General features: G+C 43.7%; 1 protein-coding gene across 1 annotated transcript; it reads right to left on the bottom strand.

Annotated features, from left to right (window-relative positions):
* Positions 1-2,435: 2,435 nt before the first annotated feature.
* Positions 2,436-223,777, bottom strand: SYCP2L (synaptonemal complex protein 2 like). The gene is made up of 34 exons (XM_077269880.1): positions 223,576-223,777; positions 184,696-184,749; positions 182,397-182,534; positions 182,208-182,324; positions 181,380-181,481; positions 163,407-163,434; positions 152,367-152,452; positions 152,181-152,269; positions 150,762-150,796; positions 149,938-150,080; positions 145,055-145,107; positions 142,323-142,368; positions 136,799-136,891; positions 127,197-127,257; positions 124,291-124,439; positions 121,847-121,910; positions 121,694-121,757; positions 120,067-120,136; positions 110,516-110,556; positions 98,191-98,248; positions 66,166-66,209; positions 65,964-66,024; positions 62,337-62,466; positions 52,327-52,379; positions 46,807-46,948; positions 46,348-46,427; positions 37,763-37,820; positions 34,324-34,440; positions 33,148-33,272; positions 16,530-16,624; positions 12,724-12,823; positions 9,681-9,739; positions 5,265-5,316; positions 2,436-2,828 (listed from the first exon to the last, which is right to left on the bottom strand). The coding sequence occupies exons 1-34, from the start codon at positions 223,579-223,581 to the stop codon at positions 2,781-2,783; spliced, it is 2,661 nt and encodes an 886-aa protein (XP_077125995.1). The 5' UTR covers positions 223,582-223,777; the 3' UTR covers positions 2,436-2,780.
* Positions 223,778-243,793: the final 20,016 nt, after the last annotated feature.

Below are 243,793 nucleotides of genomic sequence, written 5' to 3'. Positions count from 1 at the left end.
CAAAGTCAAGGAAAAAAAAAAGGAGTCAAGAAGAAAAAAGGGAAAGAAAGAGGAAAGTAAAGAAATGAACAGTGAAGAATACTAAAGTCAGGATACATTAAGCAGTCAGCCAGGTATACTTACAAGCTGCCGCCTTGCCACCTGACCGTGTCCACGCTGCTCCTGCTCAGCCTCTGCCGCAGTGGAAGAACTACTCTAAAAAAAAAAAAGAAAAAAAAAAAATGTGTCACATGTGTAGATGTGACAGAGAATACTTACCAATCTGAAAAGGTGAGTACTCACTTCACTTTCATTTCCACCTTGTGCAGGCCCAAGCCGTTGCTCTTCAGAAGAAGATGATATTCTGATGCATGCAGCAAGAAAAAAAAAAAAGACCGAAATTAGGACATATAGAGACAGAAAATAGAAAATAAAGACATTGGCTTTGATACTCACATTGTTCAGAGTGTTGATTCCTCCCAGGTTCTTTCCTGCGTCTGTCTACTCTTGTTCCCAGTCTGCTGAGTTGTGGACTGCAAATGCCCACTCCCTCCTTTTATCAGCTTGTATGTGGGGGGTGGCTAATCAGTGTCTAGACATGTTTTCCTGTGGTACAACGCATGCGTTCACATAGACCGTAATGCGTTTTTTTTGCCGCATTCCTTCCGCTAACAACCGCATACGTTTTGAGGCGGCAAATTCACGCCTCTGAAATTACTACATGTAGCGTTTACCGCGCCAAGCCGCAGACGACAAAACGACACATGCGTCGTCAAACGCGGCAAAACGCAACCTATCGCAGGCACCTGCGTCCCTAATGTTAAAGATAGGAATACACAACGCATGCGGAAAATTGTGGCACAAACGCTGCGGACACAACTGCAAATGTGAAACCGGCCTGTCTGTTGGTTTTATATTAACTCCGTCACGCTGCAGCCCTTTTTCATTTTTGCAGTTCTGTTTTTCACTCCCCTTCTCAGAGCCATAACTTTTTTTATTTTTCCATCAATATGGCCATGTGAGGGCTTGTTTTTCACGGGGCGAGACGTACTTTTGAAGGACACCATTGGTTTTACCATATCACATACTGGAAAACGGGAAAAAAATTCCAAGTGCTGTGAAATTGCAATTCCACAACTATTTTTTGGATTTTTATTTTTTTTTAAAATTATGTTCACCAAATACTGAAACTGACCTGCGATTATGATTAGAGATGAGCGAATTTGATAGGGTCAGGGTTTATTCAGCAAGCGTTAAAGCTTACCGAATAAAGCTGCAGAGGGAACCCGGCTTCCTGGATCACTCCAGCTGATCAACTGTTCATCTCTACAGCTGCATGTGTCGTGGCTGTATGACAACAAACAGGCTCTCCATGCATGTATCGTGACTGCCACACAGCTGCGATACATGATGTGCCTGGTGGTGTGGTCAAGTACCCCTGTGGGTCATCTAGCATGCAGGCCACACTAATTGGAACGGTTTCCAATGGTTAATGTGATATGTTCAAGTATTTCAGAGTTATTACTACATAAAGTGATATGTCACTAAGGGGGTAAAATAGTACAAACGAAAATAAGCAACTTTATAATGTAGATCAGAGAAATCTGTTTCCTTCACATCCTGGATTGATCTTTCACTCTTAATGCATGGGTAAAATCTGTATTCATATCTGTAAGGCAGATTTTCCAGTCACTGAAATACGTGACAGTTGGTGCTCATAGAATTCTATGTTGAAGAGTATCTGTCCAGTATGTCTACTTTTACCTCCTCCTCTCCATAAAAATTTAGAAGCACCTACTGTCATTTAATACGGAGAGAAGGAGAGAAGAGGAGCTAGAAGCAGACACAGACTTTCTGCTGCAGGTTCTGATATGACACTTAGAATTTTATGAGCACGGTCAACTCCCATCTCTGTATTGATTGAAAACAGATTTTACCAGTGAATTGAAAATATATTACAAAGTTGATTATTTTCTAACATTGTTCATTTATGAAGAAAGATAAAACTACAATTACTGTTTAAGGGTTGTAAGGCAATCTATGTCTGTTTCAAAAGAGCTGTGGGTACGTCAATGTGATTCAACAGCACTTTAGGCAAATAAAAAAATGGTCAGTAGTTTAGTCTGAAATGGAACTTACTTTCCTGCCAGACAAAAGTTAAAGGGGTATTCCCATCTCAAGACCCTAACCCAATATGTAGTAGATGTAATACCTTAATTTAGAAATAGAATATTTCTTCTGATTTCTTATGATGCTTAACCCATATGCAGAGCATTGCAGTAGCTTAGTGGTTATAACCATGGATACCTAATAAATAATTGTCACTATATGAGTGGTCGTAACCATGGATATCTAAGCTCCTTCAATGCCTTGCACTAGGGGTAAGTGGCATTGCTAATCAGAAGAAGTATACTATGGGAAGATTCCTTTAACAAATGCAGAACAACAAAAAAAGATCATTTTTACTTGAGTTTATTGACTGTAGACGTGAAAACATTAAACTAATATTTGCAAAATAGAAAATTGACATACAAAACAAAATTGTCAATTTGGGCAAACAAACAATGAAAAGTTACAATTTCTGTAGGCTCTCCTTGACATCTAGAATTCTTTCTTCTGTAAGCAAGCATACTTGGTGGATACCAAGAAAAACATTTGGCAAACATGTAGAAATGATCTAGTGATTACTGAAGAAAATAACCGATCTAATCTAGACAACAAAAATGAATATTAAGCTAAATCGAAAAATTGCCAAACAAAAGGAAAAATGTCAATTTGGTGAAACCAAGAACAATGAAAAATTACAATTTCTGGAGACTCTCCTTGGAAGCAATCGTTCTTTCTTCTCCCTGTAAGCAAACATACAGAGTAGGTACCAAGGAATACATTTGACAGACATGTAGAAATGATCTTGTGTGATTTATTGAAGAAAATAGATCTCAAACATTATATCAAGAAATTTTGCACACTTTTAAAGGCAACCTTTTCATATAACCCCATTTATTTTTTTCATTTTCTCAAGGGTAACAGGAGAAAATGGGCCCTGAGTATTTATTGTGCAATTTTGATTTAGTATGCGGATACCCCATATGTGGTGGAAAACCACTGTTTGGGTGCATGGCAGAGCTCAGAAGGGAAGAAGCGTCGTTTGACTCTGAACGCAAAACTGCCTGGAATCGAGAGCAGACACCATGTCGCATTTGGAGAGCACCTGATGTGCCTAAACCCCCCACAAATGATGCTGTTTTAGAAACTAGACCCCTAAATAAACTTATCTGTGAACCCGCAGTGACAGTTCAGTGCAGACAGCTGTCATTTGACATCTGAGAGGCACAGGAAGAGGTGCAGTGACCCATGCCATCGGTCCCTGTACCCAGATCATCGTGATCGGTCAATCATATGGGGTATTGGCGTACTCAGAATTTGAACAATATTGGGGTCCATTGTTTCCTGTTACCCTTGTTCAAATAAAAAATTTGGAGGTTAACGAATTTTGGGGGGAAAAATGTGATTTTTTTAAATTTTCATGGCTCTACTACATTATAAACTTGTGTGAAGCACCAGGGTGTTCAAGGTGCTCAACACACATCTAGATAAATTCACTGAGGGGTCTAGTTTCCAGAATGGGATCATTTGTGGGGGGTTTCTATTGTTTAGGCACATCAGTGGCTCTCCAAACGCGACGTGGTGTCTGCTCTCGATTCTAGGCAATTTTGCGTTCAAAAAGTCAAACTGTGCTCCCTCCCTTCCGAGCCCTGCCTTGTAGGTTTTCTCCCACATATTGGGTATCGGCGTACTCAAAAGATATTGCACAAATCTTCGGGTCCGTTTTCTCCTATTACCCTTGTGAAAAAAAAAAAGTTTAAATCTTTATTTTTTCTTCCACATTGCTTCAGTTTCTGTGAAGCACCTGAAGGCTTAATAAACTTCTTGAATGTGGCTTTGAGCACCTTGAGGGGTGCAGTGTTAGAATAGTGTCACTTATAGGAATTTCCTGCCTTATAGGCCCCTCAAAGTCACTTCAAATTTGATGTGGTTCCAAAAAAAAAAAAAAAAAGTTTTTGTAAATTTTGTTGGAAAAGTGAGAAGTTGCTGATCAACGTTTAACCCTTATAACGTCCTAACAAATAAAAAATAATAGTGTTTCAAAAATTGTGCTGGTTTAAGGGCCAAAAAAAAAGTTAGAGAATTTTAACATTTTCTATTTTTTTGCCAAACTTCCGTTTTTTTCACAAATAAACAAAAATTATAACGAATAACTTTTACCACTATGATGAAATACAATAGGTCATGAATAAAAAAAAATCTCTGAATCAACAGTATCCATTGAAGTGTTACAGAGTTACTAACTCAAAGTGACAATTGTCAGATTTAAAAAATGAGGCCTGGTCATTAAAGGGAATCTGTCACCACCTGGATGATTTCTATCTATTACTATGGGCATACAGGTAATTGAATGGTTAAACCAGGGGGGGTAATAGTATAATGAAGTGAGGAGGCTGTGATTTATTCCAGGCCCACACGCTCCGCAGCCTGGAAAAAATTCATAACATAAAAGATTATAAATCAATTTTTCAAAGTCCATAGCACAGCTATTAAGCATACAGGCAAGACTGGTTTAAACATTCTATTGCCTGTATTCCCATAGTAATAAATAAAAATTGTCCAGGGGGTAACAGATTCCCTTTAATCTACAAAGTGGCTCATTCCATAAGGGGGTTAATGTATTTTTTTCTTTAAAAAAAAAAAAAAAAAAGGTACATTTCCATTCATCATGTTACAATGAGAACGTCCCCAATATCAAAATCGATAAACTAAACCCCACAAGATTGTGCTATGTGCACTATAAGACCATCAAGATGGATCATAACGAAAAAAGACCAGTTAAAGAATGATAGGAATGCGAGGCTGAAAAAGAAAGTGTTTTATCTCTCTAGGAAATTATTAATCTTACTAAAATACTGCGCATTTCCATTGCCTCACATGTATTTTGGAAAAAGCTATGAACCATAGGGCTTACTTTAGCTCATGCTTTAAAAATTTTCATGGTGGTAGGTATTTTTTTTACATTTACAGATCATCTAAAGAGTGCTTGTAAAATGTAGAAGTGAAAAAAAAAAACATTGCTATATGACAATAAGCTAAAACGGATGAACTTTCTGCCAGTTGGTGGCTATACACTGCTGGGGAGGAGCTAACTTTTTTTGCATAGTGTCAGCCTCCTAGTGGCAGTAGCATACACCCATGGTTTCCTGTGTCCCCCAATGAAACTATAGAGAAATTACCTGTATAAGCCTGTTTAAAGACTCAGCAGCTGCACGTTCTATGGCTTCAATACTAAATGGAAAAACATTTAATTTAGTGATTACTTTGCCTGACACGGAACATAAAGTAGATTACATAACCCGCCATTTTTCACAGACTTTTACTGTTACAACACAACTGATGCTCATCTAAATATCTAGGTAGTTCGCTTACACCTAGACATGAGGTTTGTAATTATGCCCCCAAAAATAATATAATGCAATTTATAAAATAGAAAATATATATACACTATATATATATATATATATATATATATATATATATATATATATATATACACACACACATATACATACATACACATATACATACATACACATATACATACATACACTTTTTGCAATATTAGCATTAAAAAAAGAAAATATACAAATGTTATTCCCCCATACCCACATATTTTCTTGAAGTAAAGACTTGGCACATTATGAAGATTCTGGCTAACACTTTGCACTCGCCATACACTAAAAGTGCAACATTGTGTAGTTAAATAAATAACGCTTGTGCCTAAAAAGTTTGAGCCATGCAAAGTCTGGGACTCTCAATGCCTCCTAAAAATACAACAAAAACAAATCAAATTCCTTCTTATCCATTATATTGTCTCAAATTGAAAGACCCTTCGCATTATGAACTTTCCAACCAACACGTAGGACTTACTTTATATTTACAAAATGTTGCATTTTAGTGAGCATAATCAGATTATTTACTGGGTAAGGGGCGAGCTCACCCCATGAGCCTGCTCCATACACTAGCAACCGATGTGTGCCGTACATGTACGGCGGATGACCAAGTGCTTAAATCCACCCCCTACTTCGAAGATGACGATAATACTGATAATGTAGAGCAGCGTTGTCCAAACTCCAGTCCTCACCTCCCCTACAGATCATGTTCTCAGGATTTTCTTAGTATTGCACAGGTGATGGAAGTATCATCAAGGCATCAGGAATTCGATCACCTGTGCAATACTAAGAAAATCCTGAGAACATGACCTGCTGGGGGTTGTACAGGTTTCCAGCTATGATCCTTTTTTGATCACTTGTAGCTTTTCCCAAGAGCTTTAGATGAGAGTCTCCCAATGTAGTTTTAATCTTATCTATATCTTATCACAGCAAATGCAACTTTGGTAAGAGAGGTAATATTCCTGGAGGCTGTAAATGAGTACAATTCCACGCGCCATTATTGCGGGCACATAACAGCTGTACAAAACAGCTGACATGTCCCGGCTTTGGTGTGGGCTCACTGCCGGAGCCCGCATCAAAGGAAGAGATGCGACCTCCACTGTACAAGTACGGCGGAGGTCGCGAAGGGGTTAAATTACAGCAGGATCCTACCTACCCATTTAATTGTAAGCTTCAGCCCAGGAGGTATCATATTAGGTTAGGGTTCCCAGCAAAGAAAGTCGCCTTGTTGTGGGTTGCTGGGCACATATGAATTGGTCAGTTTAAGCTCTAAGTATTTTCAGTTTAACTTATTTTCCATAGCAGTAAAGCAATTCCAATTTCATACATTCCATGTTTGAATACTATAGTGTTACAGAGGGCAGCTTTAATTTGTTAGTTTGCATGTATTTTTATGCCGCTGTCACACAGTCTGAGGATTGCAATGAGATGCGATGCTCGAGTGAGTAATACGGCCATCTGACTTTGCCCCAAATGTAACTTTGGCAAGAAAAGTACTATTCCTAGAGGCTACAAATGGGTATAGCCTCCATAAATAATACCCGTCTTACCAAAATAGTCATTTGTTGTGGTGACAGATGATCGTAAAACACTGGAGGTTGTATAGGTCACCAGCTGTGATCCCTCTTTTTTTGTCACTTGCAGCTTTTTCCAAAGCTTATTTCCAGGCTTTCCCTAATATTGCACAGGTAAGAGAACCCGTGGCAGAGTCTGATGCTTTGATAATTCCAACACCTGTGCAATGCTAAGAAATTACTGAAAACATGACCTGTTGGGGGCCGTGAGGACTGGAGTTTGGGTAACAGTACTTTCGCTCATTAGCATTATTATCATTATTTTCTAAATATGGGGAGAACTTATCCAATTACCGTCATTCACCGTACATGAACAGGCTGAGCTTGCTCCACATCTGGTAGGTATGTAATGGCTGGACCTGTCTCTAACAGCATAGGGTGGAGTAGAGCTTGCGACTGTTAAATGCCGCTGTCTAACTCTGATAGCAGCATTAACAGCGCGCCAGCATGTGGAAACCACCTTCAATGGACCCATCGATACGCCCATGACGCGATCACGGTGAGTCAATGGGTTGCTGTGACAGCTGGGTTTCTCATGAAGACCTCCATGCCAGTCATTACAGAGCTCTCTTCCAATATATAAGATAGGGGACTTCGTCCTCTTAAACGATTGCAGGCTCAACTGTTTTGTTTATTTCATATTTAAAAAAAAAGCAAAGTTGAAATCACCCCTTTCCCCCAATTAAGAGTAAAGATAATTAAAAAAGTGGTTTAGCCATCTCCAGAACAGTCCAATCTATCAAGAAAATAAGAAATTCCCAAATTGTGCTTTTTTAATTGATCAAATACCATAGAATTTCTGCAAGAAGCGATCAAAAGCCATTATCTGTCCCAAAACAGCATCAAAAACGTTGTCTCGTCCCACGAAAAATAAGGCCTCAGACCACTCTATTGACAAAATAAATGTAAATGCTAAGTGTTTCAGAAAATGGCGATGCAACCCCCAATTTTTTTTTTTTTTTCAAATTTCTAAAAATTTTTCATCACTAAAATAATAATAAAAAAATAGACAAGTTTGGCATCATAATTTTCAGCTTTTAGCCCCCCTTCTTCCCAAAGCCTTAACTTTTAATTTTTTTCTGTCAATATGGAAATATGAGGGCTTGTTTTTTTTACAGGACGAATTGTACTTTTGAATGACTATTTATTTTAACACATAGTGAACTGCAAAACAGGAAAAAAATTCAAACTGCGGTGAAATTGCAAAAAAAAAAAAAAAAAAAGTGCAATTCCACAATTTTTTTTTTTTTATTTACCATGTTCACCAAACGCTAAAACTGACTGCCATTGTGATTCTTATTCTAAGGTCAGTACGAGAACGCAGATACCAAGTATGTATAGTTTATTTTTTATTTTAGTAATGAAAACAAAATGTAAAATTTGTAAAAAAACAAAATTAAATAAATAAATAAATGGAGCCATTTTCCAAGACTTGTAGCGTTTCCATTTTTTGGATCTGGGTCTGGGTGATAGCCAATTTTTTGCATGCCGAGCTGACGTTTTATTGTTACCATTTTGGTGTGGATACAATATTTTGATCGCCTGTTATTGCATTATATTGCAATGTTGCGGTGGCCAATGAAACCCAATTCTGGTGTTTTAATTTTTTCTCTCGTTGCACCGTTTAACGATCGGATTAATTCAATTTATATTTTCATAGATTTGGTATGGCTGCATTCAGAAATGTCTAAACTGTATTGTTTTAATGGTTTTATTTTGAATGGAGCAAAAGCTGAAACCATGTTATGTGCAACATACGGTAAATCATGATCACGCCCGTGGCTGGAGTTCATAGATTTACAAATGACAGGTCTTCTGCAGACAACCCAGAGGTGCCCCGCAATCACATGATGGGCGGGTCTTCTGACGCGCCTACGTACAGTGCGTGTTAAATCCCGCTCTCTGAGATTGACAGCGGCATTTAATTTGTTAACAACCACAGGTGGATCATGAAGGGTATTGAAGGGGTTAATCATATTAATGAGGAGAATCATATTGCCAAGCAGGTACGGACTGGGACTGAAATTCAGTGTGGCATTTGAAATCACACAGGCCCATGTTGTCACTGTCCCCATGAACCAGATGGGATATATTTTTAATATTACCCTGGATGGAGGAAAGGAAGATTTTATGCAAGACCAATATTTCTAATGATACCCATGGCCTGCTGGGGTAAGTGACGGAGTCAGCAACTTTGTTCTTCATCACAACTCATAACAGTATGGATACCTTGAGAACATGGATTCTATTAACAACGTAGCAGACAAGGCAGCCCATGACCGGAGAGGCCCTTATGGCATTTGCCAGAATTGCCAGATGGCCAGTCCAGTCCTGTTGCCAAGTTATTTTTACAACACAATGTTTGCCATAAAATCAGTTCTCAAAAAGCAGCATCACCGCACTTCGTGTACTGGGAAAAAAAAAAATCTGTGTGGTAAAAAAATGGTGTCAAAGTACAACTCATTCTGCAGAAAACCAGCCTCATACATTTTTGCAGACAGAAAAATAAGCTATGGTTCTTGGAAAAGGGGAGGAAAAACGAAAATTAAAAAACACAGAAATTGGCCATGTCAGGAAGGAGTTTAGCTGTGTCCAAAGAAATGGAGCGAATGCAATACTTTCACACCTTAGACGCTGATTGATGCAGAATTCATTAATTTTCAGTGTCTGTGCTTCCCAGAAATCCTGTTTAAATACAAAAAAAAAAAAGTTTACACAAATGAAATTAAACAGCTTTATAATAAGAATTATACCCAAATTTCTTGAAAGGCTTAAAGAATAACACTAATTTTAATATTTATTTTATAAACCAATATTACACATGAAAATATGAAACTTTGCAATATACAGTATATCTCAGAGAGGAAAACTTGCGTTTTTTTTTTCCTCCTGAAGTAATTTTTTACTCATTACATGGGTAAATTCTGTATTCAATGAGCACAGGTTTTTCACATTACTGATATAGGGGATCACAATTGCTACTTATAAGACTATGGAGGGGGAGGGAGAGGAACTAGAAACAGATATAGACATTCTGTAGCAAGTTCTCCAGTAATAATTAAGTAACTATAGTTTTAAAAGAACTTGCAGCGGAATGTGTCTCTGCCTCTAGTTCCTCCTACCCCTCCACTCTTCATAAAACATTACGAGTAGCAACTAGAGATGAGAGAATTTCTTTGGGTCCCTGCTGATTCGACAAGCTATAGACCATACCGAAGAAGCTGCAGAGGGAACACGGCTTCCTGGATCGCTCCGGCTGATCAGCTGTTCGGCTCCGCAGCTGCACGGAGAGCCTGTTTGTTGGGCTCTCCATGCATGTCTCATGACTGTCACACAGACGTGACACATGCAGCTGTGGGGCCGAACAGCTGATTATCGGGCACGCTCCAGGTATCCGGGCTCCCGATGCAGCTTATTCAGTAAGCGCTATAGCTTGCCGAATAAGCAGGGACCTGAAGAAATTTGCTCATCTCTAGTAGCAACCGTCATCTCCTATTTCAGTAATGGTAAAATTTGTCTTCAATTTAATGCAGATTTTACAGCATTTACCCTTGAATAGAGATTGCAAGATCAACCCAGGAGGAGAAAACAAAGCAGATGTCTCTGAAAAGATATATAACAAAAAGTTTGTTTTCAAGTGTACTATTAATTTAGATAATACTACTTTGTTAATAATAGTTACTTTATAAATAACTTCTCCAAGAACGTGATAAATATGGTGTCAGTGACATCAAACCGCAGTTGTCCTAGTTATGCATCAGGACCAGGGCTGTGGAGTTGGTAAGTCAAACCTCAGACTCCTCAATTTCCCTGATTCCCGACTCCAATTCCAGAGCGCTGCCTCACTACTGAGCATGTACATAAAGTGCAGCACAGATTCATCGCAACTAAACCCCCCAGATACTTAGATCAGGAACAGAACACACATTTATAGGACATTTCATAACTTCCACATATTTTTATGAAAACATTTACATCACATCCTGCATTGAACTACTAAACCCAATTTATTATATATTTTTGGAGTCGTTCCATTTTATACTGACTCCACAAAAATGGACACAGACTCCACAGCCTTCATCAGGACCATTGCACACTGAAGAAACGGAGCTCGAAATGTATCTCAATTGTCAGAAACTTCTGTCATACCTCTACCAGGTTAAAGGTACCGTCACACTCAGTGACGCTGCAGCGATATAGACAACGAGCCGGTCGCTGCAGCGTCGCTGTTTAGGTCGCTGTAGAGATGTCAAACACAGCAGCTCCAGAACGATGCAGGAGCGATCCTGTGACGTAACGGTGACTCACTTATCGTTCTCACAGGTCGTTAGCTCCATGTAAAACATTGCTGGCATCGTTGCTTTTGCTGTCAAACATGACGATACACGCCGACCTGGCGACCAAAGGTACCTTCACACTCAGCAACTTTACAACGAGAACGACAACGATCCGTGACGTTGCAGCGTCCTGGATAGCGATATCATTGTGTTTGACACGCAGCAGCGATCTGGATCCCGCTGTGATATCGCTGGTCAGAGCTAGAAGTCCAGAACTTTATTTCGTCGTCAGGTCGGCGTGTATCGTCATGTTTGACAGCAAAAGCAACGATGCCAGCAATGTTTTACATGGAGCTAACGACCTGTGAGAACGATAAGTGAGTCACCGTTATGTCACAGGATCACTCCTGCATCGTTCTGGAGCTGCTGTGTTTGACATCTCCACAGCGACCTAAACAGCGACGCTGCAGCGATCGGCTCGTTGTCTATATCGCTGCAGCGTCGCTGAGTATGACGGTACCTCAAATAAAGTTCTGGACTTCTAGCTCCGACCAGCGATATCACAGCGGGATCCAGATCGCTGCTGCGTGTCAAACACAACGAGATCACTATCCAGGACGCTGCAACGTCACGGATCGTTGTCGTTCTCGTTGTAAAGTTGCTGAGTGTGACGGTACCTAAGAGCAGCGCTGTGGACATGAGACAAAATAAATCTTTTCACTGACTGGGCACAGTGGGGATGACAAGGACTTCTCCAGTTTCAGTGCTCAGTAGAAAGGGCATAAATGCTCAGTCAGAGACTAGATTTAGTCTGTCTCTAGTCCACAGTACTGCTACTCAGTTGAGAAGAGCAGCCATCATAAGCACACATACCTGACAATTAAGATATATCTTGAACCCCGTTCCTTCAGCATGCAGCCGTTTTGACACATGACTAGGACTGCAATTTGAATTGTCAATCGCGATAGTTATCAAATTCTTGGAGAATCTTGTTAAAGCTCTTTTTGCATACATTCTCATTTAAGAGCAACTCTAAAAAAGATGTCCACGCATTTATTAACATTGGTAGTGCTCTCTAATATCTTTATAGTCAGATTAGAGAATAAATTAGCAGGAGTCATTCTATGGCTACCTCCCTATGTACGCGAATCCTCAATGTCCCTTCCATTTTATAAGCCCTGGGGCAACATCATTGTTATGGCATGATGCACACAATGTCACATCAAGCCTTCTAATGAGAAGAGACGTCAAGGATTTCAGCAGGTAGGAGTTGGTTTGCAGGTCTCCCACCTTGTGGCCATGGAATACTGATGTGACTGCTGGACTAGCTCATGCAAAATCAATTTGCTCACCTCTAAAGACTAAATAGATGTGTGTAAAGTTAGTGCTTACCGTGGACTCCTTTTCCAGCTTCATGAAAGCCTTAGTTTGGGCCTGGAGACTAGAGACATGATGTGCTACCACTGTGTGAAAATGGTCCAATTTTTGTAAACTAAGCATTTAAAAAAAAAAAAACAACATAGTTTAACACTGCCAACACTAAACAAAAAAGTGTGAAAGGTACTAATAGAAGTAAAACTCTACCCCCGCTCTACGAATTCATGGACTAGAGTAGAGAGCTAATTAATATGGTCACATCAAGTTCTCCAGAATAGTCAATTCACTGACCAAGCAAATTTTCTAAATATACACCAAGTAATAGAACATTGCCTGCAAGATCAAATGGGCAAGACTTGCGAGTTGTCCCATGAATAAGATTCATTTTAATCAATAGATCTTGGAATAATAATAACTTCCACAATTGGATGTGTTAAATAAAATATTCCTGTGCTCAGATAATCTTATAAGGGTAAGTTCACACTGGGCGTTTCTGCTGTGTTTTTTTCTGCTAATTTTCAGCTGCTTTTTACAGTACCAGCCAAGCCTATGAGATTTCAGAAATCTCATGCACACTTTTTTTTGTCATCAGGATTTTGTGCATTGCAGCTTTTTTTGACAGAGCATGTCACTTCTTTCAGCATTTTTCACCCTTTGACTTGAATGGACAGAAACATGCTGCAAATATACAGGTTGACTTTTTTGTAGCATATTTGCTGCAGAAAAGTCAAGGACAGCAGGATGTGACATCACAGTCAGCTCCGCTACATCTAGATGGAAGGCTGCATGATGCCTCCATACAGCCTGTCATCCAGCAGAGCGGACCCAAACCCCATTCACTTGAACGGGGGACCCGACAATACAGTGTTTGACACGCTGTCATAAGCATGACAGCGCGGCCCCTACTGCTTCTGGTCAGTGGTGAAATTGTCCCCGCCGGTCAGAGAGCCGCAGTTCCCACGCTGTCAGAATACAGCGTTAGTGCTCAACTGATCGGAGGTATACAGTTTACCTCCAGTCACTGGTGTGAGCTGATGGGACTACTACTCCCATTATCAGACACTTATTTTTGATAACAAGCCAGGCAAAACTCACAGTAGTGGGCCCCCTCAGCTGTCAGCTTCTGAAAGGCTAGTTACCATGAATAGGGGAGTCTCCCCGCTGTTTTTTTAATTATTTAAATAGTTTAAAAAAGGCACGGGGTCCCCCCCATTTTTGACAACCAGCCTTGCTAAAACAGACAGCTGGGGGCTGGTATTCTCAGGCTGGTAAGGGGCCATGGATATTGTCCCCCCCAGCTTAAAAATAACAACCCACTGCCGCCCAGAAAAGGCACATCTATTAGATGCGCCAATTCAGGCGCTTTGCCTGTGCCCGGCTCTTCCCACTTGCCCTGTAGCGGTGGCAAGTGGGGTTCATATTTGTGGGGTTGATTTCACCTTTGTATTGTCAGTCGACATCAAGCACCCCGATTACTAATGGAGAGGCGTCTATAAGACACCAATCCATTACTAATCCTATAGTTATATGGTAAATAAAAACACAGCCAGAATTAAGTCTTTATTAGAAATAAAACAAAACACCGTTTTCCATTTTTATTTAAAAACAAGCACAGTTTTACTCACCTAACATCTATTTCACCGAAGTCCTCGTTATCCTGCAATAAGTCAAAAATAAAAAACAACAACATCCCTCATCTGTTAACGTTCTGCCCCACGCTGTAATCCATGTCTGGGAAAAAATAGTTATCAACCTGGAGAGTGCCAAGATGCAACTGTCCAGGCTGAGAACCACGGGTGAATAAGTGGCTGCAAGCCCAGAATCAGTCACGTCATAGAGGTTACCTCCGGTCACTGTGGCTCCGTTCCCAGCCGGGCTGAACTGCGGTGACCTCGGTGAGATCCCTGCTAGCACCATGAAAAAGTCGCACGGTGCAGAGGCGAGTTCACCGGGAAAAGTTCACTGTGGTGAACTGTGATCCCCACGTTGTCCTATCTGAATACCTTTTCCATCCTCCCCTGCCCAGGAGCTGTGGTATGATCAGACCATGCTCTTGTACGGTCAGCCACAGCCATTACACAGTAGGGGCACAGCACATTTAAAATTATGTTGTTTTTTTTTGTTTTTTTATTAACACTTCCATTTGTAGAACTTAGCAAGGTTTATTGTTTAAGGAATACTTTGTTCGTGGGGCAACTCTTAAGAGGACTGCAATACACAGTGAAAAGTTAAAAAAAAAGTTTAAAAATATATTTAAAAAATCTGACAGCTCGAAATCAGCCAGCATAAAAAAATAAAGAAAAAACGTGGTATCTCCATGTCCATTAAAGTCTAAACAAAACTTTACTAAATTATGTTGGGTCATCACATCGCAGTTTTTATTGGTACAATTTTTTTAAAAAAATTTTTAAACACTTTAAAAACATTTTTTATATTTTAACTATATTTATTAGTACCATAAGGGAACAATAATACGCCATCTTTGACTGCATAGTTCAGTGTTGGGGCTCGTACAAAAGAGCGCAGAAAGAATATAATGCGAGCTGTCTGAATAAAGACAGGACAGCACACTGACCTATGTAAATCATTAGGGCTATTCAGATAAGTGTTTTCACACATGAGCACAGTGCGTGTGGAAAACAAGCAAACCCCCCCCCCCAAAAAAAAAAAAAAAAAAAAACACGCCTTGCACTACTCTTCTGATACTTGGATGAGACTTTCCTTTTCACGTTTATTGGTGCGAAAAAAACCCGAAAACGAACCCATCTGGAACATTTGCAGCGTATCTGATTTTTACAGATACATGTGGTATCTTCATGTCTATAAAAGTCTGATAAAAAAATTATTAAAGTTATGTTAGGTCATCACATGCAGCAGTTTTTATTGGTATAATCTTGGGTTATTAACCTAGGAAAATGTATTCAATCATGCACTTTTGAAAATGTGGATATATAAAAACAGATGACATACGGACATAAAAAAAAACATACATACGGATGACAATCGTCTGTTTACTAGATAAAAAGCAGATTATATTTCATAAGCTGATCTGACCCCGGCCAACAACCCAATGCAATTGCAGATCGGGTGAGAGAAGAAGCTTGAGAGAATTGCAATGGAAGACTGAAATAAATGACCGGCAGGCAGGTATAAGACGCTCACAGATGGCTACGAAAAATATTTAGGGTCATGGTTGCATAACCTTTGGCGTCAAATTGAAGCGTACCTTTAATTCTGTCCATGTCAAACCGTTCCATGTCTTTTTGAAATGAATGTATGAAGACAGGTCAGCTATTTTTGTTGAACATACTTAGACATGTTAATAAAATAGTCCAATGAATTTTCTGGCACAACAAAAGTAGGTATACAGTTCAATCTATTAAACTTATCACTACAGATTAGGTGGGTGAAAATACACTGGCGTGCAGCAAAAGGAGATTGTTTGATTCTTACTACATTGTTTCGTACGAGCATTAAATGAATGTAAAGTGCTCAAAGTGTCTCCATCAGCGTTGCAACATTCTTCATGCCAGACCTGTGAAACCGGGAGGAGCAAATTCCTATCTGCAGCAACATATAAAAACACTTCCAATTTTCATTTGTCCACTGTCTAGTCAGTCTGTGAGGAAAGTTGCGCTAACAAAAAACTAAGTGGCTGACCTCTGTTGTGAGCCAGTGTATATGTGTTGCCCATAAAATCTCATAGAATCCCATTGATTCAACTGCATCTCTACTTTTTGACCATCATATACACACACAATGAATCCGGACTATCTTTTTCAGCGGAACTAAAAAAAGTTTGCCCTTGTTAAATCACATACTTTCTCTGTTGTATCTGATTCAATAATGTTGATACATGCTGATGAGATGTTTTCAGTCCATCCTGTGCTCGATCTTCCATTTTTTTATAACTAGCCTGAAAGCATAAAAAAGAAAAAGCAGTAAAATTACCATATATTTTTGAGAAGGAAGTGAGGAGAATAAAACAATGCAATTCTGGAGTTTTGATTCATCCCCCCCCCCCCCTTTCCTCTCTTTTAATGTACAGTTTAAATACATTTATATTTTGATTGATAAGACTGAAATCTGACCAGTATCACTTTATAAGGTAAAAACTCTGGAACGCGTCAACACCTCCCATTAATTTTAAGACTTTTTTCGTGACACATTGTACTTTATGATAATGGTACATTTATGTCGCTATTTTCTGCATTTATAAAAATATCAGAACTGTTACAAAATTTGTAATTAGCAATTTTCAAACTTTGAATGATTTTCCCTTTAATCCAGATAGTCACACCACACAAAAACATTAATAAGATTTCCCTCATGTCTGCTTTACATCAGCACCATTTGTAAAACGTTTTACTTTGTTAGTATTTTAGAAGGTTTAACCCCTTCATGACCGTGCGATTTTCCACTTTTCCGTATTCGTTTTTCACTCCCCTCCTTCCCAGAGCCATAACATTTTTATTTTTCCGTCAATTTGGCCATGTAAGGGCTTATTTTTTGCGGGACGAGTTGTGCTTTTGAACGACATCATTGGTTTTACCATGTCGTGTACTAGAAAACGGGAAAAAAATTCCAAGTGCGGTGAAATTGCAAAAAAAGTGCAATCCCACACTTATTTTTTGCTTGGCTTTTTTGCTAGATTCACTAAATGCTAAAACTGACCTGCCATTATGATTCTCCAGGTCATTACGAGTTCATAGACACCTAACATGACTATGTTATTTTTTACCTAAGTGGTGAAAAAAAATTCCAAACTTTGCTAAAAAAAAAAAAAAAAAAAATGAAAAAAAAATTGCGCCATTTTCCGATACTCGTAGCGTCTCCATTTTTCATGATCTGGGGTCGGTTGAGGGCTTATTTTTTGCGTGCTGAGCTGGAGTTTTTAATGATGCCATTTTGGTGCAGATACGTTCTTTTGATCGCCCGTTATTTCATTTTAATGCAATGTCACGGCGACCAAAAAAACGTAATTCTGGCGTTTCGATTTTTTTCTCATTACGCCGTTTAGCGATCAGGTTAATGCTTTTTTTATTGATAGATTGGGCGATTCTGAACGTGGCAATACCAAATATGTGTAGGTTTGATTTTTTTTATTGATTTATTTTGATTGGGGCGAAAGGGGGGTGATTTAAACTTTTATGTTCTTTTTATTTTTTTCACATTTTTTTAACTTTTTTTTTTTTTTTTTTTTTACTTTTGCCATGCTTCAATAGCCTCCATGGGAGGCTAGAAGCAGGCACAACTCGATCGCCTCTGCTACATTACAGCGATCATCAGATCGCTGCTATGCAGCAGAAAATCAGTTGTGCTGTGAGCGCCGACCACAGGGTGGCGCTCACAGCTACCGGCGATCAGTAACCATAGAGGTTTCAAGGACCTCTATGGTTACAATACTGAAGCATCGCCGACCTCCGATCATGTGACGGGGATCGGCGATGACGTCATTTCCGTCCGCCCGGCCGGATGCGGTAGTTAAATGCCGCTGTCTGCGTTTGACAGCGGCATTTAACTAGTTAATAGCGGCGGGTGAATCGCGATTTCACACGCCGCTATTGCGGGCATATGTCAGCTGTTCAAAACAGCTGACATGTCCCGGCTTTGATGCGGGCTCACCACGGAGCCCTGCATCAAAGCAGGGGAGCTGACCTCGGACGTACTATCCCATCCGACGTCAGGAAGGGGTTAAAAATATAGCAGTCATTTTTCATTTTTTCAAGGAAATTTACGAAACTTACTTTTATGGGACCTATTAAGTTTTGAAGTGACTTTGGGGATCCTATATATTGGAAACACCCAAAAGTGGTACCATTTTAAAAATCACACCACTCATTGTATTCAAAATTGCTTTCAGGTAGTTTATTAACCAAGTGTGCAGAAGGGGTTAAATAGTTAAGTTAAAGGGGTTAAACATCTAGATGCTGTAGTCTTAATTGACAGCAGCATTTAAGGGGTTAAACTATACTAAGGCTACTTTCACACTAGCGTCGGGAAAGACCCGTCGCTGTGCGTCGGGCCAACGTTCCCGACACTAGCGTGGTCTCCGCCGCACAACGGGGGCAGCGGATGTATTTTTCCAACGCATCCGCTGCCCCATTGTGAGGTGCGGGAAGGTGGGGGTGGAGTTCCGGCCGCGCATGCGCGGTCGGAAAAAGCGGACCGTCGGGAGCAAAAAACGTTACATGTAAGGTTTTTTTCTCCCGACGGTCCGCTAACACACGCCCAAGCGTTGCAATATGGACGCAACGTTTGGCAATGCGTCGCTAATGCGTCGCTAATGTTAGTCTATGACGAAAAAACGTATCCAGCAAGAACTTTTGCTGGATGCGTATTTTCGGCAAAACGACGCATTTGCGACGTATTGCAGTTAACGCTAGTGTGAAAGTAGCCTAAGTAACAACATTAATTGTGGCTGAGGCAGCAAGTTGTCAGCTATAGTTTACAGCCAACAGCTGAAGTATTGTCACCCGTCGTGGGATGCCAGTCTCGTATATCGCAGGTCAGTAAAAAGACACATTGATGGTCACTAAGGGGCTAAAACAAAATTGTATTAATATTTTAGTCCTCCTAGAGGACTTGAAATTGACACGGCTACAGTTAGGGTACTGTCACACCGTGCAATTTTCGTTGCTACGACGGCACGATCCGTGACGTCGCAGCGTCGTATGAGTATCGCTCCAGCGTCGTAGACTGCGGTCACACTTTGCAATCACGGCGCTGGAGCGATGCCGAGGTTCGCTGGTAACCAGGGTAAACATCGGGTTACTAAGCGCAGGGCCGCGCTTAGTAACCCGATGTTTACCGTGGTTACCAGCGTAAAGGTAAAAAAAACCAAACCGTACATACTCACCATCTGATGTCCGTCAGGTCCCTTGCAGTCTGCTTCCCGCTCTGACTGAGTGCAGCCGTACAGTGAGAGCAGAGCGCAGCGGTGACGTCACCGCTGTGATCTGCTCTCACTTTCCGGCCGGCGCTCACAGTCAGAGCGGGAAGCAGACTGCAAGGGACCTGACGGACATCAGATGGTGAGTATGTACGGTTTTTTTTTTTTTTACTTTTACGCTGGTAACCACGGTAAACATCGGGTTACTAAGCGCGGCCCTGCGCTTAGTAACCCGATGTTTACCCTGGTTACCAGCGAACGCATCGCTGGATCGCTGTCACACACAACGATCCAGCGATGACAGCGGGAGATCCAGCGACGAAAGAAAGTTTCAAACGATCTGCTACGACGTACGATTCTCAGCAGGATCCCTGATCGCTGCTGCGTGTCAGACACTGCGATATCGTAACGATATCGCTAGAACTTCACGAATCGTACCGTCGTAGCGATCGTAATTGCACTGTGTGACAGTACCCTTAGGTGGATTGATACCTGGCTCAGTGATCATACTCAAACAGTGGTAATAAATGGTTGCACATCAACTAGAAGTGGAGTACCACAAGGCTCTGTGGTAGTCCCACTGTTCAACACTTATAAATGATATAGATAAGGGACCTGAAGGTAAACTGATCAAATTTGCAGACTATGCAAAACTAGGAGGGATAGCTAAAACTAGAGAAGACAGAGAAAGTATTCAGAAGGATCTAGATAAACTTGAACAATGGTCAGCGACTAAGAATGGTATTTAACAGGGAGAATTGCAAGATTCTACATCTGGGCAAGAAAAATGAAAATTACATCTACACAATGGGAGGAAACGCACTAAGCAACAGCACGTATGAGTGAAAGCCTTGGGAATACAAATACATCACAGGCTGCATATGAGACAACAGTGTGATGCAGCAGCAAAGGCGGCAAACAGTTCTAGGATATATTAAGAGAAGCATAGAGTCTAGATTATGTGAAGTATTTATCGCCCTCTACTCCTCTTTGGTCAGACATCATCTGGAATACTGGGTCCAGTTTTGGGCACCACATTTTAAGAAAAGACATTGAAAAACCGGAGCAAGTTCAGAAAAGAGCTACCAGGATGGTGAGCAAACTGCAAACTATGTCCTACGAGGAAAGATTAAAGGAACTGGGAATGTGTAGCTTGCAAAAAAGAAGGCTAAGAGGAGACTTAATAGCTGTCTACAAATATCTGAAGGGTTGTCACAGTGTAGAGGGATCATCCTTATTCTCTTTTGCACATGGAAACACGAGAATCAATGCAATTAACCCCTTTCTGCCAGCTGACGGAATAGTACGTCAGCTGGCAGAACCCCCGCTTTGAGGTGCGCTCTGGCGGTGAGCCCACCTCAAAGCCGCGACATGTCAGCTGTTTTGTACAGCTGACATGTGCGCGCAATGAGCGCGAGTGTAATCGCGATCCGCCCGCGCCCATTAACTAGTTAAATGCTGCTGTCAAACGCTGACAGCGGCATTTGACTAGCGCTCCCGGCCGGTAGAGCTCGCACCGCTGACCCGTCACATGATCGGGGGTCATCGGTCCATTGCATTAACAACCAGAGGTCTCCTTGAGACCTCTATGGTTGTTGATGGCCGATTGCTTTGAGCGCCACCCTGTGGTCGGTGTTCAAAGCAACCCTGCATTTCTGGTACATAGAGGTGATGTGTGCTTCACCTCTATGTAGCAGAGGCGATCGAGTTGTGCATGCTTCTAGCCTCCTATGGAGGCTATTGAAGCATGCCAAAATAAAAAAAAATAAAAAAGTGTTTAAAAATATAAAAAAAATAAAAAAATATATAAAAGTTCAAATCATCCCCTTTCGCCCCAATCAAAATAAAACAATTAAAAAATCAAAACTACACATTTGGTATCACCGCGCTCAGAATCGCCCGATCTATCAATAAAAACAAAGGTTTAACCTGATCGCTAAATGGCGCAGTGAGAAAAAAACAAAACGCCAAAATTCCTTTTTTTTGGTTGCCGGGCGATCAAAAGAACGTATTTGAACCAATATGGTATCATTAAAAACATCAGCTCGGCACGCAAAAAACAAGCCCTTACCCGACCCCAGATCACAAAAATTGGAGACGCTACTGTTATTAGAAAATTGCGCAATTTTGTTTTGTTTTCTTCCAGCAATTTAGGATTTTTTTTTTGCCACTTAGATAAAAGAGAACCTAGACATGTTTGGTGTCTATAAACTCGTAATGACCTGGAGAATCATAATGGCAGGTTAGTTTTAGCATTTAGTGAACCTAACAAAAAAGCTAAACAAAAAACAAGTGTGAGATTGCACTTTTTTTGCAATTTCATCGCACTTGGAATTTTTTTCCCATTTTCTGTTACACGACATGGTAAAATCAATGATGTCATTCAAAAGTACAACTCGTCCCGCAAAAAATAAGCTCTCATATGGCCACATTGACGGAAAAATAAAAAAGTAATGGCTCTGGGAAGGACGGGAGCGAAAAACAAAAAGCTCCGGGCGTGAAGAGGTTAAACTGAAAGGGAGACAATACAGATTAGATTTTGGAAAAAAAAACAACTTTTTGACAGTGAGGGTGATCAAAGAGGGGAACAGGCTGCCACAAGAGGTGGTGAGTTCTCCTTCAATGGAAGTCTTCAAACAGAGGCTGGACAGACATTTTCTGAGATGGTTTAGTGACTACTGCATTGAGCCGGGGGGGTTGGACACGATGACCCTGGAGGTCCATTCCAACTAACATTCTACGATTCTATGACTTGAACCTAATAAGGTTTGATCGCTTATAATATACACTGAAAGTGCATGCAATCTACAAATAAATTGCAGTTCTCCTATGAAGCGCAGCCACTGTCTGAGTTTCATAGGAAAAAATACAGTATAATGGCAGTTATGAGGCCTTAAGCAGATCCCTGGCTGCCATGGTATCGCATCTGTTCCCAGCAATTGGGTCATTTAATGTCAGATTAACAGCGGCATTTAAAAAGGTAGCTCTGGTAACTGCAGCTACCGGTACATTCAAGCTATGCAATACAGCCAGCATCTGCCAGTTATGAAGCAGAGCCAGCTCCTGAGCTAGCTTCATAAAATCCTTAGAGACCTATGACGTACAATTTCATTATAGGTCACTAAGGGGTCAATGAATATATGAACACAACTGCTACGACTAAAAATGTAAAATACTTGGTACGTATTTTGAACAAGATGTATTTGCCAAGGTTACCAGATTGGTCTTTAACCCCCGTAGCTTTTTTCGGTTTTGTTTTTTTTGTTTTTTGCTCCCCTTCTTCTCAGCCATAACTTTTTTATTTTTCCGTCAATATGGCCGTGTGAGGGCTTGATTTTTGCAGGATGAGTTGTACATTTGAATGACACCATTGGTTTTACCATGCCGTGTACTAGAAAACAAGAAAAAAAATTCCAAGTGCGGTGAAATTGCAAAAAAAGTGCAATCCCACACTTGTTTTTTGTTTAGCTTTTTTACTAGGGTCACTAAATGCTAAAACTGACCTGCCAATAAGATTCTCCAGGTCATTGCGAGTTCATAAACAACAAATATGTCTAGGTTATTTTTCATCTAAGTTGTGAAAAAAAATTCCAAACTTTGTTAAAAAGAATATACAAATAAATTGCACCATTTTTCAATACCTGTAGCGTCTGTAGCATTTTTTGTGATCTCGGGTTGGGTGAGGGCTTATTTTTTGCTATTTTAATGATATCATTTTGTTGCAGATAAAATCTTTTGCTCACCCGTTATTGCATTTTTTTTTTTTTTAAATTCTTTATTTAAGTTTTCAAATAACGTAAACAAAATATCAAAACATTCGTGCTCACAAGATACATCTCCATTGTATATAGACATAAAAGAAACATGAAACACTGAAAACAACAGGAGTCCAGTGCAGATATAGCTTGAAGTAGACAAGTGAGCATAAACAACATAGATGAAACTGGTTCGGGCCTGGAAAAGATAGCCTAAAATTGGATTATTAAACATATAGAATATGTTAAGGCCACAGGGTGTGACGGTAGGAAGTTTTCGTAAGCATTTTATTTATTTCTAGAAGTGAAGAAGGACATGAGGCTCATATAGAAGGTAAGTCAGTCAAGAAGGCAAAACAGTCAAGGTGGTGGGCACGGTCATGGCGTAGCATCCCAGAACCCCGGGAAGTAGAGAGGGAGGGGGGGGAAGAAGTCATTTAACAATGAATGTCTATACAGGTGAATATGGGTTCATGGGGGGAGTCATGGGGAGGGGCGGCCATGTCTGTCCGGATGGGATGAAAATTCAATCCAGGGAAGCCAAGTTATGAAACTTCTCGTGAGAACGAGATTCCCAACTAGAAAGTTCTTCCAGACGAAATAAATCTTGGACCATTAAGGTCCATTCTTTCAGTGTTGGGGAAGCTGGTTGCCTCCAATGTGTAGAAATCAAATGTTTGGCAGCTGCTACTAGTATGGGAAGCAGCTCATGTTTCCCTGGATTAAAAGTTGTGGAAGGGAGGGAAAGCAATACATCTTGGGGAGTCAGGTCTCGCGACATTAGGCCCATGATGTGAAGAGATTTATTGATGTCAGTCCAGAATTGTGCTAGTTCCGGGCAGGACCAAAAGATATGCAGAAGAGTCCCCGTAGATTGGTAGCATCTCCAGCATAATGGGGAGTCCGTTAGTCCAAAGTGGAAAAGTCGCTCTGGGGTTCTGTACCACCTAGAAAGAATTTTAAACGCGTTCTCTTGTAATAAAATACATCTAGAAAACCCGTGGGAGTTGGCAAGTATTTGTTTAGTTTCTCGGGGGGATAGTGTAATTTTTAATTCCGTCTCCCAGGAAGAGAGATAAAGTGGTTTAAATTGGTTTGGGGGTTTTAAGAGATTAGCGTATAACTTAGAAACTAACCTAGTAATTGGCGATTTCAGCCTGATCAGAAATTCTAGCCATAACCAGTCCGGGGGTTGTTTCTCTATTGATTTGAGTTTTGACATGACATATCGAATATGGTTTTTCTGAAGAAGGTTGGAGGGTTGTTTAGTCGCGTTAGACGGCCAATTGTCAGTGCAATGTATCTGTTTGGACAGAAATTGAGAAATTGTAACATTAGGCAGGGAATCCCAAAGTCCGAAGGCATCTACATAGTTAGGATCTGTTAGCCAGGGAGTAACTTTGAGCGGAATATTATCGAGAAAATGGTACAATGGAGGGCGATTTGGGATAGGGGTACGTCTAATAGATAAGGTGTTAAAAAGTATGTCGTCAAATTTTTGTTGCGGGGGTATGGTAGACGTCCAGATATACCGATCAGCCCCTTTACCCAAAAGGGCCTGCTCGAGTTGCGTGTTTAGGTTTTCCAGGTTAGGTTTAACTAAGTTTATCCATCTAGCAAGGTGGATTGCTTTGTGATAGGTGCGAAAATCAGGCAAGCCGAGACCACCCTCACCTTTGGGTAAAGAGAGGATTTTTAGAGGAATTCTGGCTTTTTTGTGTTTCCACACAAGTTGAGAGATCAATTGGTTAATTGAAAGGAAAAAAGAGTTAGGAAGGGTTATAGGGACCATAGTCATGATGTAGAAAATTTTAGGAAAGATGTAGGATTTTATAACATTTATCCTACCTATCCAAGATAGATATGGAAGGTCATACTTTTTTAAGTCTATTTGTAGGTTGGCTAAGAGGGGAATGTAGTTATACTTATAAAGGGAGGAAGGGTCAGTCGTTAAGTAGATTCCAAGGTATTTTAATTTATCTACAGGCCAATTAAAGGGGGTGTCTTTTTTTAATATTGAGACATCAATGGAGCTTGCTGAGATATTTAAAGCTTCTGACTTATTCATATTTTTTTCAAGCTAGAAATCTCACCAAATTCTTCAAATAGTGACACAAGTCTGGGGAAAGATGAACTTGGGTTAGTGGTTAGAATTAGGAGATCATCAGCGAAAGCAGCCACCTTAACCTCTGTCTCGCCCACCTTAAGGCCTTTAATATCAGTGTCTTGCCTTATTCTTTCCATCAGGGTTTCCATAACCACTATAAAAAGGGAAGGGGAGAGAGGACAGCCCTGTCTGGTTCCATTACGTATTTTAAAAGGTTCCGAGAAGATCCCGTTCACCCCGACTAGCAGATGGGTCCACATAAAGGGACCCGTTATTGCATTTTAAAGCAATGTTGCGGCGACCAAAAAAACAATTTTGGCGTTTTGACTTCTCTTTTCTTCTCGCTATGCCATTTAGCGATCGGATTAATCTTTTTTTATTGATTGGGCGATTCTGAATGCAACGATACTAAATATGTGCATGTTTGATTTTAATTTTACTGTTTTATTTTGAATGGGGCGAAAGGGGGGTGATTTGAATTTTTATTTTTTACTTTATTTTTAAAATTTTTTTTTTTTTTCACTTTTGGCATGCTTTAATAACCTCCATAAGAGCCTAGGAAGCTGCAACAACCCAATCGGCTCAGCTACACTATAGGCGACTATCAGTTCGCCTATATGTACCTGAATTACTCATTTGCTATGAGCGCCGTCCACTGGGTGGCGCTCACAGCAAGCTGGCAGTGACAATCATAGAGGTCTCCAGGAGACCTCTGGTTGCCATGCCAACCCACATGCCAAGCGCTTGTTAAATGACATCATTTGACAGTGGCATTAACGGGTTAATAGCCGAGGGTGGATCGTGATTCCACCCGAGGCTGTTCCAGGCACATGTCAGCTGTTCAAAACAGCTGATATGTCATGGGGAAAGATGTGGGCTCACCGCTGGAGCCCGCATTAAAGGGAGGGAGTCCGACAGCAGCGTACTATTACACCCGATGTCGGAAAGGGGTTAACCACTTTATCCCCATGCCTGTTTTTATCATCATGACTAGGTCAAATTTTATCATTCTGACCAGTGTTACTTTATGTGGTAGAAACTCTGGAACACTAACGGATGCCACCGATTTGGAGAATGTTTTTTCGTAACATATTTTACTTCATGATGGTGGTAAAATTTGTTTGATGTGACTTACATTTATTTGTGAAAAAAAAAAAAAAATTGGTGAAAATTTAGCAATTTTCAAACTTCTAATTTTTACGACCTTAAACCAGGGAGTTACCAGTTATTTCTCGTTTTTACAGCAAAATTTACAAAATGTTTTTTTTTTTTTTTTTTTTTTAGGGACCACATCACATTTGAAGCTAGTTTAGGAGTCAGTATCACAGAAAATACCCAAAAGTGATGCCATTCTAGAAACTGCACCACTCAAGGTGCTCAAAACCACATTCAAGTTTATTAACCCTTTAGGTGTTTCGCAGGAACTGATGGAATACAGAAAAGATAAATGAACATTTAACTTTTTCACCAAAATTTTACTTGAGACCCTTTTTTTTTTTCACCAGGATAACAGGAAAAAATGGACCCCAAAATGTGTTGTGCAATTTCTCCTTAGCATGCCGATGCCCCATATGTGAGGGAAAACCACTGTTTATGTGCACGGCAAAGCTCGGAAGGGAAGGAGAGCCATTTGACTTTTTGAATGTAAAATTTGCTGGAATAATTAGCGGACGCCATGTCTTGTTTGAAGAGCCCCCTAATGTGCCTAAAAAGTGGAAACCCCCTACAAGTTACACCATTTTGGAAACTAGACCCTCAGGGAACTTATCTACCCCCGACCTCCTGTCTCTTCCCCATTATCCCTCTGCACCAGTCTGTCATTGTAAATGGCCATATTGATGGATTAATACAAAAAGTTATGGCTCTTGGAAGAAGGGGAGGAAAAAAAAATGGCCAAGACGTGAAGGTTTTAATGTGTGGGGTTTTGATTTTTCAGCTTGTTTTTTTGCAACCCTGTTGACTACTTGCAATAAAAAACAAAACAAAAAAAAACAACTTTTGATGGCTCTGTGATCAAGCCTCAATTTTTTTTAGCAGCTTCCAGAGTTCTGCATCTCCCAAAAACTTATTTTTTTACTTTTCACAGTCAGTTAACGCCCTTTTGGGCTGAAGAAAGCAAGCTGCCCGCTAATTCTGCACACCGTGATAAGGGCTGTTGTATCCTTAGGTCACACGCAACCTCATTACACAAATACACATCACCTGATCTGTTTCATCCAATAAGTATTGCAGTTTATACAGCTTGGGGATGGAAAATCTGCATAAAAATGGTTATCTGATCAAACACTCACTGTCTAATAAATGAGCACTCAGAGTAAGTTTAGAACACCCATTTTATGCCATCACAAAATGAAAAAAACTATGCAGTTTCTGTATCAATACAAATTAACAAAAAAAAAAAAAAATTAACTATAGACTCGTTGGCGCGTGCAAAATTTTCGCACATTAGTTGTCGGGGGCGCAGGTAATTTGAGGAAAATTAAGCTGGTGAAATGTAAATGTATTTAATGAGATGATGAACACAGAGGTATGTGTGTCACTGATATATATATTATAGAGGCAGAGGCGAGAAACGGCGGAGCAGACCAGCGAAGACAGCGGAAACGGAGACATGTTGCATGGACACGGAAATATTAAAGGTTCCAGCACAGGAGATGGTGTTGAATTTGACTGAACATGTATTGACACCGACCCATTTATCTTTGTTATCTAAAGGCCTGAATTACAGTATGCCAGAAACCTTTGATCTGACCGAGTTTAAGATCGATTTGTTTAAATCAACAAGAAAGATCCATCTTTTTAAAAATTTTGCAAATAAAAATGTCACTAATACTGTATCTGAAGGAGAGATTCCCTGCAAAATTGGCCCTTTAGGTTTTATGGCAGGTACAGGGGCTCTGGTCGATATGAGGGAAGATGCTGAATTGTTAGTGGGATTGACAGATGAGGTGACTAGACACGACAGTGAGGAAGTTGGAATTTCAGCACCCTTTAGTGGAGGAATTTCCTCCAAATTTATGCCTATGGTGTCTCCGGGTAATATGGTCCATTTATTTGAAGCACAAGTCATAAAAGATGTGGAAGCATTATTATACCATAAAGCTGCCAATAACATCACGGCAGGAGAGGAAAAGGTGTTGCAGGAGATTATGTCCTGGGAGGACACCGTGGTCAGGGCGGCCGACAAGGGAGGCAAAATAGTGTTACTCCCCAAAGATTATTACATTACTGAGGCTAAAAGACAATTATCTGACAACACGGTGTATAAATTATTACCTAGGAATCCTTTACAGAAATTTAAGGGTGAACTAACATCATATCTGAGGAGATATGTGGAGCTGGGAACGATTTCGCAGAAGAAGGCGGAGAGATTGCTACCGGGGTTCCCCACCAGACCCCACTGGTATCATATTCCGAAAATCCACAAGTCCATCCATTATCCCCCGGGACGCCCGATCGTATCTGGGATAGGATCGCTCACTGAGCCCCTGTCCCAGTATATTGATTGGTTGCTGCGCCCGATGTTGAGAAACATTCCGTCCTATTTAAAAGATACTAATTCCTTTCTGAAAAGTATACGGGATTTTAACTGGCAGGAAGGTTTCTCCCTTGCGTCGATAGACGTGGAGAGCTTGTATACCAGGATCCCTCAGGACATAGGTGTGGATATTATTAGGACTATTTTGAATACCACCGATAAAAGTGAAAACTTTATCAATTTCATTTGTGAAGGTTTAAATTTTGTGCTCACTCACAATTGTTTTACCTTTTTGGATAAATGGTATTTGCAACAGGAGGGGACTGCGATGGGGACCCCGGTGGCATGCACTTTTGCGAATTTGTTCCTTGGTCTATTTGAAGAAAGATATGTGTACTCTGAGAGCAATAATTACCTGCAACATATTAAATATTTTCGTCGTTTTGTGGACGATATAGTCTTAATTTGGGACGGTCCACAGACAGCCTTTCAGGACTTTGTGACGCACCTTAATCGAACTAACGACCTCAATATGACTTTCACGTCCGTGTTTGGGGGAGAACGTCTGGAGTTCTTAGACGTCCTCGTAGAGATCAAAGAAGGGAGTGTTTGTACTTCCCTGTACCGTAAGCCGGTGTCGGCTAATACTTTGATGCACTACAATAGTTATCACCCCGCACACACCAAACGGGCGTTACCATACAGTCAATTTTTAAGAGTCAGTAGGGTCAATAATACAGAGGAAGGATTTACCCGTCAGACTGGTGAGATGATGGGTCGATTTAGGGAGAGAGGTTACCCGGAGAGACTTTTGACATCAGCCCTGGATAGGGTGCATAATGAAAGAATCATACAATCTAGTGTCAAATCATCGTCCCCTCGGAGACAGATTAATAATAGGAGGTTCAATTTCTGTTTTAAGTTCAGCAGTATGGACCAGCAGATCAGGCTGGCCATAAAAAAGAACTGGCATCTGCTGGAGAGGGACAAAGATTTGGTCGAGGTGGCTGCTAGAGGGCCCATTATAGCGAATAGGAGAAGTATTAGGTTACGGGATAAATTGGTGAGAAACCGCATTACTCAACCTAATGTCAACTGGCTTAAGGGGGCTTCCCCTAGGGGGAATTTCAAGTGTGGCCACTGTGCGTATTGTCAACAGCACTTAATTGATCGCTGCCTCAGAATAGGAGCGGTATCACACGTAGTCAAAGACTTTATTACATGCAAAACGGATCATGTTGTGTATGTCATATTTTGTACTTGTAGATTTTTTTACATCGGTAAAACCATTCGCCCGATGTATGTTCGTTTTCGTGAGCATTGCAGATCTGTAGCGTCGGGTAAAGGAGTTCCACGGTTTATCACCCATATGAGAGAAATACATGGTGGCAGAACAGATTGCCTTACCTTTGCTGGCATTGAAAGGGTGGTTCTACCGATCCAAGGAGGCGATCTGGATAACCTGTTGCTGAGATGTGAAGCCAGGTGGATACTGCGCAGCAATGCAATGGGTCCGCTTGGCTTCAATGACAGGGTTGATATGTCCATCTTCCTATAGAGGGCACTGTAGTGCTCGGTCGGATGTATTGAAGTATGTGTCGGCTTTGTAGGCATGTTGTATTTGGTAAGCTTATCTGTTTATTCTCTTTCAGAATGGAAAGTCACCCCTTGTTTACACTTGTATTCCGTTAAGCCTGTTTACCAACAATTGCTATTGTTTTTAAATGTGTGTTTTTAATACGTGTTCATTGTATCGGCCCGGTTTGTGGGAGGGTTTTAGTAGTGGGGTGTGTCAGAATAGCACACTATATCCGCTGCTGGCCCCATACACAAATTGACCCGTAGAAGCGCAGGACCGTGCGAAACGGCCGTCGTCGTACTCCTCTGCTCACACGGGCTGAGGCCCCCTCTCTCTCCCCCGGCCACATTGGTTCTCTGGATGCAGTTTTGCAAATAAAGGAATAATTTTAATGAAGACGGGTGAGTGCCCTCATTATTCGTTCTTGCAAGATAATTTGGATTAAGTGATTGTATTCCCTGAAGGAGCACCTGAAGTCTTCTAAAGTACGGCATAGTAGGACACATGTTCTTGATTTCCACTGAGGAGCCAGAACACAATAAGACAGTGCCGCCTGATTCTTTGTTTCTTTTAGATATAGATATATATATATATATATATATACACACACACATATACACACACATATACACACACATATACAGTGGGGCAAAAAAGTATTTAGTCAGTCAGCAATAGTGCAAGTTCCACCACTTAAAAAGATGAGAGGCGTCTGTAATTTCCATCATAGGTAGACCTCAACTATGGGAGACAAACTGAGAAAAAAAAAAAATCCAGAAAATCACATTGTCTGTTTTTTTTATCATTTTATTTGCATATTATGGTGGAAAATAAGTATTTGGTCAGAAACAAAATTTCATCTCAATACTTTGTAATATATCCTTTGTTGGCAATGACAGAGGTCAAACGTTTTCTGTAAGTCTTCACAAGGTTGCCACACACTGTTGTTGGTATGTTGGCCCATTCCTCCATGCAGATATCCTCTAGAGCAGTGATGTTTTTGGCTTTTCGCTTGGCAACATGGACTTTCAACTCCCTCCAAAGGTTTTCTATAGGGTTGAGATCTGGAGACTGGCTAGGCCACTCCAGGACCTTGAAATGCTTCTTACGAAGCCACTCCTTCGTTGCCCTGGCGGTGTGCTTTGGATCATTGTCATGTTGAAAGACCCAGCCACGTTTCATCTTCAATGCCCTTGCTGATGGAAGGAGGTTTGCACTCAAAATCTCACGATACATGGCCCCATTCATTCTTTCATGTACCCGGATCAGTCGTCCTGGTCCCTTTGCAGAGAAACAGCCCCAAAGCATGATGTTTCCACCACCATGCTTTACAGTAGGTATGGTGTTTGATGGATGCAACTCAGTATTCTTTTTCCTCCAAACACGACAAGTTGTGTTTCTACCAAACAGTTCCAGTTTGGTTTCATCAGACCATAGGACATTCTCCCAAAACTCCTCTGGATCATCCAAATGCTCTCTAGCAAACTTCAGACGGGCCCGGACATGTACTGGCTTAAGCAGTGGGACACGGTTGGCACTGCAGGATCTGAGTCCATGGTGGCGTAGTGTGTTACTTATGGTAGGCCTTGTTACATTGGTCCCAGCTCTCTGCAGTTCATTCACTAGGTCCCCCCGCGTGGTTCTGGGATTTTTGCTCACGGTTCTTGTGATCATTCTGACCCCACGGGGTGGGATTTTGCGTGGAGCCCCAGATCGAGGGAGATTATCAGTGGTCTTGAATGTCTTCCATTTTCTAATTATTGCTCCCACTGTTGATTTCTTCACTCCAAGCTGGTTGGCTATTGCAGATTCAGTCTTCCCAGCCTGGTGCAGGGCTACAATTTTGTTTCTGGTGTCCTTTGACAGCTCTTTGGTCTTCACCATAGTGGAGTTTGGAGTCAGACTGTTTGAGGGTGTGCACAGGTGTCTTTTTATACTGATAACAAGTTTAAACAGGTGCCATTACTACAGGTAATGAGTGGAGGAAAGAGGAGACTCTTAAAGAAGAAGTTACAGGTCTGTGAGAGCCAGAAATCTTGATTGTTTGTTTGACCAAATACTTATTTTCCACCATAATATGCAAATAAAATGATAAAAAAACAGACAATGTGATTTTCTGGATTTTTTTTTCTCAGTTTGTCTCCCATAGTTGAGGTCTACCTATGATGTAAATTACAGACGCCTCTCATCTTTTTAAGTGGTGGAACTTGCACTATTGCCGACTGACTAAATACTTTTTTGCCCCACTGTGTGTATATAATATATATATATATATATTATATTATATCAGTGACACACATACTTCTCTGTGTTCATCATCTCAATTACCTGCGCCCCCGACAACTAATGTGCGAAAGTTTTGCACGCGCCAATGAGTATATAGTAAAAAAAAAAAAATTTGTGGAAATATCATAAATTGAGTACCATCATGTATTGTAAATCAATCAGGAGCCAAATCTGACATTTATTTGGTTCAGGTTTTTCTTCTATTCTTCATGTGATTGGATAATGCATGAAGATTATAGTAACTGTAGTGTTTCAGCTGTATTTTGCAAGGCTGCTAAAGATGGCAAATTCTTATAAATCACAGAACATATATTTCAAAATGGAAAGAAAAATATTTGTTACCATCAGTGTCTTTTTAAGGCTGGCAGTAAATCTTTCAAAAGAGGCGATGAAGCTGCAGTCGGTCATGTCCGATTCACAAGTGTCTAAGTGAAAAACTTCATCGTCTAGGTCAGCTGAAGGATTGCCTGTATAGATATTAAAACAGAGGTTACTTTTGTGAATGCATCATTCACAGGGACTAAAAAAAGTTATTATTTATGTATTAGCATAATAGCATTGGAGTCAACATCTTCCAGCACAGGACTGGGTAATTATTTTTATTTAAAAAGGCCACAATACTAAAGTTGTCATTCTTGTTTCAACAAACATTGTGCAAAAATAGTACAAGGAAATATAGGCAGCTTCAAAATATAGATCAAAAAGAGAAATCTACTTTACTTTAATCCCCACTTATGAGCCAGCCCCAGTCTGAAATCATAATTCACTAGCAAAAATATGTTTTGCTGAAAAAAAAAGATTTACTGCCAGCTCACTGAGCTATCAAATTACTGTATGAGAAGTAAGAAGCACGTACACGAAATTGGATTAGGTAAAGACACAAACTAGAAAGCAACTACATCTTAAGTTGGATTCACAGCCACACTGCTCAATGTTTCTGCATAATGTTATACATGCTGCTACTAAATTTTCAACATGTGCTACAAAAAGACAGGAAACCAGGAATCGCTGATGTCACTAGGTGCCTCACTTAAGAGGACAATCTACTCCCAACAGGGTTCAACTTGCACATCCATCTAAAATGTCCATGTACTGTGATTTTGTTTTCCCCAGATAGCACTCTGACCCATAAAAATCACAGATCTGAGTGCAAAATCTGTGTAACTTAGAACATGTCCTATTCTGATCTTCAGATCAGTCAAGGATCTGTGAAACATACATACAAATTGGAATAATTAAAATTTGCTTCCATAGCTCACAGTTCTGTTACTTTGGGATCAAATGTAATACAATAATTTGCCCTTCCAGGAGTATTTTTATTGGCTAGGCAGCAAACACTTCCAGGTGTCCACAGCATATCAAGACCATGTTTAGATTTTCCATTGTCATTTGGTAAATTCCGTAAGAACAGGGATAGCTGCTGGGAGACTAGAACAAACTTATCAGTCAGTCTTTACAGCCAAGCATAGGATGTACGCAAACTCATAGATCCTCCTTTCAGCAGGGAGTTTTTCTCACCAGAACTGAATAGTTTACGTGGCTTTAAAATAATTGCAGGCGGCTTTTCATCGCTTGTGCGCTTTCTTTTCTTTGAATCCTCAACTTTGCCTGAATGATGCCGCTCTCGTATAAGCTCTAGCATGATACAAAAGAGAAACAATCATGTTACATTGTGAAATATAAGAGCTTAAACAATGTAGTAATGACAATAGAGGATACACACTGTATACAACGTATTACTATGAACGCAGTGTTGTATGACCAACATAGTGGGCACTACATGCACAGTGTAACATTTCTATGTCATATGGAGCAGAGTGGTTAGTCAAACTCTGGCAGCCGATTTCCTATCGAGTCCATCATTTCCTTCCATAGCTCTAAGTTGGGGCTCATTTAGACGTCCATTTTTCACGTACGAGTTCTGCTAGTCATTTTTGTGATCCAAGTTGTGTGAGTTTTTCATGTATTGTGAGATAAAGGGTGGATTTTTTTTTTTAAATCAAAGTGAAAAAAAATGGACATCTACAGTATCTCACAAAAGTGAATATACCCCTCACATTTTTCTAAATATTTTATTCCATCTTTCCATGGGACAACACTGAAGATATGACACTTTGATGCAATATACAGTAGTCAGTGTAGAGCTAGTATAACAGTGTGAATTTGGTGTGCTCTCTAAATAACTCAACAGCCGTTAATGTCTAAACCGCTGGGAACAAAAGTGAGTACACTCCTAAGTGAAAATGGCCAATTTGTGCTCATAGTGTCAATATTTTGTGTGGCCACCATTATTTTTAATCACTGCTTTAACTCTCGGATACGAGTTTCACAGGTTGCCACTGGAATCCTCTTCCACTCCTCCATGATGACATCACGGAGCTGGTGGAGGTCAGAGACTTTGTGCTCCTCCATACACTTAGGTCTGGAGACATGCTTGGCAAGTCAAGCACCTTTACCCTCAATTTCTTTAGCAATGCAGTTGTCGTCTTGGAGGATTTTGGTGTCTTTCTGTTGGAATACTGCCCTGCGGCCCAGTTTCCAAAGGTAGGAGATCATGCTCTGCTTCAGTATGTCCCAGTACATGTTGGCATTGAGGCCACGTGCAAACGTTGCGGATTTTTCCGGACTGATTTTGGTAAATCCTCAGGTAAACCCCACTGCGGATTACCTGCGGAATTACCGTGGATTTACCGAGTTTTTTTGGCGGATTTTGTGAGGATTCAACCTGCGGTTTTACATCTGAGGATTCCTATTATGGAGCAGGTGTAAACCGCTGAGGAATCCGCACAAAGAATTGACATGCTACGTTTTCTTCCGCAGCATGTGGACTGCGGATTTTGTTTTCCATAGGTTTACATGGTACTGTAAATAAGTTGTAGCTCCCCACAGCTGGGCGTGCTCATGCAGCCCTAAACCATGACCCTCCCACCACCATGCTTGACTGTAGGCAAGACACACTTGTCTTTGTAGTCCTCACCTGGTTGCTGCCACACACGCTTGACACCATCTGAACCAAATAGGTTTATCTTTGGTGTCATCAGACAACAGGACATGGTTTCAGTAATTCAAGTCCTTAATCTGCTTGCCTTCAGCAAAATGCTTGTGGGTTTTCATGTTCATCATCTTTAGAAGATGCTTCCTTCTGGGACGACACCCATGCAGACCACTTTGATGCAGTATGTGGCGTATGGTTTGAGCACTGACAAGCTGACCCCCCCACCACCCCTTTGACATCTGCAGCAATGCTGGTAGCACTCATATGTCTATTATGACAGGACAACCTCTGGATATGATGCCGAGCACATGCACTCAACTTCTGCTGTCAGCCATAACAAGATCTGTTCCGATTGGAACCTGTCTTGCTAAACCGCTGTATGGTCTGGGCCACCGTCCTGCTGCTCAGTTTCAGGGTGTTGCCAATCTTCTTATAACCTAGACCATCTTTATGTAGAGCAACAATTCTTTTTTTCAGATCCTCAAAGATTTCATTGCCAATAGGTGACATATTGAACTTACAGTGATCAGTATGAGTGTGTGAGTGATGACCCCAAATGTTACACACCTGATCTCCATTCACACCTAAGACCATGTAACATTAGTCACATGACACTGGGGAGAGAAAATGGCTAATTTGGGCACAAGGTGGCCATTTTCACTTAGGTGTGTACTCACTTTTGTTGCCAAGGATTTATACATTAATGGCTGTGTGTTGAGTTATTTAGAGAGCACATCAAATTTACACTGTTATACACCGCGTTAGATGAGCTGCCCTAACGCCACCATCCACCACTGGATCCGGCTGAACTGGACTATAAATCGCATACTACTACTAACAGTGACACAGGAACTTACTCCATAACAGAGGCTGGATTACCCCACGGTGGCTAAATGATGTCTCATTATTAGCAATTTTGCCTGTTACAAACTACACTTGAGTAGTCGGTATACTGAAGGTGGTCAGGTCTTGGCTGAAACAATTATGTTGGACTGCAGCAAATTTTTATTTTCTTCATCCATCCATATGAGTTTACTGCCAATTTCTCTTGCTCATTATAGACCCTTGTGTATATATGTATATATATATATATATATATATATATATATATATATATCCCCAGGTGATTTCTAGGAATCCTACCTTGCCCATATATGCTACATGATTGTAATGTTATGCATTGTTCTTAATAAATAAATTATTGTATTTACTATATTTTGCAGTTCGCACTCTTTTTTCTTGTTTCACAATATTTGTATGGAGTTTCTTCTTGCTTAATTTGGAGTTTAAAATAATCTGTATAATAGCTATGTGACTGGCAGTGAAAATTCTCTTAGCTTTGTTCATGTGAATCATTTAAAATATGAACCCTTATGGTTCAGGATTGAAAAATAAAATAATAGTGAAAAATATCTGTCTTCTAATACCTGAGAAGCCATGTATTACAGTGGTAAGATATGGGGTCTCTGCTACATCCTTGGCCTACGAGCAGCCCATGTCATCATTGGTATTCCGCATACTTCTCTCTTGCCATCTATGCTCCGTGGGCAAGCTGGAAACTGCACGTGCTATCAGATTTTGTACATTCATATATATATCTTTCATTAATATTGCTTCCATTGCTGTTGATAGATGATGTTTTAGCTTGGACTGTTCTGATCATTTGCCTTATCATAACTCTTATGAAGACTGGACACTGCACTACCCTTGCACCCTTTATTGTTTAGGGGTTGGACGCAGGTATGTATGTGGGGAGGTCCATCTTAAAGTGAGGGTACCCAAAGGCAACGTATCGGCTCTTTCTTGTGAAAGAGAGCCCTGTCTGCCAGCAGAACCACTGACTGGAGGAGAGCCATTGACCGACAGGACTTTTCTCCAGAATCTCTGCCAGTGATTCCTTTACAGAGGAACAACTGAGACACTTGCAGAACACTGGTTATATAGGGTAGAAAAAAAAAATACCAATCTGGTCTTCATTGCTTCCAATATCCATTTTACTGGCAGTGTCACTTCCCTCCGCCTGAAATGAATAAATATATATTGAAATGTAGGATGCTACATCTATGTGTGCTTTACCAAAACAACCTTACAAGACCATAGTCTACAGAGAGATCTTAACCCTTTCATGACCGGAGGTATTTTCAGTTTTGCGCTTTCACTTTTTGCTCCCCTTCTTCCCAGAGTCATAACTTTTTTTTTTACTTTTCTGTCAATATGGTCATGTGAGAGCTTATTTTTGCCGGACGAGTTGTACATCTGAACACCACCATTGGTTTTAACATATCGTGTACTGGAAAACAGTGAAACTGAAAAAAAAAATGCAATCCCACTGACCTGCCATTATGATTCTCCAGGCCATTATAGAGTTCAGACACACCAAACATGTCTAGGCTCTTTTTTTTTTATCTAAGTGGTGAAAAAATTCCAAACTGTGTTAAAAGTAAAAAAAATGCGCCATTTTCCAATTCCCATAGCGTCTCCATTTTTCGTGATCTCAGGTTGGGTGAGGGCTTATTTGTTGGGCGACGTTTTTAATGATACCATTCTGATTACATACGATCTTTTGATCGCCCGTTATTGCATAAGTAAGGGTATGTGCACACGTCCGGATTTCTTGCAGAAATTTCCTGAAGAAAACCGGAAATTTTCTGCAAGAAATCCGCTTTTTTTTTTGCGTGTTTTTTTCCGTTTTTTTAGCATTCTGCAAGCGTAATTAGCTTGCAGAATGCTAAAGTTTTCCAAGCGATCTGTAGCATCGCTTGGAAAACTGACTGACAAGTTGCTCACACTTGTCAAACATAGTGTTTGACAAGTGTGACCAACTTTTTACAATAGATGCAGCTTATGCAGCATCTATAGTAAAAGATAGAACGTTTAAAAATAATAAAAAAAATGGTTATACTCACCCTCTGCAGACAGCCAATCTCCTCAGCGGCGTCCGTTCCTATAGATGCCGGTGTGGTTCAGGACCTTCGATGACGTCGCGGCTTGTGATTGGTCACGTGAGTCACATGAGCGGTCACGCGACCAATCACAAGACAGCGACGTCATCACAGGTCCTGAACCACACCATCTATAGGAACGGAAGAGAGAGCATGCACCGGAGAGGCGGGAACACTTCGGGGGCCATCAGAAGGTGAGTATATCACTATTTTTTATTTTAATTCTTTTTTTTTTTACCAATTATATGGTGCCCAGTCCGTGGAGGAGAGTCTCCTCTCCTCCACCCTGGGTACCAACCGCACATAATCTGCTTACTTCCCGCATGGTGTGCACAGCCCCGTGCGGGAAGTAAGCAGATCAATGCACTCCTAGGTGTGCGGAATCCCCGCAATTCCGCATTTTTAATGAACATGTTGCTTTTTTTCCGCGATGCGATTTTTTCGCGGAAAAAAATGCAACATTTGCACAAAAAATGCGGAATACCCTGTAAATAATAGGAGGCATATGTAAGCGGTTTTTTTCGCGTTTTTATCACGTTTTTATAGCAAAAAAAGCGAAAAAAAACGCGAAAAATCCTGAACGTGTGCACATGGCCTTATTCTGGAGTTTTAACTTTTTCTCATTACGCCGTTTAGTGATCAGGTTAATCCTTTTTTCTTTATTTGATCGATTGGACAATTTTGAATGCGGCGATACCAACTATTTGTAGGTTTGATTTTTAATTTTTTTTTTTTTTTTTAAATTTTGAATGGGGTGAAACGGGGGTGAGTTGAACTTTTATTTTCTCCTTCGCCTCATTGGGGGACACAGGACCATGGGGTGTATGTGGAGCTCCCACAGACGCAGGGCCGCGGGGTACTCGGTACTGGGCCTCTCTGTCTTGGGGTCGTCACGGTGGCTAGACCCGGTCCGTGACCCTGCTAAGGGGCGTCCAATGAAAGGGGTTGGTGCATGGTGCAAGGCACGATCAATAACGAGGACACAGGGTTGCAGTCTCTTTACCTCTTTACTGAAGGCTTCGGGATCCACAATCCAGAGCACTGCTAACTGGGCTGGCTGAGACCGGCCGGTCCGAAGGCACATCCAGAGTTCCCTTTGCAGGTGGAAATCAGTGCCTACCTACTAGAGCCTGTGTGTTGTAGTACCTCCCTGCTGAGCACCACGGGATAGTCCTCACAACTGTTGTGTCTGTTCTGATGTTCTCTGTCCCCCAGATGATATGGCTAGGACGCACCCGTAAGACGGGGTAGGCCTGGAGTTATTCTGGGACCCTAGAGACGCCCCTCTCCCACAATTGCCTCCTTTGTCTTCGTTAGGTGATTTAGGTGAGATAGCCAACCTATAGTTAACTGTCCTGCCGCTGTTTGAAGTAATACGTAGAGTCTCTTACTTCCTCGGTGCTCCGGCCACCGGCTACGCGCCTCAGAAGGAAGGATGTTGCCACGGTCTTAAGGGCACGACTCCTTCTGGTTCTATCTCCTTTGTGCTGTGATCTCGCTTCTCACTTCTCCGCAATATAATCTGCTTTGTGTCCTTTCTTAGGAGCCTGCCGCTATAAGACTCAATCACGGCTCCGTAACGTTCTGTCTGTCCTAGGCCGCTGTCAGGATCCCACCCCTGACAGGTCCTCTCTTGAGCTCTCCCTAGCTACTTTCTTCCTAACTTCCTGTCCAACCCCCAGTTTTACCAGAGTGCGAGGAGTGGCCTAATAGATAGAACCACCCCCCTGGTGGCCGGAGTGTGGAGTGTAGTGTGTGTCTGCGATACCTGGTCAGGTGAACTCCTTTAGTGCAATCAGACGTAGCATCACTCCCCTTAGTGGCGGAGCGACAGTACTGCAATGACCAGGACTCTGGGGCGCTGCATATGCTGCTGCTACTAGGAGGCTGACACTAAGTGAATATAAACAAAATTAACTCCTCCTCTGCAGTGATGAGGCGACAAGCATATCCCAGGGCATTTTTAAAGGAGACAAAATGGATCCACAGACCTGGGTAAGAGCCATGACCATGCAGCAGACACACAGCCTGCATTGGCCCTTCCCTGCATTTCCTTCACACGCCCTATTGGAGGATGTTAACAGTATAAGAAGTCAGGGGGCATACTGTAGTGCATTATGTCACTCCCTAAGACATCTATGGTGTACTTCACTTCATGTACTACCTGCCCGACTGTTACCACGGGGGGACATAGTATCCCACCCTGCAGGGATTGTGATCCCGGCTGTGCTCAGGAGCCCTCTGCCGCTAACGAACCAAGGTTACCTAGTCCCCCTGAGCGGACTTCGTCCCTGTCACAGTCAGATGTTACTGGCAAAGAGATAATTTTATTTATATAGCACCAACATATTCCGCAGCGCTTTACATTATAGAGGGGATTTGTACAGACAAACAGCATAACAATAATCACAGTTCAAAACAGATACCAAGAGGAGTGAGGGCCCTGCTCGCAAGCTTACAAACTATGAGGAAAAGGGGAAACACGAGAGGTGGATGGTAACAATTGCTTTCGTTGTTCAGACCAGCCATAGTGTAAGAATCGGGTGTTCATGTAAAGCTGCATGAACCAGTTAATAGCCTAAATATGTAACAGTACAGACACAGAGGGCTAATTAAATGCATAAAGTGTATGAGAACATGATGCGAGGAACCTTATTATGGTATCCTCTATCCAGGGGCCTTCGCCAGCCTGTCTCAGAGAATTCCTTCACCTCACATTACCCCTTAAGTGTTCCGCTCTCCCTAAACCTACAATAGGCGAGAACGAGGAGTGTCGCCTCCACGTACCGACTCCTGCACAGTTATTTGTTATGGACATGCCTGTGATCTTCCAGGGTGAAGGATGCCTTCAGGGTACCGCTCTCCCTATACCAGCAACAGATGGGAACGTGGAGTGTCGCCTCCACGTACCCCCCCCCCCTCTGTACTCAGGATCATACCGCCCTTTTTCCCCGGTGCTGGACCAGCAGCCTCGAACCAACCCATCCTCGGACAGTTAACCCCTTGGATGTCCAGAGGCATTTACTGTGTCCGTGTGGCCCCCCTCCCCGTCACCCAGATAAACAGTGGTGATGGCAGGAAGACGGATGGTTCTTTTCCCCTCCTCTGACCTCGGAGTGGGTAGATGGAAGGCTAGGACATAGTTTGCCGGCACAGAGAGGAACTGGACAAACGCATCGCAAGTCATAAGCCAATAAAGGCAAGATACTCCTTTCCCCTGATTGCGGAAGGAATGGGAAGAATCCCCTCCAATGGATCAGCTTGGCTTCCGCTTGGTCTTGAAAACCCTTCTGTTCTTACCAGATGATTCCTCAATTAAAGACCCACTGACCGACAGAGAACCTGGCCCTTTCGTTTTTGTTTTTCTCTCGAGGTTTTGGGTGTGGCACTCTCCCCCTCTTTGCCATGGTGTGAATATCTAAAGTTTTGGTCTCTTGGGCTGATACCCTAAGCAGGACCATACAGGACAGTGACCTTCCTCTGGAAGCAGCAGAACTAGCCAAGCACATCTCCTCGGCCGGGGAATATTTGTGGCATGCATCCCTAGACGCGGCTAACTGTGCTGCACTTACAGCTGCAAATACCATCACCATCTTATGGGCACTGTGGCTCATGGAATGGTGAGCAGACTGTGTAGAAAAAAAGTCCTTGAGGTCTCTGCCCTACCAGAGCAGGCGTTTATTTGGTAAGAAGCTGGATCATCTTATCTATGTCGCCACAGGACGAAACAGTAAATTTTCTCCCCGGCACCTCCATCACCTCCTGGCGAGTCGTCCCATCCAAATACAGTAAATTTCCTGCCCAGCAAAGACTAGGCATCCTTTCCGTCGTCAACAACAGACAAGTTTCTGGCACTTTCATAGCAATTCCAGCTGGGCCAAAGCAATCACCTTTGCCAGCTCGGGGCATTTCCCTCATTGGGACTGGAGTACCCAGGTCCCGTTTAAAATCAGCCAATCATGAAAGGGCCGAACCAAGCAAACTAGATCTAAGGGACACAAGTCCCACAGATTTTCAGCCCAATGACTCACTGTCTTAGGTTAGACGGACATCTACTCCTACTTCGACTTATTTGCCTCTCCGTTGTCCATGACAAATGGTCAGAGACCCGGTATCTTTTGGATACAAGATAGAGTTTTCTTTCGACCTCCAGAACGGTTCTTCCCTTCTTGTCCCCCCCCCCCCCAAAAAAAAAAACAGTGGCGCAGGCTCGGCCTTTCTACAGCGCCATCGCTTTGTTATGCCAAGATGGGGTCGTTATTCTGGTACCAGAAAGCAAGAGGTTTCTAGGGGTTCTACTTGATCTTAATAATAATAATAATAATAATTTTTACTTATATAGCTCCAACATATTCTGCAGCACTTTACAATTAAGCGGGGACATGTACAGACAATAAATTCAATACAAGTTAAGACAATTTAAACAGTGACATTAGGAGTGAGGTCCCTGCTCGCAAGCTTACAATATACAAGGAAATGGGGATCTTGGCCGTGATCCTGCATAAGGACGGAAAGTACAGCCCTCCTGGACCTGAAGTTACTTAAGTTAGTCAGGATCCGGCACTTCAGGATGGAATCCCCCCACTCTGTCATCACTTCCAAAGGTTCCTGCGCTTCACCGTCCGAGAGGAACATTTCCAGTCTACGGCTTTGCCCTTCGGCCTCGCCACCGCTCCCAGGCCATTGTCATGGTGGTCATCATGTCCATTCTGCACTCTTGGGGCATAGTCGTTCTGCCATACCTAGATGACCTCCTGATCAAGGGGCAGTCTTTCCAAGACTACATGGAGGCGTCCGCATCTATTCGGACACATTTTCACACCTGGGCTGGCTGATAAACTTAAATCTTCCCCGGTCCCGACTCAGCAGATATCCTCCCAAGGGTTGGTAATTTTCCCTAGAAATAAGGTCAGAGCCCTTCAGCAGGGGGCCTGGGCACTTTGTCGCCCATTTCCTCACTTTTGGCCTGGGACCAGAATTCATTCTCTCTTGACCGTCTAAGCTGCTTGTCTCAGCAGGTCAAGCGGGAGCTCAGTTGGTGGACTTTACAGTCTTCCCTCACCCAGGGGAAAATCTTTTCCTCCCAGTACAATAGCTGATGGTCACCACCAACGCCAGCCCTCTGGAGGGGGCTGTCTTTCATCATCACGTGGCCCAGGGGCGCTGGTCTCCTCGGGAGTCGCTTATTCTGATCAATGTCTTAGAGATCCGGGCGACTGTTGTTACCCCGGCAGTTCCATCACCTCCTGGCAAGTCGTCCCATCCAAATACAGTCGGACAATGCCACAGCTGTAGCGTATATCATCTCAGAGGTTCACATTCTGGGCGTGGAATACTGGGCGGCAGACTTCATCAGCCGTCAGGGTCTGGCCTTGGGAGAGTGGGAGAGTGGTCACTTCATCCGGAGGTATTCCAACAGATTTGTAAGTTATTTCCAAGGGTTATCAGGAAGATCAAGGCGGAAGGGATTCCGGTGATCCTTGTAGCTCTGGACTGGCCTCGCAGGGCGTGGTACGTGGAGTTAGTATAGCTCATGGTGAACACTCCCAGGTGGCTACTAAATCGACCAGACTTTCTCTCCCATGGCCTGTTTTGCCACCAGAACTCTGAGGCCCTGTGCTTAAAAGCCTGGCCATTGAATACTGGGTCCTAACTCAAGTTGAGTTCTCCCGAGAAGTGGTTCCACTATGTTTAGTGCTTGGAAACCTGCATCAGGGCACATTTATCACCACACGTGGAAAGTATTTTTTCGCATGGTAAAGGGAACGCCTGCATTCTCCTCTTGCCTTTGCCGTTCTATTTTAAAGTTCCTTCAGACCGGGCTGGACTTAGGCCTAGCGCTTAGTTTCCTCAAAGGACAGATCTCTGCCTTATCAGTTTTGTTTCAGTGCTGGATTGCTTCTAAGCTGCAGGTGCAGACTTCATTCAGGGGGTCTCCCACATGGTATTCCCCTACAGAGGGCCACTGGATGCCTGGGGCCTTAACTTGGTCCTTGGCGTTCCGCATGAAGTTCCGTTTGAGCCGCTGCAGGACATTTCTCTGACTCCCCTTTCCTAGAGGGTTGCCTTCCTGGTTGCGGTGACTTCCATCAGATGGGTATCTGAGCTAGCCGCTCTTTCCTGTCTCCAACATCCCTGTCATTTTTTACCCAAGGTGGTCAATTCCTTCCACAAAACGAGAACATTGTCCTGTCATCGTTTTGCAGCCACCAATACGCCGTTTTAAGAGTTTTCTCCATGTTCTAGATCTCGTGAGGGCTCTCAGAAGATACATCTTCCACACGGCGTCCTTCCGCAAGACGGAAGCCTTTTTCGCTCTTCCTGTGGGTCACCGCAAGGGACTAGCCACTTCCAAGTCCACAATAACCAGGCGGATTCGCTCAGCTATTCAGGAGTCTTAAAAGGTCAGAAGCAAGCCTATCCCAGTGGGGATTAAGACACACTCCACTCGTTCGGTGGGTGCTGGGCCATTCGGCTCCAGGCGTCGGCATAACAGGTTGCAGGGCTGCGACTTGGTCCAGTCGGCACACCTTCTCAAAGCACTACAACTTTCACACTCAGGCAGATGCCAGCCTGGGAAGACTGATCTTTCAGACGGCAGTTTCGCATCTCTAGGCAGCTGGTGCGTGAGGTTTTGTCTGTCCGGTCGTTTCCCCACCCAGGGACTGCTTTAGGACGTCCTATAGTTCTGTGTCCACCAATGAGGCGAAGGAGAAACAGGGATTTTTGTGTATTCACCGTAAAATCCTTTTCTCCTAGCCACTCCTTGGGGGACACAGTACCCACCCTTTTGGCTTGATGGCTATGTTTTTTCTTTGGTTTGACATGTTGTACCCATATTTAATGGGTCTGATCTCCTACTGCTTTGTCACTGAACTGGGTTTGGCTAGAGCCAGTGGTAGGTGTATACTGCAGAGGAGGAGGAACTACTTTTGTTGTATTCACTTAGTGTCAGCCTCCTAGTAGCAGCAGCATACACTCCATGGTCCTGTATCCCCCAATGAGTGGCCTGGAGAAAATTATTTTACGCGAGTACACAAAAATCCCTGTTTTTTTACATTTTTAAAAACATCTCTTTCCACTTTTGGCATGCTTCAATAGTCTCCATGGGAGACTAGAAGCTGCTGTAACCCGATCGGCTCTGTTACATACAGGTGATTATCAGATCACCTGTATGTAGCAGAATACCTCACTTGCTATGAGTGCCGACAACCGGGCGGCGCTCATAGGAATCTGGCAGTGACAACCATATAGAGGTCTCCAGGAGACTCCTGGTTGTCATGCCAACCTATCGGTGACCCACGATCACGTGACGGGGATCACCGAGGGGCGTATTTCTGGCGCAATTGCCGTAAGTGCATATTAAATTGACAGCGACATTTAATGGGCTCATAGCCGCTGGTAGATCACGATTCCACCCGCGGCTGTTCCAGGCACATTGTCAGCTGTTCATAACAGCTGACATGTGCCGGGAAAGATGTGGGCTCACCACCATAGCCCACATCAAAGGGAGGGGTGTCAGACATCGACTTACTATCACACCAGATGTCAGAAAGGGGTTAAAGACATGTTATTCCTCTAAGTTTTGTAAGACTAAAAACTTACCACTTCTAACGCGCCATCAGAAGAATCATCTACTAGAGGATCCATGGTGTCCTGATCCAGGTCAGACAAATGTAAAGTGCCTGAAAAAGTTTTGCATTAACTGCATTTTAGAGCAATTATACCAACACAAATGAATCACTCTACAAACATCTTATGCAATCATAGAAAGCTGCTAATCAGTGGTGTAAGCGGAGTTATACACGGCTCAGCATTCAGAGAACTGCTAGATCTGCAGAGAAATCAGTGACTATCAAAATTACAACATGCAACCAAGAAGTAACGCATCAGAGGAATCAGGGTCTCTGTCCCTACATTATGCTGCTCTCGGATTACATAGCATCTGCTAATGTATCCTCTTTACTAGTCTACAGACCTAATGCATTGTCCAGAAGAACATACATGCAATGTGTTATTTTTGACTTTTTAATCACAAATTTTTTTAATGGAACGCATACCCACCTGCGGTTTGTGTATTAGAATTGCTAGGAGTTAGCAGGGCTGAAACACCTGGCAGTTTTAAATCAGAGAAAGACAGACTTTCTGCCACACCTCTTTTTTGCTTATTTTCCCTTTTAATTTCTTCATCTTTTGACAATTTAACCTTTAAATATCAAAGAAAAAAAAAAGTGAAAAATGGAGCACTTCCTTAAATATAGAGCTGTGAGATCCATGCAGCTGCATTTTGTTGTGCGATACGAATATACAACAGGTCTAATCCCCACATTTGGAAATGGCTCTTTTGCAATTTCTTTAAAAAAAAAAAAAAAATTATGTAATTCTTGCGGCAAAAACTATACGGTCCTCAGCTTGTTAGGTCTGCTTAAAAATACAAACACAAACCTTATTCAGATAGATGTATACAGAGGTGTTTTAGTGAATCCATCCTAAAGTTTGGAACGCGCACTTTGCAGATTTGCTTTTGTAAAAATCTGAGCAGATTGTGCCTCTTTTGGCAGAAAACGCAGTTGAAAATCCGCACGGTTTCGATGGGGATTTTCATGCGGTTTTCTCTGCGGATCTGCAAGCTAAATAAAGATATATTATTTAGCAAAAAAAAAGAAAGAATTGTTTTTTCACTTCCTTGTCCAGAAATTTTAAGGATGGAGGCAACATGAAGATCACTGTGTCCCTCTGCTAGTAAAGCCAGAATTGAGCCCTTATTTTCCACACGCAAGACCTTTCTTTTAAATTCATTTGGCATAGTTAAAAGTTATTTTTTCATTCAAATTACTTTTTTATACTTTCCCTTGTTAAATAAGATAGGGTTCAGGTGATCGCCTAATCAGAAGCACATTAAGTAGAATGAGGAATACGCTGGTTGGAATTCAAATGACACTGGAATGGAACGGCTGTCAGACATGTAGAGATGGGGAGTTTTAGAAAACTGTGCAGTGGTCTCTTAATTTTTGCCTGAGCTGTATATGTGTGTGTCAGCCATATACCATGTTCAAATATAATGTTTATGCACAAAAAACAAGTGTGTGTGTGTGTGTGTGTGTGTGTGTGTGTGTGTGTGTGTGTGTGTGTGTGTGTGTGTGTGTGTGTGTGTGTGTGTGTGTGTGTGTGTGTATATATATATATATATATATATATATATATATATATATATATATATATATATATATACACACACACACATACACATACATATATATATTTACATACATATATATATATATATATATATACACACACACATATGTACACATATACATACTATATATCGCAGTATCTGTATTTTTCAAAAAGAACAAAAAAAAAAAAAAAAATTGTGTGGGCTCCCACATAATTTCCATAACCAGCAGAGGGAAAGCAGACTGATGAGGGCTGATGTTAATATTCTGGGAAGGAGCCAATAGCCATAACAGACACCCGCAGACAGGCAGGCAAAGACACCTGCACACACACAGACAGAGGCATGCACGCACATATTCTCAGCTCACACAGTCTCCGCCCACACAGTCAGATTCTGGTACTTTTCCCTCTGCCTTCAAACATGCCACCATCACACCCATCCTCAAAAAAACTAACCTTGACCCAACTGCTATGCCCAGCTATCAACCCATATCACTGCTCCCATTTGCTTCCAAACTCCTTGAGCAGCATGTCCATGCTCAACTTTCCTCCCACCTCTCATCTAACTCTCTCCTTGACAACCTCCAATCTGGCTTCTGCCCCCACCACTCTACCGAAACTGCCCTGACCAAAATTACTAATGACTTACTCACAGCAAAAGCTAACAGACAGTTCTCCATCCTACTCCTTCTCGACCTGTCCTCTGCCTTCGACACAGTTGACCACTGCCTACTGCTACAGCTTCTTTCTTCCCTTGGCATCAAAGACCTTGCCCTATCCTGGATTGCCTCATACCTTTCCAACCGCACATTTAGCGTTTCCCACACTACCTCCTCATCCTGCCATCTCTCTGTTGGAGTCCCTCAAGGGTCTGTTCTGGGGCCCTTACTTTTTTCCCCATATACTCTTGGCCTAGGACAACTCAAAGTCCCATGGCTTCCAGTACCACTTGTATGCGGACGACATTCAGATCCACCTCTCTCTCCCAGATGTCACCTCTCTGCTGTCCAGAATCCTGGAGTGTCTATCAGCCATATCCTCCTTCACCTCTCGCTTCCTAAAACTCAATGTAGACAAAACCGAACTCATCTTTCCTCCATCTCACGTACCTCCCATACCCATCTCTTATGGTAAACTGCATCGCACTCTCTCCTTCACCTGAAATCCGCTGCCTCGGAGTAACTCTCGATTCAGCCCTGTCCTACAAACCACACGTCCAAACTCGTGCCGCCTCCAACTCAAAAATATTTCCAGAATCAGTCCCTCCCTCAGCCCTCAATCTACTAAAACTCTTGTGCATGCCCTCATCATCTCCCGCCTCCATTACTGCAACACCCTCCTCTGTGGCCTCCCCGTTACCTCTCTTGCACCACTCCAGTCTGTCCTCAACTCTGCTGCCCGGCTAATCCACCTCTCTCCTTGCTACTGCCCTGTTTCTCCCATTTGCAAATCCCTCCACTGGCTCCCAATTCCGCAATGTATTCAGTTCAAACTACTAACACTGACCTACCAAGCCACCCACAACTTGTCCCCTTCCCTATATCTCTGAAGTAATCTCCCAATATCTTCCCTCACGTAATCTTCGATCCTCACAAGACCTCCTACTCTCCTGCACACTTTTTCGTTCCTCACACAACCACCTCCAAGATTTCTCCCTAATATCCCCCATCCTCTAGAATTCCACGCCTCAACACATCCGATTATCCACCACCCTCGGATCCTTCAGAAGGAACCTGAAAACTCATCTCTTCAGGAAAGCTTACAGCCTGCAACAATCATTCTGACACCTCACCACTAGTGATGAGCGAGTATACTTGTTGCTCGGGTTTTCCCCGAGCACGCTAGGGTGGTCTCTGAGTATTTGTTAGTGTTCGGAGATTTAGTTTTCCTCGCGGCAGCTGAATGATTTACAGCTACTAGCCAGCCTAAGTACATGTAGGGGTTGCCTGGTTGCTAGGGAATCCTCACATGTAAACAAGCTGTCTAGTAGCTGTAAATCATTCAGCTGTGGCAATGAAAACTAAATCTCCTAACACTAACAAATACTCGGAGGTCACCCGAGCAACGAGTACACTCATCACTACTCACCACCACTCGAGCTGAGGCCTCACCACCACTGGAGCTGCTGCACCCCCGACCTTCTGTCTCTTCCCCATTAACCAGTAGAATGTAAGTCTGCAAGGACAGGATCCTCTCCCCTCTGTACCAGCCGGTCATCGTAAATTTGTTTACTGTAAACGATATCTATAACTTGTTATGTAACCCCTTCTCATGTACAGCACCATGGAATTAATGGTGCTATATAAATAAATAACAATAAATAGGAGAAGCTGGGGCAGGAGCCTACACCTCACATAGGAGATGCTGAAGCATATACATCACAGAAGTTGGTGCTGGAACAAATGGTGCGGAAAATATTCAGACCTCTTTAAATTTTTCACACTTTCATTGCAGCCATTTGGTAACTTCAAAAAAGTTCGATTTTTTTCTCATTAATGTACACTCTGCACCCCATCTTGACTAAAAAAAAAAAAAAGAAAAAAGCAGAAATGTAGAAATATTTTCAAATTTATTAAAAAAGAATAACAAATATCACATGGTTATAAATATCCAGACTGTTTGCTTAGACACTCATATTTAAGTCACATGCTGTCCATTTCCTTGTGATCCTCCTTGAGATGGTTCTACTTCTTATTGGAGTCGACCTGTGTTTAATTAAACTGATAGGACTTGATTTGTTAAGGCACCTGTCTATGTAAGACCTCACAGATCACAGTCCATGTCAGACCAAATGAGAATCATGAGGTCAAAGAAACTGGCCAAGGAGCTCAGACAGAATTGTGGCAAGGCACAGATCTGGCCAAGGTTACCGAAGAATTTCTGCAGTACTCAAGGTTCCTAAGAGCACAATGGCCTCCATAATCCTTAAATTAAAGACGTTTGGGACCACCAGAAGTCTTCCTAGACCTGGCTGTCCAGCCAATCTGAGCAATCTTGGGAGAAGAGCCTTGGTGCGAGAGGTAAAGGCGAACCCCAAGATCACTGTGGCTAAGCGCCACAGATGCAGTAGGGAGATGGGAGAAAGTTCCACAAAGTCAACTAGCACTGCAGCCCTCCACCAGTTGGGCTTTTAGGACTCCCAGACTATGAGAAATAAGGTTCTCAGGTTTGATGAAAAGAAGATATAACTTTTTGGTGATAATTCTAAGCGGTATGTGTGGAGAAAACCAGGCACTGCTCATCATCTGTCCAATACGATCCTAACAGTGAGACTTGGTGGTGGCAGCATCATGCTATGGGGGTGTTTTTCAGCTGCAGGGACAGGATGACTGGTTACCATTGAAGGAAACATGAATGAGGCCAAGTACAGAGATATCCTGGATGAAAATCTCTTCCAGAGTGCTCTGGACCTCAGACTTGGCCGAAGGTTCACCTTCCAACAAGACAATGACCCTAAGCACACAGCTAAACAAAGCAGTAGCTTCAGAACAACTCTGTGACCATTCTTGACTAGCCCAGCCAGAACCCTGACCTAAACACAATTTAGCATCTCTGGAGAGACCTCAAAATGGCTGTCCACGACCAACGTTCACCATTCAACCTGACGGAACTGGAGAGGATCTGCAAGGAAGAATGGCAGAGGAACCCCAAATCCAGGTGTGAAAAACTTGTTGCATCAGTCCCAAGATGATTCATGGCTGTACTAGCTCAAAAAGGTGCTTCTGCTCAATACTGAGCAAAGGCTCTGAATACTTATGACCATGTGATATATCAGTTTTTCTTTTTTAATAAATTTGCAAAAATGTCTACCTTGCTGTTTTTTTCAGTCAAGATGGGGTGCAGAGTGTACATTAAATGAGAAAAAAAAAAAAACTTTCTTGAATTTACCAAATGGCTGCAATGAAACAAAGAGTGAAAATTTTAAAGGGGTCTGAATACTCTCTATACCCACTGTACATCACAGGAAACCAAAGGGATGCAGAATGAACATTACAGGAGACACTGGGGATGCGGTTACTGCCATCATCTGTGTGAACGGCACGCATTGCAAACAAATTCCACCCACTGAGTATACACAGAAGCTGGCACTGGCCAGTGTCAGGATGTAATTCTTCAATGCATTCAGTAATGAATGCTGCATGCCTGTGCTTACAGTGCAAGAAGAGATTTAAAGGGCTGGCAGCCGGCAAAACTTGGTTGTCGCACCTGGGAATCTGCCAGCGAATGGGAAGTTCCCTACCCCTGCACTATATGGTAGGACATTGTACATAAGGACAATTTGCTTCAATGAATCTAAAATAAAAAGTTTGTAAAGAAAATACATGTAATAGAAGCTGATATATTGTCATCATTAGTATTAATATTACCCAAAAGATAAAAAAAACAAAAAAAAACAGAACATACCGTCTTTGGGGGCTTTTTTTCATCCTCAGAACTGTACGAAGACAAAGGAAGTACTGAAAGAATTAAAACAAAGTAAGTACTGAGTATACAAACACTTCTCACTTCAGTTTGTGGACAAGGCTTAGATGGGCTAATTTGTTTACTTCTTGCACAAAGGCAACAAATTAAAAAGATTTCATAGTTTTTTTTTTTTTTTTTTTTTTTTTTTTTTTATATATAGCTAATATAAAAGTGTCCATCCAACTTCCTAGTCAAGCATTACAATTTAACAGAGTACGGAAATCTTGCATTAACCCTCATAAAATTTTAAAGGGAACCCGTCAGGTCAAAAAATTATATTAAGAGAAAGATGTGGGGTTAATAGAATACTAACCAAAAGCCTGGCTAGCAGAAGGAAATTAAGTGGCGGGGTTTGCTTACAGATGGCACTCACTGTGTATTGAGCAATGACTGTAGCCACTCTAGATTCGCCTCTACAACTGAAAGCCGGCAGCTCAAGTGTAGAGATGAGCGGTGTTCGAGTCGAACTGTTCGCCAATTTCAAATTCGAGCTGTTTTGGGCGGTGTTTGAGTCGTTCGACGAACCCGAACAATTTGCTTAAAATTCGGCTGTTCAAGTTTCTGTTCGATAACTGTTCGTTCACCAAAAGCCTAGCTTGATTTGCACATTAAAACTGTTTATCATTGTTAATGGACTGTTTCAGTGTATAGTGGGCAGGGGGGGGCGAGGGATAGCTCTGTGCTGAAATAACACCGATCTCCATTTTTTTTTTTTTTCTTTCCCGCATTTACAGAGGGGCGGTGCAGTCTCTCAGCCCATCAGCAGTGCACACACACACAGCAATGTGCATGTGATGCACACAAGCAAGGGCATGTGTCATTGGCTGTGTATGTCACATGTCCTTGCCCTATAAGGACCAGCCATTTGCCCCGTCGCCACCATTTCCTCACTGCTGCAGCTTAGTGTTAGACGGCACCGCTGTTGCTGTGGGTGCTATACAGACAAAGTGTTTTTTTGGAGCGAATTGTCAGAGAGATAGGTTTAGGGAGTCGGGAGGAGTCGGGACTAGTTGTAATATCAGCCCTTTTCAGGGTAGGTTACAGCAGTTCATAGCACTGTTTGCCAGGCAGGTCTGAGCCAGTGATGTGCAAGTGTTTGTCACAGCATTTGGTGTAATCTAGCTCAGCCAATCCTTTTGGGCTAGTAGCATTGTCTGATAGTTATCTGAGTAGTGCAAAAAAAGACTTAATAAAATTATTATTTTATTAGAATTCATACATATAAAAAACTAAATTTGATCAAATAAAGCTGATATACAGAAACACAAATGTAATGGTAAAATTAGACGCCACCCAAACAACATACATTAATAACATTAATAATCCTCCACAATGGTATAAAATAAACCAGCACTAATTTCCACAAAAATAGGACAATATATAAAAATAAATTGAGCAGAAAATGAAATAAATATTAATTTAAAAAAAAAACAAAATACGTGTAAAAAAGTATATATATATATGATGTGCATATAATCAAAGTGCAATGTGCTATATAAAGTGCCAAAGTATTCACACCTGGGCCTATAATACACAGGCCCATAAAACTATATGCACTACCAAACAAGAATTGAGAAGTATTTTGGGCACTTTATTTAGCATTCTTGTTTGGTAGTGCATATAGTTTTATGGGCCTGTGTATTATAGGCCCAGGTGTGAATACTTTGGCACTTTATATAGCACATTGCACTTTGATTATATGCACATCATACATATATACACACTTTTTTTACACGTATTTTGTTTTTTTTTAAATTAATATTTATTTCATTTTCTGCTCAATTTATTTTTATATATTGTCCTATTTTTGTGGAAATTAGTGCTGGTTTATTTTATACCATTGTGGAGGATTATTAATGTTATTAATGTATGTTGTTTGGGTGGCGTCTAATTTTACCATTACATTTGTGTTTCTGTATATCAGCTTTATTTGATCAAATTTAGTTTTTTATATGTATGAATTCTAATAAAATAATAATTTTATTAAGTCTTTTTTTGCACTGTTTTTTGTGGATGATTTATGTCAATTTGAGTGCATGACGCATTATTTTAACATATAAGTGGTTTACATATCTGATTTATTAGTTATCTGAGTAGCCCACCTGTAAAGCTAGCTACACCGCCTGTGTATCTCAATTTTTACTGCATCTAACCCAGTAAATCGTTTTGGGGTTTTGGGCTTAGTAGCAGTGACTGCATGTCAGCAGAGTAGCCCGCCTGTGAAGCTAGCTACACCGCCTGTGTATCTCAATGTTTACTGCATCTAATCCAGTTACCGTATATACTCGAGTATAAGCCGACCCGAGTATTAGCCGACCCGCCTAATTTTGCCACAAAAAACTGGGAAAACTTATTGACTCGAGTATAAGCCTAGGGTGGAAAATGCAGCAGCTACCGGTGAATTTCAAAAATAAAAATAGATGCTCCATACCGTTCATTATGGCCCCATAGCTGTGCCATATAGTGCTCTGCACCGTTCATAATTGATAGCTGTGCCATATAGCACTCTGCACCATTATTGTCCCATAGCTGTGCCATATAGCGCTCTGCACCATTATTGTCCCATAGCTGTGCCATATAGCGCTCTGCACCATTACTGCCCCATAGCTGTGCCATATAGCGCTCTGCACCATTATTGCCCCATAGCTGTGCCATATAGTGCTCTGCACCATTATTACACATAGCTGTGCCATATAGTGCTCTGCACCATTATTGCCCCATAGCTGTGCCATATAGTGCTCTGCACCATTATTGCCCCATAGCTGTGCCATATAGTGCTCTGCACCATTATTGCCCCATAGCTGTGCCATATAGTGCTCTGCACCATTATTGCCCCATAGCTGTGCCATATAGTGCTCTGCACCATTATTGCCCCATAGCTGTGCCATATAGTGCTCTGCACCATTATTGCCCCATAGCTGTGCCATATAGTGCTCTGCACCATTATTGCCCCATAGCTGTGCCATATAGTGCTCTGCACCATTATTGCCCCATAGCTGTGCCATATAGTGCTCTGCACCATTATTGCCCCATAGCTGTGCCATATAGTGCTCTGCACCATTATTGCCCCATAGCTGTGCCATATAGTGCTCTGCACCATTATTGCCCCATAGCTGTGCCATACAGTGCTCTGCACCATTATTGCCCCATAGCTGTGCCATACAGTGCTCTGCACCATTATTGCCCCATAGCTGTGCCATATAGTGCTCTGCACTGTCCATTATTGCCCCATAGCTGTGCCATACAGTGCTCTGCACCATTATTGCCCCATAGCTGTGTTGCTGCTGCAATAAAAATAATAAAACACATACTCACCTCTCTTGCTTGCAGCTCCTCAGCGTCCCGTCCCGGCGTCTCTCTGCACTGACTGATCAGGCAGAGGGCGGCGCGCACACTATATGCGTCATCGCGCCCTCTGACCTGCACAGTCACTGAGGAGAGACGCCGGGAAGATGGAGACAGCGCCCGGCATGTGGAACGAGGACAGGTGACTATGTAATACTTACCTGCTCCCGGCGTCCCGCTCCTTCCCCCGGACAGCTGGTCTTCGGTGCCGCAGCCTCTTCCTCTGTCAGCGGTCACCGGCACCGCTGATTAGAGAAATGAATTATGCGGCTCCGCCCCTATGGGAGGTGGAGCAGCCTATTCATTTCTCTAATGAGCGGTCCCACGTGACCGCTGAACAGGGGAAGAGCTGCTGCACCCGGAGACCGTGGGACGGGCAGGGGGAGCGTCAGGATCGCCGGGACTAGGTAAGTATGCCTCGGCGCCCTCTCCCCCTCACCCGCCGACCGTGACTCGAGTATAAGCCGAGTTGGGCACTTTCAGCCCAAAAATTTGGGCTGAAAATCTCGGCTTATACTCGAGTATATACGGTAATAGTTTTGGGCCTAGGAGCAGTGTCTGCACGTCAGCAGAGTAGCCCGCCTGTGAAACAAACTATACCGCCTGTGTATCAATTTTTACTGCATCTAATCCAGTTAATAGTTTTGGGCCTAGTACCACAGTTTGGCCACTCAGTTCTGCTCGGTTTTCATGCCAACAACTACAGATACAGAGTTGCCAATTAGTTAAGCACTAAAATGAGTGACAAAAGGCCTGCTGCTGGTGGAATGGGGAATAGGTGTTGGAAAGGGAAAAAAAGGTTGTGTCCGTGGGGTAGGTGGTAAAGCAACAGTAACATCTGCAGAAGAAAGACCATCTTCCAGCCAAAGTAAGATGTCTACTTCTTTTCGTGGACAATCTGATATGATCCCTTTCTTACGACCATCGCTACAAGCATCGCCAAAAATTCCAGATGAGGCACAAAAACCGCAGGTGCTTGAACGGATATCAAGTGCTTGTTCAAGTGGGCTCTCCTCCATGTCAACTTCAACATCACAACTACTCCAGTCCTCAGAGTTGCCACCCCAATCGCACTTGCTTCCTCACAGCTCCCAAGTCTCCAGCTGCCCCCGTCTGAGCATGGGGTAACACACATGGTTGAGTCTGTAGAGCTGTTTAAGCATACTATAGCCTGGGAATCAGAGGTCTGCTCCAGAGCTTCTGTGAATCTAGACGAGGAAATGATCTGCACTGATGCCCAGAATCTTTGCGAGTCGGATCCAGGCCCAGATGAAGAAGGTTCTGAGCATAATGTAGACCCTCGTTCCCAAACTGTAACTCCTGTTGGTGGAGACAATGAGGAAGATGATGATGAGACTGAGATACCTGGTTGGAACGAAAACTTGACTTTTCGGTCAGGACAGGAAGAGGTTGGCTCTGAGGACGACGGGTGTGATAATACACAGGATGATGATGGCGAGGTTGTAGACCCCACTTACTGTCAACCCCCAGTCCGACAGTCCATGAGGTCAGCAGAGGAGGTGGAGGAGGATGCTAGTGAGGAGTCTGACGATGAGGTAATGGTGCGCCCTCCTGGACAGAGACTGAGTACTGGAAGCATGTCATCAACTGCATCCTCAACCCCAACTGTGCCTCAGACCGGAAGTCGTGGGGGCTCTTCAGGTCACACGGGCTCTAAGCCTTGCATAGCCTGGGTATTTTTTGACATCTCAAAGGATGACCCAACTCATGTTGTCTGTAAGACTTGTCAACAAAATCTCAGTAGAGGCCAAAAAAATCACTAGTTTGAGTACTTCATGCATGAACCGTCACATGGATAGGAGGCATAAGTTGCAGTGGGAAGCTCACTGTGCTACAATGCGGCCTAGTGGGCCGGGTCAACCACCGTCTGCCCCATCAAGTGCATCGCACTTGGTTTTGGATGCAGACCTTCCACCTCTTTACCCGTAGCAGCCAGTGTGATTGGCAGGTTGTCAGGACATTTGCAAGTGGAAACACCTGCTGGTGTTGAGCGCTCTCTGACATCAACACCGCATTTTGATCAAGGCAACATAACATCTCCACCTGCACCTTCCTCACAGACCAGCAGTTTGCCGGGGACACCCTACTCAACTCCGTCTAAGCAGGGCAGCCAGCCCTCAGTCCCTCAGATGTGGACAAGTAAAAGACCATTTCCTCCTAGCCATGACAAAGCTAAGAGGTTGAATTTCTCCATCTGCAAGCTGTTGGCTACAGAAATGCTGCCTTTCCGCCTGGTGGACACAGAGGATTTTCGAGACCTTATGTCCGTCGCAGTGCCCCAGTACCAGATGCCCAGTCGCCACTACTTCTCAAAGAAAGCTGAGCCTGCGCTACACCAGCATGTCGCACACAACATCACTGCTTCCTTGAGAAACTCTGTGTGTGACAGGGTGCATTTCACCACAGACACTTGGATGAGTAGACATGGACAGGGGCGTTACATGTCAGTGACTGGGCACTGGGTAACTACGGCGACATCAGAAGAAGGGGCTGCTGTCCAAGTCTTGCCGTCCCCACGAGTTGCTCCTCAATCCTCTGCATCTAGAAGTTGCTCCACTGCTTCTGCCTCCTCAACCTCCTCTCGGTCCTCTACCTGCACCCAAAGCCTGTCTGGTAATGCCACCCGCGTTGTAACTGCGCAGAAGGAATCCTGCACACCTCCTCACTATGCTGTCACCAGGGCTCAACAGCATCAGGCAGTGTTTACATTGAAATATCTGGGAAATGTGAGTCACACAGCTGAGGAGTTGTGGTCAGCTCTGGAGACCGAGTTCCATCAATGGTTGTCTCCACTCAACCTGCAGCCAGGGAAGGCTGTGTGCGACAATGCTGCAAATCTGGGTGCGGCCCTTCGCCGGGGCAATGTGACACACATGCCTTGTATGGCCCACGTTTTGAACCTGGTTGTCCAGCAATTTTTATCCCACTATCCCGGACTAGATGGGCTTCTGCAGAGGGCACGGTCGCTGTGTGCTCACTTCCGCCGTTCGCATCCTGCAGCTCGACAACTTGCATCTCTACAGAAGTCGTTGGGCCTGCCAGTTCACCGGCTGAAATGCGATGTGCCCACACGGTGGAATTCAACTCTGCACATGTTGCAGCGACTGTGGCAGCACCGACGAGCCCTGGTGCAATACGTTATGACATATAGCCTGGGCCAACAAGATCAAGAGGTGGGGCAAATCACGCTGCAGGAGTGGTCTCAGATCAGGGACCTATGCACCCTTCTGCACAGTTTTGAAATAGCAACGAAGATGTTTAGTGCTGACGATGCCATTATCAGCATGACCATTCCGGTGATTTACATGCTGGAGCACACCTTACACAGTGTCCGGAGTCGGATGGTGGAACAAGAGGAGGAGGAGGAACAGGAGGAGTCGTATGCAGAAGGGATCATATCTCCAAGGTCAAGAAGGTTGGCAGCACCAAGGCGGCTGGCATTGGAAGCAGGGGGAGAGGGATTACCGAGGGCGCATGGTAGCAGCCAAACTGATGAGGAAGGTGCAGGAGGCGAGGAAGAAGTGGAGGACGAACTGGCGCTGGGCATGGAAGACTCATCAGACGAGGGAGACCTTGATGAAATTTCTGTTGTGCGTGGTTGGGGGGAGAAGGCAGACGAAAGAAGCATGATTCTCACCTCGCCACCACCAAGATATCAAGGACTTGGTCCTCCTGGATGCACAAGACACGAGTGCCTTCTTGCTGCACTATTTGCAACATGACCCTTCGATTGTCAGAATCTGAAGTAATGCCAACTACTGGGTTGCCACACTTTTAGATCCCTGGTACAAAAGCAAATTTGGCAAAATAATTCCTGCCATAGAAAGGGATTCACGCATGCAGGAGTGTCGGCAGAGACTGTTACAGAATCTAACATCTGCTTTTCCACAAAACACCAGTGGTGCACGTAGTCAATCTCCGAGTTCTAACTTGCCAACCGTGGGACTATCGAGTCATCACTCTAACCGTAACAGTAACATCGTATCTGGTGGTAACAGCAATTTTTTCCAATAGTTTCAAGATTTTTTTTAGACCATCCTTTGCAAGGCCACAGTAGACAAGAAGTCTGACGCACAGCCAATGCCTAGAAAGGATGGTACAAGAGTATCTCCAAGTTAACATCGATGCCATGACTGTGTAACTGGACCCTTGCTCATTTTGGGCTTCCAATCTTGAACAATGGCCTGAGCTCGCCACTCACGCCTTGGAGATCTTGACGCGCCCCGCAGCCAGCGTTCTCTCTGAACGCGTGTTCAGCGCTGCTGGTGGTGTGCTGACAGATAAGCGCACGCGGCTGTCCAGTGACAATGTAGACAGACTAACATTCATCAAGATGAACAAATCCTGGATCCGCAAGGACTTTTCTACCCCTGTGTCATCTTGGGGAGACTAAAAGCTTGATGATTTTTGTAAATCATCTCACCAACTGTTTTAAAAAACTCTGGTGAAATTGATGCCACTTAAGTGGTATCTGTGGCCGAATTTTTTGAAAAAATGGAGACTCTTATTTAGTCCCCTTGCTGAGTTTTACATGACATTGCCATCGTCAATTCCAGGTGGGTGGGGTCGTCTGCAGAGTTGTGTACTCATACTATGGCCTAGGATTCAGAGGTCTGCTCCAAAGCTTCAGTGTCTGCTAGTCAGCAGAGTTGCCCAGCCTCCCACCTCCTGTTTACCCAAGTACTATTTTTTAACGGCATCTAGCCCAGGAAATCCTTTTGGGCATAGTAGAATTTAGTGCTACTCAGCAGTGTACCCCACCCATGAAGCAAGCTACACCGCCTGATTACCTAACTACTATTTTGTAACGGCATCTGGCCCAGGAAATCCTTTTGGGCCTACTAGCAATTTCTGCTACTCAGCAGAGTACCCCACCCATGAAGCAAGCTACACCGCCTTCTTTCTTTCTCAATCTAACCTCTCGGCTCTGGGGTGTCCACTCTCCCTCCAGCTCTCTCCTTCTCACAGGTGGACTACCTTATGTTTTCACACTGTGGCGAATCTTTTGGGCCCAGGCATAAGAAGTAGTTGAGGTAATGGATAATATGTGCCGCCTTACAAGCGTCCATGACGACACATTCGAGGAAGCAACTAAACGCCTCAAATAGTGAGCAGGATATGGAGCACCCCATGGGCAAACAAACAGCGATCTATGTAGTATGCTCCTTCACAGAAGCAGCCCAATGGGAGGACACTATTCGGAGGCACAGGTAGTAACCAGAATGCCCCCTCAATGTCTGTTTTGGCCATTAGGGTGCCCCTTCCCAACTTCTTGACCCGCCTGATTGCCTCGTCAAAGGAGGTTTAGTACATAGTACTATACGATGTTGTCGTTTACTGACCTGCCCCTTGAATATGACAAATGGTGGATTAGTCTGAATGTATTGGGTTCATTTTTTGGCACAACTCCCAATGGGGGTACCACTACGTCTTCTAAGGAAAGTGTTCTGAATGGACCCGCCGCCATTCTACCTAAAGATATTTCTTTTTTTCTTTTTTTTTGTCAAGACGTCTGGGTGTTGGTAGAGAGTTCAGATTTTTACTCCAGCCTTTCTTGATTTTAGAAGGGCATGACATGCCTATATCTGTGTCTCCTCCTCCTTTTACTCCTACACCTCTTTTCTATTCGCATGACTATGTGTAGTTGTGACTTTTCCATGTGTTTGTTGTTTCTTCTGAGCAGTTTGTCAGCTTTTGGACACCTTTTAAGGTGTTTTCTATTGTTTTCCATGTGTTTGTGTATGCCTGCCATTGGTTTCAATGGGGTTCGATGGTGTTCGAACGTTCGACGAACAGTTCATCGAACACCTCCCTGTTCGACGAACCGAACCCGAACACTAGGGAGGTGGCTCATCTCTATTCAAGAGAAATAAAAGTTGATTTTCACGCAGCAACTGTTTTCAGTAACAATCTAATGCTATTACTCTGCAGACTGACCCTATATATGCAGGTATAGTATTTTGGGACATGACAGGTTCCCTTTAATGTATTTCAACCATAGAAGTGAATGGGGTAAACAGTGTCTAGCCCTGGTATTGTTTTGTATACAAAATAGAATACTGGTAACAGAATCTAATTAAAAGGGAATTTGTCACAAGGTTTCCGCTGCCTCATCTGAGAGCAGCACGATGTAGGGGCAGAGACCACAATTGCAGTGAAGTATCACTTACTGAGCTGATTGATGCAGTGTTGATAAAATCCCTTATTTATCTGCTGCAGATTTAACAGTTCTCTGAATGCGGAGCTCTGTATAACCCCGCCCACCCACACTGATTGGTAGCTTTCTAAGTATGTTGGGCATAGCCATAAATCTGCCAATCAGTGGTGTGGGCGGGGTTATACCAAGCTCATGATTGTTGGACTACCTACAGAAGGTTTACTAGTCCTCTAGTGATAATCTGCTGATAAATTTGTGATTTTATAAAAACTACAGCAAGATGCCCAATAACTGACACATCGCTGAAATCAGGGCCTCTGTCTCTACATTATACTGCTCTCAGATAAAATGACAAAAAGAGAATAACAGACTCCCGTTAAGTGATGACATTTGTGCCATTTTATGGTGTAAAAATGACTTGTGTTACCTTTAAGCTTACTTTTACTCTTTTGCCTTTTACGACTGTAGTCAATAGATTTTGTTAAGGATTTTCTGGAAGATTTTAAGAGCCAGCTTATGTCACTCCCTGAAGGACTGCTCTCTTTATAGTTTACAGCCTGCAGAAGTCAAGAGGTGTCAAGGTATAATAAAACAATGGAAGCCCCTGACTAAAGAACAGAAGGGGCACGTTTCAATGATTTCTAATGATCCAATGCAACCAAAATGAAAATAAAATGGTTTTAAATTAACAAACCAGTTCAAGACTCGGGACAGTGTCAGAATTTTTCATACATGCGGTTTATAGAGCTGTAACTATTTTCTCCATCGAATATTCAAGTGATTTTTGTGTCTTTCTTTGTGACACATGGGGCTTCATTGTTAGGTCACTGTTATAGTATCTTTTTGTTTTGCTGATATAAGTGGGATAGTAAGTGTGTGATATTCCTATAATTTTAAAAACTAAAATACATACCGTATATTATCGAGTATAAGCTGAAATTTTCAGCCCATTTTTATAGGCTAAAAGTGCCCCATGATTTCTGTCCACCACTGTAATACTGTACAATTTGTGCGAGCACAGTTAATTATGTAACCTGTAAGTATTTGACTGACAGGGAGCCTATTAGACCCTGCCCTAAGCGGGATTTAATTGGTTGAGTGATGTGAAAGACACCGAGGCCCCTGGTAGGACTAGGTTATCTGAAAGTCAATGGAGATTGTCAGAGGAGATGGGATTTTATCCTCTTGTTGTTCTTCCTGTCCCCACTGGATTACCAATGGGAAATCTTAACATGTGGTGCTGATATGGAGGATTAATCGTAACCATGTTACTGGGAAGACAAAATTTCTATTTTTAATATCCAAACGGTATAAGTAGAAGCATGACCTAGTTAAGTGGGAAAGATATACAACGGGTGAAATAAGTATTGAATACATCACCAATTTTCTAAAGGAAATATACAGTATTTTTGGGATTATAAAACACTTTTTTCCCCAAAATTTGGGAGGAACATGAGGGTGCACCTTATAATCTGGAGGTAGCTTACCGGGAAGTGGGGGTGGCTGCTGTGGAGAGGGGTTACAGGAGGCAGGGTTGCTGCTTCAGGAGGCCAGTGTCAGGAGTTGGGCAATGCTGTGGGTCTCGGGCTGGAAGGAGGGGATATCCCATTGATTTCCCTTTGGTGGGTTTTTAGAAAATGTCCGCAGGAGGTGGTGCATGTGCAGATTGAGTTCTCAAGGGAAGATATCTCGTCTCAAGATCTCAATCTGAGGATGCACAGACTCTGCTGGCCAGTTTCCCGAACACACCACAGGAAAAATAAAAATTAAAAAAAAAAAAAAAAAAAAAAAAGGGAAAGGGGGCTACTACAATCACTGCCAACATCTTTAGGAAAGACCACTGCTGCCACAGGCCTCTTGAAGCAGCAACCCTGCCTCCTGTGATTCAGTGCCACCCCTCCTCCACCGATGAGCAACCTAAAATCGGACTATAAACTGCACCACCAGATGTCGTTAAACCATCCAATCCACACAGGCAAAGAAATCAAACTACAGATGTCAATAAATTAAGGTATGTGTAATAATGAAAAATTACACATAGAGAAAGGATTTTGAACACATGAAGTAAGAAAGGTGCAAAAGACATGGAAGTAAGAAAGGTGCAAAAGACATGGAAAATCATAACACCAGCTGAAATCTATAAGTAATAAGAAAGCAATCCTGCCACTTCGTTAACAATAATATCAGCTGGTTTAACTGATTGCCTATAAAAAAAAAATCTATCATTACCAAGGTGCCACACAAGAAACTTCTTATGATGGGTTAAACCAGTGAGCTGCCTCAAGACCTTTGCAACCTTATTCTTGCAAAACACACTGATGGCATTGACAGAATTTCTGAAACATTGAAGATTCCAATGATCACTATTTGGGGTCACAACCTGGAAGTAGAAAGAACAAAATTTCACCATAAACCATTTATGACCAGGTGCTCCCCACAAGATTTTAGAGGTCGGGGTTAAAAAATATCTGAAGAGTTATCCAAAAGCCAAGGACCACCTGTGGAGAGCTACAAAAAGACCTGGAATTAGCGGTAGTAATGAGCGAATATACTCGTTACTCGAGATTTCTCGAGAATACTTGGGGGTCCTCCGAGTATTTTTTAGTGTTCGGAGATTTCGTTTTTCTTGCCGCAGCTGAATGATTTACATCTGTTAGCCAGCATAAGTACATGTGGGGGTTGCCTGGTTGCTAGGGAATCCCCACATGTAATCAAGCTGGCTAAGAGATGTAAATCATTCAGCTGCGGCAAGAAAAACAATCTCCGAGCACTAAAACAAATACTCGGAGGACACCCGAGCATGCTCAAGAAATCTCGAGTAACGAGTATATTCGCTCATCACTATTAATTATGTTTCAGTAAGCGTGTTCAATATGTTTTCCCAGAGTCATTTCTCATTACACATTTAATTTATTTACATCTAGGGTTTGATTTATTTGCATGTATGGATTGTATGGGTTGTTACATACATCTGGTGAGAATTTCATGCCAATAGCACCTTTAGAAATATATCTACTAAATCTGTGAAGTGTTAAATACTTATTTCACTCGCTGTATTGGAAAATTTTGCATAACACTTGCAGATCACTTAATTATCATATTTGCATCAGAAGCAAATCACACAATGTCAAATCCATCATACAGATCGCCCCACAAAGAAATGAGATTGACTAATAATGGTCCAGTGGGGTTACATCGTTTTGATGTAAAGAATAGAGCTGCACGATGTGCTATTCTTCCTATGAAATCTTTAAAGGGTTGTCCACTACCAAGACAACACCTTTTCAATGTAAATATTTGGCCCCTATGAAAAAAAATGCTTATGCTCACGTCCCGTGCTGATGCCATTCCAGTGGTGTCGGCACTCGTGGTCCCGGGGCTGTGATGTGGTTGCATGACACATGGTGCCCGGCGCCCAATCAGCGCTGGCGTCACTGTCTCCACCTTCACACGATTTGAACATGAAGAAGTAGTGAGAGGTCAGCTGCAGCCGGACTCCCTGATCATGTTCAATCCCTACAAAGATGGAAATGAGATGCCAGCGCTGATTGGGCACCACGTGTCATGTTAACTGCACGAGAGCCACAAGACCGAGAGGGCCGACACCACTGGAACGGTGCTGGCATGGGAGAAGAAGACAAGCTTTTATATATTATAGGGGCCAAACATTTACATCGAGAAGGGGTTGTCCTAGTAGTGAAAACCCCTTAAAGGCTCCAGACCCTAGACTTGGACGACAGTGTGTGCAGAGTCATGTTAACATTTCAGAGTGATCCCTTTATTTGGGTGTACTTGGTAGGAACGTCTTGGCATTGGGTGGTACTAGGTTTGGAAAGTTGAGAAACAGCTGTAATAAAATGAACACTCATCTCTGCTTGAATGGAAACAGACAAATTAACCTTTTTACGGTCTGATCATCGTCATCTGAGCCCACTCAACTGTTGACTTACAAACCAAAATGAAAACATAAGGTAAAGAGCAATTTGGTCTTCCACTAGGATACAGCACAGCATAGTAACTGAGGCTTTTTACATTTAAAAATCCAATAATGTACCATTTTGGGTTTCGTTCTCTGGCTGGATCGCGTTTGTGGCATGTTAGACGCAATAGTCTTCCTAGATTTGAAAAAAATAATAATTCAGAATCAATAACCCTAATGTTCTATGAATAATGAAAGTTAACAAATGTGCATTGTTCACACTTCACAAGTCATAGCATTTTCTTATTAATAAAAAAAAAATACTTAGAAATCATACCTGCTGGATGGAGGACTTATTATGTTGACAGTTGCAGCAGTCATCTGAAATAAAAGCACATACCTATAATTTCTGTGTCCAGCCACTATCAGCGACAAAAATAAAGGTAAACAGTCGTTGCCAAAAGTTAGGTATTAAGTTTTAGGTATTTCAGTCAGATGCTTCTATAGTTCCCGAAAGTAGTAGAGCGTCGGGTGGTTTCGTCAAACTCAATTTGACAGGTGGACACGCCCCTATCAAAGTGTATCAAAGTGTGTAACCCCCTCCTCCCCTCCCTGTCAGCCAGCTGTCCTCCCTGTCAGCCAGCTGTCCTCATTGTCTGGCTGTCCCCTTTTGATATAGTTTAATTTGTTAATACAGCGAATATTATCCCAGTAATTGTTTTATATTAGATGTTTATATGATATATTAAGATTAGTCTTGTTTGATAATCCACTGATAGGGAGAGTGAGGCTGTGTTTCTACAGTATTATTCTGCTGTGAGCTTGAAGTCTGGGTACTATAACTGCTAACAGCTGCTAAGATTTTCTGTGATGCAGATACAAACATTCCACTTGCTAGCAGCTGTTAAAATGTATCTGTACTGATCACTAACTAGATGTCAGGTTGTGTGTGTTAAGAGGTGTTTACCAAATATGTGAAACTTCTTACAAAATAATATGTTGTTACAAGTCATTTATCCACTATAAGATGTGCTTCTGACATTTTCATAAACCTATAGTCCCAATAATATTTATTTGGCCAGCAGATAATTAATTAAAACCGCATAAAGTGTGTTAAATAGACATCATAGTGAGTATAAAATGTATTAAATTGATTACTGATGCGATTCCAACAAATTGATAATAAATTGTTATCAAAGTGACAGCAAAGCATATTAAATAGATAACACACCAAAATCATAGTGTATCAAAGTGTATTATTTTATTTATAGTCCCAATAATATTTATTCTCTTTTATTGACATTTTCATAAACCTATAGTAGAGCACCCGATCTGAGCATATGTGGCTGACAGTATAATGAATGTTGATTAGCGTTTATTTATAGTTAAATAATATTTTTCTCTTTTATTGACAATTTGATGCAGCTACAGTATTTATATAGGTAGGACCCTCTTTTATTGACAGTTTGATACTATAAACAGTACTGATCTTTGTAAAATAAAGAACGAGAGAACTTTTTCAGATAAAAGTAACGTTTATACAAACTTCTTACAAAATAAATATCAATGCTGCATCGTACAAAATAAATAGCATGATGATTACACATCATTACACTTCTTATAATGCGCACATTATGTATGTAGGCCATGTTACAACACCTGCAAGTATGAAGCGTGGTGTTTTTATACGTTTATAAAAAGCAAAGACGCGGTAATGTAAAAATGTAAAAGATTTTTGTTGATTAGCGTTTATTTATAGTTAAATAATATTTTTCTCTTTTATTGACAGTTTGATACTATAAACAGAACTGATCTTTGTAAAATAAAGAACAAGAGAACTTTTTCAGATAAAAGTAATTTTGATACAGCTACAGTATTTATATAGGTAGGACCCTCTTTTATTGACAGTTTGATACTATAAACAGTACTGATCTTTGTAAAATAAAGAACGAGAGAACTTTTTCAGATAAAAGTAATAACGTTTATACAAAATTCTTACAAAATAAATATCAATGCTGCATCGTACAAAATAAATAGCACGATGATTACACATCATTCCACTGGGAGAGTGAGGCTGTGTTTCTACAGTATTATTCTGCTGTGAGCTTGAAGTCCGGGTACTATAACTGCTAACAGCTGCTAAGATTTTCTGTGATGCAGATACAAACATTCCACTTGCTAGCAGCTGTTAAAATGTATCTGTACTGATCACTAACTAGATGTCAGGTTGTGTGTGTTAAGAGGTGTTTACCAAATATGTGAAACTTCTTACAAAATAATATGTTGTTACAAGTCATTTATCCACTATAAGATGTGCTTCTGACATTTTCATAAACCTATAGTCCCAATAATATTTATTTGGCCAGCAGATAATTAATTAAAACCGCATAAAGTGTGTTAAATAGACATCATAGTGAGTATAAAATGTATTAAATTGATTACTGATACGATTCCAACAAATTGATAATAAATTGTTATCAAAGTGACAGCAAAGCATATTAAATAGATAACACACCAAAATCATAGTGTATCAAAGTGTATTATTTTATTTATAGTCCCAATAATATTTATTCTCTTTTATTGACATTTTCATAAACCTATAGTAGAGCACCCGATCTGAGCATATGTGGCTGACAGTATAATGACTGTTGATTAGCGTTTATTTATAGTTAAATATTATTTTTCTCTTTTATTGACAATTTGATACAGCTACAGTATTTATATAGGTAGGACCGTCTTTTATTGACAGTTTGATACTATAAACAGTACTGATCTTTGTAAAATAAAGAACGAGAGAACTTTTTCAGATAAAAGTAATAACGTTTATACAAACTTCTTACAAAATAAATATCAATGCTGCATCGTACAAAATAAATAGCACGATGATTACACATCATTACACTTATTTTAGTTTGATCTGATTTAAATCATATAGTTCAGCGATAATGTCAGGTGTTGGTCAGTCATTTATCAGTTTTTCACACGTACCACAGAAAGATTTAGCTTGATCTGTGTGAGTTTGTTGGCATATTAGAAAAAGTACATTTGTATTAATTTTATTAGATTGTGGAAGAATTTTATTGACATTTTCATAAACCTATAGCCCCAATAATATTTATTTGACCAGCAGATAATTAATTAAAATCGCATATAGTTCACTGATAATTGTTACAGTATTTTATTTTCCTGGTGCTACTTTTGTTCGTGTATTATCGGCGTCTTCTTCAGTTGTGATTCTTACCTTTTCTATATAAATATGGGTAAATGAATTGTCCAGTGCCAGCATAATTTTTCAGCGTGGCCAGGGGTTGTGTTTAACTATCCTTTTAGAGTGTCTAGTAGTTTTATATTCTTTGTCTGATATATTTCTACACAAAGCTTCAAAACTATTTTGTAATTTATAATGTATCACAGTAGTTTCATATGAAGTTACATCTTAGGCTCTGTTCAGACTATTGTAATATCTGTAGCTTAGAATAGAGCCAAATAGCTACTTTCAAATCCGGACACACACCATTGATTTTAATGGGGTCTAAGGGGATTCTATCAAGCATTTCCACATAATAGTTATGGAAAGAATAATGCTGCAGAATTGGCCGCTCCAGTTATAAAACAAAAATGATGAAAATTATCCTTGATGATAATGTGAAAAAGGCTTATGCAGTGGGTTTATGGATCTCTACAATAAACACCATGTGTAGAAATTTGGTTCTAGAACTTGTTGGATTAGTGAATGTAATAACGTTTGGCATATTTTATAACATACAGCTAATGATTCTTGCTTTTAACTTGTATGTAACTGGTTAATGTTACTAATACCCTCTAACATGGGGTCATGGTTCTGCATTTTCTGAAGAGTTGAGCTTCATCTCCATCTTTCTTTAATTCTACATTATTTTATCACATATTAATTTCACAGCTGTCTGTGCTGGCTATTTACACACAGCCTTCTTGACTTCAATGTTTGTAGATTTTTCTGTCATGGAAAAAAAAAAAAAAAAACGTGTACAAAGTTAAAACATAATTAAAATAAAGAATAATGACCTAGCTGGTTGTTTGGATGATATTGTAAAATCATTTATTGTTTCTACTACTTAGCAATTGTTACACTCTGTTATTTTTATTTATTTATTTATTTTTTATTTATTTTTTTTTCCTTGGATTTTGTTAGTCATTACAATTATTTTTGCTCCCAAGATAGGGTTTTAGAGTCACCAAGTAACATAAACGTGCAGACTCCTGAATATTACAATTACAAAACATTCAAAGTTTGTTTCTCCACTTTTTGCAGATAATAAATCTTAATTTCTTTATAATTTGACTTTTAGTTATAGTTTGTTTCAGCTCTTTGTCGTTCTATGTATACCGTAAATTTTGCTTCCTTTCAGTGAATAATATAAGACAAATTATTTTTATTCAAAGAAATCTAACTTATGTATACTTTTAAAGCTTTGTTACATTTCTATCCAGTCTACACCATGCTGTGTAACAAATACATGTGGTCTTGTAGTATGGTTTTTGGTTTCTCTGAACTGCCGCAAACAAAACATATAAGGTAGTACGGCACAAGATGTGAGCGTACCCGCAGCTCACTGAGCATTACCGCTGCACTCATGGCCAATTCTCTTTGCAGCTTCTGAATGTACACTATTCTCACCGATGGAGAGTTTTCCTTTAAAAATATGAATATTATTGAATATAATGTTTTACATATGTTACAGTATTTTATTTTCCATGCAAAAATCCATCTTTGTGCTGATGGAGGCATCAACATTTTGCCATTATAAGTTTATGGTTCTGTAAAGAGAGAGGAGAATTGCAGAACGGAGATGGACACACAACACACAGAACACATACAATACACACAACAAACACACACACAACATACAGAACACACACAACACATGCAACACACACAACAATCATACACACACAACATACAGAACACACACAACACATGCAACACACACAACAAACACACACACAACATACAGAACACACACAACACATGCAACACACACAACAATCATACACACACAACATACAGAACACACACAACACATGCAACACACAACAATCATACACACACAACATACAGAACACACACAACACATGCAACACACAACAAACACACACAACATACAGATGGATTTTTGCATGGAAAATAAAATACTGTAACATATGTAAAACATTATATTCAATAATATTCATATTTTTAAAGGAAAACTCTCCATCGGTGAGAATAGTGTACATTCAGAAGCTGCAAAGAGAATTGGCCATGAGTGCAGTGGTAATGCTCAGTGAGCTGCGGGTACGCTCACATCTTGTGCCGTACTACCTTATATGTTTTGTTTGCGGCAGTTCAGAGAAACCAAAAACCATACTACAAGACCACATGTATTTATGTTACACAGCATGGTGTAGACTGGATAGAAATGTAACAAAGCTTTAAAAGTATACATAAGTTAGATTTCTTTGAATAAAAATAATTTGTCTTATATTATTCACTGAAAGGAAGCAAAATTTACGGTATACATAGAACGACAAAGAGCTGAAACAAACTATAACTAAAAGTCAAATTATAAAGAAATTAAGATTTATTATCTGCAAAAAGTGGAGAAACAAACTTTGAATGTTTTGTAATTGTAATATTCAGGAGTCTGCACGTTTATGTTACTTGGTGACTCTAAAACCCTATCTTGGGAGCAAAAATAATTGTAATGACTAACAAAATCCAAGGAAAAAAAAATAAAATAAAATAAATAAATAAATAAAAATAACAGAGTGTAACAATTGCTAAGTAGTAGAAACAATAAATGATTTTACAATATCATCCAAACAACCAGCTAGGTCATTATTCTTTATTTTAATTATGTTTTAACTTTGTACACGTTTTTTTTTTTTTTCCATGACAGAAAAATCTACAAACATTGAAGTCAAGAAGGCTGTGTGTAAATAGCCAGCACAGACAGCTGTGAAATTAATATGTGATAAAATAATGTAGAATTAAAGAAAGATGGAGATGAAGCTCAACTCTTCAGAAAATGCAGAACCATGACCCCATGTTAGAGGGTATTAGTAACATTAACCAGTTACATACAAGTTAAAAGCAAGAATCATTAGCTGTATGTTATAAAATATGCCAAACGTTATTACATTCACTAATCCAACAAGTTCTAGAACCAAATTTCTACACATGGTGTTTATTGTAGAGATCCATAAACCCACTGCATAAGCCTTTTTCACATTATCATCAAGGATAATTTTCATCATTTTTGTTTTATAACTGGAGCGGCCAATTCTGCAGCATTATTCTTTCCATAACTATTATGTGGAAATGCTTGATAGAATCCCCTTAGACCCCATTAAAATCAATGGTGTGTGTCCGGATTTGAAAGTAGCTATTTGGCTCTATTCTAAGCTACAGATATTACAATAGTCTGAACAGAGCCTAAGATGTAACTTCATATGAAACTACTGTGATACATTATAAATTACAAAATAGTTTTGAAGCTTTGTGTAGAAATATATCAGACAAAGAATATAAAACTACTAGACACTCTAAAAGGATAGTTAAACACAACCCCTGACCACGCTGAAAAATTATGCTGGCACTGGACAATTCATTTACCCATATTTATATAGAAAAGGTAAGAATCACAACTGAAGAAGACGCCGATAATACACGAACAAAAGTAGCACCAGGAAAATAAAATACTGTAACAATTATCAGTGAACTATATGCGATTTTAATTAATTATCTGCTGGTCAAATAAATATTATTGGGGCTATAGGTTTATGAAAATGTCAATAAAATTCTTCCACAATCTAATAAAATTAATACAAATGTACTTTTTCTAATATGCCAACAAACTCGCACAGATCAAGCTAAATCTTTCTGTGGTATGTGTGAAAAACTGATAAATGACTGACCAACACCTGACATTATCGCTGAACTATATGTTTTAAATCAGATCAAACTAAAATAAGTGTAATGATGAGTAATCATCGTGCTATTTATTTTGTACGATGCAGCATTGATATTTATTTTGTAAGAAGTTTGTATAAACGTTATTACTTTTATCTGAAAAAGTTCTCTCGTTCTTTATTTTACAAAGATCAGTACTGTTTATAGTATCAAACTGTCAATAAAAGAGGGTCCTACCTATATAAATACTGTAGCTGTATCAAATTGTCAATAAAAGAGAAAAATATTATTTAACTATAAATAAACGCTAATCAACAGTCATTATACTGTCAGCCACATATGCTCAGATCGGGTGCTCTACTATAGGTTTATGAAAATGTCAATAAAAGAGAATAAATATTATTGGGACTATAAATAAAATAATACACTTTGATACACTATGATTTTGGTGTGTTATCTATTTAATATGCTTTGCTGTCACTTTGATAACAATTTATTATCAATTTGTTGGAATCGTATCAGTAATCAATTTAATACATTTTATACTCACTATGATGTCTATTTAACACACTTTATGCGGTTTTAATTAATTATCTGCTGGCCAAATAAATATTATTGGGACTATAGGTTTATGAAAATGTCAGAAGCACATCTTATAGTGGATAAATGACTTGTAACAACATATTATTTTGTAAGAAGTTTCACATATTTGGTAAACACCTCTTAACACACACAACCTGACATCTAGTTAGTGATCAGTACAGATACATTTTAACAGCTGCTAGCAAGTGGAATGTTTGTATCTGCATCACAGAAAATCTTAGCAGCTGTTAGCAGTTATAGTACCCAGACTTCAAGCTCACAGCAGAATAATACTGTAGAAACACAGCCTCACTCTCCCTATCAGTGGATTATCAAACAAGACTAATCTTAATATATCATATAAACATCTAATATAAAACAATTACTGGGATAATATTCGCTGTATTAACAAATTAAACTATATCAAAAGGGGACAGCCAGACAATGAGGACAGCTGGCTGACAGGGAGGACAGCTGGCTGACAGGGAGGGGAGGAGGGGGTTACACACTGATACACTTTGATAGGGGCGTGTCCACCTGTCAAATTGAGTTTGACGAAACCACCCGACGCTCTACTACTCCCGAAGTATGATTATTTCCTAAGTTTGCAAACGGAACCCGCCAGAAAGTTTAGACCCTTAACCATTTAATGACCAGGCAATTTTTTTTTCCTCCATTTCTTCCAAAAGCGATAACGTTATTTTTCTGTCCCCATAGCCATGAGGGCTTGTTTTGTTTTTTTTGTGGGACAAGTACTTTTGAATGACATCATTCATTTTATCATGAGATGCACTGGAAAGCAGAAAATAATCCAAATGCATTGAAATGGCAAAAAAATACAACCCCAGAGTAGTTTTTTTTGGAAGTGGGGGGGGGGGGTATTTACCATGCTCACAATATGGTAAACCTGACCTGGAAATATGATTCTCCAGGTCAGTACGAGTACGCAGATACTAAACATGTGTAGGTTTCTCTTTTTTAGTGGTGAAAAAAATATTTGGTTATTTTGTATAAAAAAAAGAAAAAAAATGCTTTATCGCCATTTTCAGAGTCCTGTAATGCATTCAATTTTTGGGATCGGATTCCATTTTGGGGTTGATATGAGGTTTGATCGTCTCTTGTTACAATGTTGCGGTGGCCAAATGGTTTCAATTTTTTCTCATTACAGCGTTTACCGATAGATTGGACTTTCATGAATGCAGCAATACCAAATATGCGCATTTCTTTGTTATATATATTTTATTAAATGAATGATTTAAGATTTCTTGAACTCTTATTTATTTTGTAACTTTTTACTGTATTTAATAGCCCCCTTAGGGATTGTGCTATGTATGCTGAAAATCACGTTCCTCTGTGAAAGCATTGAGATCTTCCGCAAACCTCCCAGCTTTCATGGAAACCCATGAGCACCCAGGTCTCAAGTCATGGGTGCACTGATGGGCGGGTGTATTAATATGCCCCACTACCAGCACATGTTAAATCCAGCTGTCAGACTGACAGCGGCATTTAACAGGTTAACAGCCGCAGCGGATATAGACACGATGGCTGAGTAAGGCTGGTTTCACATTTGCGGTTGAGTCGGCAGCGTATCTTCCGCAACCGCATGCAAAAATGCATGATAATGCAGCGTTTTATATCTGCATCAGCTTACGCATTATGGAAAAAAAAACTCTGCGCTTGCTCGCTTTTTATGCGCATGCGTTTGATAGGAAAACATTTTTCCAGGAGAATTTCCTTGACACAAGTCATGCCAAATGGGCGGGTCTCATGGGATTTCTGTATAGAAACCCTTGTGCAAATGCAATCATACGCATGTCCTTGCGTTCCTATGCCTTCCCATAGACTAATGCGTTGTTTTGACGCACTCCTTCCACAAGCGTCCGCATGCTTATGGCAGCGGAAATTTGACGCCTCAAAAACTGCAACATGGTGCGTTAGCCGCGCCCAGCCGCACACCGCGAAAATACGCATGCGTAAGCAAACGCAGGCGAACGCATGCACCTGCGTCAACAATGTAAAAGATATGAAATCAAGACGCATGCGGATGTTTGTGTCAAACGCTGCAGACAACTGCAAATGTGAAACTGGCTTAAATCAGCCATTATCTGCTGGGAAAAATGGGGGCTTGGCGTGCGAGGCGACACCAAAGAGAGGGACACGACTTATAACAAATGTACATCATATGTCATGAAGGGGTTAGCAAACACCATATATTTCCAACATCGGAAATGTTGATTAGGTGTATACCTCTGTTTTCTAGAAAACAATCAGTGAAAGTTTATGCAAATGAGCTCACAAGTGCTGGGACTTGGCATGCACTTACAGCTCTCTCCCTCTTTCTCCTCCTACCGCGTCACTCCTCTGTCACGTGTGTGTGTGTGTGTGTGTGTGTGTGTGTGTGTGTGTGTGTGTGTGTGTGTGTGTGTGTGTCGGCCTTGGGAATGATGGCGCCTGGTGAAATCTCAGTAGGGGTAGCGAGTTGTAAAAACGCCCCCCCACACCTGAAATCTCCTATACATAAACGGACTTATAATACAAAGGTATAGCCATAACCAGCATGTCAGATGCTTTATACAGATGGCGTCCGTTAATACCTGTTAAGAGATTGTTACATAAACTTGATGTGTTTGTCAATAAAAGTTTGAAGACTCAATATTTACACCCCAGAGGCACATATGCAGCAGGGCAGAGGAGGGAGAGGGCTGAGGGAAAAAAAGGTTGCCGAGGCAGGGAGGGGGAAAGAGGGGGCCGAGGAAAAAAAAAGGTTGCCGAGGCAGGGAGGGGGAAAGAGGACAGAGGGAAAAAAGGTTGCCGAGGCAGGGAGAGGAAAAAAAGGTTGCCGAGGCAGGGAGAGGGAAAAAAGGTTGCCGAGGCAGGGAGAGGGAAAAAAGGTTGCCGAGGCAGGGAGAGGGAAAAAAGGTTGCCGAGGCAGGGAGAGGGAAAAAAGGTTGCCGAGGCAGGGAGAGGGGAAAAGGTTGCCGAGGCAGGGAGGGGGATAGAGTCGAGGGAGGGGGATAGAGGATAGAAGGAGGGGGATAGAGAGGGGGGGGGAAGCCGAAGGAGGGGTGAGAGCCAAAGGAGTGGAGAGAGCGGGGGCAAGAGCCGAGGGAGGAACGAGAGCCGAGGGAGAGGGAAAGAGAGGGGGTGAGAGCCAAGGGAGGGGGAAAGAGAGGGGGCGAGAGCCGAGGGAGGGGCGAGAGCCGAGGGAGAGGACTGAGTCACAGAGAAGGCCTCTTCGTTGCAGTTAAAGGGAACCTGTCACCCCCAAAATCGAAGGGGAGCTAAGCCCACCAGCATCAGGGGCTTATCTGCAGCATTCTGTAATGCTGTAGATAAGCCCCCGATGTATCCTGAAAGATGAGAAAAAGAGGTTAGATTATACTCACCCAGGGGCGGTCCCGGTCCAGTTCTGGTCCGATGGGTGTTGCGGTCCGGTCTGGGGTCTCCTATCTTCATAGGATGATGTCCTCTTGTATTCATGCAGCGGCTCCGGCGCAGGCGTACTGGGTCTGCCCTGTTGAGGGCAGAGCAAAGTACTGCAGTGTGCTGGCGCCAGGCCTCTCTGACCTTTCCCGGCGCATGCGCACTGCAGTACTTTGCTCTGCCCTCAACAGAGCAGACAAAGTACACCTGGGCCGGAGCCACAGCGTGAAGACAAGAAGAGGACGTCATTGTAAGGAGATGGGAGGCCCCAGATCGGACCGCGATGCCCATCGGACCAGAACCGGTCTGGGACCACCCCTGGGTGAGTATAATCTAACCTCTTTTTCTCATCTTTCAGGATACATAGGGAGCTTATCTGCAGCATTACAGAATGCTGTAGATAAGCCTCTGATGCTGGTGGGCTTAGCTCACCTTCGATTTTGGGGGTGTCTGGTTCCCTTTAAAAGAGGGACAATGGCTTGATGCCAGGAGCGATGCTAGACAAGATCAGGGGCCTAAGCCACAAGATGTTGGTTTTGCCAAAATGTAGCCGCCCCCCCATTAAAAAAAATAAAACAGTGATGGTTTCTTGCGTACAGATAATGTATATAAGTCATCTGCAGTCCTATGTAACACCACTGATAACACTGACAGCATTTAGACCTGCTGATGACATCCATTACATTTTCTGTCATGTTACATAGGACTGCAGATGAACTCTACCTGTACCATGAACACCACAGCCAAGGCCTTCTTCCACACTTCCGTCGTGCATTCCCCGTCAAAATGCATCGTTTTCCATAGACTTGTTTTAGTGACGGATCGCGACGTATGACCACACGTTCCGTCCGTCATGCACTGGATCCATCGGAATTTGGTGACACGTCGTCAGGAAAAAACGTACAATGAAACGTTTTTTTGTCTGCGCTGGAAAAATGTGCGACGACGCATCCTGCGGCATATGTCGTTGGCTAGAATGAAAGCCTATGGATGCAGGATCTGTCGTGGCTAGTGTTGAGCGATACCTTCCGATACTCAAAGGTATCGGTATCGGATGGATCGGCCGATATCCAAAAAATATTGGATATCGCCGATACCCGATACCAATGCAAGTCAACGGGACACAAGTATCGGAAGCTATCCTGGATGGTTCCCAGGGTCTGAAGGAGAGGAAACTCTCCTTCAGGCCCTGGGATCCATATTCATGTAAAAAATAAAGAATTAATATAAAAAATATGGATATACTCAACCCTCCGGCGGCCCCTGGACCTTAGCGATATAACCGGCAGCCTCCGTTCCTAAGAATGAGGAGTGAAGGACCTTCGATGACGTCGCGGCTTGTGATTGGTCGCGTGACCGCTCACGCGACCAATCACAAGCCGCGACGTCATCGCAGGTCCTAAACTCACTGCATTCTTAGGAACGGAGGCTGCCGGTTACATCGCTAAGGTACAGGGGCCGTCTGAGGGGTGAGTATATCCATATTTTTTATTTTAATTCTTTATTTTTTACATGAATATGGATCCCAGGGCCTGAAGGAGAGTCTCCTCTCCTCCAGACCCTGGGAACCATACACTGGGAACTTCCGATTCCGATTTCACAAAAATATCGGAACTCGGTATCGGAATTCCGATACAGCAAATATCGGCCGATACCCGATATTTGCGGTATCGGAATGCTCAACACTAGTTGTGGCACGTCGTATGATGGAATCCAGCGCTGGAATACGTCTTTTTACACTGAGCGAGTGCGGCACCCCAGGGTCCTGGTCATCGCAGTGCTATTGCTTTCCTCTTGGGGAGAGTGATGCTACGTTTGGAGGCAAAAAAGGATAACTGCATCCAGGTATCACAAACATGTAACATTTCACATTCCAGACCACCAGGGGGAGCTTCTGCTCCTATTTATTAGGTCACTCCCTATATATATGGTAGTCTGCAGGGAGAGTTAGAATGTTCCAGACCAGAGTCTGAGGAGGATGAAGGGTAAAAAGAGCTGTGCATGCCCTCAGAGCTGCAGCTCCTGGGAAGAGACATTGAAAGACAGAACTGTATTCCAGTGAGCATGAAGGAAGTCGAAGCAAAGGAGAGGATACCAGAAGGGGACCAGCCCCGCTCAAGCTGTCTCCTTCTGAGGCGCAAATGCTGGTAGCCGGAACACCAACGGAGTAAGGACCTCTACGACTTATTTTAGAGACCAGCAGGACAGCTAATTGCAGGTTACCTGTCTGCACTTACACCCAGGAGGCATGGTGACACCTACAGAGCCGGGTTATCTAAGAGACCCTATAAACAGGCTCAAAGTCACCAGTCATACGGGTATTGTCCGATCCTATATGGGGGACAGAGAGAGTGTAACATTGCATCTGTGAGACCCGTATGTGAAGCCATAGGCAGTAAGGGACTACACCACCGCAGCACAAAGGAAGGCTACTGATTTCCACCTGGATAAGGGAACTCTGGACTTGCCTCCAAACCGGCTGGACTCTGCCTGCCCTGTGGATGCTGAAGTCTTCAGTAAAAGGTAAAGAGACTGCAACCCTGTGTCCTCGTTCTTCACTGCGCCATTCATCATTCACCATCTACACACCGGGAAGCCCTGGGGATACACTTCACCTGTGGGAAGGTATACCATCTAGCTGCCATAACATCACCCCAGCGGACTCCTTAAAGCAGCGTCGGTCACCCTGACTGAATACCACAGGTGGCGTCACGAACATTCCCCTTAAAGACCTTTCCCTTTTACACGGACGTCCCAGGGCCACGGGCTGGGTCAGCCACCATGACATCCCCCCTGAGAACCGAAGGACCAGTACCGAGTACCCCACGGCCCTTGGGGGCAATCCACATGCTCCAAATCAGTATTTTGTAGCCAATTGGCCAGACAGCCCCAAATCTATATAAACCTGGCCTGTGGCTTCACTCAATGTGCCAGCAAGACTCCTGCCTGACAACTAGCAAGACACCAGCCAACATCCATCCAGAAGCCAGCCAGCCAGCCTGAGCCAGCATCCAGCCAGAGGCCGTCCAGCCAGAGGCCTGCCAGCTAGAGGCCGGCCAGCCAGCGGCCAGCCAGCCAGCCAGCATCCAGCCAGCCAGACGCCTGACAACCAGCGTCCAGCCAGCCGGAGGCCTGACAGCCAGCGTCCAGCCAGAGGCCTCCCTGCCAGTGTGATTCCTGCCATTTTTGTGCGCATGCGTGCATGTGTTTTTTTTACTGTGATGTATTTATAAAGTAGTGTGGCGTGTGCAGCATGTGGTTTCAGTGTGTGTGTAATTGCGGTGTGACTGTCTTGCGTGTGTGTTTTTTTTATTTATCTTTTTTTAAATTGTATTGCTGAAAACATTTACAGTTAATGTACTTGTATTTAAAATAAAGAGCATTGTAGGTCCTAATTGTGATGTTTAGAAAAAAAAATTAAAATAAAAAAATTAAACTGTACGTAGTATCATTTCACAAAGGTAAATTTTTAAGTGCGGTGAATGTAAAAATGTACACACACCATGCAATACAGAGATGGTTGAGAGTTTATTTTATTTTTTTAAATAAAAAGGTGTAGGAAAATTGAAAGAGGTGTTTTATTTTTCTTTTTGTAACTTTTAAAGGGATCTTTTCAAATCACACATGTGGTCAATACATTTTCTACTGGTGTTTAGGCATTTCAACTTTAACCCCTTTCTGCCAGCTGAAGGAATAGTACGTCAGCTGTCAGATCCCCCGCTTTGAGGTGGGCTCCGGCGGTGAACCCACCTCAAAGCCGCGACATGTCAGCTGTTTTGTACAGCTGACATGTGCGCACAATGAGCGCGAGCGGAATCGCGATCCTCCCGCGCCCATTAACTAGTTAAATGCCGCCGTGAAGCGCTGACAGTGGCATTTAACTAGCGCTCCCGGCCGCGCGGCCGGAAGTGCTCGCACCGCTGACCCCCGTCACATGATCGGGGGTCAGCGGTGCATTGCCATAACAACCAGAGGTCTCCTTGAGACCTCTATGGTTGTTGATGGCCGATTGCTTTGAGCGCCACCCTGTGGTCGGCGCTCAAAGTACACCATCATTTCTACTACATAGAGGTGATTTGTACTTCACCTCTATGTAGCAGAGGCGATCGAGTTATGCATGCTTCTAGCCTCCTATGAAGGCTATTGAAGCATGCCAAAATTAAAAAAAAAAAAAAAAAAGTGTTTAAAAATATAAAAAAATAAAAAAAATATAAAAGTTCAAATCACCCCCCTTCCGCCCCTATCAAAATAAAACAATAAAAAAAAAAATCAAACATACACATATTTGGTATTGCCGCGTTCAGAACCGCCCGATCAATAAAAACAAAGGATTAACCTGATCGCTAAATGGCGTAGCGAGAAAAAAAATCAAAAACGCCAAAATTACGTTTTTTGGTCACCGCGACATTGCATTAAAATGTAATAACGGGCGATCAAAAAAACGTATCTGCACCAAAATGGTATCAATAAAAACGCCAGCTTGGCACGCAAAAAATAAGCCTTCACCCGACCCCAGATCACGAATATTGGAGACGCTACGGGTATCGGAAAATCGCGCAATTTTTTTTTTTTTTTTTTGTAGCAAAGTTGGAATTTTTTTTTCACCACTTAGATAAAAAATAACCTAGACATGTTAGGTGTCTATGAACTCATTATGACCTGGAGAATCATAATCGCAGGTTAGTTTTAGCATTTGGTGAACCTAGCAAAAAAGCCACACAAAAAACAAGTGTGAGATTGCACTTTTTTTTGCAATTTCATCACACTTGGAATTTTTTTCCCGTTTTCTGATACACGACATGCTAAAACCAATGGTATTGTTCAAAAGTACAACTTGTTTTGCAAAAAATAAGCCCTCACATGGCCATATTGACAGAAAAATAAAAAAGTTATGGCTCTGGGAAGGAGGAGAGCAAAAACCGAAAACGAAAAAAGCTCCGGGGGTGAAGGGGTTAACTGAGGGTATTTTGCTTTTTTTTTTTTTTTTTTTTTTAGGGGGGGGGGAAATGGTTTTACAGCTTGCGCATATTATTGACCTAAGATATCCAGCTCAGACTGGTGTGCCTTGGGTATATTTTTGGTGGTTTCTCAAAACGTTTTTTGGCCTGCTTGGACATTGATGAGATATAAGAGTTGAGCAGGGTGGTTTTTAAATCTATTACATTATCTATTTTGGGTGTTTGTGGGTCTAAGTATAAATTGTCTTTATACTTTCAGATCCACCAGGGACCACCGAGCCATCAAGCCGGTTTCCTGATGTAAGTATTGAAGACCACAAAGCTTTGAATATAATTTGTATAGTAGCTTACAAGTGTCTTTATACTTACACTTGGTAGACCCCACCCCTCTGACCCTTCCCTCACTTCCGGTCCCTCGGCCCCATCCACATCCACCAGCGCTGGAGCATCATTGCACACTTCATTACATGAAGCTGCTGGTGACGAGTTAGCGTTCCCTTTACCCCACCCCTCTGACACTGCTGCCACCTCTAGAACACCTTTAGGTTCTGGGCAGCAGCGACAGAGGAGTCAGGAAAGGAGTTATGCTCCCGAGTTTTTGCATCTGAATGCAGCCTTACAGAGCTCTATCAAGCTTTTGGCTGAGCAAACGACTGCTGGGTTCAACATGGTGAATAAAAGCATCGCTGAACTCAGCAGTCGTGTGGATAGGCTGCATTCAGATGCAAAGCAGTTGCCAAATCTTTTTCCAGTCAATGCTCGACCAGCAGATGCATGTAACGCAAGGCTGCCATGCTGCTCTAGTGCAGGACATCGCCCAAGCCCCTCCAACTCCCCCGGTAGTTGCTTCCACATCTCCCCACACAGCCATTGTCTCTCCTACCAACCCTTTCCATTTCCAAAATCCTTGCCGTTTCCAAAATCCGTCCCAATTCCCAACCCAGTCCCAATTTCAAATGTCTTCCTTCCCCGTTTAAATTTTACACCTACCCCAACACCACCCCCTGTCCAACCTGTCCTGCCTGCTCAGCCTCATGGTTTTTCCCCCCTTCCACTACAGATCAACCCCAACCCAGTAGGCCTTCCCCTACTATCGACGTGGTCCAACCTTCCAGCCCCTCCGTTAGTATCTCCACCCCAGAGTTTACAGATTTATAAAGCTATAATTCCGTTAAACTATTAATATCTTTAAAAAATGTGTTTAATAAAAATTTGTTTATAAAAAAAAGTGTAATAAAAATTGGTTAAAAGCAAAATATGTTTAACCCTTTCATGACCTAGGGATTTTCAGTTTTTCGGTGTTAGTTTTTCGCTCCCCACCTTACCAGAGCCATAAATTATTTATCCTTCTGTCAATATGGCCATGTGAGGGCTTATTTTTTGCGGGACGAGTAGTACTTTTGAACGACATCATTGGTTTTAGCATGTCGTGTACTAGAAAATGGGAAAAAAATTCCAAGTGCGGTGAAATTGCAAAAAAAGTGCAGTCCCACACTTGTTTTTTGTTTGGCTTTTTTGCTAGGTTCACCAAATGCTAAAACTGACCTGACATTATGATTCTCCAGGTCATTGGTGAAAAAATTTTCCAAACTTTGCTAAATAAAAAAATTGCGCAATTTTCTGATACCCTTAGTGTCTCCATTTTTGATGATCTGAGGTTAGGTGAGGGCTTATTTTTTGCGTGCCGAGCTGGCGTTTTTAATGATACCATTTTGGTGCAGATACGTTCTTTTGATCGCCCGTTATTGCATTTTAATGCAATGTCGTGGTGACCAAAAAACGTAATTCTGGCGTTTCGAATTTTTTTCTCGCTACGCTGTTTAGCGATTAGGTTAATCCTTTTTTTATTGATAGATCGGGCGATTCTGAACACGGCGATACCGCCGTGTTCAGGTTTAATTTTTTTTTTATTGATTTATTTTGAATGGGGCCAAAAGGGGGGTGATTTAAGCTTATATTTTTTATTTTTTTCACATTTTTTTTACTTTTTTTTTTTTTGAACTTTTGCCATGCTTCAATAGCCTCCATAGGAGACTAGAAGCAGGCACAATGAGATTGGCTCTGTTACATAGCAGCGATCATCAGATCGCTGCTATGTAGCTGAAATGCAGGTGTGCTATGAGCGCCGACCACAGGGCGGCACTCACAGCTACCGGGGATCAGTAATCATAGAGGTCTCAAGGACCTCTATGGTTACTATGCAGAAGCATCGCTGATCCCCGATCATGTGACGGGGGTCGTCGATGTGCTCATTTCCGGCCGCCCGGCCGGAAGCGCCAGTTAAATGCCGCTGTCAGCGTTTGATAGCGGCATTTAACTAGTTTATAGGTGCATACGGATCGCGATTCTGCCCGCACCTATTGTGGGCACATGTCAGCTGTTCAAAACAGCTGACATGTCCCGGCTTTGATGTGGGCTCACCGCCGGAGCCCTGCATCAAAGCGGGGGTTCTGACCTCGGACGTACTATCCCGTCTCAAAGGGGTTAATAAAAATTTGTTAAAAAAGCGCGTAATAAAAATTTGATTTCGTTTAAAAACAATTTTATTGTCAAGTGTCTTCATTTAACTATGGTGAAAAAAAAAAGGTACAAAAATATAACAAGTTGTAAAGGTATAACATGTTTTTTTATTACAAAACATAACAAACTTTAGGGAAAGTAGTAAAACTTGGTGTCAAGAAAATCAGAAGAGTGACTTTGGGAATAATGTTTCTGTACATAGACATACATAACATCAAATACACATCTCAACAATATCATCTTGCCATGGGACTCTGCATTCAGGCGACATTAAATAATCGGCGAATTTGTCCCTCATTCTGGAAACCGCAACTGCGGTTCAAACAGACACTTTGATAGTCCCACAAGGTGGTTTCCAAATCCTCTTCCTCCATGGCAACCGGTTCCTTGGAAATGACGAAGTTATGCAGCACCACACATGCCTTGACCACCTCATCAAGAGTTTCAGTTTGCAGTTTTATTGCGGTTAGCAGCACTCGCCATTTAGCTGTTAGAATCCCGAAGGCACACTCCACCACACGTCTTTTAATTCGGGTTAATCCACTACTGGAATATGGTTTAAGCAGGTGTGTTGAAAGCTGGGAGGCCTCATCACCAACACACCTGAATGGCATTGGTGGGCCAGATGTTCCAGGGAGTGGTCTTGGAGGTGGAAACTGATACGTATCTCCGTATAAGCAACGACCCATAGGAGACGTTTTGAACAGCTGGGAATCGTTGGAGCGGCCATATGCTCCAATATCCACCGCAATGAATTTACAATGGGCATCCGCTATGGCCATCAGCACAATAGAAAAGTATTTTTTGTAGTTATAGTATTCATATCCTGATCCTGCAGGTTTAGCAATCCGTATATGCTTGCCATCCAGGGCACCCAAGCAATTAGGGAAATTGCAACGTTTTTCAAAATTTTCGGCACTCTCCAGCCACATGTCCATTGTTGGATTTGGTATGAACTCCTCGTGCAAAGAATCCCACAGTGCTCGGTAGGTCTTTTTAACAATCCCAGAGATAGTTGAGATCCCCAGACGAAATTGGTAATGAAGTGATGTTAGCGATTCTTCAGTTGCAAGTAGTGTTGAGCGATACCTTCCGATATGCAAAGGTATCGGTATCGGATTGGATCGGCCGATATCCAAAAAATATCGGATATCGCCGATACCGATACCTGATACCAATGCATATCAATGGGACACAAAATATCGGAATGGTTCCCAGGGTCTGAAGGAGAGGAAACTCTCCTTCAGGCCCTGGGATCCATATTCATGTAAAAAATAAATAAAAATAAAAAAATATTGACATACTCACCCCTCCAGCGGCCCCTGCTCTTAGCGGTGCCTCCGTTCCTAAGAATGCAGAGTTAAGGACCTTCGATGACGTCGCGGCTTGTGATTGGTCGCGTGACCGCTCACGCGACCAATCACAAGCCGCGACGTCATCGAAGGTCCTTCACTCCCTGCATTCTTAGGAACGGAGGCACCGCTAAGAGCAGGGGCCACCGGAGGGGTGAGTATGTCAATATTTTTTTATTTTTATTTATTTTTTACATGAATATGGATCCCAGGGCCTGAAGGAGAGTTTCCTCTCCTCCAGACCCTGGGAACCATACGCACCGCACACTTCCGATTCAGATTTCCGATAACGCAAAAATATCGGAACTCGGTATCGGAATTCCGATACAGCAAATATCGTCCGATACCCGATATTTGCAGTATCGGAATGCTCAACACTAGTTGCAAGAAATCTGTGGAAATTAAAAAAAAAAAAAATGTATTATTACAAACTGCAAGCAACAACATTACAGTTTAAGGCTATTTTCCCACATAGAAGAATATTATGTTTAGTTTTCAAAACCTTTTTTGTAAAAAAAAAAAGAAAAAATGTTTAACAGACTGCGGAATTTTTTAATGTTCAGTTTTTTTCAGATTTAAAACGGCGTTTTGACAGCTGCAGATTACTATTATGGAGCAGGTGTTAAACGCTGTGGAATGGGCACAAACAATTGAAATGCTGCAGAAAATGCATCCCAGTGTTTCAGCGCAGTATTTTCCGCAGCATGGTCACTGCAGATGTTGTTTTCCATAGGTTTACATGATACTGTTAACACAAGGAAAAATGCTGCAAATACGCAGCGTCAAATTCGCTGCGTACCAGCAGCAAAAATACGCAACATGTGCACATAATGAACAATGATAAAACTAAATAAATTAAAAAATAAATAAAAATCTTACCGAACGGTCACCATCAGACACTCCGCTGGTGAAATGGAAAAACGCAAATAGGTGTCCTTTCTTCAGATTAAGTCCCCAACACATCAAAGAGTTCAGGTCTCATGCGCACATAGTTGAAAAACTTGTCCGGGTTCTGCCTCAACTCCATGTACTGCGTTGAATAGACGCCATGGGTCAATCGCTGTGTGTTGATGGGATGTATCCAAAGGCAGCGCCGTCGACATCGCTGACGAAGAATCCGCTCTCTTGCCCCCTTTTCACTAACAATGATTGCCAACCTATTGGCCTCAAATGCAAAATCAGAATAGATGGTAACAATCCTTGTTAGAATTCCTTCCATTTCTGCCACTTGCTCTAAACCCTGTCTAAAACACTCAATATATAGGTTTCCCATATTTTCCAGTAGCCAATCACATTTGGGAGACTCCCATTTTTAGGCATGGAAAACGGATCCGTCAAAAAAACGGATGGCAAAAACGGACAAGACGGATGCAGCGGATCCAGTTTTTCGACGGAACTGTCTAGCGGATCAGTGAATAACGGATGCAACGCATACAGTATTTCGACGATTTTTGACACATCCGTCGATACGTCGCCTAAGGCCTCTTTCAGACTTCTGTCTTTTCCCTCCCGTCGAAATCCATCGATTTTTGAAAAAACAGGATTCAGCAAATTTTTCTGCAGGATCCTGTTTTTTCCGATAGACTTGTATTAGCGATGGATTGTGATGGATGGCCATCTGTTTCATTCATCGTGCATTGGATCCGTCGGAAAATAGCAGTCCGTTGGGCAGAGAAAACGTTCAGAGTAATGTTTTTTCTGCACGTCGGAAAATCGGTGAGCAACGGATCCAGCACTGTCCATCGTTCGCTATAATGGAAGCCTATGGGCGCAGGATCCATCGCTGACCGTCAAACACTGGAATCCAGCGACGTATCCAGTTATTTCATTCTGAGCATGCCCAGAAGTTTTTTTTTTTTTTTTAAACCTGAAAATGCAGGCAGGAACTCCTTCGACGCATCCGTCATAACACTGGATGCGTTGCACACGTTTTCCGCTATTTTTACAACATCCATCGATACGTCACTTTGCAGCGCCCCAGAGTCCTGGTCGTTGCAGTACTGTGGCTCCGCCGCTAAGGGGGGCTATGGTACGTCTGATGGCACTGAAGGAGTTCATCTGACCAGGTATCACATACACCAATACATTTCACAGTCGGGCCTCCAGGGGGAGCTAAGGGTGCTATTTATTAGGCCACTCCTCACCGTGTGGGTAAACTGGGGGTCAGGCAGGAAGTTAGTCAGAAAGCTGACTGGGTTGGAACCAGGCAACACCTTGTGGCAGAGGGTGTTGTGGGGGAAGTTTCGGTAGGGTCCCTGTCAGGTTTGGGACCCTGACAGAGGCCTGGCAAATAGAGAGAACGTCACGGGACCGTGCCTGCTCAGCATAGCGGCGGTGCCCTAAGAAAGGATCAGAAGCGAGATATATTGTGCTGAGTGAGAAACGAGATCAAAGCAAGAAAGAGAATACCAGTAGGAGTCGTGCTGTAAGACCGAGGCAACATCCTACTGAGGCGCACAGCCGGCGGCCGGAACGCCGAGGAAGTATTTCTATATCTAGCTCCAAGCAATACTTCAAACCAACGGCAGGACAGTCAGTCATAGGCTGGCTGTCTCACATATATCACCTATGAAGACATGGGGGGCACACTAGGAGAGGGGCGACTCTAGAGTCCCGGAAGAGCTCCGAGCCTACTCGTCATACGGGTGCCGTCCCAACCATAACACCGGGAGGGACGGAGAAGAACATCATCCGAACGAGTTGTGAGGGAACACGAGAAACAGACAACAGTTGTGGGGACTATCCCGTAAGCACAGCAGGGGAGGACCACAACACATAGCGCTAGCAGGAAGGCACAGATTTCCACCTGCAAAGAGAACTCTGGAGGTGCCATTGGACTGGCCGGACTTGCGCAGCCTGGTGAACCTAATTCCGGACTGAGGACCCAGAGACCTTCAGTAAAGAGTGTGAAGAGCAGAACAAAAATGGTTACCTCAATGAACCACAAAAAAGAATTTGTGATAAATATTGACCTGTCCATTCAAGGACATTTTAGCTATAGTATGAAATCCTGTTTTTCTTGTCTGTGGAATTGCCTTTGTACTGTTTGTTGTGAAACTGCCGCCCACGAAACTGTTTTTTCTTTCTTTCCGGTTTTGTCTCTTTGTTTAAACATGCAAAACTTGTATAACCACTGAACCTACCGATACAACTATATAAAGAAGGGATAGCACATTGAAGGCAGGCGTGCTTCAGAGACTTCCCAGTGATACACTATACAAGACGTGTCTTGTGTATTATTTCTGGTGATTCCCCACTTCCAAAGGCTGCTCCGACTGAGTGTGATCCTGACATTTCCTGGCGCCTGAACGGGGACCCGAGGTCTGTGTATTCCTTCAAGAACACCGGCAGAATACGAACGAAAAGAAAATCTGGGATAATGGACGGCAGATGAACAAAAACCTGGCCAGGTAAGAGACACTGTTAGATCTCTTATATCTGCCCTGCACTGTCCGTAAGATTTTCTGTGTCGTGTTCTTTAGCGGGTAGTTCTAGTAGAGGAGGATACCTATAGCTCGGGTTCTTGAACTATTTAGGAATTGATCACCTCACGGAGTACGGCATTGAATGAGAGTGAATGTGAATAAAAGGTGTGTGGAAGTTGGGAATAGCCCTATAAGCCGCCCAGGGTGTTGAAACAGAAGAAGTGACTGTCCCACTGGGCAACGTGGTTGCGTCCTTTCGGGGAGACCTCCGCGCCTATGGTTCAATCTCTGATCCTGTCTTTGACAAAAACCTGGTGACGGATAAGTGTATGATAGTATGAGCCCAGGACAGATAAATTAGCCTGGGACAAGAATACGTTGTGTATGATAGTATGAGCCCAGGACAGATAAATTAGCCTGGGACAAGATACGTTGTATGTTCTTTTTCTTTTTTCTGTCTGGTTGCATTTGTGTTGTTTGCTATAGGTGTAGGAATCAGGATTTTCTTATATCAACACAGTTTAAACATCCTAGCTCCTTAGGAAGAAGGTAACGAGGTATTCTCATACCCAAACGCCACCTAGGGCAAGAAAAGACATCCTAGCTCCTTAGGAAGAAGGTAACGAGGTATTCTCATACCCAAACGCCACCTAGGGCAAGAAAGCTCAGGATAAGAAAATGGGGAATAAGCAAACAAAGTCGGAACCAGAAGAATTAGATATCTATACTATCATAAAGGAGAGAAGTGGTGAAGATGCCACTAAGGGGCTGAGAAAGATTTTTAGTAAGTTTGGAGTTACTAGGGCAGAAGCTTTTAGTAGAAAACTATGGGAAGGAATTCAGGAAAGAAAAAAAGGCATAATCAGAGACAAGAAATGGATAGATCAGATCCAAGCATTGATTGATGTCTCTAGGGTAGCAGAAAATGAGGGATGGACATATAATCAACAGAGTAAAAAGTGGTGTATTAGACCCGCAGGCTGTGGAGAAAAACAAAATGTGGAATCTAAAAATACCCCACCCCCATACCTTAACCCACATGCCCCATCTTTTCTCCAAACACCACCTCAAAGTTTAGCCGGACCAGGAGGATGGGTATGTCCGCACTGTGGACAACAAAATCCAGACTGGAGAAATGATTGCCTAGCCTGTGGTACATCTAGACATGGCGCTGTACTTGCCCCTGTTAGGGTAGTACCAAGACCCTTTAGGGAACCTGGTGCTGACGGAGTAATGGGAACAAGATACCACCAAACTCGACAATATTTCCCTTGGTCCCCCGCTGAAGGCATGTCTCTCTTGCATAACGCACCAGATCCCACCCAGTGTCCAGTTAGATTTGCACAATATATACAGCAAATTATGCAGACTCACGCAGGAGTTTGGGCAGATGGAGAAGAATTATGTAGAATGAAAATGACTCCTGGACTCTTCCAGGAGCTATTAGCAAATCTACAGGTACATAGGCCCCAAGCAGGAGATGGTGCCTTACAAACGATAGAATCAGGTACGCAATTTGTAGATCACTTAATGGTTTTCATGAGGGAGAGACAGAGGCAGAGAGGAACAACGGGAGTGGTGGCTCAGAAATCTGGACAATCAGTAGACGAATATTATCTAAGTGTAGAAAATAATTTCAGAGATGAAGGCATGGATCTAACCGCTCCAGGAATGATGAGGTTAGTTACAAAAACCTTTATAGATGGATTGTCTCCAAAAGTGAAGGAAAAGCTTAAGGCCGCAACCCCTGATTGGAGAACCTTGGAAGACCCACACCTGGCTAGACAGAAAGCTGTAGGGATAGAAATGGACTTAAGAGAAAATTCTAAGCCAGTAAGAATTGCACAGGCTAATACTGGCTCTGCTAATCAAAAGTTTACTTGTCATTACTGTAAGAAGCCAGGACATTTCCAAAGGGAATGTAGGAAGAGAAAAGCAGATATAGATTCAGGAACCTTTGTACCCAAAAATAGGATAAATAACCCAGTGCCTGATCAAACAGACAGCTCAAAATGACTGAAAGTTATGCAGGTCTCTCTTCCTTCTAGAAGACCAATAATACAAGTTGAGGTTGAGGGTAAAAATGTACCTTTTCTGATAGATACGGGAGCAACATCCTCCATTTTAAATCAGGACTTTTTACCATATCCTGACAATATATCCTCAAAGGTTACATATGCAGAAGGGTATGATGGTAAAATTCAGGCGTTGCCCTTTACAAAACCTTTAAATGTGAGCTTTGGCCCTAAAACTTTTGTATCCAAATTTTTATTTGCTAAAGGTGCACCTACCTGCTTGTTGGGTACTGATGTCTTAAGTAAAATGCATGCAAACATCCATTTTAGAGAAGATGGCACAGTTATGCTGACCATCCCTGAAGATGCAGAAACTCTGGAACCATATGTTAGAATACAGGCAATGGAGGATTTTCCCGAAATTTACACTCAACAAGCAAAAATTGACTTGTCTCGGGTTCCTGACGGCCTATGGGCAAAAGGAGACACTGATGTAGGGTTTTTATCAGTAGCTCCTATACTGTTAGAAACTGCCCCGGGAACCATTTTACCTCAGCTTAGGCAATACCCCATCAGCGCCCAGCAAGAACAGGCGATTTCTCAACAAATTCAGGATTATGTGTTACAAGGTGTTTTGGTAGAAATCAGGTCACCCGCCAATACACCCTTATATCCTGTTAAAAAGAAAGTGTCCTCCAAAGAAACTATGGTGAAATATCGCATGGTGCACGACTTACGGGAAATCAATAAGGTTTTGGCACCGGTCACCCCTGTGGTACCGAATCCTCATACCTTACTGTCTCAAATTCCCAGCACTGCTGCATATTTTACGGTAATTGACTTATCAAACGCATTTTTTTCTGTGCCACTACATAAGAACTGTTGGCATTTGTTTGCCTTTACATTCAAGGGTAAACAATTAGCATGGACAAGATTGCCACAAGGTATGGTACACTCACCAACTTTGTACTCTGAAGCAATGCAGACCGTGCTAAAAAAATTTCATCCCAGAACCAGGAGTAGTCATTCTACAGTATGTAGATGATTTACTTATTTGTTGCCCTGATGAGCAGACGGCAGTTACCTCAACTGTTAATTTCTTAATTTTCCTAGCGCAAGAAGGCTGTAAAGTAAATAGACAAAAACTCCAGGCTTGTCAACAAACAGTCGTGTTTTTAGGTCACTGCATATCACAGGGCATCAGACACCTCACACCTCAACGTACGGAAGCCATACGTAACATGCTTGAACCCAGGAATCACAAACAGCTGCGTGCTTTCCTAGGTATTGTTTCACACTGTAGACAGTGGATCATACATGCAAGTCAACTCATGCAGCCTTTATATGACTGTATTGCCAACACACCATATTCACTCAGTGAAGAGGCTAAACAGTCATTTTCCTCTTTGAAAACAGCACTGGTATCAGCTCCGGCTTTGGGACTCCCAGACTACACTAAACCTTTTCAATTGATGGCAGCTGAGATATCCTCACATGCTACAGGGGTGCTCACACAAAAACATGGAAACAAACAGAGACCGGTGGCATACATATCAGCTCATCTGGACCCTGTAGCTAGAGCCGCACCTTCTTGTGTAAGAGTAGTAGCCGCAATTTCACTGTTATTAGATAAAGCTTCTGAGATTGTTCTTGATCACCCACTTCTAGTTCAGACCACTCATGATGTACATGGCATTCTTAACCAGGTCCAACCTAAACATATTTCAATGGCCAGACACCTCCGTCTCCAATGTTCCCTACTACTGCCGCCCAACATTTCCTTTGCCAGGATTCAGACTCTTAATCTCGCGTCTTTGCTCTTTTTAGAGTCTGAGGGGGGTACCATACCTGAGGAAACTGCACTCTCCAACTCCTTTGACCCATCAAAGTCAATGCATGATTGTGTACAATTAATGGAACAAGAGACTCAGGGCTTATGTAATGTACGTGACAAGCCACTCTGTAATGCTACATTTGAACTTTTCATAGATGGCAGTAGATATGCAGATATGAATGGACAATTTCATACAGGTTATGCGGTAGTAACTCAGCATGAAGTGCTGAAAGCAGAACCTCTCCCTGCTAATCAGTCTGCACAAGAAGCAGAACTTACGGCATTGGTTGAAGCTCTAAAAATAGCCAAAGATCAGACAGCAAACATATACACTGATTCTAGATATGCACATGGCATTATTTTCGATTTTGGCGTAATATGGAGAGCCAGAGGTTATATGACTGCTTCAGGCCAACCTGTTAAACATGCCTCCCTCATTAGACAGATTCTGGAGGCAGCACAAGAAACTAAAGAAATAGCGGTGATAAAGGTAGCTGCACATGTGAGACTCGACACCGAGGAAGCCAGGGGTAACGATAAAGCCGACAAGGCAGCAAAACAGGCAGCACGTAAACCCTTACATCATGCCCACACACTAGATAGCTCTGAAGATGATAAGGAGAGATTGAAGGAAGCTCGAAACAGGTAGACGAAGAACGAGGGCAGTGGCAGAAAAAAGGGGCAGAAGATCAGCAAGGATTATGGAAAAAAGGAACTTTGTTGTGTTTACCCAGAGCCTGGTACCCCGCAGTGGCAAGTGACCTCCACCTACCCACGCATGTGTCGGCAAATGGTATGACGCTCAAGGTAAAAGAAAGGTGGTTGGCTCCAGGCTTTGGTAATTTTGCTCGGAACATGTGTGCTGCATGCGCTATATGCCTGGCACACAATCCAGGTCAGACAATTAAAACCCCAACCAAGCATCATGTAAGACCACTGTATCCCTTTCAAAGACTCCAGATCGACTACATCCAACTTCCTAGGTACAATGGATACGAATATGTGCTTGTGTGTGTGGACATGTTCTCAGGGTGGCCAGAGGCTTATCCAGTTCGTAAAGCCTCAGCAAAAACTACTGCCATTAAAATAGCACATGAACTGATACCCCGTTACGGCATGCCTGAGGTGATCGAGTCAGATAGGGGTACCCATTTTACTGGGGAAATATTCCAGAATGTTATGAAAATGTTGGGAGTAGAAAACCAGTTTCACACTCCGTATCACCCACAGAGTTCAGATAAAGTGGAAAGATTAAATGGAACAATAAAATTAAAAATCCAGAAGGCCATGGCAGAAACAGGAAAGCCTTGGACCGAGTGTCTACCACTTGCCCTGTATTCCATCCGAAACGCCCCAAGGGGGAAGGCTAAGCTGTCACCACATGAGATTCTTTTTGGTAGAGCAGCAAATTTGGGTTGTTATTTTCCACAACAACTGATGTTGAATACTGAGACTTTAACTGCTTATGTACAAGAATTACAAAAACGTTTAACTAAAGTGCATTCGCAAGTTTTTGCTTCCCTTCCAGATCCAGAAAATCTCAAAGGAGGCCACAAGTTGGAACCTGGTGATCAAGTCTACGTGAAAAGACACACCAGAAAGACTCTGGAACCGAGGTTTGACGGACCTTTCCAAGTCCTGTTAACAACTCCGACAGCAGTCAAGCTTGAAGGAAAGGCATCATGGATACATGCAAGCCATTGCAAAAAAGCAGTATAAGACTCATGATATTGATGTTAATAATGTTAACCTCAACGGAGGCATGGGAAAGACTGAATTCTCTAGCCCCTTTGAACAATAGATTCGTACAACATCATAGAAAATTAGTGCATGACTTGTTAAATAATACGCAACCCCTGGCAGATTGTTGGATCTGTACCCATTCACCAGTATCAGCCACAAGTATACCTTTTCTAGCAGTTCCCGTGTCAGCTGAAGAAATATTCGCTTGGCCTAATTGTTCAGACAACCTGGCCAACAACCAACCTGGCAATACTAGACTATGGAATACTACAATCGCCATACCAGTTGTGGGATGGGTAGAATTTCCTTGGTAGCAGGGCAATCTTACAGGAAAAATAGGCAACTCACCACGTCCCTCGGGGAGGCCACATATAGTACAAATGGGAATTCCCAACAAAATTGCTAGTACCATTTTTTATTTATCCTATGTTAACACAGATGTGGGATAAATTAGTTAGAGCCACGGATTATCTAGATGACCAGATTTGGGATATATTGGACATATTAAATACTAGTATAGCTGTACAGAATCAGCTTATAATAGTCACTAACCAACATACCCTGGTATTGGATTACCTAACTGCCTCACAAGGGGGTATGTGTCAAATCATCGGACCCACCTGCTGTCATTATATAGACCCAAATAGTACTATGAGTATGAGATTTAAATTAGAAGACGTACAACGACTCAGGGATCAGTATGACAAAGACAATGACCAAAATAAGGATAGCTGGTGGTCAGATACCTTGTCTTTTCTTAACCCGGCCAATTGGTTCAGAGGGATCGGTGGGTGGGTTACCGGGATTATGCAAAGCCTAATACATACAGTTATGGTTATTGTAATTATATATGTATTATTCAAGGTTGTACTCAAGGGTATCTCGGTATGCACAAATAAATTGTGTGTAATGGATGCGAGAATATAAAGTGTTTTTTTTTTTTTTTTTTGTTGTTGTAATATCACAAAAAGAATGACTAAAATGATCGTCTATATGACAAGGTTTTGAATGGAATATGTCAAAGGGGGGGATTGTGAAGAGCAGAACAAAAATGGTTACCTCAATGAACCACAAAAAAGAATTTGTGATAAATATTGACCTGTCCATTCAAGGACATTTTAGCTATAGTATGAAATCCTGTTTTTCTTGTCTGTGGAATTGCCTTTGTACTGTTTGTTGTGAAACTGCCGCCCACGAAACTGTTTTTTCTTTCTTTCCTGTTTTGTCTCTTTGTTTAAACATGCAAAACTTGTATAACCACTGAACCTACCGATACAACTATATAAAGAAGGGATAGCACATTGAAGGCAGGCGTCCTTCAGAGACTTCCCAGTGATACACTATACAAGACGTGTCTTGTGTATTATTTCTGGTGATTCCCCACTTCCAAAGGCTGCTCCGACTGAGTGTGATCCTGACAAGAGGTAAAGAGACTGCAACCTGGTGTCCTCGTTATTTACTGCACCGCACTACCACCACCATCCACATCTATTACTGTACGCCCCTCAGCAGGGTCACGGACCGGGCCTAGCCACCGTGACAACCCCAGAGCAGAGACTCAGAGGCCCGGTACCGGGTACCCCTCGGCCCTGCGGCAGTGGGGGCGCTACAACTTCACTACATTATGATGCACCCTGAACGACGGAAGTGTGAAAGAGGCCTAACAGTGGTAACCGAGTACAGATAATCTGGTAGATGTCACCTGCAGTCCTATGTAACACCACAGATAACAAAGGGATAGCCTGGATTCAGCACAGTGGTAATTACAGCAGGTCGGCCTGTCTCAGAAAGATCAGGCAGTGATTAGTGACTGTGCTCTCAGCTCCATGCTCGGTAGGTGCTGTGTGGGGATGAGAAATCTGATCCTGCACTGACCAGACAGTGTGGAGCTCCGGGATCACAGTCACTGAGCTCTGATTCTGTGCTGCCATTACTGCGCCCCTGGCTCCGCAGAGGCTGGATGGGACTGGCTGGGGAGGAGCACCTGCTGCCTGTGCTTACTGCCTGAGGCCAGAGTGTCAGCGTGTATCACCAGCCTGCAATGAAGAGCAGCATGATGTGGGGCAGTGCACATGACTCAGAGCACAGGATCAGTGACGACGTCTCTAATCACAGTGCCTAGCGATGCCCGGGGCCATCAATACAGAAGGAAGGACACAAGCTCTAGGTACAAAGCCTCCCTGCCACACTGTGCTCCCGTCTGTCCATCGCCATGAAGGCGTGAGCCTGAGTCGAGCATACCGCGCCGACCAGAGGACAGCTCATCACCCTGCGCCGTCTCCCCTCAGAGAGTCACTGGCAGCATCTGCAGGGCGTGGTGGAACGGCTGCACTTCAAGCACTGGAAGCTTCTGAGCAGGAGCTCTCCTCAGGAGCGGCGCCACCAGCTGCACAGTTGTTGCCGGACTAGACGACCACACAAACAAGAGCTGTGCTGCACCTCCTCCTCTGCACATGGACACTCCGTGCTGGGCGCTGTATGAGAAGTCAGAGGAAGATCCAGCCAGAGATTAGTACTGATGTACAGCCATCTCCCCATCCATCATCCATCTCTTAGCATTGATATATAGCCATCTCCCCATCCATCATCCATCTCTTAGCATTGATATATAGCCATCTCCCCATCCATCATCCATCTCTTAGCATTGATGTATAGCTATCTCCCCATCCATCATCCATCTTTGTACTGATGTATAGCCATCTCCCCATCCATCATCCATCTTTGTACTGATGTATAGCCATCTCCCCATCCATCATCCATCTTTGTACTGATGTATAGCCATCTCCATCATCCATCTCTTAGCATTGATATATAGCCATCTCCCCATCCATCATCCATCTCTTTGTACTGATGTATAACCATCTCCCCATCCATCATCCATCTCTTAGCATTGATATATAGCCATCTCCCCATCCATCATCCATCTCTTAGCATTGATATATAGCCATCTCCCCATCCATCTCTTAGCATTGATGTATAGCTATCTCCCCATCCATCATCCATCTTTGTACTGATGTATAGCCATCTCCCCATCCATCATCCATCTCTTTGTACTGATGCATAGCCATCTCCCCAATCATCCATCTCTTCGTACTGATGTATAACCATCTCCCCATCCATCATCCATCTCTTAGCATTGATATATAACCATCTCCCCATCCATCATCCATCTCTTAGCATTGATATATAGCCATCTCCCCATCCATCTCTTAGCATTGATGTATAGCTATCTCCCCAATTATCATCCATCTCTTCGTACTGATGTATAACCATCTGCCCATCCATCATCCATCTCTTAGCATTGATGCATAGCTATCTCCCCATCCATCTCTTCGTACTGATGTTAGCCATCTACCCATCCATCCTTCATCTCATAGCATTGATGTATAGCCCCCCCACACAGTATAATGCAGCCCCCCCCCCCCCACACACACACACACACATACAGTATAATTCCCCCATACTGAATGCTTTTCCTGGGTTGTGGGGTTATCAGTTGTTCAGAGCTGGATGTTAGCATTTTTTTTCTATATTTCATTTATGTGTGAGTTTTTGGGAAAAAACAAAACAAAAACATCTTACCTCTGCATCTGAAGTGGAATCTGATGCACTTTTAAATTCAAAGACATCAAATGCTTTTCTAAAACAAGCAGAAAAACACACTTAAAAGATCTAATATAACGTATATAAAATATTAAAACTTATTTTCTGAACATATATATTTTTATATAATATACAAGCACAGACCTCACCAATGAATTTGCAACACCAAAGTGATAAAAATGCAGTTTTCAAAACATCTCTATTTATTCAAGAGTATGAGTGCCACACACAAAAATACACGCATGCTAGCAAAGGGGTTATTTATGGTTGTCTGAGAAACGTTCTGCCACGCTGAATGCAATCGGGGACGCAAATCATCAAGATCCGCTGCTGGTGTAAGGGGGTCAGAAGAAGAGGCTGCGTCAAGAGGGAGTAAAATTTTATAGTAATATATGCAGAATGTTTTATGGTCTTGTATCAGGGGCGTACATAGAAATCATGGGGCCCCATAGCAAAAGCCCCCCCCCCCAAAAAAAAAAAAAAAATCACCGCCGGGCCCAGCTCACAGTCTTAGGTCTCCACACAGTTTCAGCTCCTCACGCTCCGCCTCCAACAGCCGGTAGCCGCCCTCACATCTGCAACTACTTCCGGCGAGCCCAGCATACACTGCTCTCTGGCTGGAAACTTATGTCAGCCAGGAGCCATCCTTATGAAAATCTAGCCAGAGAGTTCAGCTGGAAGCAGTGCAGGACTAGAAAGGAGGAGTTGGGAGGAGCAAGGTACAGAGTGACGGCCGCACACACATTTAATTAAAGGCACAGCTTGGGGCCCCTGAGCAAGAAATGTGTCTGGACCCCCTCCTTTTATGGTGACAAAGCTACATAATATAATATATATATATATATATATATATATATATATATATATATATATATATATATATATATATATATATATATATATATATATATATATATATATATATATATATATATATATATATATATCTCAAAATTGGAACAGCATCACAAATTACCGCAGTTGTCGTGCAGCGCTTTCCCAACCAAAGTTCAATTGGCCTCCAGTAATAAAGATAAAAAAAGGAAAACAGCACAAAAATTAAAGAAAAAAAATGGGCTTTAATGCCTGAACGGCGTGACAACATTTCGGATATAGTATCCTTTCAGTGTGTGTATATATATATATATGTATATATATATATATATATGTATATATATATATATATATATATATATATATATATATATATATATATATATATATATATGTATGTATACATATATATATATATATATATATATATATATATATATGTACACATACACATACATACATATATATATATATATATATATATTACACACATTGATGTATTTATATTACATAGTCTCCGTTATGTATATTGTCCCTTATACAGTGCCCTCTCTTGCCATGTACAGCACCGTCCCTTACATATTGGATTATATAGAGCTTTGTTTTTTATCACCGTCCTCTCTTGTTAGATATATAATGCAATGATGGCTGATGGAGCATGGGAAAACTTCTTTTCTAATGGAAATGATGACTGGTAGTCTGGTCATCGGCTCCTCTATCAGCAATCATTTTATATCTAACAAGAGCGGACTATGTAATATAAGAGGGCGCCAGGGGCGTAACTACCGCGGTCGCCATTGCGACCGGGCACCGCAGGTCAGGGGCCCGGGGCCGGCAGGTCAGAGCAGGGCCGGACTGGCCATCGGGCACTTCTGGCAAATGCCAGAAGAGCCGGTGCCAGTAGTGGGCCGCTGCACTGTTCCTCCCCCTCCCCCCACCAGTGCCGCCGCCGCATTTAACTATACCGGCGTCTATGACACCGGTATAGTTCAATGCAATGATGGAGGAGAGAGCGTCACCTGACGCTCCCTCTCCCATCATTCCCCGCTCTGCCTCTGACAGTACACTGCGGGTGCGCGATGACGTCATATCATCGTGCACCTGCTGTGTCCTGGGCAGACTGCAGCCACCGGGAGCAGCGCGGACAAAAGGAAAGGTGAGGAGAGTTTTTTTTTTCTTTTTAACTGGACTGTGGGGCCATTGTGGGAGTGGGGGGGAGATGAGATGTGGGCTGTGCTCTATATAGCCCTGTGCGGGCTGTGCTCTATATAGCCCTGTGCGGGCTGTGCTCTATATAGCCCTGTGCGGGCTGTGCTCTATATAGCCCTGTGCGGGCTGTGCTCTATATAGCCCTGTGCGGGCTGTGCTCTATATAGCCCTGTGCGGGCTGTGCTCTATATAGCCCTGTGCGGGCTGTGCTCTATATAGCCCTGTGCGGGCTGTGCTCTATATAGCCCTGTGCGGGCTGTGCTCTATATAGCCCTGTGCGGGCTGTGCTCTATATAGCCCTGTGCGGGCTGTGCTCTATATAGCCCTGTGCGGGCTGTGCTCTATATAGCCCTGTGCGGGCTGTGCTCTATATAGCCCTGTGCGGGCTGTGCTCTATATAGCCCTGTGCGGGCTGTGCTCTATATAGCCCTGTGCGGGCTGTGCTCTATATAGCCCTGTGCGGGCTGTGCTCTATATAGCCCTGTGCGGGCTGTGCTCTATATAGCCCTGTGCGGGCTGTGCTCTATATAGCCCTGTGCGGGCTGTGCTCTATATAGCCCTGTGCGGGCTGTGCTCTATATAGCCCTGTGCGGGCTGTGCTCTATATAGCCCTGTGCGGGCTGTGCTCTATATAGCCCTGTGCGGGCTGTGCTCTATATAGCCCTGTGCGGGCTGTGCTCTATATAGCCCTGTGCGGGCTGTGCTCTATATAGCCCTGTGCGGGCTGTGCTCTATATAGCCCTGTGCGGGCTGTGCTCTATATAGCCCTGTGCGGGCTGTGCTCTATATAGCCCTGTGCGGGCTGTGCTCTATATAGCCCTGTGCGGGCTGTGCTCTATATAGCCCTGTGCGGGCTGTGCTCTATATAGCCCTGTGCGGGCTGTGCTCTATATAGCCCTGTGCGGGCTGTGCTCTATATAGCCCTGTGCGGGCTGTGCTCTATATAGCCCTGTGCGGGCTGTGCTCTATATAGCCCTGTGCGGGCTGTGCTCTATATAGCCCTGTGCGGGCTGTGCTCTATATAGCCCTGTGCGGGCTGTGCTCTATATAGCCCTGTGCGGGCTGTGCTCTATATAGCCCTGTGCGGGCTGTGCTCTATATAGCCCTGTGCGGGCTGTGCTCTATATAGCCCTGTGCGGGCTGTGCTCTATATAGCCCTGTGCGGGCTGTGCTCTATATAGCCCTGTGCGGGCTGTGCTCTATATAGCCCTGTGCGGGCTGTGCTCTATATAGCCCTGTGCGGGCTGTGCTCTATATAGCCCTGTGCGGGCTGTGCTCTATATAGCCCTGTGCGGGCTGTGGAAGTTCGCACCGGGGCCCATAACTTTGTAGTTACGCCACTGGAGGGCGCTGTGAATAACAAAAACAACAAGAATACACTATGTAAGAGACAGCACTGTACATAACCACAGAGGAAGCTATATACAACTAGAGAGGATGGTATGTAATAAGGCACGGTGTTATACATGATAAAAGAGGAAACTATGTAACTAAGGATGGTGTTATACATAATAAGAGAGTACACTATATACTAAGGACTGTGCTGTACATAAGCGAGTACACTATATACTAAGAGACCATGCTATAAATAAAAAGTGACCACACTATATACTGAGGGATGGCGCTATGCATAAGCGAGTACACTATATACTAAGGGACTGTGCTATACATAAGTGAGTACACTATATACTAAGGGGTTGTGCTATGTATAATAAGCTAGTACACTATATATTAAGGGACTGTGCTATACATAGGTGAGTACACTATATACTAAGGGACTGTTAAACATAAGTGATAATAAAGGCTTCCTCCAACTCCCTCTGTTCCTAAATCCATTATAAAGCCCGCTTCCTCCCTTCCCAATTCCCCACACCCCTCTTGGTCCTCTGCATTTCATTATTGTCCTCTCCCCCACCCCATCATTGCCTTCTCCCCCAGCACCCCCATCATTGCCCTTTCCACCACCTATATCATTGCCTTCTCCCCCACCACCCCATCATTGCCCATTCCACCACCTCCATCATTTCCTCCTCCCCTATCACCCTCATCATTGCCCTTTCCACCATCATTGTCCTTTCCACTACCACCATCATTGCCTTTTCTCACCACCCCCATCATTGCCCATTTCACCACCTCCATCACTGCCTTCTCCCCCACCACCCCATCATTGATTTCCCTCACCACTTCATCACTGCCTTCTTCCCCACCACCTCCATCATTGCTTCCTTCCCCACCACCTCCATCATTGCTTCCTTTCCCACCACCTCCATCATTGTCCTTTCCACTGCCACCATCATTGCCTTTCCTCCCATCACCCCATCATTGCCCATTCCACCACCTCCATCATTTCCTCCTCTCCACCACCGCATTATTGCCCTTTTGACCACCAACATCATTGTCATTTTCACCACCTCCATCATTGCCTTCTCCCCCACCACTACCACCATCATTGCCCATTCCACCACCTCCATCATTTCCTCCTCCCCCCACCCCATTATTGCCCTTTCCTCCACCCCATCACTGCCTTCCTTGTCACCCCCATCATTATCTTCTCCACCTACACACACACACACACACACATAAGCACCTCTCACCAGTTTCTCCGGCAGCCACAGCACCACCGTTGCCGGCAGCTTCCTCTCATTGGCACAGCTGCCACGGCGGTGAATGATGATGTCATCCAGCCATGCTGCTCACTGCTGTGAGACAGGATGCACGGGCAAGAAGCAGGACAGATCGCTGCAGCTCCGCTGCCATTTTCTCTTGTCATTTTCTCTCCCTGCCAGCCGCACATGAGGGCAATTTGGCCAGGGGCCCACCCGAGCCAGATAAAACAGGCCAGATTTCCTTCATTATAAGCTGCCCTGCAGGGGCCCCCAGGGCCCAGAGAGGTACGTACACCCCTGGCACAGTCGTTGCGGTCCGATTCCGGTGGGCCCCTTCACCCCTCGGGGCCCCATAGCAGTCACGTGGCCTGCCGCCAACGGCGGTACGCCACTGTCTAGTATATAAATCTGCCTTTTATCCTTTTTGCCAGTTGGTGTCTTGGGTTTCATTGAGGTTTAACCTCAAGCCGTCCCCAGGAAATTGGGGAGGGCTGTCCATAGGAGAACCAGTGGAAGGTATAGGGAAACACTTTGTAACAGTCAGGGTAAGATATAGGTAAAAGTATGGGAATAGCCCACATGTTGGAAGGGGTTAGGTCAAATAAAAAGGGAAGCACTTCCTAGTTAAGGGAGAGAATAGCAGGGTATCAGACAGTGTGAAGAGTGACAAGTTTAATGTGAGCAGATGCATATGCGGTGAATTGTCCCATCAGTCTCAAGTCTATCAAACAGTATGGGAACACATCTGAAGTTTTGTTCAGACCCAGAGGTGGTCCAGAAGATCAAAACAATAAAAAGCTGATCAGCACTTTGTGTGAACGTGGCGCACATGGAGGTAATCCGCAAAGTGGAAAGAAATCCCCCCTCACGTGCAGAATAATTGCTTATTTAATCCAGTGAAATCCAAACTAACAATCAGACATTTCAGCCCATCCCAGGCTTTTGTCAGATGAGCAGAAAAGGTGATGATCCTCAAAGAAGCTGTAATGCCAGATAGGAAGTGCCTGGTACCAACAGAAGCTGTTGAGGTGGGGACAGTTTGAACAGAACGGAGGCAATAACTGATAGTATACTGGGCAAAGGGAACACCAAACATAAGGGACCCTGTCATACTGTATGCCGCAGCCGAATGTATCCTAATTACACAGGAAAAGTTGAACCGGACCAAAATGTCTGGGTGTGTAAGGAGGTGGCCGGTTATCTCGGTACTGCCCTCTCCTCCTCTCTTGTGACTCCCTGTGCACTTCATGTACATATGTTAGGTACCTGTATGTTTTGTGTGTCATTATGCTGTATTTGTATTGTAATGTGAAGCTTGTCATGTAATGTAATATTTACATTGTTCCAGATGTAATGTGCTGTGCTGTGTTTTCCCTGTAACCTTGTGCTATGTCAGTAATGTTCCACATATATTACTGTTAGCTTAGGAAAAGCAACAGTTAAAGATGGGGGCTGGTCCAGCAGCAGCAGGGAGGCTGGACTTGCAGCCACAAGGGGAGAGGAAGCTGGTGCTTCATCGAATCATCAGAACTGCGTGGGACTCTGGTCAGGGCAGACGTGATTGTCAGACCAGGGTACTGCAAGAACCACCCGGACGGGAGAGGTCTATTGCCCCAGACTCAAAGGACTCAAGAGGGGTCCCAAGGACCAAAGGACTGAAGATCACAACATGGGCCCTAGGACTCTGGAAGGGCCCCCGCTTCTGCAGGGGTAATCCCGGTGGGTGGACTACTGTATCTGTAGCTGCTGCAGCTGCAGCAGTGAATTGTGTCAGAGAGAGAGATAAGGGATCCAGTGCTGTATTCTTCTGTTATTCTACTCCATTCCTGTTTATTAAAAGTTATGTTTTTCCCTGTTGGAGAACAGCTGTCTTTCTGGAGTATTAACCGGCTGAACTGCTGCAACCAGAACAGAGAAGGTAACTCTTTTTGGAGGAAAGGCTGAATCCATCCCAGATTGCATGTACAAGGGGCTGGGGTATCTACAGACTGTTTATTTGGTGAGCTCGATCCGGACTACCATCCCGGTTGGGTCTTGTTACATGTTTACAGCTGTTTCCGTTCCCAAGCATGTGGAGGCAGCAAGGATTCTTGAACAACAAGTGAGTACAGAACGAAGCCCACAACACACACACGTCAGATGCCCGTTTAGAAGAAGGAATTCAGGGTGACGAGAAGTCAAAACAGACCCACAGCATCGGGGGCCCTGACCTCCCCTTCACTGATTCTGCAGACCACAGTAGCATGTGGTACATGTGATCTGGCATTGTCTGTTGAAAAACTGCTTCTGTTACAATTTGGAAAAATGATCATATCAGTGGTTCACAGATTGATCCATTCTGTACTGCAAGTGAATTTGGACATCACATACCAAGGCTAATGTACAGAATAGTGTCTACACAAACCATCAGAAGGCATTTGTACAACACTGGGCTACGAGCCGCCAGATGTCCAGCTACAGGTGCTCCATTGATTTTATGACATTGCTCTCAAAGGCCATCATGGTTCAGAGCTCTGTCCTCTTCAGTGATATGGTCTGCTTTTGGATACAATTCTAGCTAGAGATTTGTCTGGAGACTGTGGTAGCTGGACTCCTCTATTCTTCATTCCAGGTACATTAATAGCACAGCATTATGTTGATTTGGTCGTGCAACCACTGGTACGGTCATTTCTCAAAAGTGTCCCAGGAGCTATTTTTCACGACCATGCCAGGTCGAATTTTGCTTGTGAAACTGAACAACCTGTGTGGCCCAAGTGTGCTACCATAGCCTGCAGTGTCCAGACTTGTCCCCCATAAAGCACATGTAGGATGTCATTGGTCGGCAGTTGTAAAGGGAGCTGCCAGCAGTGGATCTTTAGATTTGCATTCCCAAGTGCATTTAGGGAGGCAGAATAGTTCTCAGACATCCATTAACATTCTCACACCATGGACATTTTCTGTTTTTTTCGTTCTTATTTTTTCCTCTCCTTCCAAGATCCATAACTTTTTTTTATTTTTCTGACAAAGCCATATTGGTTTTTGCAGGACGATTTGTACTTTTGAATAACATCGTTCATTCTACCACACAGTGTACTGGAAAACAGGAAAAGCTTTCCAAATGTGTTGAAATAGCAAAAAAAAAAAAAAAGTGCAATTTCACAATTTTTTATTTTTTTATTTACCATGTTCACTATATGGTAAAACAGACCTGGCAATATAATCATCCAGATCAGTACAAGTACACAGGTACCAAACATACATAGGTGTTTTTTTGTTTTTGTTATTTAAGTGGTAAAAAAATGTTGGGGAAATTTGTAAGCAAAAAAGTTGTTTTTGTTACTTTTTCCAAGAGCTGCAACACTTTCATTTTTTGTAATATGGTTTTGTGTGAGGGCTTATTTTTTGCATCCCGAGGAGACGTTTTTACAGATACCATTTGGGGAAGATACAATGTTTTGACCTTCTCTTATTGAAATGTGGCAGACAAAACCCCATAATTCTGGCGTTAGGATATATTTTTGTTATGCCTTATACTGATGAGATTCATTTATTTTATATTTTGAGCAGAATTTTTATTTTAGCTGACTGCGCCTGTGCGGCCGCCCTGCCTGTGAATCCCAGCCCCGCAGTGTGAATAAATCAGAAGAGACTGCAGGGTGGGATCCCGGGCAGGGCGGCCGCACAGGCGCAGTCAGCTAGACTGCAGTCAGCTAGACTGCAAATGAGGACAGAGGACGGGCAGCGCTCACTGCGCCTGCCCAAGGCAGGAGAAAATAGCGCAGGCGCCGGCTGATTTGAAAACAGCGCTGAGGAGGCGGCGCCCGGCTCCAAGAGGACATGAGTGACGGCGGTGCTGCGTTTGCAGCAGGGGGGGAAAGACCTGCCTCCAGGACTGATTCAAGGTATTTGGGACAAATTATAAAATGGATTATTTCTGAAGTTACAGCACCAATAACTGAAAGAGCCACCTTGTCAGAATGCAGCATTTGTGCTGCACAGGGTGGCTCTTTTATTTACAAACGCCTGGGGGGGGGGGGGGGGGTGGTGACAGGTTCCCTTTAAGTATGCTGAATAAAGTATTAAGAATTAATACAGAATTAAGTATGCCGACATCACCCTAAATACTGTAGCAGCTCATACCCAGGCCTACGATATATAGCATGAGCCTACACATAGCATCCCTAAATACATGATGAACCCCCACATGGCATCCGTATATACAGTATGATCTCACACAGCCCCTTATACAGTATTAGCATCAACATAGCCCTCTATATCGAGTATGAGCTCCAACCTAGCCCCTATATACAGTATGAGACCCACACAGAACCCTAAATACATTATGAGCTCCAACAGAGCGACTATGTACAGTATGATCCCGCATAGCCTCTATATACAGGGTGAGCTCTCACATAGCCTCATGTACACATTATGAGCCCTCACAGCAGTCTATATATATTATGAGCTCTTACATAGCTCCCTGTGTAAAGCATGAACCTCTACAGTGAGCCACCATAGCGCCTTATATTCAGTATGAGCCCCCTACAAAGCATACTATATACAGTGAGCCCCTACATAGCTCCCTATATACAGTATGAGCCCCTACCTAGCTCCCTACATACACTATGAGCCTCTACTTAGCTCGCTATTTGAAGTATGAGCTCCTGAATAAGATCTCTATGTACAGTATGAGCCCGCACAGCCTCCTATATACAGTATGAGCCCGCACAGCCTCCTATATACAGTATGAGCCCGCACAGCCTCCTATATACAGTATGAGCCCGCACAGCCTCCTATATACAGTATGAGCCCCATACATAGCTCCCTATATACAGTATAAATCTCACTATACACACAGTATAAGCACTCATAGCCATCTATATATGGTATGAGCTTTACCTAGCTCTCTATAACCGACATATGGTGTAAGTTAAAGTCATACTGTGAAGGGGTTAATCTCATTGATAGCAAGCCAAGTCCTGGACCTTTGTGTGTGGCGCTTATACTGGATACTGAATAAAAGAATATATTTGAAAATTATGTTGTCATTTTTTCAATTGTATAACATTAATGCAGCACCCCAGAGTCCTGGTCGTTGCAGTACTGATGCTCCGCCGCTAAGGGGAGTGATGATACGTCTGATGGCACTGAATAAGTTCACCTGACCAGGTATCACAGACGCCAATACACTTCATAGTCTGGCCTCCAGGGGGAGCTAAGGGTGCTATGTATTAGGCCACTCCTCACAGTCTGGTAAAACTGGGGGTTAGATAGAAAGTTAGTGAGAAGCTGACTGGGTTGGAACCAGGCAACATCCTGTGGCAGAGGGTGTTGCAGGGGAAGAATCAGGGGGGTCCCTGTCAGGGGTGGGATCCTGACAGAGGCCTAGCGAACAGGAAAGAACGTTAAGGAACCGCAACCTGCATTACATCGCGGCGGTATCTCAAGAAAGGACAAGAAGCGAGGTTTATTGTGGAGAGTGAGAAACGAGATCAAAGCAGAAAGGAGATAACACCAATAGGAGTCGTGCTGTAAGATTGAAGCAACATCCTATGGAGGAGCGTAGCCGGTGGCCAGAACGCCGAGGAAGTATTAGACTCCACGCAATACTTCAAACAGAGACAGGACAGTTAATTTTAGGTTGGCTGTCTCACCAAAATCACCTAAGAAGACATAGGGGGCAACTGTGGGAGAGGGGCGACGCTAGGGTCCAGGAAGAACTCCAGGCCTTCCCGTCATACGGGTGCGTCCTATCCATATCATCTGGGGGACGGACAAGAACATCAGAACAGACATAAGTTGTGGGAAATAACATCAGAAGCAGACAACAGTTGTGAGGACTATCCAGTGGTGCTCAGCAGGGAAGTACTACAACACACAGGCGCTAGAAGGTAGGCACAGATTTCCACCTGCAAAGGGAACTCTGGAGGTGCCATCGGACCGGCCGGTCTCATACAGCCCTGTTAACCGTACTCTGGATTGAGGACCTTGAAGCCTTCAGTAAAGATGTAAAGAGACTGCAACCCTGTGTCCTCGTTATTCATCGCGACCTGCACCACGCACCTACCACCTACACCTTTCATTGGACGCCCCTTAGCAGGGTCACGGACCGGGCCTAGCCACCGTGACAACCCCAGAACTGAGACAGAGAAGCCCCGTACCGAGTACCCCGCGGCCCTGCGTCTGGGGGCGCTCCATTAACATTTCCATTGTTCGAGTCATTTCCATAATTCCTTGACTTTCTTTCCTCCTTTTCCTATTTCAATGTTTACTAGTGTATACACACACACACACAAAGTATATACAATATACAGTATATGTACTTAGAATCTAAAGCATCTCAGTCCCAAATAGTAGGATTATACATGTACACACATATACACACACACACTTATTACAACCTATGACGTTCGTACATACAGAGAGAGTCTGTTAGTGCAAATCAGCATAATTGTATGTCATGATAATTGCATGGGCACAGGCGCTGTGCTCGTGTCATCACAGACGCTAAGCTAGGAGTGATGGCTAGCTTCCTGCTGCAAAAGCCAAGGGACAGACACTGCAGTATTTATATTCTAACAAGTAAGGCTCAAAAGGTTCAAGTTTCCAACTGGTACAAAAATAAAAAGGAATTTAAAAAAAAAAAAAAAATAGAAAAATGACAATTGGATCACCACATCAGTAAGGACCAGAACTATTATTTATGACATTAAGGCTATGTGCACACATCCGGAGAGTATGCAAAAATTTCCTGAGAAAATCCTGAGGTTTTCCGCAGGAATTCTGCACGCGTTTGTCGCGTTTTTATCGCGTATTATGCACATTTTTTGTGCGGATTTTTCACGTTTTTTTCTGGAGGTTCCCAATGCAATAATATAGTGGGAAATCCGCAAAATTAATGAACATGCTGCGTATTTTTCCGCATGCGTTTTTTTTGCGGAAAAAAAAACAAGATGCGCACAAAAAATGTGGAAACCATTAAAAATGATGGAATACTTAATGTATGCGTTTTTTAAACGTTTTTGCAGCGGAAAGCCGCCGAAAAAACGCGCTGAAAATCTGCGAATAATCCGGAACGTGTGCACATAGCCTTAAACCCACATGTAAGAATCACTGAATTTTTATTTATTTATTTTAAAAAAGGGTAGAAGATTTCATGTTACTAGTTCGAGAGCGAGCTCCTAAGATCAGTGTATGCAGGCAGAAAATGCAATCTCCACTCTCAGAAGCTTACAGATGTAATTTGTTAAAAGCATTGTCCAATTTCAGCAGCAGCAGCAGCAGCAGCAGGGTGGAGGGACTCTGAGGATCTGTCAGTTAAGTTGGATGGAGGAGATTGACTTTAGCTCACAAGTTTATGGGATTAATGGGATATTTATACAGCCACTTTCATCATGTCTAAGATCTTTTTAACAAATGTTTGCCAACTGTGCTGTGCCATCTAGTGACAATTATTTTAAGGCCGGCATCAGACGAGCGTATTGCATCCGATTTCTCGCACGTGTGATCCCGGCCTAAAGATAGAGATAGAAAACATTCATATACAGGCTATGCTCAAACTAACATTTTGACATTCTATCTGTTCCTAAAAATGGAACAGAAAAGCAAACTGTATCAATCTAATCAAATAATGTGTAATATGAATAAAACAGATATTGAATATCTTGAAATTGTACTTCTCTGCTGACTGCTGTCCTTTTGTTTCAGTAGTTCTATTCTGAGAAAGAAAAAAAAAGAAAAAGAAATAAAGTAATAAAAATATATTATATATACACACACCGTAATTTGATTACACACATACATATATATTTATTCACACACAAAATTTTAAACATGCAAGTTGATCTCACAAAAAAACTAAAATAAAAAAGCAATTCGATTCATATGCATATTATTATGACCTATAGTGGTGTCACAATATAGTTTTTAAATAAATGGTTATTAAAGGGGTATTACCAGAATAGAAATGAATCTGTTATGCCCCATGTAATTCGCATTTCAATGGCAGTCTCAGACCATGAATATGTGTCCAACTGTGCTCCATTACAAATGGGGCTCTGCAGTTTGATGAAGGTCTGACTACTGAGATGCCCCAATGGTCAGCAAGTTATCCACTATCTATTTTAGGGAATACACCTTCATACTTTAAATGGCGTATTAAATTGATAAGTATGGAATTGTTTTGTGCAAAATGATTATGTTTACTCTTGGCAAACCTACACCAAAGTATCAATCTTAATACTATTAGAGGGCATGTCCGTATGAGCTCCAAAATTGTAATAATGGTCATTAAAGGGTACCCTCTCACCAAAAAAAAAAACACATGATAAGGGGTTAATCTGCAGTTTATGACTGTTGTGAACCTGTCCGGTGCCAGCACTAATAGACCCACACTGTGAGGAGGACATTAACTATTTCTCCCGGCAGCGTTCCGGTTTCATTTCCTCCCAGTAGCAGGGGTCTATGCACTGGGGCTGAGCAGGATTATATTATTATTAACCTGCAGATTAAGACCAAATCTGCAGGTTAATGGCATTTTTCCCAGGTGACGGATTCATATTTAATATTTCAAAGTGAACCTAACATCTAAAGTTTTTTAATATTAAAAAAAATAATAATTTAGCTATTGATATTGGTTCAACACATTATGCATGTTTGCTCCCTGTGAAGATCTGAGGTTGTGGGTTGTAATAATCACCTAGGCAGGTTAACTATGCAACTATTTTTTTTTTTATTCCTTACGTCCATGGTTTTACAATAGCTCCAGGTATATAACCAAAATCCAAATGTCCTCAGTCCAGAAGATCCCCTTCACAGGGCCAGTAGCCCCATTGCCCCGTGCTTGGCGATAATCACTGTCTCCCAACTTTTGGTTGGCCCACAGGTTTTGTATCTCCCGCCAGTATAGTCTGTAGTCACAGTCCACGCTCCTCCAAATGATAGGTAATAGAACCAAAGCCCATGTATCCAGAAGCAACAAAGAAAGTTCTGTTAAGAAAGTTCCTGAAATCGAATCAAAAAATTCCTCAGCAGTAGCACGTGTGTTCATCCCAGCCAGCAACCGATCTCCAAGCTCCATAGGCCATCCATCCATGTGCTCCAGGACGTCCTCCTCGATCCTCTCCCTTCGACGTCACTCTCCCAACTTCCTCACTTAACATGTGGCTTCTACTCCCTACCTAGGATCAGCCCTCTGAATGGGCAGAAGTGGACACACCCTCCCCCTTAAACATTTGCTTTTAGCTCAAAGAATGAAGAATATTCCTGCATCCCATCACCTGAGATTGCATGAGAGACCCTTGTAGTGACTGCTCCCCTGGGTCTATTATTACAATACACACAATGGGCATATAGACTGGGAGCACATTGGCTAGAGACTCTGAGATACTGATGAGATTAACAGAATGATTGCTTTACATTTAGCAATCTCCTGTCTGGCCTTATGTATAGATAAGAACCATCCAGCACATCTCTTCATCTGATTGCGGTCATTGAATGGAAACGGATTCCTTAGGATGAACTGATGGGCAAGTTTATCTGTAATAAAATAATAATATCGACATAACCGATGCTTCGTGCTGGAAAAAGTCTGCATCCCAAAGAGCTGTGGACCTCGCTCTACGTCCATTCATCCTATAGTCTTTAGTAAGTGGTCAGCTCCTCAAACTCGTATAGGAAACACTATATTACTAAAACATATAGGGTTGATTCCTCAAAGCAATTGAAATGGCATACACTTTTGCGCAACTTTTGGCATTTTCATATCAGTTTCTCACAGTTCCACCAAAGTGGGTGGAACGGGACCAGGATGCGGGAGTAACCCCATAATTCATCTAATTCATTTAGTGCAACAGAGAGGGGCCAGGAGATCACAACATCTGGTCACACGAAATGCTGCACTGTTTAGAACTGCTTCACCATATTATACAGTGCATTTTTTCCTAGCTCTGTCGTTGCAAGGTTAATCAGTCCAGTTTATCACCTGGAGCTCTCCATCCTAAATTGTCTCAGCTGTTCTGTGTTAGCCGCTCCCCTTTGGTATATATGCTCCCCACTGGCACTTATAAGTTGCCAGTGATAGTTCTACTTCCTGGTTAGATGTTTGAGGAGCAATTCAGTATGTGGAGCAGGTGGTTGAAGAGTTGTTCAGAGGATTTTTGCTTGGATTTGGTTTGCATGTTTATCCTCATCCTCTCTTATCCGGTTTCTCCTACCTATCCCTCTCCTGTGTTCCACTCGGCTTTGTGAGTATATTTGTACGATCGTAGTTCTGTCATCCCTATCTGTCAACCCTTGTTTTTCTGGTTAGTATAATTCTATACACTTCAACCTCACACCTCTCTTTGTGGGGGAGGAAATAGGTAAGGTTTAAGATGGGAGCATAGCAAGGTACGTGACCATGGCATCTCCACCTTCTGGTGTAATCCGGTGTCATGCACAGTGTGGGAAGACGAAGTGCAACATGAAGGGACGAGGGGAAGGAAGCCCAAACGCTAGGGAATGGGGGAGTGGAGACCCCTCATTGGATCTAATAGCACCCTGCCTTCCCTACCGTCACTTTAGTGGTTCCAAACCAATCGTCGAGCAAGAAATCTAAGCCCTGTATATCCCTAAAGCTAGGCCCTGAATAGGGAAGGGGGGATGAGCACTGGTCAGTCCCCACTGTACACTAAAGGCAAGAAGGGAGAAACAAGGGGGGAGAAAGTTACCTTTCTGAAGTCTGCTCAAGTTAACACCAAACGTCCTCCAAGAGCACCAGAGAAAAAGTAAGCAGACTGCTATAGCTCCAAGCCTTCACAAGGAAAAATGTGAACAACACCAGCGGCTCCCTGAAGCAGACAGTCTATAAACACCTAGGTCCAGGTGTGTCAATTCGAGTCAGAGGGAGGTTGTCACGGGGTCCAAAAGTCCGAAGGATTAAGATGTCAGCAATGCCAAGCGCAGAGACCTTCTGCCGCCAGATGCAAAGCGGCTGTCTGTTGCATCTGACACACCCATGACTTCCAGGAGTCAGGGATATACTAAGTCACACACCTCAAAAGAAATCAGGAGTGTCAGACTCCAACATGCACTCTCATCAAGGTCTGCATGATTCATGGCAAAAAAAGCATAGTTTCATCTCTGAACAGTCGCCAGTCAGCTTAGTGAGCTTCTGTAACAGCTGGGTTTTCTGAAAAATTTTCTCTAGTAGGATTTCACTTATTTCATTCTGCACAGCTTTGTATTATATCTATAATATAACGCTGGGAGCGTCACTCTGTCCGAAGCTTTTATAGACTGCGCAAGCGCCGGCGCAGTCTGGACCCCACAGAGCGACGCTCCCAGGAGATCGCGGTGTGCGTGAGCACTGAACGCACACCGCGATCTCCAACGGAGAAGCAGGGATGAGCCAGGAGGGTGAGTATGCAATATTTACCTGTCCTCCCTTCCACCGATGCGTGCTACTCCTTCCTCCACCTCCTCCTCTGCCTGCGACGTTCAGTTCAGAGAGCGCGATGACGCGCTTAATGTGCGCCGCCCTCTGACTGAAGTCACAGGCAGAGGACCCCGGAAGACAGAGGCGCACAGCAGTGGAATGGAACGGGGGACAGGTAAATATAGCAAGTGCCGGGGGCCTGAGCTAGCGGCGACTTCGGCACCTGACCCCCACAGCGCGCCGGTGTCCCCGCCTGCTCAGGCCCCCAGCACTCAGCACCGCCACGCACAGCCGCCCGCACTCAGCACCGCCACGCACAGCCGCCCGCACTCAGCACCGCCGCACTCGGGCAGTAGAGCCGGAGAGAGAAAGATGAGAGCAACATATGGCAGAATGGAAACGAACAGGCAGAATGGGTGCAGCACATTACAACAGAATGGGGGCACAGGATGGGAGCAGCACATGACAGAATGGGGGCGCAGGATGGGAGCACCACATGACAGAATGGGGGCGCAGGATGGGAGCAGCACATGACAGAATGGGGGCGCATGATGGCAGCAGCACGACAGGATGGGGGTGCAGGATGGGAGCACATGACAGAATGGGAGCAGCACATGACAGAATGGGGGCACAGGATGGGAGCAGCACATGACCGAATGGGGGCACAGGATGGGAGCAGCACATGACAGAATGGGGGCACAGGATGGGAGCAGCACATGACAGGATGGGGGGTGTAGGATGGGGGCGCAGGATGGGAGCACATGACAGAATGGAGACGCAGGATGGAGCAGCACATGATAGGATGGGGGTGCAGGATGGAACAGCACATGACAGGATGGGGGCGCAGGATGGAACAGCACATGACAGGATGGGGGCACAGGATGGGAGCACATGACAGGATGGGGATGCAGGATGGAGCAGCACATGACAGGATGGGGGCGCAGGATGGAGCAGCACATGACAGGATGGGAGAGCAAGATGGGAGCAGCACATACCAGGATGGAGACCATATACCAATATAAATGCTCGCCACCCGGGCGTAGAACGGGTTCAATAGCTAGTATAATATATAAACATAATGAAGTATGCATGATACACATTTATGTGCATTGTAACATTGCCACTCCCTTGGGAGCGACATGAGGTATCACAGGAAGCGTTTCTATATATCTCGGGCTGAAGTCCGCATAAACCACATCACCGGAAACTCCGACAGAAACCAGATATTTGGCAGTTTGAAGTGCAAAAGAATTTTGATTTCCGGAAAGCCCATGATTCCCTTCAATACCTCATTCATTGGAGAGGTTATGGACAGGAAGAGAGATCTTGAGTCCCTGCTGCAGTAAACGCCAATTGTCTTGTCAGGGCCTTCCATTGCAGGCTTCCTGTGAAACATGGGGGTCTGGTGGGCCCCCTAGAAGAGGGGATGCTGTCACAATTCCTCCTCCGCAGTGAGTGATTGCTATGCTGTTCTATGGAAACTGTCTTGCTGAGTTGCCTGTGTTTTGATTGACAATTTGGCTGTCCAATCCTGTAATGTGCTTGCTGAGCTCTCTGTGCCTTGATTCACTGCTCAGCTTTCCAATCTGTGACTGGAAGGTGCGAGACTTTCTCCAGGTGTTCAGTGTTCTGGTGATTGCCCAACTACTTAACTGAGCTATCTGCCTCTGATCCCTGGAAGATGTAGTTTGTGCTTCCTGGTGAGTGTTAGCATGATTCTGTTGCTCTGAGTTCTGATCTTCTGCTGCCTGACCCTTTGGACTGTGCTCTGACTATCCCTTTGTCTTGTCCTTTGGCTTTTGATTCGCCATCTCATTATTGGCCCTGGACGGTGACCTGACTTACGCCTTCATCTTTTTCCTTGGTTATCTATGTACTCTCTTGGCATTGAACCCAGAGCTACTGACTTCTGCCCCATGGGCCGTCCGTGAGAAGTGACTAGTCACAGTCACTTTCCGGCTCAACCAGCAAACATGGAATTTCATACAGGTCTCAGTATTGCCCTGACTTTATGGGTAGCGGCAAGAGTGAATTTTGGTAGTGAGCCATGTAAGCTGTTAACTGGCAAGTGGGACAGGACTTGCAATACCTTTCTAGGTGACATCCAGACCAACACAATGTCCACATGACAAGTTCTTGGAGATTGTTGACACCCAAAATTGACACTCAAGATATGCGAATGAGCCATGTCCAACACCCTCCGTCTATAGGGTCCTATTACCAACAATTGTTCCACCATTTCCTCTCTGACCTTACGGACCATAGTAACACGGTAAAATAAATCCCTACGCATCATAAAATAAGGAAATCTGGTGTCAGCCAATGGCTCCTGTGCTATGCAGTTTATAGCGGTAGCCTTACTGAACACTTCTTTTAGAGTTAAGTTTCTGTTGGGCAGACCTAAACTTTTCTCCGGAATGTTAGCCTCAGAGGATTCTACCTCCTCATCTACCACACAGAAGTAAAAAGCAGTCAGGCTCTGGGGTTGGTGAGACTTCTTTAGGGCCACCACGTCTCTTACCTGAATAATTGAGGTGCAATTGGATGCAATAAGTCCTGGACCACGCTAACCCCATGGGATTCAATACTTCGGGCTGTCTCAGTGACCACTTTGGCCACCGGAAAGTCTTAAGCTTCCCTGTAAATGTTGCGGATGCCAACTTTCATCACAGGAACCAATTGGAGAGGGAGTGTGGCCTTCACGAGGATCTAACTCTGAGTCTATTAGTCCGGTCACTTGCAGACCATTCCCTTTTACAGTGCAAGCTTGGGGACCCCTTGCCGGGTGGAAGTCCACACTGAAAGTCGAATATGCATAGAATGAACATCGACATCCCATGCTACAGTTCATTTCCTTGGTGGTCAAGGGACAACGGGGAGCTATATGACCAGGGCTGTGATATCTCCAGAAAATTACATCCACCCTTGGTATGACCCCCGTTGCCCCCTTGGACTTTGGATGCCCTTTTTTTAGCCTCCGCCCCCATTATGGAGTGGTTGCCTCTTCAAGAACAGTCGGCCCCCTAATACCTTTCAACCACTCCGACCAAGTCATTGGCATTCCGGGGATCTCCCTGGGCATCCCAGGCATCAGGCTTGGAAGGGAGTGTTAGAGCGAGTTGTAATGGACTGGTTCAACCATTTGCTCTGGGGTAGAGGACTCCAGCTGCAACCACTTTTGGAGGACATGCAGCAGATTAAACTTTTGGGAGCAAGGGGGTTTGCCATGGTGATATGCCCAGCAGTGGACTCATTGTGCCCTAACAGACAGTCATCCCCAAGCACGACAAAATTTCTGTCTTCAATTTCGCATATTCTTTGGTGTCCTGTAAGGCTAAATCATAGTGGATCTTTTGTGTCTGTTCCGTTAAGTATGGCGCCAGGACTTCCACTCACTGCTCTGGTGGGAGTTTCCACCTATCAGCAACTTTTTCAAAAACGGTTAAAAGGCCTATATATTGTCACCTGGAATAATTTTTTGCAAGGTTCTTCTCACCGTTTTCCATACAGAAAAATTCATGTGACCTTGGAGATGCAACTGCCACAGTGCCACGAACTGCCTCCGAGTAATTAAAACTGCTGCTGCTGTCATTGGTGCTGCTGCATAAGCAGCTTGTCTCCTGTTGTGCCATCTGTTGCTGATGTTGTTGCTGATGCTGCTGGGCCTGCACCTGGTGTTTAATCAGGTCCTCCATGCTGTCTGATGTTCTCTGACTTATAGCTGCCCTCACCCACAGCATGCATACTTCTGTAGCAGCCACGCGTGTTACCTGGGAACGCTGCCCAGTGCCCACACTTCACACCAAATGTAACAATGCTAGTCACTTGGGAGCAATATGAGGTATCATAGGAACAGTTTGGCTATGAGCACACATTGCGGATTTTGCTGTGGATCCACAGCGGATTGGCCGCTGTGGATCTGCAGCTGTTTTCAATGCTTTGTACAGTACCATGTAAACGTATGGAAAACAAAATCTGCAGTGCACATGCTGCATAAAAAAACGTGCGGAAACACAGCGTTGTTTTTTTCCGCAGCATGTCAATTCTTTGTGCGGCTTCCGCAGCGGTTTACAAATGCTCCTCAATAGGAATCGGCAGGTGTAAAACTGCAGGTGGAATCCGCACAAAAAAACGAGGTAAGTCCACAGTAATTCCGCAGTGCGGTTTCCCTGCGGATTTAACAAAAACAGTGCGGAAAAATCCGCACACCATTCCGCAATGTGTGCACATACCCTTTCTATATAAAAGTCTGGCTGGTTTATTGCAGTCCTCATAAACCACATCACTCAAATACAGCCCCTGTCCTGCTCAAAAGTGCAACAAAGCAAAAAGTCCATACAATAGTGCTGGTTTGCCTGCCTGTCTTAGAGTTCACCTTTAAAGTCCATTAGCAAAGGCACTCAATCCATGAGATCTGCACAACTCCATACACCACAGCCATGTGGAAGACATCAGGTCTCAATTTACAAAGTGAAGCACACCCAGGGGTGGAGGCATGGCAAGCAGCCATCTTTCCCCAAAATCTTCAGGTACTCACATTAAAACAGTCATGGCCAATTAACCCTATTTAGTCCTATATGTGTTAAAGCATTTCTCTAGGTTTATCTCCCATCCATTAGATGTCCTACAGCAACCTTACAGTATACATAAGATCAGCTACAGCGAGCCAAACTGCTCAAAATTTTTGATAAATCCTTTTATGCTGTAAATTAATAAAGGCTCATATGAGAACAGAGGCCCCTGGACCATAGTTGCCAAAAAGAGTGCACATTGTCTACAACAATGTTTAAAGTTCTACATGTCAAAGTGTCATCCACATGAATGCCAGTACCCAAGGTTTCCCAAGGCACCACACTGCATCCCGCCCTGCCTTCTTCCCATAATGAGGAACATGAATCTTATCATCCCTTTGAAAATGCACCTGATCATCCCAATGAAAATGTGATTTATCAGTCCCGACCACCACCTTTTCTCACTGCTCTATGGTGCAGTTCTGATGCTCATGACCAAAGTAGGCACTTTCAGTGGTGGATTTAGGTCACCACGCCACTGGCTACACAGTCCAATCCACAGGAAGCTGACGTGTTCTAAAAACATTTTTTTCTTGTAGCATACAAATAATTTTCTTTTGTAAACCATTTGTGCTGCAGTAACTTTTCTGTAGTATTGGACCTGCCTTTGCGCACAAACTTACACCCCCCAATGGGCCTTTGTCATGTGTATCTGGTTTCTGTGCATCATTGTCCTCCATTGGACAATCACGGCATTCTGGGAAAACTCACCAAGATCTCCATTTTTGGAGATGTTTTGATGAAGCTGTCCAGATATAATAATTTCAGCCTTGTTAAAGTTTGTTTAGAGATGATCTGCAAAGAGGAGTGGACCAAAATTCCTACTGATATCTGCGCAAACCTCATCAACTACAAAAAATGTTTGACCGCTGTGCTTGCCAACAAGGGTTTTGCCACCAAGTATTAGGTCTTGTTTGCCAGAGGGATCAAATACTTATTTCTCACTGCAAAATGCAAATAAAATTTATATAATTTATACAATGTGATTTTCTGGACTTTATTTTTGATATTCTCTCTCTCAAATCTCAATGTAAAAATTAACCTACCCTTAAAATTATAGACTGTTCATGTATGTCAGTGGGCAAACTTACAAAATCAGTAAGGGATCAAATACTTATTTCCCCCACTGTATACTATGTAATCCCAATTGCTTGAATACAAACTCTTCAATACCATTGTCTTTATATTTTCTATTGTTCCCTCCATTTATAAAATAGCACCTGAACTTTTAATTTCATACCTTGCTAAAACGCTGAGAACGTGCAGAGAGAACCTCAGATGGTAGCTTGTCTACAGTGTTTTCCAGAACCCTAGAGACCAACAAAGCTGCATTCAGTAAAAGACCACTCATCCAAGCATCCTCCAATACTAACATCCCAGCACAGACATTATAAAAGTCTAAAAAGTTAATCACATTTTACTTCCATTTCTTCAATTTACCAATACCAATGTCTGGCAGTAAGTTATTGGGACATGTTAAAAGCAGTATTTCCAGAATTAAAACTTGCTGTCTCCATAGAACATGGGATAACTTACTGATTGCTGGGGTGGGCCACTGCTACTCACAGCAAACTCGAAAAGTCTAAGGCTACGTTCACATTTGCGTTGTGCGCCGCAGCGTCGGCGCCGCAGCGCACAACGCAAACAAAAACGCAGCAAAACGCATGCACAACGCTGCGTTTTGCGCCGCATGCGTCTTTTTTTAATTGATTTTGGACGCAGCAAAAATGCAACTTGCTGCGTCCTCTGCGCCCAGACGCCGGCGCCACAGCGACGCATGCGGCGCAAAACGCAAGTGCGACGCATGTCCATGCGCCCCCATGTTAAATATAGGGGCGCATGACGCATGCGGCGACGCTGCGGCGCCCGACGCTGCGGCGCACACCGCAAATGTGAACGTAGCCTAAATAATGGAGCAGAGGTGCACTGCTTGACCCCTGCTACATTCATTGTTTATTAGTAGTGCAGAAAACTGGGGAGCAAACCAGCGCAATAGGGTCTTAACTGGCAAAAATGGTGAGAAGCCAATGGAGTGCTAACTCACCTGATGGGGTTGCAAAATAGCAACATGGGCAACAACAAATAAAGTTTTAAAGAATTAAGCCGACATCCTGGATCTTTCAGCAGCACAGGTTTGACACACATTCATTGTTTATGGCACTCCTAGAAATACAGAGTACAGCACTTGGCACAGTATTTCTTCACCCCATTCAAGACTTGCCTATTGTTGGTATTAATGGAGGTCCCAATAGTCAGACCTCCAGCAATCAGTAAGTTATCCCCTATCTTTTAGTTATATTAAAATTTTTAATTTTAGGAATACTTTTACAGCACCACTCCAGTGCATTTTTTTTTGTTATTTAAGTGCTGGAGTGGTGTCGCTATTCTATGTTCCCTACACCTAGTAATATACTTACCAGCCGCCATCTTCATCTTTTAATCGGTACTGCTCTGGTATTCAGCAGGTTGTGACCTGCCGGAGTGCTCCAGTGTTTACTTGGTGATCTGAAAATCACTTCTCAATGTAAGTCTATGAGAGATAGAACAAGGCCCTCAGACTTCTATTGAGAGCTTGTGACCATTCAGAGGCTGCAGTCACAAAGGAGGAGCAGAACCAGAGTGGCGCTGAGAATAGCGGAATACGGCGGGTGGGGAGTATACTGCTCGGTTTCCTTAGTCCTTACATTTAAACTTTTAGACAAACAGCACAAGCTCAGGATAGAATAGTGATTACAGTATGTCACCACTAGACAGAAGACAAACCCCCCCCCCAAAAAAAAACCCCAAAACATTCATTAAAAACAATTCTTATGAAAATGAGCGTTTCAAAGATGCTGCGAAATAAAACAAAAATTGTAATATCTCACCTAGATGTATCACTGACTACTGAGGTTGGTACTTGATCCTCACAGATGGAACCTTTACCTGAATCTGGTAGCACATAAATTAGCAAAAAAAATTAAATTAAAAAAACAAAACAGATTTTAACTTCTGAGCATATATGGTGTCATCATACAAACCTTTCCATTCATCTTGTAAATTTATTGCAGTGTCAGTTTTCTCTGGTGATGTAAGGTGGACATTCTGAACAATGAGGGAATAAAAGGATATACGGTAGTAAAAATACTGTAGCGTTGTACAATTTTGATTCTGCTTAGGTTGACCTTTTTTCGATCCCCTACATATACACTAAGATCTAAAGCACACAACTGAACTCCGGATCTATTTTGTCCAATTAACCATATCATTGCTGAATGATTTATTTTTTCGCTTTCGTATTTTCCCCCCAGCCTTTCTTACAAAAAGCTAGAGTTATTATTTGTCCATCAAGACAGCAATATCAGGGCTTGTTTTCCGTAAGACAAGTTTTAACAGTGCTCATTGTGTGGTAAAAATGACCCAGCAATAGGATTTTTCAGGAGAGTACAAATAAGAAAAAAAAAAAAAAAAAAAAAAAGTGTAAGGATAATTGTGTTTTGTTGCCATTTTTGGAGACCTGTAACTTAAATTTTTTCATCAAAGAAGCTGCTTGAAGGATAATTTTTTATATAATTTTGGGGCTAAATGTTTTGATAGCTTTTTTTTGCATAGTTGAACATGGTGTGGAGACAAAAACAAAACAATTTTTGACAAGATTTTTTTTTCTTTACAGCATTTACCACGTGTTACTTTTAGATTTTGATACATTAGACTTTTATGGACGTATCAATTCCAGTTATGTTTATTTTTTTATTATTTTAATGGGGTGAGGGGGTGGTGATATTAATTTTTTTTTTATTCGTTTTGTTTTAGCTCCCTTAGGAGACTTGAACCTGCGATCCTTTGATCGCTTGTTCCATATACTGCATGCAAAACTGCCATATTGCAGTAAATATTGTATACGAGTCTCCTATGGATATTACACACACCCCAATTGGGATGACGAGATCCATAATTTAGATTGATTTTTTTCTTTTTAAGGAATGAAAAAAATAAAATTACTAAAATTAAAAAAAAGCAGTGTGCCTCACATAGAAGGCCGGTCCAGACGGTATCAGAAGTAAAGACTCTTTAAATCAATACAGCGTATACATGCCATGTGGAATAATAGCAGCAATTAATAATACAAATAAATTTGTCTCACATATATATTGTGGTGTCAGACTTCTGGAAATCACAGAAAGTGTCAAATATTAAATAGATAAGGGTATACCCATGAAATATATTTCAATCTCCGTAAAAGTAGCTAACAGTGAGAAAAAAAAATACATGCTGGGTAGGTATAAACCGGAATACATAAAGCTGACATGCCTCTGCAGTAATGATAAGAGTACAAGGAAATACCGAAGCCTATTATGCCTAAAACTTGTAGAATAGCAGCAGGTATAAGTACAATCTGGGAAATTGTAAAACAACATCTACTAGTGAGAATAAACAAACTGATAACCTCAGGCCATATGGAAAAAAACGCACTAGCATGTGTCTGGAAGAAGCCAGTGGCGAAACGCGCGTCGGGGTGAGGGAACGTCACTCCAGACTCCAGATTGCAAGGTGAATCGGTCTCCTATTATTGCGGGCACTGTCCCCCACTAACTGCGCGCACAGTTTTTCATATGGTCTGAGGTTATCAGGTTATCAGTTTGTTTATTCTTCTCGCTAGCAGACATACACAGAGACATGTCTGATCTTCATTAAGAGTATTGGATAAAAATAGGAAATGCAAGTCAAGAGGTCTGTGGAGAAAAAAACTAAATCCTGGACAGCGCTCAGGTGTCATCATCATACACTGATAAAAAAAACGGACACTCACCAAACTGACAAAACTATGATACAAAAACACTGGTGTGTGAATGAGGCCTTGAGCTGCAAGATAATTGTGAATGTGCTTTCTTAAACACACTTGTTTCATAATAATCATTCAAGGTAAATAGGCTGCAGATCACCCAATAAATAAACAGAATGCTTGTTCTTGGGGTGAAATGATCTTTTGCACAGCTCAAAAGATCATAGTTCTTGGTGGTGTATCACTCTACGTAAATAGGAATTGCACTGCAGAGAACCTTGGCAGTCTAAGACCACTTCGCGAGCTATTGCAGATTACATATTGCTCAATGCACATCAATTACTCTAGTCTGCCTGTGCAAAAAGGCATTCACCGATCGGCAGACATTTAATGGTTTACCGATCAGCGGTTGCATCGGGTCGCCAGTCGGTCGATACAAACAGACCCTTACACGACAAGATCTCTTCTGTAGTTGTAGCAGCTACTGTATATTTACAGCCTACAGAAGCATGGCCTGCGCATTATACATTATAACCGCCATCACAGAATAGCCTGATTACCATCTTCTCATTGGGCAAAAACAAAAAAAAGCTTTACAAAACGGTAAATAACATTTTTGCTTTTAACTATAATATTGCACCAAAGCGGATTAGTAGAAAAATGTTAGCCAGGTCAGCGGATGAGGTTATGACGTGGTCGTACCTTTTGAAGATCCGCTCCGTACGTTTTAATTGTAGCATTCTGGATGGCGTGCTTCATTTCAAACTTCATCTTGATGTATTTTGCCTCCTTGTTATTGATTGATTGAGGAACCTTAAGGTGTATGCTTAATAGTTTCTGTCCATTACATTCTTTTAAAAAAAAACAAGAACAAAGGTGAATGTTTCCAAAGATCAAGAAAATATTACTTGATCATCAGAACTACTTCCTATTCTAGCATTTTACCTTAATGAACCAAGATAACTTATATAATGCTCTAAGCAGTTTGCATCATCTAAAGCATTTGTGGACCAATTTAACTAGGTATTAATTTAAGTTGGGCAATTGGGTTCCAGGTTTGGGACAAAAGTCTACAGTCAATCTAGGTGACAACATACTGCTGAATCGTGACGTGTGCAATCTGCCGCTCATGTGACAGCATGTGTGTATGACTTTCATTCTTACGGTCATGTGCCTACTAGATGCGTTTGGCTTCTCTCCGTTCTCTTCTTTGGAGAGAAACTAAGCATATCTAGTGGGCACGTGACCACAACTATGCAAGTCACTTGCAGCACCTCAACGTCCAATTGCATTGACAACAAGGGGTAATTTTAACATGCTCAGCGTACACGGTCATCATTTGGAAGTCTGCGGCCCTATAACCTTCTTCCAGAACCTGGACAATCCCTTTGAATGCAGAGGCAGAAAACCCACTTAAACCTGGTAAGTAGTGAATACAATTGTATCCTCCTGACCAAGCAATACTTTCTAAGCTACTCTCGATTTCATATCCTTTTGCTACAATATATCAATGCGAACAGCCTGACTAGAGATCTAAATATCTGCTACTTAAAGGGGTTGTTCACTACTTTTTGGGCCTCTTCGGCTCAAGGTGCTATTGTAACCCTTTCACCTATTGTAGTTACGCCCCTGCTCATCTAATAAAATTACCAAGTATGGGTTTGTTGCCTGACAATGTAAACTTTGTTCTTATTTGCTCACAATATTTTGAAACTATAAGGAATAAAAACATTAGTAATGTTCAAAATTTTAATTTATATAGTGGTTATGCATTTCTAAACTTAAAGAGGACTCGCTAATAAGTCAGAAATGGTTAATCTTTGCTCTTTTTCTTTTTGCTGCTCTCTTGACTATTCAATTTTTTACTTTTTTAAAATTTTCCATATGGAGGTATGGACTTTTTGGTATCAACAGCAGTATGAGGCTTTTTGTTTCATGCTAAATGGTTATGGTCTTTATTAAGGTGGTGTGTCACAGTATTATCTGGGGTATGTCTTTAGGCTGCTTAGCATAATTACTCTGAGCAACCCTCCCCTTGGTAAAGCCCAGAAACATTGACACTAAAAAGGCACATATCCTTAGAACCATGAGGTGGATTTTAAGAATGTCTAAAAAAAAAAAATTATATACAGTATTTTAAAGGAGCAGTGGGTACAAAGAGTAAAAACCGGCGACAGGCCCTCTTTAAGCTAAGTTCAATTTAAACTGAGTACCTCCTCTATTTGCTCCACTGTTTCTGGAACATTTTTTTTTCTCCCATGCCCCACCATTCCAAAGTTATACCCCTCGGTAATAAAGAGTACCCAATATGCAAATATTCCATTCAACTGTGGGTAGAACACAAAACTTCTACGTGGGTGTTGCACGTTTGCTTTCTACTCTCTATGACACTGGCCAATCAAAACACAGCCGCATCAGAGGTGAAGGAGAAAACGCCCACATAAAAAAAGTAACTACTGTAGCCTGGCTCTACGTGTTCTTCTGAGTTGAGATTTGTCTTATGTGTGCCGAACTCCCCAGTTCCCAAGTCTTTTGCTGCTATTTGAACGCTAGAGAACTGCAACAGGATTGTGGCAAAACCAAAATGGTCATAACATATATATAAAATTTGGGCTGTGTAGCTATTTTCTTTGACACTTTTTTTATGTTACAATGGAGCTGTGTGTCATGAAATAGTTATTTTAAACACTTCCATTTTTTTGAAGGTGCAAAGAGAGGGGCAATTTTTTTTTTTTTTTTAAAGTTTTCTTAGGAAACTCTGATCATTGCAATATTTAGTGAAGTTGCCATCCTTCTGTGACTAAGCGTCACTGGAGGACAAAAATGGCTTTGCTGAAGGCCACTAGCTTTGAGGGTAACCCATCGGTCCCACATGAGCTCATCACAGGGGGAGGTTGTTTGGATCCCATTCGCTTACACAGGCACAGATATATAAAATTACGCTGTCACAGATAGTATCCATCTGTAACATTTCTATCTATATAACACAGCCGACATCGACCTGGTAAGAAGCAGGCTGAGCTTCACAGTCAGCTTTATACTTTCCTTAGTGACCTATGATGAAATATATGTCATAAGTCATTAAGATTATTAGTCTGATTAGAGGACCTTTTATTCACACTATAAAATGTACAATAGCTGCATCTGTAAGGTGTTAAAGAACTTTCCCCTTCTAGAAAAGTGAATGTCAAACATTTCCTAATATGTACAGATACAAAAAATCAGCTTGTACTCTCCATCCTTGGGTCCAGCTCCAGTTCTCCACCTCTAATCCGGTCTCCGTGCTTTGGCTGCAGGGGGTGATGTCAAGTTATCAGTTCACATCACCGCTGTAGTCAATCACTTAGCCCAGCTACTTGCCAGGAAGCCTTTGCTGGACCCAGGGAGGGAGAGTACAATGTGATTTTGCTATTGTACATTATTGAATGTTTTGGGTCCAAAGTCTAAAACTGGAAAACCCCTTTAAAATTAGGCAACATCCCAAGTAATTTTCTGCAGCATTTATTGAGCATTTTTCTTTTTTACTTCTGATTTTATAATATCCCACATAATGACTTTACAGAATTTTCTACATATGTATCCAACCAGTAACAATTACACAATAGTACCTTCCAAGCTGTAACCATTTAATGATTCTTTCTGTAGTCTGACAGCTTCCCAAAGGCAACCCTAAAAATAGACAAAAATTACCATGCTGCGTATCACATAATGTGATAAGACAAAGTGGGGCCCTGGGCAAAAGTTTAAAGTGGGGCCCCAAATACTAACATATTGCCCAATCACACAAACATTTCTGTTGTATTTACATGCACAGAGTTCAGACTGTTTAATGACCGTGAGAGTTGATTGACAATATTGAAGTGGTTTCCCGGCCTTTTAACACCGACTGAGGAAGAATGATGGGCACAGAACGATTACTAGTAGATCAATCTGCCCTCATCATGTTATCAGCAGCACTTCCGTAGTTTCACCGGGCAATGTGCTGCTGAGAACAATGATTTTTGTTCTGGCATAAACAATCCAAATCACTCGAATAGTATAGTGCAGCCCCCCACAGTCCACAACAAGGGTATAATGCAGCCCCCACAGGAGTTTAAGCATCCACCCACAAACGTATAATGCAGCACCCACAGGAGTACAATGCAGCCCCATAGTCTTCTAGTATTATGGCCACCATATACTCATTGATCTAAAAAAAAAAAAAAAACAAAAAAAAAAACACTCACCTTGTTTCCCGCTTAGCCGATCTCTGCAGCTTGTCTCCTCATCTCAGCAGCTCCACTGCGCGACAGAGTGATGCCATCGCGCCCGCTGTATCAGAGGCAGAGGGGGGATGATGGGAGAGAGGGCATCAGCTGATGCCATCTCCATCATCATTGCTTTCGGGCCGGTGTAGCGCCGACACAGGGCCCCCAACTCACTAGCCCCATAGTGCTGGGACCTTGGGGTAGTGGGGGCCCTAGGCAAATGCTTAGTTTGCATGCCCCCAACACCAGCCCTATTTGTGCCAGAGTTGAGTCCTAACTCTGGGTAAGGGGATCAATTTTGTAATTACATTTGTTTGTATCTGTACCTCATAAAGCACAGCTACCCCAAACCACTAAAAAAGAAGGTTCTTTAGGACATAAAACTTTAAATTCTAGCTTATTAGCATATAACCGGTCAACAATGTGTAATTTTACAACACAACTGACCTGAAAGTTCTTCCGATTATAGTCTAGCTATAGTAAAATAATCCATAAAATAGACATAAATCCATGCAAAACATCTATTCCTGCTCTGAATGTGTCAAAAGAAAAATATATCATTGTATCGTGTTAGCCATTAAAATAGTATCAACTACTGAGGACTCAAATTTGAATGTTTTTCAAAAATAAGGTGTCAAGAATGAATGTTGCATTGATTTAGGTTAAGGAATGGGCTCCTCAGACTTCTTGGGCAACACAACCCAGGATCAGACCTCAGAGGACAATAAAACCTGTCCCACATTGATAGTTCTGCTTCACATCACCCGTCATATTGCATTATTCCCGTGTCCTGTTGTGCATAAATATGTGACTTCAGATTTTGTGGTACTCTATGCCTGTTGGAGACCAGAGTAGTGTCCAAAGCTTGCAATTTGTTACCATCTTTTCAGTTAGACATGAAAAAATATTAACCCCTGAGGACTCTCAAATCTTAAGGTTTTCTCCATCTACTGGCTACCATGGTGCACAGATGTGTTTTCTGGATCAGGCTAGCTGTAGTACAGATGTTGCAAATGTTAGCTTAACACCAGGCATCATACCACAGTCTATGCCCACTTGAGCAGAAGTGAAAGGGGTTGTCGAAGATATTTATTTAATTTATCCCCAAACAATTCCTCAGCAATGTAGGCAATTTTCTAGTGTACGTAGTACTGTGCAAATTGCTTGGCAGTTGTGGGAAAAAATGCTGCAAAGCAAGAATTCTATTAAAAAAAAAAAAAAAAAAAAAAAAAAGTGTTTTTTTAAATTTTGTTAATTTATATAAAAAAATGAAGTGACCACCCGTTGCCTTCAAAACAGCATTAATTCTTCTAGGTATAGACATGGACAAAAAGTGTTAAGACAAATGTTTGTTTTTTTTAAAAAGCTTGCAATTTGTGCTTTTGAAATCTTTTATTAAAATAGATGTCTATGGTTACTCTAGTACAATTATATGCATTTTATAATTTTTGACTTATTTATAAATACATGAAGGTTCTGCAAAGATTCAATGTTTAAAGTGTTGACTTTTTTTTTTTTTTTTTTTTTCCAGAAATACCCCAACATGCTAGATATCAGCTTCTGGGCCAAAACCCTGACTGATGAAAACTCATTCTTGTCTAATGATTGTTTGAATTCTATCATTTCTGTGTTTTTATTGGTCCACCCACTTTTTGATGATGGACCACAGGTTCTCAATGGGAACAAGAACTAGGAGGTTTCTCGACTATTGACTCCAAAATGTTATTGTTTTGCTCACCAAGCCACTTCATTACCACGTTCACCTTACGACAAGGTTCTCAGTCATGCTGGAAAATCATTGTTCAAGAAAAAAAAACAAAAAAAAAAAAAAAACAGAAAACCTTGTACCCTAACAGATACTAGATAAAACTACATTTTTATTGTTCTCTTTTAAAATATTGAACCCACAATCACCATACAGACAACCGTGCCTGACTAAAACTGTCCCTCACACTGTTACTCCTGTGTAACCACTATAAATGGTGTGATAGTTATACTCCAATCTGGCACGACAGGAAAAATGAAAAGGACAGTGATTGCCTTGCAAATCAATCATCCATGGCAATCATTACAGTGTGAGGCAGAGTGAATGCAAAAGGAAATGTGTCATCTTTAGGCCTTTAGAGATCACTTAATCTTCAACTTGCTTAGCTGTTTTTTTAAATTTCTGTTTATTTTTGCTGCCTGTCTTCTCAAAGCCAAGATGAAGCCAGAGTGAAATTGCTAAATTTTTTTTTAAAAAAAAGCAATATCAATTTTTTATTTTTTTTTAACACCATTTTCACTAAATGCGGACATGAAATTCTACCCACAGCTGTAAGGAGCACATGTGCTGGAAAATATGCAGGCTCAGCACCGAAGCTCGCATGGAGTGCAGGGACATGACCTATGACTAGAGATGAGCGAATATTTCAATGTTCAGTTTGGATTACGATCGCCAAATTCGCAATATTCGCTGATTAATTCTTCGAATTTTTGCCAAACGCCATTTATCTCAATGGGAGGCAAAAACAAACGCATGCACAACACCTTATAACGGCCCCAAATGCTGCCAAAACACATCAAATGACTGACAGACACAAGGAAAGTGGCCTCAATTCACCCACAGTACAAATTGTAGCATGGCGGTCTCGGAGGCCTACTGCTACAGGCAACACGCATGAAGGAGACCCAACCAGGCGTATTCATGTAACACCCCAGGGTCCTGTTTGTTACAGTGGCATTGCTTTCCTCATGGGGAGAGTGATGTCATGCGTGGAAGATCTCTTCTATCAGGTAAACACAAACATGCAACATGTTCACTCTCCAGGCCAGAAGGGGGAGCTCTAAACCTGGTTTGGGGGAATATACAGTACAGACCAAAAGTTAGGACACACCTTCTCATTTAAAGATTTTTCTGTATTTTCATGACTATGAAAATTGTAAATTCACACTGAAGGCATCAAACTATGATTTAACACATGTGGAATTATATACTTAAAAAAGTGTGAAACACCTGAAAATATGTCATATTCTAGGTTCTTCAAAGTAGCCACCTTTTGCTTTGATGACTGCTTTGCACACTCTTGGCATTCTCTTGATGAGCTTCAAGAGGTAGTCACCGGGAATGGTCTTCCAACCATCATGAAGGAGTTCCCAGAGATGCTTAGCACCTGTTGGCCCTTTTGCCTTCACTCTGCAGTCCAGCTCACCCCAAACCATCTCGATTATGTTCAGGTCGGGTGACTGGAGGCCAGGTCATCTGGCATAGCACCCCATCACTCTCCTTCTTGGTCAAATAGCCCTTACACAGCCTGGAGGTGTGTTTGGGGGTCATTGTCCTGTTGAAAAATAAATGATGGTCCTCCTCCATTTGTTCCTCGGATCTTGCACCTTCGATAAACAGTTTGTCTGTTATCACAAGCCCTCCGAGATCGCAGTAACCCACCCTCCCTTGGCACCCACCTGTGTGATGACAGTCTAATTTCGAGACAATTTTATCCTCTGCTTCTGTGTCCATCATCTCCTCCCGCAGGATATTCAAAACTGCTTGAGCATATAGATGACCGGAATAGTGATGCTGATGACGGTCGTCAGCGCTAACCATCTTCATAGCCATTTCGAAACTGTGCAGAACAGTGCAGAAGTCCTTAATCTGTACCCACTCTGTAAATGTGATATGCAACATGTCCGTACTGCGTTGGCCCAGGCTATATGACATGACAGTGCGTCAAGGCTCGTTGCTGCTGCCACAGTCGCTGCAACATGTAGAGAGTGGAATTCCACTGTGTCAGCACATCGCATATCAACTTGCTAACTGGCATGGACAAAGACCTCTGTATCTATGCAAGTCTATGACCTGAAGGGTGTGAACAGCGGAAATGAGCACACAGCTTACGTGCTTTATGGAGCAGCTCACCCAGGCCATGATAGTAGCTGAGAAAATGCTGTACCGCCAGGTTGAAGACATGAGCCATGCAAGGCACATGTGAGCTTGCCTCGCTGTTAGGCCACCACCCGGTTCACACCATTATCAGACATGGCCTTCCCTGGATGCAGGTTCAGCTGAGACAGCCATTGATCAAACTCAGCATGGAGAGCTGTCCACAACTCTTTAGCTGTATGACTGCGATCTCCAAGGCATATCAATTTTAATACTGCCCGATTGTGGTGAACCCTGGCTGTGCAGTATGGAGGTGCTGGGGATTCACTCTGCACTGTTGGAATGCGTGTCTAATTAAGACAGAGGTTGAGGGCATAGGTGGAGGCCCTAGAGGAGGAGACAGAAGCAGTGGAGGAAGTGTTAAATGTAGACTCCAAGACTTGTCGAGCAGCGCCTGCCCCCACTGCCATCATAGTCACAGTGCCCAGTCAGCGAGATGCAACACCCTTGGCCATGCTTACTCGTCCAAGTGTCTGTGGTGAAATGCACCCTGGCAGACAGATTTAGTCAAGGAACAGGTGATGCTGTCTGCGATATGCTGGTGTAGTGCAGACACAGCTTTCTTAGAAAAGTAATGACAATTGGTAGTGTGGGACTGCGACGGCCATCAGCTTTCGGAAACCATCTGTATCTACCAGGTGGAAAGGCAGCATTTCCATGGCCAACAGATTGGAGATGGAGATCAACCTCTTAGCTTTGTCATGCATAGGAGGTAACAATATTTTACATGACCACAACTGCGGCACCATGGGCTGGCAGCAGTGCTGAGAAAGGGCGTAGTATGGAGATCCGGACAAACTGCTAGACAGTGAGGTGCAGGTGGAGATGTTATGGTGGATTGAGAAGGTTGTGGCGTTCTCAGAGATTGGTCAAAAACAGCAGGCATGTCTGCTTCCATTACAGTCGACGGCGTGCTCTCAGTCAGCGTGACTGGAGCAGCAAAGAGCCTGAGGTTCTGCGATCGAAGACCTGCGTCTCAATAATTGGCACAGTAACAGAGGAGGAGGAAGAAGCAGCAGATGCGATTGATGGGGCAGCTGATGGTTGTTGAGGTCTGCTGGTCTGCATTTTAGCGCAGTGGGATTCCCAGAGTAATGCATGTTGATTGTGAATGTGAAGATTCATACATGTAGTTGTCAAATAATTGCACTTTTTATTTTGACTTTTTTTTTTTTGCAAATTTGGCAGATTATGTGAGCTGGCTCATCCTTTGCAGTGTCAAAGGAGGAAAAAAAAAACCGCCAAAAGAAGAATAATCCTCCACTATTATAAAAAAAAAAAAACAACCACCAGAACACAGGCAAAGGTGCTTACTAGTGATGAGCGAATATACTCGTTACTCGAGATTTCCCGAGCACGCTCGGGTGTCCTCCGAGTATTTTTTAGTGCTCGGAGATTTAGTTTTTATTGCCGTAGCTGAATGATTTACATCCGTTAGCCAGCATAAGTACATGTGGGAATTCCCTAGCAACCAGGCAACCCCCACATGTACTTATGCTGGCTAACAGATGTAAATCATTCAGCTGCGGCAATAAAAACTAAATCTCCGAGCACTAAAAAAATACTCAGAGGACACCTGAGCGTGCTCGGGAAATCTCGAGTAACGAGTATATTCGCTCGTCACTAGTGCTTACCTGTCTAGGCCTCTAAACAAATGCACGGACCCAAGTAAAGATGGCTACTACACTGGTGTCAAAGAAGGCACAGGCTAGTCAACTCTTGCACCCCTGCGAGCTGCAGACCTGCAGATTCTGCTGGTCAGAGCCACAGTTGTGGCTGAGGATGCATCGCTCGTCGTTGCTGCATCGCTACGTGTCTGCGACATACAGTGCAACGTAACCTCCTCATCTTCCTCCTCAGATGACCTACTCAGCTGTGTGCCTCTATGTTCGCACCAACTGGGATCTAACACATCATCCTCTGTGTTATCACATTCCTCCCACAGCACAGTACAGTCCGTGTGAGCCTGATATATCTGAGTCATCAGGATCACCTCCCCCAGGGGTTAATGTCTGATGACAAGGGTCAGGATGCTGTTCGGACCTTACTTCATCCTGCCCCGGTTCCAAGCTAAAAAAGTTTTGGACATTGGTGCAGATTTCCTCCTCTTAACTCTGCGAAGCTTTTGAGTACACTTTTGATGGCCGTGGCAAAGAATGTGTGAACAGCTCTTCAGCCATACAACTGACTGTACGGAACCACAGATGGTGAGTTTGAAGAGTTGGGACGCAGGGGGAAGCAAGGGGAATTTGGGTGCCACCTTTGTGAACTGTACTGGGTGTGATGCTGAGGTGGAGGAAGAGGCGGAGAGACCACTTGAAGCTGCGCTTGCCATCCACTTGAGCACATGCTCTTTCTAGGCCTCATCAACAAAGCATATCGCTGTGCGTCTGCCACAGAAAGGTAGTGGAGTAGCCCATCCAGTAGCAGAAGTTGTCAGTTGTCTTTGTGGAGGCACTAGTGAACCAACATCACGTCCTATGCAAACATTACCACCTACCCCATGTACACCTTGAACACCAGGCCTAATTCCCCTTCCACCACAGACTTCATTTTCCCAGTCATGTTGCTCAGATAGTGTGGTAGGAGCACAGTATTAACAACAAAAAAATTAAATTTTTAACTCTGCATCACCTCTGCAAACAGCTGAATTTCAGCAGCAGTAAATTCCAAGGTGAAATATGGTGTGCTTTGTCATGTTAGTCACAGAAGTAAATTGTTTCAGTGTGGATGAGGCCTGTATGACGTAGAAGATATGCTACAAAGAATTTGAAAGTCAGATGTCCCCTACTGTATGAAACTAGGAACAGAATAATTTTTTTTGTGGCCTCTTGATCAGGCCTCTATAGCTTCATTTCAACCCAACAAAATGACAAAAAGTGTGATACAGCAGGCTAACTTATTGCAACGGAAATTATAATTTTTGTTTTCTTAATGCGCCTTAGGTCTGCAGATAGGTTCATATCATCACAGCACTAAATGACAAGGTGGGATACAGCAGACTTTCACATTTAGCTAGTGAAAAAATATTATTTAGAATGCTATGCTCATGCATGGAGCAGAATAGAAAAAGTGCATTAGTAGGACCACAGTAATGACAAAAATGAAAAAAAAGAAATGCTGGAAGGCAAATTTAACTGCCACACTGGACACTGACTTACATACAACTGCCTAGCTAACTAGCTAAAATCTTGCTTCTAACAGTGCCAGTGGAAAGATGTGCCATATGTCTGTCTCCGCAGGTGAGCCGCGGACTTCGGTGCACGCATAGTGGACATAGGATTTCTTGAAATCCCATCCACTATGATGTAACAAATGTCGCCATCTGCTGTCCGCACTGAATAAGGTGGAACTAGAAGATGGAGGAATAATTTCTGGTGGGATGAACTTGAATGGAACACTAGATCAAGTACTAGCACAGTTATCAAACATAAAAGGCCGGAATGATAGGGTGGGAGTTCAGTTGGCACCAACCAGTGAAAGAAGGAGGAAGTGTGAGCGGTGGAACGCAAAGGCAGAGCGACCAGAGTAGCTGGGTAATGAAACAAACATGACAACGTGGGTCAAACGCCGAAGTCCAGAATATGCAGGTTAAGACCCAAAGTCCAGTGTTCACCAGTTAAGTGTGAGGAACACACACAGGGTACTAAGTGGCTTGTTGCTTAAGATTTTCGGCCTATCAGGAAATACCTGTGACCTCCCACTAGTGACATTATAGTAATCAAAAGCGCCTGAAGGACATACTGTAGTGACGGGCCTAATGTTGCGAGTGATGCCAGTGGAGTTAAAGCAGAAACACATAAAATGCCGTTCACACTAAAAGACAGCTAAATGGACCATAGAATTAGATACTAAAATAGTTGAACTGTTATCGCCAATATTGTTTGACTTGTCATCCTGTACCCAAATAACGGTTTCCAGAGTTTTCACTAATTTATGTTGTAGGAAAATAAATAGCAGCTTTAGTTGGTTACTTTTGCCTCATTCTTATCAGCGTGTTGGATCGCAGTAACCTGTTCACAATTACAGTACATGATGCATCTTTGTTAATAAAATACAGCCAGGGTCCTCAGACTAGGCATTTGCCTAGGGCCCCCACTATCCCAGGGGCCTCCAGCCAGTGGTATGCCGATAATTGTAGCAGACCACACAGTCGCTATGGGGCCAGCGCCCCCGCATCACGCATTAAACTGTATTGGTATCAGAGATGCAGATACAGTTGAAAGCAGTGATGGTAGAGAGCGCATCAAGTGATGCTCCCTCTCCCATCATCTCCCTCTGCCTATGATGCTTCAAGCTGTGCCCTATAATGGAGCTGCTAGTGAGGTGAGGAGAGTTGCAGCAGGGAATGAGGAGAGTATTGTATTTATTTAATTTTTTTTTAAATCAGCGAGTATGTGGCGGGTGGCCATAATACTGGAGGACTATAGGGGCTGCATCATACTGTTTATACTATATGGGGGACTATGGTGTGCATTGTCCTATGTGGAGCACTATGAGGTGTATATTATACTGTATTGAGCACTGAGGTTTATACTATATGGAAGACTATTGGGTGTGCATTATACTATATGGAGGACTAAGGGGCACATTATGCTATATGCAGGACTATGATGTGCATTATTCAATATGGAGGACTATGGGGTGCATTATACTAAATTAGCAAAATGCTGCCTATCCATCGATTAGATTGTTTATGCAGGAACAAAAATCATTGTTCTCAGCAACACAGGACCCGATAAACTGCAGAAATGCTGCTGATAACATGATACTGTATGTGAACAGGTTGATCTCTTAGTGATCGTTCTGTGCCCATCATTCTTCCTCAGCTGGGAACAAGTGTCCAACGGCTTCAATATTGTTGGGCACACTCGTTTAACAGTCTGAACTCAGCGCATGTAAATGCAACCAAAATATTTCTATGTGATGAGGCAATATGTTAGCATTTGGGACCCCACTTTGTCTAAAATCGGCCGTGAATACAGCAAACGCCATTTAAAATCTTTTTAATACAATATCAAGAATTTCAAGTCGTATTTACCTCATTATTTATGGTGTAGAATGAAATGCCCTGGCTGCACACATTGAAATCAATCCAAAAGTGCTCAAGTTTATCATCCTGAGGTTTTGTCAGCTGAAACAGAAAAGAAAAACATTAAAGCAGTAATATTTCGAATATGGATGCCATTAGCAACGAGGTTTAATGGGTTTACTCAAGATTAGAAGAACATGGATGCTTTCTTTTAGAAGCAACATCACTGACAAAAAGGTTGTGAGTGGAACTGCAACGTCTGTCCAGATTCTTCAACTTGGTGATACCAGAGTTTCTGAAAGAAAGCCGCCACATTTCTCTAACTGCATTCAACACCTTCAAGGGGTTCTCTGGGGCTATACCACTGATGGCCCATCCTTAAGACTTTTGGGATCTCCGCTGATCAACATGAGTAACCCAGACAAGCAGCAGTACCAGGCATGGCAACTCATAGGGAAGTTTTATGCTTATGTAAACCATGAAAGCAAGTTTATCCTGACTGGCAGTGATCTTACAGCTCAGACCTAACCAAATATTGGTGCCTTCTACAGCAAATATCCATCTTCCTTCATAATTCTCCAGTTTGCATCCCATAATCATTTTCTATAAAATAAATTGCATTTGACAAGACTTGATGTGGCACAGAAGTCATGCCCATATCAAACATGAAAGGGCAAAACAAACAACGAAAGCCAAAATGTAAGGAAACCGATGACATTAGTACTGCATTACTGAAGATTATTTGGGAAGTTTAATTTTTAGCTTCTAAAGCATCAAACAATCTGAATGGCAAACGCTTCCCTAAAAGACACCTAATGCATAAAGTCTGGTAAAAAGTGTGAAATCTACAGGTGCTTGAGCTATGCACCCAATACATTAATAAAATACCTCCTGGCTCACAAGACGTTTTAACAAAAGGGTATATAGGGGGTTTCAGGTGGGGTTCCCACCTTGTTTATGCCGTTTCTGTTAACAGACCAAACCAATAGAATTAATATTGAAATAAATCCATTGCTTAACTATTGTAAATGGAGGCAGAGAGGCCCATCACTTATTTAACATGTCTGGGTTCAGATACACAATGGAAGAGACACACGCAAAATTAAAAATGGAGTCTCACCTCTTCCGTTTACATCAGTTAAGCAATAGATCTTTTTTAGACAGGAATTGCAAAATGGACCAGACAATAAGAATGTCCAAACTCAAGTGTGAATGTAGCCGAATAGAAGGTTCAATTTTTGGTGTGTTCACAGTTGAAACCATTCAGTCAAATGCAGTTGGAATTTGCCATACCACATGCCGATTTATAAAAAAAAAATAATAATTACGACAGCATTGCGCAAACAATCAGGTTTTTTTTTCTCCTTTTTGTCAATTTATGTCATTATGTTCAAAACCCCTCACACATTAGTAAATTATAACCTTTGACACCATTTTTCATATACAAATAAGTAAGGCAGCACACTGTAGCTCCAAAACTTGCGAACATGAAATATGAAAATTTAAATGCATTACTGCACTAGAAATTTGAAAAATTTAGAAAGTTTAGCTCATAAATTGGCCAATTCATGTGTACCTGGTAGCCACGATAAGGCAGTTCTCGTTTACCAGGACCCATCAATGCCATCCTCTCTGAGAATAAAGTCTTCATCTGAATGGGAACCTAATGTGAGACTGTCTCTTAGACAGACAGTCATTGCCAAAAGTTTTGAGACTTAAATTTTGGTTTTCAGTTTGCTTCTTCAGTGATTTTGGATCTTTTAGTCCGTCATTTCTATGATTACTAAAGTACAATTATCCGCATTGTCCCTTATTTTTCAAGACTTGTAATTCACCCTAGCAGCTGGATATCAGCTTCTGGGCCAAATCCTGACTGATGACAACCCATTTTTGCCTAATCAGTGCATGGAGTTTATCACAATTTCTGTGTTTTCGTTTGTCCACCAGTTTTTTCAGGACTAACCACAGGTTCTCAATGGGACTGTGATATAGAGAATTTCGTGGCCATGGAACAAAAGTTCCATACTTAATTTACTGCCTCGTGACATGGGCAATTCTTTTTCTAATATGGTGGCGCACGATGCTTTTGGAGGATGTTTAGGCACTATTCTTTATGGCACTGTTCTTAGGCAAAATTGTAATTGAGACCACTCTTCAATGAAAAACTCCACACGTGAATGGTCTCAGGATGCTTTATTGTTGGCATGACACAGGACTCATGGTAGCGCTCATGCTTTTTTCTCCTTACAATCATTATTCCAGATCTAAGTCTGAAGGGGGCTTCATGAGAGAAAACTTAAATAAGCACTCCTCCCAGCAAAGCATTTATTCTCTTAATATATTACAATCATACTATATAGAATTGTGAACTTACAATTGCTCGTTTTGCCTTTCAACCCAATAATTCTTGGCTTTTCTCTGTGCCATGTAGAAACAGGAAGTTTCTTGTCCATGCAAAAATCATTCCCCTCTTCAAACCCTGACCCAGCTGCTCCCTCCTCCTCCTGCCATGGACTTTTCCAGTTACTTGACTCATACAGGCAAAATTGACTTCCTGTTTCTACATAGAGCTTAGAACGATTTAGTCAGTTTTTAATCATGTGATGTAATAAGACCTAATGGGAAAACAGCAGAAGTAGCTGGGTAGAAAGGGAAAATGAGCAATTGTAAGTACAAAGTGCTGTATAATATGATGACTGCAATATACCAAGAGGATAAACAATTTGATGGGAGGAGAGCTTCATTAACCCTAATCCCGTGCAGTCCAATCCATGTACTTCTTGCAGAATGCCTGTCTGTCCTGGAGAGGTTTTTTTTTTTTATTTTTGCTGCCATCTCAGAGCAAGCTTAGCACTGCTGTTTAACAGATCCCATAGCTGAATCCACTTTAGGAGAAGGTCTTAGAACGTAAAGCAACAGCCATTTTTATTTTTATACCATAAATCAATAGTACCCAATATAATGAGCCACTTTACATCTCAGAGATCTGCTTTTTTTCTCTGTCAGAATTGATCAGTTATCAAAAATTCTCAATTCTGAGGAAAAAATAAAAAGTGTATTCAGTAAAGACAGACTGTCCCATTACTGAGAGAGGAGATGGCGGCTGCTACTGATATTCACTGAATACAAATTTGTCCTCAGAATATTGATAATGACTGATCAATTCTGGCAGAGAAAAAAAAGCAGATTTCTATGATAATATATTATAAAGTTGCTTATTTTCGTGTGTACTATGACATTGATTTATTAAGTAAAAATTAATTGGACTGTTGCATTTTAACGGACTTTCATGGGTGCCCTGAAGCATTGATCACAGCTATTAAACTTATCTCCCTTTGATATTCTTGATGATCCAATAAGTGGTTGTTTTAGGGTTAATCTTACAAGCAGCAATGTCCTTACCTATAAATCCTTTTTGATGGAAAGCAATGATACCTACACATTTCCTTGGGGTTTAATTGGTTAACAAAAGAAATTCAATTAACATGACAGATTGTTAACCCCTTCATGACCTTGGGATTTTCCGTTTTTCCATGTTCGTTTTTTGCTCCCTTCCTTCCCAGAGCCATAACCTTTTTATTTTTCCATCAATATGGCCATGTGAGGGCTTATTTTTTGCGAAACGAGTTGTAATTTTGAACGACATCAATGGTTTTACCATGTTGTGTACTAGAAAACAAGAAAAAAAATTCCAAGTGCGGTGAAACTGCAAAAAAAAGTGCAATCCCACACTTGTTTTTTGATTGGCTTTTTTACTAAGTTCACTAAATGCTAAAACTGACCTGCCATTATGAACTCGTAATGACCTGGAGAATCATACACACCAAACATGTCTAGGTTCTCTTATCTAAGTGGTGAAAATAAATTCCAAACTTTGCAGTGTCGCGGCGACCAAAAAAACGTAATTCTGGCGTTTCTAATTGTTTTCTCGCTTACCCATTTAGCGATCAGGTTAATCTTTTTTTATTGATGGATCAGGGAATTCTGAACACAGCGATACCAAATACGTGTAGGTTTGATTTTTTTTTTATTATTTTGAATGGGGTGATTTACACTTTTATATTTTTTTAACTTTAACCTTTTTTTTTTTTTTTTTTTTTAACTTTTGCCATGCTTCAATAGCCTCCCTAGAAGCTGGCACAACATGATCGGCTCAGCTACATAGCAGCGATTATCAGATCGCTCCTATGTAGCTGAATTCCTGCATTGCTATGAGCGCCGACCACAGGGTGGCGCTCATAGCAATCTGGCATCAGTAAACCATAGAGGTCTCAAGGACCTCTATGGTTACTATGCAGGCGTATCGCTGACCCCCGATCATGTGACGGGTCGGCGATGCGCTCACTTCCGGCTCGATGGCCGGAAGCGCCGGTTAAATGCCGCTGTCAGCGTTTGACAGCGGCATTTAACTAGTTAATAGCGGCGGGTGGATCGCTATTGTGGGCACATGTCAGCTGACATGTCCCGGCTTTGATGCAGGGCTCACCGCCGGCGCCCTGCATCAAAGCGCGGTATCTGACCTCGGACGTACTATCCCGTCTGAGGTCACAAAGGGGTTAATGAGAACAAGGCATCTGCTAACATTTTCTCTTCAGCTAATCAGAATATCACGGAAATTATGTAACAAGTTGTAAAAATGAATTTGAGTTGAAATTAGGATTTTGTGATCAAATTTAATTTCCTAGCAAGGAATGACTTCTGTTTTTTGGGAATTCATCTTTTCATTTTTCATAACAATTTAGAATTAATGCAAATTGATACTTTTAAAAATGAAGCAGCAAACTTTGTCAAAACCAAAATTTGTGTCAGTCTCATCTTTTGGCCATGACTACAGTAGTAACTCATCTATAATTTTTTTTTAATGCAGACATAGGGAACTCCAGATTGACTGGTTTGCAATGTTTTGCTGTGGCCACTAGATGGCTCTATTGTAGCAGCTATTCAATAGGTGTGCTCAACCGAGTGCTGTGTGAATCCCAATATGACTAGGCTTGTCTACTTATTTTTTCAATGTATTTTTAGTGTGTTTCTAAAAACTTGTAACCAATGAGGAAGAAAGGTTGGGGAATTTAAAAGGTGGTTCTGTGATAAGATGGGGAAAAAAGTATGCAAGACTTAGTGGCATGGATGGAACGGTGTGGCGTGACTAATTTTTCAGATTTTACACTAGAAGTTGCTAAAAGAGTGAAAATCTAAGGGTATGTGCAAACAGCATATCTTACAGATGCTGATGCTTCAGGAAAAACTGTTGGCACAGTTTTCCCTGGAGTGTTTTTTTTCCTGACATTTTTAAAATCGGCATTGCCGGAGTAGGCGGGTATTAAGCAACTGCCATTAAGTTCTTAGCACTGTAAGAAAAAAAAAAATAGTTCCAGCTAACCCTTTAAATAAACAATATAATTTTTATGTTGTGAGATTAATTCTTTTGCATTATTTGTAAGATCATTGAGTGAGGAGAACCCCAAATGAACACTGATCAATTATCTCACACAATGAAGAAAAGAAATAAAATTATAAAAAAAATACACCTTACCTCACCAATATCTGTGGATACGCTAATGCATGGAAACGAATGGACCCTACAACACAAGATATTTGGGTAATCAAAAAACAATTCAAACTGACATCAGATACTTCTCAGTAGATTACGGTCAATGGTGGCACCCATGTGGCTGCTGTGGGACCAGAGACTTGGAGAGGTTTAGTGATAAACAATCCTGCCCCTCGCCTGACACATTGTGTCCTTGGAGAACAGTTGAAACAAAGAGGAGCCATCCAAATTTGCAGGGCCAACCATCTTCCTCCTCTGTAGAAGAGAAGAGTTTGGACCACCACTTGCAGTCACTAAGTGCAGCTCCATGGGGAGAGCAGCAAAAAGATTGGAGCCACACAAGGATCCTGGGCTGCTAATGAATGATACCTTCTCGGTCTCAAGCTGGGTGTATGATGGAGCCCAAGATCGTCCTCGTTACCCACTGCTATGCAAGTATGGGCCCCTGTGACTCCTGAAGCTAGGTGTAAAGGCACTGGTAGTGGATGGCACTGTGCACAAAACGGGGAATCTACAGTCCTGAGAAGGGCTTAGCTGTAGAGCTGCATAGACAGGAAGAGGACTACTACAATACAAAGTGGGGCCAACAGGCATACAATAATGAGATGACAAACGCGGCATGTTTTCTTCTTTTTTTTTTTAGATTATAGGAATGTCAACTGGCATAAATAAGGCTGTCATCCGAAACTTCTGGGCTGCAAATTCCTTGTGTTGCAAATTTCACCCTATACATTTTTAAAAGATGCAATCCCAGGACCAAGAATGGTCATTGGCTACATAGACATGGTGCAGATCTCCAGATTCACACTACAGGACAATTTACACAGTAAAGGTACCGTCACACTAAGCGACGCTGCAGCGATAGTGACAACGATGCCGATCGCTGCAGCGTCGCTGTTTGGTCGCTGGAGAGCTGTCACACAGACCGCTCTCCAGCGACCAACGATGCCGAGGTCCCTGGGTAACCAGGGTAAACATCGGGTTACTAAGCGCAGGGCCGCGCTTAGTAACCCGATGTTTACCCTGGTTACCAGTGTAAAATGTAAAAAAAACAAACAGCACATACTTACATTCACGTCCCCCTGCGTCCGCTTCCTGCACTGACTGAGCACCGGCCCCAACAGCAGAGCGGTGACGTCACCGCTGTGCTGTACTTTCACTTTACGGCGCTCAGTCAGTGTGGGAAGCGGACGCCGGGGGACGCGAAGGTGAGTATGTACAGTTTGTTTTTTTTACATTTTACACTGGTAACCAGGGTAAACATCGGGTTACTAAGCGCGGCCCTGCGCTTAGTAACCCGATGTTTACCCTGGTTACCAGTGTAAAACATCGCTGGTATCGTTGCTTTTGGTGTCAAACACGACGATAAACGCCGGTCTGACGACCAAATAAAGTTCTGAACTTTAATCAACGACCAGCGACATCACATCACATATCATATCGTTTAGTGTGAAGGTACCTTAAGAATGTGCACCTTGTGTATTTGTACCCTTAGTCTACGTATACAGTCATTTCATTATTTTACATTTTCAACACTTAGAAGTGTATTTGCACTTTGTATACAAAGTCTTATGTCGTAGTTGACTTCAAGGTCATCTTCTCAACGATTTGCCGATTTATTTAATCCACTAATTCAGTCAGTGTAGTAGTGCACAACTGACACAATGAAATTATGTCATCACGTCAGCTTTCTCACATCAATATATTCTCTTCTGTCTGTATCCTGAGGATGCGGATAGCTAGACTGCAGCAGAGGGCACTGTGCGGCCCCTGGGCCATAGTTTCAGCCCTTCGGCTGACTCGGTCCGCTGGCTGGGTTGGATGTGGCCTAAAGGCCTCACTTTGTCATGGTCTGGCGAAAGTGATGGATCCATCGTCAATGCATCAGAAATTGCCACTGGTTCTCTTATCTGTGCAATATTAAGGAAATCCTGAAAACAATCCGATGGGAGGCAGTGAAGCCTAGAGTTGGGAAACATTGTCCTAGGAGAGTGCACAAAACCTGCATGGTGGTAGGTAAAAAAAATACAATGCAGAGAGGTGCTCTGTTTTCACTGGAGGAGGGAAGTCAAGATCAGAATCAATTGGCTTTGATTTACCTGCCTGCAGAGCAAAAGGATTAGGCTACAAAGAGAATCTGTTGGGGAAGTTGGGTCGGAGAACAGTCAGGAGTGCTGTTTACTAGTGATGATTGAATAGCTTCGGATAACGCCTTATCCGAATAGCTGCATCGGGACCCCGGATACCTACAGCGCTTCCCATGATCAGCGGCATGTATCGCCGCAGCTGTATGTGTCGCGGCTGTGTGACAGTCACAACACACAGGCTCTCCATGCATTTGTTTTGACTGTGACTGTCACACAGCAGCGACACATGCAGTTGCGGCGCCGGACATCTGATTATCTGCAGCGCTCCAGGTATCCGGGTTCCCGATAATAAGCACTTTTTATCTTTTGTGTCCCTCCCTTACTTTATAGATTGTAAGCTTGCGATCAGGGCCCTCGCTCCTCCTGCAACGTTTGAACTATGATAATGTCTTATTTGTCAATTTATGTCCCCACTTAACTGTAAAGTGCTGTGGTTGGTGCTATACAATTTATTTTTTAAATAAGGAAAACCAAGTTAAACCAAAATAAATATCTACTCAACAAATTTATCCACATTTTTATTTCACTGAATTTCATTCAAATTTGAATCATTTATTGTATCCATACCTTAATGCGTCACTTAACCTGGAATTAAAAAAGATCAAAAATTTTCGACAATCCTACAAAAGAAAAAACAAAAAAACTAAACAGATTTCACTTTTCACACTTGCAAATGTGGTTTACAACTACAGTACTAGCACTACGGTGTCGTTTACATAGTCATGAGAAAAAAAATTTGGTTTTAAATAACAGAACATAAAAATCTGGTCTTTAGAAGGTCTTAAAATTATAAAAACTTGTTCATTTTCAGTTTTTATTCAATAATTGCAGTTTAAAAGCTGTCAATTTTGATATTCAATGATTTTTGCATCTTTTTTTCATGAAACAAGGTTCGCAATTTTTTAACTCTACTTTTTTGACGATCTCACTGGGAAAATAAAGGAAATTGTCATTCAAAAGTAACACATCTATTTTATCATATGATGCACCAGAAAGCAGTAAAAGAAAAAAAAAAAAAGTGCGGTAAAATTCAGCAACTTTTTGGGGGGTTTTGTTTTTCATCATTCATTATGTGGTAAAAATGATCTGGAAAGTAGATTAATTATCTAGGTGAATAGGATTAGAAATTAAAAATATGTATGTTTGGTATAAGTGGTAAAAAAAAATAAAATAAATTCCTTGTGTCGCTATTTTCCAACACTCATAACGTTTTCAATTTTCAATCAAAAGGAGCGGCCTAAGGGCTTGTTTCTTTTTAGCCCTGAGCCAACGTTTTTACCAACACTGTCCTGGGGTAGATATGATGTTTTGATAGCCTCTTATTGCATTTTTTGCATGCTTGCAGCAGACGAAAACCGAAGATTACGCATTTAGATTTCTCTTTCATTACAGAGTTTACCAATCAGGTTAATTAATTTTCTGATTGGTGCCTGATAAATTGGACATGGAGATACTATGTACATATTTTTTTTAATTTCTTTATTAACCCCTTAGCCCCAAGCGTTACATGTTGCATGTTAATGACCGGGCCAATTTTTACAATTCTGACCACAATCCCTTTATGAGGTTACAACTCTGGAAGGCTTGCATGGATCACTATAATTCTGACAATTTTTTTCTCTTGACATTGTACTTCATGTTAGCGGTAAAATTTCCTCAAAACTACTTGCGTTTATTTGTGAAAAAAAAAAAGAAATTTGGCCAAAATTTTGAAAATTTCACGATTTTCCAACTTTGAATTTTCATGCCCTTAAATCACAGAGATGTCACAAAAAATACTTAATAAGTAACATTTCCCACGTGTCTACTTTTACATCAGCACAATTTTGGAACTAAATTTTTTTTTTGTTAGGAAGTTATAAGGGTTTAAAGTTGACCAGCGATTTCTCATTTTTACAACACCATTTTTATTTTTTTATTTATTTATTTTTTTTTTTTAGGGACCACATCACAGTTGAAGTCATTTTAAGGGGTCTATATGACAGAAAATACCCAAAAGTGACACCATTCTAAAAACTGCACCTCTAAAGGTGCTCAAAGCCTCATTCAAGAAGTTTATTACCCCTTCAGGTGATTCACAGGAATTTTTGGAATGTTTAAAAAAAAAAAATAATAAAAAAAAAAAAAAAAATGAACATTTAACTTTTTTTCACAAAAAAGTTACTCCAGATCCAATTTGTTTTATTTTCCCAAGGGTAACAGGGGAAATTGGACCCCAAAAGTTGTACAATTTGTCCTGAGTACGCCGATACCCCATATGTGGGAGTAAACCACTGTTTGGGCGCATGACAGAGCTCGGAAGGGAAGGAGCACCATTTGACTTTTCAATGCAAAATTGGCTGGAATTGAGATAGGACGCCATGTTGCATTTGGAGAGCCCCTGATGTGCCTAAACAGTGGAAACTCCCCACAAGTGACACCATTTTGGAAAGTAGACCCCCTAAGGAACTTATCTAGATGTGTGAGGAGCACTTTGAACCCCTAAGTGCTTCACAGAAGTTTACAATGTAGAGCCGTAAAAATAAAAAAAATCTTTTCACAAAAATTATCTTTTTGCCCCCAATTTTTTTTATTTTCCCAAGAGTAACAGGAGAAATTGGACCCCAAAAGTTTGTGCAATTTGTCCCGAGTATGCCGATACCCCATATTTGGGGGTAAACCACTGGTTGGGCACATGGAAGAGCTCGGAAGGGCAGGAGCACTTACTTTTTAAACGCAGAATTGGCTAGAATTGAGATCTGATGCCATGTCGCATTTGGAGAGCCCCTGATGTGACTAAACAGTGGAAACCCCCCAATTTTAACTCCAACCCTAAACAAACACACCCCTAACCCCAACCACGCCCCTAACCCTAATCCCAACCGTAAACGTAGTTCAAACCCTAATCTCTAGCCCCCAACCCTAACTTTAGCCCCTAACCCCAACCCTAATGGGGAAATAGAAATACTTTTTTGATTTTATTATTTTTCCCCTAACTAAGGGGGTGATGAAATGGCTTTGATTTACTATTTATAGCGGATTTTTGTTTGGCAGCTGTCACACACTAAAAGACGCTTTTTATTGCAAAAAATAGTTTTTGCATCACCACTTTTTGAGAGCTATAATATTTGCAGATTTTGGCCCACAGTCATGTGAGGTGTTGTTTTTTGTGGGACGAGTTGACGTTTTTATTGGTACCTTTTTGGGGCACATGCTAATTTTTGATCGCTTTTTATTACGATTTTTGGGAGGCAGAATGAACAAAAATCAGCAATTCATGAATTTGTTTTGGTTGGGGCGTTAATACCGTTCCATGTGTGGTAAAATTGATAAAGCAGTTTTATTCTTCGGGTCAGTACGATTACAGCTATACCTCATTTATATTATTTTTTTATGTTTTGGCGCTTTTATACGATGCAAACTATTTTATACAAAAAATAATTTTTGCAATGCGTTATTCTGAGGGCTATAACTTTATTTTTTGCTGATGATGCTTTATGGCGGCTCGTTTTTTGTGGGTCGAGATGACACTTTCAGCAATACCATGCTTATTTATATCTGTCTTTTTGATCGCGTGTTATTCCACTTTGTTTGGCGATATGATGATAAACATTGGTTTTTGCCTCTATTTATTTTACGGTGTTCACTGAAGGGGTTATTTAGTGGGACAATTTTATAGGTTGGGTCGTTCCGGACGTGGCGATACTAAATGTGTACTTTTGCATTTTTTGTTTTTAAATTTACATAAAGAAATGTTGAAAAAAATAGTTTTCTTTATTTAGAAATTTTTTAAAACTATTTTTATACATGTTAATTTTTGTATTTACTTATTTTTTTTTTAAAAAACTTTTTTTACATTGTTCCAGGGTGGGACATCACTATATAAAGTTAGATCGCTGATCTGACACTTTGCAGAGCACTGTGTGAGATCAGTGATCTGACAGGTAGTGCAGGAGGCTTACCTGCGCCTGCTCTGAGCAGGCACCGCCAAACCACCTCACTGCAGGACCCCGCAGCCATCTTGGATCCGGGGGCCTGCAGGGAGGAGACCCTCGGAACAATGCAATCACATCGTGTTGTTCTGAGAGTCTCAGGGAAGCACGCAGAGAGCCCCTTCCTGCGCGATGCTTCCCTATGCCACTGGAATGCTGCGATCTTGTTTGATAGCAGTGTTCCGGGGGTTAAAGTGCCGGGAGCGATCCGTGACCGCTACTGGCACAGTTCCGGGTGTCAGCGGTGATAGTTTTTTTGCGAGACGAATTGTACTTTTGAACAGCACCATTGGTTTTACCATCTAGTGTACTGGAAAAAAATTTCAAGTGCAGTGAAACTGCAAAAATAAAAAATGCAATTCCAAAATTGTTATTTTTTTTACAATGTGCACTAAATACTAAAATTGACCTGCCATTATGTTTCTCTAGGTCATATCCTGTTCACAGATATCAAACATTTATAGATTTTTTTTTTATTTTTTTTAAAGCTTGTAAAATAAAAATAAAAAAAGCACTATTTTCAGAGACTCGTAGCATCTCCATTTTTCGAGATCTGGGAACGGGAGAAGGCTTATTTGTTGCGCACCAAGTGGACGTTTTTATCAATACCATTTTAGGATAGATACACTCGATCTCCTGTTACTGCAATATTGCGGCGCACAAACAAGTTTTGATTTTTTTCTCGTACCGATCGGATTAATTACTTTTTATATTTGATAGATTGGGAGTTTCTGAACGCAGCGATACCATCGTGTTTATTTTATTTATTTTTTTTGAATGGGGCAAAAAGGGGAGTGATTTGAACTTTTATATCTTTAAACTTTTTTTTTTTTTTTTTTTTTTTTTTTTACTTTTCACTTGCTTCCAGAAGACTTGAAGCTGCAATCTTCTGATCATTTGTACTACACATAGCGAGGCATCATTCCCGCTATGTGTGCCAGAAATAATAATCTACTATGAATGCCGCCACGGGATGGCGTTCATCGCAGATCTGCAACGACAACCGCAGAGGTTCTCCTGCATACCACCGGATGCCATGCCAATCTATTGGCGCCTCGCGATCATGTGAAGCGCTTCCAGCACGCACACGTTAAATGCCACCGCCAGAGATAAACAGCGGCATTTAACACATTAACAGCCGCGTGTGGATCGTGATTACACCTGATTCAAATCAGCCGTCAGGGGCCTGAAAAGATGCAGGTTCTGTGCTGGAGCCTGCATCAAACAGGGGGAGGTGACCTATGATGTACCTATACATCATATCGTAAAGAGGTTAAAGCTAGTTTAACTATCGCCTTCTCATGAATTGGCTTATAAAATAGTGATAAATAGAGTAAATCATAAAAACTTTTTGGGAAATTCTAAGCTTCAGAAACTTGGAAAGATTTAGATACTCTTCTTAAAAGAGGAAAAAAAAAACAATTCCACTTCCAAAGACAACAACATATGTAAGAAGCAGTAACAGAACATGGAGAATACCGTTTCAAAATCCTCTTCAGTGATTGCTGTGAAGGTTTCAGCAAATAAACCATCTTCAAACCACTTTTGAGCAAACTTATCTCTTATCTTTTTAGTAGTCATTCTGAACAGAACTTCAGTTATAGCAACTTGAATTTCATAGTCTAAATTGAACAAAAGAAAAAACACACAAGTTTTTTTTCCAAGTGAAAGTAGTATAAACTAGAAGTTTAAATTTTATATACAGACAAAATCTAATGCAAAAACTAAATGTTTCCAAAGCATCTTTCATATAGAATGGACCTAGACTGCCAATCTAATGGTTCGTCAACAGAGCTCTCTTCCAACTGTCCCAAACACATGAATGCTCATCTCTGCCTATCAGTCTTTGCCTGATGAAGAGACCAGAGTAGTCTCGGAAGATTGCAATTTGTTACCATCTTTTCAGTGAATCATTAAAAAGGTATCAACCACTGATTACTCAATTCTAAATATTTTTCTATCCACTGGCTAACACGATACCAAGATATATATCTATCCTGTATCATCTCTGCCTAGCAATTATGTGGCCAGAGGAGAGAAATCTACAACTGTCAAACACCTTTGTCAATGGGCTTGTCTTTCATAAAAACAAACAAAAAAAAAGTCGGTAAATTGAAATTTTAACTGCACGATTGTCTACAAAGATAGTGGGGAATGATTTAACATTAAGGGTCTGTTATTTTCCAAAGCAGTTTAGAAAATTAAAAGAAAAGGTATCCTATTGCAATGGAATAATGTAGCATTTGATCATGTCAACCACTTTCTATATACTCCTCATCAACAGATTTACAAAAATAGAATACCTCCAACTTCAAATAGTTTTCTTGCCAAGCCTTGCCTGCAGAAAAGAAACAGATGTAAACGGTTTAAATAATTAGATGCTAAATAAACTAATCTCCCTCACTACTAAATCGCTAAAACAATCACACTACTATTATTACAATCACCAAGCGATGCTTTGTTTTCCAAAAGCACTTGGAAAAAAAACAACTTTGCTAATTATAAAGAAAATAAAACAACCAACCATTTAAAATGAAACCTACCAGCAGCCTTTAATATCAATATAGACTAAATGATTAATTTGAGAAATTAAGTAATCAAGCTACTGTTGTGGATCTTGAGCTCAGTAGTGTGATTATTAAAAGGGTTATCCAGTCTTAAGCTTTATGTGCGCTGTGAGGCTTCTCCGGTGCCAGGAGCAGTGGGCGCATGACCACAAGTATGTCATTTGTATTTATGCAATCCTGTGGGAACTAGACACGCATAATGAAAGTGCATTGAGCGAGGCCAGACCCATCTAAACAGACTATTGGTAGAATTATGCAAATTTCATACATGCAGTTACATGACCGTTTACTGCCGGCGCCTGAGAAATCCCAAAGCGCACGATGCAAGGATTCACAAGTCTGCAGTCACAGAGTGACTAGAGACTTGTACCCCAAGACAGGATAAACATCAGAAAGAAGGAGGAATTCAGCGAGGAAATGTATAAATATTTTTTAAACTTAGCTTTAAATTAAGCCATATAAAGAGCTTATTTAATAACCAGTAGACTATTAGACAATACAAAAAGGTCACATACCTACGCGTTTCAACTAAGTGTCTTCATCATGGTCATGATGAAGACACTCAGTCGAAATGTGTAGGTTGTACTAATAGTCTACTGGTTCTTAAATGAGCTTTTAATTAAGACATATAGAAAACTCAAGTTTTAAAAACGATTTACAAGTTTCCTCACTAAATTTCACCTTCCTTTCTGATGTTCTTGTTGCAGCTGCTCTGACTTCATTCGTGCGAAGAACTCCATGCTCAACACCCTGTCAGGTGAGCTGACTAACCTTAGTATTTTTTCGCCAAGGCAGGATAACCCCTGTAATTGGTTACATTAGGTCTAACAAGTACACCTAGGTTTCAAATTAAGCTATCACTCAATAGAACTTCATGAAATGGTGTATCACCGGGTTGTAACTATATACTGTACAAGACAGATCACGTAATGCATTTACATGACTTTAGGTTCTAAGCTGCCTTTGGTGGGGATTGCATTTAGCCAGAATGTTACCTTTCAATTCAAAATTTTTGTTACCCCATTGTACTGTTCTCTCTCACAGCATTTAAAACAGAGTGATACAAGCCATCATACAAGCCTATTGGGGTCTGTTTACACAGGCCGACAACTCACGTGTCATTTATGTTAAAAGACAAATAGTGTTAAAACTTACATTAAAGTACACATCTCTTCTGAAGAATTAAGCTTTTTCTTGTCTTCCCTTAAGGTTTGATCAAGAATGGAGTTCAAAGTCCTTAGAGCCTTTCCATGACCAATTATTGGAGAACAGAGATGCAGCGTTAACAGGAGGGTATCAAGAGAGCACATAAACACAAAATACAATACAAAAAATGCTCACCTCCAATTTAACATGATATGGAGGCCACTTTTCCACAATAATGATTCCAAGTGTAAAAAGGAATTTATCTAGCAACTGCTTTACACCTAAAGAAAAACACGTTTCATAATTATACCCAAAAGCATAAAAATTAAATTTCAGATTAACAAATGTTGAGCTTTACCCAAAACATTCTTTTACAGAAGCAAAACAAACAAAAAAAAATGCCTGTACATCTTGGATCCTTCCCCTACACCCTACTGACATTATCTGTCCAGGTAGTGCCGGTAGGCACCTATACACATTTGATGGGCAGCTGGTCATGTTGAAATTGACATGATCAGTCTACATTAGTGTATAACGTATGCAGGGCTTTTGAATAACATGTTCATATCACCATTGTCATCACTACATCTGAGAACACAAAATTTAGGAATAACATCTTTTATATAAAAGTTATAATAAACATTCCTCTTAGTAGTAGAGTTGGTGCAAAATTATTTGCATATCCCATGCCAATGACTGCAACAGTGTTCTGCGGCTGCTGCACGAGACCGGGAGTATACCGCTTACCTGCGGACGTCGGTGGTTTACAATTAGATGGCAAGGTGCGATATCACACCAAACTGGCTAATGGTTGTTGGTTGGGGCACAGGAGGAGAAGTTGTCCTTCTCCACCTCCCTGCACACGCTGGGAAGTCAGTCATACAGATATGAACATAATACACTGCTCAAAAAAATAAAGGGAACACTAAAATCCCACATCCTAGATATCACTGAATGAAATATTCCAGTTGTAAATCTTTATTCATTACATAGTGGAATGTGTTGAGAATAAAAAAACCTAAAAATTATCAACGTAAATCACAACTAATATCCCACGGAGGTCTGGAGTTGGAATGATGCTCAAAATCAAAGTGAAAAATGAAGTTACAGGCTGATCCAACTTCAGTGGAAATGCCTCAAGACAAGGAAATGATGTGAGTCGCCCTACGGGCTATGGGGTACTCGGTACCGGATCCGGTGTTCACAGGGGGATGTCACCGTGGCTGTGACCCGGTCCGTGGCCCTGGGCGCCAATGTAAAAGGGAAAGGTCTTTAAAGGGATAAAGTTTATGTTTGTGACGCCACCTGTGGTATTCGGTCAGTGGGGACCGACGCTGCTTTAAGGGGTCCGCTGGGGTGATGTTATGGCAGCTAGATGGTATATCTTCCCACAGGTGAAGTATATCCCCAGGGCTCCTGGTGTGTAGATGGTGGTATGGTGAGAGGTGCAGACAAGAACAAGGACATAGGATTGCAGTCTCTTTACCTTGTTTACTGTTGGTTTCAGCAGCCACAGTCCAGGGAACCAGATCACAGGGCAGGCAGAGAAGTCTGGGCAGTCCAGAGACAAGCAAGTTCCCCTGGGTAAGTCAGGTGGGAACCTACCACTCTGCGCTTTCTGTCTAAGTCCCTGCTGCCACTAAGTGTCTCAACAAGGTCTTTAATCGTTCTGCTGTCCTAGGACAGGCACCTGTATGGCAGGCAACTCGAGCCGTGTGAACTTGGGTCTGTTCTCGGTGACTCCAGGCTCCTAGGTGCTGCTGTGCCACAGCTAATTATGGGCAAAGTCCTTGTAGAACAATACCCTCCATTTTTGCTCTGTGTTTTATAATCCACAAAAGCCGCGGGCTACCGGTACCCAGATTCTTGTGCTGTAACTCTTCAGAGGCCTGCTCGTGGCTCCTGGAGCTCTCACTTACCTCTGTGCTCCAGTCCTGTCTGTCCTCGCACACAGACTCCTACTACAAACTGAGCTCACTCTGCCTCCAAACCAAGATTTTTATTCAGGGAAGCTGCCCTAGAACAGGGCTTGAAGCTCCCCCTCCTGGCCTGGAAGTGGAAGGTGTGTGTGTGTAAACCTACCAAAGGAAATCTAGCTTGTATCTGGACGTAGAACTATCCTTCCCGAAAGGAAAACAGCACTACTGTGGTACCCGAACTCCTGGGGACCCACTGATGCTCAGTAGTGTGTGGCCTCCATGTGCCTGTATGACCTCCCTACAAAACCTGGGTATGCTCCTGATGAGGCAGCAGATGGTCTCCTGAGGGATCTCCTCCTAGACCTGGACTAAAGCATCCGCCAACTCCTGGACAGTCTGTGGTGCAATGTGACGTTGGTGGTTGGTGCGAGACATGATGTCCCAGATGTGTTCAGTCGGATTCAGGTCTGGGGAATGGGCAGGCCAGTCCATAGCTTCAATGCCTTCATCTTGCAGGAACTGCTGATACTCCAGCCACATGAGGTCTGGCATTGTCCTGCATTAGGAGGAACCCAGGGCCAACCGCACCAGCATATGGTCTCACAAGGGGTCTGAGGAGCTCATCTTGGTACCTAATGGCAGTCAGGCTACCTCTGACAAGTACATGAAGGGCTGTGCGGCCCTCCAAAGAAATGCCACCCCACACCATTACTGACCCACTGCTAAACCGGTCATGCTGAAGGATGTTGCAGGCAGCAGATCACTCTCCATGGCGTCTCCAGACTCTGTCACATATGCTCAGTGTGAACCTGCTCTCATCTGAAGAGCACAGGGCCCAAGTGGCTTATTTGCCAATCCTGGCATTCTGTGGCAAATGCCAAGCATACTGCATGGTGTTGGGCTGTGATCACAACCCCCATCTGTGGACGTCGGGCACTCAGACCATCCTCATGGAGTCTGTTGCTGACCATTTGTGCAGACATGCACATTTGTGGCCTGCTGGAGGTCATTTTGCAGGGCTCTGGCAGTGCTCCTCTTGTTCCTCCTTGCACAAAGGCTGGGGTAGCGGTCCTGCTGCTGGGTTGTTGCCATTCTACGGCCCCCCCCCACATCTCCTGGTGTACAGGCTTGTCTCCTGGTAGCGCCGCCGGCTTCTGGAGACTACGCTTACAGGCACAGCAAACCTTCTTGCCACAGCTCGCATTGATGTGCAATCCTGGATGAGCTGCACTACCTGAGCCACTTGTGTGGGTTGTAGAGTACGTCTCATGCTACCACGAGTGTGAAAGCACAACCAACATTCAAAAGTGACCACATCATCAGCAAGAAAGCATTGGTACCGAGATGTGGTTTGTGGTCCCCACCTGCAGAACCACTCCTTTATTGAGTGTGTCTTGATAATTGCCAATAATTTCCATCTGTGGTCTACAACAGCATGTGAAATTGATTGTCAAACATTGTTGCTTCCTAAGTGGACAGTTTGATTTCACATTTACTTGGAGTTATATTCTGTTGTTTAAGTGTTCCATTTATTTTTTTGAGCAGTGTATATCAGCACTTTGAAGCAATGATTAACAGCACTCCCTATCTTGCCTGCGACAAATAGCCCAGGAAACATGGAATGGTTTTTAAGCACAAACACTGTTTAGTTATAATATAGCGATCATTAAAAAACGGTACAGGAAGACTGATAGGCGATATTCAAAGCATTCTAGGAGGCAAATCCTGCTGTCAGATTTCCTTTAAACAGAAAATCAAAACTCTTACCCACCGATACCACTTTCAACTCAAAAGCATTTCTTATATCTTCACATTCAACTTTGAGATTCTTCTATCCAGTCTCATCTTTGCATGGTTTATACATCTACCCCCACATCCTTCACCATCTATCCATTGTTTAAAGAATTTGGTTAAAAATATCAACAACTTGAATGGCAATCTAGAACTAGTACTCTCCATACAGCTTAGATCTAATGCAGCATCCTAAAAATTCTTGTCCCAAAATACCTTTGCTGTCCAGTTGTCTGTTCCTCGCACAACCATCTCTAAGAACTCTCCCATATCTCGTATGTTTCATCCATAAGTAAAACTCTCCCTCATTCTCTAAACCAGGGAGCCTCAACTCCAGTCCGCAAGAACCACCAACAGCTTGTATTTTTCAGGATTTCCTTGGTATTGCACAAGTGGTAATTCCGTCATTCCAATACTAAGGAAATCCAGAAAACAATACGTTGGTGGTTCTTGAGGACTAGAGTTGGGGAAATACTAGTTTAGGAAGTGGGATAAGTTTTATCTATTAAAACCTAACTTCAGAATAAATCTACAACCAACAAAAATTGTGCTGCCACAACAATGTCTTTAGTAACTTGTACCTTCACTTACTGTTTTCTCCTAACCTATAATTCATTAACCCTCAGAGGCAGGGCCATCTCTCCTTTTCAGCAAGTCTGTCACTCCTATACTTATGTTTATTGTATTTATTTTCTACCTTATGTAATTTGCATTTGCTATACGCACACCCACGTTATATACTGTAAACAGTCAACAACTAAAGGGATTGTATGACTGGTGGACACAAACAGAAAGGGGCCCCTATCCAAGAACAATACGTGGGCCCTTTGCAGTCCAAAAGCACATCATAAGGCACAATTCATAGTATTTTGAAGGTTTTAACTCTTGGGCCCCTGTGCAGCTGCACAGGTTGCACCATTGATATGTCCACCCCTGGATTGTGTTATATGAATAAATTTTCCAATTCTGAGGATATATTACAGTGTAATAATTCAAAACTTAACACAAGAGGGGTGAGCTCCAGGCTAATAAGAGCTTACAATCTATGAGTGATAAAGGTGAAATTTGCTTGTATTGCATGGTCCAAACATCTTTATAATTAAGTATTCATTTAAGGCTGCAGGAATCGGTCTGTCAGTATCTGCCCATGTGCAGATACAAAGGGCTACTGAGTACATGGAGGGTGTAGGAACAGATTATATAAAATAACATAAGAAAGATATAAATGGAGAACGGCAGGAAGTTTGATTAGTGAGGTAATGTAATAAGCCTGCCTAAGAGTTTAAAACTGTGGATACTGGGATTTAACCAAATTGTCTGTGGTAATGCAGCCTAAAAAATTGAAACATTATGATTTAAAGTCTGAGATGGAAATGGGAGGTTCTGGATAATGCAGAGGTTAGTTTTAGATAATTAGAACTAAGAACATGTGTAGGGTGGTAGACAAAGATGTAGGGTGGTGTAGAATTACAGAGAGGAGTGTGATAAGTTTATGACGTGTTCTGTAGTGGATGGGCAACCAGTGCAATGACTGGCACAGGGTGGAGGCATCTATGTAGTGGCTGGACAAATAGGAATCTGGCTACTGCATTCAGGATAGATTGGAAAGAGTGAAGTGAAAGAAAGATTAGTAGAGCATTACTGCAGTCCATGTAGTGTAGCTTTGATTCATCTGCATCTTTCCATCTTTTTACGAAGGGATCCTATTTAGCTAAAAGGGATACTGTCACGTTGCACAGCAGTTCAATCTGTGTACAACAGTTTAGATAAGGAGAAGCTGAGCTGAATGATATATACGTTTGTTGGAAGAGTATGACTTGTATTTTCTTCATTGATATCTCTGGTGTGCGTATGCATGCATGTCCAGTAGGCGGTCCTACTCAGTGATTGACAATGATCTCCGTATGCAGAGTTATACAGGGAAAAAGTCGTAGTTACTCACCGATAACGGTGTTTCTCAGAGCCCATGACAGCACTACCAGAGAGATGGAGTCCACCCTTCAGGGACAGGAAACCCTACAGGATAAAAGGGCGGTACCTCTCTCCTGCCTCAGTTTAGTTTACAGAGCATCAGAGGTCCTCCAGGTTAGTGACAACAAGAAATAAGTATTTTACTAAAAATATGTGTATGAAGATTACACCGTGTCTAAATCAAACACACACTTCGTATGATAAGGTGCTCACCGCACACGTGATAAGGGGGGGAATAAGCAGGTGCTGTCATGGGCTCTGAGAAACACCGTTATCGGTGAGTAACTACGACTTTCTCAGTCGCCCATGACAGCACTACCAGAGAGAATTGCAGAGATTATTGCTTTAGGGAGGGACCACAGCCTGCAAGACCCTTCTTCCGAAGGTTAAGTCCGACGAAGAGGCTAAGTCTAAGCGATAGTGCCTAAAGAAGGTTGAAGGTGTTGACCAGGTGGCCGCTTTACAGATTTTATCTATTGGTACCTCCGACCTTTCGGCCCAGGAGGTCGCCATAGCCCTTGTAGAGTGTGCCTTGAGTCCTTCAGGCACTGCATTTCCCGTGGACGAGTATGCCAAGGCTATCGCATCAGTGACCCAACGAGCTATAGTGCTTTTGGAGGCTTTGAGTCCTTTTCTAGGCCCCTGAAAACAGATAAAAAGACAGCCTTCCTTCCTACACTGACGGGAGGACTCTAGGTAGTGTATTAGACACCTTCTCACATCTAAGGTGTGGAATTTTTCCTCTTTTTGATTTTTTGGGTTTGGACAGAAGGACGGAAGGATTATTTCCTGGGATCTATGGAAATTGGAAGTCATTTTGGGTAGATAAGCAGGATCTGTCCTCAATACTACCCTATCATCCATTATTTGTGTGAAGGGAGGGTCTGCAGATAGAGCTTGAAGGTCACTAATCCTACGGGCAGATGTTAGGGCTGTAAGAAGGGCCATTTTAAGGGATAAGATTTTAAGTGGTATCGAATCTATGGGTTCGAATGGGGGTTCTGTCATAGCCGAAAGAACTAAGTTTAAGTCCCAAGATGGAGGGCTTCTGATTTTTATTGGCCTAGAACGTGCCGCGGCTTTAATAAATCTTGCTACCCATGGATTAGTGGCAACACTATGATTGTATAACGCCCCCAAGGCCGCTACTTGCACCTTTAAGGTGCTCACCGAGAGGCCCATATCCAAGCCTTTCTGTAGGAACTCTAATATTTTATTTATTGGAACCCCATCTTGTAGTGTTACACCTGAGGTGGACAAAAACTTTTTCCAAGTTTTACCATAGATTCTAGTTGTTATTGTTTTCCTACTTCTTAATAGTGTGGACACTACCTTATCGGAGAACCCCTTTGCCCTTAGCAGTGACCTCTCAAGTTCCACGCTGTCAAGTGTAGATTTGCCGAGTGAGGGTGGAACACCGGCCCCTGTGATAAGAGGTCTGGAAGATCCGGGAGGATCCAGGGATCTGTGACCGATAGGATTCTCAGCCAAGAAAACCAGGCTCTTTTGGGCCAGAACGGGGCTATTAGAATGATTCTCGCCCTGTCCTGTCTTATTTTCCGTAGGACTGCCGGTATCAGTATATAAGGGGGAAAGGCATATGTCAGACCGTGAGTCCAGGGAATCGAGAATGCATCCAGAGCTCGGGGGTTCCCTCTGTGGTCTAGAGAACAAAACTGCTTTACTTTCCTGTTCTCTAGACTGGCGAAAAGGTCTATTGCTGGTACCCCCCAGATTTTTGTGATCTGATCGAAGACCCTTTGGTTCAGAGCCCATTCTCCCTGTTTCAACTGGGTACGGCTTAGGAAGTCTGCCTTTTTGTTCACTACGCCTCTTATGTGTAATGCCGAGAGGGATAGGAAGTGATGTTCGGCTAAGGTGAAGATTTGGGAAGTAGTATCCATCAGGGCTCGTGATCTGGTTTCCCCCTGGTGGTTCAGGTAGGCCACTACTACTTGATTGTCCGAGAAAACCCGGACATGCTGTCCCCGTAGTTTGGGAAGAAAAACTGACAGAGCATGGCTTACTGCACAAAGTTCTTTCTGGTTTGAGGATACCTGGTATTCTCGATCTGTCCAGACCCCCTGAGTAACACTGTTTCCCAGGTGAGCTCCCCACCCTGTGGGGCTGGCGTCCGTGGTAACTATTTGATGTACATCTATCACCCACGGGACTCCCTTTGATAGGTTGTTGGAATCTAGCCACCAGTTTAGGGAACGAGTAGTGTCTGAACTTAGAGTCATGCGACCTTCCAGGCATCCCTTCAGTGTAAGCTGATTTTTTAGGACATCCCACTGGAGGACTCTCGTGTGGATCTGAGCCCACTGTACTGCCGGAAGACAGGCCGAAAGGGACCCCAGCAGTGACATCGCTCCCCTTAAAGTCATATGAGGATTTGAGCGAGCTGCGGACACAATGCTTAGTATTTTTTGTATCTTTGGGTTTGGAAGGCGACATTCCTGTAAAACTGAGTCCAGAGTTAGGCCCAGAAACTCTTGTACCATGGTCGGTTCTAGTTTTGATTTCTGGAGATTTAGGAGCCAACCTAACTCCGTTAAAGTTTTTATCACTCTGGTGCACTGTTGGCGACAATGTTGGGCTGTATCGCTGAGAATCAGGAAGTCGTCTAGGTAAGGTATTATAATAACATCCTCCTCCCTTATATGGGCCATCATTTCTGCTACCACCTTGGTGAAAACACGGGGTGCTATTGAAATGCCGAACGGGAGGGCCTTGTACTGATATTCCTTCACTACTCCCTCCATGACCACTGCTAGTCTGAGGAATTTCTGTGAGTTTTTGTGGATGGGGACGTGATAGATCCAGTACGCGTCGCTGAGATCCAACACTACCATGAAACAATTTGGAAATAGGTTTTTTATTGTGGATCTTATCGATTCCATTTTGAATGTTTGATTCTTTACATAGCTGTTCAATTTCCGGAGATTTATTATTGTGCGGAACGAACCGTCCGGCTTTGGAATCAGGAACAATGGGGAGAAAAAACCTTTCCCTCTTTCTGGTAACGGAACTTCTCGGATCACGTCTTTGGATATAAGTTTTGAGATCTCTAGTTCCAAGGCCTGTTGTTGCCGTCCTGAAGGTTTCAATGGAGTGACCACATAGTGTTGGGGAGGAAGGGTGGTAAAGTTTAATTGAAGTCCCATTTTTATTAGATTTAGAATCCAGGAACTGGAGGAGATTTTTTCCCAGGCCGGAAGGTATTGAGACAGTCTCCCTCCCACCCTGGGGGAGGTGTCATTTAGGGGTTTTTTTATTCCTGGGGGAGTTGCCAAAGAGGAAGCCTCTGTCTCTATTTCTCCCCTCCTCCCACCTGTTCTGTTCTCTAGGGGGGCGCCTGCGGAAAAATTTTCTGCTCCGAAAGGGCCGTCTGAGATATGGGGCGGCCAAGTTAGGGAATCCCTTCTTTTTATCTCCCGCTTTTTGTAAAATGTCATCTAGAGTTTCGCCAAACAGAAATTTTCCCTCGCATGGGATTGAGCAGAGTTTTTGTTTTGTCTGTAGATCGCCTGGCCAATTTTTCAGCCACAGCGTTCTACGAGCTGCATTGGACAGGGCTGCCGATTTTGAAGTTAGCTTAATGGAATCCGCCGAAGAGTCAGCCAAGAAGGCTGCCGCCCCTCTAATCATGGGAATTGACTCAATTATTTTTTGTCGGGATACTCCATCCCTTAACTGTTTCTCCAGACTGTCTAACCAAATCATCAGAGATCTGGAAGTACATGCGGCCGCTATGGCAGGTCTTAAACATCCCCCTGCTGACTCCCAGGCCCCTTTCAGGAAGGTGTCGGCTCTTTTATCAAGGGGGTCTTTTAGCGTACCCATGTCCTCAAAGGGCAGCGCAAATTTCTTTGACGCCTTAGCGACTGCCACGTCTAGCTTAGGGGCTTTATCCCATGCTATAGAATCATCTTCCGAAAAAGGGTATTTCCTTTTAAGGGAGGGTACAGATGAATGTTTCCTTTCTGGCTTCTCCCACTCCTTTTTAATCAGGGCTTGCACGTTTTCATTAAGTGGAAAAACTCTGCGTTTTTTCTGGCCCAGGCCGCCAAACATAATGACCTGTACCGTTTTGTCAGGACGTGGGTCTAGAACCCCCATTGTAGATCTTACAGTCTTTACTAGGGCATCAATTTCGTCTAAGGGGAAGCAGTGGCGGCCTCCACTCTCAGTGTCTGAGGAGGAGGAGGAACCTTTCTTATCTGACACATCCTCATCAGAACTAGAAGGATCAGAGTGAGACAGGGGGACAGGTGTTCTCTCCTTAACCCCCTCCCCTTTAAGGGATTTGAACGCTGTTTCTACCTCTGATCTTATTACCGAGCGTAATTCAGAGGCAAAACTGGGGGTTTCTTCACAGAGGACTTGACCTATACATGAACCGCATAGTTTCTTATCCCAGCTCTGTGCTAGGGGTTGTCCACATAAGGGGCAGTCTCTATGTTTGTTTTTTTCCGTTTTTTTTCTTGCCTAAAAAATAAACGGAAAAGGGGACCCTAATTATTTAGTGAACTTTCACGAAGATCACTCACCCATCTTGCGCAGCTACAAGTACCAGTTCTGGAGGAGGTACGGGATCTTGAATGAGACCCGAAGTAGAAGGTGTCGGCTGGCTGGACATATTGGTTTTACTCTGCGGCGTAGAATGGCTCCTGGAACGGGAACTCCGGGTGCCTGCAGAGGTCCTTCCGCCCGCCTTGCGCTGGTGGTGACGCTGTTGTTGCTGCACCGGTGGCTGTAAGGGTTGTGCCGACTGGAGCTGCTCATCGCTGTCCGCCATAATGGGACTGTATGCAGCGACGAGTGTGTCTCACAGCTGTGTTTAACAGGCGCGCCGGTCACCCCTCCTCCAGGCTGCGATGCAGGGAAGCGCCGGTCCCCAGTGCGCATGCGCGCTCCCCGGGACCCGGAAGTAGACCGCGTCTATATCCGGTGCGGTGGCCATCTTGGTGCTCTCACACACCAGGCCGTCGCTCCGGACCAGGCCTCTCTGCAGAGGCACGCCGGGTCCCTGAAGCCCCTACCCCAATCCGGGGAGGCAGCCGCGCTCCCCCCCGCACGCTCTGCAGCCCCATCGGACCCAGAAGCGGCGGCGGCGGACACCGTACCAGCGGTGACAGGGGCCTCCCCGCCGTCATACCTCCACTGGTCGGCTCTGGATCACAGGTACCGACCTGAGGGTTCCCTGTCAGGGACAGGAAACAAAACTGAGGCAGGAGAGAGGTACCGCCCTTTTATCCTGTAGGGTTTCCTGTCCCTGAAGGGCGGACTCCATCTCTCTGGTAGTGCTGTCATGGGCGACTGAGAAACTGACAATACCCGAATAAGACCACCCACCTACTGGACTTGTACGCATACAAACACCAGGGAGTTCAATTAAATAAAAGCTTTAATTTTTTGCCACAAAAAATGTTTAAAAGCAATTTGACGAGTTCCTTCTGCTCTATAACATCCTGCCAGTAGATCAGATACTATTTTAAACATAAGTTCCTTTGAAATAGAAACATATAAGAACATTAGAAATAGTACTCACCATCGTCACTTGTACACTTACAGATCACCTAATAAGGAAAAAAAAAACAAAACCAGTTTCCTCTTAGTCTGTTAGGAACTGTATTTATTTACCAGCTAGATGAACTAACAGCTATACTAATCAGTTTATATAGGCTTTACCTCAAAATGTATTTACAGGGAATTTGTCTCCCCCTGGGATTTATATAACCTATTAATGTGTGTAAATCTAGAAAGTGGGAAAGAGCGCACAATGGGGCAATACCCTATGGAGGGACAGTAAGAGTGCTAGTTATGCTCACCTGGTGGTGTTGTGACAGGCACAACGGCTATGTAGGCTTGAATAAAAATAGTTGCTGCCCCATAGCCAGTGGATGGGTCCTCCAGGAGATATTGGATCCAGTTGGATAAACACGTAAGTGGGCTGCGCTGCTGGAGTGAATCAATCAGTCCACCCAGGTGTTTATCCAACCCATTAATATGGGCATACAGGTGATAGGGCTAGTTAAACATTTCTACCTGTAGGTCTCTCATTGCGGTCTTGTTGTTGGGAAACCTTATTTTATTTCTGTATATTAATAATTTCTTCCATGCTCAGGGGCGTACAGTGTCCGAAAAATCTCTGGCTCCTGTCTTATTATACCAGCCCCTTCTCATTAGCATCACAATACCCTTTGACGCGCAATGGTGGCTCCGGAATCCCACGCCCTAAAATAGTGCGATTATATAGTAGCTAATACGCCGGCAAAGAATATAAACAAAACACTGACAATTAGGGTTTGCAGATATAGCATATGGTCAGGTATAGATACATCATTATTGAAATACATTAAGGTCTTATAGGCATCTCTACATTATTGTAAGAAAAACTAGGGTAACATACAGTAGGCCTTGGTGCAAAGTTTTATTTATTTTTTTCCAAAAATACACACATTTTATAAAAGCAGTCTTTTCTCCACACCTTGGCAGCTACTGAATGGAGTAATGTGTCATCAAAGGTGGACAACTGTCAAGACAACTAGCAAGTATCATGCACGTGTCCTGTTGTAATTTATAGACCACATGCACAATATTTGCTGGGTGGCAGATGACATGCAGCAGTGCCTCACCACATTCAGAGGTGCAAAGGTTTTAGGCCGGTGTAGAAATATGCTGCAAACTAAAAAAAATTTGCTTTCAAAAGCTAGAATTGATAAAAAAAATTAAAATTAACAAATGGAAAGAGTTAAAGAGAAATCAAAAATCAATATTTGCTGTCGCCTTTACCTTCAAAACACTCAATTCTTTTAGATACATTTTCTGAGTTTTTGAAGAGACGCAGAAGGGAGGTTGTTCCAAACTAGAGTTGAGCGACTTTCATTTTTTTAAGATCGAGTCGGGTTTTGTGAAACCCGATTTTGTCCAGAGTCGAGTCGAGTGCAGTCGGCCGATTATCGCTAAAAGTCGGGGATCGACCGAAACACGAAACCCAATGCAAGTCAATGGGGAAGCATAGTCGGCAGTGAGTGGAGGCCAGGAAAACACCTACAGTGCCCATTTTAATGCCAAAAACATCCATTCTTGTTTCTGAAGCTTGTCAATCTTAATTAACTTTATAATAATAGTTGGGCATAGGGAATTGGGGGTCATTTGGCAAAAGTTGTGGGGGGAGTAGGGCTGGCTCAAGTTTTTCGTGGGCCCAGGAAATGCGGACTACGTCACGGCGGTGTTGCAGGGAAAGGTAAGTATTTCAACGTTGCAAGTGCTGTGATCCTGAGCAAGCAGGGGGGGCCCACTCGTTCGCATTGGCACTGGCACAGGGCCCCTCAAAGTACAGCGATGTGTGTTTGCATGGCGGGGGCGCCTCCCACCAGCAGCGACACTTTTGCGTACTCTGAGGGGCCCTGTGCCAGTGACGTCGCCAACGAGTATGCCCCCCCACCTGATGAAGGAACCTGCACTTTCATCTGCACCTTCCTCTCTGTCCCTGTGTAAGGTGGTATAACATGCGGGAAGGGGAACCTTACTTTCAGCAGGGTCAGATTCTGGCTGTGTAGAGTATAAGGGGAATGTAGTGGTCTAGGTCAATGTACCAGCAGACTCATCTAGCAGTGGCTGGGCAATGGGCAGGATGAGGAGGAAACAGATATAGGGCCAAAGAATAAAGTAGGCTAAATGCAGTTCAAAATTGGTAACAGGACTAAACAGGCGGCATTGCTTTGTTCAGTGGAGTAGCAAAGCCAAGAGCAGCAGACACTGTTTCAAGGGCATAACCACACTAGTAGGCCAAATGCAGTTTAATATCTGATAGTATAGGGCGAAAGCCAGAATGTGGAAGCTCAGCTTTGTTCAGTTGAGGACAACACCAGGCAGGGGCAGACAGACACCTTTAGTAGGCCGGAACAGCCAATTGCATTTTTAAAAATGGTAATTTGGAACTGAAGGTTGAAGCTCAGCTTTATTCAGTTGAGGACAACACCAGGCAGGGGCAGACAGACACCTTTAGTAGGCCGGAACAGCCAATTGCATTTTTAAAAATGGTAATTTGGAACTGAAGGTTGAAGCTCAGCTTTATTCAGTTGAGGACAACACCAGGCAGGGGCAGACATTCACCTTTAGTAGGCCGGAACAGCCAATTGCATTTTTAAAAATGGTAATTTGGAACAGAAGGTTGAAGCTCAGCTTTATTCAGTTGAGGACAACACCAGGCAGGGGCAGACAGACACCTTTAGTAGGCCGGAACAGCCAATTTTTTAAAAAAACAGCAGTTAGTAAGAGGCAGAAGGTAGAAGCTCAGCTTTATTCAGTTGAGGACAACACCAGGCAGGGGCAGACAGACACCTTTAGTAGGCCGGAACAGCCAATTGCATTTTTAAAAATGGTAATTTGGAACAGAAGGTAGAAGCTCAGCTTTATACAGTTGAGGACAACAACAGGCAGGGGCAGACAGACACCTTTAGTAGGCCGGAACAGCTAATTTTTTAAAAAAAACAGCAGTTAGTAAGAGGCAGAAGGTAGAAGCTCAGCTTTATTCAGTTGAGGACAACACCAGGCAGGGGCAGACAGACACCTTTAGTAGGCCGGAACAGCCAATTGCATTTTTAAAAATGGTAATTTGGAACAGAAGGTAGAAGCTCAGCTTTATTCAGTTGAGGACAACACCAGGCAGGGGCAGACAGACACCTTTAGTAGGCCGGAACAGCCAATTGCATTTTTAAAAATGGTAATTTGGAACAGAAGGTAGAAGCTCAGCTTTATACAGTTGAGGACAACACCAGGCAGGGGCAGACAGACACCTTTAGTAGGCCGGAACAGCTAATTGCTTTTTTAAAAATGGTAATTTGGAACAGAAGGTTGAAGCTCAGCTTTATTCAGTTGAGGACAACACCAGGCAGGGGCAGACAGACACCTTTAGTAGGCCGGAACAGCCAATTGCTTTTTTAAAAATGGTAATTTGGAACTGAAGGTTGAAGCTCAGCTTTATTCAGTTGCAGCTTCTTGGCAATAATATAAAGAAGACGAGACAGGACAACACTCGTTGGATGCCATATCTGTGTTTTCACTGGAAAAAAAACTGTCAGTTAACTACTTGTAGGAGAAAGTTTTTGTAGCTGGAGGCCACTTTTTGTATTGTACCAGTTTTCTGTTGTATGTTTGGAACTGAAGGTTGAAGCTCAGCTTTATTCAGTTGAGGACAACACCAGGCAGGGGCAGACACCTTTAGAAGGACGGAACAGCCAATTTTTTTAAAAACAGCAGTTAATCAGAGCCAGAAGGTAGAAGCTCAGCTTTATTCAGTTGAGGACAACTTGAATTAGGGACTGCAGACAGACTTTGCAGGCTGTCCCCTGTGTGGACCATGCATCCAATACATTAACCCATTTAGCCACAAAGGACACGTAACCTTCCGTGGCCAGGCCTACAGGTCCATGTGTCTGTTGTCAGGTATACCTTTGGACTGACAAATTGACAGAATGCAAGGACAATGCGGTCTTTAACATGCAGGTGGAGGGGTGGGATGGCTTTTCTCGCAAAAGAATTGTCAACTGGGTAGCTCATAGCGTGGTATATCGTAGTTCATCCTGGCTTTATTAATATTAAATTAAATAAAAAAATAGGCTCTAGGCACTTTATTATTGGTTCCAGGGGTACACGGGCAGCAGTGGTCAGGTGAGTGGAGGCCTAGTGGAAGGAGGGACCTTAGACAGGCTTCGAAGGCCTAACATAATAAAATGGGCTGGCGGTAGGCACTTTATTATTGGTTCCAGGGGTACACGGGCAGCAGTGGTCTGGTCAGTGGAGGCCTAGTGGAAGGAGGGACCGCAGACAGGCTTCAAAGGCCTAACACAATAAAATGGGCTGGCTGTAGGCACTTTAAAATTGGTTCCAGGGGTACACGGGCAGCAGTGGTCTGGTCAGTGGAGGCCTAGTGGAAGGAGGGACCGCAGACAGGCTTCGAAGGCCTAAAATAACAAACAATAGGCTCATGGCAGTTTTACAGCGGTTACATGGATACACGGGCAGCTTGGTGGTGAGTGGAGGAGTATTTAAAGTAGGGACCGCAGACAGGCTATCAAAGGCCTAAAATAACAAACAATAGGCTCATGGCAGTTTTACAGCAGTTACATGGATACACGGGCAGCTTGGTGGTGAGTGGAGGAGTATTTAAAGTAGGGACCGCAGACAGGCTATCAAAGGCCTAAAATAACAAACAATAGGCTCATGGCAGCTTTACAGCGGTTACATGGATACACAGGCAGCTTGGTGGTGAGTGGAGGAGTATTTAAAGTAGGGACCGCAGACAGGCTATCAAAGGCCTAAAATAACAAACAATAGGCTCATGGCAGCTTTACAGCGGTTACATGGATACACGGGCAGGCAGCTTGGTGGTCAGTGGAGGAGTATTTAAAGTAGGGACCGCAGACAGGCTATCAAAGGCCTAAAATAACAAACAATAGGCTTATGGCAGTTTTACAGCGGTTACATGGATACACGGGCAGGCAGCTTGGTGGTCAGTGGAGGAGTATTTAAAGTAGGGACCGCAGACAGGCTATCAAAGGCCTAAAATAACAAACAATAGGCTCATGGCAGCTTTACAGCGGTTACATGGATACACGGGCAGGCAGCTTGGTGGTCAGTGGAGGAGTATTTAAAGTAGGGACCGCAGACAGGCTATCAAAGGCCTAAAATAACAAACAATAGGCTTATGGCAGTTTTACAGCGGTTACATGGATACACGGGCAGGCAGCTTGGTGGTCAGTGGAGGAGTATTTAAAGTAGGGACCGCAGACAGGCTATCAAAGGCCTAAAATAACAAACAATAGGCTCATGGCAGCTTTACAGCGGTTACATGGATACACAGGCAGCTTGGTGGTGAGTGGAGGAGTATTTAAAGTAGGGACCGCAGACAGGCTATCAAAGGCCTAAAATAACAAACAATAGGCTCATGGCAGTTTTACAGCGGTTACATGGATACACGGGCAGGCAGCTTGGTGGTCAGTGGAGGAGTATTTAAAGTAGGGACCGCAGACAGGCTATCAAAGGCCTAAAATAACAAACAATAGGCTCATGGCAGCTTTACAGCGGTTACATGGATACACGGGCAGGCAGCTTGGTGGTGAGTGGAGGAGTATTTAAAGTAGGGACCGCAGACAGGCTATCAAAGGCCTAAAATAACAAACAATAGGCTCATGGCAGCTTTACAGCGGTTACATGGATACACAGGCAGCTTGGTGGTGAGTGGAGGAGTATTTAAAGTAGGGACCGCAGACAGGCTATCAAAGGCCTAAAATAACAAACAATAGGCTCATGGCAGCTTTACAGCGGTTACATGGATACACAGGCAGCTTGGTGGTGAGTGGAGGAGTAGTGCAAGGAGTGTCTGTCCCAGTACTCCCAAAATATAAATAGATGTTAATGTCTCGCAAAACAACCAAAACAAAAAAAAAAGGTGGCATACTTAGGTACAGGGGTGGGCTCATCTAGTAATTTGGCAGTAACTATTTAATGGTGCCAATATAGGACACAGACACAGACTACTTTAAGTTGCATCATAGATGTCTACAAATTTGTATTGTCAGTGCCAGACATTGAATGATGTCAGCGAATAGACTAAAGATTGGTGGAGCTGTGCGACATAATTTTGCACGTGGTAGAGCACATTTTGAGCTGGGGTAGGGGGGAACTCTCTTGAGGCCGGCGGGACCGCCCCAGGGCCCCTCATGTTACAACGGTGTGTCTGACGTTGGGTGCGCACCGCCACCGCCAGAGACACTACATTGTACTATGAGGGACCCAGTAGCAATGCCGTCAACCAAAAGCGAGCACACCCACCTCTTCAGACAAACAGCAGTCTCACGGGTGCTTGCGCCAAGTCGCGATACCACGGCCCCGTGTGGGGAGTTTTGCCATTTAGGGAGGTGTAAACATGTCGTATGCTGTACAATCAGCTGCAGCAAATTAGACATTAGAAAAGTAATTCACAGGCAAGAGCTTTTCATAGGAAAGCTAGGTGTCGGCCGGGCAAGGTGGGGCAAAAGATTTCGAAATCCAGTTGTGGTTCATTTTAATGAATGTTAGATCGTCAACATTTTGGGTAGCCAGACGAGTCCTTTTTTCGGTTAATATTGAACCTGCAGCACTGAATACTCTTTCTGATAGGACACTTGCTGCCGGGCAAGCAAGCTCCTGCAATGCATATTCTGCCAATTCTGGCCAGGTGTCTAATTTGGAGGCCCAGTAATCAAATGGGAATGACGGTTGAGGGAGAACATCGATAAGGGATGAAAAATAGTTAGTAACCATACTGGACAAATGTTGTCTCCTGTCACTTTCAATTGATGCAGCAGTACCTGTCCTGTCTGCGGTCATAGCAAAATCACTCCACAACCTGGTCAGAAAACCCCTCTGTCCAACGCCACTTCTGATGTGTGCACCCCTAACACTCCTAGTCTGCTGCCCCCTGGAGCTCGTGTGAGAACGATCACGTGCGCTGTGTGCTGGGAATGCCTGAAGCAAACGGTCAACAAGAGTTGATTGTTTGGTTGCTAATATTAGTTCCAAGTTCTCATGTGGCATAATATTTTGCAATTTGCCTTTATAGCGTGGATCAAGGAGGCAGGCCAACCAGTAATCGTCATCGTTCATCATTTTCGTAATGCGTGTGTCCCTTTTTAGGATACGTAAGGCATAATCCGCCATGTGGGCCAAAGTTCCAGTTGTCAAATCTCCGGTTGTGATTGGTTGAGGGGCAGTTGCAGGCAAATCTACGTCACTTGTGTCCCTCAAAAAACCAGAACCCGGCCGTGACACGCAACCAATTTCCTGTGCCCCCGGGAAAGGTTCGGCATTAAAAATATACTCATCCCCATCATCCTCCTCGTCCTCCACCTCCTCTTCGCCCGCTACCTCGTCCTGTACACTGCCCTGACCAGACAATGGCTGACTGTCATCAAGGCTTTCCTCTTCCTCTGGTGCAGACGCCTGCTCCTTTATGTGCGTCAAACTTTGCATCAGCAGACGCATTAGGGGGATGCTCATGCTTATTACGGCGTTGTCTGCACTAACCAGCCGTGTGCATTCCTCAAAACACTGAAGGACTTGACACATGTCTTGTATCTTAGACCACTGCACACCTGACAACTCCATGTCTGCCATCCTACTGCCTGCCCGTGTATCCTCCCACAAATAAATAACAGCACGCCTCTGTTCGCACAGTCTCTGAAGCATGTGCAGTGTTGAGTTCCACCTTGTTGCAACGTCTATGATTAGGCGATGCTGGGGAAGGTTCAAAGACCGCTGATAGGTCTGCATACGGCTGGCGTGTACAGGCGAACGTCGGATATGTGAGCAAAGTGCACGCACTTTGAGGAGCAGGTCGGAGAACCCAGGATAAGTTTTCAATAAGCACTGCACCACCAGGTTTAAGGTGTGAGCCAGGCAAGGAATGTGTTTCAGTTGGGAAAGGGAGATGGCAGCCATGAAATTCCTTCCGTTATCACTCACTACCTTGCCTGCCTCAAGATCTACTGTGCCCAGCCACGACTGCGTTTCTTGTTGCAAGAACTCGGACAGAACTTCCGCGGTGTGTCTGTTGTCGCCCAAGCACTTCATAGCCAATACAGCCTGCTGACGCTTGGCAGTAGCTGGCCCATAATGGGACAACTGGTGTGCAACAGTGTCATCTGCCGATGGAGTGGTTGGCAGACTGCGTTCTGTGGAAGAGCTGTAGCTTCTGCAGGAGGAGGAGGAGGAGGAGGAGGAGGGGGTGCGAACGCCTACAGCCAACTGTTTCCTAGACCGTGGGCTAGGCACAACTGTCCCTAAATTGATGTCGCCTGTGGACCCTGCATCCACCACATTCACCCAGTGTGCCGTGATGGACACATAACGTCCCTGGCCATGCCTACTGGTCCATGCATCTGTAGTCAGGTGCACCTTTGTACTCACAGATTGCCTGAGTGCATGGACGATGCGCTGTTTAACATGCTGGTGCAGGGCTGGGATGGCTTTTCTGGAAAAAAAGTGTCGACTGGGTAGCTCGTATCGTGGTTCAGCGTACTCCATCAGGGCTTTGAAAGCTTCGCTTTCAACTAACCGGTAGGGCATCATCTCTAACGAGATTAGTCTAGCTATGTGGGCGTTAAAACCCTGTGTACGCGGATGCGAGGATAAGTACTTCCTTTTTCTAACCAGAGTCTCATGTAGGGTGAGCTGGACTGGAGAGCTGGAGATCGTGGAACTTTCGGGTGTGCCGGTGTACATGGCAGACTGAGAGACGGTTGGAGACGGTATTGTTTCCGCCGGTGCCCTAGATGCAATATTTCCTCCTACAAAACTGGTGATTCCCTGACCCTGACTGCTTTTGGCTGGCAAAGAAACCTGCACAGATACTGCCGGTGGTGCGGAAAATGGTGGCCTTACAGTGACGGAAGGGATGTTGCGTTGCTGACTAGCTTCATTGGCCGAGGGTGCTACAACCTTGAGGGACGTTTGGTAGTTAGTCCAGGCTTGAAAATGCATGGTGGTTAAGTGTCTATGCATGCAACTAGTATTTAGACTTTTCAGATTCTGACCTCTGCTTAAGCTAGTTGAACATTTTTGACAGATGACTTTGCGCTGATCAGTTGGATGTTGTTTAAAAAAATGCCAGACTGCACTCTTCCTAGACTCGGATCCCTTTTCAGGGATTGCAGACTGAGCTTTAACCGGATGGCAACGCTGTGCTCCAACAGGTTTTGGCTTTGACACGCGTTTTGGGCCAGATACGGGCCCGGCAGATGGAACCTGTTGCGATGTTGATGCCTGCTGCGGCCCCTCCTCCACCTCCGCTTCTGAACTACTGCCGCCTGCACCCTGTTCCCCCAATGGCTGCCAATCGGGGTCAATAACTGGGTCATCTATTACCTCCTCTTCGAGCTCGTGTGCAACTTCGTCTGTGTCACTGTGTCGGTCGGTGGTATAGCGTTCGTGGCGGGGCAACATAGTCTCATCAGGGTCTGATTGTGGATCTGTACCCTGAGAGGGCAATGTGGTGGTCTGAGTCAAAGGAGCAGCATAGTACTCTGGCTGTGGCTGTGCATCAGTGCACTCCATGTCAGAATATACTTGTAATGGGCATGGCCTGTTAAATGTTTCACTTTCTAAGCCAGGGACGGTATGTGTAAAGAGCTCCATGGAGTGACCCGTTGTGTCGCCTGCTGCATCCTTCTCTCTTGTTGTAGTTTTTGCTGAGGAGGACAAGGAAGCGACTTGTCCCTGACCGTGAACATCCACAAGCGACGCGCTGCTTTTACATTTACCAGTTTCGGAAGAGGAGGCAAAAGAGCTAGAGGCTGAGTCTGCAATGTAAGCCAAAACTTGCTGTTGCTGCTCCGCCTTTAAAAGCGGTTTTCCTACTCCCAGAAAAGAGAGCGTTCGAGGCCTTGTGTAGCCTGACGACGAAACTGGCTCCACAGCTCCAGACTTAGGTGGAATATTTTTATCCCCACAACCACCTGATGCTCCACTACCACTACCATCATTACCAGCTGACAATGAACGCCCACGACGACCTCTTGCACCAGACTTCCTCATTGTTTTAAAATCTTAACCAAAGTAACTTTATTTGTTGCTGTCAAACAACTTACACGGTGAGCTATAACTTCAGTATGATTTCAATATCCCTTAACAGGTTGGTGAGACCACAAGGAAAATCAGGCACAATGTTACACACTCTGTTTTCTGTGGCACAAAATCACAGAGATGACATTAGTGCTTGAGTGACAGTCCTGCGTGTGTGTCAATATTAATCTCCCACCTAATTTATTTATTTATTTTTTTTCAGGGAGACTTTAGAAACCAAATAATATTAAAAAAACCAAAAAAATAAATAGGCTTTCTATGGCCCACTGAATGAGAGAGAGGTGGCACACCCAGGAGTCAAGACTGGCACACAAGCTGAAAGGGCAATATTACTCTCCCGCTGTTTTTTTTTTTTTTCAGGGAGACTTTAGAAACCAAATAATAAGAAAAAAAATAAATAAATAAATAGGCTTTCTATAGCCCACTGAATGAGAGATAGCACACACAGCAGTGGCACACAAGCCCTGACTGAGGCCAATATTTTTCTCCCACTGATTGATGTAGTGTTTTTGTGTTGAGGTAGATTTTAGAACACAAATCAAGGAAAAAAAAAAAAATGCTTTCTATGGCCCACTGAATGAGAGAGGTGGCACACCCAGGAGTCAAGACTGGCACACAAGCTGAAAGGGCAATATTACTCTCCCACTGTTTTTTTATGTATTTTTTGTTTTTTAAGGGAGACTTTAGAAACCCAATAATATTTAAAAAAATAAATAAATAGGCTTTCTATGGCCCACTGAATGAGAGAGGTGGCACACCCAGGAGTCAAGACTGGCACACAAGCTGAAAGGGCAATATTACTCTCCCACTGTTTTTTTAAGTTTTTTTTTTTTTATTTTCAGGGAGACTTTAGAAACCAAATAATAAGAAAAAAAATAAATAAATAAATAGGCTTTCTATAGCCCACTGAATAAGAGATAGCACACACAGCAGTGGCACACAAGCCCTGACTGAGGCCAATATTTTTCTACCACTGATTGATGTAGTGTTTTTGTGTTGAGGTAGAATTTAGAACACAAATCACGGAAAAAATAAATAGGCTTTCTATGGCCCACTCAGTGAGAGATGGCACACACAGGGATGGCACTGTAGCAGAAATGCCAATCTTAATCTCCCACAAAAAAAAAAAAAAAAAAACAGGGACTGTCCTACAATTACTATCTCCCTGCAGTAATCTAAGCCAGGTATGGCAGGCAGCAATAGGAGTGGACTGATGCACAAATTAAATAAAAAGTGTGGACAAACAAAAAAGATAGCTGTGCAGAAAGGAACAAGAGGATATGTGCTTTGAAAAAAGCAGTTGGTTTCCACAGTGGCGTACACACAGCAATACAGCTATCACGGAGCCTTCTAGGGCAGCCCAATGAGCTACAGCGCTGAGGGAAAAAAAAAATAAAAATAGCTTCCACTGTTCCTGCACACCGAAGGTGGTGTTGGACAGTGGAAATCGCTACAGCACAAGCGGTTTGGTGGTTAGTGGACCCTGCCTAACGCTCTCCCTGCTTCTGACGAAGCGGCAGCAACCTCTCCCTAAGCTCAGATCAGCAGCAGTAAGATGGCGGTCGGCGGGAACGCCCCTTTATAGCCCCTGTGACGCCGCAGACAGCAAGCCAATCACTGCAATGCCCTTCTCTAAGATGGTGGGGACCAGGATCTATGTCATCACGCTGCCCACACTCTGCGTTCACCTTCATTGGCTGAGAAATGGCGCTTTTCGCGTCATTGAAACGCGACTTTGGCGCGAAAGTCGCGTACCGCATGGGCGACAAGCACAGGGGTCGGATCGGGTTTCATGAGACGCCGACTTAGCCAAAAGTCGGCGACTTTTGAAAATGATCGACCCGTTTCGCTCAACCCTATTCCAAACGTCTTGGAGAACTAGGCTCAGCTATTCAGTGGATGTAGTCGGAACAGTCGGGCCCCTGTCTGCACTTATCTAGAATTGAGGTTGACTGACAAGGTTTTAATACTTTTAAAAACACCCACATTTTATTTAAGCAATTTTCTCTTTATGCATAGGTAACTGCTAAGTGAATCAATGTTCCGTCAAAGGTGGACAACTGTCTAGACAACTAGCAAGTATCATGCACGTGTCATGTTGTAATTTACAGACGACATGCACAATACTTGCTGGGCAGCACATGACATGCAGCATTGCCTCACCACATCCAGAGATGAAGGTTAGTGGCCAAACACTTTTCTACATGTCAAAAGTGTGGTGCCTCTGAGATCCAGTTGCCTTAGAGGTACTGCACCTCATTCAGAGATGTGGTATCCCACTCTCAGGTAAGGAGGAGGGCACTACCCAGGACTCCAACACTCACATCCAACACACACTAGTTCAGTCGGGGCACCTGGGCATCCCCTTAGGGAGGAAGGCCTCATCCCAGGCTGGATAGGAATGGGTGGTGGGAGTGGGTGGGGTAGGAGGGAAAAAAAAAAAAAAAAAAAAAAAAAGTAGGGGAGCTTAGAAGGCGGGAAGGACAGTGCAGACAGGGGTCTGTGAGGAGATGTGGAGCTGAGCAGATTTGAGTGTCTGCAGCTCCTGACAGCCTGAAGAGAGAAAAGTGTGAGGGAGAGACAGAAAGAAGCTCCCGGGAGGACAGAAGGGGTCCTAGGGCACGGGAAGTGCAGAAGCTACCCGTGGGGCCCGCATCCAGACTGACCCGCATCAGTCGGAGGGACCAGGTCGCAGTCAGGGGACCGGCCCCGATTTAGTGGAAATCTTCAAGAATCAACTAAGAAACCAGAGGCTGTAATGTCTGTAGGAGTCACATCCACAGCTCGCCAAAAAGGCAGCCGGATAGAATGCAGGGGACTCAGAGGACATCGCCCGACCAGGGTCGTGGGTGCTGGCTTGGGACACTGTGGCTGAGACGCTGGGCAGGAGAAGTGGGAGCCAGTGTAGTGAAACGACAGAGAAAAGGCATAAGGAAGGAGTCCTGTAAAGGTGCACACCAATTTAACTGGGAGTTTGCTGGACCACTGACCTTGGGAGCACAGCAGCCGGCTGGCATTTGTGGACTGGAGAATTGTATGCAAGTGGAAACTGTACCTTGCTGTGTCCTTTGAGTCATTGCTGCGTCACCTGCCCGGCCTAACCACAACCACCATCTTAACACAATCCTACAACTGCCCTGGGGCTTGCTCTACCCGTTGAGAGCTGCACCATCTTTGCTGTGCCACCAACGCCCCAGAGGATCCGACTGCAGCGTCTGCCACCATCTCATTGCCGAACACCACGGGTGGTGTCATGAACAATTTCCCAAATCCATTTTAAAATTTCCCCCTTTATTTCATAATTTTTACATGGAACTGCAGCGCCCCAGAGTCCTGGCCGTTGCAGTACTGTGGCTCCGCCGCTAAGGGGAGCTATGGTGCGTCTGATGGCACTGAAGGAGTTCATCTGATCAGGTATCACAGACACCAATACATTTCACAGTCGGGCCTCCGGGGGGAGCTAAGGGTTCTATTCACTAGGCCACTCCCCACCATAGTGGGTAAACTGGGGGTCAGGCAGGAAGTGAGATCAGAAAGCTGACTGGGTTGGAACCAGGCAACACCTTGTGGCAGAGGGTGTTGTGGGGGGAAGATACAGTAGGGTCTCTGTCAGGGGTGGGATCCTGACAGAGGCTTGGCAACTTGAACGAACGTAACGGGACCGTGCCTGCTCAGCATAGCGGCGGTGCCCAAGGAAGGATTAGAAGCGAGATAGATTGTGCTGAGTGAGAAACGAGATCACGCAAAAGGAGAAATACCAGTAGGAGTCGTGCTGTAAGACCGAAGCAACATCCTACTGAGGCGCACTACCGGTGGCCGGAACGCCGAGGGAGTATCATAACATTCAGCTTCAAGCAATACTCCAAACAGCGGCAGGACAGTCAGTCTAAGGCGGGCTGTCTAACTTAAATCACCTATGCAGTCTTGGGGGGCAACTTGTGGAGAGGGGCAACTCTAGGGTCCCGGAAGAGCTCCGAGCCTACCCGTCAAACGGGTGCCGTCCCGACCAGAACACCAGGGAGGGACGGAGGATTAGCAGAACATCATCTAATCGAGTTGTGAGGGAACTTAAGAAACAGACACAACAGTTGTGGGGACTTTCTGTAAGCACAGCAGGGAAGGACCACAACACATAGCGCTAGAAGGAAGGCACAGATTTCCACCTGTGAAGAGAACTCTGGAGGTGCCATTGGACCGGCCGGACTTGCGCAGCCTGGTGAACCGTATTCTGGACTGAGGACCCAGAGATCTTCAGTAAAGAGGTAAGAGACTGCAACCTGGTGTCCTCGTTATTTACTGCACCGCACTACCACCACCATCCACATCTATTATTCACTGTGCGCCCCTCGGCAGGGTCACGGACCGGGGCCTAGCCACCGTGACAACCCCAGAGCAGAGACTCAGAGGCCCGGTACCGGGTACCCCTCGGCCCTGCGGCAGTGGGGGCGCTCCAGAACCCCGGGGCCATGGACCGGGTCACTGCTGCCGTGATCTTCCCCTTTAAAAACTCCCATGTTGGACCTGGTACTGAGTATCCCACGGCCCTATGGTGTGCTCCAAAAGCATACAGTGGCATGTAAAAGTTTCGGCATGTTAAAAATTACAAAGAGGAAAATGGCCAGATGCAAAAGTTTGGCAGAGTGCATGGTTAGTACCTAGTTGCACCCCCTTTTGAAAGTACCGTATTACAGCCTGGAAACAATTGTTGCCAGCAAAGTGTCTTTCAATTCTTGCTTGAGTGATTTTTTTCATCCATTCTTCCTTTAAAAATTCTTTCAGTTCTGTGAGATTCTCGAGTCTTGCATGCACTACTATTTTGATGTCTAATCACAGATTTTTAATGATGTTCAAATCAGGGGTCTGAGATAAAATTGCAAAACCTTCACCTTGCGCCTTTTGAGGTAGTCCATTGTGGATTTTGACATGCTTTATTTTAGGATAATTATCCACTTGTAGAAGCCATCCTCTTTTCAACTTCAGCCTTCAGCTTTTTTTTTACAGATTGTGCTTCGTTTGAAGCAAGAATTTGTTGAAATTTCATTGAATACATTGAATTAATTGAAGTCTGGTTGGTGTATTACGGTACCCTACTACTCCCCTCTTTTCTGGGTAGGAGAAAGGTACAGACTGAGGGCAGATTCAGGAGCTAAGGCAAGGTATGTAGCCCTGGCATCATCACCATCACAAGTAATACAAGGAACAGGGTGAGCTAGGGTGTCCCTAGTGTTAAGAACAGAGAAGGAACCCCTGGTCATGGGACATCCATGTAAATGTTCCCCGACTTGTTCAATGAGCATAACTGAACATCAAAAGCAATGCCATCTTTCCAGCACCTTTTCAGGCACACGGCAGCTGATCTGATCAGCTGTCATGTGCCTTCAACAGCCACGGGTGGAGTCGCAATCTCCCATAGCTGTTAACATGTTAAATGCCACTGTCGACATCCGACAGCAGCACTTGCCATGCACATACCGGAAGCGCATCACAAACCATGACCATCGGCGCCCCGTCACATGACCGCGGGGCACTGATGGGTTGGCATGACAACTCTGGGCATGCCGGTGACCCCTGTGATTGTCATTGTCGATCTGTGAGAGTACAGCATGAGCTCACAGCTGTGACCAGAGGTAAAAAGTTTACCTCCGGTCACAGGTGCCTGCTGATGCGACTACTGCTCCCATCAGCGTACGCCTGCTGCCGCTGATAACCGCTAGAGCAGGCACCACTGATGGGAGTATTCATTAGCTGGTGCTGTATATAAATGGAAAAAAAAAAAAAAACTTGGGTTCCCCTGTGTTTTTGATTAACAGCCAGGCAAAACTGGCTGCTGCAGGCTGCAACCCTTGCTGTCATCATTACTAAGGTTGGTTATCAGGAATAGAGGGGTCCCACGCTATTTTATCTATGTAAATTAAAAAAATTAGAAATAAAAAAACAAAAAACTGGGGTCCCCCTCATTTTTGACAACCTGCCAAGCTAAAAGCTGACAGCTGGGGACTGGTATTCTCAGGCTGGGAAAAGGCCATGGATACTGCCCCCCCAGCCTATAAGTAGATGCTTTCTGGTGCTTTGCCTGGCTCATTACACTAGCCCTGGTGCAGTAGCAAGTGGGGTAATAGTTGGGGGGTTGATGTCACCTTGGTATTGTCAGGCGACATCAAGCCCATAGGTTAGTAATGGAGAGGCACCTGTAAGACGCCCTCATTACAAACCCCATAGTCATATTGTATTTTAAAAAAAACCACCAGAATAAAAGTTCTTTAATTGAAAGACTGACACAGACTCCTGCACAGTGAGACTTTTTCATACTGTGCAAGCAGTTCAGGGGCCAGCCTCAGTGACCGGGGGAAACATCTATGACGTCACTGCTAGTCACAGACTGCGTACGCAGCAGCTCATTCCTTAGTGGTTTTCAGCCTGCGCGGTCACATCTTGGCACCGTCCCGGTTGAAAACTGTTTCTCCCCAGACAAGGATTTTGGCGTGGGACAGAACGACAGACATCAATATGGTTGTTTTTTATTTTTGTTTCATTTCATGGCTTCAGTGACCATGGCTTCAGTGGAATGGGCGATGAGAAGAGTATGGTTTAATTTAGATTCTTTGAATGAGTCTGTCATTCAATTAATGGATTTTATTCTGGTGAGGATTTTTTTTTTTTTTTTTTTTTTACACAATATGACTATGAGGTTAGTAATGGGCTGTCTTTTATAGACGCCTCTACATTACTAACCTCTGGCGTTAATGTCGCTGACAATACAAAGGTGACATCAAAAACAACTACCACCCCATTTTTCACCACACTAGGGCAAGTGGGAAGAGCGAGGCTAAGTGCCAGATTTGGCGCATCTTATGTACATAAGCCCATAGCTGTCTGCCTAGTCTTTGCTGGTTATTAGATATAGAGGGACCCTACGTTTTTTATTTTTAAATGAGTCCCCTATTTTTATAACCAGGAAAGGCTAAGTTTACAGCTGTGGGCTGACATTTATAGCCTGGGAACTTATATGAATATGGTCTCTTTTCCAAAATAGCATCAGCCATCGGATTTCCCTCAGCCATTTACAAAAATTACAGAGGTTCTCATACCATTTTTTTACAGCTTTTTATTCATTTAATAGTATAGTAAAATACACAAGTCAATCTAACCTTAGTTTACAACCTTGAGGTGTTCAAGCAGCTGGAGACTTCAGTAACTTTAAAATGTCCCTTAAAGTTTCATATTAGGTTTCCGGGCCTCGCAGCTGCCAGGAGACCTGGTTGCCGGAATATACAGGTATCCTTGCCGGCGTTTGGAACAACCGCACAGAACAACGCTGGAAAGTGGGGGACCTGGGGAGCGTCTGACAAGCGCAGTGCGCATGCCCAGGAATCCCAGCCCCGCACTGTGCATAATGCATAACACAGTGCGGGGCGGGGATTCAGTAACAGGGTGGCTGCACTGCCCGCACAGTCGCAGAACGGAACCCGGCACCAGCGCTAGGACGGCAAATGCTCTATGTTCCTGCGCAAGGCAGAAGAGCAGAGCGCAGGCGCCGGATTTCACACAATAACAGCGCTGAGGGGGCGGCGAAAATCAACACAAGAGATGACTGACGGCAGTTGGGCGCTTCAAAGAGGAGGCTTCAGACCTGCCTCCAGGTACAAAGATAGGTATTAGAGCAAAATTATAAATACCTTTATTGTGGGAATATCAGCAACAAAAACTAAAAGTCACCTTGTTAGACTGCAGCATTACTGCTGCACAAGGTGGCTCTTTTAGTTTATAACGGCTGGAGGGGGGGTGACAGTGGCCCTTTAAGAGATCTACTGCAAATCCTACAAAAGGATGTATTTTTACTCCAGACAGTTTTTAATACACATGATTTTTTTTCAACAATATTGTAAAAACATACCAGTGCTGTGTCATAGAAATGATCTATAAGTTCTGAAATTGTGGATCTGACGTCCTTACAAATCTTCAAGAATTCCAGGGTTCTTTCTAACCATAAGACCATGTAACGGAAAAAGAAAAAGGATCTGTGATTTGTGTAGTGGCCAGACGGTTTTGTTGTTGTTGGTTTGTAGTGTAGCATTTGGTATCACAAAAAAAAAAAAATCTGTAATGTGTTCAATGTAATATAAGTAAAAAATAAATCAAAATGCAATGGGAAGTCATGCTAAAGTAACTCATTAGGCTATGTGGTCCATTTGGGGGGGGAGCATAGAATTGGGATTAGTCCACTTTCCCCATCAGCCAAAATGTCCCCCCAAAATATTATATATATATATATATATATATATATATATATATATATATATATAAATTATACTCAGGCAAATTTATTTTTCCTGTGAAATAACTAGACAAGTCTAGAAATACAACACATTTATTACAGTTTAGGCCTTCTGGTAAGTTTGCTGCATCTTGAGATGCTTAACTTTACATCATTGGTTTGCTTCTAGATAGATATTTGGCACCAAAATTTCAGTGCATTATAAACCACAAAGCTACACCCCATTTTTTGAGGAAGCAGCAAAATGTAGGCAATAATTTTACAGATGCCACTAGTGTTTAGCTGATCAGCTTACTGACTACAACATATAAGACCCCACAGAGCTGCAAAAAGGATGTATAGTAAACACCGTTAAATGAATGTCAATACTTATGTGAACACTAATGGAATATAAATTTTAGAAAGCATAGCGATAGGAAGAAAAAAAAAAGTGAATGTAGCACTTATCTTAGAAACCAGGCCTTGTTTAATCAAGGATGGACCATCATGGCATTCACTCTTGCAGAAATGCTGTATGCATTTCATCACTAGAGATACATTTTGAAATTCATTTCGATCCAACTCCTACAAAATAAAAGAGGTGTGTAGAATCCAAAAGAGTTGTGGAATGGAAAAACTGCACCGTCACGTACCCACCTTATTTATTAACCTGTCCATTTGGTTTAAGAGAACCTTGCTGTATTTCTGTGATGACCATATTACCTTATGCTCAAATAATGCACTAATTTCCTGAAACCCTTTGCCCTTAGAAGCATCGACGATTAGAGTTTCCAGCTGCAATTAAAAAAAATAAATTAATTAATGACTTGTTGCTACAACCATCATCACTAATGTTACCTTTTTTGATCATAGGAAAAATTAAAGATAACTTTCAGCTGCGTTGTACAGTTCCGGCAAAGCCTATGAGATTTCAGAAATCTCATGCACACACTTTTTTGTCATTAGTATTTTGTGCTTGGCATGGTTTTTTTGGACTTAGGTCACTTCTTACAGCGTTTTTCCATCATTGAAAGCAACGGGTGATAAAAAAAAAAAACGCTGATAAAATGAAAAAAAACGCAAGTCCAGCACTGTATGAAACATATTTTTGTAATTTTTCCAGATTTACCATCTTGTCTTGGTCACCTGAGATGGCAGTTGGGATTAGTACAGCTTCATTAAATTAGTGATGCATAAAAAGTAAACATTGGCCAACAAAGGTGTGAAATTGAGCAATGCTTGTTGCCGACTAAGGTGCGAGATAGCACAATGTGTGAGCAACTCAATGGCTGAGCAAAGTGTGAAAGTCAGACCATGTTCTACAAACTCAATGAATTGCCAGTGTCTTAGGTCAATTATTCCAGGCCAATTCACCTCCCTCAGCTGTCACACTTCTATGTGTATTTTTTCATGAACATTGGTCACCAATACAAGACCTGTAGTCCGGCTTATGTGGTGGATCCTGAAAAACACACAAAAAAAAGTATCAAAACATGCATTTTTGATGCTTCTTTTCTGCCATGAGTGCAGGTTTTGTTGCAGAAAAAAAATGCACACCAAAAAGGGATGCTAGACTGCACTAATAATATAATGTCAACTTTATTAAAGAACAGGTAAAACCGAATACATAAAAAATGAGACACCACAGAGAACAGACACAACTGGAAGGGATGGCTGGAAAATAAGTGGCTAACATAGAACAACTACCTCCCAATACGATATCAAAGCAGATAGTAATAGCACTCAACCAGTTCCAAAATATAACTACCGTTACCGATGGTGACTGAAAAAGTGCAACAGTGCAATTAGACAATAAATTAATAAATATTCACAAATGTGAGGTAGTACCAAGTGGTATACTATATATTATATATTATAAGTAGTATGTAAAAAGCATCAGTCAGCATATCGAAAAGTATATCATACATCCATTAATACATACCAGGAGGAACTTATTTACCTAACAGATGCCACCAGCCAGGGACCCGACCACTTCCCAACGCGTGTTTCGCTAGGAAAGCTTCGTCCAGGGGACCCCTGGACGAAGCTTTCCTAGCAAAACGCGCGTTGGGTGTGGTCGGGTCCCTGGCTGGTGGCATCTATTAGGTAAATAAGTTCCTCCTGGTATGTACTAATGGATGTATGATATACTTTCCGATATGCTGACTGATGCTTTTTACATACTTCTTATAATATATAGTATACCACTTGGTACTACCTCACATTTGTGAATATTTATTAATTTATTGTCTGATTGATTGCACTGTTGCACTTTTTCAGTCACCATATCGGTAGTTATATTTTGGAACTGGTTGAGTGCTATTACTATCTGCTTTGATATCGTACTGGGAGGTAGTTGTTCTATGTTAGCCACTTATTTTCCAGCCATCCCTTCCAGTTGTGTCTGTTCTCTGTGGTGTCTCATTTTTTATGTATTCGGTTTTACCTGTTCTTTAATAAAGTTGACATTATATTATTAGTGCAGTCTAGCATCCCTTTTTGGTGTGTATGATTAATATTGCTTAGACGTAATTAAATTCGCTATTTATAGGTGTTTAGAAAAAGAATGCAGCAAAAACGTTTAGTGTGAACCTAGCCTTACAGAAACCTTATTTGAGGAAGGTCACAGAGCAGGATGTACCAAAAAAGTATGACATTTGGTAAAAGTTGCATTTGATGAATACATCTAAACAAACATCTGGATAAAAGTTGTTGAGGGAAATAAAAAAAAATTAAGTGGTGCCAAACATATAGAGAATAAGATGCCAATACTAAAGGTGCTAAAGAAGGAGGAAATTACTTCAGAAGAGTGGAGGAACGGGAGTGACTCAGGGCCTTACATTTTTTGTGCAGTGACTAAGTTGCCACTCACCTGCAGAACGTATACGTGACAACACAAAAATTGTGCAACAATGAGACGACGGATAGGGCAGAATATACCGTAACAGTTACATACATAATATTCAGTCTGAATGTTCATTTTTTCACTTGAATTCAGGTTTTCTTCTCCCTGTAACAAATCAAATTGTCATTGACATCAAACATCTTTAAATATACAATAATTTCACAGAAACTCTTAGGCGAAAGCAAAATGTTCAGAACCAGGGGCGGACAAATTATTGGAGCAACTTGTGCAGTAACACAGGGGCCTAACAGCTAAGGCTGCTTTCACACTAGCGTCGGTACGGGCCCGACACATGCTGTGAAATAAAAGCACAATGGGGGCAGCAGATGCAGGTTTTCAACGCATCCGCTGCCCCATTGTAAGGTCCGGGGAGGAGGGAGCAGAGTTCCGTCCGCGCATGCGCGGTCGGAAATGGCGGACACGACGCACAAAAAAAGTTATATAACTTTTTTTCTGCAGGTGGTCTGCCAAAACACGACGCAACCGTCGCACGACGGATGCGACATGTGGCCATACGTCGCAGTGCGTCGCTAATGTAAGTCTATGGGGAAAAAACGCATCCTGCAGACAACTTTGTAGGATGCGTTTTTTCTCCTAAACGACGCATTGCGATGTATTCAAAACAGCGCTAGTGTGAAAGTAGCCTAAGACTATGTTTTCTCGCAGGCTTGCAAAACCGACATCTAATGGATTTATGTGCTCAAATGTTCGTTAAAACATATATACAGTATATATTGTCATTAAGATAGATATATATATATAGATATATATATATATATATATATATATATATATATATATATATATATATATATATATATATATATATATTAAGATAGATATATATATATATATATATATATATATATATTAAGATAGATATATATATATATATATATATATTAAGATAGATAGATATATATATATATATATTAAGATAGAGAGATATATATATATATATATATATATATATATAGAGATATATATATATATATATATATATATATATATATATATATATATATATATATATATATATATATATATATATATTTTTTTTTTCTGTATTTATATTTAATTCAGCGCGATATATGTGAAGAGCCGGTAATTCAATTGCCGGCTTTTCATTTCTCCTTCACAAACCCGACAGGATATGAGACATGGTTTACATACAGTAAACCATCTCATATCCCTTTTTTTTGCATATTCCACACTACTAATGTTAGTAGTGTGTATGTGCAAAATTTGGGCGCTGTAGCTTGTAAAATAAAGGGTTAAATCGTGGGAAAAATCGGCGTGGGCTCCCGCGCAATTTTCTCCGCCAGAGTGGTAAAGCCAGTGACTGAGGGCAGATATTAATAGCCTAGAGAGGGTCCATGGTTATTGGCCCCCCCTGGCTACAAACATCTGCCCCCAGCCACCCCAGAAGAGGCACATCTGGAAGATGCGCCTATTCTGGCACTTGGCCACTCTCTTCCCACTCCCGTGTAGCGGTGGGATATGGGGTAATGAAGGGTTAATGTCACCTCGCTATTGTAAGGTGACATTAAGCCAGATTAATAATGGAGAGGCGTCAATTATGACACCTATCCATTATTAATCCAATAGTACTAAATGGTTAATAAAACACACACACACGATTACAAAGTATTTTAATGAAATAAAGACACATGTTGTTGTAATATTTTATTAGACTCTTAATCCACCTGAAGACCCTCGTTCTGTAACAAAGTTAAAAAAACAAACAACAATATTCCATACCTTCCGTTATGTCCCACGAAGTAAATCCATCTGAAGGGGTTAAATCATTTTACAGCCAGGAGCTGTGCTAATGCACTTGCTCGTGCCTGTAAACCCCCGGGTACTGAAAGGAAAGCAGGGTGATCTGTAGTTACCTTGAGTTGCGGTGAGGCGCCCTCTGCTGGATGTCCTCATATGAACTCGACCATGGGAACTTTTCCAAGGCCCCAGTTCATGAGGACACTACTACTAACATTAGTAGTGTGGAATATAAAAAAAAAAAAAAGGGATAGGAGATGGTTTACTGTATGTAAACCATGTCTCATATCCTGTCGGGTTTGGGAAGGAGAAATGAAAAGCCGGCAATTGAATTACCGGCTTTTCTCTCTAACACCGGTGCGTATTTCTCGCTGGTCACACTGCTGGTCCGTGTGTAATCCGTATTTTTCTCGCCCCCATAGACTTTCATTGGCGATTTTTTTTGCGCAATACGGTGACAAACGCAGCATGCTGCGATTTTGTACGGCCGTACAAGACCGTATAATACGGATCAGTAAAATACGGCTGATAGGAGCTGGGACATAGGGAATCATTGAGCCGTGTGCAATGCGTATTTTACGGACGTAGTTTATGCGCTCATACGTCCGTAAAACTCGTTAGTGTGAGGCCGGCCTTAGGCTGTGGGCCCACAATGAGTTTTTGACTCTACGCATGTTTGCTGCATCAAAAACACAGCATCTTACAGTTCCAGCAAAATGGATGGGATCTATAGAAATTTCATGCCCACTGCACTTTTTTTTGTACTCAGCGCAAACTGACCTGCGCAGGTTTCAAGTCTGCAACATGTCAATTTCTCTTGCTACTATGCCGAGGTTTTATGTGGAGATTTTTCCAAGAGATTTACCTTGCATCAGATACAGAAAATCTGCCGATAAATAAAAAGCAGAAAGGCATCAAACGTAAACTTGTGTAATCCACACATGACTATATCAAAGTCAAATTACAGGAAGTATAAAAAAAAAAAAAATTAAAAAAACAGATTTAAAACATGACATAGCAACAAAAACCGTAGCGTCAAATGAGCTAAAAGCACATTAAAAAAAAAAAAAAAAAAAAAAAATACGCACTCAAAAACACAAGTAACCTAATTTTAGTTAATGTGCGCATCAAAATCTCAAATACTGAATGTAGCCTTAAAGGGAACTTGCAAGTTGATTCATGCCGTTTATAGTTTGAACAGCAGGAATAAACGACGGGATTCATCATTAACTTGGATATTTATTTTTTTCTGAAACATTGCAGTGGAGAAAAACTTTAGAGAATAGAACCGGGTATGAGGTGCTGAATTGGCTAGCTATGGATGTGAGGTCCCCACCAGCTTCTCTTACCTGAATCTACCAATCTCACCATTTGTAGGTGTGTATTAGGGTGCAGGGTAGAGTATGACACCACAGAACAGACAGACCAACTGTTGAGGGGGATTTATTAACAGGAGTAAGATTCTCCTCGCAGGGAGAAAACAGTGGAAAATAAACTGATGATATAACCGTGCAAATATAGGGAATATCTGGAAAGCAGTATAAGTTCCCAGACAGTCAAACAGTATAACAGTAGTAAACGGAATTTCTTGAGAAAACACTTATCAGTCTGATGAGGACTTGCTTGTAGGGTCATCTTCTCCAACGTAGGCACCGAGAAACAGCGGCACTTGTCGTCCCTCTGTTATCCGTGGGCTTGTAGTCTCTAAGAACCCACAACCTGGGGTTTAAGGGGTTACTGTTGTGGGCATAGGGGATGCTAGGCAAACGGGGTCCTCTGTGCTCTGAGTCTTTTGCTTCAACAATACAGCCTATCCTGGGAGAACGAAGCTCAGTCTATTATTGAGTCTCTCAACAGGAATCAGGGGCTCTGCACTAATACCGTGGGTACCAGGGGCCACTGTCTCTGCATGGGCCACGGTCTCTGCTCTGTCTCCTGGGAACTGGAGACTCCAGGGTTAAATCTTTTGCAGCCTTTTCTCAGAGTGAAACTGGAAGCAAGAAGTAGGACAGTCACACTGCTGCAGGAGTCTCTGTATGTTAAGCTGGCAGTCTCTCTGCAGTAGCAATGCTACACACAAAGGGCAGCTTACTTGTCACACTCAAGGGTCTTGGCTCATCACTGCAGTCACCAGGCCTGCGCGCTCGCGTCACTGTCTCTGCACTGTCAGGGGAAAAGTCTTCTCTGATTATGGAGTCTTCCGAGTCCACACCCTCACATACGGCCTTCACTATGGTTGGTATCTCAGCCTCAGTGCCCTCATGGGAAGCACTCTCTCATGGGGAGCGCGGCGCTGCAGCCTGCTTTCTCTCTGGCGTGTTGTCCTCTCTGTCTTGCGCACTCTGCTCTCCCGCTCTTTTCTGACCACACTCTTCTATTCCTCTCTGCCCCCAGCAGTCATATGGTCTCCTCTGTCCAGGGCAGACAGTCCTCCCCCCAACAACCCAGCTGTCCGACTAAGTGGTTCCTGGTAAGGAGCAGGGAAAGCAACCACCTTTGGGCTCATCTTCCTCTTCACCCCCTTACAGGTGTAAGGAGAGATCTGTGAATCTACCTAAGCAAGGTGACCCATGCATACAACTAGCCTATTCTTTCCTGGCTCTGGACACAATGTTTCAGAGTAAGGCCACATTCACAAATCCGCGTGTCATTGTCTAAATATTGGAAGGTGGGCAATGACTGGCCATAGCTTTCCAGACCTGAGCTTGGCAGTCTAATATATGCCCGACACTGTTAGGGTAGAATGTAGCTCTGTGGATTTTTCCGCAGCGGATTTTAGAAATCTGCAGGTAAAAGGCACTGCGTTTTACCTGTGGATTTACCGGTTATTATGCAGAATTTGTGCAGATTCCACCTGCGGTTTTACACCTGCGGATTCCTATTATGGAGCAGGTGTAAACCGCAGTGGAATCCGCACAAAGAATTGACATGCTGCAGAATGTAACCCGCAGCGTTTCCACGCATTTTTTTTCCACAGCATGGGAACTGCGGATTGCGTTTTCCATAGGTTTACAATGTACTGTAAATGCATGGAAAGCTGCTGCGGACCCACAGCTGCAGATCCGCAGCAAAATCCGCAACGTGTGCACATAGCCTTAAGCTGCAGTCAGGGGACTCGCAGCCAGTCCATGTATAACAGACCACGACACATGGATGTCCAACATATATACAGTATGTCATGATGAAGCCCACATCTGGTATATGCCAACTTGTGCTGCCCATACTACAGGCATCTGACAAGTTCCTTTTCATGTATCTAGCTAGCAACAGCAGGATGTGTCTAATTTATTACGGGGCACAGCCCTTAAAAGGGAACCTGTCAGCTGATTCACGCTATCCAAACCACGGTCAGCATGAATCAGAGCCTGGCTGCATGCCTCAAGCCAGGTATATTTATCTGAAACGCTAGGGCTTTCAGAGAGAATATAGTTTTAAGATCTGGCTGAGGACCATACCCGGAGACCAAACAAATCTGGCCGCACCCCTAGGCTGCTTTTACCAGGTGATAGGTCTCTTATTGGAAGGACTTGTCAATTTTCTCCAGCAACATGAATCAGCCAAGTTCCCTTTAATATACTTAAGCCTATGAGACAGAACTTTAATATTTGGAGTAAATTTCAGAAAAATTCTAGCCACATTTTAGATGTGAATTATAAAATATGTGTCCACTGTGGATAGCTACACCTTATACCACTAAGCCCTGGCCACATTTCAAAACTAAGTGCAAGCTGAGTAAAGTACCATGTAAACCTATGGAAAACCAAATCCGCAGTGCCCACGGTGTGGAAAATACCGTGCGGAAACACTGCGTTGTATTTTCCGCAGCATGTCAATTCTTTGTGCGGATTCCGCAGCGTTTTACACCTGCTCCTCAATAGGAATCCACAGGTGTAAAACCGCAAGTGAAATCCGCACAAAAAAAAAAAAAAAAAAAAAAAATGCAGGAAGTCCCCTAGGTTTTACTTGCGGATTTTGCAAAAACTGTGCGGAAAAATCCGCACACGAATCCGGAATCCGGAACGTGGGCACATAGCCTTAGAGGGCCAGGTACAGAATTAAGTTCTACGAACCGTGCGAGTGTACCTAAGGGAACAACAACAACAGGTTTAGAGTTTATGAAGGGAAGGACACCCATCTTCAACCCCGCAAATGTCCCCCTGTCCAGGGATTGAGTGGGAAAATTGTGTGGGACTTTGTGCACCCACTGCAGGGCCAAGTTTTTCACCTCTACGTAGATAACGTGTATACCAGCATCCCACTCTTCCAAGTTCTGTAATAATCAGAGATACCTCCCTTGGACACTAATTGGGTAGCAACAACATGCTGTTGGTCAAGCACAAGAGGGATGTCCTTAGTCCTGACCAACATACATGGTGATGACAGCACCCCCGCCGCTGTCTGTTCATCTACATAGGTCACCAAACCATGGGGGAAGTTGATCTCTCTGATCAAGTTGTCCAGCTGCACAGTGCTATGAGATAAGCCAAGGTGTGGTACAACAAGCTGGCCATACCCATCATAGAGAGGTCAATGTATAACTGCTTCATGCAACTGCTAAAAAGATGTGCAGGCAAAATTCCTTCAGTTCCAGGAAGTAGTGATCAAGGCTCTAATATTTTATCAGGAAGGAGAAGGTCTTAGTACTTCCAGAACTGAAGGTGCCCGTGTTGTACCAGGGCAACATTTCCCCAGTGAGGTCCCTCAAACTGGATAGAGAGAAGTCGCAAAAAAGGTAGCACATGTGTTACAGAAGTGGGATAGGAAAGAACACCATCAGTGTGACACCTGCCTTGCCAAACCAGGTCTGTGTATGAAAGACTTTCAGAGTCTACCACTAGTGTTGAGCGATACCGTCCGATATTTGAAAGTATCGGTATCGGATTGGATCGGCCGATATCCAAAAAATATCGGATATAGCCGATACCTGATACCAATACAAGTCAATGGGACACAAATATCGGAAGGTATCCTGGATGGTTCCCAGGGTCTGGAGGAGAGGAGACTCTCCTTCAGGCCCTGGGATCCATATTCATGTAAAAAATAAAGAATAAAAATAAAAAATATGGATATACTCACCCCTCCGGCGGACCCTGGACCTTAGCGGTGTAACCGGCAGCCTCCGTTCCTAAGAATGCAGGAGCGCCATTTGACTTTTCAATGCAAAATTGACTGGAATTGAGATGGAACGCCATGTTGCGTTTGGAGAGCCCCTGATGTGCCTAAACATTGAAACCCCCCACAAGTGACACCATTTTGGAAAGTAGACCCCTTAAGGAACTTATCTAGATGTGTGGTGAGCACTTTGACCCAACAAGTGCTTCACAGAAGTTTATAATGCAGAGCCGTAAAAATAAAAAATCATATTTAACAAAAATTATATTTTTGCCCACAATTTTTTATTTTACCAAGGGTAATAGAAGATATTAGACAACAAAAGTTGTTGTGCAATTTGTCCTGAGTACGCCGATACCCCATATGTGGGGGTAAACGACTGTTTGGGCGCATGGCAGAGCTCGGAAGGGAAGGAGCACCATTTGACTTTTCAATGCAAAATTGACTGGAATTAAGATGGGACGCCATGTCACGTTTGGAGAGCCCCTGATATGCCTAAACATTAAACCCCCCACAAGTGACACCATTTTGGAAAGTAGACCCCCTAAGGAACTTATCTAGATGTGTTTTGAGAGCTTTGAACCCCCAAGTGTTTCACTACAGATTATAACGCAGAGCCGTGAAAATAAAAATTCTTTTTTTTTTTTCCACAAAAATTATATAATTTTTAGCCCTCAGTTTTGTATTTTCCCAAGGATGACGAGAACTTGGACTGCAAAAGTTGTTGTCCAATTTGTCCCGAGTACGCTGATGCCCCATATGTTGGGGTAAAACCCTGTTTGGGCGCACGAGAAAGCTCGGAAGGGAAGGAGCACTGTTTTACTTTTTCAATGCAGAATTGGCTGGAATTGAGATCGGATGCCATGTCGCGTTTGGAGAGCCTCTGATGTGCCTAAACAGTGGAAACTCCCCAATTCTAACTGAAACCCTAATCCAAACACACCCCTAATCCCAACGGTAACCCTTACCACACCCCTAACTCTAATCCCAACCGTAAATGTAATCCAAACCCTAACCCTAACTTTAGCCCCAACCCTAGCCCCAACCCTAGCCCTAACTCTAGCCCTAACCCTAATGGGAAAATGGAAATAAATACATTTTTTAAAATTTTATTATTTTTCCCTAGCTAAGGGGGTGATGAAGGGGGGTTTGATTTACTTTTATAGCATTTTTTATAGCGGATTGGCAGTCACACACTAAAAGACGCTTTTTATAGCAAAAAAGTTTTTGCGTCTCCACATTTTGAGACCTATAATTTTTCTATATTTTGGTCCACAGAGTCATGTGAGGTCTTGTTTTTTGCGGGACAAGTTGACGTTTTTAAAGGTAACATTTTCGGACACGTGACAGTTTTTGATCGCTTTTTAATCCGATTTTTGTGAGGCAGAATGACAAAAAACAGCTATTCATGAATTTCTTTTGGGGGAGGCGTTTATACCGTTCCACATTTGGTAACATTGATAAAGCCGTTTTATTCTTCGGGTCAGTACGATTACAGCGATACCTCTTATATAATTTTTTTATGTTTTAGCGCTTTTATACGATAAAAGTTTTTATCGAATAAATAATTATTTTAGCATCGCTTTATTCTGAGGACTATAACTTTTTTATTTTTTCTTTGATGATGCTGTATGGCAGCTAGTTTTTTTGTGGGACAAGATGACGTTTTCAGCGGTACCATGTTTATTTATATCCGTCTTTTTGATCGCGTGTTATTCCACTTTGTTTGGCGGTATGATAAAGCATTGTTTTTTGCCTCTTTTTTTCCCTACGGTGTTCACTGTAGGGGTTAACTAGTGATATAGTTTTATAGGTGGGGTCGTTACGGACGCGGCGATACTAAATGTGTGTACTTTTATTGTTTTTTTTTTATTTAAAGAAATGTATTTATGGGAATAATATATATATTTTTTTTCTTTATTTAGGAATTTTTTTTATTATTTTTATTTTATTTTGTGGATATGTGGAAATTTTTATTTTTACTTTTTTACTTTGTCCCAGGGGGGACATCATAGATCGCTGATCTGACAGTTTGCACAGCACTCTGTCAGATCACCGATCTGACTTACAGCACTGCAGGCTTACCAAGCGCCTGCTCTGAGCAGGCACTCGGTAAGCCACCTCCCTCCCTGCAGGACCCGATGCTGTGGCCATCTTGGATCCGGGCACCTGCAGCGAGGAGGTAAGAGACCCTCGCAGCAACGCGATCACATCGCGTTGCTCCGGGGGTCTCAGGGAATTATACAGGGAGCCCCCACCCTGCGCGATGCTTCTCTGTACCGCCGGCACACTGCGATCATGTTTGATCGCGGTGTGCCGGGGGTGATCCGTGACCACTCCTGGCACATAGCTGACACCCGGCCACAATCGGCTGCACTCCCCCCGTGAGCACCGCCAATCGCGCTGGACGTACTATCCCGTCGGTGGTCATATGGGCCCACCCCACCTCGACGGGATAGTACGTCCAATGTCAGAAAGCGGTTGTATGTTTTAGGTGGAAATTAATAATTTTCAATAAATGTAATGTTTTACTATTTTGTGGCTAATTTTGACTCAAGTAGCAATATGCTGTAATATAATGCACAGAGGCAATATGAAGCGCTATGATGCGTATAGGAACCATGAAGCAATATGAGCACTATAATGCATATAGGAACCGTGATGCAATATGATGCAGAAAGGCAATATGAAGCACTCTGATGCATAAAGGAACCATGAAGCAATATGATGCACAAAGTAACTATGAAGCGCTATGATGCATATAGGAACTATAAAGAAATATGATGCACAAAGTCCCTATGAAACAGTATGATGCCGTATGAAGCCACAGAGGCACTCAATATGTTGCATAGATGTACTGTGATGCAGTATCATGCACAGAGACACTCCATATGATGCATAAGAGCAGTACGATGCAGTATTATGCACGGAGGCACTCGATATGATGCCTAGAAGCAGTATGATGCAAAGAGATGCACAGAGAGACTAGGCCATGCTTGAAGATGCCAATCAAGAGACCAGACTTACACACTTTAAGCAAAAGAGCAATCTATCAGAGTTCCAGATAAATCTCCACTCTGAAAAGTACATCTCATTTGTCAGACTGACTCCACCCGAAGGAGCCAATTAATGAGGCGCAGCTGGAGGGCAGTCTTCATGGAGACAATGTGCTGAAATAACACCTTGTGTCCTCCTATGGACGGAGTAGTTAAGTTGCAAAGAAAAGTGAAACTTGTTTATTGAACCAGAAAATGGAAAGCATGCTTCCAAAAAAAATAAAATAAATAAATATCACTCTGAAGCCCAATTATAAGGCTCTGTGCAGACAAGACCTGCAACTAACTGAAGTCCAGTCATGAGATGTAGCCTGGAAATATGGCCTTACCATAGCCTAGAGGTCCAAGGCCTAGCTGCAAATGGGTTCCAGGTACAGCTTTGGCACAAAGGCATGAGACTAGAGTCAGCCCAGAGGCCCAGGCCATCAATGCAACATTTAAACCATGCACTCACCTGTGCTGGCTCCATACCTGCTAGAAGACAGGGGGAGCTGGTAACGCCGAGAGCCTACCGTGGAAGGAAGCGGCGTCCCGCATTACTGTCAATGATTTCTTCACCTGTGCCCCCTTCTGTGTTCCATCGTGGAACGCATGCCAATCCTAAGTGCCGGCGCTCCTCTCTGACATCACCGGAAGTGCAACGGCCTTCTCCATCACACGACTTTGGGACGTAGTGGTGTTTTGCCGGTCGGCGTCCGAGCCGAGAGCCCCCCACCGGGAGGAAGCGGCTCTACCTAGGAGCCCGTCCGCTCGACTGGTCTCTGGGGCTGAGGGACTCCCCACCGGGGAGTTTCCACCCTGGGCTACTTGACAGGAGGAAGGATTGGACCTGCCAAACGATCCCCTAAGCCCATTGCACAGGCTGACTTGTTGGCTGAGGAACCTCTCAAAGAGGAGTCTATCTTCGCTCTAGGAGCAACCTCTCATACAACCGTCCCCTGTAGGGACAGGAAAAACACTGGAGGGTGGAGGTGGGAGGGTCCTTTTAACCTATGATCCTGTCCCGCTATAGGTCAAGGAAGGACGTCCTCCATGGTGCTGTCCTGAGGGACGTAATGGAAAAGCTCAATAATGGCCCATGTACACATAACATGGGTCTAGTCAGTAAGCACAAGCAAATATTAGTGGCAACTTGCAAGCCAAACAACATCCCAAAAATGTGACCACAAAAGTATGTATAGTGAATACAATACACCTTACATAGCATATATACACACGATTGCTGTCACAAGTGTGCCGCATTGGGAAAACATATAACATGTGGGAAGCGAAATATTAAAATATTTTTGCGTGACAACAGATTTAAGGGCATAAAAATTAAAATTGCTAAATTTTCAAAATGATCAAATTTCAGATACTTAACCCCTTTCTGACCTCAGATCCCTGCTTTGATGTGGGCTCCGGAGGAGAGAGATATATATATATATATATATATATATATACACATACACACACTGGCCACTTTATTAGGTACACCTGTCCAACTTCTTGTTAACACTTAATTTCTAATCAGCCAATCACATGGCGGCAACTCAGTGCATTTAGGCATGTAGACATGGTCAAGACAATCTCCTGCAGTTCAAACCGAGCATCAGTATGGGGAAGAAAGGTGATTTGAGTGCCTTTGAACGTGGCATGGTTGTTGGTGCCAGAAGGGCTGGTCTGAGTATTTCAGAAACTGCTGATCTACTGGGATTTTCACGCACAACCATCTCTAGGATTTACAGAGAATGGTCCGAAAAAGAAAAAAAATCCAGTGAGCGGCAGTTCTGTGGGCGGAAATGCCTTGTTGATGCCAGAGGTCAGAGGAGAATGGGCAGACTGGTTCGAGCTGATAGAAAGGCAACAGTGACTCAAATCGCCACCCGTTACAACCAAGGTAGGCCTAAGAGCATCTCTGAACGCACAGTGCGTCGAACTTTGAGGCAGATGGGCTACAGCAGCAGAAGACCACACCGGGTACCACTCCTTTCAGCTAAGAACAGGAAACTGAGGCTACAATTTGTACAAGCTCATCGAAATTGGACAGTAGAAGATTGGAAAAACGTTGCTTGGTCTGATGAGTCTCGATTTCTGCTGCGACATTCGGATGGTAGGGTCAGAATTTGGCGTAAACAACATGAAAGCATGGATCCATCCTGCCTTGTATGGAGCATCTTTGGGATGTGCAGCCGACAAATCTGCGGCAACTGTGTGATGCCATCATGTCAATATGGACCAAAATCTCTGAGGAATGCTTCCAGCACCTTGTTGAATCTATGCCACGAAGAATTGAGGCAGTTCTGAAGGCAAAAGGGGGTCCAACCCGTTACTAGCATGGTGTACCTAATAAAGTGGCCGGTGAGTGTATATATATCCCCCAGTCTCTGATGACCTCCTGTTGTTGCACCATCAAATCCATTATCATCAAATGGAAATAGCATGGTACCACAACAAAACCGCCAAGGGAGGGCCACCCACCAAAACGCTCAGCCCAGGCAAGGAGGGTATCAGAGAGGCAGCACAGGGACCAAAGGTAAGCTTGAAGGAGCAGCAGAGTTCCCAATCAGAGATTGGAGTATCTGTCCATATGTCCACAATAAGTGGTATAGTCCATAGAGGAGGCCTTTATGGAAGAGTGGGCAGAGAAATGCTTAGCTATTTACCATGCAAATTACCTCTTCAGAAAAAAAAAAAAAAAAAAAGAGGACTTGAACTCTATAGCGCCACCTGTTGGAAGTAGCAATCCTACAAGTCACAATCAACCCTTTAAAGGGAACCTGTCACCCCGTTTTTTCCGTATGAGATAAAAATACTGTTAAATGGGGCCTGAGCTGTGCATTACAACAGTGTATTTTGTGGACCCCGATTCCCCACCTATGCTGCCTTAATACGTTACCAAAGTAGCCGTTTTCGCCTGTCAATCAGGCTGGTCTAGACAGATGGGCGTGGGGTCTTCCCCCAGATCTTGCTTATTTTTCCGTTGGTGGCGTAGTGGTTTGCGCATGCCCAAGTCCAGAATCCACTGCACAGGGGAGGGAAAGGAGCGCGATCTGCGCTATTCCCCTGGTGATCGGTGGGGGCGGCCATCTTCCTGTGGCCGCGCGTGCGCAGATGGAGCGCTCTGCGAACTCGGCTTCAGGAAAATGGCCGCTGCGATCTCCCATCTGCGCACCCGCGGCCATTTTCCTGAAGCCCCGTGCAGCAGAGCGCTCTATCTGCGCACGCGCGGCCACAGGAAGATGGCCCCCCACCGATCATCAGGGGAATAGCGCAGATCGCGCTCTTTTCCCTCCCCTGTGCAGTGGATTCTGGACTTGGGCATGCGCAAACCACTACGCCACCAACGGAAAAATAAGCAAGATCTGGGGGAAGACACCACACCCATCTGACCAGACCAGCCTGATTGACAGGCGAAAACGGCTACTTTGGAAACGTATTAAGGCAGCATAGGTGGGGAATTGGGGTCCACAAAATACACTATTGTAATGCACAGCTCAGGCCCTATTTAACAGTATTTTTATCTCATACGGAAAAAACGGGGTGACAGGTTCCTTTTAACGAGTCGTGCAATATGACTTAGGATAAAAGCCAAATCAGTATCTCAATTCGCAGACACGGTGTTTCGGGCTGTTGGCCCTCGTCAGTGCGAAGCATGAGATCTAATTTGGCTAGTTGAGAGGCTCTGGACTGGTGTCTAAACGGCAAAATTTCTCCTTATGGAGAGTGACATACCAGCGCTGGCTTGCCAAGGTAAGGAGGCTTATTCGCCGTGCAATGCTCCTCTGGGAAATATAATATGCAAACTGCCTCTTCAGAGAAAAAGAGGACTTGAACTCTATAGCGCCACCTGCTGGAAGTAGCGATCCTACAAGTCACAATCATCAACCCTTTAAACGAGTCTTGCAATATGACTTAGGATAAAAGCCAAATTCATATTGCACGACTCATTAAAGGGTTGATTGTGACTTGTAGGATCGCTACTACTTCCAACAGGTACTAATAAAAACAACTTGTCCCACAAAAAATAAGACCTCATGACTGTGGGCCAAAATATGGATAAAATGTGGTGATGCAAAAACTATGTTTTGCAATAAAAAGCGTCTTTTAGAGTGTGACAGCTGCCAAACAAAAATCCGCCATAAAAAAACCCTATTCATTAAATCAAACCCCCCTTCATCACCCCCTTAGTTAGGGAAAAATAATAAAATAAAAAAATAATAGGTATTAGACCTTCCGGTAATTATGTTTCCAGGAATCCATCCTGACAGCACCATGGAGGACGTCCTCCACCTCCTTGCAGGGACAGGTAGCACACGAGAGGTTAAAAGGTCCCATCCCACCCCCTTTCCCTCAGTGTTGTAACAAGTACCATCACATGGATAATGCATATAACCCTTTAATGACAGAATCATTACATCATATGACATATCAAAATACTGGGGAGGGAACTACCAGTGCTGTCAGGATGGACTCCTGGAAACAATTACCGGTAAGTCTAATACCTATTTTTCAGGACATCTCTCCTGACAGCACCATGGCGAGTACCAAAGAACCTCCCTAGGGTGGGATTACCGCTTGTAGAACTATCCTACCAAATGCGGTCTGCTGGCCAGACAGTACATCAAGTTTATAGTGCTTACAGAATGTTCTTTCTCCCAAAAAGAATAAAACAGGTTTGGGTCTATGCGCCAGCTACTAGTGACCTCAAGATATTCTGTAACCGCCCGTCTGACATCCAGAGAGTGGAAGCTCTCCTCTTTTGCGTTGGAAAAATTGTTGCAAAAGGAGAGTAACACTATCACCCGATTTCGGTTCTGGCTAGAGCCTACCTTTGGTATGAATGCAGGGTCTAATCTTAAGGAGATAAGGGTCTCTGGTGGATAGGGCCTGGATCTCCCCTACCCGCTTAGCCGAAGTGATCGCCCCTAAAAATGCAGTTTTCCGTGTGCGAATTGATATGGGCATATCTTCGCTGGGGACATACAGTGGAGTAAACTGCCTAATAGTGGGGAGCAGCCTCAATTGCTCGAATGAAACTTACTATCCATGGGTGTGATGCTCGAGAATAGTCAAAGAAAGAGCTTAGTGCTGAAACCTGGACCTTCAAGGTGCTGGGCCTAAGCCCCTTGTTGAATCCTGCCTGAAGGAAATCTAGGACTCTAGGTATGTCCGGGGAACCTGCCACGAAGTTGGACCTGCCACCCTCCAGACAACGGTTTCCAAATTTTTAGATAAATTGCTGATGTGACCGGTTTCCTGTTGGATAGTGGCTATGACTTGGTCTGATAAGCCCTTAGCTTTCAGGATGTCCCTTTCAGGATCCAAGCTGAGAGGTGGAGTCTCCCTGGGTTTGGGTGGCAAATCGGGCTCTGGTGGATGACATCCTCCCAAAGGGAAGCTCGATTGAGTTTTCTATTGCCAAGGCTCCTAGCAAAAGGAACCAGCTCCTCCTTGGCCTGTACAGGACGACCATGATGACTCTTGCCTGATCCACCTGGTTCTTCCGTAGGACAGTTGGGATGAGCGCCAGAGGTGGAAACACATATGAGAGGGGTTCTACCCACTTTTGACTCAGGGCATCTATCCCATTTGGAACATCCGAGGGGTTCCGAGAGTAGAATTTTGAGACCTTCGAGTTTCTTCTGTTTGCAAATAGGTCTGTCTTGGGGGTTCCCCAACGCCGACAATTCCTGGAAGATATCCTGGTTCAGCTCCCACTCTGTTGGGTAGACCTGCTGTCTGCTCAAATAATCTGCTACCACGTTCTGGGACCCTTCCAGGTGTACAGCCTTTACGGATAGGACTGTACCTTCTGCCCAGATGAATATTCTTTCCACCAGGTCCTGAAGTAGCCGATATCTTGGACCGCCTTGATGCTTCAGGAACGAGACCATTGTCACATTGTCGGATAGTATCCTGATGTGACGATTTGAGAGCGTGGACCGGTTCTGCCTTAGGGCCTCCCAGACAGCATATAGTTCCCTGAAGTTGGAGGATCTGCTTCTGATGTCATCCGGCCACCTGCCCTGAAGGATTCTCCTGTGTAGATGGGCTCCCCATCCCCACACACTGGCATCCGTGGTGACCACTACATAAGGGGAGGTGGACCATAGCCCTCCCACCTTCAGGTTCTCTGTCTGCGTCCACCAGGGGAGTTACCTCCTTACTAGTCCTGATAGGCTTATGGGTCCATCCAGTGAGTTCTGACGGCGATCCCATCTGGACAGTATATCTCTGTGCAATGGTCTTGAGGGGACTGTGCCCATCTGACACATGGTATACATGCCGTCATCAGACTCAGCACCTTCATAGCGGCCCCTATGGAGGTTCGATTTCTAGCAAATTCATGATTCAGTCGCACATTGTCTCCTGTTTGTCCTCTGGTAAGTGGGATATTCTGCATCTGAAGTCTAGTCGTACCCCAAGGAAAATCTTTTTGTGTTCTGGTACCAAGTCTGACTTCTGCTAGTTTATGGCCCAGCCCAGGACTCCATTACTGATATTGTCCGCTTCCTGTGTTCTATCAGCGTCTCTGACTTTGCCATCAGGCCGACATATCAGACAGGAACACCATGGCTGGCTTCATGATGGGGAGGGAGTTTAGAATATCAGTTTTAGGGGTCTTATTGGACAAATGCTCTTCCAACTGACCGATCCATAGATACATTGATCTGGCCACCGAGGTGGCTGCTATGTTTGTCCTAATTAGGGCTGTGGAGGTTTCCCAGGCTCGCTTTAGGAGAATGTCAGCCTTTCTGTCCATAGGTTGTGCAGCTTAGACGAGTCCTCAAAGGGGATGGCAGTCTTTTTGGCGACCTTTGATACCGGGACATTTATCTTAGGATTCTCTTCCCATAACTTCTTCAGGGTCGAATGGGAGTCGACCCTTAAAGTCTCGGGACAGTACCAGCCGGCATTCAGCGTCCTTCCACTCCTCTAGTACCATGGCCCGGATATGTGCACTTATAGGGAATACAGTCTGCCTCTGTGACATAAAGTCCCGCGAACATCAGGTCCTGTCTGGACTAAGGGGTCTCCTCGATCTGCATGGTACTCCTCACCGCCTGGACAAGCTCGTCTATGTCCTCCGCCTGGAAAAGTTATTTTCTACCCCGGTTGTGGCTCTCTACTGGAAGCTCCTCCTCTTCTTCTGAGCCAGAGTCCCTTAGGTTGAACCCATTATCTGAGCTATAATCCAGCTACCTCCGATCCCTCTCCCACCTGGCTTGCTTGTGGCCTAGAAGGCCGCTGTTTTGAGAGGCTGGACATAGATACCTAATCCGTTAAGAGGTTCAGGCCTCTCATTTCTGATAGCAGTGAAGGAAGGCTGCTCATCTCTCATGACCTTAGATGTAAAGGGTGCACAGAGTTCTGCCATGGGAGATCGGGAGCTTCACGTGGCATATGGGGCATCTGTTGGATTTCATCGAGACCTTGCTGGACTTTTTAGCTGTGGTCGGAGGAGCAGAGGGGGTTCCCTTATCCTAAATGGCATAAGATAGGGAGAGGGAGTAATAGGCTAAAAGCTTCCTGAGGCCTATGTGAGGTGAGGGTGGTTTGCGCCCGGCGTACTTACCGCTCCATCCTCCAGCATGTCCCCTTCCATGACTGTCTCCATGGCCAAGGAGCCTGTTGTGCCGTCAAACAAAACACGGCAGTGCGACGCTGGATGCTGTAGCCAGAACCATCCACACTGCTATGCGTTCCACTGCTGGAGCGCACACTCTTGCCTGCCTTAGTGACGTTACTGGAAACAACGTGCTCCCCTCCAAGACCCCGGAAGCTGCTTGCCGCCTGTCTTGGGTGAATCTGCATTCCACCTGGAACACATCATTCCAAAAGGTTATCTTGTAAGAAGATAGCGGCACTCACCAGTTGGTTGATCCACAGTGTTTAATCCATGTGCAGGTTAATACAGACATCTTGGAAACCCGTAGAAGTGCTAATTGCACAAAACGGCCGTCGTCCCTCTGCACTCCCCGTACCCTCTGCAGTTTCCAAGATGTGTTTGTATTAACCTGCACATGGATTAAACACTGTGGATCAACCAACTGGTGAGTGCCGCTATCTTCTTACAACTAACCTTTGGAATGATGTATTGCAACTCTGAAATGTATAGCCGAGCACCATAAATCCAGTTGCTCCACGCTGTCTGCACCCGCATGGAGAGACGTAATTGAAAGTTTTCGTGCTGTGATTTATGTGGTCCTAGTGCCATTCCTTCTCTGAAGATTCCACCTGGAACACCCGACCTCATGCATAGCGGCGAAAAGCGGCGTCCCTCCCTGCAAGTCCAATTTCCTGCAGGGCACCAGCGCTCAATCCCCTGAAGCACCTGATGGACCCCGAAGTTCCACCGAGGTCCTGTGTCCTGAGCCGAGAGTGGGCGGCTCCTCTCTCCACATCAGTTGTTTACAGAGTACGAGAGGAACTCCGCTGGTTAGTGTACACATAAATAATACATCCAATACGGTTCTATTCACCGATACCCCAGGGAGTGTATAATACAAATAATGCACCCAACTAATGATGTGATCAAAAGGGTGGGAATATAAGGGTGCCGTCATGTCTCATGAAAAAAAAACCAAAAACACATTACCAGGTATGTAATACCCGTGTTTTTCCATCATACATGACGGCACCACGAGAGAGTTACAGAGATTTGTATTCTCTTTTAGGGAGGGATCACTGCTTGTAACACTCTTCTCCCAAATGTGAGATCAGAAGTAGCAGAGAGGTCTAGCCTATAATGTTTAAAAAATGTAGACGGAGAGGACCAAGTGGCCGCCTTACAGATTTGGTCGATGGTAGCATCTGCTCTCTCCGCCCACGACGTCGCCGTGGCCCTCGTGGAGTGGGCTTTCAGACCCTGTGGAACAACCCTGCCTGCACTACTATACGCTAGAATAATGGCCCCTCTCACCCATCTAGCTATAGTCTGTTTGAGGCTTTAAGGCCCTTCCTTGACCCCTGGAACGAAACAAATAAAGCCCTCTGCTTCCTCCAGGATCTTTTCACCTCTAGATACTGCAGGATACATCTAACGTCTAGGCAATGGAGTCTCTCCTCTTTTTTGTTACTGGGATTGGGACAGAGAGAGGGTAGGGTTATATCCTGAGCCCTATGGAATCTCGATACCACCTTGGGGAGATATGCTGGATCTAATTTTAATACAACCCTATCATCCAAAATGTGTGTAAGAGGGGTCAGCTGTAAATGTAAGCGTGTAAATCCCCCACCCTACGGGCCGATGTAAGTGCCACTAACAAAGCTGTTTTTAATGTTAGTATTTTATCAGAAGTTGCATTTAACGGCTCAAAGGGGCTTTCCGTCAGGGCTGTTAACACTAAATTCAGATCCCATGATGGAGGAGTAGGAGATGGAACAGAGTCAGCTCTACTACAGGCTCGGATAAACCTCACCACCCACCTATTACTTGCCAGGTCAGTTGAATAGGGCTGCTAAGGCTGAAGTGTGTACTTTGAGGGTACTAACAGCTAACCCCAGATCTAAGCCCTTTTGCAGGAACTCCAGTATTGCCACTATCGGGACCTCCCCTTCCCGTATTGGCCCTGAGCTGGACAGGAATTTCTTCCATATCCTCCCATAGATCTTGGTCGTTACCGGTTTTCTGCTGCTGAGCAAGGTGGATATTAACCCAGCTGAGAATCCTTCTTTCTCTAGTAACGACCGCTCAAATGCCAGGCTGTCAAATGAAGCCCGGAGTTCTGCAGATGGTTGAAGGGACCCTGCATTAGAAGGTCCTGGTCTTCCGGGAGAACCCACGGGTCCGTCACTGACATCACACTCAGCCAGTAAAACCATGGCCTTTTCGGCCAGAAGGGCGCTATCACAATCACTCTGGCCTTGTCTTCCCTGATCTTCCTCAGAACCGCTGGGATTAGACATATCGGTGGGAAGGCATACAGGAGTCCTGACGTCCATTCTATGCTGAAGGCATCTACTGCCAACGGCCTGTCTGCTGGGTTCAGGGAGCAGAACTTTTGGACTTTCTTGTTGTCTTTTGAGGCAAAGAGGTCTACCTTGGGTTTTCCCCACATGTACACTATCCATTGAAAAACGGACTTTAGGGACTATTCTCCTTGCCTCAAGTGGTTCCTGCTTAAAAAGTCTGCCTTTATGTTGTCCACACCTCGGATATGCAGGGCCGATAATGACAGGAAGTGCCTTTCGGCTAGAGACATGAGTCTTGTGGTTACGTGCATCAGAGCCTGGGAGCGGGTGCCTCCCTGGTGGTTCACGTATGCAACCGCTGTTCGGTTGTCCGATAGGACTCTCACATGATGCCCTGCCAAGTGAGGAAGTAACCTCTCTAGCGCCTTTTCTATTGCTAGGAGCTCCCACTCGTTTGAGGATAGAGCTTTCTCCTCTTGAGCCCAGGGGTCTTGGACCCATAGTGTGTCTGAGTGAGCTCCCCACCCCCATGGACTGGCGTCTGTTGTGATTACCTTGGAGGCTGTGAATGTCCAGGGAACTCCTCTCGGGGATGACTATCTGTAACCACCATCTGAGAGATTGGAGTACAGAGAGTGGGAGAATGAGCTTCTGCTCTAGATGCCCCTGAAGTTCCAGGTCATTATGCAGCACACACCATTGCAGTTCTCTTGTATGGAACTGGGCCCATTTTACTGCCAGTATGCAGGAGGTTAGGGACCCTAACACAGACATGGCTCCTCTTAAAGTAATTTCCGTTTTTTTTTAAAGTGGTCATAATCATCTGTTTGATTTTTACCTCTTTTTCTTCTGAGAGGCGACACTCCTGTGCCATGGAGTCAACGGTTATCCCCAGGAAATTCTGGACCATTGCCGGCTCTAGTTTGGACTTTTTGAGATTTAGTTGCCATCCCAGTGTCTGAAGAGTGTCCATCACTATCCTGACCTGCTCCTGACAGTGAGAAAAGTTCTTCCCCACTATCAGGAAGTCGTCCAAGTAGGGAATTATTAAAGTGTCTTTTTCCCTGAGATGTGCTGTGACCTCTGCAATCAGCTTCGTAAATACGCGTGGGGCAGTTGCTATCCCAAAGGGCAGAGCCCTGTACTGGAAGTGACGCAGCTGGGACCCCATCTGAACTGCCACTCTGAGGAACTGACGATCTTGTTGTCTGATTGGGACGTGATAATAAGCGTCCTTGAGGTCGAGGACAGACATGTAAAACTGGGGATAGAGAAGAAGTTTCACCGCTGATTTTATGGTTTCCATCTTGAACGATGGTATTACCAGAAATTTGTTGAGGCCTTTTAAATTTATTATTGTCCTCCAAGAGTTGTCCGTTTTTTTAATGAGAAAAAGAGGGGAATAAAATCCTTCCCTCCTTTCCTCTATAGGAACCTCTTCCAAGACGTGCTTGTCTAGGAGTGATGCTACTTCCCCCTCCAGACTGTCTTGTTTTTCTTGGGAGGACTGTACCGGGGTCTGCATATATCTTCTTGGAGGCCAGTGGTGGAATCTTAGTTTTAGGCCTGATCCCACGATCTGCCGGATCCATATGCTGGATGAGATCCTCTCCCAGGCTGGAAGGAAGTGAGAGAGCCTCCCTCCCATCTGAGAAGGACCGTCACTGGGAGGGTTTTTTGGTGTCTCTGGGGGACTTGCCAAAATAGAAGCCCTTTCCTCCCCTGGGTCGCTTGTCCAGGTTGCTCCTGTCTCAGTCTCTGTACTGCTGCCTCCGGAATTTTTGACCTCTCCGAAAGGAGCGACGAAAGGGCTGAAATGGCTGTTTTGGAAAGTTCTTTTTATCCCCGGCTTTCTCCAATACCTCATCTAATGCCGGTCCGAAAAGGAAGTTCCCCTCACAAGGCAAAGAGCAGAGCTTCATCTTCGCCTGAGTATCTCCTGGCCAGCATTTAAGCCATACGGCACGGCGTCCTGTGTTGGCTAATGCTGCTGATTTTGCTGCCAGCCTAATAATAATAATAATAATAATAATTTTATTTATATAGCGCCAACATATTCCGCAGCGCTTTACAACTTATAGAGGGGACTTATACAGACAATAGACATTACAGCATAACAGAAATCACAGTTCAAAACAGATACCAGTAGGAATGAGGGCCCTGCTCGCAAGCTTACAATCTATGAGGAAAAGGGGAGACACGAGAGGTGGATGGTAACAATTGCTTTAGTTATTTGGACCAGCCATAGTGTAAGGCTCGGGTGTTCATGTAAAGCTGCATGAACCAGTTAACTACCTAAGTATGTAACAGTACAGACACAGAGGCTATTAACTGCATAAAGTGTATGAGAACATGATGGAGGAACGTGATTATGTTGTTGTTTTTTTATTAATAGGCCACACAGGGATAATTAGGTTAATGCGTTGAGGCGGTAGGCCAATCTGAACAAATGAGTTTTTAGGGCACGCTTAAAACTGTGGGGATTGGGGATTAATTGTATTAACCTAGGTAGTGCATTCCAAAGAATCGGCGCCGCACGTGTAAAGTCTTGGAGACGGGAGTGGGAGGTTCTGATTATTGAGGATGCTAACCTGAGGTCATTAGCAGAGCGGAGGGCACGGGTAGGTTGGTAGACTGAGACCAGAGAGGAGATGTAGGGTGGTGCTGAGCCATGGAGTGCTTTGTGGATGAGGGTAGTAGTTTTGTACTGGATTCTGGATTGGATGGGTAGCCAGTGTAATGACTGGCACAAGGTAGAGGCATCGGTGTAACGGTTGGCGAGGAATATGATCCTGGCAGCAGCATTCAGGACAGATTGGAGCGGGGAGAGTCTGGTAAAAGGTAGGCCAATTAGTAGAGAGTTACAATAGTCCAGACGAGAATGAATAAGTGAGACAGTAAGAGTTTTTGCAGAGTCGAAAGTAAGAAAAGGGCGAATTCTGGAAATGTTTTTGAGATGCAGATAAGAAGAGCGAGCCAGTGATCGGATGTGGGGGGTGAATGAAAGCTCGGAATCAAGGATGACTCCAAGGCAGCGGGCATGTTGCTTTGGAGTAATGGTGGAACCGCACACAGATGGCAATGTCGGGCAAAGGTAGGTTTGTAGAGGGAGAGAACACGAGGAGTTCAGTTTTTGACAGGTTCAGTTTCAGATAGAGGGAGGACATGATGTTAGAGACAGCGGTAAGACAATCACTGGTGTTTTCTAAAAAGGTCGGCGTGATAACAGGAGAAGAGGTATATAATTGGGTGTCGTCAGCATAGAGATGGTACTGGAAACCAAATCTACTGATTGTTTGTCCAATAGGGGCAGTATACAAAGAGAAGAGGAGGGGGCCTAGGACTGATCCTTGAGGAACCCCAACAGTAAGGGGAAGGTGAGAGGAGGAGGAACCAGCAAAACAAACAGTGAAGGATCGGCCAGAGAGATAGGAGGAGAACCAAGAGAGAACGGTGTCCTTGAGGCCGATGGAGCGGAGCATAGTGAGAAGGAGCTGATGATCCACAGTGTCGAATGCTGCGGAGAGATCCAAGAGAATGAGCATGGAATAGTGACCATTAGATTTAGCTGTTAGTAGGTCATTAGAGACTTTAGTGAGGGCAGTTTCAGTAGAGTGTAAAGAGCGGAAACCAGATTGAAGAGGGTCGAGAAGAGAATTATCTGAGAGATAGCAGGTAAGACGGGAGTGGACCAGGCGTTCCAGGAGTTTAGAGATGAAGGGAAGATTAGAGACAGGTCTATAATTAGCGGCACAATTTTGATCGAGGGAGGGCTTTTTAAGTAGTGGATGTATGATGGCATGCTTAAATGAGGAGGGAAAAATACCGGAAGTGAGGGAAAGGTTGAATATTTTTGTTAGGTGAGAGGTGACAGCCGGGGAAAGGGACTGGAGGAGATGCGACGGAATGGGGTCGCTGGTGCCTAGCCTAGCCCGCTGATGCTTCAGCTAGAAACACAGCCGCTGCTCTCATGGTTGGTACTGATTCTAGAATAGCTTCCCTGGGAACTTTTTGCTCTACCTGTTCCTCCAGTTTGTCTATCCAGACTTTTAAGGATCTGGCTACACAAGTGGCCGCGATAGCTGGCCTTAGTGCACCTGCCGAGGCTTCCCATGCCGTCTTTAGGGAACTATCCACCTTCCTGTCCAGAGGCTCTTTTAGAGAACCTAGGTCCTCGAATGGCAGGGAGGATTTCCTGGCAACTTTTGAGACTGCCACATCAATCTTTGGGGCTTTATCCCAAGATGAGGACGCCTCTTCCTCAAACGGATACCTTCTCTTTAGGGAGGTGGTTATTTGGGACCTCTTTTCCGTTTTTTGCCATTCCCTTTTAATCAGTTCTTGTAATTGTTCATTAATAGGGAATGACCTCCGTTTTCTCTTCTGTAGGCCACTGAACATAAGTTCCTGGGCTGTCTTTTTTGCCTTCTCATCTACCAGCCCCATGGTAGAACAAACAGCTTTTATAAGCCTGTCCGTAGCCTCTGCTGGAAATGTATCCTCCTCCTCTGAGCTACTATCTGAGTAGTGAGCTGTATCCGAGTCCCCCTCTGACTCTGAGGAATCCCTCTGGGATGCTACGGAGGGGCTGGATCTGTCCCTGGATCTGGCATCTGTGTCGGCTGTTTACAATGCTTTAACGGACTTAGAGACCTCGGACTGGATCAGAGATCTTAGGCTGTCCGTAAAGGAGGGTGTTTCCTCCGCCACCTTCCTATTGATACACTCCTGACACAGTCTTTTATCCCAAGATGTCTTTAAAGGCTTTTTACATAAGGGACACTCATTTTTAGTTTTTCCCTTATATTTTTTGGGGACCTCCTATACTCCACCCCGCAATGTATGTAAGAAAAGAGGGGAGAGACAGAGATAAGAGAACAGACATTAGCGTGCTGGACTTTCTCGCAGTTCACTCACCACTCGGACGCTTTCAAAGTATGGGTACCGGATCCGGAGGTTGATTGGTTTTCTCCGTGTCTCCCAATGAGACTAGGGACCCCTCCTTGGTATGGCGATCCGTCTGTACGCTGTCCGAGCGGCTTCTGCTGCTGCCACGGCGGTTCTGGCTTTTTTCGCTTGAGCGAGACCGCCTCTCCTGCATCTCTTGCTGTGGCATAAAATGCTCTGGTGAAAGGCTCTCCATCATACACACCACCAAGTAACAAGAGTGGTCACCTTCAACCTGGCCTGGTTTTAGTGACACAGGGCAGCACTTCTGGCTCGTTTAAATAGATTCACTCTTTTTTTTTTAATGAATCACCTGGTTGATCCTGCCATTACTGGCCGCTTTACTAGTCAGGTGCATATGCGCACCTGTCATGAATTAAATACCTGGCTAATCGTGCCTGCACCACTTCCGGTGCTTAGAGAGAGCATCAATCACCCGCCGTCAGTGCAACGCCTGCGCTGTGTAAATATCCCAAAAACAAAGAAAAGTTGTTCCAGCTTCTTGATAAAATTTCGTTTTTAATCCAACATATTAAAATCAAAAAGGACACACTCCTGGGACAATGCCATAACACATATGAAGAGAGCTATGCGTTTCGACCTGATGGTCTGTCACAGCTGATCTATTAGGTAGCCCATCCAATATAAGAAGGACTACTGCACCAATGGAAAAGTGAGGAGAAGTCACCTGACCCGAAGGTCCTGTGCAAAATATAAAATATATAAGACATTATCAAATTGCTATATGCATACAATAGAAAAATTCAATAAAATCCAACAGATGCATAAATAAACAAATGAACAGAAAAAACGAAAAAAAAAAATAAAATTAATAAACAAATATATACATCGAAATACTGCTATTATCCATGTCAATAGTTATTGTGTACACTGGGATCCTACTATTATTTATGTTAATAGTGAAACCAAACGGAAATCTTGTACCTAGATTAAAAATCCAAAAGGCTTCCCGTGTGAGCAGAGCCCTATGCATATCACCTCCTCGTGGAGATTTTTTTTATTTTTTCAATGCCCGTTACTCTCAGGGAGTCCGTATTGCGTGAGTGTGCTTCGATGAAGTGTCTACAGAGGAAATGGTTCGACTATTCTTAATTGTGCATTTAATATCGTATAAATGTTCTGATATTCGATTTTTTAGTTTTCTTATTGTGCAACCAATGTATGATTTCTCACATGAGATACAGTCTATTTTGTATACTATGAAGCGTGTATTGCAGTTGATGAAGGTTTGAATTTTATATTTGTTCTCCATGTCGCTCATACCAAAAAATTTTGTTATGTTTAAGTGTTTACAGGTAGTGTTGAGCATTCAGATACCGCAAGTATCGGGTTTCAGCCGATATTTGCGGTATCGGAATTCCGATACCGAGATCCGATACTTTTGTGATATCGGGAATCGGTATCGGGATCGATATTAATGTGTAAAATAAAGAAAAATAAAAAATAATGATATACTCACCTCTCCGACGCAGCCTGGACCTTACCGATGTAACTGGCAGCTTCCGTTCCTAAGAATGAGCGCTTGAAAGACCTTAGATGACGTCGCGGCTTGTGATTGGTCGCGTGACCGCTCGGTTACATCGGTAAGGTCCAGGCTGCGTCGGAGAGGTGAGTATATCAATATTTTTTTATTTTTATTCTTTATTTTACACATTAATATGGATCCCAGGGCCTGAAGGAGAGTTTCCTCTCCTTCAGACCCTGGGAACCATACAGGATACCTTCCGATACTCGGTGTCCCATTGACTTGTATTGGTATCGGTATCGGCGATATCCGATACTTTTCGGGTATCAGCCGATACTTTCAAGTATCGGACGGTATCGCTCAACACTATTTACAGGTAGTGCAGTTGGTAACATTGCATTTGTAGCACCCTGTGCAACTCAGCCAGGTGCTATTTGGTTGTTGAGAGGAAAAACAATTAGGGGATAATATGTTACCTAGCGTGGGTGCCCTTCTGGCTATAATATTGCAACTGCAGCGCCCCAGAGTCCTGGTCGTTGCAGTACTGTGGTTCCGCCACTATTGGGAGCTATGGTGCGTCCGATGGCACGGAAGGAGTTCATCTGATCAGGTATCACAGACACCAATACATTTCACAGCCGGGCCTCCGGGGGGAGCTAAGGGTGCTATTCATTAGGCCACTCCCCACCATAGTGGGTAAACTGGGGGTCAGGCAGGAAGTTAGATCAGAAAGCTGACTGGGTTGGAACCAGGCAACACCTTGTGGCAGAGGGTGTTGTAGGGGGAAGATACAGTAGGGTCTCTGTCAGGGGTGGGATCCTGACAGAGGCTTGGCAACGAGAACGAACGTAACGGGACCGTGCCTGCTCCGGGTAGCGGCGGTGCCCAAGAAAGGATTAGAAGAGAGATAGATTGTGCTGAGTGAGAAACGGGATCACGCAAAGGAGAAATACCAGTAGGAGTCGTGCTGTAAGACCGAAGCAACATCCTACTGAGGCGCACTACCGGTGGCCGGAACGCCGAGGGAGTAGAATAACATTCAGCTTCAAGCAATACTCCAAACAGCGGCAGGACAGTCAGTCTCAGGCGGGCTGTCTAACTCAAATCACCCATGAAGTCTTGGGTGGCAACTTGTGGAGAGGGGCGTCTCTAGGGTCCCGGAAGAGCTCCGAGCCTACCCGTCAAACGGGTGCCGTTCCTACCCGAACCTCAGGGAGGGACGGAGGATTAGCAGAACATCATCTAGTCGAGTTGTGAAGGAACTTAAGAAACAGACACAACAGTTGTGGGGTACTTTCCGTAAGCGCAGCAGGGAAGGACTACAACACATAGCGCTAGGGGGAAGGCACAGATTTCCTCCTGTGAAGAGAACTCTGGAAGTGTCATTGGACCGGCCGGACTTGCGCAGCCTGGTGAGCCGTATTCTGGACTGAGGACGCAGAGATCTTCAGTAAAGAGGTAAAGAGACTGCAACCTGGTGTCCTCGTTATTTACCGCGACCTGCACCCCACAACTGCACCGCTACACCACCACTTATTGCACCGGACGTCCCCCACTGACAGACAGGGCCACGGACCGGGTCTAGCCACCGTGACCACTCCTGAACTGAGACTCAGAGGCCCGGTACCGGGTACCCCTCGGCCCTGCGGCGGTGTGGGGGTGCTCCACAACCATTGTTCAATAACACAGCAAGAATGGGATCTTCAAATAGAATTGGAATAGCTCGATTAATTATAGTTTTAATTTAGTTAAATTGCGGACTAAACTGCAAACAGACATATGGTTTTTTAGAAATTTTTTAAATATTTTTATTGTTATTTTTGCTATTTGACTCTGCATAAATGAGATCTGATTGATTTTTCAAATTGACCACATTTGCCGCTCTATTGAGCATCCAGTTAGGGTAACCCCACTTAATAAATTTTTTTCGGGTTTGAGATAAATCTTTATCTAAATCATTGTTATTGTTGCAGTTCCGCTTCAGTCTAGTAAATTCACCCACGGGAATGGCTTTGATCGTATGTTTGGGATGGCTGCTTTTAGCATGGAGAACCGTATTGCCTGCTGTGTAAATATACCAGAGCGCGCACCCGGCGACCACTACCGGTGCGCGCTATTAGAGCATTTACCTGGCTGATCCTGCCAGCTCCCAGCACGACGCTTGCGCCGCAAAGTGATACCCGAGCGCGCACCCGGCAACCACTTCCGGTGCGCGCTCACCATTTACCTGGATGATCCTGCCACCTAATGGCAAGGATGGCCTGCGCGCACCCCCGGACTTACTTCCGGTGCGCGCTGCTGTATTGTGCATCAGGCGCGCATCCGGTTACCACTTCTGGTGCGCGCCGCCTCTTTCGGTCCCCCTGCTGCATAGCACATCCATAAGGTTCCGAGTGCTGCCCGGGTACCGCATACCTGCCATTTCCGGGTACCTGACGCCGGCTGAGCAGGAGCTCGCAGCGCCGGAAAATTGTCCACGCCACAGACCACAGGAGCCAGATGCGCAGCACTCACCCCCATGCTTCTCAGCGGACACCGCTCCTTTGTACAGGTATCGACCAGGGGGAAGGGGGGAGACCTGCTTCTTCATGCTCGACAGGGAGGGCCCCAAAACCCACCGAGGAGCTTACCTAGCCCGGGCATCAATGTGCCTCACGGGCTGCATGGCCACCAGTAGTCAACAGGGGGGGCACCATAAAGTGACCCCCGTGGACAGGCAGGATTTTTTAACTCGACAGGGGGAGGAGCATATCTGCGGCCCCCATGGAGAATCTTCACCCGGGCGTTCGCCTCGCGGGTTGTGGCCATGCTTCGCTCGCGGGGGCATGGTATACATTGACCCCCGAGGCGACTACGGGTACCTGGTGACCGGTGCAGCAGACAGCGCCTGCCCAAATCCACCCAACCCAGGCATCCTCTTCAATCTTCAGACATCTTCCATCTTGAGGGTTCCCCGTCAAGGACAGGAAACCAACTGATGTGGAGAGAGGAGCTGCCCCTTTTATCTTGAAGGTTTCCTGTCCTTGATGGGCGGATCCCCTCTCTCGTGGTTCCGTCATGTATGATGGAAAAAATATATTTAGGGTTTGGGCTGGAATTAGGGTTATGGTTGGAGTTAGAATTGGGGAGTTTCCAATATTTAGGCACATCAGGGGCTCTCCAAACGTGACATGGCGTCCGATCTCAATTCCAGCCAATTTTGCATTGAAAAGACAAACGGCGCTCCTGCTCTTCCAAGCTCTGCCATGCGCCTAAACAGTGGTTTACCTGCATATATGAGTTATCAGCATACTCAGGACAAATTGGACAACAACTTTTGGGGTCCAATTTCTCCTGTTACCCTTAGTAAAATGAAACAAATTGGATCTGAAATAACTGTATTGTGTAAAAAAAAAACAAAAAAAAACCAAACACGAACATTTAACTATTTTTAACATTTCAAAGATTCTTGTGAAGCACCTGAAGGGTTAATAAACTTCTTGAATGTGGTTTTAAGTGCTTTTACGCCGGCGTCACACTAGCGAGTTTTACGGACGTATGAGCGCATAAACTACATCCGTAAAATACGCATGGCACACGGCTCAATGAATCTCTATGGCCCAGCTCCTATCTGCTGTATATTATGCATCCATAACATACGGTCTTGTACGGCCGTAGAAAATCGCAGCATGCTGCGTTTGTCACCATATTGCGAAAAAAAAAAAATAAATAAAAAATAAAAAAAAATAAAAAAAAATCGCCAATGAAAGTCTATGGGGGCGAGAAAAATACAGATTACACACGGACCAACAGTGTGACTTGCGAGAAATACGCACCGGTGTTAGAGAAAAGCCGGTAATTCAATTGCCGGCTTTTCATTTCTCCTTCCCAAACCTGACAGGATATGAGACACGGTTTACATACAGTAAACCATCTCATATCCCTTTTTTTTGCATATTCCACACTACTAATGTTAGTAGTGTGTATGTGCAAAATTTGGGCACTGTAGCTTGTAAAATAAAGGGTTAAAATAAAAAAGCCGGATTACTCACCGGTAATGCTCTTTTAGTGAGTCCACGACAGCACCCCACTGGAGAGAGGGATCCGCCCCGCAGGAACAGGAAACCTATTGAGAAATAAAAGGGGGCGGTCCGCCTCTCCTCCTCAGTTTTGATTTCAGAGTACCCGGAGGACCGCCAGTGTTAGGCAAATATCATTTATTTCATTCTTTAAACTTATTTGCTTATGATTAAAAAGGATTTTACTCAATCAGTATTATATTAATCTAGGGAGGGATGTAAGAGGGTGCTGTCGTGGACTCACTAAAAGAGCATTACCGGTGAGTAATCCGGCTTTTTACTCTTCGCCACGACAGCACCCCACTGGAGATCTTTCAGAGACCATCACCTAGGGAGGGGACCACCGTGCTGAGGACAGTCCTGCCAAAGTCTAGGTCAGAAGTGGACGATAGGTCTAGCCTATAGTGGTTATAAAATGTAGAAGGATTTGACCAAGTTGCCGCCTTACATATAGTTTCAATCGGGACGTCTCCCCTCTCTGCCCAGGAGGATGCCATCGCTCTGGTGGAGTGTGCCGTTATGCCTTCCGGAGGGATTTCTTTCCTCGCGGAGTAAGCCAGTCTGATAGATTCTCTGATCCACCGGGATAAGGTGCTTTTTGTTACTCCATGACCCTTCTTGACACCCTGGAAGGAAACAAACAGAGCCCTACTCTGTCGCCAGCTGCTGGTCTTTTCAATGTATTTTAACACTACTCTTTTAACGTCTAGAGTGTGATATTTTTGTTCTTCAGGAGTGGATGGATTACTGAAGAAAGTGGGCAAGATTATTTCTTGTGACCTGTGGAATTTTTTCGCTACTTTGGGCAGGTAGGAAGGGTCTGGTTTAAGAATTAACTTATCCTGAAAGGCTAACAGAAAAGGTGGATCTATAGAGAGTGCTTGGATGTCACTGATTCTCCTAGCTGAAGTCAGTGCTACCAAGAGGGCCGTTTTTAGTGATAGACATTTAATTGGTATTGAGTCTATTGGCTCGAATGGAGAGTCTGTTAGGGCTTGTAAGACTAAATTTAAATCCCAGGGTGGAATCCTAGGTATGTTAACTGGATTCATTCTTTCGCAGGCCGTAATAAATCTGGATACCCATCTATCCCCCGCAATGTTATAGCCATAGAGGGCTCCTAGTGCTGATACATGAACCTTTAAGGTGTTTACAGTTAGACCCAGTTCTCTCCCTTTTTGAAGAAATTCCAGGATAGAATATATAGGAATTTCTGACGTGTTGGTAGATGTATGGAATTGTAGGAATTTTTTCCATACTCTCGTATAGATCTTTGTTGTGGAGGGTTTCCTACTATGGAGAAGTGTATCAACCAAACCCCCCGAGAACCCTCTTGATCTTAGCATCTGCCTCTCAAGTTCCAGGCCGTCAGGTGAAGATTGTCCACCTGAGGGTGGAAAAACGGACCTTGGAAGAGAAGATTGGGCGTTGAGGGGAGGACCCAAGGATCTGAGACCGACATGGTCTGTAGCCATGAAAACCATGGTCTCTTGGGCCAGAATGGAGCTATTAGAACGATTCTCGCTCCTTCTTCTCTGATCTTGCGTATAACTTGAGGTAGCAATATGATCGGAGGAAATGCGTACGCCAGACTGAACTGCCAGGGGGCTTGGAGAGCGTCCAGAATGTCCGGATGATCCGCTGGAGATAGGGAGGCGAATCTCTGAACTTTTCTGTTTCTTCTTGTGGCGAAGAGATCTATCTGAGGACGGCCCCAAAGAGATACTATGTTCAGGAAAATTTGCTGGTTTAGACACCACTCTCCTTGTCTTAGGGTGTGTCGACTTAGAAAGTCCGCCTGCTGGTTGTTTGCTCCTCTTATGTGCAGTGCAGTAAGGGATGCTAGATGACTTTCTGCTAGATTTAAAATTTCCGTAGCAGAAGACATCAGAGTCTCTGATCGCGTACCTCCTTGACGGTTTAGATACGCCACGGTGGTGGTGTTGTCGGACAGGACTCTGACGTCTTTCCCCCGAAGCTGTGGGAGGAAATGGTATAAGGCGTACTTTACAGCATTTAGTTCTTTGAAGTTAGAGGAGCTGCAGCTTTCCTCTATGCTCCATGATCCCTGGCAATAATCATTCCCCATATGAGCGCCCCATCCATGAGGACTGGCGTCAGTGGTTATGGTATGAGATGGCGTTATTACCCATGGAACCCCACTCATCAAATGGTTTGAGTCTAGCCACCACTCTAAGGATGTTAAAACCTCCTGAGACAAGGTTATTTTTGCATTTAGGTGACCCAATAACCGTTTATCCTCTTGTAAAACTTGATGTTGCAGTGTTCTAGTGTGGTGTTGAGCCCATCTTACTGCAGGTATACAAGAGATAAGAGACCCTAATAATGACATAGCCTGTCTTAGGGATATACGTGGATTGTTTATTGCGGCTAGGACTTTGTGTCTGATCAGCGGAATTTTTACCTGTGGCAGAAGACACTTTTGAGATATAGAGTCTAAATGGAACCCCAAGAATGCCTGACGGGAAAGCGGAGTGAGTCTGGATTTGTCGGTATTGATTATCCAGCCCAGGCCCTGTAGAGAGGAAATTGTGTGAGCTAAACGGTCGGTACATTGAGTAGCTGAATTTCCTATTACCAGAAAGTCATCCAGATAGGGCACAATTAAGGTTTCCTTCTGGCGAAGGTAGGCCATCACCTCTAGCATTATCTTGGTGAAGATCCTCGGCGCTGTTGAGAGGCCGAAGGGCAGGGCCACATATTGGAAATGATGAACCTCGTTGTTGATCTTTACTGCCACCCTGAGGAATTTCTGGTATCTGTTATGAATAGGGATATGATAATATGCATCTTTTAGATCAATGCCCCCCATCATACAGTTTGGGAAGAGGAGCTTTATGGTGGATCTAATGGATTCCATTTTAAAAGTATAATTTTCGATAAATGAGTTGAGTTTTTTAAGGTTTATAATTGTCCTAAAGGAGCCGTCGGGTTTAGAAATTAGGAATAGGGGAGAGTAGAATCCCCTACCCTCCTGTCCCACCGGAACTTGGACTAAGACCCGTTTTGATAATAGGGTTTGAATCTCAAGCTCTAGTGCCTGTTGCTGTATAGGCGAGCTGAGAGATGTTATAATATAAGACTCGTGGGGAACACGAGAGAATTTTAATTTGATTCCATCTCGGATGATGTTTAAAACCCACGAGCTAGATGTTATTTTTTCCCATTGAGTGGCGAAAAATTTAAGTCTGCCCCCTACTGGTATATCCTCAGTATTTGTTGTCTTTTGGGGGGTTGGGTCTTCTAAACATGGTACCTCTCTGCTTGTCGTCTTTAGCGGTCCATGTTGTAGACCTATCCGTTTGCCTTCTTTTGCCAAACGGTCTCCTTTTAAAGGCCCTCCTATAAAAGGGAATAGAAGAGTCAGGAAAAGCCTTTTTCCTGTCTTTCGCTTTCTTTAGTATGTCGTCTAGAGTTTTACCAAAGAGGAACTCACCCTCACATGGGATGGCGCATATTTTAGATTTTGATTGCGCATCGCCTTTCCAGCTTTTCATCCATAGTGCACGCCTTGCGTTGTTTACCAGACCTGCAGATCTTGCCGCTAACCGAAGGGTGTCCGCGGATGCGTCTGCCATAAAGGCTGCTGCGCCCCGTATCAGGGGGATAGCTGCCCGTAATTTATCTCTTGAGATTTTATTCTCAATTTGCTGGTCCAGTTGATCGATCCATATGAGCATCGATCTGGCCGTGCAAGTGCTTGCGACTGCTGGCTTAAATATTCCTGTAGTTGCCTCCCAGGATCTTTTAAGGGAGGACTCGGCTTTACGATCCAGAGGGTCAGAGAGCAGTCCCGCATCCTCTACAGGTAAGGTTGACTGCTTCGAGGTAGAGGCTACAGCTGCGTCAACTTTAGGGACTTTTGTCCATGTAAGAAGTTCGTCGTCACTAAACGGGTATTTACGTTTTGACGACGAGGGTAGAAAGCTTCTCTGATCCTGCTTTTCCCATTCTCTTTTTACTAATGCTTTTACTGCTGGTATGACCGGAAAGCATCTCCTTTTTCTCTCCGCCAAACCCGCAAACATTATGTCCTGCGTGGTTTGTGCCCCTTTGGACTCTTCACACCCCATAGTGTCTCGTATAGATTTTACTAAATTGTCCACACTCTCCACTGGGAAACAAGGACGTCCCTCAATTTCAGACGATGAAGATGATGATGATGATGATAGGGAGGCGTCTGAACATACAACCTGGTCACTATCTGAATCTGACAAGGGTGTTGGTATTTTAGATTTGGTTTTAGGAGGCTTATCTTGGGACATAGCTCTTAATTCTTCCCTTATAATGGTACGCAGGTCCGTAACGGACATTGCCGCTCCTTGTGTGGTTTCGGTTATGCAGTCCTGGCAGAGCCTTTTGGGGTATGAGTCGGGTAGGGGCTGGCTACATAAAGCGCATTCCCTATGTTTTGTTTTTTGTCGCTTTTTAACCTGACCCGAGGTGTGCTGACGAGAGATGGAGGAAAAGAGAGAGAGAGGGGAAATAGCATTAGCTTAATAGGTAGAGTCACTCACACTCACCCAGTGAAGCTGATAATACCGGATCAGAAGCCCGAGATCCTGTCCTGGATCTGACCACCGAGCCGCTCTTATGACCGGTGTCTGAAGATCCTTTGCTGGGACGATCCTTGGCGGGGGGTACTTGGTCTCCTGTTTCAGGGTCCATGGCACCTGGGGATGACATCTTGCATCGCCAAATAATGGTGCTGTTTTGATTTATATATGGCGCCTAGGCGTCCTCCGTATTGCGCATGCGCAGGGGCCGCGCCTCCCCCCCGCCTGCTGGCCGCAGCTCGGACACTCCGGAAGTTCTAATATACTTCCGGGTGAATCATTGGTGGTGGTCGGCGCGTGCGCAGTCCGGGCATATCCAGCCTCGGACCTACTTCCGGAACGCTGTCCTCACCTGATCGGCGAGGATTCCGGCGCCTGCTTCTGCCACCCGCTTTCGGAAATGATGCCCGGCGGCCTCACCCGGACCAGGACATCATCCGGGGCTTCTTTCAGGCGAGGAGGGAGCCGTCAAACGGATCTCCCCCGACGCTGCCTCTGGACTGCAGCCCCTGCCGTTCTCAAAGATACTGCACAGGCGGCGTGCATGCCCAGGTATTCTCTTCATAGAAATCCTGTCGTTCCCGCAGGAACAGGAAACCTAAACTGAGGAGGAGAGGCGGACCGCCCCCTTTTATTTCTCAATAGGTTTCCTGTTCCTGCGGGGCGGATCCCTCTCTCCAGTGGGGTGCTGTCGTGGCGAAGAGTAAAAAACAACAATATCTCATACCTTCAAGTCCCACAAAGTAAATCCATCTGAAGGGGTTAAATCATTTTACAGCCAGGACCTCTGCTAAAGCAGTGCTCCTGGCTGTAAAACCCCCAGGAATGAATGGATTGCAGGGGAATGACCTGTAGTTACCTTGAGTTGCGGTGAGGCGCCCTCTGCTGGATGTCCTCATATGAACTCGACAATGGGAACTTTTACCAGGCTCCAGTTCATGAGGACATCCAGCAGAGGGCGCCTCACCGCAACTCAAGGTAACTACAGGTCATTCCCCTGCAATCCATTCATTCCTGGGGGTTTTACAGGCACGAGCACTGCTTTAGCAGAGCTCCTGGCTGTAAAATGATTTAACCCCTTCAGATGGATTTACTTCGTGAGACTTGAAGGTATGAGATATTGTTGTTTTTTTATTTTTCCTTTGTTACAGGTGGATTACCAGTATAATAAAACATTACAACAACCTGTATCTTTATTTCATTAAAGTACTTTTAAATAATGTGTGTGTGTTTTATTAACCATTTCGTACTATTGGATTAATAATGGATAGGTGTCATAATTGACGCCTCTCCATTATTAACCTGGCTTAATGTCACCTTACAATAGCAAGGTGACATTAACCCTTCATTACCCCATATCCCACCGCTATACGGGAGTGGGAAGAGAGTGGTCAAGTGCCAGAATAGGCGCATCTTCCAGATGTGCCTTTGTGGGGTGGCTGGGGGCAGATGTTTGTAGCCAGGGGGGGCCAATAACCATGGACCCTCTCTAGGCTATTAATATCTGCCCTCAGTCACTGGCTTTACCACTCTGGCGGAGAAAATTGCACGGGAGCGCACGCCATTTTTTCCCGCCATTTAACCCTTTATTTTACAAGCTACAGCGCCCAAATTTTGCACATACACACTACTAACATTAGTAGTGTGGAATATGCAAAAAAAAAAAAAAAGGGATATGAGATGGTTTACTGTATGTAAACCATGTCTCATATCCTGTCGGGTTTGGGAAGGAGAAATGAAAAGCAATTGAATTACCGGCTTTTCACATATCTCGTGCTGAATTAAATATAAATACAGAAAATTATTATATATATATATATATATATATATATATATATATATATATATATTTTTTTTTTAACAAACATTTGAGCACATAAATCCATTAGATGTTGGTTTTGCAAGCCTGCGAGAAAATATCGCAGTACGGATGCCATACGGAGGATGCCAGGCACAAATTACGCTGCCACACCCTGCCTACGGATCACTATTTTTGGAACATTTCTGCGTATTACGGCCGTAATAAATGGACCGTATTTACATACGCTGAGTGTGACGCCGGCCTGAGGGGTGTAGTTTCTAGAATGGTGTAGGTAGACATGTAGGGAAATGTTATTTATTAACTATTTTGTGTGATATGATCCTCTAAGGGCATGAAAACTAAAAGATCAAATGTTGCAAAATTTTCTAAATTTTCACCAAATATCAATTTTTTTTTCACAAATAAACATGTCATATTGAAGAAATTTTACCACTGTCATAAAGTACAATATGTCACGAGAATATCTCAGAATCACCAGGATCCGTTGAAGCGTTTCAGAGTTATGACCTCATAAATTGACAGTGGTGAGAATTGAAAAAAAAAAATGGCCTTGTCAGGAAGTTGAAAACTGACTATGGGGTGAAGGGGTTAAAATGAACTTTTAATCGTGGGAAAACTCCTTTAAAATATCAACGCCAACAAGGCTCGTCATAAAAAGTACGCCAATGCAAGGAAAGCAGCAAAGGCACAACATCGAAGACAACAAAGTGCAAATGAGACTCTTGAAGAGCAACAGCATCGCTGGGACAAAAACAATGCATATAAGCATAGGCATCAAGAACATGAGTCTCCAGATGCAAAAGTTATTAGATTTTCACAGGATGCGACTAGGCAACAGCGCCGCATGCCTGCCCCCATTGTGACATTACCGCCCTTCTGATGCGATAGCAACGGGCCTCCATCTAGTTTAGTAGAAAAAGATTATTATGACTGAAAAAAGTGACTATTCTGAACAAAAAAGCTTATATGGATGAAAACAAAAAAGAAAGACGCCAAAAAGTGACATGCTGCAGTTTTCCAATTCAGTCAAGTAAAAAAAAAAAAAAAAAAAAAAAAAAGGTGTGTGTGTGTACGTACACACACACACGAGATTTATAAAATCTCAGCTTTAGCTGGTACGGTAAAACACAGCTTGAAATTTGCATTAAAAAAAAAAAAAAAAAAAGCAAGGAGTGGACATTCCCTAAGAGTGGCAGAGCGTTAACACTCCCCCAAGAAAAACAAACAAAAAAACCCCCACATTAATCTGGTATTGCTGTAATCATACCGACCCAATGAACAAATTGGTAGATACTGCACAGTGAAATGCGCAAAAAAAAAATAAAAAAAATTGTGAATTGTTGGTTTTTGTTAATTCTGCGTCTGAAAAATTTCATTAGAAGCCATAAAGAAAAAAAATAATTTTTCAAAGTTTTAGCCAAATTTCCAATATTTTCCCAAATACATGCAAAAAAAATAAATTTACTACTAAGAAAAAGTACGATATTTAAAAGAACAAAAACAAAATAAATAAGTTTGAGAATCACTGGGTTCTGTTGAAGCGTTCCAGAGTAATTACCACAGCATGACACTAGTAAGATTTAAAAAAAAAATATTTGTCTGGTCATTAAAGCTAAAATTGGTTGTCACTAAAAGGGTCAATAAAGTTAGATTTATTAACCAAAAATGGTGCAAAAACTTTTGCTCCTTATTGCGGCATTTTGTCACGCTCATTGCTTTCTATGGGTGAAAAAAAATGTTTGTTTTTTTTAAAGTTGCAAAAACACAAAGAATTGACATGCCGCAGATTTAAAAAACACACAGCTCTCAGATTGTCAGGAGAAAAAAACCCAAAACAAAACAAAGCAAAAAAACCCCAGGAGTGTAGATGAGATTTCTAAAATCTTATAACTTTTGTTGGTACTGCAAAAAATGGCTTTTAAATTTTCATTAAAAAACAGTTTAAAAATAGCTGAATGTTAACATACCCTAAGATTACATAAATATCACAATCTGAATATTCAAAATGCTGAAGGAAAGAAAACAAATATTCTACAATAGCAGATATTTGATTAGTAATTTACAAAGCATTGTACTATCTGTGGAAGCCATTACAAACAGCCAGCGGTGCACCGCTACTGCCAGGGCTAACAGACACATTTCTATACACGTATAATAAGAAATACACAGCTTTATGAGCAGAACAAGGAATACATACACTCATGTTGCCAGCCACAAGGAACTACAGAGACACATGAACTGAGTATTGAGCCCACACTTGGACCAGAAGAGGAAGACAACCTCCACTGTGAGTCCTGCATCTGCTGAGAAGTCAGTGCTGCACCAGGAACACACCCCAATGTGTCCAGCACCTGAGCCCAGTCAGCACTGATTAGTTCCCATCCTGGGCTTGGAGCTCAGCATGCTCCTGTGCAGAGAACATATGGAGTCATCCCCAGGATGCTGAAGCCCCTATTCATTAAAGTGATTCCACCAAAATTCTGGTGTAAATTGCTTTAAAAAGCTGCAACACTTTTGTGCAAAGCCAAATTTTGGCTTATTGGCTGGAGTCACACTTAACTTATGAAAAATCGGTCCGATTTTCTCGGCAGAGAGTCGCACAAATGTTCTCCTTATGGTCATCTGTGTATAATGTGTTTGCAATACGATGTTGCGATTTTCTCGCACCTATGTATCCGTATGGAATCCGTATGACATGCGTATGGCTTTACATTTCTCACTGCTTTTCCCCAATGAATTTAATGGCTCAGTGGGCTGAAATGAGGAAAATGGTTGCGTATTTCTTGCAAGTCACACGGATGGTCCGTGTGGTGTCCGATTTTTTCTCGCACCCATAGACTTGCATTGGCGAGACTCGGGCGATATACAATCACAGCATGCTGCAATTTCTCTTGCAAGTACAGTACGGACGAGAGAATAAAAAACCGCTAATGGGAGCTGCCCCATAGATTAACAGTGGTCCGAGTGCTATGTGATGTTTTCTCACATAGCACCCCTCCATATACTACGCTAGTGTGACCCCTGCCTAAGGCCGGGATCACACACAGCGAGATACGGCCGAGTCTCGCAGGTTAAAACTAAGCTCTGGCACCGACACTCCAGAGCGGAGCGTGCAGCCGCACAGCAATACATGGAGCTGCACGCTCCACTCCACAGTGCCGGTGCCAGAGCTTAGTTTTAACCTGCGAGACTCGGCCGTATCTCGCTGTAGTGTGACTCCAGCCTAAGGAGGATTAACAAGGGCATGACGCCATACCTTGTCTAATTCATGATGAGGTGTGGCATACAACATACCAGAAATCTTAGGGTATGTGCACACAATCAGTAAACGCTGCGGGTTGGACGCTGCGTACATGTGCAGCGTCCAGCCCGCATTGTGCAGTGTACAACCCGCAACATCCAGATATTACAGCATAGTGGATGGGATTTCAAGAGATGCCATGCCCACTATGCATCCAGAGACACCCGTTGAAACGGACATGCGATGCGTCTCTCCACACAGAAGCACGTCAATTTATCTTGCTGTGACGTGAGTCTCCATAAGATAAATTGTAACGAGTGTAAAAAAGGGGAAAAAAGTCTAATAAAACATGTAAAAAAGTAAAAAATAGAAAAAGTGCACACAAATCATGAAAATCAGTTTTGCCATTCAAAATGCAGCTTTTCTGATAAAACAAAAATAAGCAAAAAAACATACATATAGTTGGTATTCCCGTGTACAGAACGACCGCTCTATAAAACTGGCGCATTATTCCATTTGGCAAACACTGTAAAAGCAATAATAAAAAAACACACCAAGAATGTTGCTTTTCATCATACTGACTCACAAAAAAGTGAATAAAAAGCAATCAAAAAGTCTTATGTAAAAAATTTTTACAAATGAAAACACTAAACTGTCCTGCAAAAAACAAGCCCTAAAACAGCTCTCATAATATGGCAATGCAAAAACAAATTCATTTTGCTAAAATATTGTTTTTAGTGACTACAAATAGCAAACCATAAAAAAAAAAACTGTATAAATCTGGTATCACTGTAATAGTACCAACGCAACGAACAAATCGGTCTTTTCACTTTTGTCACAACGGCGCAAAAAATATAAAATAAAAAGAATAACAGAATTGCTGGGTTTTGTTCATTCTGTGTCTGAAAAATTAGAATAAAAGGCGATAAAAAAAATTATGTACCCCAAAATGGTACCAAAATATCTGCAACTCGTCCGGCAAATAATAAGCCCTCTTACAGCTCTATGCGCCAAAAAAGAAAAGTTACAGCTCTAAGAATGTGGCGACAGAAAAAAAAACACTTTTTATTAAAAAAAAACTATTTTTACTGTGTGATAGCAGCAAAACCTTAAAAAAATATATAAATCTGGTATCACTGTAATTGCAATGACCCGAAGAATAAATCCGCCTCATCACTTATACAGCACGATGAACCGCGCAAAAATAAAAATAAGAACTACTCTTGCACTGCTGTCTATTTGTAGATTCTACCTCACAACAATTGGAATAAGGCTCGGCTCACATTTATCCTGAGCTCTCACTGAGCGCTTGCGACGGGTTATCCTTGTAAATCCCCAAAATCGCAATTCATACAAAACCCTGGATGGAACCACCCACTTATGAGGCAGATGGAGTCACTTTGGACTGGTCTGAGTTCTGGCGGTGTCCCATCATTTTAGGCGTCTTTTTAGCCTCAATTTACCATAAGCCCGCAGGACGTCCGGCATATCTTAGATAGAACATCTTTTATCCAAGGCACACAAAAAAATCCACCATCTACAGTCAAGCACTGAGATACATTCTGATTTGTTCAGACAGTGAACACAGCAAACTACAGATGCTATCACTGAGAAAAACATTCCTACAACAAGGATTCCATCCACTGGTAATAGATGAACAGATCCACAGAGCTACAAGGATCCCAAGAAACAGCCTCCTGGATAACAAACTGAGAGAGGATAACAACAGGGTACCTCTTGTGGTCACATACAACCCCCACATGAGCATCCTAAAGAAAATTGGTGCTGATCTCCAACCCATATTCCATAGAGATCACAAATTGAAAGACATATTCCCAGGACTACCACTTCTCTCCTACAAACAGTCCCCTAACTTAAGGAACCTCCTTGTCAGAAGTGTCCTCTTGTAAGAGGCACGACCAGGGCAGTAATCATGACTGAGCACTCCGGCTAATCTGTGCACTGGCCCCCAGGGGTGAACCTAGCCTCTGTGCTGCCTGAGGTGAAGTGCAGAACGGCACCCCCCCCCCATAGTAAATTTGTTTAAATCGGTAGGAATAAATCTGGTTCATGCAGATTTATATCTATACTGTAAAAATGAGGACAACAGTGGACATTTTAATTTAGAGAAATAGAAAAAAGATGTCCAAACAGATCACGCCTCCTTCTCCCGAAACGCTTAGCCAATCACAAGCGCCACATACGGGGCTGTCCGGAGCTAATAGCAGGGGCCTTCCTATTGGGTTGAGTAAGGGATGTGAGAGTGGGAAGGGTAGCGAGCACAACCGATGCTCAAGAAAAATATGGCTGAATGCCTGTATGTACCGAGGGGCAGCATTGGACGTGGTGTGTAAAGGTACCGTCACATTAAGCGACGCTGCAGCGATAGCGACAGCGATGCCGATCGCTGCAGCGTCGCTGTTTGGTCGCTGGAGAGCTGTCACACAGACCGCTCTCCAGCGACCAACGATGCCGAGGTCCCCGGGTAACCAGGGTAAGCATCGGGTTGCTAAGCGCAGGGCCGCGCTTAGTAACCCGATGTTTACCCTTGTTACCAGCGTAAAAGTTAAAAAAACAAACAGCACATACTCACCAGCGCGTCCCCCAGCCTCTGCTTCCTGACACTGACTGAGCCCCGGCCCTAACAGCACAGCGGTGACGTCACCGCTGTGCTTTCACTTTCAGTTTAGGGCCGGCGCTCAGTCAGTGTCAGGAAGCAGAGGCTGGGGGACGCGCTGGTGAGTATGTGCTGTTTGTTTTTTTAACTTTTACGCTGGTAACCAGGGTAAACATCGGGTTACTAAGCGCGGCCCTGCGCTTAGTAACCCGATGTTTACCCTGGTTACCAGTGTAAAATATCGCTGGTATCCTTGCTTTTGCTGTCAAACACGGCGATACACGGCGACCTAGTGACCAAATAAAGTGCAGACCTTCTAGCAGCGACCAGCAATTTCACAGCGGGATCCAGATCGCTGCTGCGTGTCAAATACAGCGATATCGCTATCCAGGTCGCTGCAACGTCACGGATCGCTGGCGATATCGCCTAGTGTGACGGTACCTTAAGTTATGGGCCATCAGTCCTCCAGCATAGACGCATGTGAAAAGGACAATGCATCCTGCACCAGGGCGTACAAAGAGATCATGGGGCCCCAAAGCACAAGCTCTTATTGCTTCCCCATCCCCCCCCCAAAAAAAAATTGTCTGGATCACATAGGTACATATCTCACAACTTTGCTGCCGTTACAAAGTAATTTTCCTCCTATTGAAGCCCCCAGATACCTCTTTCATTGCCCCATAAAGTATGATGCCAACAAAGGTGCCCTGCAAACACTATGACCCCACACAGTGATTCCTCCACACGCACAGTATGATAACCTTACTGTACCCCTCAACTATCCCGCCACAGTATGATCCCCAGCTGTGAGCCCCATACAGCCCTCCATAATGTATAAAGGAACTACATACAGTATAATGGCCCCCAACACAACCCTCCATAAAGTATAAAGGCTTCCTCATAGCCCTTCAAGTATTATCATGCCCCCCACAGAGCCCTCCAAATATTATAATTACTTCCATATAGTATAATTGGCTTCATCTAATCCTCCATATATTATAATGCACCATCCATCGTCTTCCATATAGTATAATGCACCCCCATAGTCCTCCATATAGTATAATGCACCCCCAATAGTCCTCCGTATAGTACAATGCACCCCCCATAGTCCTCCATATAGTATAATGCACCCCATAGTCATCAATAAATTATAATGCACTCCCCATAGTCCTCCATATAGTATAATGCATCCCATGGTCCTCCATATAGTATAATCCACCCCCCATAGTCCTCCATATATTATAATGCACCCCATAGTTATCAATATATTATAATGCACCCCCCATAGTCCTCCACATATATTGCCAGTGTGCGAGATTGTATCAAAGGCAAGGATACAACCTTTGACGTATATGAATGTCAAAGGTGGTGAAGGGGCTAAATTACATTACTGTATATACAGCACACATATACTGAACAACACATGCTCATTAGTGTTGAGCGATACCGTCCGGAAAGTATCGGCCGATACCGGCAAAATATCGGATCCAATCCGATACCGATACCCGATACCAATACAAGTCAATGGGACTCAAGTATCGGACGGTATCCCTGATGGTTCCCAGGGTCTGAAGGAGAGGAAACTCTCCTTCAGGCCCTGGGAACCATATAAATGTGTAAAAGAAAGAATTAAAATAAAAAATATTGCTATACTCACCTGTCCGACGCAGCCGGGACTTCAGCGAGGGAACCGGCAGCGTTGTTTGTTTAAAAATCGCGCTATTACTTGGTTACGTGAATTCCCGGCTTGTGATTGGTCAGGTCGGCCATGTTGCCGGGACGCGGACCAATCACAGCAAGCCGTGACGAAATTACGTCACGGCTTGCTGTGATTGGTCCGCGTCCCGGCAATATGGCCGCCCTGACCAATCACAAGCCGGGACGTCACGGGAGGCTGGACACGCGCTCATTTTAAAATGGGCGCGTGTCCAGCCTCCCGTGACGTCACGGCTTGTGATTGGTTGCGCCGCGATCAACCAATCACAAGCCGGGAGGCTGGACGCGCTCATTTTGAAATGGGCGCGTGTCCAGCCTCCCGTGACGTCACGGCTTGTGATTGGTTGCGCCGCGATCAACCAATCACAAGCCGGGAGGCTGGACGCGCTCATTTTGAAATGGGCGCGTGTCCAGCCTCCCGTGACGTCACGGCTTGTGATTGGTTGCGCCGCGATCAACCAATCACAAGCCGGGAGGCTGGACGCGCTCATTTTGAAATGGGCGCGTGTCCAGCCTCCCGGCTTGTGATTGGTTGACCGCGACGCAACCAATCACAAGCCGTGACGTCACGGGAGGCTGGACACGCGCCCTTTTTAAAATGAGCGCGTTTCCAGCCTCCCGTGACGTCACGGCTTGTGATTGGTTAATGGCGGCCATGTTGCCGGGACGCGGACCAATCACAGCAAGCCGTGACGTATTTTCGTCACGGCTTGCTGTGATTGGTCCGCGTCCCGGCAACATGGCCGCCCTGACCAATCACAAGCCGGGACTTCGCGTAACCATGTAAAAGCGGGAATTTTAAACAAACAACGCTGCCGGTTCCTGCGCTGAGGTCCCGGCTGCGTCGGACAGGTGAGTATAGCGATATTTTTTATTTTAATTCTCTATTTTACACATTTTAACATTAATGTTGTTCCGATACCCGATACCACAAGAGTATCGGAATCCCGGTATCGGAATTCCGATACAGCAAGTATCGGCCGATACCCGATACTTGCAGCATCGGAATGCTCAACACTAATGCTCATTAAATACACATCATACAGTCACAGACACACACATCATACATGTCCTTAGTATACTGTACACATGCTATAGAACAGATGCACAGCAGGTACAAATCATATACACAGAACATGCATGCAGGACAAGTGTATATACAGTGCCTACAAGTAGTATTCAACCCCCTGCAGATTTCGCAGGTTTACACATTTGGAATTAACTTGGCATTGTGACATTTGGACTGTAGATCAGCTTGGAAGTGTGAAATGCACTGCAGCAAAAAAGAATGTTATTTCTTTGTTTATTTTTTTTTTTAAATTGTGAAAAGTCTTTTCAGAGGGTCATTTATTATTCAACCCCTCAACCCACCAGAATTCTGTTTGGTTCCCCTAAAGTATTAAGAAGTAGTTCAGGCACAAAGAACAATGAGCTTCACATGTTTGGATTAATTATCTCTTTTTACAGCCTTTTCTGACTATTTAAGACCCTCCCCAAACTTGTGAACAGCACTCATACATGGTCAACATGGGAAAGACAAAGGAGCATTCCAAGGCCATCAGAGACAAGATCGTGGAGGGTCACAAGGCTGGCAAGGGGTACAAAACCCTTTCCAAGGAGTTGGGCCTACCTGTCTCCACTGTTGGGAGCATCATCCGGAAGTGGAAGGCTTATGGAACTACTGTTAGCCTTCCATGGCCTGGACAGCCTTTGAAAGTTTCCTCCCGTGCCGAGGCCAGGCTTGTCCGAAGAGTCAAGGCTAACCCAAGGACAACAAGGAAGGAGCTCCGGGAAGATCTCATGGCAGTGGGGACATTGGTTTCAGTCAATACCATAAGTAATGTACTCCACCGCAATGGTCTCCGTTCCAGACGAGCCCGTAAGGTACCTTTACTTTCAAAGCGTCATGTCAAGGCTCGACTACAGTTTGCTCATGATCACTTGGAGGACTCTGAGACTGACTGGTTCAAGGTTCTCTGGTCTGATGAGACCAAGATCGAGATCTTTGGTGCCAACCACACACGTGATGTTTGGAGACTGGATGGCACTGCATACGACCCCAAGAATACCATCCCTACAGTCAAGCATGGTGGTGGCAGCATCATGCTGTGGGGCTGTTTCTCAGCCAAGGGGCCTGGCCATCTGGTCCGCATCCATGGGAAGATGGATAGCATGGCCTACCTGGAGATTTTGGCCAAGAACCTCCGCTCCTCCATCAAGGATCTTAAGATGGGTCGTCATTTCATCTTCCAACAAGACAACGACCCAAAGCACACAGCCAAGAAAACCAAGGCCTTGTTCAAGAGGCAAAAAATCAAGGTGTTGCAGTGGCCTAGTCAGTCTCCTGACCTTAACCCAATTGAAAACTTGTGGAAGGAGCTCAAGATTAAAGTTCACATGAGACACCCAAAGAACCTAGATAACTTGGAGAAGATCTGCATGGAGGAGTGGGCCAAGATAACTCCAGAGACCTGTGCCGGCCTGATCAGGTCTTATAAAAGACGATTATTAGCTGTAATTGCAAACAAAGGTTATTCCACAAAATATTAAACCTAGGGGTTGAATAATAATTGACCCACACTTTTATGTTTAAAATTTATAAAAATTTAACTGAGCAACAAAACTTTTTGGTTTGTAAGATTTATGCATCTCTTAATAAATCCTGCTCTTGTTTGAAGTTTGAAGGCTCTAACTTATTTGCATCTTATTAAACCTGCTAAATCTGCAGGGGGTTGAATACTACTTGTAGGCACTGTACATACACATCTGAGTATTCTCACAAGATATCTAAACACACAAACATACACAGCCCCCCCACACACAGAGATACAACACACACACACGCAGACACAACCCACAGTCAACACAGAGACACAACCCACACTGACATACAACAGACACACCACATAGACAGACACAACCCACACACCATAGAGAGACACAATCCACACACACAGGCAAACACACCACAGACACAACCCACAAACAAAAACAACCTACACACCACAGAGACACAAACTACACACAGGCAGACACACACAACCCACACACATGCAGACACACATAGACACACAGACACAATCCACACACCACACAGAAAGACAGACCCAACCCACACACAGACACACAGCCCACACACAGACACGCAACCCACACACAACCCACACACCACACAGAAAGACACAACCTACACACACGCAACCCACACAAGTAGACACACAACCCACACACACAGACATACATACACAGACACACACAGAGACGCAACCCACACAGAGAGGCAACCCATAAACAGACAAGCAACCCACACAAATAAGCAACCCACACAGACCACACACACGCAGACACACACATAGACACAACCCACACACCACAGAGACACGACTTACACACAGACACGCAACCCACACAGACACATGCAGACACGCAACCCACACACAGACATATACACAGACACACACAAGCAGACACACAGACATGCAACCCACACAGACACGCAACCCACACAGACACACGCAGACAAACACAGACACACACAAGCAGACACAGACACGCAACCCACAGACAAACCATACACAGACACACACATAGACACAACCCACACACCACACAGAAAGACACAACCCACACACAGACACGCAACCCACACACAGACACTACTCACACACCACACAAAAAGACACAACTGTTATGATCTGGTGGCCTAAGAGCAGCATGGGACATACTCTGGAGAAGGTGGTACCTGTACTGACCGCAGACCCTGAACCTAACACCGCAACTAGAAGTAGCCGTGGAATGTACCTAGCGCTCCCTAGACATCTCGACACAGCTGGAGGACTAATCACCCCTAGAGATAGAAAAGGGAAAACTATCTTGCCTCAGAGAAAATCCCCAAAGAACAGGCAGCCCCCCACAAATATTGACTGTGAGAGGAGAGGGAAAAAACATACACAGACTGAAATGAGAATTTAGCAAAGGAGGCCACTTCTAGCTAAATAGAAAGGACAGGACAGAGTACTATGCGGTCAGTATTAAAACACTAGAAAATATCCACCACAGAAAATACAAAAACTCCACAGCTAACTAAAGACATGGAGGGTATATCTGCATCTCCAGAGATACCAGCTTGGCTAAACAAATCCTTATACAGACCAAGCTGGACAAGACAAAACATGGAAAATAACTGAACAATAAGACCACAGCATGTGGACAGCAAAATCAAGGCCAGAACTTATCTTTGTTGAAAAGAACTGCAAAGCAGAAGAGACCAGGCAGGGATGTGAATCCTCCAGGAACAATGGACAACTGGCACTGACTAAAGGGTGAAGCAAGACTAAATAGCCCTGTCCAAATTGCAAAAAGTGAAAACACCTGATAAATGCTGTGATTCAGAGACAGCAGCGCTACCACTTACAACCACCAGAGGGAGCCCAAGAGCAGAATTCACAACACACAACCTACACACAAAGACAGAGAGACAACCCACACACGACTCAACCCGCCCCCACACACAGACACTCTTCTGTGCTATAGGGGTGGGGTCTGGTGTACATGTGCAGCTTTCCCTGCTCACAGCAGCTGAACCCCACACCCACTCTTTCTGCCGGGGCTGCCCAATAGGGGATCTGTCACCTTGTGGATTGGAGCTGCTCCTCCTGTATCTTCCAGCACAGGTGGCTCCTCTCTGATCTTATTTCCTGGCTCTCAGTTCTTCCCTTCAAAGACGCGCCATGCAGGAGGACAGGAGCACTGGCCAATCAGCTCTTCTGTCAGTGATGTGAGAGCTTTCATTGGCCAGTGTTCTTCACCTGCAGGATACCTCCCCTCTCTGAGTTGCTGAACCCGGAGCGTAAAAAGCACCGCACACCAGTAATCAAAGTGTACATTCCCCCAGTATGAAGCAAGCGGCAGCACAGCAGGAGATAACAGGATGTCAGGGAGAGAAGAGCGGCCAAATGCAGGCACAAGCCAGCATCTGAAAGAAAGCTCCCCGCAGATGCCGCCCCCCTTTTTATCAGCAGGTGGTGCCGACTGAGGCAACCGACTCAAGTGGCCTCATGATAGCGACGCCCCTGCTGGCCCCTCATTACATGAAAACATTGTCCATCACTTTGTGCACCTGTGGCTCCACTTTCTGCGCCGTCAGGGTCACCTCTATCTTGCTGTAGGCTCCCATCAGTTGGTGTTATAAAGATTGATACACAGTCCTGTTCAACTTTCAAATAAACAACTTTACTGTTTCCTTTACGCAGCACATCCATATTCTTCACATCATTACCAGTAGAATTCACATTACACATCTCTACTTCTTTCCATGCGCTTTACTTTCTGTCACACAGCACACACCCGGGTCGGACCGTGCCGCACAGTTCCTTAGAGTCATCCCAATTCAGCTCTGCAACGGTTAGTCCTTCCTTAGCCTGTTTTGCACCAGACAAGAGAATTTCTGCCTCCGCAGCTAGTTGCCACTTGGCAAGCGACCTACCATCCTGTATTGTGATTTGTGGTGACCCAGCGTATTCCTGTTCCACGCTTACTGCCTCTGGGAGTTCCCTCAGTGGCCGTTTTGCCCCGGTACTGAGGGCATCTGCCCAAGCTATAAGCTGCCACATTACTGAGCTACCTGTGCCCCGTCCTATCACTTGCTTCTGTCTTGTTTCTCCTTTCCCTCTGCTGTACTGGCCTCTGCTGTTCTGGCTCAATGCTGTGGATGTGGATGTGGATGGCTGGGCGTCTCTCTTAATAAAAGTTGCGTGGTTGCTGCTATTGTCCTGGGCACTCAAGCCCGTATGGACTGTTTTGGTGCCCTAGTCCTTCTCCCTCCAATGAGGAAGTTCTCCCTCTCTTATCTGCAGCTGACCACTCCTACATTAACTAGTTCCTAACTCTGTAGAACTCCTATCTAGTACTATGTACACTCTTCTAAGGTACTCCATCTAATGGGAAAACTTCAGTACTACGCTTTCCCTATTTAACAGGCACACCATATTATGTCATACCCCCTACACTCTCATCACCATCAGTGACTGGCACATTGCCATGTAACAATAAAAAATGCAAAACTTGTACCCACATATTAACAACAAATACAGTCCGCATACCAAACACAAATCAGGATTATAAGGTCATGGATTTCTTTTAATGTACATCCTCCAATGTGGTGTACCTGATACAATGTACAAGGTGCCCTGGAGGTATCTATATTGGGGAAACCATTAAAAGACTACAAACAAGGATGAATCTGCACCGACACGCAATCAGGGAGGAATGAAATGGACACACCTGTGGGAAAACATTTCTCTGGAACTGGACTGTATGACAGATTTAAAAGTCTTAATACTAAAAGGTGATTTTAAGGACAACAGAGAGAGAAAAATTTGGGAATTCAAACAGATAAACATGTTCAATTCTTTGACACTAGGACTCAATCTAACACCTGAATTTATGACTCACTATATGGACACAACTCACACCTCCACCAGACGGACTCCAGATAACTAAGAAGAACATTCCCACTGCCTCTCCATTTTGTAAGAAAATGCCTAATTTGATTTCCTTGGCTTATCTTTAGGGGGCATCACCCCTCCCACCTCATGAACAAATATTCTACTGTAAGGGTACCGTCACACATTGAAATTTTCATCGCTGCGACGGCACGATTCGTGACGTCGCAGCGTCGTATAATCATCGCTCCAGCGTCGTAGACTGCGGTTACACGTTGCAATCACGGCGCTGGAGCGATGCCGAAGTCCCCGGGTAACCAGGGTAAACATCGGGTAACTAAGCGCAGGGCCGCGCTTAGTAACCCGATGTTTACCCTGGTTACCAGCGTAAACGTAAAAAAACAAACAGTACATACTCACCCGTCGGTGTCCTTCAGGTCCCTTGCCGTCTGCTTCCTGCTCTGAGTGCAGCCGTACAGTGAGAGCAGAGCGCAGCACCGCTGTGATCTGCTCTCACTTTCCGGCCGGCACTCAGAGCAGGAAGCAGACGGCAAGGGACCTGAAGGACACCGACGGGTGAGTATGTACGGTTTGTTTTTTTACGTTTACGCTTGTAACCAGGGTAAACATCGGGTTACTAAGCGCGGCCCTGCGCTTAGTTACCCGATGTTTACCCTGGTTACAAGCGAAGACATCGCTGGATCGCTGTCACACACAACGATCCAGCGATGTCAGCGGGTGATCAAGCGACGAAAGAAAGTTCCAAACGATCTGCTACGACGTACGATTCTCAGCAGGGTGTCTGATCGCAGTAGCGTGTCAGACACAGCAATATCGTAACGATATCGCTAGAACGTCACGAATCGTAACGTCGTAGCGATGGAAATTTCAATGTGTGACGGTACCCTAATATCCCTTAAATGTTGCGCCTTTCTCTTATTAATTTATTTGTAATCCTGCCTGAAGAATGTGCTTCTGTGCTCTGAAAGCTTGCAAACATATATTATTTTCTGGTTAGCCAATAAAGGTGTCACTCCGAGAATACTTTTGTCATCATTGGGCAGAAAAGTATTCACATCAATTTTTCTGGCTAACACGGTACCACAACATAATTTGTTATTGTACATTGTGAAAAAAAATGACAATTTTCAATATGACAACCTAATGTTATCACATTCTGTGTAGTACCTGTAGGCTCAAAAGGCTCACTATACCCTTGGATAAAATCCTTGAGGGGTGTGACTTACAAAATGGGGTCACTTGTGGAGGAATATTGTCACTGTTTTGGCACATCAGGGGCTATACAAACGCGACTTGATGCCCACACACCATTCCATCAAAGTCTGCATTCCAAAACATCACTCCTTCCTTTCCGAGCCCAAACAGTGATTTTCCTCCATATATGGGGTATGGGCATACTACAAACAAATTTTTGGGTCCATTTTCTCCTGTGACCCTTGTGAAAATAAAAAAATTGTAGCTAAAAGTACATTTTTGGGGGTAAATTGTGATTTTTTTTATATTTTTACAAATCTACGTTATGAACTTCTGTGAAGCACCTGGGGGTGCAAGGTACTCACCACACATCTGGATACATTCCTTAAGGGGTCTAGTTTCCAAAATGGGGTCATTTGTGGGGGTTTCCACTGTATAGGTATAACAGGGGCTCTCCAAACGCAACATGATGTCCGCTCTCGATTACAGCCATTTTTGGTTTAAAAAAATCAAACGATGCTCCTTGTCTTCTGCGCCCCACTGCGCACTCAAGCAGTGGTTTTTCCCTCCCCCACATATGGGGTATCGTCATACTCGGGAGAAATTGTACAAACATATTTTAGGGTCCATTTTCTCCTGTTACCCTTGTGAAAATAATATATTTGGAGCTAAAGTAAAATTTTTGTGAAAAAAAGTTAATTGGTTTCCTTACACATTGTTTCAGTTGCTTTGATGCACCTGAAGGGTTAATAAATTTCTTGAATGTGGGTTTGAGCACCTTGAAGGGTGCAGGTTTTAGAATGGCGTCACTTTTGGGTATTTTCTTGATATAGACCCCTCAAAGTCACTTCAAATGTGATTTGGTCCCTAAAAAAATTGTTTTGTAAATTTTGTTAAAGAGAACCTGTCACCCCGTTTTTTCAGTATGAGATAAAAATAGCGTTAAATAGGGCCTGAGCTGTGCTTTACAATAGTGTATTTTTTGTCCCCTGATTCCCCACCTATACTGCCGAAATACCTTACAAAAGTCGCAGTTTTCGCCTGTCAATCACGCTGGTCTGGTCAAAAGGGATGGTGAAATGGCTGTTTCTCCCCCACCTCTTGCTTATCTTCCCGGGGTTGGCGTAGTGGTTCTCGCATGTGCAACAGCCGAAAGAGAGCGCGATCTGTGCTATTCCCCTGGTTATAGGTGGCGGCGGCCATCTTCCTGAGGCCGCGCATGCGCAGATGGAGTGCTCTGCTTCCCGGGGCTTCAGGAAAATGGCCGCCGCGATCTCCATCTGCGCACGCGCGGCATCCCGTGGCCATTTTCCTGAAGCATGTTAGCGCTATATAAAAATAAAGATTATTATTATTATCATCATGATTTTGAAGCTCCACTTCAACTGACAATATTTACCAAAGTAAAGGCTTTATGGAATAACATAGCCTAACTTGTCTCATGGATTAGAATCCTCACGAAAAACCTCTCCAGGATACTAAGAATATTTTTTCAACCAAAACTCCATATTTTTTTCCAGTACCAGCACAAACTACAGCCATTGACCGTTTTCAGGATAATGTATAAAGGGACATCAAAAGACTTTTGAATAACACCAATTCCCCCCCCCCATTAAATACAATCTTTTTTCTAATATCTAATCTGTATCTTCTCTCTTTCAGTTTCATTCCATTGCTTCTCGTGTTTCCATGTGCAAATGAGAATAAGAGTCATCCCTCTACACTGTGACATCACTTCAGATATTTGTAGACAGCTATTGTCTCCTCTTAGCCTTCTTTTTTGTAAGCTACACATTCCCAGATCCTTTAATCGTTTCTTGTAGGAGATACTTTGCAGTCCACTTACCATCCTGTTAGCTCTTATCTGAACTTGCTCCAGTTTTTCAAAGTCTTTTTTAAATTGTGGTGCCCAGAACTGGACACAGTATTCCAGATGAGGCCTGACCAAGTAAGGGGGGGATAATTATTTCATGTGATCTGGACTCTATAGGTTTCTCTTAATAAATCTTAGAACTATGTTTGCCTTTTTTGTTCTATTCCTCCCATTCTGTAGATGCAATTTTCATTTTTCTTTCCCAGGTGTAGAATCTTGCATTTCTCCCTGTTAAATACCATTCTATTAGTTGCTTATCTAGACCCTACAGAATCCTTTCTCTGCCTTCTCTAGTGTTAGTTATCCCTTCTAGCTTTGCATTATCTGCAAATTTGACTACTTTACCTTCAGTTCCCTTATCTAGATCATTTATAAAAATGTTAAACATCACTGGGGCCAGGACAGAGCGAGCAGCGTTAGCCACAGGCTGAGGCTAACACTGCCCGCCAATGCTGCTAAATCAGGGCCCCAGAGGTGGGCCCCTAAAGGGTGTTGAACGCTGATTGCGATCCCTGCCGCTTGGGACTGGAGAGGAGCTGCAGGGATCTGATGTTGTCCTCCTTCCTGCCCGCCTGCCCGGCACTTCCTGTCTGACTCTGTGTGGCTGGATGATGTCATCATTCAGCTTGGCTGTTTCAGAGAGGAAGCTGCCAGGATGTGCTGCAGCTGCTAGGAACATACGGAGAGGTGAGTGGGTGCTGTGTGTGTGTCTCTGCCTGCATGTGTGTGGCTGTGTGTGTATGTGGTGCGGTTCTTTGTGTGTGTGTGTGTGTGTGAGAGAGAGTGGTGCAGTGCTGTCTGTGTGTGGTGCTGTATGTGTGATAGTGGTGTGTGTGTAAATTGGAGATATTGGAGATTGGCAATGATGTGGGTGATGGGGGTGGTGGGGGAGAAGGCAATGATGGTGGTGGAGGGAGGCAATGATGGTGGTGGTGGGGGGAGGCAATGATATGGTGGTGGGGAGACAATGATGATGGTGGTGAGGGAGGCAGTGATGATGATGGTGGTGGGGGAGGCAATGATGGGGTGGTGGGGGAGAGATCAATGGTAGTGGGGGGGAGGCAATGATGATGGTGGTGGGAGGCAATGATGGAGGTGGTGGAACGGGCAATGATGGGGTGTGGAGGAGAAGGCAATGATGATTGTGGGGGGAGGCAATGATGGAGGTGTTAGAATGGGCAGCGATGGGGGTGGTGGGGGAGAAAGCAATTGTGGTGTAAAAGACAAAGATGGTAGTGGTGGAAAGGACAATGGTGGTGGGGAGAAGACAATGATGGAGGTGGTGAGTGAGAAGGCAATGATAGAGGTGGTGATGAGTGCAATGATGTGGGTGGACGGGGAGAACAATGATGGTGGTGGAGAGTGGCTGCATTATACCCTTTCAGGGGGCTTCATTATACCCTATGAGAGGCCTACATTATAATTCTATGGGGGCTGCATTATTCTCTCAGGGGGCTACATCATACTATATGAGAGAAGCTGCATTATGCCCTATGAGGGGGCTACAGTATATTCTATGGGTAGCTGCCTTATCAGGGGGTTTCATTATACTCTGAGGGGGCTACATTATATTCTGTGTAGGGGCTGCTGTTATGACCCCAATGGCGAGGGTCTCAGAGAAACAAGTAAGTCTGCGACGTACAAAAATCCAGCTCATAGGGCAGTGGTAACTGGGTTGACCATATATCTACTCCTAACGCCAACACTAGCAGTAGCCGGGGAACATGCCTACGTTGGTCGCTAGATGTCTCGCGCCAGCCGGAGGACTAACTACCCCTAGAAGAGGAAAACAAAGACCTCTCTTGCCTCCAGAGAATAGACCCCAAAAGTAGGATAGAAGCCCCCCACAAATAATAACGGTGAGGTAAGAGGAAATGACAAACACAGAGATGAACTAGATTTTAGCAAAGAGAGGCCCACTTACTAATAGCAGAATATAGTAAGATAACTTATATGGTCAACAAAAACCCTATCAAAATCCACGCTGGAGATTCAAGTACCCCCGAACCGTCTAACGGCCCGGGGGGAGAACACCAGCCACCCTAGAGCTTCCAGCAAGGTCAGGAAACAGATTATACACAAGCTGGACAAAAATGCAAACAAAAACAAATAGCAAAAAGCAAGAAAGCGGACTTAGCTTAATCAAACAGGAACCAGGATCAGTAGACAAGAGCACTACAGATTAGCTCTGATATCAACGTTGCCAGGCATTGAACTGAAGGTCCAGGGAGCTTATATAGCAACACCCCTGACCTAACGACCCAGGTGAGCATACAAAGGATGAATGACATACCCAGAGTCAAATCACTAGTAGCCACTAGAGGGAGCCAAAAGGTAAATTCACAACAGTACCCCCCCCTTAGTGAGGGGTCACCAAACCCTCACCAAGACCACCAGGGCGATCAGGACGAGCGGCGTGAAAGGCATGAACTAAATCGGCCGCATGCACATCAGAGGCGACCACCCAGGAATTATCCTCCTGACCATAGCCCTTCCACTTGACCAGGTACTGAAGCCTCCGCCTGGAGAGACGAGAATCTAAGATCTTCTCCACCACGTACTCCAACTCGCCCTCAACCAACACCGGAGCAGGAGGCTCAGCAGAAGGAACCACAGGCACAACGTACCGCCGCAACAAGGACCTATGAAATACGTTGTGGATGGCAAACGACACCGGAAGATCCAGGCGAAAGGATACAGGATTAATGATTTCCAATATCTTGTAAGGACCAATGAAGCGAGGCTTAAATTTGGGAGAGGAGACCTTCATAGGAACAAATCGAGAAGACAGCCATACCAAATCCCCAACGCGAAGTCGGGGACCCACACCGCGGCGGCGGTTGGCAAAACGCTGAGCCTTCTCCTGTGACAACTTCAAGTTGTCCACCACATGCCCCCAGATCCGCTGCAACCTATCCACCACGGAATCCACCCCAGGACAGTCAGAAGGCTCCACATGTCCCGAGGAAAACCGAGGATGGAAACCAGAGTTGCAGAAAAATGGCGAAACCAAGGTGGCGGAACTAGCCCGATTATTAAGGGCAAATTCAGCCAACGGCAAGAAGGTCACCCAATCATCCTGATCAGAAGAGACAAAACACCTCAAATAAGCCTCCAGAGTCTGATTAGTTCGCTCCGTTTGTCCGTTAGTCTGGGGATGGAAAGCGGATGAAAACGACAACTCAATGCCCATCCTACCACAAAAGGATCGCCAGAACCTGGACACAAACTGGGATCCTCTGTCCGACACAATATTCTCAGGAATGCCGTGCAAACGAACCACGTTCTGGAAGAACACAGGAACCAGATCAGAAGAGGAGGGCAGCTTAGGCAAAGGAACCAAATGGACCATCTTGGAGAAACGATCACATATCACCCAGATGACAGACATGCCCTGAGACACCGGAAGATCAGAAATGAAATCCATAGAGATGTGTGTCCAAGGTCTCTTCGGGACAGGCAAGGGCAAGAGCAACCCGCTGGCACGAGAGCAGCAAGGCTTAGCTCGAGCACAAGTACCACAGGACTGTACAAATGACCGCACATCCCTTGACAAGGAAGGCCACCAAAAGGACCTGGCCACCAGATCTCTGGTGCCAAAAATTCCCGGGTGCCCTGCCAACACCGAGGAATGAACCTCGGAAATGACTCTGCTGGTCCATCTAGCAGGCACAAACAATCTGTCAGGTGGACAAGAGTCAGGCCTACCAGCCTGAAATCTCTGCAACACACGTCGCAGATCTGGAGAAATAGCAGACACGATAACTCCTTCCTTAAGAATACCCACAGGTTCAGCGACTCCAGGAGCATCAGGCACAAAGCTCCTAGACAGAGCATCGGCCTTCACATTCTTAGAACCTGGTAAATACGAGACCACAAAGTCAAAACGGGAGAAAAACAATGACCAGCGGGCCTGTCTAGGATTCAGGCGTTTAGCAGACTCGAGATACATCAGATTTTTGTGATCAGTCAAGACCACCACACGATGCTTAGCACCCTCGAGCCAATGACGCCACTCCTCAAATGCCCACTTCATGGCCAACAACTCCCGATTGCCCACATCATAATTTCGCTCTGCCGGCGAAAACTTCCTAGAGAAAAAGGGACAAGGTCTCATAGTAGAGCAACCAGGGCCTCTCTGCGACAAAACGGCCCCTGCCCCAATCTCCGAAGCATCCACCTCAACCTGAAAGGGAAGTGAGATGTCAGGCTGGCACAAAACAGGCGCCGAAGTAAACCGGCGTTTTAACTCCTGGAAAGCCTCCACGGCAGCAGGAGCCCAGTTAGCTACATCAGAGCCTTTCTTGGTCATATCCGTCAGCGGTTTAACAACGCTAGAGAAATTTGCGATAAAACGACGGTAGAAGTTAGCAAAACCCAAGAACTTCTGAAGACTCTTAACTGACGAGGGTTGAGTCCAATCATGAATAGCTCAGACCTTGACTGGATCCATCTCCACAGCAGAAGGGGAAAAAATGAACCCCAAAAAGGGAACCTTCTGTACACCAAAGAGACACTTTGAGCCTTTTACAAACAAAGAATTTTCACGCAGAATCTCAAAAACCATCCTGACCTGCTCCACATGCGAGTCCCAATCATCAGAAAAAACCAGAATATCATCCAGATAAACAATCAAAAATTTATCCAGATACTTCCGGAAAATGTCATGCATGAAGGACTGAAAAACTGAAGGTGCATTAGAGAGACCGAATGGCATCACCAAGTACTCAAAATGACCTTCGGGCGTATTGAATGCGGTTTTCCATTCATCGCCCTGCCTAATGCGCACAAGGTTGTACGCACCACGAAGGTCTATCTTGGTGAACCACTTGGCACCTTTAATCCGGGCAAACAAATCTGACAACAGCGGCAAAGGATACTGAAATTTGACAGTGATCTTATTTAAAAGCCGATAGTCAATACAAGGCCTCAAAGATCCGTCCTTTTTGGCCACAAAAAAGAATCCCGCACCAAGAGGGGACGAAGAAGGACGGATATGCCCCTTCTCAAGAGACTCCTTGATATATGAACGCATCGCGGTATGTTCAGGTACCGACAGATTAAACAGTCTCCCCTTAGGAAACTTACTGCCAGGAATCAAATCTATTGCACAGTCACATTCCCTATGAGGAGGCAGTGCACTGGACTTAGACTCGCTGAAGACATCCTGATAATCAGACAAATACGCCGGAACTTCCGAAGGCGTAGAAGAAGCAATAGACAAGGGCAGGGAATCTCCATGAATTCCATGGCAGCCCCAACTTGACACTGACATAGCCTTCCAGTCCAAGACTGGATTATGGGTCTGTAACC

Source organism: Ranitomeya variabilis, chromosome 6, assembly GCF_051348905.1.
Source record: "Ranitomeya variabilis isolate aRanVar5 chromosome 6, aRanVar5.hap1, whole genome shotgun sequence".
Classification (NCBI taxonomy): Eukaryota; Metazoa; Chordata; class Amphibia; order Anura; family Dendrobatidae; genus Ranitomeya; species Ranitomeya variabilis.
The sequence above is the reverse complement of the archived record's forward strand: the minus strand, read 5'-3'. Positions and strand labels throughout refer to the sequence as shown.

Bases quoted from the DNA above. Each gene is read 5' to 3' on its own strand.
- SYCP2L (XM_077269880.1), bottom strand. The intron at 182,325-182,396 runs GTGGGTACGTGA...TTTATTTTGTAG, and splicing joins TGGACAGGTTAATAAATAAG to GAGTTGGATCGAAATGAATT. The intron at 12,824-16,529 runs GTATGTGATTTA...TTAAATGCTTAG, and splicing joins AATCAGATACAACAGAGAAA to TTTACAAAAATTGGACCATT.